The 288,358-nt window shown below is 47.2% G+C and overlaps 3 protein-coding genes across 6 annotated transcripts; 2 read left to right on the top strand and 1 right to left on the bottom strand.

Moving 5' to 3' along the window:
* Window positions 1–435: 435 nt before the first annotated feature.
* On the top strand, window positions 436–13,058 carry hint3 (histidine triad nucleotide binding protein 3). The gene is made up of 5 exons (XM_038799756.1): window positions 436–618; window positions 5,745–5,862; window positions 7,350–7,419; window positions 8,116–8,242; window positions 12,204–13,058. Exons 1-5 carry the CDS (start codon window positions 451–453, stop codon window positions 12,246–12,248), a joined length of 528 nt encoding a protein of 175 aa, XP_038655684.1. The 5' UTR covers window positions 436–450; the 3' UTR covers window positions 12,249–13,058.
* Window positions 13,059–26,170: 13,112 nt separating this feature from the next.
* si:dkey-29b11.3 (actin-binding Rho-activating protein-like) lies at window positions 26,171–27,257 on the bottom strand. The gene has a single exon (XM_038799757.1). It carries the CDS (start codon window positions 27,072–27,074, stop codon window positions 26,610–26,612), a length of 465 nt encoding a protein of 154 aa, XP_038655685.1. The 5' UTR covers window positions 27,075–27,257; the 3' UTR covers window positions 26,171–26,609.
* A 2,106-nt stretch (window positions 27,258–29,363) lies between these two features.
* Window positions 29,364–138,247, top strand: trmt11 (tRNA methyltransferase 11 homolog). Of its 4 annotated transcripts, XM_038799759.1 has the most exons (14): window positions 29,364–29,480; window positions 33,989–34,054; window positions 37,731–37,804; window positions 46,168–46,249; window positions 46,344–46,436; window positions 49,416–49,550; window positions 51,675–51,831; window positions 60,713–60,793; window positions 62,569–62,733; window positions 63,911–63,983; window positions 70,248–70,379; window positions 83,293–83,413; window positions 136,607–136,699; window positions 137,923–138,247. In XM_038799759.1, the coding sequence occupies exons 1-13, from the start codon at window positions 29,403–29,405 to the stop codon at window positions 136,661–136,663; spliced, it is 1,314 nt and encodes a 437-aa protein (XP_038655687.1). In that variant the 5' UTR covers window positions 29,364–29,402; the 3' UTR covers window positions 136,664–136,699; window positions 137,923–138,247. The 4 variants fall into 4 exon arrangements, with proteins under 4 accessions (XP_038655687.1, XP_038655686.1, XP_038655689.1 ...); XM_038799758.1 differs by lacking the exon at window positions 136,607–136,699; XM_038799760.1 differs by lacking the exons at window positions 29,364–29,480; window positions 136,607–136,699 and having other exon boundaries at window positions 34,007–34,054; window positions 37,731–37,803.
* Window positions 138,248–288,358: the final 150,111 nt, after the last annotated feature.

A 288,358-nucleotide genomic window follows, 5' to 3' on the forward strand; every position in this document is an offset into this window, starting at 1 on the left:
AACACACCGAACTTGATATTATCATTGCCAGTTCAGGAATGTCAGCAGCTGGCTTAGCACAGAGGGCTTAACAGATGCAGAACAAGGCTGCAGCGTGGGTTCAATTCCTGTACCAGCCTCCCCAAACAGGTGCCGGAATGTGGCAACTAGGGGCTTTTCACAGTAACTTCATTGAAGCCTACTTGTGACAATAAGCTATTATTATTATGTCCATGTACCATGAGGTTGCACACTAAATCTAACTGTAATATGGCCTGCCCTATTGATTTACTACATTGTCTAATCTTTGCATTTATAGAAACTCTCACTTCACTGATACCAGGATCCCACCACAGTCCCCAACACGAATTGGTGTTCTCTGGGTTCGATTGGTTGGTGCTAATCGACGCGCTCTGGGTTCGATTGATTGGTGCGAATCGACGCGCTCTGGGTTTGATTGGTGCGGTTGCCATGGCGGCGGCGGCGGTGGCGGCTGAGGTCCCGGCCCAGGCCCGCGGAGAGGGCGAGGTGGAAGCACCAGCAATAGCCGCCGAGGCGGCGGCCGGTGGAGAGTTGAATAAGAAATGCATCTTTTGCAAAATCGGGAATAAAGAGGAGTCGGTGGATCTGCTGCACTGGGTGAGGGGAGGGGTTTCCGAATGTAACCGGCCTTGAAGGGAGCTGGAGTGGCTGTTGAACCTTTTGCTTTGTGTGTGGTTGTTGGTAAGATGGTGACATGAGAAGCAGAGGATGTGAATGTTTTTTAAAAAATATAAATCGCTGTATGCCTTTGGCTGGATTGGTTATTGCCTGTTAATTATCAGCTGGATCTATAACAGGTGAAATGACTGGAGTTCAGGACCAGGAACATTGCAGAGAGAGGAAATAAGAATCCCTCCAGCCCATCCTATAGAGCACCCTACCCTTGCCCACTCCTCCACCCTATCCTCTTAACCCCCATCACCGAACCTGCACGTTTTAGCACACTAAGGGGCAATTTAGCATGGCCAATCCATCCAAACTGCACATGTTTGGACTTTGAAAGGAAACCGGAGCACCCGGAGGAAATCCACGCAGACACAGGGAAAACGTCCACACAGTCATCCGAGGCCGGAATTGAACCCACATCCCTGGCGCATGCGGCAAGTGTGCCACTGTTCATGATCAGTTCCACTAATCCAAACCAGAATAAAGCAAAAATCTACTGTGAGTGGATTTAACATATCTCACCATGCGATAAGATAACCTACAATTAAAATTTGAGATAAATGCAAATTACTGCAGATCCTGGAATCTGAAGCAAAAACAGAAAATACTGAGCAATCTCAGCAGGTCTGACAGCATCTGGGGAGAGAAAAGGAAGCTAGCGTTTTTGAGTCTGGATGACTCTGAAAAAGCTTTGGTAAAGTTTTGAGCTTTGACAAAGATTCAACCAGTCTCAAAACGTTAGCTTCCTTTTCTCTCCACAGATTCTGTCAGACCAGTATTTTCTGATTTTGAATTAAAATGAGAGCATTTGCGAATCATACTGCAACATTTTTAAAGTGTTGCTTATGAAGTGAAAAATCTCAGCTCATTACAGACTAGATGCCAAGCAGAATGTAGGAGAGGAAGAAGCCAAGTTAGGAGTTAAAGTGCAGTCAGAGAATGGTTGGAAAAAGGACTCTGAGATTGGAGTGGGATGTAGGGATGGGACCTGTGGTCAAATGAATTGTTGGTGATGGAGTACTGGCCCCAATTACACTAAGCTTCTCCAAGTTACGGCACTTTGTGTGTGTGCAATGTTAAATCTGCTCAGTAATACACGCCCTTGCATCTCCAGTCTTCAGCCATGCACTCGCACAAGCAACTTCCTTCGTCCCTCCTTTCTCTACTCCACATTGGCAGCTGTTCTTTTTCCACAATGCCCATCCATACATCACTTTATAATTTCAAAATCCTCTTCGTAATCTTTCTCCTTGACTGTTACCTTAATTGTTACCCAATGAGCCTTGCAGGAGGTGTGCATGTCTGTGAATGTTGTCTGGAGTTTATGTTTAGATGTGACTCCATCGTTTGCTGATAGTCAGTGTGCATGTACATGAAGAAAGGTTACTCAAATGAGGCAACTATATTTCTGTCCTGGCATTTTGTGATACTTTTTAACTTGATAATTATTACATTAAATGGATTATTTCTGTACTTCAGTTACAATATAAAACATGCCCAGAATAACTGGAACTGAAGCAAACATACTTCCGTTTGTGCTATGAGATAAGAGGGAAAGGGAGAATTGGAGAGGAAAATATTTTTAAAGCTGTTATGTTTGTAATTAACTAAAATGATGATATCATTTGGGAATGATGCTGATGGTCTAGTTTGGAGTTAAAGAGCACACACCCGGTGGAACACAGCTTCGCAATATGTGAGAAACACCTATTATTGGTCTTTTGGGCAGTACATCATTTTAATTACATAGTCGGCCTAAATTCCCTCACCATCCTCACTGAACATACCCCGATACAATTGCTGCTGAACAAAGAACAAAAGAAAAGAGAATAAAGAAAATTACAGCACAGGAACAGGCCCTTCGGCCCTCCCAGCCTGCGCCGATCCAGATTCTTTATCTAAACCTGTCGCCTATTTTCCAAAGAACAAAGATAATTAAACGGGCGGGTAAAGGACGTGGCAGTCAGCCAGAGCAGGATAGCAAGGTGGACACCTACGCTCCAAGCCCAGGACATCGTAGTGAAATATACCCGCAGCAGACTTTCTCCATGAATCCCCTATTTTCCAACTAATTTGGTTCACTCTACCTGTGTAGCACAGTGGTTAACACTGTTGCTTCACAGGGTCCAGGGTTCGATCGCCGCTTGGGTCACTGTGCAAAGTCTGCTCGTACTCCCTGTGCCTGCTTTCCTCCAGGTGCTCCGGTTTCCTCCCACATGTCCCGAAAGATGTGCTGTTAGATGAATTGGGCATTGTGAATTCTCCCTCTGTGTACCCGAACAGGCGCCGGAGTGTGGTGACTCGGGGATTTTCACAGTAACTTCATTGCAGTGTTAATGTAAGCCTACTTGTGACAATAATAAAGATTATTTTTAGACAGTACCTTCCAAATCCATGATCATTACTATCCAGAAGGACAAGAGCAGCAGATACCTGGGTGCCCCACCACCTGGAGATTCCCCTCCATGTCACTCACCACCCTGACATGGGAATATATCACTGTTCCTTCACTGTCACTGGGGTAATATCCTGGAACTCCCTCCCTAACAGCACAGTGGTTGTACGGTAGCATAGTGCAGCACGGTAATATAGTAGTTAGCACAGTTGCTTCACAGCTCCAGGGTCCCAGGTTCGATTCCCGGCTTGGGTCACTGTCTGTGCGGAGTCTGCACGTTCTCCCCGTGTGTGCGTGGGTTTCCTCTGGGTGCTCCAGTTTCCTCCCACAGTCCAAAGAGGTGCATGTTAGGTGGATTGGCCATGATAAATTGCCCTTAGGTGTCCAAAAAGGATAGGTTGGGTTATGGGGATGGAGTGGATGTGTGGGCTTCGGTGGGGTGCCCTTTCCGTGGGCCAGTGCAAACTCGATGGGCCGAATGGTCTCCTGCACTGTAAATTCTATGATACCTACACCTCAAGGACTTTAGAGGTTCCAGATGGCAACTCACCACCACTTTCTGAAGGGCAACTCGGGATGGGCAATAAATGCTGGCCAAACCAGTGACACTCACATCCCATAAATGAATTTTTCAAAATTTTTAAAATGCACCTGTTCCAGGGTTTCAGAATGAAGGATTTGGTTTTTAGGTAACTGTGCTGTCTAATTTTGTGACTAGCCTAGTATTGCAATACCCACTAAGATAAACACATTTTAAATATTGCTTATTCTATTGTTAATGTAATAAACATTAGTTGAAGCATGGCATCCATTTTAATCTCAGCATGTCTTACAGCATCTTTCAGCAGAACCCATCAACCTGAAACATTAACACTGTCTCTCTCTACAGAGGGGCAAAATAGCAGTGTTCTGGAAGTGAAAAAAGTGGTCTACGGTGATGAACAGATTAGTTCAATTTCAGACAATTGCCAGGAGGAAAAAGTAAATCAATAGCGAGACAATACAGTATAATCAAATAACACAAAGTGTTTACGCTCATTCAATTAAGCCAATAGTTGGGAGGGGGAAAGCTACTACATTGGCCCTTGTGATTGTAGAATTAAAATGTCAGTATTTCATAGCATATAGAAGGTATGGCATTTCCTAGTAGATACAGTCAAGGAAAACCTAATATTCTTGTTGGAATCATAAAATACAATACCACACATGTTCCTCCACATCTGCATTGACATAAATGCAATTCTTTGAGGAAAAAAAGAACAAAATCATATTTCCCTTTTATTTTTTCATGGGATGTGGGTGCCACTGTCAAAGCCAGCACTAGTTGCCCATTCCTAATTGCCCTTGAACTGAGTGACTTGTTAGGCCATTTCAGAGGGCAGATAAGAGTCAACCACATTTCTGTGGGTCTGGAGTCAATGGCAGATTTCCTTCGCTAAAGGACACTAGTGAACTGGATGGGCTTTTACGACAATGATGGCTGTCATGGACACTGAAACTAGCTTTATAATTTCAGATTGATTAATTGAATGGAAATTTCATCTGCTGTTGCGGGATTTAAACCCTAGTCCCCAGAGCAGAGTTTTTGGATTGCTAATCCAGTGACATTACCAATACCTATATTTAATAAACCATGGTTTTATACCTCATAAATATTGGAGATTGTTTCAATTATGAGAGGCCTAGATAGAGTGGATGTGGAAAGAATGTTTCCACTAATAGGAGAAACTAGAACTCAAGGGCACAGCCTCAGACTGAAGGGAAGAACCTTTGAAACAGATGAGGAGGAATTTCTTCAGTCAGAAGGTGGTGAATCTGTGGAACACATTGCGGCAGAAGGCTGTGGAGTCCAAGTGATTGAGTGTCTTCAAGTCAGAGATGGATAGGTTATTGATTAATGAGGGGATAAGGGGTTATGGGGAGAAGGCAGGAGAATGGGGGATGAGAAACATATCAGCCATGATTGAATGGTGGAGCAGACTCAATGGGCCGAATGGCCAAATCCTGCTCCTGTCTTATGCTGCTAATTCTGACTATTTCCACCATTTTTTGTTTTTATTTCATATTCTCATGATCTGCAGTATTTTCCTTTTAAAAATTTAAACTAGTGTATTAAATGGAATACCACTGAGAAGTTAAAAGTAATCATGAACATTTCTGTCCACAATGAAGTTTCTCTTTTGATCAGGGTGTGCTTTATACATGACCACATTTATGTCTCTAAATCAGGGGTGGGCAAACTTTTCCGTGCAAGGGCCACATTCAGAAATTCACAATTTTAAAGGGCCGCATAGTATATTAAGTAAAATAATTACTTCACCCCGTTATGATTCTGGGCGCCTCATATAGGACATAGAACAGTACAGCACAGAACAGGCCCTTCGGCCCTCGACGTTGTGCCGAGCAATGATCACCCTACTCAAGTCAACGTATCCACCCTATACCAGTAAGTAACCCAACAGCCCCCCCCCCATTAACCTTAAAAAAATAATAAAAAATTTTTAAAAAAATTAAAAAACATTTTTTTTTTTTTTAATGACTTGGTGGGCCGCATAAAGACCTTTGGCGGGCCGTAGTTTGCCCACCCCTGATCTAAATTGTCATATAATTATTCAGATAAGTAGTTGGAGAGATATTTAAATAGCTGCGTTTTTTTGTGTAGGATGAGCAGTTTGTTTGTTTTCGGGACATTCGACCTGGTGCACCCCATCATTACCTTGTTGTGCCACGAAAACACATTGTGAATTGCAAATCTCTGAAGAAGGAGCATGTATCAGTCGGTGAGATTGCATTCACTTAATTTTTTAAATTATGTTACAGCACTCCACTGCATCCTTTCTTAATTGAACAGTGCTTGTTAAAGCTTTACAAATGTGTTTCATGAATACTCTTTAGATCAGTTACTGACAGACCAAAGACCAAATTTAAATGCTAAAGGACCATTAGATCCTAATTATAAATGATTCCCTTGGTGGCATGATTGCCTCCTGGTCACATCTGAGAGTTTAGTATGTCTTTCAAAAGTTTAAAAACTGAAAGCTGCATTGCAGTTTCTGCCAGATTTCTTGTCTTCGAAACAGCTTCTGTTAAACTGCAGCCTACCTTGAGAGCACCCTAGTATGTGGAGTAGGTCGCCTTGCATACATAGCAACATTGATTTTTATTTTCCTAGTATTATATTTGACTATTATACCACAGCAGAGATCATTTTTATTCACACAGAATAAAAGACAGTTACATTCTGGTTAGAATTGTGGACAATCTACAGGTGCTATTCCAGTTGTCTTCAGTGCCCACTTTCAATATTTAAAGTATAGTTAGCATACATGCACAATGTTACACTGTCTTGGTGGGAGTAATATCAAAGGGGCTTATTGACTCTGTTTCTGTTTGAAATACACAGCAATCTTGTTTATCCCTTTGGATGGAATATCAGATTTCCACTGGGGTGATATTCTACCCTGTTATACTGCCATTATCGGTGTCCGTTCCATACCAGCAATTGGGAGTAGGTGATTGGTGTTCTGCCATTTTAACCCATAGCGTAATGTTGCCAACACAGTTAACTACCTTTATCTGTATGCCTCTCCATTTTACAAGAGCCTTAGGAGTAGGCATGAGTCATGGTAAGACATCTCATTGTACTACCACATATATATGGCCAGAATGTGATTGAAGGGCAGTTGCCAATTAAAATGGGAGAGGTCTATGTTCTAGAGCAGTATTTATCAATTGTTTTTCCTTGATGTGACCCCATTTGAATGCCCTAGATTTTGTGTGATCCCAGAGTGAAGCTTTTGGAGTATGAGAGGGAGTGTGGGGTGGACTTTAGTTGCTAAACAGGATGTGGAGGCAAGTGGGAGGGGGGGGAGTGAGGTTGAGCATGGTGGGAAATATTTAACTGGCAGGAGTTTTAAAAAAAGTCTTTTCACAGCCTTTTTGTAGTAGGAATCAGACCTCAAAGACATGTCCGTTAGACCATGACCACCATTAGAAAATAAACAAGGACGTAAAAGAGTTTGCAGTTGTCAGCCTTCAGTCTGAGCTTCTGGGCAGCCATTGCTGTCTCAGACATTGTCAACCCAAAATTTCATCTTGTGAGGTTGTGACCGCAGTTTGGGAAGCCTTCATTCTAAAGAATGCAACTGCATTGCAGTTTTAGATGACCTGGTCCAATTTTACATATTGGTCCTGATGTACATGGTTTAGGGCTAATTTATACCTAAATGGGATACTTTAATTTGTAAAATTCTATTTTAATGAATAGTTCAAAAGATGGTGAACATTGGAGAAAATGTACTACAACAAAACGGTATTGATGACCTGGCAGATGTAAGGTATGTAGAGCACTGTAAAAAAAAAAAATAATTGTTGCTTGGGAACTGATTAATATTCTGAAGAAGTCATGGCTGCCTGTGAACTTCTATAAAGCCATGTGTATTGCTCAGATCAATTAGAAATACTGACTTGGACCTCGCATTCTCTCATAAACGTTTAAGTGAATTAACAATGCTCTGTGAGATCTATTGGCAGTTCACCTTTTAAAAGGATATTTTAATTTGCACTGTAGCGGAGCAAAGTATAGTGCTTGAATTTAAATTAAATCCAGCATTGCATTGCAGGGGAAGTTGGCACACAATTGCTGTGAGGGATATTGTCTTGAGTACATGCTGATAGCAGGCATTGTGCTGCAATGTTCTAACCTACTGAACAATTAGCCTGTTCTAACATAGTGAAAAGAATGGCAGGTTTTCATAACAAAACACTATTAAAACTACACTCAAAGCACATTACATAAATTTTACTGTAACCATTTTGGTATGTTTCATGTAACTTGGGTTCAACTATTTTTGCAGGTTAATTACTGTACTTGCAAATTACAATGAAGCTACAAAATAAACAAAAGTTAAATATGAACAAACAGGTTAAGTTAACTGACCTAATTCAGATTTTTTTTGCAGCTTTGCTGCTGTGATGTGACTTTTGTGATTGTTCTGATTGTACACTGTGTTGAGTACAATATTTGTTTACAGGCTGGGCTTTCACTGGCCCCCATTCTGCACAATATCTCATTTGCACTTGCATGTACTGGCTCCAGCTAGTCAGATGAGATTCATATCAAGAATGATTTACAGACCCAATTCCTACTGGTTCATTACAGTAAGTACTTTTGTTTCTACTGTTGAATAATGTTTTGACAGGTAATTTAAACCAATTTGCATTCACTCCACTCTGGCTTAGCTGAAATATTCACTGCCCAATGTTTGTGAGCAATACAGTTCCAATCCTTGGTCTGTCCTATATTGGTATTGGTTTCAGCAGCCCATGCTAGGAAGAGGCTAAATAATAGATTATGTCCTCAGTTGCTATGGCATGATCCCTGTGGAAAAGTATACCTGTAAGGACTGCTACATTTCAGGCTTTCTTCCAATTCTTTGGGGGAGAGTTTATGGAGCCTGCAAGAGCAGGAGACATGGTGACTTAATTAGGTGGAATGTGAAATCTCTATTTCCTGACGGGTTGGGTTGCAGAAATCAAGTCAACAGCTTCTTTGCAGCATGTGGGGTCTCATTCTGGCCTGTGCTGGGTTCATACTTGTAATAAATTTGCCTGCCATGATACCCATTAGTGTAAAATCATTTTTAATGATGTTATACTTTCAACATAAGGCCAGCGGTGCACTATAATCTTGTGGCACCCAGTTTGCGTTTTTTTACAGACGGCGAGAACTAGTCGGCTTTCTGCAGTTGTGTGTAAAGTCTGTGGTTTTCCTTGTTAAACCGTATGGCACAAGGGAAGGGAGCAAGAGAATGGCAGCGACAAAGTTGAGTTGGTGGAGGAGTAGAAGAGGAATCAAGGGGAGATCTAAGGGTGGATCAGAGGCATGGAGGAGTGTTGTCCTGAGTATGATAATCTTTATTAGTGTCACAAGTAGGCTTACATTAACACTACAATGAAGTTACTGTGAAAAGCCCCCAGGCACCACACTCCGGCTCCTGTTCGGGTACTGAGGGAGAATTCAGAATGTCCAATTCACCTAACAAGCACATATTTTGGGACTTGTGGGAGGAAACCCGAGCACAAGGTGGAAACCCACGCAGACACGGAGAACGTGCAGACTCCCCACAGACAGTGACCCAAGCCGGGAATCGAACCTGGGACCCTGGCGCTGTGAAGCAACAGTGCTAACCACTGTGTTGCTGTGCCGCTCCTATGGTATGGTAGTATGGTATAGTATGGCAGGGGGAAGTGTGATGAAACAGTCAGTCATGGTAAGAAAATGAAGGGCCTAACATTCGGTGTCAGTACTGTCCAAATGCGGGACCATCTCAGGGTGTTGGCCTTTGATCCCTGCTGAGAGTGATATCCGACAATGTCCTTCACAATACATACAAGGAAGGGTCAGCTGAGCCTGCAGATTCAGCCATGTCCCATAGATTGGCGAGTTCAACACTAGACACTAACATAAGCATTCAATAAAGAGTACAAAAAAGATAATTGATTCCTCCACAAAATAGGAAATGCCCCAACTCCCCTGTAACCATCAATGCATGTCAACTGAGGTGTGCCATTATGTTTGACTCTCTGACTAATCTAGTCTTAACAAATAACAATGATGTGGGGATGCCGGCATTGGACTGGGGTGAGCACAGTAAGAAGTCTTACAACACCAGTTTAAAGTCCAACATGTTTGTTTCAAACACTAGCTTTCGGAGCACTGCTCCTTCCTCAAGTGACCTGAGAAAGGAGCAGTGCTCCGAAAGCTAGTGTTTGAAATAAACATGTTGGACTTTAACCTGGTCAAATAACAATGAAGCATGTATTAATGCAGTGAAACCAATGTGACGTGAAATATTTACAATTGAAGCTTAACTTTGAAAAATAACCATGTGATTTTTGTGCTCTCAAGTCAAGTGGGAATGGAGTTGAGCCTGAAAGTTTTAGCCTTTGACCAGAAGGCTCTTTCATAAACCGCCTGGAGCTGCAGCATTGTCAGCTCACAGCAGATTTCATCAGTGAAAAGCAACCTCCCGCTGCCTGAGTGCACGTGTCTCTGTCCAGGCCACCACTACATGAAATTTTAATTGTAATTGCATCGGAAATGAGAAAAAGCAAGGGAACAGAAGCGGTGCATATTTCTGGTTACGCTGGTGGGAACGGTTGACAAAATACCTCCCTCCTTTTGATGTTTACATCAAAAAACATAGGATTTATGTCAGCTTATGGAAACTAAGATTGGAAACATAAATTTCTGTCACACAAAGGAAATGGCATGCTGTAGGATAAATTTCCCTTTTATTGTGGTTTTGCGTTGAAAATTGCTCTCCTGGAAACTTGAAGGTCAAAACACACATCATGTCAGACCACAACATTTGTAAGAAAATAATTTCACAAATAACAATTACCGAATACCTTAAATTGTCTTGAAAATAATCATAGTAGCTTACAGCAAGGAAGGAGGTTATTCGCATATCATGTCTCTTTTGGCTCTTTGAAAGTGCTGTCCAATTTAGCCCAAACCCCAGTTTTTGCCTCATAACCCTGTGGCATGCTCTTAGGCAAGGGAGGGCTGATTTAGGTGTATGTGGGGAGTTAAGTCCCCGTCAAGTGATGCAGATGTGGGTAGGTTTGAAGGCGATTGAAGAGGAGGGAAGAAGAACATTTGCGGAGGATGATTGTGAGGCCTGTGTGCAAGAGGATGAACATAGTGTTGGCTGTTCAGATAGGGATGGGTAAAGGTTCCTGGAGAGAGATAGGGGTGAGTAGAGCTGCAAGATGTGTTCTTCAGAGCTTACAAGGAGAGGCCATTAACAGAAGACTCATGCTGGATCACTCTGGCCATTTTGACTGAAATTGAACATTACCACTCCCCCCCCCCCCCCCCCCCCCCCAACCTCACTCATTCACCACACCATGCCTAATTATGCAAATGAGCTGACTTAAGCAATCGATTTGTACTCAATAACTTGAATCTTAGCATTGATCATTTCATTTGCAATTGTAAATATTAATCTCTTTCACCCTTTAATGTTCAAACTTCTGCAAGAATTTGCTTTAACAAAAATGTTTCAAAAATGAACAGTAGGCAAATGCCTTGTATTTTCTCTTTTGTGCTTACATTATCACCGCTAATAAGTATGGATTGGGGGCAGCACGGTAGCAATGTGGATAGCACAATCGCTTCACAGCTCCAGGGTCCCAGGTTCGATTCCGGCTTGGGTCACTGTCTTTGCGGAGTCTGCACATCCTCCCTGTGTGTGCGTGGGTTTCCTCCGGGTGCTCTGGTTTCCTCCCACAGTCCAAAGATGTGCAGGTTAGGTGTATTGGCCATGATAAATTGCGCTTAGTGTCCAAAATTGCCCTTAGTGTTGGGTGGGGTGACTGGGTTATGGGGATAGGGTGGATGTGTTAACCTTGGGTAGGGTGCTCTTTCCAGGACCCGGTGCAGACTCGATGGGCCGAATGGCCTCCTTCTGCACTGTAAATTCTATCTATCTATGTAAACAAAATAACAAATTGATACATGTAAATGCTATATTGGAGTTTACATATAATAATCTTTATTAGTGTCACAAGTAGGCTTACATTAACACTGCAATGAAGTTACTGTGAAAATCCCCTAGTCGCCACACTCTGGCGCCTGTTCGGGTACACAGAGGGAGAATTCAGAATGTCCAATTCACCTAACACTCACGTCTTTCGGGACATTGTGGGAGGAAACAGGAGCACCCGGAGGAAACACACGCAGACACGGGGAGAACGTGCAGACTTCGCATAGACAGTGACCGAAGCCGGGAATTGAACCTGGGTCCCTGGCATTGTGAAGCAACAGTGCTAACCATCCTGCTACCGTGCCGCCCATGCCATAGATATTCTCTAAATTTGGTAAAGGTAAAGTCACCATAGTCCCAGATGACCATGTTCCCCGTTGAGGGGGAGAGCTGACTGGTGTGATTTAACCTGAGAATCACCTCACCGAGGCAGAGGAAATTTTCATGCTAAGATAATCTCCTGAAAGATTTTATCAAAAAAACACTGCTTCACTTGGTCTCAATTGTAGACTGTGTTTGCACACATTGTACCTAACTTACTATAATATGGACTTTCTCCTCACCTAAAGGTGGACCAGTTGCTTAAAAAGCTAATGTCTCTTCCGGATAATTGAGTAATGGAAGCCAAGTACGTGCAGTTGAGTTCCAGTGCAGATCGTTCCAGAAGATGACTTGATTTCAAGACTACAATTGATCTTTTATCTGATCCAGCTTTTAATTTAATCAACAAGAATTAATTTGTGTCCATTATATCTGAAATATGCCATTTAATTGTTTCCTATTATATAAAATCCAAAGTTTTTGATTTAAAAAGTAAAGATCTATAAATATTCTCCTAAACTGTTAGAAACTGCAACATTCACATGTATGTAATTCAAAGACAATGATTTGTTTAACGTATCAGCACGTAATTAGTGGTACATCAATCAGTAAAGTGAGCTGCAATGTAAAATTGGAAAGATTGAAGACCTTTAATTGCATAATGTTCCTAGTCAGGTTTTGTTTGAAATATTAAGTTTAAATGAAACATTTAATTGCATCAACATTAATGTCAAACATTTTAATAAATGTGAAAATATGTTTCATGTGCAGCAATGAAATATTTATCTTGTGTCTGGAAGACTGTTAGTATAACAGCATGTAATATGTACTAGTACATTCGTTTGGATCAAGATTTTCAGAGACATTTTAACTATTGTATTCCTGACTGAATTATTCTCAATTTACAGAACTGAGTATGAGAACAGACTAATTTTTTTCTGCATGTAATTCATAAAATGGACAATGCATTCTTACAGATGGTTAAGATAAAAGTGAGTCACTACTATGACAACTTGTGTCAATTACTAAATTGTTTGTTCTAACTTTAACAGTGTGAAAGATTCTGTTAAATTGAATATTAATAAAATGGAAACATTATACAATTGTAATGTATGCTCATTAACATCCATGCCATGGCTTATAAGTGCACCACATAATAAGTTGAATTGCTGGTGGTTCTCTGCACCATAGCCACTATTTGCTTTTACAGAGTGGCATTTTCTGATCTAATGTGCCTGCAATCGCTAACTATATTAGCAAGTTGAAATCTTGCTTTCAGCTCAGATCAGAGATTTGATATTTCTGAAATGCAGGAAATTAACACTTTGTTCCTCCGAATGTCCCAATCTGTGTAACATACACTTCGTGCCCTGACCTGAACCTAAGAACAGAATCAAAGTCCAGATTCCAAATCTGGCACCCTGAAAGTGTATTGGTGCACCAACATCTAGCATAATTTTCAATTCACACTTTACTATGATAGTTACTATCTGATTTTTGTTTTATTAAAATGGGAGCTATGTAACCTGTCAACTATAAGAAAATTATTAGCTAATGGACTCTTTGTGTTCCTTTATATACTGTTTCAAAAAAGCAATTTATATTTGAATATTGTAACTCTGTTCCCTTATAATTATGTGTCAAATCATCAGTACAAAAATGGCATTTTGGACATTTGATTTTTTAATTCTTTGTAAAGAGGATCAAGTAATGGCTTTTGTTTCATGGTTGTATTTTGAAACCGTATTTTCATAGTTTTGTAAAGAAATACACAGCCGGACTTCCGGTTGCGGCTATGCGGAGCTAAGCCGCACGTTCGGCAGCTCCTGCCAGGAACAGACTTTTGGGCTCTTTTTAGGGCCCCCAGCGGCACTTATTCGACGATTCCCAACGTGGGAAGGAGTCAGCAGCAGTTCCCCATCGGTGTATGGCCTGGACCAGGAGTGGGGCAAGCAAGAGAGCGGTGGCAGCGCCTAAGAAAAAGCGAGGGAAGAAGCACAAGATGGCGGCCGGCGGAGACCTAGAGGAATGAGGCAGTGGGCGCAGGAGCAGCAGGAGACTCTCCAGCGCTGCTTTCGGGAGCTCAAAGTGGAGCTGCTAGAACCGTTGAAGGCTTCCATTGACAAGCTCCTGGAGACTCGGACAGTCCAGGGAGTGGCAATCCGGGAGATCCGACAGCAGGCCTCTGAAAGAGAGGATGAGGCCTCAGCCCTCGCGGTAAAGGTGGAGATGCATGAGGCGCTCCACAAAAAGTGGCAGGAGAGGTTCGAGGAGATGGAGAACCGGTCGAGATGGAAAAATGTGCGGATCCTGGGCCTCCCGGAGGGGTCGGACTTGGAAACCTACGTGGTCGTCTTGCTGAATTTGTTGATGGGAGCTGGGTCCTTCCAGGGGCCCCTGGAGCTGGAGGGGGCCCACAGAATACTGGCAAGGAGGCCCAAGCCGAATGAGCCGCCACGGGCAGTGCTGGTGCGGTTGCACCGGTTCGTTGACCGGGAGTGTGTGCTCAGGTGGGCCAAGAAGGAGCGGAGTAGCAGGTGGGAGAACGCGGTGGTGCGGATCTACCAGGACTGGAGTGCGGAGGTGGCTAAGCGGAGGGCCGGGTACAACCGGACGAAGGCGGTGCTACACAGCAAAGGAGTGAAGTTTGGCATGTTGCAGCCGGCGCATTTGTGGGTCACCTACAAGGACCGACACTTTTACTTCGAGTCCCCGGAGGAGGCGTTGGCCTTTGTGCAGGCCGAGAAGTTGGACTCAAACTGAGGGTTGGGTGTGGGGGTCTGTATGTAACAGTGTTATTTTCTGAGGGGGGGGGGGGGCTTTCTGTTAAATGCTTGTTCTGTGTGGTTTTCAGGGTGGGCGGTGCAATGTCGTTTTGCGTGTGTTCGGTGGATGGGCTCGAGGTGGGGGGTAGATTTGTAGTGTGGGGAGCTGATGGTGGGAAGGGGGCTGGGGCCCCGCGAGGGGCTTGGGCCGACAATGGGAGCTGCCTTAGAGGAGGCGGGGTCGGGCAGGTGGAAAGTGCAAGCTTTTTCCCGCGCTGAGGGTGGATGGGGGCGGGGTTGGAGCTGAGAAGCGCGGGCTTTTTTTCTTTTTTCCCGCGTGAGAACGGGAGGGGGAGGAGGAGAGCCTGCTGGTGGGCACTGGGGAGGAGGGGTAGCCCCATGCTGGGAGGGGTCGGAGGAGTGGCGGGAGTTGCCGGGGTCAGCAGGAGTCAGCTGACTTACGGGAGTATTATGGAGGGAGGAACGCGGCTAGGACAGGTCCTAGCTTGGGGGTGGGGAGGGGGTACCGGGTTGCTGCTGGAATGGCCAGGAAGGAGCTGGAGTATGCATGGGGGGTCGGGATGGGGATTTGCCGCCGTGGGAAACGGGCCGAGTGGGGGGCGCTGGCCAGTGGCGGGCAGGGGAAGGGTTATGGCTAGTCGGCGGGGTGGTGGGGGGGGGGGGGGGCAGGGAGCCCCCTGATCCGGCTGATAACTTGGATGGTGAGGGGACTGAATGGGCCAGTCAAACGGCCTGTGTGTTTAGGCACCTGAAGGGGCTGAAGGCGGACGTGGCCATGCTTCAGGAGACGCACCTGAAGGTGGCGGACCAGGTTAGACTGAGGAAGGGATGGGTAGGCCAAGTGTTTCATTCGGGGCTGAATGCATAATATCGGGGGGGGGGCGATCCTGGTGGGAAAGAGGGTGTCGTTTAAGGCGGGGTAGCATGGTGGTTAGCATAAATGCTTCACAGCTCCAGGGTCCCAGGTTCGATTCCCGGCTGGGTCACTGTCTGTGTGGAGTCTGCACGTCCTCCCCCTAAGTGCGTGGGTTTCCTCCGGGTGCTCCGGTTTCCTCCCACAGTCCAAAGATGTGCGGGTTAGGTGGATTGGCCATGCTAAATTGCCCGTAGTGTCCTAATAAAAAGTAAGGTTAAGGGGGGGGTTATTGGGTTACGGGTATAGGGTGGATAAGTGGGTTTGAGTAGGGTGATCATGGCTCGGCGCAACATTGAGGGCCGAAGGGCCTGTTCTGTGCTGTACTGTTCTATATTCTATATTCTAAATGTGGTGGCGGACAGCGGCGGGAGGTATGTGATGGTGAGCGGCAAGCTGCAGGGGGAGTGGGTGGTGCCGGTGAACATATACGCCCCGAACTGGGACGATGCGGGTTTTATGCGGCGCATGTTGGGCTGCATTCCAGATCTGGAGACGGGGGGGGGGGGGGCCTGATAATGGGGGGGCCACTTTAATACAGTGCTGGATCCCTCATTGGATCGATCCAGGTCCAGGACGGGTAGGAGGCCAGTGGCGGCTTAGGTGTTGAGGGGGTTCATGGACCAGATGGGAGGGCTGGATCCTTGGAGGTTTGCGAGGCCGAGGGCCAGGGAGTTTTCATTCTTCTCCCATGTGCATAAGGCCTATTCCCGGATCGATTTTTTTATTATGAGCAGGGGGCTGGTTTCGAGGGTGGATGATGCCGAATATTCGGCGATAGTCATTTCGGATCATGCCCCGCACTGGGTGGACCTCGATCTGGGGGAGGAGAGAGATCAGCGCCCGCTCTGGCGTTTGGAGGTGGGGCCGCTGGCAGATGAGGAGGTGGGTGGGCGGGTTCGAGGATGTATCAAGAGGTACCTGGAGGCCAATGATAATGGGGAGGTTCGAGTGGGGACGGTCTGGGAGGCACTGAAGGCGGTGATTAGAGGGGGGTTGATCTCCATCCGAGCCCATAGGGAGAGGAGAGAGCAGAGAGAGAGGGAGAGGCTGGTAGGGGAGTTGGTGAGGGTGGATAGGAGATACGCGGAGACTCCGGAGGAGGGTTTGCTGGGGGAGCGGCGTCGTCTTCAGGCCAAGTTCGACTTACTGACCACCAGAAAGGCGGCTCAGTGGAGGAAGGCACAGGGAGCGGTTTATGAATATGGGGAGAAGGCGAGTGGGATGCTGACGCATCAGCTCCGTAAGCGGGATGCGGCCAGGGAGATTGGTGGAGTTAAGGATAGGGGAGGGAATGTGGTGCGAAGGGGGTGGACATCAATGAGGTCTTCAGGGACTTTTATGGGGAATTGTATTGGTCTGAACCCCCAGTGGAGGGGGGGGGGGTCAATGGGGCGCTTCTTGGACCGGCTGAGATTCCAGAAGGTGGAGGAGGGGCAGGTGGAGGGACTTGGAGCGCCGATTGAGCTGGTCAAAGGGATAGGGAGCATGCAGTCGGGGAAGGCGCCAGGGCCGGATGGGTTCCCGGTCGAATTCTATAAAATGTATGCAGACCTGCTGGGTCCCCTGTTGGTTAGGACCTTCAACGAGGCAAGGGAGGGGGAGGCTTTGCCCCCGACTATGTCCCGGGCGCTGATTTCCTTGATCCTTAAGCGGGACAAGGACCCCCTGCAGTGTGGATCATACAGGCCGATCTCTCTGTTAAATGTAGACGCCAAGCTGTTGGCGAAGATCTTGGCCACAAGGATAGAGGACTGTGTGCCGTGGGTCATCCACGAGGACCAGACGGGGTTCGTGAAGGGAAGGCAGCTGAACACCAACATACGGAGGCTCTTGAATGTTATTATGATGCCGGCGGTAGCGGGGGAACCGGAGATAGTGGTGGCACTAGACGCGGAGAAGGCCTTTGATAGGGTTGAGTGGGGGTACTTGTGGGAGGTGCTGGAAAGGTTTGGGTTTGGGGTGGGGTTTGTCAGATGGGTGAGGTTGTTATATGAGGCCCCGATGGCGAGCGTGGCCATGAATAGGAGGAGATCGGAGTACTTTCGGTTATACCGAGGGACAAGACAGGGGTGTCCCTTGTCCCCCTTGCTCTTTGCGTTGGCGGTCGAACCCCTGGCCATGGCGTTGAGGGAGTCGAGGAACTGGAGGGGACTGGTGCGGGGTGGGGAGGAGCACTGAGTGTCGCTTTATGCGGATGACTTATTGCTACATGTGGCGGACCCAGTGGGGGGAATGCCGGAGGTGATGAAGATTCTCAGGGAATTTGGGGACTTCTCAGGGTATAAGCTCAACCTGGGTAAGAGCGAGCTGTTCGTCATGCATCCAGGGGACCAGGAGGAGGGAATTGGTAGGCTCCCACTAAAAAGGGCAGAGAGGAGCTTTAGATACCTGGGAGTCCAGGTGGCCAGGAGCTGGGGGGCCCAACACAAACTTAACCTTAGAAGGCTGGTGGAGGAAATGGAGGAGGAGTTTAAAAGATGGGACATGTTGCCGCTGTCGCTGGCGGGCAGGGTGCAGTCAGTCAAGATGACGGTGCTCCTGAGGTTTTTGTTCCTGTTCCAGTGCTTCCCCATCCTTATCCCGAAGACCTTTTTTAGGAGGGTCAACAGGAGTATTACGGGATTTGTATGGGCGCATGGGACCCCGAGTGTGAGAAGGGTGTTTTTGGAACAGGGCAGAGATGGGTGGGGGGGCTGGCGCTGCCCAGCCTCTGTGGGTACTATTGGGCTGCCAACGCAGCGATGGTGCGTAAGTGGGTAATGGACGGGGAAGGGGCAACATGGAAGAGGATGGAGATGGCGTCCTGTGTGGACACGAGCTTGGAGGCGCTTGTAACGGCGCCGTTGCCGCTCCCTCCAACGAGGTATACCATGAGTCCGGTGGTGGCGGCTACCCTCAAAATTTGGGGGCAATGGAGATGGCACGGGGGGAGGTGGGGGTCTCGATGGGGTCCCCGATACGGGGGAACCACCGGTTTGTTCCAGGGAGAATCGATGGCGGGTTCCTGAGTTGGCACAGGGCAGGTGTTAGGAGGTTGAGGGACCTGTTTGTAGACGGGAAGTTTGCGAGCCTAGGTGAGTTAGAGGAGAATTTCGGGCTCCCCCGGGGAACATTTTTAGGTATATGCAGGTAAGGGCGTTTGCCAGCGGCAGGTGGTGGGGTTCCCTCTGTTGCCCCCACGTGGGGTCCAGGACAGGGTGCTTTCGGGGGTGTGGGTTGGAGGGGGGAGGATTTCAGACATATACCAAGTGATGCAGGAGGTAGACGAGGCCTCGGTGGAGGAGCTGAAGGGTAAATGGGAAGAGGAACTGGGTGAGGAGATTGAGGAGGGGACGTGGGCGGATGCTCTGGTAAGAGTGAACTCCTCTTCATGTGCGAGGCTTAGCCTCATACAGTTCAAGGTGCTACATAGGGCTCATATGACCGGGACGAGGATGAGTAGGTTCTTTGGGGGCGAAGACAGGTGTACTAGGTGCTCGGGGAGCCCAGCGAACCATGTCCATATGTTCTGGGCATGCCCAGCGCTGGGGGAATTTTGGAAGGGGATAGCAAGCACGGTGTCGAGGGTGGTAGGATCCAGGGTCAAGCCAGGCTGGGGACTCGCAATATTTGGGGTTGCAGTGGAGCCGGGAGTGCAGGAGGCGAAAGAGGCCGGTGTTCTGGCCTTTGCATCCCTAGTAGCCCGGCGGAGGATTCTTCTTCAGTGGAAGGATGCGAGGCTCCCAAGCGTGGAGGCCTGGATCAATGATGTGGCGGGGTTCATCAAATTGGAGAGGGTGAAATTTGCCCTGAGGGGATCAGTACAGGGGTGTTTCAGGCGGTGGCAGCCTTTCCTGAATTTCCTGGCAGAACGGTAGGGAAAAAAGGCCAGCAGCAACAGCAGCAGCCCGGGGGGGGGGGGGGGGGGGGGGGGGGGTTGTTTCGGTGGGTTGGGTTGAAGGGGCGTGTACATGTGTTCTTTGGTTATGACGGGTGTTAATCTCTTTCTTATTTTTGTATTTAACGGGGGGGGGGGGGGGGGGGGGGGGGGGGGGGGGGGGAGGGGTGCTGGGGTTTGTTCTTTTTGTTTTTCTTTCGTAATTGTTAATATTTGTGTTTTTTGTTAATATTTTCTGTTATTGATATTTTGTGAAAACCTGAATAAAAATTATGTAAAGAAAAAGAAATACACAGCCTGCAGCACGAGATAGATTTGATTTATTTTTCTAAAACAACCAGCAACATTTGTATCTGTCCTTGATAACCTAACAGAACAATTGCACCTATTAACCATAGGTCTATACACGTTAGCCCAGTATGATGGGCCTGGTGAGAATATAATCTTGAAAGAATCAATAATCAGCTTGGTCGACTGGGCTATTGGGGAATCTCTGGGGACTTGGAGACCTTGCCCTTCTCTACTGAAGCGGACTAGAATCATGGGAAGACAGGACATGCCCCCTTTTGCAGCAGTAGCTGGCGTACGGTGAGTTTAATTGTCTATTCTGAAAGCTAGTGAATGGATGAGTCAATAATGGGTAAGTGCGTGAATGGGTATATGGGTGAGGTTGGTTAGGAATTTGGTGGGCGAATGGTTAGTCGGATCATGATATTAATGTGGTGGAACATTCAGGTTGGGAGGAGTAGTCAGATCAGGTCGAGGGACAGTCGGATTGGGTATGCACAGCCCAGTCCATCTTGTGAACTCACCTCCCATCCATTGACTCTGCACCTCCCGCTGCCTTGGGAAAGCAAGCAGCATAATCAAAGACCCCTCCCAACAGGGTTATTCAGTCTTCCAACTTCTTCCATCGGGCAGGAGATACAAATGTCTCAGAACGCGTACTTACAGATTCAAAAACGGCTTCTCTGCTGTTACCAGACTCCTAAATGACCCTGATTAATACTACACTCCTGTATGCTTCACCCGATGCTGATGTCTATGAATTTACATTGTGTACCTTGTGTTGCACTATTATGTATTTTCTTTTTATTTTATTTTCTTTTCATGTACTAAATGATCAGTTTAAGCTGCTCGCAGAAAAATACTTGTCCCTGTACTTCGGTACACGCGACAATAAACAAATCCAATCCAAAGAGAAGCTCCGGTGTGTGACGTCCGGTGATGGGGATATTGGTAAGCCTAACGTCTGTGGTGGGTAAGGTCTTGGAGAGGATTATAAAAGATACGATTTATAATCATCTAGATAGGAATAATATGATTAGGGATAGTCAGCATGGTTTTGTGAAGGGTAGGTCATGCCTCACAAACCTTATCGAGTTCTTTGAGAAGGTGACTGAACAGGTAGACGAGGGTAGAGCAGTTGATGTGGTGTATATGGATTTCAGTAAAGCGTTTGATAAGGTTCCCCACGGTCGGCTATTGCAGAAAATACGGAGGCTGGGGATTGAGGGTGATTTAGAGATGTGGATCAGAAATTGGCTAGTTGAAAGAAGAAAGAGAGTGGTAGTTGATGGGAAATGTTCAGAATGGAGTTCAGTTACGAGTGGCGTACCACAAGGATCTGTTCTGGGGCCGTTGCTGTTTGTCATTTTTATAAATGACCTAGAGGAGGGCGCAGAAGGATGGGTGAGTAAATTTGCAGACGACACTAAAGTCGGTGGAGTTGTAGACAGTGCGGAAGGATGTTGCAGGTTACAGAGTGACATAGATAAGCTGCAGAGCTGGGCTGAGAGGTGGCAAATGGAGTTTAATGTGGAGAAGTGTGAGGTGATTCACTTTGGAAAGAATAACAGGAATGCGGAATATTTGGCTAATGGTAAAATTCTTGGTAGTGTGGATGAGCAGAGGGATCTCGGTGTCCATGTACATAGATCCCTGAAAGTTGCCACCCAGGTTGATAGGGTTGTGAAGAAGGCCTATGGTGTGTTGGCCTTTATTGGTAGAGGGATTGAGTTCCGGAGCCATGAGGTCATGTTGCAGTTGTACAAAACTCTAGTACAGCCGCATTTGGAGTATTGCGTACAGTTCTGGTCGCCTCATTATAGGAAGGACGTGGAAGTCTTGGAACGGGTGCAGAGGAGATTTACCAGGATGTTGCCTGGTATGGAGGGAAAATCTTATGAGGAAAGGCTGATGGACTTGAGGTTGTTTTCGTTAGAGAGAAGAAGGTTAAGAGGTGACTTAATAGAGGCGTACAAAATGATTAGAGGGTTAGATAGGGTGGACAGTGAGAGCCTTCTCCCGCGGATGGAGGTGGCTAGCACGAGGGGACATAGCCTTAAATTGAGGGGTAATAGATATAGGACAGAGGTCAGAGGTGGGTTTTTTACGCAAAGAGTGGTGAGGCCGTGGAATGCCCTACCTGCAACAGTAGTGAACTCGCCAACATTGAGGGCATTTAAAAGTTTATTGGATAAGCATATGGATGATAAGGGCATAGTGTAGGTTAGATGGCCTTTAGTTTTTTTCCATGTCGGTGCAACATCGAGGGCCGAAGGGCCTGTACTGCGCTGTATCATTCTATGTTCTATGTTCTATATTCTGAGAAGTCGCACATCAGGTGGCTCTCCTCCCGCGAACCTGAAAAATAGGCAATTTTTGCACGGAAAATGGAAGCAAATCATCCCCACACCACTAACAAATGAAGAAAGCAGGAAAGATGCCGAACAACAGCCAGTCCCAACCGCCTTACCCTGTGGTTAACAGCCCAAACTCCATTTGCAGCATCTGGCGAACCTTTAACAGCCCTTCCTCCGGGGCCTCTGCATACCTCCTGTTCACTTGCAGGATTTCCTCCACTATCCTTTCTGTCTCCAACCACTCCGCCTTCTCCCTGTGTGCCCGAATTGAAATAAACACCCCCGAAGGCCGCCCCCCTCCTTGCTCACTCGTAAATCCACCCAGCGCGGGGCATGGTCTGACACCACTAGTGCCGAATATTCAACAGCCACCCCTGCCAACAGTGTCTTATCCACCATGAAAAGAATCTAATCGGGAGTGCACCTTGTGCACATGGGAGTAAAACAAAAATTATGTCGCCCTCGGCCTCCCAAATCTCCACGGATCCACACCCTCCCCCATGTGCTCCATGAACCCCCAAAGCTCCTTAGCTGTAGCCAACATCCTCCCCGACCTCGACCGGTCCAATCTCGGATCCAGCCACGTATCAAGGCCCCTCCCCCCATAATCAGCCGTGAGTGCCCAGATCCGGAATCTTCCCCAGCTGCCGCCTCATAAATTCCACATTGTCCCAGTTCAGGGCATAGATGTTGACTAACACCACCGGCATCCCCTCCCAATTTCCCGCTTACAATAATGTACCTCCCCCAGAGTCCGCCACTATATTTCCCATCTCAAACGCCACCCATTTGTTGACCAAAATCGCCATCCCTTTTGTTTTAAAATCCAAACCTGAATGAACTGAATGAAACACTTGCCTTACCCATCCCTTCCTCAGCCTAATCTGGTCCCCCACCTTCAGGTGAGTCTCTTGTAGCATGGCCACATCTGCCTTCAATCGTTTCAGACGTGCGAACACACTCTTGACTGGTACATTGAATCCTTGTACGTTCCACGTGACCAGCCTGGTAGGGGAGCAACCCCCCCCGCCGATCAACCATTGTCCCTCTTGGGCCAGCCTCTGGTCCGTGTCCAACACGTCCCCAGGCCTGCCCTCGGCCACCCACCGTCACCCTCTTACGCTTTCAATACCTGTTCCCTGTCAGGAGTACTTCCTCCACATCCCCCCCAGCATCAGCCCCTTCCCCATCCCCCCACTGACCTTCCACTCAGCCCCCCATTACGCTTCCGTGAACTAGCCCACCCAGCTAGACTGGCGGCCCACGCCATGGTGCCTAGCATCCTATCCCCCGCTAATTCCCCCCCCCCCCCCCCCCCCCCCCCCCCCCCCCCCCCCCGCTCGAACATTAGTGCAAACAAACCAAAAATAATCCCTCCCCAAATCCAAACAAAGAGATCAACCCCCATCTCTTATCATAGGACAGAAAACAAACCTGAAGCCGAAAAATAAAGAAATGGCCCCAAACATAAATTAACCATAATATCATAACCGCATCTCCACCAAATACAAAGTCCACCTACTCCTCCCAGTCCATTGTCTCTGACAAATTCTATGTCTCCTCTGCCGATCCAAAGTACATTTCCCAACCTTTCGTAGGCCGCCTACAGATGTGCCGGGTACAGTAGCCCAAGCTTCACCCCCTAGAGGGCAGCCTTGACCCTGCTGAAGCTTGCTCTCTTCTTGGCCAACTCTGCACCAAGGTCCTGGTACACTCTAATTTCATTGCCCTTGCAGGTACAGTGCCTCGTCTGCCTGGCCCAGCTCATAATTCGCTCCTTGTCCAGGAACCAGTGCAACTGCACCACCATCGCTCTCGGCGGCTCGTTCTGCTGGGGCTTCCTCATTTGCGCCTTGTGCGCTCGATCTTCCTCCAACAGCCGTGCAAACGCATCCTCTCTGAGCAGCTTCTCCAGCATCCTCCCCAAATACACGATTCCTTCACTCCCCTCCGGCAGGCCACGATCCTTATGTTCTGCCTGTGTGACCGGTTCTCTGGGTCCTCAACCTTCTCCTGAAGCTGCTTCTGCTGATTGCACATCAGCCCCATCTCCACGTGCATTGCAGACACCGCACTAGCTCCAACCAACTGATTCTCTCTTCTTCGAACGGTTCTGACCCTCAGTGGTTCAATCTCTTCCAATCACTCTCCTGCATCTATATTCCACCTCACACCGTGGAAAAGTCCGAAAAAACCGCCACGAGCGCGAACCACCAAATGTGCGACCAATCACTCTATGGTCGCCACCAGAAGTCCCCATTCTAAATCTTTGATCAATGATATAGCACTGGTGTATTCCCCATACTGAATTGTGTAGCCTTCCTTGGACTACTTCACTTTTATTTATAACTCTCCCCATACAAGGATCCCACACACAACTTGCATAGTCCAGTACCGGATGAACACATTTTTGATGTTATAACTCTTTATATTTTTGACACAGTATCAAAGCTTCCTCATCAGAACGCCACGAACCCTGCTTGCTTTGAATGTTATCTGCTGAATGTGGAATCCCCACTGAAGATTGTTCTTGCTTGAAAACCCATCTCATGAAAGAACTTGAGGTTATCTATTAGAATCATTACAGCATGAAAACAGGCCCTTCGGCCCAACTTGTCCATGCCACCCAGTTTTTACACCACTAAGCTAGTCCCAATTGCCCACATTTGGCCCATGACCCTTGATATCCAGCTTTCCCATATAACTGTCGAAATGTTTTTTAAAAGACAAAATTGTACCTGCCTCCACTACTGCCTCTGGCAGCTCATTCCAGACATTCATCACCCTCTATGAAAAAATTGTTCCTCAGGACCCTTTTAAATCTCTCCCCTCTTACTGCAAACCTATGCCCACTAGTTTTAGACTCCCCTAACTTTGCGAAAAGATGTTGCCTATCAACCTTATCTAAGCCCCTCATTATTTTATAGACCTCTATAAGATCACCCCTAAGCCCCCTACGCTCCAGGAAAAAAAGTCTCAGTCTATTTAGCCTCTCCTTATAACTGAAACCATCAAGTCCTGATAGCATCCTAGTAAATCTTTTCTGCACTCTTTCTAGTTTAATAATATCCTTTCTATAATAGGCGACCAGAACTGTACGTAGTATTCCAAGTGTGGTGGTACTAATGTCTTGTACAACTTCAGCAAGATGCCCCAACTCCTGTATTCAATGGTCAAAATGAAGAAGGAGGCATATGACATGTATCGGCAGCTGGGATCAAATGGACCCCTTGAAGAATATAGTGGTTGACAGAGTAAGGTTAAGAGAGAAATCAGGAGGGTAAAAAGGCGACATGAGATTGCTTTGGCAGATAAGGCAAAGGAGAATCCAAAGAGTTTCTACAAATACATAATGGGTGAGAGTTACGAGGGAGAGTAGCGCCTCTTAAGGATCTACAAGGCCATCTATGTGTGGATCCATAAGAGATGGGTGAGATCCTATTGGTGGATCCTTTTTGTTGGTGGTGCACTTTTTTTGTCATTGAATGCCAATGGGGCAGCACGGTAGCACAGTGGTTAGCATAGTTGGTTCACAGCTCCAGGGTCCCAGGTTCAATTCCCGGCTTGGGTCACTGTGTGGAGTCTGCACATCCGCCCCGTGTCTGCTTGGGTTTCCTCCGGGTGCTCCGGTTTCCTACCACAGTCCAAACATGTGCAGGTTGGGGGGATTGACCATGCTAAATTGCCCTTAGTGTCCAAAAAGATTAGGTGGAGTTACTGGGTTACATTGGTTCTGCTGTCTTTGAAAATTCCAGAAGATCACCTTGCAGTGAACTGATATGATGTTCAGTTTTCTCTGATGCATAAACCAGTCACAAGCTTTTTTTTCATTTTGGAAGGTCATTCATGTATGTGAAGAAGAAAAAAGATCCCAACACAGTTCCCTGGGGCACTGTGGAGAGGATATTTCTGGGACAGGATGATTCCCCACCATACACCACTCTATCTATCTGTGTTGATGAGGAAGTGCTGCTATCTTTGTCATTCTTCAGCTTTGTAAATAGATCATTACACTTTATTTACACACAAATCTCAAAAATATTTACAGTAAAGGAATAACAGCGGGTAAGTCTTTCCAATTCTGAGAATAGATGATTGTACTGAAACATTTACTGTTTTTCTTTTCATAGCTGAACATTTCCAGAATGTTCTGTTTTTGTTTACCGTTCCAGCATCCGTAATGGTTTGCTTTTGTGCCAACTTTTATATTTTGCAGCCTTGTATCTACAACTGCATTAAAGTATTGTTTCTTTTACTATAAGTTCTGCACCTTTTAGGGCAAATAAACGCAGGTTTTTGACCTGCTGCTGTGTTGTTTTTCAATAAAGGCTTAGAGTAAATTTAGCTTCGCTATACTGTAACCACAACGAAAGGTGCGATTTAAACGCACTACCCGGTCTCGTTTCTTACAGACTAACTGAAAGCTATCTTCACTCCAGCAGTGTGATGAGAGCGCGATCATCCCTTCCTTGCCAAAGCATTTCCCCATCAAAGTGGACCAGACCGTGTTTCCTGGCTCGCAGCAAGATCCCCACCACTTTATTGGAAATTGTCACGTAGGCGTCAAACAATCTGCCAAAAGTTACGCAAATGTTTCCATCCGGACCGGCTTCTCCGTACCTTCTAATAATAGAAAGCAACTCTTCGACTTCTTTCCCGACCAGGGCATGTGCATCTTTGCCCCTCTGCTCGGTCTTAGATCCCCTTTGGGGATGCCCGTATTCTTCTGTCCCTCTCTGCAGCCGCAAAGTCGCCGCATGGGAGCCACTGAAAGGATTGCACCTCTGGTACTCCCTGTGGCCATCAGCCCATTGCTGCCACTTGTGTCTCAGTCTCACTGTTCCGTCCTGTCCTGGCGCCTCTGGAACTCTGCGATTGGACCCACTTTCTGCCATTCGTTTTCCCAATGTATTCTCAGGATCCTCTAATCCTGAAAGGACATCGCAGTCATTTATTTCCTCTGAGAGGACACCCGCACATCGTCATCCCACTGATATTGCGAGAGTTTCAGGCGAAGCCTTGTACACCGCAGCCTGGCTGTCAGTCCGCGGGTCACCGGCCCAGGGCGGGATCACTGTGATTGACAGATTAATCAGCCAATAGAAGGACCACCGCATCAAAACACCAATGAGGTTGTGAGTGCCGCTTGCCCTTTGGACAATGTTGCAATCTCCCAGTAAAACTAAATTAAACTACTTACCGTGGGGATGGATAATTCGCTCTTTAGTTTACTCGCTTCTTTTGAGTTCTCGAGGAATTAAATTCCGAGCTCAACTATGCCTAGAGAGATGGGCAAGGTTCAGATAGATTTGAAGCAGCGAGTTAAAAGGGAAGATTTGCATTTATATCGCAGGGCTTTTGGTGACCTCAGGATGTGTCAAAATGTGAATGAAGTACTTTTAAAGTACTGTATTGTGGAGATAAGGCCAAACATTGTCATGGACAAAATTCATTCTGGATATGTTCTGTGTTTTGGCCGTAGTAAAGATCAACTCAGAATATTTAGTTCTTTGATTTGTAAAATTTATGAATAAGATGAACACGTGGAAAGATAACTAACGAACTATGATACAAACAGTAACAAAATAAATGAATTCAGTGAATTCACCTGGAGCTACTTTTAGTGTGACTATCCTCTTATACGACTTACTACTAACTGGCGGATATCTCGACTCACATGGTAGATCTCTTATTGCCACTAGCTGATTGGAGGTCGCATCGATAACTATATACCAAACTATATACAGCTATATACAAAACTGTGCCTATCACCACAATTCTTACTTGGAGAAGCATGGATTAACGAGAGACAAACAGCCCAGATAAGTTCAAGTTCTCTAACCTTTGAAGGAACAGAGAGGGGTGATGGCAGGATGTATATATATGAACTTTCAAAAATCATTTGATAAAGTACAGCATGACAGATCAACTATACATAATCCTTTATAGATATATTTTTTTTACAGGGCAACAATCTTTGATGGAATTGGCAGGTGATCTACCCTGTACTCTGGTTACTTTCAGCTGGTTAATGCAGCCTGCTCCCTCGGGAACTATGCACTTTTAAGGGAATTGCAGACCCAAACCAGCAAGATTCCTTTTCAGTTGACTTTTCAACAGACTGCTGACTACTTTGCAGAATACTTCCGGTCCGTTTACAAGCAGGACCCAGACCTTCTTGTTGCTTGCCATTTCAACTCACCATCCAGCGCACATGTCCACATGTCCATCCTTGTCCTGTTGCAATGTTCTAGAAGCCCAGGACAAACGGGAAAAACAGCACCTCATCTTCCAGTTACGCACGTTACAGTCTTCTGGATTTATCATTGAGTTCAACAACTTCAGATTATGAATTCTCTCCTCCGCCTTCACCCCATTTTCATTTCTATCAATTTATTTTCATTTATTCCATTGATCTGACTTCCCCTCACCATTGTCCCCTCTCCCCCTATCCCACTTGGGCCATCTGATCCCAGTTGTCCTTTGACACATCGCTCACCTTTGTTCTGCCATTCACACATTCTAATCTGATGTGCCACTATCAGCACCCTTCTTAGCCTAAATCACCACCATTTACATTCCTTTTGTCTTCTGTTCTTGGCATATTTGTCAATGTTCATCTATTGCTGCCCCCCATCCAGCTCCACCACTCCACCCCCCACTACAGTATAAATCGGACCCCATTTCCATTTCTCTCTAACTTTGACAGTCATCCAGATTCGAAGCATTAACTCCCTTCTCTCCACAGATGCTGTCAGACCTGCTGAGATTGCCCAGTATTTTCTGCTTTTGTTTCAGATTCCAGCATGTGCAGTCATTTGCTTTTAATCCCTTTTCAGTTTCCTGTGTTTCCATAATATAGTTTCTGTTCACTTTACAGAATTTCCTTTGTAAGCATAGGCTTTGTTTTAACTTGATTTCTAAGCCGTGAATGTGGAAAGATTTGTGGGAGTTTTTTGTATAAAAATACAAAAATTGTTATTTCGAGATGCTTTAGAACACCATTTCAAATAAAAAGATAGAAATAAAAACACATACACCAGCAATACTCAATGGATACAATAAAACAATTCAATTTCTAAGCAGCGAAAATGGAAAACAAGGATGCATTGATAGGAACATAAAATCAGGGCTGGTTTGCTCTGACGGTAGAGGGTGAGTTAGTGCCGGAACCGATATTCGGAGGAGGGCGGGTCGGGATTGTTTTGTTGACGGACGGGAAGATGGCGCTGCCCAGTGGGAATGTGTGTCGGAAATTTTTGCTTCTTTTAGCTCAAGAAAACCTGGAGTTCCGGCTCCCGGTGAGTCCCAGTCGGGCTGAGTTCAAGCCAGCCGGTGATATCAGGAGTGTGATTGTAACTGGAGCAGTGACTGAGCTCCACCTTAGACCACGCTCCACTTCAATAACAATAGAAAACTCCGGAACGCGGTGCCCCAGCTTTCCCTGTTGATATTCCAGATTTCCAGCACACGCAGCATTTTGCTGCTGTTCAAGCGACCCTAACTCGGTATCCTGCATAAAGGACCAATCTGTTCAGAAATGTATTTTTTTTTTGCAGATCATTTGCTGAGGACAGTCGGTGCGCGCAAGTAAAAAACAAATCTTTAAAAATCGCTTATTGTCACGAGTAGGCTTCAATGAAGTTACTGTGAAAAGCCCCTAGTCACCACATTCCGGTGCCCGTTCGGGGAGGCTGGTACGGGAAGTCTCGGTATCTCAGCCAATTTCGGATCAAGTGGGGTGCTGATCTCTTGCAGCAAAGACGTGGTGGGCTTTCATGTTGTGATGGGCACCGATGATCCTCAGGGTCTCTGCCATCTTTCACCCACTGACTCCCAGCAAGGCAAATATCAGGAGGGCAGAGCCGGGTTAGAATCATAGAATTTACAGTGCAGAAGGAGGCCATACGGCCCATCAAGTCTGCATCGACCCTTGAAAAGAGCACCCTATTTAAGCCCACGCCTCCACCCTATCCCAGTAACCCGATCTAACCTTTTGGACACCAAGGGGCAATTTAGCATGGCCAATCCACTTAACCCGCACATGGTTTGGACTGTGGAAGTGGGTGGTAACTGCACCCGGAGGAAACCCACGTAGACACAGGGAGAACGTGCAGACTCCGCACAGACAGTGATCCAAGCTTGGAATAGAACCTGGGACCCTGGGACTCTTAAGCAACAGTTCTAACCACTATGCTACCGTGCCGCTGCTGCCTTCGGTCCAAACAGCCATGCTGCTCACCACACAATTGAGCATCATTGTGTATTAAGTTCAGTGCCGGTGCAATGCCAGGTAGACTGTATGTCCCAAAAATTGGCTGAACGAAGCAAACAGCATATTCCTCTGGTTGTTTGTAATAGGCAGAATCCATTCAACCATCCTGTGCTTGAAAAACCCAATCAAAATGTCTACAGTAGATGTGACTTCGCGAGTGAGCAGGACTTGCTGAACAATCCTGAATGCCCTTATAGCGACATTAGGAACCAAGTTAAGATGTTCAGTGGATCTTATAATATGGCTCATTTGGACTTGCTAGAAGCGACATACATTTACATGAGGGACAAGTTTTCTGCAATTAATAGGAATATGGTCAAACATTGTGCTTTTTTTGAATTGCGCAGAAGCATAAGGGGCTTACAGTTCTTGGTGCTTTCTCCATGGCAACATCTCGAGTGGACTGGCCAACCAGTCAGCACCACTTTTCCCATGCACCATAAATAGTTGTTTGAAATTGGACAAGAAGCTTTGGCAACATGTTTCTCTTTGCGACAATATACAAGTTCTGTACTATAAAGTGCCTAATTTAGAGTTCTTGCATTTTTCTATAATTTATCTTTATATAATTTATTCTTCTATCATCTTCCCATATTTGGTGGCCTATGGGATACACTGAATAGCATAACTCTTCTATTGATCCTTAATTCTAGCCAAATGTGTCTTTGGCTCTCAACTATATCATTCCTCTCCAGGGCTCAAAGTATTTGTTTGGTCAATACTTCCACCCCACCCTATTTTTTAATATCTTTCTTGTCAGGAGTCCGGAATATTAAGATTCTAATTCTGCCCTTGTTTAATAATAATAATAGCTTATTGTCACAAGTAGGCTTCATTGAAGTTACTGTGAAAAGCCCCTAGTCTCCACATTCCGGCGCCTGTTCGGGGAGGCCGGTACGGGAATTGAACCCGTGCTGCAGGCCTTGTTCTGCATTACAAGCCAGCTGTTTAGCCCACTGTGCAAACCAGCCCACTACCTTGCGAGATGTTTGCACTACCTTGTGAGATTTCTTGACCAACGTGCCTGAATATCTGTGGGTTGAAAATCGACCTGTTCAGTCACATGAAGACCCATGCCGGGGGCATGTTCGCACAGTGGTTAGCATTGTTTCTTCACAGCGCCGGGGTCCCGGGTTCGATTCCCACTTGGGTCACTGTCTGCGCGGAGTCTGCATGTTCTCCCTGGGTCTGCGTGGGCTTCCTCTTGGCGCTCCAGTTTCCTCCCACATGTCCCGAAAGATGTGCTTGTTAGATGAATTGGATATTCTGAATTCTCCCTCAGTGTACCCGAACAGGTGCCGGAATGTGGCGTCTAGGGGCTTTTCACAGTAACTTCATTGCACTGTTAATATAAGCCTACTTGTGACAATAATAAAGATCATCATTATGGCAGAGACTCGCAACCCTGAATACATGTCATCTTCAAATTGAAGGACAGCCCATGATGGCAAATTGTGCCCACGATGGCAAACAGTTCACCAACCTTATTTACTAAGCTCTTATGTATTTGCATACATGCTCTTCAAACCCACCTTCGACTCTTCGAATTTTCCTCCAGCATGATCCTTTCTTCCTATTTCTGGACTATTCTTTACAAATTCTTAAATTCTCTTGACTATTCTTTGCAAATACTTAACAAGTTCTCTTGCATTCTGATAACATTTAAAAGAAATATTCTTTCTAGTCGATGTATAATGAGTAATTTTTGTAATGCTGTAATCTTTGCTGTTGGTGCCATCATGTGCATGAATAAATGATTTGATGATTTAGAACATTGTGGTTTCTCCTTTTTATATTTGCAGTCCCTGATGATTGATCTTCCTAATGTGTGTTAAAAGTTCTAACTGAGCTTAATTTGGGTTTCTCATTTCACAATGGTATCACAAACCCAGGATCACTACCACTTAGAAGGATGAAGGTAGCAGGCATGTGGAAACAGCACCATAAGATTCTCCTTGAGGTTACATACCATCCTGACTTGGAATGATACCACCATTCTCTCATTGCTGGGTCAAAATCCTGGCAGACTGCAGCGGTTCAAGAAGGCAGCTCACTACCCTCTTGAATGCAATTCATGATGGGCAAAATTCTGGCTGTGCCAGAATACTCCGTGAATAAATTCACAAAACACAGTGGGCGGGATTCTCTGTTTGTCCGACACCGGAATCGGGAAATGCAATTGCCGGAGAATCATACACAAGGCGAACAGCATGACAGGCGGTGGGCACCCAACAGAATGCCATAATCCGGTGCCTCGACAGCATTATCAATGCGTCCTATTACACACATACAGTAAACGCCTTTGGCATAACAACGGACTGACCCGGTATTCTCTGGAACTCCTGTGATGCTGTGCCTCCGCCAGGAAGAATTACCAATGGCGAGTTTCACTTGTGGCTCTAAAAATCAGAAAACAGGCGCTGTGGCTGCTGAGGGAAAGGGGGTACGAAAAATGACCAACATCACTATAGTGTGCTGACAGTTGTGCCACTGGCTGGGGGGCTTCTGCCAGGGCCAGGGGAGTAGTGGGGGACAACCAGAAGGTGGGCCATGGGGTTGGGTGGACGGGCACAGATCACCATTGCTGTAGCCCCAAGGCAGGGGTTGTATGGGTGTCCACCCAGGCCCCCCAGGTATCCTCTGGCCCCAGCTGACCCATCAACGGGATGGGCGTGCTCCAGCGCAATCAGTGCCACCTTGGCTGGAATGAGTGTGTGGGGAGTGGAGTGTTAATATGCGGCTGCAGCTTTTCAGCCTCTCGAGTTCCAATCCCGACCCCGGCGAATTGACACCATTTTTTGTTGGAATTGCTCGTGTTCCACCTGGCATTGATGCTAGCCCATTAACGGACTGGATTACTTTGGAATTGGCACCAATTTTGCTGTCGTAGAAGTCCACCTAATCTGTCCCAGCGTCAGCACTTTGTCTCTGAAACGGAGAATCCCACCAAGTGTGTGTGCACATTATCTGGCAGTGATTTATCCTGATGCTGCAAGGCGAATTTCATCTTGCTTGTGATGCATTCTAGTCCAGTGAAAGTAAACAGTTAATTCTCAAAGTGAAGGGCAGCACTGGTGAAGTATCCAGCCAGCTTTGCTGATTCAACCTGCACGCCATTTAGTGATCCTTTTAAACTTGACACAACATCGTTGTAGTACCCTCTGTGATTCAAAGCTATTGATGTAAAAATATGAAGTAACTCATTTTAATGCCACCTGACTACTGGGTCCTAATTCATTAGACTAATTCCTTGCCCAGAGTAATTCTCAAGACTGTCATCACGGATATGAAGAACTTTAGAAATCTTATTTAAAATCTTTTTATTGCTTAGTACCATTGTGTTGCTATTATTAAGCACACCTAAAGCGCCCCAAACAAAAGAAAGAAGATTGTAGCCCAAATCAGAAAGTTCGGTGTTGTGTGCAAGGAAGGGCTTGTTAACTGAATGTGCCTTGTTTCAAAGGGTTTTTGATTCCGCTGCTTTCCAGAATTTAAATGTCTGCCATGCCAATCAAATTTGTTTTGTTATTGCAGGAGCTTAAATCCCTGCTTTCTCTTTGCGGTGGACAGCTAAGATGTGAAGAAAACTTTGATGAAAAGGTAGGGTACAGTACAACCTCAGTTTGTACCATCAAATACTAATATAATCATACAATGCTACATCTGCAGAATAATGGATTTGACATAATTGTTATGTTTATTTTTTTTTAATTTAGAGTATCCAATTTTTTTTTCCAATTAAGGGGCAATTTAGCGTGGCCAATCCACCTAACCTGCACATCTTTGGGTTGTGGGGGTGTGACCCCACAGACACAGGGAGAATGTGAAAACTCCACAAGAACAGTGATCTGGGGTCGGGATCGGACCCGGGTCCTCAGTCCCGTGAGACAGCAATGCTATCCAGTGCGCCACCGTGCTGCCCATAATTGTTATGTTTAATCTTTCAGTTGGCTGGACAGCTGGTTTGTGATTCAGAGCAAGGCCAGCACGCGGGTTCAATTCCTGAGGTTACTCATGAAGGCCCCGCCATCACAACCTTACCCCTTGGTGGTGATCCTCAGGTGAAATCACCACCAGTCAGCTGTTTTCTGTCAATGTGGAAAGCAGCCTATGGTCATCTAGGACTATGGCAACTTTACTTACTATGTTTAATCTAAAGTTATATTACATTCTGATTCTCTCCTCGGTATGTAGATTGACTTGTAGGATTTTCTGTTTATGAGCTATGTATGCTTGTGATGGTTGGCTGTGCAAGTATCTGTAAATTTATATTTAGAAAAGTGTGTTAAAGTCTTTTCATAGGAGGAGGTGTGAGTAATTTCTGATGGTTGGTAATGACCACCATTTTCCACAATCAGTACATATTATTCTAAACTCTGTGTTCTATTTATTTTATTTTTTTTTATTTTTTAAATTTTTTAATTTAACACAAATTTGTAACAGTTACAGAGAGAAAAATGGCCCTGTGCAAAGAGCCTTAACATAGTGAAAATGAACAGTGGGAAAGAATAAACATGTTAATAAGGCACTTCCCCTGCCAGCTCTGTTTGCCCATGCCACATGTGTTCAACTAAACTAATGTGGCCCTAACCCTCTTCCCCCCCGGCCTCCCCTGCCCCCCGAGGCCTGACCTGCCAGGTCAGCCCTGCGCTTGGCCCTAGCCCGCCCCGTCCCACCTCCGACTCTCCCTGGTGCCCCCTGACCTATGCTAGCTACGCTGACCCCTGCCCTTGGCACCTGCCTGTCTCCCGTCCGAGCGCTCGGGCCCTCCCCCCATACACCAGGGACCCATTAACCTAATTGTATCCCACCGTGCCCTTTCAAGTCCCGTAACCAGCCCCTAGCCCATCACCCTATCAGAGGCCCCGATCTCCCGCCAAAAGGTATCAAGTGCAGGCCCCCCTTTGCAGGGCCCTTCTCTTCCCCCCCTTGTTGCAATCCCCCCAAAACACCCTAAACAGGGCGGCCTCCAGCCCCCACTCTTTGTCCAGGCTGAAAACAATCTTGGATAAAACATTTCAGTACAGGATAGTTTAATAAACCACTGCCACACAAAAGCTCTGAGAGCCCAAAGTCCTTTAGTTCCAGTCCAGCTTCTTCTTTTAATATAAGTCCACACCTAATCAGAGCAAATTAGGTTAACAGACCGCCGCCACTGTACAGCACTGAAAGAACCAAGTGCCCATTAGTTCAAGTCCAGTTTCTTATCCTTAATAAAGGTCCAAACCTGTTCTGGTGTCTCAAAATAGTAGTGGAGTTCCTCAAACGTAACCCAGAGCTTTGCAGGATACAGCATTCCAAACCTCATCTTTTTGTAGAGGGCTGCCTTTACCTTGATGAATCCTGCACGCCTCTTGGCCAGCTCCGTTCCCAAGTCCTGGTAAATGCGCACCTCGCAGTTCTCCCATCTGCTGCTCCTCTCCGTCTTGGCCCATCGCAGCACACGTTCCCTGTCAGCAAGCCGGTGAAAGCTGACCACCACTGCCCTCGGTCGGTCGCCCGTCCTGGGCTTCCTTGCAGTCGCTCTATGTGCCCCATCCAACTCCAGGAGTTGAGGGAAGGCCTCCGATCCCATCAGCGCCTCAAGCATACCCGTCACGTATGCGCCCACATCCGACCCCTCGCAGCCCTCGGGGAGGCCAATGATCCTTAAATTCTGCCTCCTGGCTCTGTTCCCCAGCTCTTCAAGCGTTCAGCTCCTCTACCTCGTGCTCCAGCTCCGTTACCGTGCCCGCCTGGCTGGAGAGCTTCACCTCAACCTCCCTGAGCGCCTTCCCTTGGATCGCCTGTGTCTCGCCCATTCGGTCCATCACCGCTCTCATCGGGTCCAGCGTGTCCCTCCTCAGCTCGGCGAAGCAGTTCTTGAAGAACTCCATCTGCTCCTCCCTTGGTCAGTGAGCCTCCGCTCCCCGGTCCCCGTCGTCCGCCATGCTTGGCCGCCCGGTTCGGGGTCCCCGCTGCTCCCGCTTCGATCCTTGCCGCGCCACTCGACCACTTCTAGTCCAGCTGCCCATACCCCGGAAAGGAAGCCTCTTCCCTATCGTCTCCTCCACCGATTCAGGCTGCCAGGTCCCAAAAAAGTCCGTTAAAAAAGGTCCGTTTGGCCATCGCGGAGCGATCCGACCTGCGACCTGTCTCCTCGAGGGCGCCACCGGAAGTCCTAAGCTCTGTATTCTAGTCTAAGTTGCCAGCCTTAATCTTCTATGCCTATGGACTTTGTCCTGTTCACCCAGGTCAGTTTTAACCACCTCTACCATTATGCAAAGTCATTGATCCTGCCCAGCTATATACCTGTATATACTGAGAAATTGAATTTAATCCAGCAGGAAAACTACTGCAGATGTTCAAAATTTGAGATAAAAGCAGAAAATGGCAAAAGGCTAGGCAACATCTATTGAGGAATTTGAAATCTTATGGCCTTCATTGTGGAGTTTGATACTCCTTATCTAAGTGATGTTTAATGTGGAGAAATACTGATTCATTATCTCCTGCACCTCAATCTCTATTTTATCCGTATCCCTCTGTGAAACTCCTTGGGACATTATTCATATAGCAACTTTCACATAAAATAATGTTGTTGTGTTTACTTAGGCTCAAATACCCCGGTATCAAATTCTATGCCACAAAGGACCAAAATGGAAAATATATTGAGATCATGAATCGGTGCCTGCTTAGTCAAGTGCATTTAGAAATGCACAGTGCTGGGTGTCCCAAGTGTCTCCACGGATCTGCAATTCCTATATTTGAGAGTTGGCTCACAGAATTCCAGGGAGTGCAAAGTCTGTTAAAAGGAAAATATCTCAAAAAGGGATGAGTTGTGTCTTTCTGTGTAACTATTTCGATAAATGTTTTTGACTTATTTCATGAACCACTAGCAGTTTGTGATGGTATTTGATTTTAGATGTGTCATAGATTATCTCTATGTTGCATAGGTTTGTCTGTTTAATGAGACTTCTCTGCCTATTTGTCTGCTGTAGAATTTTTTGCCATTACTAATTCTTGATGCAGTTGAAGTTTTCTCTCACTTTTCCAAGTAGGTGTGTAAAACTAATTTACAAAATGTTTGAAGTTTCAAAGCACATGCTTCTAGGAGACTGATGAATATAAAGGTTCAGATTCTCATAATGTGAAACAAACTCTGAACATTTCCCAAAAATGAAGTTTCATTTAAGCCAATGTTTTAAAATATTGATTCACACTCACTAACCTACTCTGAAAAGCTTCTTCAACACAACATTGCTGATGATTTAATGTATTAATATATTTTTCTTTTCAGTCCCCGTTCTGGATTCTACATATTCCCTCTGAGGAGATAGCAAAAGGAATCATGAAGCGGACAGTGTGTGCAAAGTAGGTGCTTTATGTGATTGTAGTTGATGAACACGAGTTGGATAATAATATTTGCCTTTCTAGTTTTTTTAAGTATTGCACTGTGTCCTATGCTAATGGTGCCGGCCCCTGACATGTGGATCACTGCGATTCAGTAAGGTTGTTGTTGAAAATGGGTTGCGTAGTGCTCTACATGATACTCATGTGTAAGGAGCAAGGGTCAATAGAGGTCTTAGTGAAATATAAAAGCGGTTGGTATTACTAGTTCAGTTGAATGCATTAAGAAAAATATGTACTTGTAGAAATTATTATTTAAAACATTTTTATTGAAAAATTTTGAATTTATACAACAACATCGAACCATAATAAAATACCAACAATAACAATAATGATAGCAATCATAAACATTCGCCCCTCCTCAATGAACAACACAACACATTAACAACAACTTAAATTAACACAATGTTAAGTTACATAACCGTAGAGAATCTATCTTTGAGCCAGGAAGTCCAGAAAAGGCTGCCACCGTTTATAGAACCCTTGTATTGATCCTCTCAGGGAAAATTTGACCCTCTCCAATTTTATAAATCCCGCCATGTCACTGATCCAGGTCTCCACACTTGGGGGCCTCGCATCCTTCCACTGCAGCAAGATCCTCCGCCGGGCTACTAGGGACGCAAAGGCCAGGACACCGGCCTCTTTCGCCTCCTGCACTCCTGGCTCCACCGCAACTCCAAAAATCGCGAGTCCCCACCCTGGTTTGACCCTGGATCCAACCACCCTCGACACCGTCCCCGGCACCTCCTTCCAGAATTCGTCCAGTGCCGGGCATGCCCAGAACATATGGGCATGATTCGCTGGACTCCCCGAACACCTGGTGCACCTGTCCTCACCCCCAAAGAACCTACTCATCCTAGTCCTGGACATGTGGGCCCGGTGCAGCACCTTGAATTGGATGAGACTAAGCCTCGCACATGAAGAGGAAGAGTTGACTCTCTCCAAGGCATCCGCCCAAGTCCCGTCCTCTATCTGCTCCCCAAGTTCTCCCTCCCATTTAGCCTTCAGCTCCTCCACTGATGACTCCTCCACCTCCTGCATTACCTTATAAATGTCAGACACCTTCCCCTCTCCGACCCACACCCCCGAAAGCACTCTGTCCATCGCCCCCCGCGAGGGCAGCAAAGGGAACTCCTCTACCTGTCGCCTAGCAAATGCCTTTACCTGCAAGTATCTGAACTTGTTCCTTTGGGGGAGCCCAAATTTATCTTCCAGTTCCCCCAGGCCCGCAAACCTCCCGCCAATAAACAGGTCCCTCAATTTACTGATGCCCACCCTTTGCCACCCCCTAAATCCCCCAGCAGTGTTCCCCGGGATGAACCGATGATTTCCACCCAATGGAGCCTCCATCGGGCCCCCTGTTTCTCCCCTATGCCGTCTCCACTGTCCCCAGATTCTTAGGGTCGCCGCCACCACCGGGCTCGTGGTATACCTCTTAGGAGAGAGCGGCAACGGCGCCGTTGCCAAGGCACCCAGGCTCGTACCTCTACATGACGCCATCTCCATTATTTTCCACGCCCCCCCCCCCCCCCCCCCCCCCCCCTCACCCCCATCACCCATTTACGCACCATTGACACATTGGCCGCCCAATAGTACCCCAAAAGGTTGGGCAGCGCCAGCCCGCCTCCATCCCTCCCTCGCTCCAGGAAAACCCTCTTCACTCTCGGAGTCCCATGTGCCCACACAAAGCTCAAAATACTGCTAGTCACCCTCCTAAAGAAGGCCCTGGGGATGAAGATGGGGAGGCACTGAAAGAGGAACAAGAACCTCGGAAGCACTGTCATTTTGACGGACTGCACCCTCCCCGCCAACGACAATGGCAGCATGTCCCACCTCTTGAACTCGTCCTCCATCTGATCCACAAGCCTGGTGAAATTATGCTTGTGAAGAGTCCCCCAGTCCCTGGCCACCTGCACCCCCAGGTACCTAAAACTCTCCCCATGCCCTTCGAAGCGGGAGCCTACCAATTCCTTCCTCCTGGTCTCCAGGGTGCACCACAAACACCTCACTCTTGCCTAAATTTAGTTTATAGCCTGAAAAGGTCCCAAACTCAGTTAGCAGCTCCATCACCACCGGCATCCCTCCCACTGGGTCCGCCACATACAGTAACAGGTCATCGGCATACAACGACACCCTATGTTCCTCCCCACCTCGCACCAAACCTCTCCACCTCCCTGAATCCCTCAATGCCATCGCCAACGGCTCGATTGCCAATGCAAACAACAAGGGGGACAGGGGGCAACCCTGCCTGGTCCCTCGGTAAAGCCGGAAGTACTCCGACCTCCTCCCATTCGTGGCCACACACGCCATCGGGGCCTCATATAGCAGCCTCACCCATCTGATAAACCCTTCACCAAATCCAAACCTCCCCAACACCTCCCATAAGTACCCCCACTCCACTCTATCGAAGGCCTTCTCCGCATCCAGCGCCACCACTATCTCAGCCTCCCCCTCAATCGCCGGCATCATGATGACATTCAACAATCTCCCCAAATTCGTGTTCAGCCTCCTTCCCTTCACAAACCCTGTCTGGTCCTCGTGTACAACCCCTGGCACACAGTCCTCTATCCTGGTGGCCAGGATTTTTGCCAGCACCTTGGCATCCACATTGAGGAGAGATATGGGCCTGGATGAACCACACTGCTGGGGGTCCTTGTCCCTCTTTAAGATTAACGAAATCAGCGCCCGCGACATCGTCGGGGGCAAAGTCCCCCCTTCCCACGCTTCATTAAATGTCCGCACCAGCAAGGGGCCCACTAGGTCCACAAACTTTTTATAAAATTCCACCGGGAACCCATCCGGCCCCGGCCCCTTCCCTGGCTGCATCTGCCCGATCCCCTTAACTAGCTCCTCCAGCTCAATCGGCGCCCCCAACCCCTCCACCTTCTCCTCCTGCACCTTCGGGAAAGAAAGTCCGTCGAGAAACCTCTCCATTCCCCTCCTCTCCACCGTTGGCTCCAACCGGTACAGTTCCTCGTAAAAGTCCTTGAAGACCTCATTCACCTCTACCCCCTTCCGCACTCTTCCCACTCTTGTCTCTCACTCCAGCAATTTCCTTAGCCGCATCCCGCTTGCGGAGCTGATGAGCCAGCATCCTACTCGCCTTTTCACCATGTTCGTACACTGCCCCTTGTGCCTTCCTCCACTGTGCCTCCGCCTTTCTAGTGGTCAGCAAATCAAATTTAGCCTGTAGGCTGCGCCTCTCCCCCAACAGTCCCTCCTCTGGTGTCTCTGCGTACCTCCTGTCTACCTCCAGCATCTTTCCCACCAGTCTATCCCTCTCACTCCTCTCGCTCCTCTCCCTGTGTGCCCGGATGGATATCAGCTCCCCACGAATCACTGCCTTCAGGGCTTCCCAGACCATCCCCACCTGGACCTCCCCCGTATCATTCATCTCGAGGTACCCCTCAATACTTGCCCGGACCCTCCTACACACCTCCTCCTCTGCCAACAACCCCACATCCAACCGCCACAACGGGCGCTGGTCCCGCACCTCCCCCATCTCCAACTCTATCCAATGCGGAGCGCGATCGGAGATTGCAATGGCCGAATATTCGGCCTCCTCCACTCTCGGAATCAGTCCCCTACTCACCACGAAGATGTCTATCTGAGAATAGACCCTATGTACGTGGGAGAAGAAAGAGTACTCCCGTGCCCTCGGCCTCACAAACCTCCATGGGTCCACCCCTCCCATCTGGTCCATAAACCCTCTCAGTACCTTGGCCGCCGCCGGCCTCCTACCCGTCCTGGAACTGGACCGATCCAGTGAAGGATCCAACACCGTATTGAAGTCCCCCCCCCAATAATCAGACCTCCCGCCTCTAGACCCGGGACCCGTCCCAGCATACGCCTCATAAAGCCCGCATCGTCCCAATTTGGGGCATACACACTAGCAAGTACCACCTCCTCTCCCTGTAGCCTGCCCCTAACTATAACATACCTACCCCCTTATCCGCCACCACCTCAGATGCCTCAAACGACACATTTTTCCCCACCAGAATCGCCACTCCCCGGTTCTTCACATCCAACCCAGAGTGGAAAACCTGCCCCACCCACCCCTTCCTCAGACGGACCTGGTCCGCCGCCTTCAGGTGGGTCTCCTGAAGCATTGCCACATCTGCCTTTAGCCCCCTCAGATGAGCAAGTACCCTCGACAGCTTCACCGGCCCAATCAATCCTCTCGCATTCCAGGTGACCAACCGGATCAGAGGGCTTCCCGCCCCCCTCCCCCATCGACTAGCCATAGCCCGTCGACTGCCCGCCCCAGGCCAGCACCCCCCGCCCGACCCAGTCCCCACAGCGACACCACCTCACCTCTGTCCCCCCGGCCCACAACAGCTCCTTCCTGACCCTGCCAGCAGCAACCCGGTATTCCTCTTTTCACCCCCTCCCTCCCTCCCCTCCCCAGGCTAGGAACCCTCCTAGCCGCGAACCGTCCTCCATTGTACTTCCGTGGGTCAGCTAACTTCTGCTGACCCCGGAAACTCCCGCCAAAAACCCGACCCCTCCCAAAGTGGGATCATCCCCCATCCTGTCCCTCCTCAAGGCACCGCTCCAGCGCGGGGAGGAACCAGTTAAGACCCCCCCGGTCATCGTCTCCACCCCCCAGCCCCGCAACGCGGGAAACCAGAGGAAAGCCCGCGCTTTCGCACTGCCCCACCACACCCTTCTGACGCAGCTCCCAAATACCAGCCCCACTCCATACCCCCAACCCTATATAGAATACAACAAACCCCCCCAACCCTCCCCGCAAGATACAAAACTCAAACAATGCCCCCCAACAAAAAACAGAACAACACCCCAATAAATAACCATATCAAAATTACAAAAGTACAGAAAAAGAGAACACAGCAACAGCAGAAACCAGTAATAAAGCATTACAACCGACCCCGCAACCCCCAACCCCTAGTTCGAGTCCAGTTTCTCCATCCGCACAAAGGCCCACGCCTCCTTCGGGGAATCAAAATAATAATGCCGGTCCAAATAAGTTACCCAGAGGCGCGCAGGCTGCAACATTCCAAACTTTATCTTCTTCTTGTAGAGCACCTCTTTCGTCCAATTAAACCCGGACCGCCGCTTAGCCACCTCCGCACTCCAATCCTGGTAAATCCGTACTACACCATTCTCCCAGTTGCTGCTCTTCACCTTCTTGGCCCAGCGCAGCACACACTCCCGATCACTGAACCGGTGGAACATCACCAGCACCGCACGCGGGGTTCATTCTCCTTAGGCCTCCTGGCCAGTACCCTGTGGGCTCCCTCCAGCTCCAGGGGCAGATGGAAAGATCCTGCCCCCACTAGCGAGTTCAGCATTGTAGCCACGTAGGTTGTCAGGTCCGACCCCTCCAGCCTCTCTGCAAGGCCCAAGATCCTCAGATTTTTCCGCCTCATGCGGTGAACAAGCTCCTCGAAGTGGTCCTGCCACTTCTTGTGGAGTGCCTCCTGCCCCTCCACCTTACTCACAAGGACCACGGCCTCCTCCTCTCGTTCAGTGGCCTGCGCCTGCAACGTCTGGATGGCAGCACCCTGGGTCGTCTGAATCTCCGAGAGCCTTTTATTCGTTTCCTGCAGAGAGCTCAGTACCTCAGCCTTGAAATCTGCAAAACAGCGCAGGAGAGCAGCTTGCTGCTCCTGGGCCCACTGCTTCCACTCCTCTGGTGCTCCGCCGGCCGCCATCTTGGATTCCTTCCCCTGTTTTTTCTGGGGAGCTGCTGCCGTTTTTTCCCCCTTTCCACTCCGAGTTCGAGTCATGAAATGTGGAGAAAGTCGATCAGCACACCTTCTCCCACCGGGAGATGTCGAAAAAATTCCGTTTTGGGCTCCAAAAAGAACCGAAAAGTCCGTTTGAAACGGGAGCTCCCAAATGTGCGGCTTCCTACGTCATCGCCGCCACCGGAAGTCGTAGAAATTATTTATTTATTACAAAGTCTAAGCCTTAAAGACAACTTCAGTTATTTGCTTTACTGAAATAAACTGAAAAATAATTTTTGCCTTGCCTTGATTCTCCCTTCCATTGTTTTAACTTTTTCACCCTTCCAAAAATCTATTTACCCTCTTCTGTTTATCTGTTCAATCAAACAGTTTGTTAAAAGCTCTGTTAAATGTAAATTCACAGTTTGATTGAAAGCTGAAATAGGTTATTTTACAATTAGCTGTCTTTGACGTAGGGTTATAAAGACAAATGTTTGTTTTTCTAAGACATTAATTACTTGAAGGGATTTAATTATATTGAATGGGCGTTCATTAATGGGCGTGTTATTTATTTGGGGCCCGATTCTCCCCAAAAATTTGCAATTAATTTGCGGTGGGTTTTTCAGGGAGTTTCCTGCCGGCTCTATCGGCGAGTTCCACACCGCTATTCAATGACACTTATGTTACCACCCACACAAATGGACTCTACCTCGGCCCCCCCAAGTGAGTACACCCCGCTATGGAATCCTTGTGGGTCCCCCATCTTCAGGCTCCTCCAAGCCCCTTTACAGCACCATTTCCTTCTGAGACCCCCATCCATCACCTCTCCAACCACCCAGAGGCCCCTACTTACCTGCCCTGCACTCCCCCACCCTCATTCCATGGGCATGGCCCCCTTTGCCCCCTGACCCTTGCACTGGCACCCAGGCAGTGTTCCTTCTAGCTTGGGAGTGCCATCCGGGGACCTTGGCAGTGCCAGGGTGGCAGTGCCCAGGTGCCCGCGTTCCAGGGGGAGGGCCAGGGTGCAACCCTGCACTATCCTGACCACCCCGGGGTCTCTGGTGGCCCGGAAGACCCCCACGGGTGCCTTTCTGCCGGGTCCACATTTGTGTGGGCCAGCACTGATCAGTGCCCGACTGCAGCCTCGCTGGAGGCGTTGGGGAATCACGAGAAGCCATTGGATCCCACGCAGGTAGGTCATAAGTAGGTTTATGACCTACTACCGCGAGCATCATTCGGTCCCGCCCTTTTGGGGTGGGGCTCCGACTCCGAATTCCTGCGGGACTTCGGAGAATCCCAGGAGATGCGGACGCAGTTGGGAGGTTCGCTGGAGGACTCTCCCAGCATTCTCCGGCCGTGTTGCGCTCAAGTGAGAGTCCAACGCAGCTGGAGATTCATGCCCATAGTGAAATCTATAATAGACATTTAGACATTTTTAAAAATCTCAGCATGTCTCCTGAGGTTTACCCGTGGTGGATACTGGGTGAGTTGCATGAACGGTCTAAGGGCAAACGGTGATGGGTGGGGTGTTCATGAATCAGCACTGAGTTGAAATAGGGAGCAATAAGAGGTCATGGGGCAGGTGAGTGTTAAAAAGACTACCCATATCTTTGTTACAGACTCCTCCACCACTGCCACTGTCATTTATATTGCCTCCTATTTCCCTAAGTGTCATTTATTCACATAAATAAATGATGAAACTATCCCTGTGCATCTGTGCTTGTTTGAGTTTACATAAATATCCACACCAGAATTTAAGTCTGAAATAAGCCTATTAAGGAGTGACATTAGAAAACACTTCTCCACAAAAAAGATTAGAAGTAGTTTGGAACTTTGTTCACCCCGAAAAGCCTTTGAGTCAAGGTCAATTGAACATCAAAACTGAGACTGTTAGTTTTTTTAAAAATAAAGGATATTCAACCTAAGTTAAATGCAGTTAAGACACAGATCCCCAATGACCTAGCTAAATGGTGGAATAAGCTCGGTGGGCTGACTGGTCTGTTCATGTTCTTGTGATCCTAAAAAGTAGAAAATGCTGGAAATTCAGTCAGCCTTCAAAATGTAAAGAAAGATTAATGTTTAGGGACTAATTCTCCAAGAGAATTCTAATTCCTAGTATTTTGCAGAAGGGTCAATCAAGCTTTTTTTAGTTGCTGATTGGAACCCTTCCATTTCCTGCCCCAGTGGTCCCTGATCCTTCTGACTGTCACTGGAGAACCATAGACCTGATTGATCATTGTTCTGATGGAGAACGGAGTGAATCTGCAATCTGCAGTCATGGGCTCCTCTTCAGTCTGACCTGTTGTAAACTCATCAGTCTGCAGAGGTTTTGGCTCTAGTCCTAGTCTAATTCCTTTGCGTTTCCAACAGGTTGATTGATTCAGGTAAGTTGGATGCTACATCCTTTGAGTAACCTTTGCGCCTGGGACATGGTGTTGCCTGGATGGAAATGTCAGGGTATTTGTCCCATTTATCTTTAAAGAAAAACTCGTTTAAAGCATGATGGCCAATGTCAGACTAATGGAAGAATTGAGGTACTAGTATTTCTCCTGGCGTTGCACCTTGGCGACCACATGGCAACAGGATCCATGTTTAAAGTAGTTGATTTAGACACAAAAAACATGCTTTACTTTTCAGATCAATATTTGAATTGTGGGGTCAAGGAGGAACACATGAAGAGCTATATAACTCACTGAAAAATTACCCTGCAGACAGAATGGTGTGTATGCACAGGAACCATCTACATTTTCTTGTACATGTAGCTAAAACTCCTGGCTTGAGTTGAGTTAACCAGATTTCTTTTCCTACTTTAGATCCCATTTCTTCAGTGTGGTTCAACATATCAGATAAACATTTATGCATTCAATAAAACATTAACACATAACGAGAGGATTCAAAGGATAGATGTATGTATGATCTTTTATTTTACTGTCTTTGGTTTATCCTATATTTGCTTTCATACTATCAATGATTAGTATAGAGTTCTGACATTATTATTGGAATATTGATTGGAAAAAGCTTCCTCAATGCCTCAGTTGGTAACTGGTGCAATGTGTGGCACTAAGCTACACACAACAGGAAGGTGTTAGGTTTAATTCCTGTTTGCATTGATTTAGATGGTCACAAGAGGGCGCTAGAATTGGTCAATCACATCTAGGCTAGAGTGGGAAAAGTAGCAAGTCAAGGTGACTCCTGCAGAAAATTTGGTGAGATGCATTCTGATGCTCTTCACATTAGCTGAGTTGCCAGCAGATTTGTGGTGCACTGGTAGTGTCCCTACAGCTGAACCAGTAGCTCCGGGTTAGAGCCCAACGCCAGGACTTATTGGCCACAGAAGGAATGTTCAGCGGGCTGATATTCAGCTTCGGAATCCTTCCACCACTTGCCCTCACTATTCCCCAAAGGGTTAAAAAGAAAGCTGAGTTGTTGACACTCCAAAACAGTTGGAAAAATGAGAACCAAAGTAAGGTATATGAGAGCTGCGTTGCTGGAACAGACATTCTTACCTTCAGGAGGGATGGGGACGTTTATGAAAATGTAAAGGAAATAATTTGCCGAAAACGTGGTTCATTTGAGGAAGCCACTTGTGTTCAAGCTTGATAATCGTGTCAAAATAATTGAGGGTCTGTGAGAATACTTTTCCCAGAGAAATTTTGTTCTAATATTTTCATTCACCATTCTAACAAAATGTTAGTCCATAATTTCCTAAAGCAGACTTGACACTTTTACTTCAGTCAATGCTTTACCCTATTTTAGTAATTTTGCAGTCTGCTCTCTTTTCACTAGAGCTGAAAGCAGCAAGCATTTTAACAAACTGTTAAGTTTTTCCGACAAGCTATTCATGCCTAGATTTCCCTCATGTGTTACTACTTTCATTTACAATCATACCAGTGTTAGTTGCCACTTTCAAAGATAGATGGTAAATCTGAGATTACATCGCTGGTGCTTATATATCTCTTTGTTGTTAACTATCATCAGCAGAGGCTTGGGAGTAGCCCTTCTCCCTAATTGACCTATCACACAGAAAAACCGAGAAGCAAAATGCAAATATTCAAAAAATGTTTATAGTATTATAGCCAGGCAACTCTGGGCTCAATAATTTGCCCCTTCATCGCTGGTGCACTGTGGCTACTGCATGTGCAATCTACAGGATATGCAGCAGAAACTTACCATGGTCATTTCGATACCACCTTCCTTTCCAGTCGCCACTTCCATCAAAAATTCAGGGGAGTGGGATTAAGTGAGTTGCTTTTTTAGAGATCTGTCATGGACACGATGGGCTGAATGGTCCCCTGCTAAAACCATTTTATGATTCTAATGACACAAGCACTATCACTTCAAAGTTACACATTTTTCTGATTTGGGTATATTTCTTCGTACAATATCCTGATTTTACCGTTTAAACCATTGTGGAAACACCGTCGTCACAAATATTGCAGTGATTCAAGGAGAATACCATAATTGCCTTCAGGAATCGGTATTTTTACAATCTTTCCAGTATCGCCCAGATCCTGAGGGAAAGTAAAATCAAAACACCCAGCAGTCAGATTGGGAATATGTAAGATGTCTGGGAAGAGTGAGTAAAGACTTGACTGAAGGTCAGGGAGAATGATGGGAACAGGATGCGAGTTAGTTAGATGAAGAAAATGTTGTGAGAGATTCTTTGATACAAAGTAGGGTTAAGATAACCTACCGATTATTGTACTGGACTGGTAATCCTGAGGATATGAATTCAAATTTCACCATGGCAACCTGTGAAATATGTCATGATGCTTCATCCAAAAAATAAACATGCAAACTGCTTCTGTCTGAACTTGCTACACTACGTTCTCTTTACGTTCAGCCCTGACCTTGTGATCAAACCTGCTGACCAAGTGGTGCCATTGTTATCTGGCGTTCTGACCTATACCTCACAGAGGCTGAGCACCAACTCTTAGACACTTCCTCCTACCTTGCCCTGGACCATGACTCCACCACCGAACATCAAGTCATTGTTTCCAGGACGGTCACTGGCCTCAACGCCTCTAGTGATCTTCCCTCCTCAGCCTCAAACCCCATAATCCCCTAAACCTGATTAGTCCGTTTCTACCTCCTTCCTAAAATCCACAAACAGGGCTGCTTGGTAGACCCATCGTGTCAGCGTGCTCCTGACCCACAGAACTGCTGTCTTCCTAGCTTGACTCCACCCTCGCTCCCCTTGTCCAGTCTCTTCTCATCAACATTCAAGATTCATCTGATGCCTTACGTTATATCAACGATTTCCAGTTCCCTGGCCCTAACTGCCTCCGCTTCACTATGGATGTCCAATCCCTCAGAAGTATCTACCTGACCTGGCCTGGCCTGCACTTGTCTCCGCCACTCACTATGTGGTTGACTCTTGAGGCTCTTGGGGCAACTAGGGGTGTGCAATGTCAATGTCTCCCACATCCCAAGAGCAAAATGAAAATGTGTTTAGAGGAGACGGAGAGAATCAGATGTGTTTTGTGCAGTTGCTGCAGAGACTGTGTCCAGTCTAGAATTAGCTTCCCCAAACCCAACGTCAGGATAGACATCCTTCATCCCTGAATTTCTCTGCAGAAACTGTGGCTGTAATGCTTAGAATTCATTTATTTCTTAACATCATAAAAACGACTTCCAATGTTTTGACAATACAAATGATCTTACAGTTTTTAGAAAATTTGAATGAAGTCTGGAGCATTTCTGCATAAGACGATGATAAAGGCTCTGGAGGGTAAAATCATTATCACGCTACTAATTTCGCTAATTGTGCATTGACCTAATTATTAAAGTTATCAAAAAGTGAACAGAATATTTATTCTGACTGGTGAATTGTCCTGGGTGTTATATGTAGTTTTGTTTTAACTTTTGTTTCATGTGCCACACAGAATTTAGAGTTTCTTCCCTTTCAAGGAACAGTGAACCTAAAGAAACCAGAGCATGTATTCTGGTTACTTGAAGACTATGGTACAGACCCGAATAATGCTCCAGAGAAGCCCTTTTCTATTTACTTCGGAAGATGGGTGAGAATTATGGAATACATATCTTAAGGGAGATTGAATATTAGCTTATAATGAACTTGTTTTATATTCCTCCCTTGCTGGGTAAATGCACTGTCTGAACTACAGCGCTTTTAAAGGCTGAACAAGCTGATTCTGGAAATGCAAAGTCTGTTACATGTGAAATTGTCTCTTGCCAGTTTCACAGATTGATCTCTGCTGATGCTTTGTTGCAGAACTAGTGTCTGCTTCGAAGCTTTTGAAACCACAGGCCATGGTGCTGCAGAATTTCTGCCCACAGCTGGTGTCATCATTTGCATCAATCATTAGCCAGAGTTTCCCACTTTTTATGGTTGATATTAAGGACTTTAATGTCTCTTTTGACAGCATCCTTGAATCGGAGCTTTGGTTGTCATGTTGATTTCTTGGCGTGGCTACCTCCCTGAACACATCTTTGGAGATGCAGCCATCTTCCATCAGTGAACATGCCCAAGCCATCAAAGCTTTCTATGTTTGAATACTGCTAGCTTGCTTGATATGTTGGCCCCTGTTGCTCGTTTTGCAAAGTGTGCTTTACACTTAATTGGCTCTGTTTTATAACCTTGCTCTAGAGTCGCCAGGTATCTTTATGATACCACCACGAGGTTCAAGTTCAAGTGCTGATCAATAACTCAATACACCAGTTAGTAAGGTTCAAATCAAAACACATTTATTATATACACAGTCAATCGCTACTCATGCATAAAATACTACAGAACTAGACTATTTCTACCACTAAGGGCCAATACATAGCTTTGGAAAAGGAACCCACTGGGTCAGGGAACAATGGCCTCTCGTTCGATCTTGAGACTGCAGGCTTCCAGCTGGTATGGACTAAGGGTTAGGAGCGCCCATCTCGTAGCGTGCGTTGACTGGACACTTACTTTTTGGTGCAGCTGTTAGGCAGGTCTCTATCAAGGGTTGTTTCGAGCTGCTGGGAGACCCTGCCAAGAAGGACGAACTGAACTTGGGGACTCTAGTCCCTAGGGGTTTCGTGCCCTTGTGGGCGGACCCTGTACCTGGTTCCAATTGATTGGACTAAGTTCTGATCATTTGAATTGATTTCTCCAATACTGGAGCTGTTCCCTGATTGCTGGGCGGTTCCTAAGTGTCCGTTGGCTTCTTTTGTGTTGCCTCCTGCTGGCGCCGAGGAGTCTGGCTTTGCCTCAACTATCTTAACTGTTGCTATTGTTCCCGGGGATTGCTCATCAATATGCAGATGGTCGTCAGTTTCAGTGCTGTCTGCTTTTCTGCGAGTCTAATATACAGGAAGCTTGGCATTCTGCTTGCTTCCTTGTACCTGTCCATTTTTCCCTGCGTTCTTAGCGAATCTTCATTTTAAGTCGGGAAGTAGCCAACCCAGGTGGCTGCACCCCAGACAGGGCTGCTTTATTGGTGACTTTGTGATGCTGAGACTGCGTTATGGACCCAGAGATATAAGTTGTTAAACCTTTTTTTCTTGCTAGGTGAAAGTTGTCCAGGCTTTGCTGCAGCAATGTGTGAGGAAACAAGACTTATAGATAAGCATCATAGTCCTGTGGGCCAGTTTGTTCTTTCATGCCTGTTTTGTTAGTCAGTGCTGATGCTGAGCTTTTTGTCATGAGACAGGTTGTCTGTTACTGCAGATTCATGTAGATAGAATTTGCTGACTGCTTCCAGTGGTGTGTTGCCTAGTCTGATTACAGACAGAGACACAACACTCTATCCAATAACAACAGTTTTGTTGAAACTGATGGTAAGGGAAAACATGACCCAGGTATGGGACAGATTATTCATGAGCCTTTGCAGCTGGCATTCTGTCTGGACATCTAGTGCAGTATCATCAGTATACAGACTTTCTCTGATCAGGACATGCTGCACTTCTCTCTTGGCTTTCAGTCCTGATAGGTTAAGATGTTTAAGTGATAAACAATGAAGAATTAATACATCCTATAGTGAACTGATAAATTTATCAATTTTGTTGAAGTTAGAAATCTGATTAAATGTTTTGGTATATATGTTATTATTTAATATTCTAATATGTTTTGTTTTTGTTTTAATTAGTATTAATTAGTAAGACTAGAAATAGTCTATCCTTAAAAATGCTGCCATTGTCTATTCCTGATCTAGCTTGCTGATGGTCGGAGGGGACTAATCAACTTATACAGTGTGAAGAAGCGTCACTTCATTGGTAATACCAGCATGGATGCAGGTCTTTCCTTTCTGATGGCAAATCACGCTAAAGTAGGAGCCAATGATTTGGTATTTGATCCATTTGTGGGAACAGGTAAATACAAGACTAATGAAGTAGGCACCAAGTTCACGCTTTATTCTATTTTTGCTTGCTAAGCATTTAGTTTCTTTTCCATTTGCTCCTTAAAAATTCCAAAGCCAAATTGTACAGAAAATGCACACATGAAATTCAAACAGTCATTTGGCATTACTGAACTTGAAAACTTGAATATTGCTGAAAAGTGAAACATGGCTTGGAAGCTTTTTGTCTTACACTCATTAGGTCAAATGCAGGAATGATAAACTTAAAATGATCACACTATGTACTACAGAAGAAAAAGCTGCCGGTTGTTTGGCAAGTTCACTAAATTGGCTGTGGCATAGCATTGGGGAACCAGGCTCTGAGGTAATTCAAAAAGAAACAAGCCTTGAACATACTCCTTCCATTTGCAAAGAACAGTTTGTCCTGAGTATGAATATATGTCACATTTAGCAGTAAAAATGAGTGACACTGCAATCTTGACTGACTATCTTAAATTGGCTCTTAGTGTGGCTATAAATGTACTCAAGATTTTTATTAGGCGCTACCCAATCACAGAATCATATCTAACAGTAGATTTTCTTTTTGCATTTTGCAAGTACAGGCTGATTGAATACGGCCTGTATGATGCCTATTATAAACAAAGAAAGGTACATGCTGTTTGATTTGATCAGTCAATCATTGTGACAAACATACTCTGTATCTAGCATTGCAACTGCACTGAAATTCAGACATGACATTAATGCCTGTGCGATCCTGGGCAGGAGGCTATAAGTCTCAGTGATTGGCTGACTGAATCAAACAGCTTATTGCCTCAGTTCTTCAGCAGAGTGCAGATCATACTCGTAGGTCACACCCTGTAGGTTAAGTACTTCAAACTTGACCTGTGGTCAGGGACAGGAGGGTGTAATGGTGAGTGAGGCAGGTAGAGGGATCCTGAGTTTTGGAGGAACCTCAGCTCTTGACCTTCTGTGGATGAGGAAAAGGACGAGGAAGGATAGGCAAACTGACCATGGCATCTGGTATATGACGCCATTCAAGTAGGGAGAGCAAAAAGACAAGTGGTAATGGTGGGGGATTCTATTATCAGGGGTAAAGATAGCATTCTTTGTAAATAGGATCTAGAGACATGCATGGTGTGTTGCCTACCTGGTCAGGGTGCGGGACATCTTAAACTGACTTGAAAGGATTTTGGAGTGGGTGGGGGTCCATGTTTTCTTTTATTTGTTCACGGGACGTGGATGTCGCTGCTTTGGCCAACATTTATTGCCCATCCCTAATTGCCCTTAAGGGGGCAGTTAAGGGGCAATCACATTTCTCTGGATCTGGAGTCACGTGTAGGCCAGACCAGGTAAGGATGGCAGATTTCTTTGCCTGATGGACATTAGTGAACCAGATGCGTTTTTACGACAATCATCTGTGCTTTCATGGTCACCATTACACTTTTAATTCAGGGCAGCACAGTGGTGCAAGTGGTTAGCACAGTTGCCTCATGGCACCAAGGTCCCAGGTTCGATCCCGGCTTTGAGTCACAGATCGTGTGGAGTTTGCACGTTCTCCCCGTGTTTGCGTGGGTTTTGCCCCCACAACCCAAAGATGTGCAGGGTAGATGGATTGGCCACGCTAAATTGCCCCTTAATTGGAAAAAATGAATTGGATACACTAAATTTATTTAAAAAAACTTTTAATTCAAACTTTTATTGACTTCAAATTTCACCATCTGCCCGAGCATTACCCTGGGTTTCTGGTTTACTAGTCCAGTGACAATACCACAATGCCACCTCCTCCCCCCAACATAGGCAAGAGTAGGTAAGAGGTCCTGTTTGGGAATTATCAGGATTTAGGAACAAAATTAAAGAACAAGACAATCTATGGATTGTTACCCATGCCACGTGCAAATTGGCATAAGGATAAGAAACTCAGGGAAGTAATCATGTGGCTAAAGGAGTGGTGCGGTAATGAAGGGTTCCATTACATGGGGCACTGGCACCAGTATTGGGACAGAAAAGAGCTGTACTGTTGGGTCGGGCTCCACCTGAACTGGCCTGGGACCTAGCGGAAAGGTTAAACAGGGCGTTTAAAATTTTTTTTAGAGTACCCACTTTTTTTTTTCCAATTAGCGTGGCCAATCCACCTAACCTGCACATTTTGGGTTGTGGGGGTGAAACCCAAGCAGACACGGGGAGAATGTGCAAATTCCACATGGACAGTGACCCAGTGCCGGGATCGAACACGGGTCCTCAGCGTCGTACTGCGCTACCTGCTGCCCAGACGGACTTTAAAGTAGTAATGGCGGGGGGTAGCCTCGGGCAGTGAATACAGTTTCAAAAACAAGTCACAGGACAGAAAGTAAAGAAACAGTCAGGAATCCTATTTCAGGTACAGCGGGTGGTGTCAAGCGTATACTGATTAAACCAGAAGAGAGAATTAATAAACGGGTGAATAAGGTAGCAGTGCTGAGGGACAGATAGAGTATATGGCCCACATAAGAGTTCGAAGGGTAAGGGATAAATTAAGTGAGCTGCAGGCACAAATTCAAATTGGAGATGATGATACAGTAGCCATTAATGAAAAAAGGTTGCGGGATGGTCAGGACTGGGAATTTAATTTAAGGTTTACAGGATGGATAGGGAAAATGGCATGATGGGGGAGGGTGTATCCTTACTGATTAGAATCAATTCATTGGTGAGCGAGGATATAATGAAGGGGAAACATCCAGCGGAGACCTTGTGGACGGAACTGAGGAACAGGAAAGAATCTAAAACTGTAATAGGAGTTGTGTATAAACCCCCTGGTAACAGCTTCGAAGTTTTAGATTGTATAAATGCAGAAATCAGGCAAGTGTATCGCAAAGCCAAAGTAGTATTAATGGGGGATTTTAACTTTAATATACATCGGGAGAGGCAGTCAAACACCTGCCAGAAAGGTAGTGAATGTCTGGAGTGGGTCAGGGATAATTTCCTACAGCAATATGTCCTGGATGCAACTAGGGGACAAGCAGTATGGGATTTAGTAGTGAGCTGGATTCAATTAGTAAACTAATTGTGCGTGAACATTTATCAAATAGTGATCACAACATGATCGAGTTGAATGCAATGTTTGAAAGTGAAATGCACCCCGGTGGGTGGCGGCTACCCTCAAGACGTTGGGAGACCTGTTCATTGATGGGAGGTTTGCGAGCCTGGGTGAGCTGGAGGAGAAGTTTGAGCTCCCCCGGGGAATATGTTTAGGTACCTTCAGGTCAAGGCGTTTGCTAGGCGGCAGGTGGAGGGGTTCCCTTTGCTGCCCCTGCGGGGGGTAAGGGATAGGGTGCATTCGGGGGTGTGGGTCGGGGATGGGAAGGTGTCTGACATCTACCAGGTGATGCAGGAGGTAGAGGAGGAGGCGTCGGTAGAGGAGCTGAAGGCTAAATGGAAGTGGAGCTGGGGGAGCAGATTGAGGAGGGGACATGGGCGAACGCCCTGGAGAGGGTGAACTCCTCCTCTTCATGTGCGAGGCTTAGCCTCATCCAGTTCAAGGTACTGCACAGGGCCCATATGTCCGGGAAGGGGGTGAGTAGGTTTTTTGGGGGTGAGGACAGGTGCATTAGGTGTTCGGGGAGCCCAGCGAACCATGCCCATATGTTTTGGGCATGCCCGGCACTGGGGGAATTCTGGCAGGGGGTGGCGAGGACGGTGTTGAGGGTGGGCGGGGGAGGGGGAGGAGGGGGGGGGGGAGGGGGAGGAGGGGGGGGAGGGGGGGGAGGGGGAGGAGGGGGGGAGGGGGTGGGGGGAGGGTGAGGGGGTGGGGGGAGGGGGAGGGGGGGGAGGGGGGGAGGGGGAGGGAGGGGAGAGGGGGGAGGGGGAGGGAGAGGGGGAGTGGGGGGGAGGGGGAGGGGGGAAGGGGAGGGGGGAGGGGGGGAAGGGGAGGGGGGAGGGGGGGAAGGGGAGGGGGGAGGGGGGGAAGGGGGAGGGGGGGAAGGGGGAGGGGGGGAGGGGGAGGGAGGGAGGGGGGAAAGGGGGGGAGGGGGAGGGAGGGGGGAGAGGGGGGGAAGGGAGGGAGGGGGAGGGAGGGAGGGGGTGAGGGGGGAGGGAGGGGGGGAGGGAGGGAGGGGGGGAGGGGGGTAAAGGGAGGGGGGGAGGGGGGGAAGGGAGGGGGGTAAAGGGAGGGGGAGGGGGGAAGGGAGGGGGAGGGGTGAAAGGGAGGGGGGAGGGGGGAAAGGGAGGGGGGAGGGGGGAAAGGAGGGGGGAAAGGGAGGGGGAAGGGGGGAAAGGGAGGGGGGTTTCAGGGGGGCATTGTTTATGTTAATTTAATTTATTGTTAATTTATTTTGTTGTTTATTGGGTTTGGGGGGGGTGGGGGTTCGTTATATGCGTTGTTACGGGTGCCGGGGGGTGTTTATTATTGTTATTATTATTGTTCTGTTGTTATACATTTTTCAAAAATTTCAATAAAAATTATTTAAAAAAAAAGTGAAATGCACAAATCAGCTACTAGAATTTAAGATTTCGGCAAGGCCGACTTTAATGCGATGAGACTGAGACTCTCCACAGTAAATTGGGGAAATCTGCAAATGGGTAGAACAACTGAAGAATAGTGACAGATGTTTAAAGAAACATTTAGTGCAATACAGGACCAGTTTATACCGTTGAGATGGGGAAAGCTTCACTTCACAGAAAAAAACAGCCCTGGACAACTAAAGAGATAAGGGACAACATAAAACTAAAAGAAAGGTGCCTATATTTCCCGATTGCTTTTTTCCATTGTCTTTGGCCAATCAGAGTTGACTTGCCAAACCAATCATCCTTTTCTGCTTTAGTAAAATTTTTGTGATTGTTTGATTGCCCTGATGGATGTGATTTAGTTTAATTTCAGGTTCCTATTTGTTACTTCCTACAACAATGCATTTTATATTAGTCCGTTGAGAACCTAGCACGTTTTCAAATTCATTTTGTTTTTTGGCTTATTTGGGATTGATTATGGCATATTTTATGGATAGCCTGGATTGAACTTTATCTTTGGCTGCTGTAATTTATACGATTGGCATCTTTCTAAGTACACAATGTAGCTGAACCTTAGCAATAGTTGTTTTTAAAAAAAAAATAATTTTTATTCAAGTTTTTTAATAACAATGACAATAACAAATTTTCTCCCCGCAATTTAAAACAAACAAGACGTGTTTCCATACCAAAACAAGAAAAGAACTCTTCCCCCCCAAAATAAATAATAACAAATAGCAATACAAGAAAGAAGAAAATAACATAACAAACCCACCGCCGCAAAAAACACGCCCCCCAACCATCACCAAACCCCCCCCCCCCGTTGCTGCTGAGACCGACCACTCTCTACCCCTTCACCAGGAAATCGAGAAAGGGCTGCCACCGCCGAAAGAACCCCTGTACCGACCCCCTCAGGGCAAATTTCATCCTTTCCAACTTGATGAACCCAGCCATGTCGTTGACCCAGGTCTCCGGACTCGGGGCCGCGTATCCCTCCACTGTTAACAGTATCTTAGCAATAGTTGTTGACCTTAAGACCTGGATTTTGCAGTCAGCATCAAATGAACAACGCACATTTCAATTTGCTTATGTTTTACCATCAAAGTTATGTGGACTCTTACACTGGGGTTTGCAGTTATCAGACAGTTAAAACAATACAGCATCCTTCATTAGGGATCCTGAACCTGTGTGAACGAGGCAAGCAGTGGTGTGTCCCCAACCATACTGAAGAATATTTATGCAGGCATGCAGAGTTTAAACCAAGAGGCGTAAGCTAGAATGTTAATTCAATGTTGAATCATTTACAGAAAGTGAAGTAAATAGAGTCAAAGAACGATGGGAGTGAGAGCGAGGAGACAAAAATATTAATATTTTATTTTTAATTTTGTAGAATCTCCAAAAACAATTCGAATCTGAAGGAATAAGACTAAATACTTGTAAAATTTTCTTTTCAGTGACTGAGAGATTGCTTGGCTGTAATGAAGGCTTACTGTTCTATTAAAAATTCACTTATGAATGACATGCCCTGGGCGCGATTCTCCCAAAACGGGAGAAATCGTAAAGCTGGCGTCAAACCCGGGCGGGTTTGACGCCAGCGCGCCCCTTCCCGACCGGGAACCGATTCTGGTCCCCGGTCGGGGCTAGCAGCCCGACGCCGTAGGCTCCGGCATGACGGGCTTAACGAATATCGTTAAGCCCGCTTGCCGGAGTTAGCGCCGGCTGACGCGTCATATGACGTCAGCCGCGCATGCACGGATTGGAAGACTCCAACCCGCGCATGCGCGGATGACGTCATCGCGTATTTGCGCGAAACCCACACATGCGCGGGCCGGGTTGCCCCTCAGCCGCCCCGCAAATGGATACTGCGGGGCGGCGGAAGGAGAAAGAGTGCGCGGGCATCGGGCCCGCTGCCCGCGATCGGTGCCCACCGATCGCGGGCCCATGGCACCCTTGGCACGGACGTGGTACTGCCGTGCCAATCGGTGCCATGGTTATGAAAAGCGAGTTTGTGACGCCGTTTTTACGAACGGCCAGACCAGGTGTGTTTGCCGTTCGTAAAAACGGCGTAAAGGGCTGGGACTTCGGCCCATCGAACAGCTGTGAATCGCTGCCGGCCGTAAAAAAACGGCGGCAGCGATTCGGGTCGGGAGTTGGGCGGGGGGTGGGGGAGAATAGCGGGAGGGCGGGAAAAATGTCGGGAAGGCCCTCCCGCTATTCTCCGACCCGTCGTGGGGGTTGGAGAATTTCGCCCCCTATCTTTTCCAGTCAGCTTTAGTGGGTAACTGGTGCATAGGTACCACAAATGCAAGCTCCTCATGTGTTTTAATGCTAGATCTCTCTGTGAGGCATCAATGTAGCGAAGCCTGTGGAAAAACTGGACAAAGACAGCAGCTTCTTATTACTGCAAGTTGCTATCTAATATACTTTAATAACGATGAACAATGACAAGAACATAATACAAGAACATGAGGAATAGGAGCACGGGTAGACCATTTTGACCATTGAGCCTGCTCCACAATTCAGCATTGTTGGTGTGAGTGTGGCTTTCATTCCTGTTTCCTAACTGATCCTGCCCCCAAGAATTCCAAACCCTCTGAGAGAAAGAATTTCTCTCCTACGTATTAAATGGGAGACCCCTTATTTTGAAACTGTACCCTCTAGTTTTAGATGCCCCATGAGGAGAAGCATTCTCTCAGCATCTACCCTGTCAAGCACCCTCTGAATTATATATGATTCAACATGAGCACGTCTCGTTCTTCCGAACTCGGAACGAGTACCGGTCCAACCTGTTCAAAGACCTCACCTTCATTCCAGGAATCAACCTAGTAAGCCTACAATGTCATTACATCTGTCCTCAGACCAAAATTGTATGCAGTACTCGAGATTAAATTTTACTAGTTCCCAGTGCAATTGTAGCAAGCTTCCCTACTTTAATACTTATTACAATCCCAGACCAGACCCCAACAGTGGCTAATTTACTCAACCAACCTCAATATTTGTTTTGTAAAACTGTGCGGAAAGAATACATCATTCCAGGAGTGATTGCACAAAGAAATAGGGATTTGATATTTCAAAACAAAACTTTTATTATTAATACAATATTAAACTATTTTAACATCAACCCAAAAATAGGTTACAATAAATAATACTATTAAATACAGCAAATATAATACCCTTAATTATGATCACTAATCCCAATTTAACAACAAGAGAGACAAAAACATACATCTTTCAATTCATTCTACATCCTAATGGCACAGATTAATACTTGCTTTCAAGAACAGATTTGGCTCCTGATAGAACCCATGCAGGCTCTGGCTGGATGTCTTCAAAAAGCTGTTTGAACTGGTTTGTTTCAGCTCCCCACCTGTCCTCAGACAAGTCTGCACCGCTTTAAATACAATTTTAATTACCCTACAGTGAGAGCAAAAGACCTTGCAAGTGGACTCAGTGTTAATCAGATCAGAACACAAATCCAAAGCTTTCTCAAAATAGCTGCATACCTCAGCTCCATCCAGCAATTACATAATCTCCCAAAGCTGAAATCAAAACTCCTCAGGCTGAAAACACATTCATTCCCCAGGGCCTCCGGCTAGTCAATCAACAGTCCATTAGCCCAGGCATTTTACTTTGGTTAATTTCAACTCTGGCTCCTGAAAGCTTTCTGGCCTTTCAAGACGATTCTTTTAAAATCATCACGACTGCAGTCAAACACACTCAAACCCCAGGCTTTTAAGCCTTAAATTGCCAAATATTTATAATCCAATGTATCTAAAAAACTGCATTCGTCACATACTCTACCCTTCTTGCAATACGGACGAATATCTCATTTTCCTTCCTTACTACTTGCTGTATTTCCGTGCTAACATTTTGTGGTTCCCCTCACCAAGAATAGAAAAGAAGAATATTATTTAAATGAAGAGGTGTGCAGAATGATGTAGTACAGAGGGATCTAGGTGTCCCAATACATGAATGATACTGTTAGTCTTACTGTTAATCCTACTGCGATATCCAGATCAATGATTTTCTTACTTATGGAAGAATTATTTTCCTCAGATAAACCTCTTGTACTTGTCAACAAAGCTGTGCTCCACTACTAAAGGTTAGGGCATTACAGTCCAGTTAACCTTGAGACAAACCATTGCCATCTGTTCAGTTGTGAGACTGAATCATGCAGATCTGTTTTCAAATGTCAGACTGAGGCACAATCAACGTAAATCGTCTTTTTCAGCTGGTGTTCTGATGGGGCCAGTGAGTGGGGCCTCCCATCTCCTGTCAATGTTTCTGTTGAGATGGGATAACCCCTGCAGAGCTTCAGGCTAACATTCGTTTTGGCCTGTAAATTCCTTCTAATGTTGATAGTTGATTGTCCTGTTACAGCAGTTCATTTTTCTGTGGTCATATCTTGTTTCTTCTAGGTAGTCTTCTTGTAGCTTGTGCCCATTTTGGAGCATATGTATGCGGGACTGACATTGACTACAACATTATTCATGGGCGTGGTAAGTAACCACAAATGAAAAAGAACAAATTCTTTCATAAAGTTTTGTATTGTTAATAAAGAAATATTTTCTTTGTTAGAAGTAAATTGCGTAGATTTACTTCTTCTGCTTTGCAGGTGAAATTGGTGTTTGTTTAAAACAAAATTACTGATACAACCTTGCCCCCTTTAATTTCACATCAGTTGGTTAATATTTGAGTTAGATATACATATTCTGTGAAAGGAAACAATATCTTCAATTTATATAGCATCATTAACAATTAAATAAAAGTACCAAGGAAGTTCATGAAAGAAAGTTGGGCAACGGACACCAAGCTGTAGAGAGACAGATTAGGGTGGGTGATTGAAAGCTAGGTTGATAACATTTTGAGAAGGTTTAGTTCAGTGTAGACTCTTACCTTTGATTTAAAAGGTCCAAACAGCATGCCAGGGCTTGTTTTGGGTTGGATTGTGTTTTTTCCTCTCCAGCGCTGTGCAGAGGGAATGCTGCTTTTTAGAGGTGCTGTCTTTTGATCGAGATGCACGCTCTGATCCAATGGCAGAATTCGCAAAAGAGTAGCAAAGCTCTCCTAGTGTTTTGTCCTATATTATTCCTCAATCACTTGCACCACAACAGATTAACTGTCATTTGTCTGATTTCTGTTTGTGTGATCTTGTGCTATGCAAATTTGCATGCACTTAGTCAGTGTTTAGTTTATTTTAAGGCCTTGTGAAACATACTGAGCACTTAAGGTGTTACATAAACACAAACTATTTCCTTTTTTAAAAGAGGGGGAGAGAAATGGAGAGGTGAAGGCGTTTCAGGTAGGCAGGTCTGGAATGTGGGATGAAGACACTGGAGGGTTTTATGATGTAGCGCAATACAACGAAGGATGACAAGGAGCTGGTTTAGCAAGGGGCTGGTTTAGCACACTGGGCTAAATCGCTGGCTTTTAAAGCAGACTTCAAGGCAGGCCAGCAGCATGGTTCAATTCCCGTACCAGCCTCCCCGAACAGGCGCCGGAATGTGGCGACGAGGGGCTTTTCACAGTAACTTCATTGAAGCCTACTTGTGACAATAAGTGATTTTCATTTCACATGAATTTCTTTCTTTCATGGAATGCGGGCATCGCTGGCAAGACCAGCATTAATTGCCCACCCCTAATAGTCCTTAAACTGAGTGGCCTGCTACTCAAGAGGGCAATTATAACAATATTTAGAAGGGCAAAGGGTATGAGGATGGGATGTCATTTTGTAGGGGTTGCAAAGATAGTATAGGGCAGTGCAGTGCAGGAATCTAAAGATAAGCTGAAGTTTAATATGTCGGGAGGCTCTGTAGGTCAGTGAGTCTGGAGGCAATGGGGTCTGTGGGACTTGATGAGACAGGATATATAGGCAGTTTTGGTTTGGACAAGTTTAGGTTTATGGAGGACTGGAGGCCAGAAATGAGAACTTTGGAATAAACAAGTCTGGGGGTTACCAAAATATGCATACAGTGGGGCTGGGAGTTAATGCAACAAATTGAAATAGATGCTCTTGGTAATGAATAGCCGGGGGAGAGGGGTGGGGTGGAGGAGCAAAGAGGAAAAGCAAATGATAGACCTAAATAGAATGGAAGGAGCAGAACATAATGAAGTGGAAGTAGAGGCATTAAAGAGAAACAGATTTGGAGAAACAAATAGAATAGAATGAAAAAAATAAGATGAGTAATTTAACATCAGTCAGTTGCAGAGTAGATTTCTATAGTAAGAACTATCGGTAAGTTTGATTGCTATGGAACACTCTGTAATTCTGCAGGTAAGGCCAGCAGGAAGAACCAGAAATGGAGAGGACCAGATGAGAACATCCGGGCAAACCTCCGGCAGTATGGCTTGGAGGAATTCTACATTGACGTGCTTGTTTCTGATGCATCGAAAAATATTTGGAGGAGAGGGAAATTGTTCAATGCAGTCATCACAGATCGTAAGTTGATACTGAAGAACGGTAAAGTTCTAATAGACTGAAGGGGAGGAAAGACTGAGCGGCATATTTTGCATTTTTCTTTTACTGATCAGCATTTTAATTTGCAGGTCAGCACTTCTCAGCTTCCCAATAGTGTTGCTCACCAGCTCGATCCAGCGCTGGATCTGAGCTCAGTCTGAGGGTATTGTAGGATTCCCACCTTCTGACCTTGTTTTGGGATGATAACAATCAGTAGCATACAACATGATGGAGAAACTTTCGGTTCAGTTGAGTGAGTGGAGCATATTCTTGTACAAGGAGCCAACATGCATCGGCTCAGGACAATTGACTTAACTGATCAGCACATCCTATGAGACATGCACAAATGGGTTTTCATGAATAAAAGTTGAACCCTATATTATAAAGAAAAGGTCATTTTGTAAACCACTCAAGCCGTCACAATGTTTTACAGCCAATGAAGTATATTTGAAGTGTAGTTGATTCTCTAATGTACATGATTACGATAAGTGTAATTCACTATAATTCTTCATACAAATCTGTTTGTCTATGAAAAAGAGATCGGGCCCACTTGATAAATAGTTTATCGTGTCGTTTGGGTAAAAACAAAACACAATCTTTTAAAAAGTTAGAATGTTTCCTCGGCCATGTTTCCCCCCCAGTAACAGCTTGTAAAATCTCATCACACTGACTAATTTGTTGTTTAAAGTGTATTTATATTGTAGTTGAGATTTTCCTCTCATACTGATGATCTTTTTTTTCTTTTTTATAAATTTAGATTACCCAATTCATTTCTTCCAACTAAGGGGCAATTTAGTGTGGCCAATCCACCTAACCTACACATCTTTGGGTTGTGGGGGCGAAACCCACACAAACACGGGGAGAATGTGCAAACTCCACACGGACAGTGACCCAGAGCCGGGATCGAACCTGGGATCTCGGCGCCGTGAGGCTGCAGGGCTAACCCACTGCGCCACCGTGCTGCCCTATACTGATGATCGTTTTAAAAAATTCACCTTTCCCCAGAAACCACTCCATGGTTAAATTCAATTATGTCAAAATGACATGAATTGAATATAAAATAAAACAATGTAGGTCGCCTTAATTGTTGAGATGCAAATTTAAAGATCCCCTTTGTCAAGTCTTTATGTCAGATTTGCAAATACTGTTTTTTTCCTAGCTCCATATGGTATAAGGGAATCCACAAGGAAAACAGGATCACAGAAAGAAATTTTAAAACCGACAGAAGAATAGTAAGTATTAATTTGATTTGAACAATTACAAACACCTCTGGAAACAGCAAATACCTACAGCTTAATAATTTTAGGTAACTGTTATAACAACAACATTAACGGACAAAATTTGGGAAATATTATTTTACAGATCTATCGCTAACTTGTGTGGAAAAAAAATACATCTAATGAAATATTCTTCAAGCAGCCTCATGGAGACTTATCAATTTGGTTTCCTTCATTCATCAGTTGCTGTCTGATCTATGTCCTACTATGGTTCCCTTTGCTTTACTGAATGCAGAATGGTCTAAGAGATGATATAGAGTGAATTGGCTCTTGGTAGGGGTTGTGTATGTACAGTGCTCAGTAGTGTGTTTTCCTGGGGCCAACCTAATAGGCAGGTTTAAAGGACAGTGTGTTAAAATGTTCTAGGTTAGTTGCTGCATCTAGATGTGAAGTAGCTAAAAAGGGAGGTTCAAAATTGGGTCTCTGGCACTGTTGCAGGATGATTTAAAAAAAAGGAATATTTCTATTGACGGCATTCCATTTTACATTTAACCACAGACGCAGCAAAAAATCCCCACAATCCAGTACAGTACAATGATCATTATTCCACATATACATACAGATAAGACCAGAAACTACTCATACACCTGGTATGTAAGCGTTGTTGTCGGCATCCCCTTTTGTATGAGCAATGAAAGGATACCAGAAAGTGTGGGGGGATCTCAGGTCAACAGGATAAAGCTATGGCCACATGGCACCATGGTGCACGTCCTCATCCACAGGACAACAAAGACAGAGCTACACTAGATACGGGATCCCTTATCGGGTAAAATAAAATTGGGTAACCAATCGGGACCCAAGACCTCCAAGCAACGAAAGGGGGGTAACCAGGATACCGCCATCGGTACAAGACGTGGCTTGGCAAAGTAAACTCATACATACAGGAGCCAGTAAGCCAAGGATTCCTACACCATGCCGTGAATCGCAACACAACAGATGTCACTCCTCTTCAGCCAAATCAAAGGCACCGTTGATGTCCCGCCATCACCGAGAAACCTCAACCATTTTCCACAAAGGAAACCCCACTGACAAGGAGAAGAAGAATCGGCAAGACACCCATAAACCGGATATCTGGGAGGGAGATACAACCCTCCTCCTCCCAGCAGGCTAGGGGAGAGCCAAGTAATTATAAAAGACAAAGCCAAGAAAGGCTAGATATCCAAGGATTAACCGACCATGCCCAGGCGGGTACCAGTACGTATTTCCCCAGGTGCAACAACCGAAACAAAAAGAAAACCCAATCTTTTCCGGGATACATGTTCTGTTTGTATCTTCATAGGAGACCAGCAAGATTTTCTTAATCACAAAATAACAAAAGTATAAAAGAAAAATACGACATGAGTAGTTCTAGGGGGTTTCCTTTCCTACAATGAGGATTTAAATGGCCTTATCAACCACCTCCATACTAAAGCACACACCCGCCACCTTGCTGTGGCGCTACTCATCTATCAATAAAGTGAAGAGCACCAAAAAATATGCTCCCTAAGTGTAAAAGCAAGGATTACAGCACATTAAAAAAATCAGTAAATACTGCAAAACCCCCAGGACATACAACCATCTCAGCATGATTTTCACAGTATAACAGACAACAAACACCTCTATGCTTGTATATCACACACCATTATTAGGATAAAAGGCAATAAATTAGTCAGGAGTATAATCACATGGGGAAAAAGTTCAGGATTAATGATGAACTGCAGGAGAATATAACCATCCACGGATGACAGGATCATCGAGCAACAACCAGGACCCATCCAGACTTTCACTGAAGCCCTTTTACCTGCATCATGTCGTTGTCCCGAAGCCCCACTAAGAAGACACCTAGGCCCCGGCGAGTGGAGAAGACCCGTGGTGTCTGGCTGCCTTCTTGCTGAACACCGATGACAAGACAACGTCAGACCAGCAGTCAGAGTCTTCGACCGACCCCAGTTCTTGAAGATCGGATTCAATGTGCCCCATCGAGCTCAAAGTATCCAGCCCTCAAATCGAGATTACGAAAGCATGGCAGCCAGCTCTCAAATTCGGCTGGAATTCATTCATAGAATTTCTGCAGTGCAGAAAGAGGCCATTCGGCCCATCAGGTATGCACCAACACTCTGAAAGAGCACCCTACCTCGGCCCAATTCTTTTGCCCCATCCCAGTAACTTCACCCAACCTTTGGACACTGAGGGACAATTTAGCATGGCTAATCCGCCTAACTTGCACAGCTTTGGACTGAGAGGGGAAATCGGAGCACCCGGAGGAAATCTACGTAGACACTGGGAAAATGTGGAAGCACCACACAGTCAGAGCTCCCCTCAGGGGACCGGCTCACGGATATTCCTTCTCTGGCCCCATCTCCCCAAATCAAACAGGATGTTTGACATGCCAAGCAGCAGCATTTACAAGGACTGAAGGTGAGACCCACTGAGGAAACTGCCCTGTCGACTGGCAGGATTCCTTTCTCCACTTCATCCATTCTCTTTAGGATATTTTGCAATTGATAAATATGAGCACCAATAGTCTGTGCCGGGGAGCCAAGACCATTGTCCACACCTTCACTCACAATGGCAACGTCATCACCGAAGCATAGGCCCGCTCACCAGTGAATCACCACTGCAAATTTTGCCCCACGCCAGCCATCTCCGACTGCCTCAATCAAGCAAGGATTTTCACAACTAGACTCAGCTTCACATTGTCAAAATTTAACCAGGATCTTCAGGAACACAGCACAGATTATACACATCAAGATGAAATAATTATGAGTTATGCATCAGGACAAAAAAAGGATTGAAAAATGAGTAGTGCCAGATCCTGCGAAAATGCAGCTGCTCCCAAGCTCACATCATGTGACCTCCCTGGATTATTTTTTGATACCCAGATAGAGATTGGGAAAGCTGGGGGTTGAGTGAATACTCTGAACAGAATTCCCTCTCCTCAGGCATTCTTTCATATTTAAAATCTCAGCAGCTTGAATGCATTCTGAATCATAAGACATGGAGGAGAATTTGAATTTCCGTTGCCTGGCAGAAACAAGGCTAAAAGGAAATTTAAATCCTAGAAGTACTCTTACTGCTCGTTTCAGTCCCATGGCTATTTTATTGTTGTTGCTCTCTTGGACAATTGAGACATCCATCTGACTTGGGCAGATGATTCATAACTATGTGCAGATTATGGTCCTATCAGGTAGAAAGGGCACTAATGCTAATTTAACTGCCTGCTGTGCAAGATGTCCACTGCACAGGCTCTGTAAAGAAAGTTTAAAATTTGTTTTTATGGAGCCAGAAGGAGCAGGAGTGCTACTCCAGGCACCACAAACCATCAAAATTTTCCTGACTGATGACCAGTAGGTTGCTGACCTTCACAGGCCAAAAGCCACCAAGCTGCCTTTGAATACCTGTTGAGGATGACCAGTTGAATGTATAGACATCAAATTAATCCTGGACAAGGAAATGGGCTTCCCACTGTGGATCATAACATTTTACAGTGCAAAAGGAGGACATTCGGCCCATCGAGTCTCCACTGGCCCTTGGCAAGAGCACCCTGCTTAAGCTCACACCTCCACCCTATCCCCTTAACCCAGTAACCCCACCAAAACTTTCTGGACACTAAAGGCAATTTTAGCATGGCCAATTCACCTAACCTGCACAACTTTGGACTGTGGGAGGAAATCGGACCGGCACCCAGAGGAAACCCATGCAGACTCCACAGTGACAGTGACCCAAACCGGGAATCGAACCTGGAATCCTGGAGCTGTGAAGCAACAGTGCTATCATGTGCTACCGTGCTGTCCTTAAATCACAGGTCGTTTCTTGCTGGCTTCCTTCTTTGCAGCCATATGTTTCGAGATGCCACGTTCAACCCCTAGGTGGCAGCATTTATCTCTGGTTTCAGCATGAACATAGTCTGTGCTAAATAGAATCTCAAGGTGAGTCCAGGGAAAGGGTAAGATGGAGTTTATTTTTGTTCCTTTCCTTTTGAAGAAATGTGTAATACGTGTACTCCACAAATATTGACAAAATATCTAAAGCTATATTTGAAAGTGATCTGGAGGCTTAGAATTGATTATCAAAATGTCTGGAGAACAGCCATCAGTAAAACAAGTAGAATGCTGAACAGTTATCACTAAAAGGCGAGAAACTCTATAGTGTGCTGTTCAAACTGTGAACCATTCTGGTCACTGTGACACAAGAGATATTCAGGTGCTGGCGGCAATACAGAAAAGAGCCAGGAGGCTGATCCCTAGTGTCAATGTTATGAAGGCTGGGGAAACCTGGACTCTTCAGCTTCAAAAGGAGACGGAGAGGCGATGGAGGTACTTAAAATTGTCCATTTTTATGGAAAGTGTTAATCCAAATAAACAATTCCTGAACGAATTACAAGCCTGAACAGTGAACACAAGGAAACGGGAAGTTCCCTGAGTGATTAATACAGATTTTTGGGTAAAATAGTGGATGCAAAATCCCTGGAATTAAGAAACAATTAGATGCCTCATTGGGAAAAAGAAGGACCTTTCTGAATGAATGGACCAGAAGGCACTAAATGACCTTCCTCATTGGTGTTTATCTTGTGAATGACTCTCTTGCTAATAGAAACCATTAATTTTCTATTCCTCAGGACTAACATTCTTCACTTTGATCAATCAGTTCAACCCACCCCCAAAAATAAAGTGGAAATTATTGCCAGATGATCTTAATTTAAACATCCTGTTCGAGTTTCTTTTATTTCATTGCATTCGTAATTTCCTTTCAGGTTGTTCTACAAGTCATTGTTCTATGTCTCTTTACAAACTACAAATACTTTAATATTTACATGGTTATTTTATCTTTCTATAATGTTATAAAATATTCATTCTTCACATTTCACACTGGGGTGTTACATGATTAAATTCGGAGGCCACTTTGATGGCTGTAACTGAAGATGCAAACTCTGTTAAAACGCAAATGAATAAAACTCCAAAATCATTATAAGCACGTGAAACATATCTATAATTTAAAAAAATTTCAGATTTTAAATTACTTTCCAACGTGCCAAAGTTGCTAACTTGATATTATCAGGAGTCTACAACTCTCTTCCAATCACTTGCCCTTTTAATGCTAATGGGCCACATTAACCTGTTAAATATTATTAATAACATTATAGTGCTGTGATCATATAAATTAATGGCTGTTTATTTAGCAGACTACACTTTAATTCTGTAAACCAAAATGGTCATGTCTTCACTGAGGTTTGGAGAAAATAGATGGCTGAGTGTTGATAGAATCACTAATAGACTACAGACCTCTATTTAGCAATGGTTTAAAGATTCTAAGCCCGTTGAAAATTAATCCTACGCATATTGTGGAAAAGTGAGAGAGTCTTACTTTTTTTAGGCTGTTAAGATCACCTAAAGATGAACTTGGGAAACATTCTGCACAGTTAAATCAAAAAATGAATATTTTACCGCAGGTTAGACCTGCTGGGAGTATACTGATGTAAAATAAGTATGAACAGTGAAGAGCAGTTTTTTTGTTAGTAGGCATGGGTGAAGTGGTCATTGATGGGTATATTGCAATGGACAGGAAGATAAGAGAGGATCGCAGAAAAGTGCAGAGGGTTTAGGTGACACAAGATTCACAGCAGGCATTACACCAGGCAATGGCTGTACAGCTATGTTGTCCAAATCTCCTCCAGTAGATATCAGTAATACTGAAGTCATCCACTCTGGCTCCCATAAACACCTACATGCCTCTAGCTTCAACTCTATCAACCTCCCAGGCTGTCACCTCGGGTTAACCTCTGATGTTTGCAACCTTAGTATCAAGCCGGTATCAATAAAGACCCTGTGCTTCTCTTCCTCCCCTGCATTTTGCACTAAGACTGCTTTCTTTCACCCTTGACACTTAGACTGGTTAAGTACTTATCAGATACTTGTGAAGCATTAAAGAATAATTTTCATAGTTGCTTCGTTAGCTTCTATTTTTCTCCACAAAGAAAATATTTTTAGGATCGCACACCTCAACGGCATCAGTTCTGTCAATTTTTTTAAAAACTAGGGAATTAAGGTGAAAAATCTGTCTTCCTCCAGTGAAAACTTTAATCTGTATCCATGTGCCTACTTTAAAAGCTGGGGGGGATGAATTTGAAGCATTCAAGAACTAAATAAGAAACAAACCAATTAAAGATTATGTACTCATCATAGAAAATAAATCTTACCTGTCATCTGAAGAATTATTGGATTTGTTTTTATTACCTTTCAGTATCGAAAGTCATGTCCCAGTCTCCATGAGTTATCATCTGAGTGACATTTTCATCGACCTGCTGAACCTTGCTGCAGAAAACCTGGTCATGAACGGCCGTTTGGTTTACTGGCTACCTGTATATAAACTCGAGTAAGTATCTGTTCATTTTTATACTTTTTGAAAACATATTGTTTACTTCTGAACTTTTATAATATAGCCTGTAATAATAAATCTGGTATTTGACTCCTAGTGAATTGTTATTTGCATATTTTAGTGCTACTATTCTACCTTCTTAAGTATGAAGGTGTAAAGGACACTTGCTTGGGATTACTTTGTATCGAGTTTTGTTTAGAGTTTCACTTGCTCTATTTTGAAGGTTAATATGAAACAGAAAGAGTAGATCTTGTATTCGCCAAGAGATTGCTTTGGATTGTCAAAAGTGTTTTTTCCTCTTTTTTGCTGTTTCGATATTTGATTTTTTTTTTAAAAAATCCTTTCTAGGAAGCCTTTATCTAAAGTACTTCCTTCCAGGCCTTAGCTTGTAATTGTTCTCGAGAGTTCAACACTTAGGGGATCTTACCTGTGAACCCACATCCCCAGAATTTGATTCTGTATTGATACACAGATTTAATAGTTTGAGCAACAACAATCTCTGACCTTAATGTAATGCCTTTAATGTACAAAAAGTGTGTCACAGGATCATTGGAAAACACATTGGATCACACATCACACTAAGTCACGTTTTGTTATTATTACATGGGACCTGAGTGTCACTGGCAAGACCCACATTTGTTGCCCGTCCCTAATTGCCCTTGAACTCTGTGAAATCCTAGACCATTTCAGAGGGCAGTTAAGAGTCAACCATACTGCTATATCTGGAGTCATAAGTATAGGCCAGACCAGGTAAGGATCCTTCCCTAAAGAACATTAGTGAGCCTGATGGCCAACAATTTTTGATGGTTGTCATGGCCACCAACATTGATGATGAACTTTTATATTACAGATTTTTAAAATTGAATTTAAATTCCACCAGCTGCCTTGGTGGATTTGAACCTGTGTCCCTTGAGCATTAGCTTCGAACTCTGGATTTCTAGTCCAGTAACATTACCACTATATCACTGTCTCCTCTCCTAAGACATTATGTCACTTGACAAAAGCTTGGTCAGAGAGGTAGATTTTAAGTAGTATCTTAAAGGAGGAAAGAGTGATAGAGAGATGGAGAGGTGTAGGGAGCTTAGAACCTAGAAAGTTATTCAGAGCTTGGGCCGAGGCGACTGAAAGCATAGCCACCAAAGATAGAGCAGCTAAAATAGTGGATATGTATGAGGTTGGGATGATAGGAGCTCAGGGGCTAGATTCTCCGAGCCTCCACGCCGAAATCGCGTTGGGCGCGGGGGCGGAGACTGGCTGTTTACCCGGAAATCGGGACCGGTGCCACTGAAGCACCGGTCTCTGGAGAATCGCTCGCGCGCGATCTACTGGGCGCGTGTAGGGGGCCACTGACAAAGCCCCCCGCGATTCTCCGCACAAAACTGGCTGAGTTCCCGACGCCGTGGTTCTAACCACATAGTGGCTGTCGGGAACCGCAGGTGGCGGCTGCGGACTCAGTCCGTGGCTGCCCTGGTGGGGGGGCAGGGGGGGATCGATCACGGGGGGGGGGGGGGGGGGGGGGGGGGGGGCTGTGAGCCTCATGGACGGCCAGGGGAGCAATCGGGCAGCATGGACCTGCGGGCGTGTTCCCACATCACATGTGGGGGGTGGGGAGCCTATATTTTTATGACGGTCCACGGTGCGTGTCCGCTAAGTCGCACGGCTGCCGTGCGCATGCACGGACTCCCGACCGGAAGTGCGGGGCCCCGTATCCGCAGCCAGAGCTGTGAAAAGCACTCGGGCCCTGTTGCCCCCTGCAGGTAGGAGAATTGCTCAGGACTTTCTTAAGGAAAGTCCAGAATGAAATTCCAGCGTTTTCATGCTGGCGTGGGGACATAGCCTCATTTTTGGAGAATCCAGCCCTAGATGTCATGGAGGATTTTGGGGCTGGAAGAGGTTTCAGAGATTGGGAAGCAGGAAGGCCATGGATGGATTTGAAAACAAAGATGAGAATTTAAAAATCAAGATTTTAGTTGGCTGGGTGGCCGTGAAGGTTAGCGAGTACGCGTGAATGGTAAACACAACTTGGTGTAAATTAAGAGCCAGTGTAAGGGTCCTTCCTGATGATTCCCTTATTTTCCCTTTCTTTATTTTTGCTTTTATCATTTTGATCCATAGATGTTTAATGGTCGGGTATATTTAAGTCAAGCAGTAGAGAGAATGAGGGATTCAAAAGTTACAACAGAGAACACTCTGTTAGCTTTAGACAGAAAATCTCAGATTTTTTGGCATCCGAGAGATGGGCTGGGACTCGGTTCGATTGGTTGGTTGGTGGCCAATGAAATGGCCAAAATGCTGTATTCTGCCCAGTAACAGGTGGTGATAGGATCCTGCCTGAGTGGGATGATTTCCAGAGGGCTAAGGAAAGCAGAGTTGAGACCTGGACACACAGAGAAAAGGACCCTCTCTCTCTCCCTCGTGTTTTCTCCAGGAATGCTGTGAGCTGCTGTATTTCTGAAACTGCAGAGACCTGAATGAATCTACCGTGAAACCATTACAGGCTGAAAACCTGTATCTGAAAGTTTACTGTGAAGGACTGTCTGCTTAAAGACAACCATCTGAAGCAAAGGGCGGGATTTAACTAAATGGGAACAAAGTCCCATAGCAAGTGCATAAAGCCACATGTTTCCCGGCACACTCAGCTCTATTAAATATCACTTGCGTTAGAAAGGCACTCAGAGCCTGCGCATACCAGCTGGCAGAGGTATTCACAGACATCTTTAACCTATCCCTACTCCACTCCGAGGTCACCACCTGCTTCAAGAAGACCACCATCATACCGGTACCAAAGAAGAACCAGGCAACGTGCCTCAATGACTACCGCCCAGTGTCCCTGACGTCAGTTGTAATGAAGTGCTTCGAGAGGCTGATTATGAAGCGCATCACCTCCATACTCCCGGAACGCCTTGACCCACTTCAATTCGCATATCGTCGCAACCGGTCCACATCAGACGCCGTTTCCCTGGCCCTACACTCATCCCTAGAGCATCTAGAAAACAAGGACTCCTACATCAGACTCCTATTTATTGACTACAGCTCCGCCTTCAACACCATAATCCCAGCCAAGCTCATATCAAAGCTCCAAAACCTAGGACTTGGCTCTCCACTCTGCAACTGGATCCTTGACTTTCTGACCAACATACCACAATCAGTAAGAATGAACACCAACACCTCCTCCACAATAGTCCTTAATACCGGTGCCCCGCAAGGCTGCGTACTTAGCCCCCTACTCTACTCCCTGTACACACACGACTGCGTGGCAAAACTCGGTTCCAACTCCATCTACAAGTTTGCTGACGATACGACCATAGTGGGCCGGATCTCGAATAATGACGAGTCCGAATACAGGAGGGAGATAGAGAACCTAGTGGAGTGGTGTAACGACAACAATCTCTCCCTCAATGCCAGCAAAACTAAAGAGCTGGTCATCGACTTCAGGAAGCAAAGTACTGTACACACCCCTGTCAGCATCAACGGGGCCGAGGTGGAGATGGTTAGCAGTTTCACATTCCTAGGGGTGCACATCACCAAAAATCTGTCCTGGTCCACTCACGTCGACGCTATCACCAAGAAAGCACAACAGCGCCCATACTTCCTCAGGAAACTAAGGAAATTCGGCATGTCCACATTAACCCTTACCAACTTTTACAGATGCACTATAGAAAGCATCCTATCGGGCTGCATCACAGCCTGGTATGGCAACTGCTCGGCCCAGGACCGCAAGGAACTTCAGAGAGTCGTGAATACCGCCCAGTCCATCACACGAACCTGCCTCCCATCCATGGACTCCATCTACACCTCCCGCTGCCGGGGGAAAGCGGGCAGCATAATCAAGGATTGTTCCCACCCGGCTTACTCACTTTTCCAACTTCTTTAATCGGGCAGGAGATACAGAAGTCTGAGAACACGCAAAAACAAACTCAAAAACAGATTCTGCACATAAGTGTGAGACTAGCTGTCTCGCTTTAATACGTGGATTTTCAATAAAGTGACCCGACCACAATAGGCAGGATTTAAATTGCAACGTCTTGTGAGATCACATTAGATCTCGCGAAGTGTTGTGAAGCCATGTAGATCCCGGGAGAGCTGGCTCCTGGCTTCTATCGGCCGCACGGTGCCACAGTGAGCTGCTTTTCGGGCACAGCATGGCCGTAAAATCACGCCCAAAGATTCTTTTGCCTTTCACTCTTATTATTTTCACCCGTCTTCTTCCCTCTGTGTTTGTCTGTCTTGTGTGTGTGTGTGTATGTGCGCAGAGGGTGGGGGGCAAGTTAAAGTGGGGGATTAGGAATTAGTTGATAGTTAACCAGTTGTATTTGCTGCATATTTCATTATAGTTCTTGTTATTAATTAGAAATAATTGTGTTTAAACTTACAAACCTGGTGACTAATTATTGGGCGGCCAAGGGTCAAAGACGTCAGGTATTTTTCTAAGAATCATTGGTTAATTTAATTGTGTTGCAACTCTGGGTCAAGTGGGGCTGGAATTGACTGTTGCCCCAGCCCAGGGTGCTGCAACACCAGGCAGCAGAATTTTTGAGGAACTCAAGTTTACAGAGGGTAGAAAGTGGGAGACCAGCCAGGGATCCGTTGGAATAATTGAATCTAGAGGTAACATGTGTGAATGAGGGTTTCAGCAGCAGATAAGCTGAGACAGGGGCGAAATAGCAGTGTTCTGGAAGTGAAAAAAAGTGGTCCAAGGTGGTAGTTCAATTTCAGACAATTGCCAGGAGGAAAAATGAAATCAATAGTGAGACAATACAATATAATCAAATAACACAAAGTGTTTATGCTCATTCAGTGAAGCTACTATATTGGCCCTTGTGACTGTAGAATTAAATAGTCAGTATTTCATAGCATGTAGAAGGTATGGCATTTCCTAGTAGAAACAATCAAGGGAAACCTAATATTCTTGTTGAAATCATAAAGTACAATATCACACATGGTCCTCCACATTATCCTCTGCATTGACATCATAGAATCATAGAATTTACAGTGTAGAAGAAAGCTATTCGGCCCTTCGATTCTGCACCGGCTCTAGGAAAGAGCTCCCTACTTAAATCTATGCCTCCACCCTATCCCCGTAACCCAGTAACCCCACCTAATCCTTTTTTGGACACTAAGGGCAATTTTGCATGGCCAATTCACCTAACAGGCATATCTTTGCACTGTGGGAGCAAACCGGAGCATCTGGAGGAACTCTAAACGCAATTCTTTGGGGAAAAAAGAACAAAATCATATTTTCCTTTTATTCTTTCATGGTATGTGGGTGTCACTGTCAAAGCCAGCATTAGTTGCCCATTCCTAATTGCCCTTGAATTGAGTGGCTTGTTAGGCCATTTCAGAGGGCAGATAAGAGTCAACCACATTTCTGTGGGTTTGGAGTCAATGGCAGAATACCTTTGCTTAAGGACACTAGTAAACTGGATGGGTTTTTACGACAATGATAGCTATAATGGTCACTGAAACTAGCTTTATAATTTCAGATTTATTAATTGAATTGAAATTCCATCTGCTATTGCGGAATTTAAATCCTCATCCCCAGAGCAGTAGCCTGGGCCTTGGGATTGCTAGTCCATGACATTTCCAATACTCTATATTTAATAAACCATAGTAAGAAGTCTTACAACACCAGGTTAAAGTCCAACAGGGTTGTTTCAAACGCGAGATTTCGGAGCACTGCTCCTTCCTCAGGTGAATGAAGAGGTATTCATTCACCTGAGGAAGGAGCTGTGCTCCGAAAGCTTGTGTTTGTAACAAACCTTTTGGACTTTAACCTGGTGTTGTAAGACTTCTTATTGTGCTCATCCCAGTCCAACGCCGGCATCTCCACATCATTAATAAACCATGGGCGGCATTCTCCACAACCGGAAAAAATCGGCAAAGCCGTCGTGAACTCGGCCAGGTTTCACGACGGCCTCGGAGGCCGCTCCTCGCCCCCTATTCTCCCCTACCAGCGGGGATAGGAGGGCCATGCCGGGAAACTCGGCCGCCGGGCCTTGTCCCTGGCTTCAAGTCCCGGCGTGCCACGAATGACGCCACGGCGGCGTCTAATGACGTCAGCCGCGCATGCGCGGGTTGGGCAGCTCAAACCCGCGCATGCGCGGTTGCCGTCTTTCCCCTCAGCCGCCCCGCAAGATGTGGCGGCTTGATCTTGCGGGGTGGCGGAGGGGAAAGAGTGCGTCTCTCAGAGACGCCGGCCCGATGATCGGTGGGCACCGATCGCGGGCCAGTCCCCTCCCGAGCACGGTCGTGGTGCTCGATCGCCGATCCGCCCCCCACAGCCCCACACTTACCTGTGCGCGCCATGTTCACGACGGCAGCGACCAGGTGTGGTTGCCGCCGTTGTGAACAGGCCGAGAACGACAGGCCGCTCGGCCCATCCGGGCCGGAGAATAGCTGGGGTGCTGGAGAGTCACGGTTCTGCCTCCATCGGGCGACTCTCCGTAGATTTCCGCAAGCAGCCCGACCACGGACATTTGGCCGGTGGGGAGAATAGCGGGAGCGCGTCAGACCGGCGTCGTGGGAAAAAACGGCGCAGCCCGCTATTCTCCCACCCATCGTGGTTGCGGAGAATCGCGCCCCATGGCTTTATACCTCATAAATATTGGAGATTGTTTCAATTATGAGAGGCCCAGATAGAGTGGATGTGGAGAGAATGTTTCCACTAGTAGGAGAAACTAGAACTCAAGGGCTCAGCCTCAGACTGAAGGGAAGAACCTTTAAAACAGATGAGGAGGAATTTCTTCAGCCAGTGGATGGTGAATTTGTGGAACTGATTACCACAGAAGGCTGTGGAGTCCAAGTCACAGAGTGTCTTTAAGAGAGAGTTAGATAGGTTCTTGATTAATAAGGGGATTAAGGGTTATGGGGAGAAGGCAGGAGAATGGGGATGAAAAATATATCAGCCATGATTGAATGGCGGAACAGACTTGATTGCCGAATCCTGCTCCTATGTCTTATGATCTTGTGTAAAATTCCTTGCGTGGTTCAGGTAATGTTAGCTTGATCTTTGTTCTCTCAGTTATCCGATATACTTTCCAGGTTTGTGACAAACACTAAACTGTACATTGTGGAAATGTATATTTTGAAAGTTCATTTAGTTAAATGTTGGTGTCAATGATTGTGGCTGTAATACTATATGCATTTCATTGTGCTGTTTAAAAAGGTCATTATTAAAGTTTGAAAGACCCCATTATGTATCACTTTACATGATTTGAGACACAATAGAATTTCCTCACATGTTATTCAATGTTCCGTTGGATTTTTGAAGTGGAACTGTTCACAGCAGTGTTCTCCCACCTGCCATAATACTTCAACAATAAACATGTGAAAGCTTCCTGTTAATAAGTAAGATTAACAGTCCAGTATTACTGTAATGTTTACAACATTGCTCATACCTTCTAGATCATATCAGGTTCATATATTACATATATGTTGAGCAATGTGCAAAGTGCTATCATTTTATTTTGCGTTTCAAAAGCTCATGAATAAAGATATTCCCTTTGGAAACAAACCAGCATCAAGTGTATGAAGGAGAGGATATGCTTTCAATTATAGAGTGAAATATTTCATGAAATTAAGCTTTCAGTTAATTACTTTTGAGGCATCTCATTGCTGATTACTGCTCAAAGACTGTATGTTTCATTCGATCAAATGTTACAAACGGGGGATCCTTTGGAACCAGCCATGTAACATGAGAAATATCTCTACCAGTGCAGTTTCAAATGGATAACCGCTGACTGGAGATATTTAAGAGATCACCTCACAAGTGGTGATATTTATCATATCAAGCATTGGTCCTTGATACATCCTTTTTATTACACTTGACTTTTAAAAAACAATAACTGTAATGTTTTATTTTGTAAGTCAAGATGGGTTTGAGACTACTTTCTGATGTCATACATGTTGAAATTGGACTGTACTTTCCATGAGTCTTTATTTCTAACAGATTTAAATCTCCGAGTATTATTGAGATGTTGCTGATTATCATTTTAGAAATTGTGATTGTTCATCTATTTCAGGAATATTTTGTTCACAAGGAAGTTGTAAATAACAAGCTTCAGGTCATAATGTACCTGTGAATGATACGACACAGGGCCACAGCATGAAGAAATATCATCAAGATCTCTCTGGCTGAAACAATGTGGCCAAAGTATCACAAAGTAGGCACAGTAGGACAGTGGTTAGCACTATTGCTTCACATCGCCAGGGTCCCAGATTCGATTCCTAGCTTGGGTCACTGTCTGTGCGGAGTCTGCATGCTCTCCCTGCGTTTGCGCAGGTTTCCTCCGGGTGCTCCGGTTTCCTCCCACATGTCCTGGAAGATGCGCTGTTAGGTGAATTGGGCATTCTAGATTCTCCCTCCGTGTACTCGAGCAGGTGCCGGAATGTGGCGACTAGGGGCTTTTCACAGTAACTTCATTTCAGTGTTAATGTAAGCCTACTTCTGACAATAAAGATTATTGTTTAAAAAAAAGGTTTGAAGACCACAAATTCCAAAAACAATCTTGTGTGACATGAAAATTCTTTCACAGCCTTTCGCTTTAACCACATGTAAAAAAAAGTCAGATTCATAGATCAAGATTTATGTATACATTTTGGCTTACAATGAACTTTCTTCATTTCATTCTTGCTATATCTGCAGACAATAACAGATGATCGTCATTTTCTTTTTAATTTTTGGCAAGGAAATCCTCCCGAGTTAGTGTCACCTGAAGCACTAACAGGGGGCAATGTTTGAGCACATATTTGAACTAAGCCATATTAAATTGGGGCTGATTTGGACAGCATTCACCAAGTGCTAACTGTAAAGCACTCAAAATGGCATTGACAATCGTATCGCCCCCCCCTTTAGGAACACATCCGGCCTGCTGCAGTTTGAAAATGATCCAGCTGAGGGTGTTAAAAGCGACCACTATTTTGGGGATAGGCTTTGTTTAAGATGTAGATTGGGGATCCTTTCATCTGGGCTCCAGATTACCATTTAAGGTCTGAACTAGTCAGAGCCTGTGTGGTGCTGTGCAGGTGAGGTGATCAGGAACCAAAAAGGACCAGCTGTACTCTACTCTCCACTGCAACTGCTGTTGGCCTTCATAGTCTGATTTCCAGGCCTCAATCCTGGATGCTTGTTAAGCACGCTTTGCTACTTGGTTCCTAAAGGTCAAAATATATCCCATTCAAGGATGGCACGGTGGCTAGTCCCGGGTCACTGTCCATGTGGAGTTGCACATTCTCTCCAAAGATGTGCAGGCTAGGTGGATTAGCCACTCTAAATTGCCCCTTAAAAATATATATCCTATTCAATCATATGTTCCTGCTGAACTCTTTTTTAAAAAAAATCTTGCCCCAGCTGCCAATGGCTGGCTGATATCTATTCATAGTGCTATTTTTAAGGAGGTGGTACTTCAGGTAGTGAAAGACTGGGAGAGCCCTAGCCCTGAAAATACTGATACAAATTTGTGCCCCTTGGTTACTGAATCATCGGCAGAGGAAATAATCTTTGCTTATTTAGCCGCACCGTATCTTTTCCTCTTTGCTTCGGTCAGTTAGTCCTATGTGTTAAGCTTCTCTGCTCTTGTGAATAATTGGCATTGTGTGGCTTTGTTACAAATCTATCCTTTCATCCTAATTATCAACTAGCAAATCAATGTTACACTTTTGTCCAAGGCTCCATCTAATGTTCTTTCACAATGTGGTGCCCAAAACAGCAAACACAACATTGTGACTATAGGTATAAAATCCAGGAAACCCTTTCATGGTTCTTTTGATTGTTAATTCTATCGGTAGCAATGTCTGTATTTGCATCTTACATTTTCTCTCATCCTCCACTCCATGAAGGTGAACCTCATTTAGGGTTTATTTCCATTTTTTAATATGTTACATAATGAAGATAAGAACATCAAAATTTTATACTTGAGCTAGGTGTATGGATATTCAGATTTGCTTTATCTGCTGACTGAGGCTTCTAATATCAAGGACAATAATTACATTGAACCTTTTAGTTCATCTCTGAAAAAATTCATACTTGGTAAATAGTTCCAGCAGGGGATGCTGCAAACCAATAATTCGGTCAAATCGGAAAATGCTGGATTAAGTTGTGTAAATGCAATTCTTATAAATTTATGAAAATATTTTCATAGCCTGTACTCGATTAACTGCTGCAGATCTTCTAATGCTATCTATTTGGTTTAATGCAGGCTAGGAAGATTCAGTTTCACAGCCACGAGAACTGATGTGTTCACAACGATCTCGAGAGGGAAGATGTCTTCTGTGCACTATATGTAGTGAAATGATATTGTATTTATGATTTCTCTATAGATAGTACATTGAGGAAATTGCCATCTTTGTATGGCAATCTGTACTCTCGATTCACAATCTGTGTTTTATGTGTAACAGCTGATCATCTGCTTCATTGCGTATATTTATGTTGTCAATCATAAGGTTGTGATAATTGCTTTCTGTCCTGGTAATTGGGGATTATACTGTGTGAGTCCTAAAGGCAGTTACCCTACATCGACACACGCACACACACACACACACACACACACACAGAAAAATCAGACTTGCAGTGGATCTTATCTAGTCTCTTGTTTTCCATCTTGCTTTGTTGTATATGCTCTTGCTGATCTCCTTAATCAAGACTGACAGGCCATGTTAATTTGCAGAATTCTCAATAGATATCATCAATGCAGCTCCCTATTATGTAATGTATTGCACTTTGTTGGGTGAGGTCGGTCACTGTCCTGTGGATTATACGTTTTTCTCTCTCTCTCTCTTTTCTCCACCCCCCCCCATCTCATTTCAAGTCATGATTTACCTCATAGCGCCTCATAGCATAGCTTGCCTGTTACACAAATAGGCTGTTTCAGACCAGCTTCTTTACACCAACAATACTTATCCAGCCAACTTATTATGCTGTTGAGTATCCTTATGATGTATTAAATACTTACAACATTTTATATTTAAATGCTTTGGGGTCCTAAAGGAAAGATTTTTCAACTTGTGACTTGCCAGCTTGTGCCATTTAAGCATAACTTCACACTGAATTCCTTTCCTTTATGGCCTGAACTGATTCTGCAACTTTTACCACAGTATATAATGGCTTTAACATTTTATGATTGTGGTGGTGATGAATATTTGACTACTGTTCCTGTTTAATTCTGCCAACATTACCATAATATAAAAGGTAAACAAATATAACTAACTTCACATTGGGTTACCCTTGGCTGCAGTGGAACAAACGGCAGGATTAAATCTGACAGCAGGCCAAGCAGTTGAAAGGAAACTGTAAAACAAAACAAATTTGACAGTACATCTCCATTATGAAGGAGCTTTTTCTTTAAATTGGGTTATTCTAGGTTAGTGTTTTACCAAAAACTTACAAAATGCTTCAAAGGAACACAAAATTCAAACGGTTGAAGATTTGTTATTCTTGGGAAATTTGTTTGGAGGTTTAGAAAATTCTCGACTACAAAACCTTGTATTTATTTGTTACAGCTTTAATATCATCATATTCCCCATGGCACTGCAGAATTGATGTATTTACACAGAGCAATTGAACATTTCCTTGAATTGCCACTCCAGTACCCCCATGTAACTTATCCCTCCAGCAGAGTGCCTTTCTCTCCTGTAGGTGGTGACTTACGCCCGGGTAGGATTTCATAGGCATCAACCGTTCTTTGTCACTTCAAACGTGAATTTTGGCTGGCCATTGGCTGCACTTGAGATTGCAACGAGCTTGATCGTTTTGGTACCTGATGTCCGCTTTTCAGCAGCAGTCACAAGATAGTGATTAGGAATTAATATATTGCAGATTGTTCACCCACACCACCACTGTAGCACAGTGATTAGCGCTGTTGCTTCACAGTGCCTGGTCCCAGGTTCGATTCCCGCTTGGGTTACTGTCCATGTGGAGTCTATAAGTTCTCCCCGTGCCTGTGTGGGTTTCTCCGGTTTCCTCCCACAAGTCCCTAAAGATGTGCTTTTTAGGTGAATTGGACATTCTGAATTCTCCCTCTGTGTACCCGAACAGGTGCCGGATTGTGGCAACTCGGGGCTTTTCACAGTAACTTCATTGCAGTGTTAATGTAAGCCTACTTGTGACAATAATAAAAGATTATTAAATTATTATATCCTATCCAAAAGATTAGTGAGGCAAGTAATCATATAAGTCTGATTTCGTTTTACAATATTTCATTAATGGTTTCAGAAAAATGTTAAAAGAAATGGTAGTCATGAAACAGAGAGAGTTTCAAATATTTCGCTGCTACATCTTTGTCACCCCATTCTTGTCACATTAGTGTTTCTGATGGAAGATAGATTTGAATTACAAAGGAAATTTGACATAAGGGTTCTGTACATATATCTTGGGAGCTATCAGTTGTAACATGCTACAAGAGGTAGATTTTTCTCCCTCTGAAAATGTTTAATGTTTTCTTACTTTTACTCATTTTATATGATAACCATGTAGTTACACGTAGAATCTTAAAATCTTTTTATCCCCTCCATATAATCAGACTTGTAGTCTGATCATACACATGTTGGTATATCAGCATATGTAAATCTGCTGTTGAGTATTGCAGAAATATGGGAAATAAGATGGAGTGAGGATTCTCATTATTGTGCTTTCACTACAGTAGTGACAGAATGCGAGAAGCTGGATTATTGTAGAAGAAAGGGAAGGGTAATACTGTGGTCTGCTTGTGGAAATTATTCCATACTTTGTGCCTCTGGGATGTCCCTGTTTTTGACCTGTCCTTCATTTGAGTCTCCCAGCGAAAGTGTTCAAATACAAGTGACTGTTGAGGTTAAGGGCATGGGATGATTGCTGACCGGAGCCTTCAAACGTTTCTGTTTAGGCAGCAACTATTCCTTTCACAAAAGTGAATTATTCCCCTTTTTCTTCTTGCAGATACACTGAAGATGTTATCCCCCAGCATCCTTGCCTGAAACTTATCAGTAATTGTGAACAATCTCTCACAACCCATACATCACGGCAGTTAATTACAATGGAAAAGGTGAAAGAATTTGAGGTATGAAAAGCAGTGCTTCTGTTTATTTTTTCTCTTTTTGTCTGTACCAAAAAAGGGTTTGGGCAGTTACCATGTGGAATGGGGCATTTTTAATGGGAAAGGAAGAGCCTAGGGGTGTGCTAAATAGACTTCCTTATCTATGTTCATCAGGTGTTATAGGCAGAATTGTAAAATTATGTATTTATTTGCATTTTAGGCTTTGTGGTGAGAAGAATATCAATGTAGATGCACACAAATTATTTGCCCTGAATGTTAAGTGCCAGCTGGAGGCCTAAGTCTAAATCAACAAGCCTCAGAAAGAGGTTAAGATCGGAGAAATATTTCTCTTCAAAATGTTGTCTATGGGTGTTTGTTCTTTAAACTGAAATGTTTAATTATCTTTTGATTGGAATAGAAAGTTGCAGGGATGATTGCAGAGTGATTGTAAAATGCTGGGAACTGCCAAAGAAGACGACTATTGTTGGATAAATAATGTAGGATACAAAGTCAGATATCCGAGACAAATACATTTTTTAGAAATGCAAGGTGTCAAGCCATACTTTGGGGGCAGAATAGAAACAACTGGGCTTTCTTGGTTTCAAATTTACAGAATTTGTAGGTATTTGTTTTTAAAATTCAGATATTTTCCAATTTTATTTGACTTCATTTTGAGTGAGCAGAAGAAGTATTGTAAGATTTCTCCTTGGGAGACTAAATGTGATGACTAGAGTCGACGATATAGCAAAGCGTTCAAGTTTTATGATAAAATGATGTGGTGGCTGATCAACAGGATGGATTTTGTTGCTAGTGTGCTGATCCTGACATCAGGATCAATTCTGGATTGGAAGCAATCTTCCCAGAGGCGGACAATAAGGAAGCTGGATCTGATAGGCCCGTCCAATTAGGACAGTGACAGGGTTCCAGCATTGGGAGGTTCAAACAATATGGTCCATGTGGATGGCTGCTGACTACCCTTGCAGTGTGTGTGATTCCAGCCATCGGTGTGATTGGCAGCGGTGTCATGGGAAAGATATGGCTGCTATTGAAGCAGAGCAAGCATTAATGAAAACATTAATCTCCATGAAGTGGCTGAAAGTGCATGCCTGTTGCTTGAGGATGGAGCTCCTTTGTGAATTAGTTATGATAAATAAATGTAAGCCTTGATTTGAGTTAAATCTCAGACCTCTCACTACCAAACCAAATCTGATCTGTTACTGGGCTGACACAGTGCAGGGCCCCAGAAGATGCTGGGAAAGTTTCAATCTTGGGGAAAATACCCTCAGTGGTTCGCACTGTTGCTTCACAGTGCCAGGGTCCCAGGTTCAATTCAGGTTTGGGTCACTGTCTGTGGAGGCTGCACGTTCTCCCCGTGTCTGCGTGGGTTTCCTCCGGGTGCTCCTGTTTCCTCCCATAAGTCCCGAAAGACGTGCTGTTAGGTGAATTGAACGTTCTGAATTCTCCCTCTGTGACCTGAACAGATGCCGGAATGAGGCGACAAGGGGCTTTTCACAGTAACTTCATTGCAGTGATCATGTCAGCCTGCTTGCGACAATAAAGATTATTATTATTACTTAGCTTCATTGCCTGCCTGCTTCCGAGGAATTGGCTGCTGATTCTCAGGGCAGCCATCCCATGGGATAGCAGAGGGGAGCGCTGCAGCCGGTCTTTCCCTGCACAGCCACCCCCCACTCCCCTATCTCCAAACCCATTTCCACGGGGGTCAGAAAATTTCAGCCCAATGGGTTCTTGGGCTGGATTTGCTGTCCGTTCATGGCAGCGGGAATCTCTCGTCCCGCTGCCGTGAATGGGAATTTGGCTGAGCACTGGTTTCCGTCTTCACTAGCAGCTATAGTAGGGTGGACTCGCAACACAGAATCCCAGCCCTTACTTTCTATTATAAATACAACTGCAGTTCAGCTGCAGGTCTGTCGTTCCAGCAACCTTTTGCTCTGAATATGTCTAACTGAAGGCTTGTGTCATTATCTACAAAATAATTGAATTTTGCACTTAGGTACTCACTTCCCTTTCCTCTGTCTCCCTAACCCATCTTCCACCTCCATCTCATTGTAGCCCATGGTTAATGCAGTGTTTTTGCTTGTTCAGATAACAATTAGTGTGAACTGCAGTTAGAAGATTAAGAGGCCTCTATTCCACCCTCAAAAAAAGTGGCCATTTCAGCCACTTGGATGAGTCGCATTCAAATGTAATTGGAGATGAATTTTTATGAGACACTCGTGTGAGCCGAATGAAGCAGGTTGCCTCGGGCTTCTTTTCTGCTGCGCAATTCAAAAATCAGATTTCTTTATTAAAAACGTAATTGTATCCTGCAGACGCTGTTTTAATAGTTGTACGGCATGAATCATGATGGACATCTTTGTGAAACCAATCTTCCCTACAGTCTTTGTCAGTATTATTTTTAACCTTTACATGGCTGGCTGTGAATATTTCGGCTCCATTTTAGGGTGCATTGTTCTGCTCTATCATAAACTCCTGTTATGTCCTGTCAGTGTTTCTTCTGATAGTTTGTTTCACACTATAGCTTGTGTGTTACAGACCACCTTCACTATACTTACACTATACTGTTGGTCCTGTTGTTGCTCGTTTTACTGGAGTGTATTAACACGCCTCCGTTTAAAGGCCGTGTGCTTAACACTACTATGGCTCTGTGTATGTAATTATGCTCAGGAGTCGCCAGGTGCCGTATTTAGACACCTCACAAGTATATCAAGGTCAGGTTCAAAGTAATAAATCTGTACACCGATTAGTAAGTCCAAACGATTGATATTTATTATGACAAATATAATAAATACACATGCATAAGCTAAAGAGACTAACTTACTTCTAACACTAAACAACTAAAATACTTATCTAGACAGGAACAGTCAAGGTCAGGGAGCAAGGCCTTCGTCCCGTTCTTGGTCTGCAACTCTCAGGTACTTAAGGTTGTCAGGGTCTAGCAAAGTCTGGATCACGTAGCGATCGTTGAAGTGGCAGTTACAGTTCGATGGCTGATGCTCAACGGCCGGTGCTGAAACTGGAGTCAGGATGCGATGTAACAAGTCTGGGCCGGAGTCTGGAAGCAACGGACTTGAGCCGGAGCAAAGCAGACCGAACCATGTGCGGGGTCTATTCTTATAGTCCCTAGAAGTCCGTGCCCCTTCGGGGCGGGTCTTTTACCTGCCATGTATCGATTGGGCCTTTCCCAATCGATATCTTCCAAACCCCCCAATCTGAGGATCATTTCTCGATGGGTGGGCTGTCCCTATGGTTCTTTGTGTTGGATACAGTGGTGCCGTTCTGTCTGGGCGTCTACTCAAAAGTATCCATTCATACTTAAATGTTTCTATTGTGTGGGGTCTGGATCTGAATCACCTCATTACTATGTAGATCTTGTTGCCATTTACACCTTTGGCTGAGACTCTGCACCTGGCCACAAACTGGTTTCTGTACGTGCAGAATGCTAATTAGTCTTCTGCAAACTGCTTGTCCTTGCTAAGACTGTTTTTCCCTGCAGCCTTAGCAGTTCTCCATTTTGTAGCCCAGTGTCCATCTTAGGTGGCTACACTGTCGAACCCATCTATTTAATATTTTAGGGCAGATTTGTGGCAACATAAGAGAAACAGTACACCACTTCCTTTCTGGATGATGGACCTTAGTCCACAGTTGAGGAAGGTCATTGAAGGCTGCTGATGGCTCACCGCTGGTCTGTGCATGCGGGCTAAGCTTATACAAGACAGTAAGAAAGCAATGGATCAAAACTTTCTCAAGCCCATTGCACCAATGTAAAGATGGTGAAGCAGGCTCCAATAAACAATACTTCTGACTATGCTGGAAGTAAGAAGAGTAGGGCGATCTGGCAATGCCACCTCGTATAGCTATTTTAGGCAGTTTCATGTCTAGATGTGATTGTATTTGGGTTCACAGTTGTCGTGGAAATCATAATAAAGACAAATTCCTCGTGGTTCGATTTAAGGAAATTTATTTACATAAATATATTTGCGGAGAGAGAGTGTTCCAGCTGCAAAAGCTAGTGCACTACTCTCTGAGATTCGATTGAAGACAGCATGTTTTATAGTCTGAAATCACAGTTTGAAGTAAACAGCCATGTTAATATTAAATAGACCTTGGAAAGTACGTTAGCTGAAATACATAGAACGTATGTTCTTGCCCTTGGCTAAAAACAATTCCACTACACATTTTGTTACCTTTCGGAGGACAATGTGTTTTCATAATAAGGCCGAAACCAGAATATTTCAGCAGTATTTCATTTATGTTAATTTCCCTTCCACACCAGTAGAGTAGGTGATGTGGAAGATGTGGGACCTGATGGTTGCAGGTGATCTCTCCCTTTAAAAAAAAAGCTTCCTTTGATTGTCCTTCCCCTCTCCATTGAAACAAAAAAACTGAACAAAAAAATCTCTCAATTACCCAAGAGATGCACTAGAATAGAATCAAATTGGACATTTTGCAATCAGGTGAGACGCAGTGAGGAAGGAATGGGTTGTTTTGTGGTCACCGTTGAGTTGATTATATTAAAGAAGGGCAGCATGGGTGGCATCACTGCACCAGGCACCCGGGTTCAATTCCGACCTTGGGTGACTGTGTGGTGTCGGCATGGGTTTCCTCAAGGTGCTTCAGTTTCCTCCCATAGTCCAAAAATATGCAGGTTAGCTGGATTGGCCACGCTAAATTATCCCTCAATGTCCAAAGATGTTCAGGTTAGGTGGGGTTGGGGGATAGGGTGTTACCTAGGTGCACTTTCAGAGAGTCTGCAGACTCAATGGACCGAATGGTCTCCTGAACTGTAGATATTTTATGAAAAAATTATATGCTTATACTCTGTTGTTCACAGAGATTATATTCATGCAGGATCGGGTGCAATTATTTCCTTAATATAGATTTATTCAGTCAGATAGTAAAACATTGCGCGGTCATGAAATCTGGTGTGAGGTCAGATGGGGAGTCAATTGAAGGATTTTTCAATTATTTGAAGATAGAGGAGAAGGAGTTATGGCAATGGTGACAATGGTCCGTGTTAAACCGACGGAAACGGTTCATTGATATGTTGTGTTCTGCAACTGTCACTCAGGGGTGCTCATCCTGATGCTCTACAACATGTTTTCTGCCTTCAAACCAGCTGGGTTCCGTTTCCAGGGATCTCCGTAACCAGGACAAGCTGCGTAGGCCACAGCGTGTTGTGACTAGGCAGTGCACAAGATCTGGCACTATCTACATTTGGTTACAAAGCATGTGGACTTTGCAGCAAGGGTTATTATTAAAATTGAGAAGGCGAACATGTATTTGTGTGACATTTAAGGTACACATTCTGTGAGAATTGGGGAATTTGTGCAGTTTTGCATGATATTTAGGCAGCAGCCAGATAGCAGTGGCAGAGCCAATGGGCCACATTGTAAAAATTGCACTTGTCAAGAAAGAACAGTAAAAGGTTTTCTGGGACTAAAATTCTGCGGTCAGAACGTTTTGAGGTTTTCATGCTGCAAAGTGTGCCTGTGGAGCTGTGCCACTAACTGCCTTGACATTCACTTCAGCTAGTGTGCACAACTGCCAAAGCAGAGAGCAAGTCCAATGGGACAAGTGGAAATTCTGTCCAGCAGGTCCAAATTAAGGGATCTGCACATTAAAAGGGAACTGCCTGCATCTGTGAGTAAATATTTATTTTGGCTTTAACAAACAACCAAAATGAATTTCAGATACTTGTTAGCTTTGGCTGAGGGAGCGGGAAAGGCACTCGGCAGAAATCAAGTGAAAGAACACTCAGCATGAAATCATAAAACAGCTTCTGCGGGCATTGGGTTGGTGTGGGCTGTACAGTTTTATATTCGGGGCATGTTCTCCCAGAGAACAGCAGGCAGTGTGCCTGGGAGCAGGTAGTAAAGACATTTTGCATGATTTTGGAACCACACCTTGGGCGGGATTCTCTGACCGCCCCCCCCGGCCGGGTCGGAGAATCGCCGGGGGGCAGCATGAATCACGGCGGCTGCCATATTCTCCGGCGCCGGGGATTTGCCGCGGTCAGGAATCGCGCCACGCCGGTCGACCATCCCCCAGCGATTCTCCAACCTGTGATGGGCCGAGTGGCCGCCCGTTTTCGGCCGGTCCCGCGTATGTTACGACAGGTATTTACTGGCGGGACCTGGCTCCACGGGTGACCTCCGGGGTCCTCAGTGAGGCGCAGGGGGATCTGGCCCCAGGGGGTGCCGTCATGGTGACCTAGCCCGCGATCGGAGCCCACCGATCCGCGGGCGGGCCTGTGACGTGGGGGCACTCTATTCCTCTGCGGTGGCTGGTGTAACAGTCCGCGATGGCCGGCGTGGAGATGAACCCCCCCACCCCCTGCGCATGCGCTAGGATGATGCCAGCACACGCTGGCGCTCCCTCGCATGCGCCAACTCGTGCCGGCCGGCGGAGGCCCTTCGGCGCCGGTTGGCGTGGCGCCAAAACCCTTTGGCGCCGGCCGGCGCGGCGCAAACCACTCGGCGCCGGCCTAGCTCACCTGAGGAAGGAGCAGTGTTCCGAAAGCTAGTGCTTGAAACAAACCTGTTGGACTTTAACCTGGTGTTGTAAGACTTCTTACTGTGCTCACCCCAGTCCAACACCGGCATCTCCACATTATATTTATGAAGCACCTTTAATTTAACAAAACATCCCAAATTCTTCTCGGAAGTGCTATTAAACAAAATCCAACACATACGGAGGTATTATACGCGACCAATCGGGAGAAGCACTAACTGCGGTAGTGAGCGAGACTTGCTGGGTGCTTCCCAGCAAGACCCCGACCAGTACCTGATTTCATTTAGGACTGGTAATGATGCCCCACGGGCTTCATGGCAGAAATGGCTGTCCTGCCAGCTGATTCACCTAGCTGACCTAGCCCGACTCTTGGGCGCTTTGGAGTCGCAACGGAAAACCCTGTTCCCCAAGGATGAAATTAAATGAAAATCGCTTATTGTCACGAGTAGGCTTCAATGAAGTTCAAGAAAGATCTGGTGAACACCACACAGTTGCCGATGCACTTCAGGTGGAGGCAGTAACATCCAGGGGAGACAGCAGTCGGATGTCTGCTGGATCCCAGGCCCAGCTGGGTCCCAGTCAGATGTCAAACCTCTGGAACCGATTATCCCAGAGCCGATACAGACACTACTGTGTACGTGAGTTTCAGGACGGGATGTCAGCGACATTCCAGTGGGTCCATAGCTGTTTGGAGGAGTCTCAAAGACTACGGACGCAGGAGATGGTGGCAGCAATGTGTGGCATCGAGGCCAATACTTCCAGCGTGGCGACCGCAGTGGAAAGCTGCGGCACGACGGCAGCACCATGGGTGGTGGTGTCCAAGGTGTTACTCCGTCAATGACAACCATTGCTGATAGCCTAAAAATAATAATAATAATAATAATTGCTTATTGTCACAAGTAGACTTCAATGAAGTTACTGTGAAAAGCCCCTAGTCGCCACATTCTGGCGCCTGTTCAGGGAGGCTGGTACGGGAATTGAGCCCGCGCTGCTGCCTTGTTCTGCATTATAAGCCAGCTGTTTAGCCCACTGTGCTAAACCAGCCTCTGCATGCCGCAGTTTATCATCATAGAATTTACAGTGCAGAAGGAGGCCAATCGGCCCATCGAGTCTGTACAGGCTCTTGGAAAGAGCACCCTGCCCAAGGTCAACACCTCCACCCTATCCCCATGACCCAGTAACCCCACCCAACACTAAGGGAAATTTTGGACACTAAGGGCAATTTATCATGGCCAGTCCACTTAACCTGCACATCTTTGGACTGTGGGAGGAAACCGGAGCACCCGGAGGAAACCCACACACACACCGGGAGGATGTGCAGACTCCGCACAGACAGTGACCCAAGCCGGAATCGAACCTGGAACCCTGGAGCTGTGAAGCAGTTGTGCTATCCACAATGCTACCGTGCTGCCCAGTTGTTGAGGAACGTGTGCCAGACGCAGGTGGAAGTTGCCGTGGAACTCCAGATTGTGGCCCAGTCACAGCAGAGCATCGCTGAGGGCGTCGGAACCATGGTGCAGCCAGATGACTCAGTGGACTCTAGAGCTCACTCCAGCTGCCCCTCCATCCCAAGGTGGTCACTAGGGCCCTCTGGGCACCATCCGGGAGGAGGGAGCACCAGAGGCTGACCAGGAGCATTTCAATAGTGAAATGGAGGCAGTGTCCAGCTCTCCTGAGTCCGCTTCCCTCAGTTAGGGTTTCAATTGTACACAATTAAAATATATTACACCCGAGACATGTGAAGCATCTGTCATATTATTCTGCACTGTGGCTGGCCTGCAACCCCCCACTGCCTAGTGACCCCTGCTCTCCCCTAGCCCCAGCCCCCCCCCCCTCCCCACAGGGCACAGTGGGCCTCCCTGCAGCATACCAGGTGATGGGGTGAGCACTCTGAGCAGAAAGACAGGAGTCAGACTATGACATAGATTGCAGAGCACCAGAGCTTTCCTCACAGCGGGTTATCATCACCCTCCTGCCTTGTATATTGGCCCACTGATAATGCCAACACAGGCCCATCACCCTGGAGTGATGTTACACAGACCCTGGGAGGGTAGAACAGGATGGTCGGGGTGCGTGCATGAGTTGGGGGGGGGGGGGGGGGGGGGGAGGTGGCTGGGGGGTGGGGGAGACGGCTCGATGGGGGGGGGAATGGGTAGAAAGGTTGATATGGGGTGGGGTGATAGGCGAAGCCTCATCCTATGAGGAGAGGGCGAGGATGAGGCCTTCCCTGGTCCATCAAGCCTGACCCTCTCCGCTGCCTGTCCTACATCCACTGGCACCTCCCATGGGTCCTTCCCGGGCTTGTCTGCCAGATCCTCTTGGTGTGGTCCCCGGGAGTGCGTAGCCTCCTACACGAAGTGCCAGGTCCGCAAGGACATGGCCCAGGTATCGTACTTCCCCTTATTGAGGCGGAGCTTCTGCACATGCTGTCCGACATCTCCTCGAATGACTAATGAAGCCTGTACATCAAGGGCCGTCGCTGGCCTCCCTTTCTGAGTCCCTCCTCAGTCTGTTGGGCCGCCGGGTCCTCAGGGTGAGCGGTGGCCACCTCCACTTGAGCTGTCACTGCCTTCTCTGGCATTTGGCCATCTGGACTGCCACCAGCACCGTGAGGGCAACTGTTACGGGGGTCCATGATACCATTCATAATGTGATATCTGTAAGGATTTGAAGATGGTTACCGAGACTGACAATCAGTTATAACTTCTGCCTCGGGACCCTAAAGCGCCCAAGCCTCCCCCACCCTTGTGTTTCCCGTCTTCTCTCGGGTGCCAACCAACGAGCCGGTTGTGCTGGGGGATCCTGCCCTACACACACACCGCCACTAACAGCAGGCTCACCTGAGCACTAGACCCCAGCTCCCTGTCGGGAAATAACTTGGACCAGACTCGGGCGGGATTCTCCGACCCCCGTTCACGGGGATATCTCCAGTGCTGAGGCCCAGTTCGTGGGCGTCTGATTGATGCCTGCTGCCTCTATGGTCTTGATGTCACCAGTGTTCGGGCAAAGTGTCCAGGCCTTTACAGTCTACCCATGGAAATCTACTTGAAAACTGTGAAATGGTTGTGTAAATAACATTGCCAATTCCTTAGCAGCCTGTTTGGACCTGACCCGCAGCCACTGACTGCCAGCCCAGGGGCGACCCGCCACAGATAGCGCCTATCTCCCCCCCCCCGACAAGGCCCGTTTTGCCCCTTGGGGCTTTTCTAGCACCCACACCAGCCCCAGTGCTCCAGGGCTGCAAACCCGATTTCGAATATGGCTACTCACTTCCTCCGATCCCCACAGCAGCCATTGCGCCAGCTTCACATTTTTAAAAAATAAATTTAGATTACCCAATTATTTTTTCCAATTAAGGGGCAATTTAGCGTGGCCAATCCACCTACTCTGCACATTTTTGGGTTGTGGGGGCGAAACCCACGCAGACACGGGGAGAATGTGCAAACTCCACACGGACAGTGACCCAGAGCCGGGATCGAACCTGGGACCTCAGCGCCGTGAGGCGGTTGTGCTAACCACTAGGCCACCATGCTGCCCTAGCTTCACATTTTTAAGTAGGTGTGCTAAAGGGCGCCCGCGTGACTGCTCGGTGGGGAGCCGGTTCGATCACAGGAGGCCATTAGATAGGGGCCGTCCCGTTAACGACATGGAGATTGGCTTCAGTTGGTGTTCATTGGAACCTCACCATGGGACTTTGGAGAGAAAAGGGTAGCTGGAAATGGGATTAGTTTTGCAAGGACAATGGGATCAAGGTTTTTTTGATGACAGCAGACTTAACTGAAAGAAGTAGAACACCTGACGTGCAAATTGTTAACAATATCAGGTAACACCGAGGCCAGGAGGAGAAGTTAGGTAATCAGTAGATAATTGGGAAACAGGATCAAGGGAGGTCTGAGCTCCGATGAACTCACAGATGAAGGAAGATAGGAAAGCTACTAAAGAAAATTACACAGTTAGAGTTTGGAATAGGGCAGGTGGGATCTTTCGAGGAAGTTTGGCCTGGAGGTCTAGTGGAATGGAGAGATGGGACAAAGGAGCTGATTAGCTCAGCCAGCTGTCCACCACACTATTTTCAGTCTGCAGCACTTGGACCGTAAAGGAGCAGAGATGAGGAGGGAAAAGCCAGGATGAGACAGAGTAATGGTTTTGTTGGAGGTTAGGGTATCTACAAGTTGGAGATCGTGGGGTTGAACAAATCAGTAGCTGTCGAAGTATAGTGGTGAACAGAAGCCAAAAGCGAGACAGTTGGGATTTTAAAAGTGCAATTGTAAATAGATTGAGGATGGCTTTTTTTCCAGGGGAAGATTCAGAAGAACCTCAGGTTGGGGATGAAAGGGGAATGTGGTGGAGAGTGATACAAGAAAGTGATTGGAGATGTCCTTATCTGATTGATATGATAGGACTAGCGGTCTCAGCAGCAGATAGGTTCACATTTGGTGATAAATAGTAACTATCAGCTGGTTTGAGAAGATTGTAATTTTTCCTCAAGTTCACACCTGCAATTAAGCTGAAGTAATTAAACTTGTGCTTTGTGATCATGATTCATTAATACAATGGGCATCTCAACTGATCTGATAGAAAACGTTGGCACGATTTCAAACATTACTTCTCATGTTTTATTTGTGCTACCATATCAGTTGACACTCCAAATCCTATATAAATTATTCCAGTTCCTGATGAGAGCACTTCACAGAATCTTAACATTGGCAGCCTTACTCAGTTTCATGGTAAATGGTTGTTAAAAAATCTGTCTTTGTTTATATAAAAAAATAAATTACCCTTCAATGCTGTTTCAGATGTAACAAATGATGCCAGCACACTGTGTTCTTGAGCTTTGTGTATGAATTCCCATGTGTTTCAACAGTAATATATGCTGGGCATTACTATACTGTAGAGCACTGGATACACTGTAAATACATTTTAGAAATGATTCCCATTGAAACAGGATATTGAAAAGCTTATATAACATAAAGACAAAGTTTGCTTGAATATGTTTATTCGAGACTAATATTTATGGGAATTAAATAATGTTCTAAATTGTCAGTGTAATTTATGATTGTTGTCTGAATTTGAAGAGTAGGCTATGGCTTTGGATATTACTGTTTTCTATGTAGTCTGCTCAAAATGTTGCCTTAATCTACAAGCATGCACTATAGAGTAAGGATGCATTAGATATATTTATGTCCCATGAGACCAGTTGTATTCCTTAACTAATTTTACTGAATTGATCAGTTTATTGGATTAGCAAAGCCAGCGTAAGCAATGTAGATACAACATTTTAGCATAAATGCCGAATTATAGATGTACATTAGACACCACATCTGGCAAAAATGCATTCTTTCATAAGTCATAGATTAAGTTTAAACAAAATCTGTTAGCTGGCATTCAGATCACTGAAATCTTGTAGAAAGAGGAGTGTAAACTATCCTGCAAATGAAGTGTACATAATACAGGGGCATAAGTTAAATTAGGAATATCAAAATTAACAAAGCATTAACATTTGATTTGTAATCAATGACAATTAAGACTACAAGTATAAGATGGAGAAATGTAAACAACATACCTTACCAAAAAAAACCTGACCTGCCTGGAAATCAAAAAAATGATTCAGCTAATCGTAATTCTTTGCTGCAAGGTAATTCCATTTTAGCTCATTTATCCAGAAGGGACTCTCGTCATTCTTCTTCTCTTGGTTTATGATCTTGTGACATTATTTCCAAAGTTCTTAATCTCACCTCAGATGTTTAACTTGATAAACTTGCACCAAAGTTTGCTTTTGTAATATTGGTATTGCATATAATGTGATAATTGATTTTTAGTTTATCATAGAATCATTACGTTTACGGCACGGAGACGGGCCCTTTGTCTCAAACTGGTCCATGCCAACCAAAAAGCACATTTAAGCTAACCCCATTTGCCTTCCCATATCCCTCTAAACCTTTCCTACCCATGTATCTGTCCAAATGCCTTTTAAGCATTGTCACTATCCCTGCCTCAACCACTTCCACCGGCAGCTCATTCCACACATACGTGGACATACATGAACAATCTTTAAGTTCTAAGGCTTTATTAGCAAGTTCCTTCGGAACGGTCTGTAATTCTGAGTCTTACATTTTTCTACAAAGACCACAAAATTATTGTCATTATATTAATGTTACTTAACAGCGATGTGGCTATATATCTCAAAATGTTTAAGAGCCAGTAACTATCACAGCATTTCCTTTTAAACCGTTAAGCATCTCATTTGATGCCAATTTAATTTATTTATGGTTTCTTTATTTGTATTTATTCTCATGGTGGCAATCTAGTCTTTAGTTGATAGTGAGCCCAACTGTGAAGCAGGAGGTTGTGTGTGTTTACTGGACGCTGGTATTTATACTGTTCTTATTGATGCTAGAAAATTAATTACGTCCTAATGAAAAATACTTCTGCTGTGATAGCATTACTTTCATTGGAGGAGCTAATGCTGCCTTTTAGAAATTTTGTACAGGGGACTTGAAGTTTTGCAGAAATCATAGAACATAGAACGATACAGCGCAGTACAGGCCCTTCGGCCCTCGATGTTGCACCGACATGGAAAAAAACTAAAGGCCATCTAACCTACACTATGCCCTTATCATCCATATGCTTATCCAATAAACTTTTAAATGCCCTCAATGTTGGCGAGTTCACTACTGTTGCAGGTAGGGCATTCCACGGCCTCACCACTCTTTGCGTAAAAAACCCACCTCTGACCTCTGTCCTATATCTATTACCCCTCAATTTAAGGCTATGTCCCCTCGTGCTAGCCACCTCCATCCGCGGGAGAAGGCTCTCGCTGTCCACCCTATCTAACCCTCTGATCATTTTGTATGCCTCTATTAAGTCACCTCTTAACCTTCTTCTCTCTAACAAAAACAACCTCAAGTCCATCAGCCTTTCCTCATAAGATTTTCCCTCCATACCAGGCAACATCCTGGTAAATCTCCTCTGCACCCGTTCCAAGGCTTCCACGTCCTTCCTATAATGAGGCGACTAGAACTGTACGCAATACTCCAAATGCGGCCGTACTAGAGTTTTGTACAACTGCAACATGACCTCATGGCTCCGGAACTCAATCCCTCTACCAATAAAGGCCAACACACCATTGGCCTTCTTCACAACCCTATCAACCTGGGTGGCAACTTTCAGGGATCTATGTACATGGACACCGAGATCCCTCTGCTCATCCACACTACCAAGAATTTTACCATTAGCCAAATAAATTCATCTGCAAAGAAAAGTTTGAGAACTAATTATCTTGATTATATTGTGGGGAGAATGTTCCCCACAAGCCCTGAATAACTTAAGATTCTAAGTTCTATGACACAGGGTAGTATTGCCACCACTTTGCACAAAGTTAATTTGGCAACACGTCCAGTGGCCTATTAGTCAAGATCACAACAGTAATCTGTATAATGTATAAAAATTATTCATACAGGCCAGCATTAACCCTGAACAAGTGTTATAAAATGTGCAAGAAAACAGTTGAACTATTTACTTTAGATTTGACTTTAGAATTTCTGTGTTACTTTTGTCAATTATCATTTTGTGCTAAATGTGTACTTGACCCCAACAGGTTCTTTATATCCATCATATTTAGACTTATTATTAAAGGAAGTAGCCCTGAAAATATTGGGTACATTGGCGGTCATCTCCCAAAATTCTGTTGACTTTGGATTGGAGGGTGGCAAATGTAACCCCACTATTTTAAAAAGAAAGGGAGAGCAAAATGGGAAAATTACAGACTAATTGGCCTGATATCAGTAGTGGGGAAGATTCTAGAGTCCATTAGAAAATACGTGATAACAGAACATTTGGAAAGCATTAACAGGATTGGACAAAGGGTTGGGTTTATGGAAGGTAAATCATGCTTAACAAATCTACAGGAGTTTTTTTAAAGGATGTAACTAGTGAATAGATGAGGGAGAACTAGTGGATGTGGTGTATTTTGACTTTCAGAAGGCTTTTGATAACCTCATCAGAGGTTAATAGGCACAATTAAAGCACATGGGATAGGTATTTGCATGGATCAAGAATTGGTTGACAGACAGGAAACAGAGAGTGGGGATAAATGGGTCATTTTCCATATGGCAGGCAGTGACTAGTGGGATACCCTACAGAAATCAGTGCTTTGGCCCCGACTGTTGAGACCAAACCTGGAGTGTTGCATGCTGTTTTGGTCTACTTATCTAAGAAAGGATATGCCTGCCATAGAGGGAGTGCAGCAAAGGTTCACTAGGCTGGTATTGAGGTTGGCAAGACTGTCCTTAGAGGAAAAATTGGTTCCATTGTGTCTGTATTCACTAGAGTTTAGAAGGATGAAGGAAGATCCTATTGAAACATATAAACGTCTATGGGGTTTGAGATATTTGTTGTTGGTTATTGATTGTTGTTGGGTGTAAATTCGGGAGAAAAATTGTGAAAAAGGAGGAGAATAAAAATATTTTTAAAAAAAGAGAGAAACATATAAACGTCTAACAGGGCTGGACAGTCTAGATGCAAGGAGGATGTTTCCCTGCTTGAGGAATCTAAAACCAGGGGTCCCAGTTTCAGGATGCAGTTTCAGGGTAGACCATTTAGGACTGAGATGAGGAAACATTTCTTCACTTTCAAGGTTGTGAACCTGTGGAATTCTCTACCACAGAAGGCCATGGAGCCCTAGTCACTGAATGTATTCAAGAAAGAGCTATTTTTTTTTATTTTAATGGCATCAAGATGTAGGGGGTTAAGCGAGAATATGGCACTGAGGTAGAGGATCAGCAAAGTATAATATTAAATAGTGGAGCAGGCTCGAAGGTCCAAAAGGCCAATCCTCCTAGTTTCTATGTTTCAGTGAACAGTTTTCTTTCTCCTGTTTCCATTCACGCATTATGTAGCCTTAAATCAGGCCCTCAAAGATATTCTCTGTTATATCTTGCTGTTTCCTGCTTTACAAATAAAAATAATTTTAATCCAATTTCCACAGTGTACGCTATTGTTAGCAAGTCTAATCGTGTAGTTGTGTCATTGACCAATGCTATACTGATAAAATTCTAATCTATTTTAATCCTCATTAGTTCTTTGCAACTTAGTAAATCCTTGCATAGGTCAAAGATAATTTTTAATTTTAATTAGGTAACTGACTTTTGTCTGTTACGCCATCCTACCTGATTCTTACTAGCTCCAGCATATAGCCTATCTAATTGGATATGACCTTTTGATGTGGGTTGCTAATTGCTTGGGATGTAGGAAATAGAAAGTAGGAATCAAGGGATATACTTTGACTAGTGGGATGTGACAAGTAGTGTTCACTAGAGATCTGCACTACAGCCTTAGTTTTCCTCATAAATACAATAAATTGGATGAAGTACTGGAATGTTGTATATCCAAATTTTCAGCTGTCACTAAGTTAAGAGGCACAGTAAATTGGGTAGATGGGAGCAGGAAGTTACAGAGACATGGATAGATAAGGGAGTGGACAAAATTATGAAAACGTGTGAGTTTGTTCACTTTAGATCTAAAAAAGATAAATTAGAATAGTTTCTTGATGTTGAGAAGCCATGAACCGTGGAGGAACAAAGGGAGACAGATGCCCTGGTCAATAAATCACGAAACGCAAGTGTGCATTTATAAAGAGTAATCAAAAAAATTAAAGAATAGTGATCTTTATCTCAAGTGCTAGAAAACAAAGGAGAAAAAAATTATACTTCAGTTATACAAATGTTTGGCCTTACCTTACTATGTTCAGTTTTGGATACTGTGCGCCAGAAAATATATATTGGCATGGGATGCAGCACAGACTCACTGGAATGATACCAAGACTTACAAAAGGTAAAATTGCACGGACAAGTTGCATAAACTTGGCTTGTGGTCCCTTGACTTGAAAAGGTTGAGTGGTGTTCTACTTGAAATGTTTAAAATGACAAAAGCATTTGATAGGATAGATACAAATAAGCAATTTCTATTGACAGTAACGAAGCAGACACATTTTTAAAACAAGTGAAGTGTGAGCTCAGTGCAGGGCATACCACTGTCACGCACTGTTAACTCAATGCTATTGCAATTACACATCTGGATCTTGTGGATTTTCCTTGCTCTGTCACAAGAAGGCTGAAAAAAAAGATATTTTTGTTAAGAACTTCCACCTCACTTCAGGCCTACCCACATCCAACAACCTGCTCTGAAAACTCTGCTTACCCTCTGACAACTGTAACAAATGTCACCACAGCAGCGGGGACAATCCATAACATCCTAAAACAACTCGCAACATTCTAAAAAAGAAGTAATTTTTTCACTCCCATCTCTCAATGTTAACACATCCTTTGAAAAAGAAAATCCAGGATTTTTGGAATTCTCTACCCCAGAGGGCTGTAGAAGCTCAGCCATTGAATATATTTCACTGAATCGCAGAATTGTTATGGTGCAGAAGGAGGCCATTTGGCCCAGCATGTCTTCATGGGCTTACTAAACAAGTATCATGACTTAGTGCCATTCCCCAGTCTTTTCCTGGTATGCCTGCACATTGTTTCTATTCGAGTAACCATCTAATATCCTCCTGAATGTCTCGATTGAACCTGCCTCCACCACACTACCAGGCAGTGCAGTCCAGACCCGAACCACTCATGTGAAAATTTCACATCTCATTTGTTTCTTTTGCAAATCACTCAAAATCTGTGCCCTGTCATTTTGTATCCGTTTACCCTTATCCTCTGTCCAGTCCCCTCATGATTTTCAACATCTTTATTAAACCTCCTCTTAGCCTTCTTCTCTCCAAAGAGAACCATCCCAATCCCTCCAATCTATCCTCATAACTGAAGTTTAAAGTAGAGATTGACAGATTTCTAAATACCAATGACGTAAAGAGATATGGAGATTGTGTGGGAAAATGCCATTGACGTAGATCAGCCATGACCGTATTGAATGGCAGAGCAGGCTTGATGGGCTGAATGGACTACTGCTCCTATGTTCCTATGGTGCAGATCTGGATCTGCACTGTTGCCATAAACGAATCAGTTCTTCCTAGAGCCATACCGTATCTGTTTGTATTCATCAGTTAGTTTTTGAGTCAACCGAACTAACAAACATTACCTCCACCTACCTTCTGTGGTGGTGAAATTAGGAAGCATTCTTTACACAATCTGTGATGGAAATCTGGAATGTTCTGCCCCACCTCTGCATGCTGAATCAGTTAAGTGTTCAATATTAAAATGAATAGGTTTTATTGGATCAGAATACAAAGGAACATGGATCAAGGTGAAATGAAATGAAATGAAACTCGCTTATTGTCACAAGTAGGCTTCAAATGAAGTTACTGTGAAAAGCCCCAGATACCACATTCCGGCACCTGTTCGGGGAGGCTGGTACAGGAATTGAACCGTGCTGCTGGCCTACCTTGGTCTGCTTTCAAAGCCAGCTCTTTAGCCCTGTGCTAAATCAGCCCCAGTGGGGGGGAAGGAATGTGTGTGTGTGTGTGTAAATGGAGTTGAGGTGCAGATCAACTTTGATCTAATTAAAGGCAGAACAGCTTTGAGAAATTGAATGGCCTATTCCAGTTCCAATTTTTCTGTAATTATAGACAATGTAACAGTAAATGTTACTGAATGACCTTCAGACATTAAGCCATCTGCAATTCCTAGAAAAGTTGTTTTGTGTCATGTTACGTCTTTTGACTGACCCTTAAATGTTCGATTTTCCCCCTGGTATTCAGCTATGTGGTTCCAGAAGAAATCTGAAAAAACCCCAAAAAAGCTTTCAAAATGTACTAAAATCACTTGTTTTTATTATCTTTATTTTCTGGGGAATTCAGTTTAGCGTTCTGTTTTCCATCAGAAGTCTCCGCTTACAATGTAGCTCAAGACCACAATTATTCTTGGTTCAATAATTTTCAAGAATTCTGGATAGCAAACTTGAAACCGATACAAATCAGTAAAGAGGAAAGGGTGAGAAGATCATTACATTATACATTAGAGGAAAATATTTTGATTTAATTTGAACTCTGTGACTGCTCTACTTTTTAAATTCAATATATCAATCTACTTATTCATCTGTTTACACTCTATATATCAGTCTTGCCAGTAGTGAGGGAGAAAATTAAGTCGTATATTTTTCTTATCGACTCAAATTGACAACTTTGTAAGTACTGATTTGCAAAAGTATAGATCAGCAAATATCCAACAGAAACCGACTCAAAAAGCTCTACTTTCAACCAGTTACATCATTGAATTTATTTACTGTAATTATCACTTTTATTTCTGACAGCTGATTTTAGAGCAGCTAACATTTGCAAACGAACACACTTACTGAAAAAAATCTTCAAACTATATTAAAGCTACAAATAGTAACATTTGCTACACTGTATCTTAAAGATGTCCAGGAGGTTTTCTCCACCCAGGCTTTTCTGAATCCTGGAGCTTGAATTCTGCTGCAATTCTTCAAACCCGTGAATGAAAAGGCCCATTTAAACTGAGGGTTTCAAAATGTCCCAGTGCCATTCTATTAGACTATTACTCTCAATCCATTTTAAGACTGCTGTCTTATCCTAATACAGCACTAGACAGGTAAACTCGGATTTAGAAACTGGATATCATGACTCACAATTTGTGAGTAGTCTTGTTAGTTATCATTAAAAAGCCTGGTGCTTTAGACGCATTCCATCCAGTTTTTTGGTTGCACAAGCAAACAAAATAACTCCCATTTATAACCTTCTGATGGGGAGAAAAATAACTCAACAATAGTTGATTAATGACATTAGAGACAATTAAACGATTGGCCATGTTCTCCAATTTATAAGTAGCAAATGACTATGTGTGTTTGTATATGGATAGGTAAATGACTGCTGGTTGTATACTAGGCAACACAGTTATTCTTAATTTATGAACCTGTGTTTTTCATTGAATAATCTTGAGCAGGGATCTTAGATAATTTTCTCTAGCGCATGTTGCAATGTTGCCATTGCAGCCAGCTCAGGGATCAAACCCATCGCCATCACATTTCCAGTTATGCTGAACCCAGGGAGGTTTGATGTGTGAAGTTATTTGTGAACTTGTCTTGTAGTAGTACTTTTTGGGGGAAGAAAACATTTGTAACTTTAAATGCATACATTTTTGACAGTGTGCAGAAGTGGTGTTGGATTTCAATATTTGGCATTGCACAGACCAAAACTATATAAAGTAATGCTATTGCCCAGATATCAAATCATTAAATCTCATATTTTATCCCAATTCATATGGATTCTGTTTCTATACTTCTATCGGTTATGTCCTTTTAATTTACTGATGTTATTTTATCTCTACTTAGTACAGCTACCCCAAATTTCCTCCCTTCCTATCATATATAACCTGCAACATTATGCAGCTAATCCTGTTCTTTGTGTGGCCTTGTTTCAGTTATCCCAATTATATTTTGTTCCTCACTATGGATTGTTGCATTCAATACTTCTCTTTTATTTTGGATGCTGTGCACATTGCTGTAAAGGCAGTACAATTTGTATTTAATAGTTGTTCCTTTTACTTAAAATAACAGACTTTTAATAACTGTATTTCATCTGAGAGCTTAGTTACAATTGTTCCTTATCTTGGTCTCACCTTGATGCTCATTCCTTACTTCCTTTATCTTCAAACTTGTGTTATTTTCACCTCATCCCTCCCTCTTTGGCACCCCACCCCAAACCTTCTTACTGGTTTAAAATCCTATCAACAGTTCTATCGGTCCTCTGCATCCTTTCCTCCAGAAATATTATTCTATGTCCCTTACTCATTTCATTATTTACTTACATACATGTTACAATCAGAACGTATTGGGAAGGTGAGGCTGGGGTAGCTGTACTAATTAGATATATCAAAATGGCAGAAGAACATGGCTCGGTTTTAACCCTGTGCTTCGGAACCCTAAGTTCCTATTTTTTTAGTTTGGCCCTATTTCTAATATTCTCTTCTCTTTTATTCCCAATGTCACTGGCTCCGACATGGACCACAGCAAAAATTTGATCTTCCCCCTCCCTTTCCAAGTTTCTCAACAGTTGCTCTTTACACCATGTAGGCAATAAGCCTCTGGCCTGTCGGGCGTACACCATATTCCACGAATTATTGAATCCTCTTTCACTAAAATCTTTCTGCTCTGCTTTTCCCTACCCTTTGGACTGCCACCAGCAAGTGCATTGTGCCTGTTGGACAGGACCAATGTCTGCGGTCCCTCCTCCTCTATCTTCCCTTGGTTCCTACTTTGCTGACTGACAGTCATATTCTCCTCTTCTTGCACTTATGCATTCCTCTAAAGTGTGACTGTCTCTCATTCACACTCCAGCTCAAGGACTCTTAATCCAGAGTGTCTCAAGCTAGTGGTAGTTACTGCAGTCTTACCTGAGATTGTTTTCCTGAAGTTAAAATTCTAGTATTGTCGTGCATGTAATATAAATATCTCAAAGTTTCTATGTTAACATAGCCGGTAGCTAATTGATTAATATAGAATAATTGGAGGAAACTAGCCTGTCAGGTTAGTAAGTTCGCGGATGACACCAAGGTTGGTGGAGTGGCAGATAGTGTTGAGGATTGTCAGAAGATTCAGCAGGACATAGATAAGTTGGAGATTTTGCAGAGAAATGGCAAATGGAGTTTAATCCGGACAAATGTGAGGTAATGCGTTTGGTAGGTCTAACATAGAGGGAAAATATACCATAAGTGGTAAAACTCTAAGGAATATAGAAAATCAGAGAGATTTGGACGTGCAGGCCACAGATCTTTGAAGGTGATGACACAAGTGGACAGGGTAGTCAAGAAAGCATATGGAATGCTTGCCTACATTGGACGGGGCATTGAGTATAAAAACTGGCAAGTCATGCTACAGTTGTATAGAACCTTGGTAAGGCCGCACTTGGATTATTGCGCACAATTCTTGTCGCCACACTACCAGAAGGATGTGGAGGCTTTGGAGAGGGTGCAGAGGAGGTTGACCAGGATGTTGCCTGCCCTGGAGGGTATTAGCTATGCGGAAAGGCTGAATAGACTCGGACTGTTTTCATTAGAAAGACGGAGGTTGAAGGGTGACCTGACAGAGGTCTACAAGATTATGAGGGGCATGGATCGAGTGGATGGGCAGGAACCCTTTCCCAGGGTCACCAGGGGGCATAGATTTAAAGTGCGTGGGGCACTTAGAGGAGATGTGCGAGGCAGGTGTTTTATGCAGAGGGTGGTGAGTGCCTGGAACACGTTGCCAGGGGAGGATGTGGAAGCAGATACATTAACGGCATCTTGACAAACATATAGATAGGATGGGTATAGAGGGATACGCACAAGGAAGTGCTGAGGGATTTGGTCAAGGTCGGAATTATGACCGGTACAGGCTTGGAGGGCAGAAGGGCCTGTTCCTGTGCTGTATTGTTCTTTGTTCTTTGTAATAACATCATCCTGGTTTAGTGGAAATAGTGTTTTCCATGACTCTGTCATTTACTTCATGTGGTGTACCAATTCTGACCTGCAGGCTATACCTCCAGCAATTTGTGTCACAGCCTTTGTCATTAATTTTCCAGAAACCCTGGGCGGGATTCACTGTTCCCGACGCCGATTTTTTAATCGCCGATCAGGCGGAGAATCCCTTCTGACGGTGAAATCAGAGGTGGTGCCGGTTTGACGCAGGTTTTGTATCCTCTGCCCCCTCTGAAATGGCATCATCACATTGCATGCTGCATGCCGTTGTAACGGCATTAGCGTGTCACCTGAAGGCCTGTTGGGTCAACGCACGGCTGGTGCCATGTTTTACGCGCGACCATTGCAGGTCGTTGCCGTGCGCTTGTGCGGCCATGGACCCGGCCGTTCTCCAGGCATTTATGTCGTGGGAGCCGGGAGTTTTCTCGATGCAGCTGCTAGACCCGCACTGGTCGCAGGATCAGCGGGGTCAGCGCCGATTTGTTTGTCGTAAAACGCCACAGTTCCTCCGCACTTAGTCTCAAAATGGTGAATCCAGACCCTTTCTCTTGGTTCCAGCTAACACTTCAAATATTAATGTCACTGTGCCAGCTTTTCTTATTTCCAGGTGAGATTTTCTGAACAACTCACCAAAAGAGCTGGTTGATTTTGTTCTTGTGAAGTCTCATTTTCCTCCACTGATCTGAATTGATTTGTAATCAAAGTGAATCATAGTGCTGATCTTTAAACTTTGGTTTTAGTCTGAACCAATAAAGCATTTTAACTTGTACATTTACACATTTGGATTTATCAATAATTCTCAACTGAGGTCACTGCAAAAACATTTTTTAAATAGCCTTTTGGTTAGAATGGCATTATCAGGAAATATTTTCCTTAAAAATAAATTATTTCTGAATACATTTTTTCTGTTTTGCACAAGTGCCTTAAACACTGGTGCTCAAGATGAAGCTTCAAGCTTTGGCCATTTGTATTGCCAGTGAAAAACAAGCATTTATTTCTCTCATTGTAAACACAGATAAAAAAGACTTTTATGGCTCCCCACTCTCTCTGGCCCTTTCTGTTTATAACAGTTTGGTTGTAAACCCAGGAACTCATTTGACCTGATTTATTGCCCTGGACTCTGATGCTTTGGCCATCTGGCTTTTTAGTATTAGGGTTTTTAAAACGGAGTCCTCTATTTTTATTGAAAAAGCAAATTCCGTACCTTCAGCTCTGTAGCTCACTTGGCTCTCACCTCACAACATTACATTGTATTCACGGAAGTCTTGAATTGATCACATGGCAATATCAGTCACACCTCTAATAGAGACAGTCTTAAGCACAGAGGGAATAACCCTCCTGATTGTTCCAACTTTTGCTATCATGGTTTTGAGACTAAACTTACAAGATGAATGCTTGACTTTAACCTGCATGGAGAAGAGGTTTACAGGCATCAGAGTTAGTGAAAGATGAAGGTCTGGTTAGAAAATTTAAAGCCGATGGAATCCAAGGTAAAGTGGGAGAAAGCAAAGGGTTATGGTCCGGTGCTTTGCTACTGAAAGGCTGTTTCCAGTGGGGTTCTGCAGTATTCAGTACTTGCTGTTGGGATATTTATCAATGATTTAGACTCTCGTAGAGGGAGATGTGATTAAGAAGTTTGCCGATGATATGGTTTCGCCCTGTAGTTGATAACGAGGAAGAAAGCTGTAGACTGCAGAAAGCTATCAATAGTTGGTATCTGCATAGGTTTTGTTCATCTTGAACGCCTTACCATTGGACCAAGTCTCCCCTCTGCCAAGACCGAGTCAGCTTGCAAAGACCAACACACATTAAAAAAAATTATTACACAAGGCATTTCATACTCAACAAAATGAAGTTGGGACCTGGAACATCACAACCCTCATGGAAAACCTGAGTGTGGCACCATTATCATAGCTCAGGAACATGGACACCTCAACACCTAGGGACTTTTCACAGTAACTTCATTGAAACCTACTTGTGACAATAAGTGATTATTATTATCAACATTGCCATCCTAAGTGAGGCATGATGTGCAGGAGAAGGCCAGTTGAAGGAGCAAGGCAGCCAGCACACCTTTATCTAAAGGCCTTCCAGAAATTTTTTTTTTTTTTTTTTATAAATTTAGAGTAGCCAATTATTTTTTTCCAATTAAGTGGCAATTTAGCGTGGCCAATCCACCTAACCTGCACATCTTTGGGTTGTGGGGGTGAAACCCACGCAGACATGGGGAGAATGTGCAAACTCCACACGGACAGTGACCCAGGGCCGGGATTCGAACCCTGGTCCTCAGCGCCGCAGTCCCAGTGCTAACCACTGCGCCACATGCTGCCCTAGGCCTTCCAGAAATGAAACAATATCTCCACAGGGTGGGCTTCGCCTTCAAACATGAGCCTATCTGGCAGCTCAGCAACTCCCTCTGTGGGATAAGCGCATACTTCATGACTGTTTAGCTCACCCTAATGAGGAATCAGCATAGTACTGTCATCAGCACATATGCTTCCACACTTAAGTCAAGAGGTAAGACCAAGGAGGGATTCTACACCAACCTTGAGCAAACCCTAGCCCAAGCCCCAATTCCAAACCGATCCTCCTTGGAGATTTCAGTGCCAGAGTCAGGAAGAATGTGAATCTTTGGAAGGGCTACAGGGAAAATCATTGCAAGGATCTTCCTCACCCATCTCCCAGTGGTTGGGAAAATCTTTCCAGAGTCACAGTGCAGTTTTCACACATTGAGACAAACGACAGATGTGAGTCCATAAGACATAGGAGCAGAATTAGGCCCATCGAGTCTACTCCGCCATTCAATCACGGCTGATATGTTCTTTGTACCCATTCTCCTGCCTTCTCCCCAGAACCCCGATGCCTTTATTAATCAAGAAGTCCCCTTATTAATCAAGGACACCGCATTTGTGCTTGAAGTGCTTTTACCGACAGGGCTAAAGACTAAGAGTTGGAACGTGGAATTAGACAGAGTAGTTCTTTATTAGAACGTAAGAACTAGGCGCACAAATAGGAAATTTAGCCTCTCGAGCCTGTGCTACCGTTCAGTACTGTTTTGGCTGATCTCATCATGGCCTCAACTCACTGTCCTGCCTGTTCTCCATAACCTTTCAACCCATTACTAATTAAAAATCTGTCCAACTCCTGCTTAAATTTACTCTGTCCCAGCATCTATCGCACTCTGGGGTAACAAATTTCACAGATTCATGACCCTTTGGGAGAAGTATTTTCTCCTCATCAGCGAAAACTGATATGACCTTGGTAGTGTGGCAAATTCAAAAAGTGTAAGGAACAGCACTAATCGCTGCACATGTTTTTTTCCTACTTCATTAAAGTCATGCCACCCTTCCTGCTGGTTTGATCTTTTGGTCCCGTTGAAGGCGATCCCTGCATTGAGTTCTCCAGCGGTGGGACGTGTGAGCCATACAAAACATCGTAGACCAGAAGGTGGTCAATGGCAAACTTCCTCTACCCCGCTTAAACATGCCTCAGGAGCTGGAAAATCCATCCTGTTAACCACTGTGGCTTATGGAGTATGCCGACTCCATAATGACATACATACCATGATCCTCACCAGCGGAACAACGTACATTTTTTTTCTATTCGCTAGCTGCCCGTCCTTAATTGCCATTTAACATCTGGATCTGGAGTCACCTGATGGGTGATTTTCTTCCCTAAAGGAAGTTAGTGAACCAGAGGGATTTTTACTGCCTTTGGATGATTGACAATGATACTGATTTCACAGTCATCATTTGACTTAATTCCAGATTTTTATTGAATTCAAATTTCACCATCTCCTGCTCTGGGATTTGAACTTGGGTCACTGGGGCATTACCCAGGGTCTTGGATTACCAGTCCAGTGGTAATACCACTATGCCACCCGGCTGTGTCATTGCATCACTTCTCTTCATTTTCCTTACTGCAGTACTTCACCCCACATTGGATTGGATTTCTTTATTGTCACGTGTACCGAGGTACAGTGAAAACTATTGTTCTGCGTACAGTTCAGACAGATCATTCCATACATGAAAATAAAATACATAGGACTAACATGAAATACACAATGTAAATACATAGACAGGCATCAGGTGAAGCATACAGGAGTATAGTACTACTCAGTAGAGAAGATGTGTGAAGACCACAGATCAGTCCACAAGAGGGTCGTTTAGGACTCTGGTAACAGCGGGGAAGAAGCTGTTTTGGAATCTGTTAGTGCATGTTCTCAGACTTTTGTATCTCTTGCCTGATGGACGAAGTTGGAAGCCGGGTGGGAGCGGTATTTGATTATGCTGCCCGCTTTCCCAAGGCAGTGGGAGTTGTAGACAGAGCCAATGGATAAGAAGCGGGTTCGTGTGATGGACTGGGCGGTGTTCATGACTCTCGATGGTTTCTTACGGTCTTGGGCCGAGCAGTTGCCATACCAATCTGTGATGCTGCCAGATAGGATGCTTTCTATGGTGCATTTGTAAAAGTTGGTAAGAGTCAATGTGGACATGCCGAATTTCCTTAGTTGCCTAAGAAAGTATAGGCACCCTTGTGCTTTTTTGGTCGTACCCCGATGTAAGTGGACCAGGACAGATTGTTGGTGATGTGCACACCTAGGAATTTGAAGCTGTCAACCATCTCTACCTCGGCACTGTTGATGCAGACAGGGGTGTGTACGACACTTTGCTTCCTGAAGTCAGTGACCAGCTCTTTAGTTTTGCTGACATCGAGGGAGAGATTGTTGTCGTTACACCACTCAACTAGGTTCTCAAATCCCTCCTGTATTCTGACTCATCGTTGTTCGAAATCCGACCCACTACAGTCATGTCGTCAGCAAATTTACAAGTGGAGTTGAAGCCAAATTTTGCTACACAGTCATGTGTGTATAGGGAGCATAGTCCTCCATCACAGGGCCCTCAGGTATGGAGATAATGTGCAGAGTAGACAGAAAACTGTGCAACCAATGCCACCTACTCCAAAACTACTCCAACATCAATCGTAGAGCTTTAGTATGTAAATGACGCTTGTGTGTGCATTCACACTCAGAAACTAAGCTCAAATCATTGCTGACTACTTCTCTGAAACGTATGTTAAAATGGGCCTTTCAGTAAACACACGGAAAACTATTCCTATTCCAGCTAGCTCCCACAGCCAAACACCACCTCCTGCTGATTGAGATCACCAACAAGATCCTGGAAAATGTGGACCATTTTCCATATCTCAAGAGCCTCCTCTTGATGAGGCAGACATAGAAAACTAAATCATGGGTGGCACGGTGGCACCATGGTTAGCACTGTTGCCTCACGGCACCAAGGACCCGGGTTGATTCCGGCCTTCCCCCTCTCCATGAGTTCCGGCTTCTCTGAGACCCCAAATATCGCCACCAAAAGGTCCAGGTCCACCTCCTCCTCCACTATCCTGGCTAAGACGGCGAACATTCGCACCCAGAATCTTCCCAATTTTTCACATATGCGCATGATTCGCTGGCCCCGCCCACACCTCTCACACTCATCTGCTACCCCCTGAAAGAACCCACTCATTCTCGCCCGAGTCATATGCACCCTGTGCACCTTAAACTGTATCAGGCTCATCCTTGCACAGGACTTACCCTTCGCAGTGCTTCACTCCATACTTCCCAATTAATCTCCCTTCCCGACTCTGCTTCCCATTTCTCCTTTATCTTCACCACCCGCTCGCCTCCCTGCTCCCCCTGACACTTGTATATATCCCCAATTCTTCCCCCCCGCCTTCCACATCCGGAAGCAGCAGTCGCTACAGCAGGGCTGTTGAATAGATTTACAATAATCGAATGTTCATTTGGCTTGTTCAATTCTGGTATTCAACTAGGATAAAGTGAATTCAATTTATTAAGCCAACCAGTGCTAATCTGCTCAACATGTTTGCCATTTGCTCGTTGTGAACCTCTCATGTGAATGACAGATATATTCTTCAGAAAGAGTAGCAAGGGAATAAACAATAAATTGTAAGATTTGGGGAAGTGTAGAGGAGGAGAGGGACCATGGAGTGTATGCCCACATTAACAGGATTTCAGGAACTACTATTGGGCGACGAACATAGCAATGATCAGGAAGTGGGTAGTGGGGGAGGGATCGGTGTGGGAGGGTGGTGGAGGAGGCATCATGTAGGAGCACAGGTTTAGGGCACTGGTAACGGTACCTCTGCCGTTCTCGCCGGCTTAGTTCGCCACAAGCCCAATGGTGGTGGCGGCTTTGAGGGTGTGGGGACAGTGGCGGAAGCACATGGGAGTGGAGGGAGTGACGGTATGGGCCCCAATTTGTGGCAATTACCGGTTTGTGCCGGGGGAGCTACATGGACGGTTTCGGAGGTGGCAGCAAGGTGAGTGGATAGGGGACCTGTTTATTGACGGCAGCTTTCCGTGCTTGGAGGACTAGGAGGAGGAGTTTCAGCTGCCAGGTGGGGATGGGTTCCGCTATCTGTAGGTGAGGGACTTTGCGTAGAGGCAGGTTTCGACCTTTCCGCTCCTACCGCCCTAGGCGATACAGGACAAGGTAATAATAATAATAATAGATTATTGTCACAAGTAGGCTTCAATGAAGTTACTGTGATAAGCCCCTAGTCGCCACATTCCAGCGCCTGTTCGGGGAGGCCAGAACAGGCCCTTCGGCCCATGATGAACCTTTGTCCTAGATTAATCATAGATTATCATAGAATTTACAGTGCAAAAGGAGGCCACTCGGCCCATCGAATCTGCACCGACTCTTGGAAAGAGCACCCTACCCGAGGTCAACACCTCCACCCAACATCCCCATAACCCAGTAACACCACTCAACATAAGGGCAATTTTGGACACTAAGGGCAATTTATCATGGCCAATCCACCTAACCTGCACATCTTTGGACTGTGTGAGGAAACCGGAGCACCCGGAGGAAACCCACGCACACACGGGGAGGGTGTGCAGACTCCACACAGACAGTGACCCAAGTCGAAATCGAACTTGGGACCCTGGAGCTGTGAAGCAACTGTGTTATCCACAATGCTACTGTGCTGCCCTTAAGAACAAATTAATCTACACTCCATTATTCTACCATAATCCATGTATCAATCCAATAGCCGCTTGAAGGTCCCTAATGTTTCCACTACTTCCACAAGCAGTGCATTCCATGCCCCCACTACTCTCTGGATAAAGAACCTACCTCTGACATCCCTCCTATATCTTCCACCATTCACCTTAAATTTATGTCCCCTTGTAATGGTTTGTTCCACCCGGGGAAAACGTCTCTGACTGTCTACTCTATCTATTCCCCTGATCATCTTATAAACCTCTAACAAGTCGCCCCTCATCCTTCTCCGTGCTAATGAGAAAAGACCTAGCCACCTCAACCTTTCCTCGTAAGACCTACTCTCCATTCCAGGCAATATCCTGGTAAATCTCCTTTGCACCTTTTCCAAAGCTTCCACATCCTTCCTAAAATGAGGTGACCAGAACTGCACACAGTACTCCAAATGTGGCCTTACCATTGTTCTGCATTACAAGCCAGCTTTTTAGCCCACTGTGCTAAACCAGCTCCTAGTGTTGAAAATGAGAGTGAGGGAGGTCTTGGAAATTTATAAAGAGCTCATGGAATGGGAGCGAACCCTGATAGGGGAGGTAAAGCGAAAATGGGAGGAAGGGTTGGGCAAGGAATTAGAGGCGGGATTGTGGGAGGATGCCTTGAGTAGGGTTAACGCGTCTTTGTCGTATGCCAGGCTCAGCCTGATACAATTCAAGGTGGTCCACATGACTGAGGTCTGTATCAGCAGGTTCTCTTTGAAGGGGTGGAGGACGGGGCAGCACGGTGGCCTAGTGGTTAGCACAACCGCCTCACGGCGCTGAGGTCCCAGGTTCGAATCCCGGCCCTGGGTCACTGTCTGTGTGGAGTTTGCACATTCTCCCCGTGTCTGCGTGGGTTTCGCCCCCACAACCCAAAAATGTGCAGAGTAGGTGGATTGGCCATACTAAATTGCCCCTTAATTGGAAAAAATAATTGGGTAATCTAAATTTAAAAAAAAAGAAAGAAAGAAGGGGTGGAGGACAGGTGTAGGCGCTGTGCGGGAGGGACCGCTAATCATGTCGACATGTTTTGGGCATGTCCGAAGCTTCGGGAATTCTGGCAAGGATTTGCCGATGTCATGTCCACGGTATTGAAGGTACGGGTTGTTCCGAGTCCAGAGGTGGCCATTTTTGGTGTGTAGGAAGATCCGGGAGTCCAGGGGCGAGAGAGGCTGATGTTTTGGCCTTTGCCTCTCTGGTAGCCCGGAGACGGATCTTATTGGCGCGGAGTGACTTGGAACCCCCAACATCGGTGGTATGGGCTAGTGACATGGCCGGGTTTCTCAGGCTTGAGAAGATCAAGTTTGCCCTGAGAGATTCAATGTTAGGATTCGCACGAGGGGGCAGCTGTTTATTGACGACTTTGGGGAAAATTAAGCTGTGATCAGATAGAAGAAGGGAGGGTGGGTAAGGGAGGGAGGGCGATGGGGGGGGGGGGTGGGTTGGTTGAGGCAGGATTAGTAAGTGGGGGAGGGGGACTGGGGAACCGTGAATGTAATCCATGTTGGCTGTGTGTGGTTGTTGGTGGGGTGGGTGTTATTTACTTTGTTGTTTTCCTCTTGAAATTGTTGTTAAGAATTTATAAATAATAAAATGCTTTTTTAAAAAGACATATGCAATAATTCCTTTACTCTTTCAGACCTGGAGCATTGTGGAAGGAGGTTTTGCTGGAATTATATAAAACACTGCATAGACAACAGTTGGAGTTTTGCTTACAGTACTAGAGAGGTTACAGAAGAAATTTACGATACTGTTGCCAAGACTGGAGAATTTTAGCCATGAGGTGATATTGTATAGCCGAGGATTGTTTTCTTTGGAACAGAAGAGGCCAAAGGGAGCTTTAACTGATGCGCATAAAATTGAGGGGCCCAGATATAGTGGATAGGAAGAACCTGGCAGTCTGGTTAATAGCTAGGAGGCATAGATTTAAAGTAATTGGTCGAAAGATTAGAGAGGAGTTGAGGAGTAATCTTTTCACCCAGGTTGGTGGATGCAGAAATACTGACTGTATCTAAAAAAACACTTGGATATGTATTTGAGGGGCCGTAACCCACGGAGCTGCAGACCAAGAGCTGGAAATGAGGATTAGACTGGATAGCTTTTTCAACCAGCATGCACCTGATGGCTCCAATAGCTTCCTTCTGTGCCGGAAATCTTTCTGTTTCTAGGACAGTAGAAATTCTGAAATTCCCAGTGCAGCTAACCACTAGTGCTACTCTCGCCGAGGAATATATCTGTCACTCACATAGAGAGGTTTACAGCCCACAAATGACAAACATGTTAAGCAGATTAGCACCGAATGGCTTAATAAATTGAATTCACTTTATCCTGATTTTCTTTTGTTGTGTAGAAAAAGTCATTTTTTCAAAGTTGAATACTGGAATTGAACGAGTAAAACAAATGAACATTCTAAGATTGTAAATCTATTCAACAGATATAATAGTGTTATAAGATCAGAGCTCGGTGATGGAACTGAGCAATGAGACCTTTCTGGTTGGTTTACTGGAGGTTCCTACTCATCTCCATCCTCATCGACCACAACTTGCAGTTACACCTCATTCGAATCTGTTTGACTGCTTCCTGACAGTCATAATACTATATATATGTCTTCTCCACGTTCCTTTCTAAGTTGCACACCACCCTTAGCACTGGGCTAAATTGCTGGCTTTTAAAGCAGACCAAGGCAGGCCAGCAGCACGGTTCAATTCCCCTACCAGCCTCCCAGAATAGTCGCCGGAATGTGGCGACTAGGGGCTTTTCACAGTAACTTCATTTGAAGCCTACTTGTGACAATAAGCGATTTTCATTTCATTTCATCCTGTCTTGGACATGTATTGCTGTCCTTTCATTCCAGAGTCAAATCCTAGAATCCGCTAAAGTAGCACGCACTGATTAAGCAAGTAGAAAACAAAGGTTAGGATTATTCATGATACACAAGATCTCCACTCCCCGGAGGGTCTCTGTCGGGGTTTTTATACTAGTGGTCTCCTGTTAAGGGGAAGCCCCGAGTTCCTGCCGAGTTCAGCCGGCGTGATTCACGGCGGGAACTCGGACCCGTGGCCGTCCTGGTGGGGTGGCGGGGAGAATCAGACTCCGGGGGGGGGGGGGGGGGCCTTCACGACGGCCAGGCCCCCGATTGGTGGTGGGGGGGTGCACCTACCTTCTTCCGCGCGGGCCCGCTGTGCCGCTATGCCATGTTATGCGGCGCCAGCGTGGAAATGGCCACCATGCACATGGGCTGGCGCGGAAACGGCCGCCGAGCGCATGCGCGGACCTGCGCTGGCAATGCAGAGCCGCGTATCGGTGCCGGAGCTGCGTGGAGCACTCCAGCGCTGTGCTGGCCCCCTGTGTGCCACTGAATCGTTGGGCCAAGAGGCCCGTTGACGCTGGCGTAAAACAATCCGGTGTTTACGCCGGCTTCAACACTTAGCTGAGATTTAGGAGAATCCTTGCCAAGTTGTCTCAGGATTTCAAAGACTCAGCAACTGTATGTGGCATTGTGAGCATAACATAATATTGCTTGACTAAGTGATTGCAATGGGCAGACCAATGTTATGTTACATTCAATTCCCTCCATCGCCAACCCAACCCCCTTCCCAATGGCAATTTAAATACAAATATCCTGCCTGCAAGCTCTTAAAAACCAACTGAGTTGACACGGGAGCAACCCCATGCTCAGGCCTTGCAGAAATTGGAATCTAGTTATCAGTGCTTCCCTCAACCTAATAGAAATACAACCAATAATTGGCACCCACAAGGCTGAAAACAACAAACACCTCGCTCACCAGCAGTTAGGTCATAGCCATCGTACCACACACAAGCTAAAATCAGGCCACACATGAGCAGATGTCGCTGCAAACCATTTCCCTGACAAGAAGTTCAACAAATCTTCACTTTACAGAAAGCCAACAAAATTCAACAGCTCATTTGTCCTTTAATCTCCAGCCCAGAAGAATTACTTCCATACGAGAGTGCCAACCCCTACACAGACACTGAGAGGAAAATGGCTTTGGCCTAATGCTCCCCAGCCTATGGCAATGATCATCTCCAACAAGAGACGATCTAACCATTGCCCTTGACATTCAACAACATTACCATCACATCGCTGAATCTCCCACTATCAATTTCCTGGGGGTTACCTGAACTGGACTAGCCATTTAAATACTGTGGCTTTAACAGCAGGTCAAAGGCTAGGAATCCTGATTCCCCAAAGCCTGTCCACCATCTTCAAGGCGCAAGTCCGGAGTGTGATGGAATACTCTCCACTTGCCTGGATGAGTGCAGCTCCAACGACACTCAAGAAGCTCAATACCATCCATGTCAAAGCAGCCGCTTGATTGCTCCCCCTTTCACAAACATTCAAACCCTCCACCACCGATGAACAGTGTCAGCCATGTGTTCCGTCTACAAAATTCACTGCAGGAACTCACCAAGGCCCTTTAAGCAGCACCTTTTAAACCCATGATCACTACCATCTAGAAGGTCAGGGGCAACAAATACATAGGAACACCACCACCTGAAGGTTCCCCTCCAAGTCACTCACCATACTGAGCTGGAAATATATCATTGTTTCTGGACTTCCCTGCCTGACAGCTCTGTAGGTGTACCTGCACCATATGTACTGTAGCAGTTGAACAAGGCAGCTCACTGTCACCTTCTCAAGAAGAATTAGTGATGGTCAATAAAGGCTGGCTTAGCCAGTGACGCCCACATCCTGTGAAATTTAGTTCAAAAACATTCCCCCTCCATCGTTGCTTTCTCTACTTTATCCCCTCTCTATACTTCCTGCTTATTCCTGCTATGAAGAAATATTACCCTCTGCTTCTCCACTCTGACTGCCTGTCCTCGTTTATCTTCCCTTCCATCTCCCTGTCCATGCTCATGTCGAGGGCGCAGTTCTCCAGAAAAATGTCTTAAGTGTGGTAGCAATTGGGAATTGCCACGAGCTTCCCGGCGCTCGGCCCAGCGATGCCGGCAACCCAATTCAACATTAATTGGTCCACTTAACGAGGCCTCACCGGCTTCTCTTTGCAAATGAAGGCTCTGACTCACCGGGTCCGTGCTTGCCAGCTCCCCATTGACAAGATCGAGCAGCACTTAAGTTGCACTTGCTCAGCCAACCCCAGCCCCCTCGCATCCACTCCCCTTCCTCCAGGACCCTCCCCGCCTCAATGCCACCTCCAACCCCTCCTTCACTCTCCCTCTCCAGACTGGCAGAGGGGTGCTGGAGTAGAAATCCTCACCTCCTTCGAGGAGTGGGCCCTGGAGGTGACGGGGGTGGCCGAGGACAGATCAGTCACCCACACGGAAGCTGGCAGATGCAGCAGAGGTGAGGAACCACCAGGCGCCACCCGGGGGGCCCTGTCAAACTTGAGTAGTGATAGCTTTACTGACTGACCCATCCCTCCCATTGACCACATGTCCATTCTCCTGCAGGTCCTCCAGCCGACGGCGCTGGCCCATCCTGGGCGACCCTCTCTCCTGACTCCGAGGAGAACACCTCGGAGTAGAGCGCTGAGGATGCCACCATAGTCGCGGCACAGCTGTCACCTCCAGCCTCCACCAGCGGTGGGTACACACACCCTGTTGGGACATGTTAGTGGACAGGCTCCCAGGGCCTCCCTGCTGCTGATGTACATCAGATGGATGCAGAAACCCCAAATTTGGAGGTCTGCTGGATCCCAGGATCCAGCTGGGTCCCAGCCTGATGCTGAGCATCTGGAACAGAGGTAGCCGGAGGTGATGGAGATGATAGGGAGCAGCCGGGATGTTCAGAGGGAGATGCCGGGTCACTCCTGCAGATTCATAGCTGCTTGGAGGAGTCCCAGAGGCTATGGATGCAGGAGATGGCACCGGCAATGAGTGGCACCGAGGCCAACATTGCAAGGGCGACGACCGATGTGGAGAGCCTGGTGCGCGACGTCGGCACCATTAGTGAAGGTGTCCAAGCCGTCGTGCAATTGGTGACGGCCATGGCTGAGGGTCTCGGCAGAATGTCCAACTCGCTGGGGGATGTTACCCAGTACCAGGCCGACCTTGGTGAGGTTCTGCGGGACATGGCCCGCTCTGAGATGAACATGGCCGAGGCGCTGCAGAGCATGGCCCAGTAACTGAGGAGCATCGCAGAGGGCATTGATATCATGATGCAGGTCATGGGGAACCATCAGGACTGGCAGAGCCAGATGATTCTGGGGCAGCCAGGGCTCGAACCAGCTGCCCCTCCGTCCCAAGTCAAACCCCAGGGCCCTATGGGCACCGATCGGGACGTGGTGCTGGGTGCCAAGCTGAAGTGGCGATGGTGGACAACAACTCCCCATGAGTTCCAGCTCTTTGATGAGGCTGCACCTCGAGGTCAGCACACGGGACAGGATGGCACAGCTGTGCATGTGCCACCGACAACTGAGCCGAGGCTCTCCGGCCCAGAGGATGTCCGCCAGGGGCATTGAAGGCCATGGGACGAGGTTAAGCAGCTGGCCACCTCCACCTCTGATGTGCATCCTGGGGAAACACAAGATGTAGTGGTGGAGCTATGGGGACAATGCACATTGATGATCATTGAGGGCACCAGAGGAGGGGGGGGGGGAGTTGGGGGCAGTGTGTAGGAGGTGGGGCAGGGCGGCATGATCGGGAGAGGGGTTTGCACTACACATTAAACAACCTTTCGCACAACCATTATGATGCCCATGTCACTTCCAGACTGTTTGCCCATTTCTCCAGGCATCCTTGCCCCCCGCACCTCTCCGTGGCGTTCACCCACCCTCCGGCTGTGGTGATGTCCTCAGTGCTATGTACCATCCCCTGGGTGTTCGGATGTTGGCTGCTGTGTGTGTGGTGTTGCCTCCCACAGTGTTCAGTCACAGTGTCCAGGCATCAAGTTGTGTTTGGGATGCTGCGCAATGACCTCCACATTCTACATGTCCTGCCAACCCACGGGAATACACTTGGCATGTATGAAGTGCTCACTTAACCACGATTGCCAGTTCCTTTTTTGCAATCGCTTTCAGCCGTGCAGCCAGAGGCCTCGGCAGTCTGTGGGGGTTATGGTGTTTGTTGGGGCAGATGGGCAGTGACAGAGGTTACCCCTAGATCAGGTACACACGATCCAGGGGTTGGCATGGTGGTGCCGCAAGTGATTGTCTCCCTGGTTGTCCCCCAGCGACACCAAGCACTTGGGTGGCGTGCCCAGAACCCAGGACCTCTTTGCCTGTGAGCAAAGATGGTTACTCACCTTCTCGACTCCCCCTTTTGTCAGGTTCACATTTTTCAAAAGGAATACTGATCGATGCCACTTGCTGAGGAGGCTGCTGAATGACAGTAGGCTGTTGGACATGGGGTGGCTCTTGTTAATTATATATAAATGGGCTTAAGTGGTGACTGTTGGTTTCTCGCCACGCTACGGCGAGTACCCGATTTCGCCTACGGGAGCAGGCCGGTTGCATCGCAAACTGTTTGATCTCGTTTCTGGCCTCTTCCGCTATTCACCAGCCTCATCATGCTTGAGCGAGAGTGCAACGAGGCCGGAAAATCGCTCCCCTAATCTCTTTTCTTCCTTTCCATTTTTCCCTGCCCTACTCTCTCCCTCTTCCTCCTCCTCCCATTTGCCTTCTCATCCTTAATTTAGACTTCCCGCAACTGAGTTCAGTTATTCCACTGTTGTCTAACCTTCTTGTAGTAGCACAGTGGTTAGCACTATTGCTTCACAGCTCCAGGGTCCCAGGTTTGATTCCGACTTGGGTTACTGTCTTTGTGGAGTCTGCACATTCTCCCTGTGTGTGTGTGGGTTTCCTCCAGCTGCTCCTGTTTCCTCCCATAAGTCCTGAAAGACGTGCTGTTAGGTGAATTGGACATTCTGAATTCTCCCTCTGTGTACCCGAACAGGCGCCGGAGTGTGGCGACTCGGGGCTTTTCACAGTAGTTTCATTGCAGTGTTAATGTAAACCTACTTGTGACAGTAAAGGTTATTATTATATTGGACTTGGTCTTGACTTTGCAAGTACAGCACCACCACTGACATACAATGTTGCTGATCATTTCCCATGTGATCACTCCCAAGGCTCCAAATCCTAAGTTGCTTTAGCATCCCAAATACTGCTTAGTGTTAGCCTTGTTACTAATAGTCCTGGTTGTTTTGTAGTCTAGTTGACTGCTGAAATAAAGGATGTGGGAAGTGATGCATGGTCTGTTGTTGTGAAAAAGGGAGCCTCTGCATGACTGAAGACTGGAGTTTGGGAGGAAACTGGCCTGCAGCCATTAGCGGTTCCCTTTGTAGATTCTTCTCCCAGCAGTAACCCTTTCCTTCACATCCCATAGTGTCCCATACCACTGTATTCACAATCACCCATTCTTACCAAGCTGTTTGCTTTTCCCTGTCTGCTACCATGCCTGTTCCTTCATGCACAATGAATGTGCCTCCTCTTTACTCTGCTTCCACTCATTTCTCCGCTGCAATTCATTAACACAGCTTCCCACCCCACCCCATCACGCAAGGATGGAAGGGGAAACGCCCCCTCACTGTTTCTACTCTCCCCTCATCCCTCTTCGCCTTCTATCTGTCTTCCCCGAAGAGGCTTTATTTAATTCCGAAATTGAACATATGGGTGAAATTCTCTGGCCTCCCCTTGCCATGCTGCTCAGCAGCGGGAGGCGGCCTGCCATTGCCTGGCGGCAGGATCTTCGGGTCCCCCCACTGCCAATAGGATATCCCATTGAATCCAACCCCTACCCCGCCGGGAAACCAGCAGCGGGGGTGCGCCATCGATGGGGCCGGAAAATCCCACCGGCATTGAAAAAACAAACGGTGTTGGCACTTTTCTGTCATGATTAGGAGGCAGAAAGAGGTATTCCTGACAATTTGTCTTAATTTGTATCGGAATGGGCATAGGCGTAGACACACCTCAAAAACCTGGCAAAGAGCTTGTGTCCGAACCACTACACCCCCTCACCTCACCCAACCAGATGGGCAAAGCTGACTCTTCTATTTTTCCCTTCTGCCTTTATTCTCATACCCCTCTTCAGAACTGGAATACTTTTATACTGTGAATAGCAAATTATTTTGAAAGGAAATTAGATTGGCAATTGAAGGAAATAAATCTGCAGGGCTAAGGGAATGGAGTGGGGAATGGGACTGACTGGATTGCTCTGCTGAGAACTGGCATACACTTGATGGGCTGGATGGCCACCTATCAAGCCGTAACTGAATCTCTGACTCGATATAAATGGCACTTGCTGAAAAGTTGAGTAACGAGAGCAAGATCCTGTCTGACAAAACTTTGCTGACTTTTTGACAAGTAGGTGGCAGAGCTGCATAGATTTTCACAGTCACTTGTAGTGTTAACCTTGTGTGAGCCTTCTTGTGACACTAATAAAGATTATTAGTATTATAGGTAAAGGGCGGAATTTTATCAAAAATTGCACAGAGTGCTGAATCAGGTTTTGTAGCTGCCTTTTGTAGCCAGGTCAAAGGCACTCTGCGCAATTTCAAAGTACTGGCGAGGAGTATGCAGCCAGTTGGTGGGGGGAGGGAGGGAGGCCACACGTGTCGTGCGCCGTCGGGAACTTGATCCATTAGGGGCGGAGCATTGCGGGAGGATGGGCGATGATGCGTCAACACCATTGCAGTGGTGGGCGACGCGATGACGCCATTTCGGAGGGGGCGGAGCATGGCTGACCGGTGTCAAACCTGCGCTGGCCCCAATTTCGGCAACAGAGTCAATTCTCTGCCCGATCGCCAATTACAATATTGTCATCGGGCAACGGAGAATCCCGCCTATGGTACCCAAGGAAACTTGGTGAGATGGATCCAAAACTGGCTTCGTAATAGGGCACAAAGAGTAGTGGTAGAGGCTTTTTGACTAACCGGAGGCCGGTGTTTAGTGGCATACCACCGGGATCAGTTCTGGGTCCCTTATTGTTTGTTTTATATATAAATGACAAATATGAGAATGTGGGGGAATGATAAGTTCGCAGGCAACACCAAGATTGATAAGGTGGTGAACAGTGAAGAAGAGGGTCATAGATTACAGGAAGATATAGGCACAGGAAGCTAGAGTCACAGACAAGCGGTACAGACTCTAGTCGATTGTGGCAAGGCCTAAATAACATAACGGGCTACAAAGCGAAGCCGAGCAGTATCTCCGGCAGCAGCGCACCCCTCCCCGATGAACTCAATGCATTCTATGCTCAGTTTGAGCAGGAAACCATCAATCCGCTGTTGAGTGCACCAGCAACCCAAAACACACCCATACCCACCTTCACAGCTTCCAAAGTCAGTTTGGGCTTCCTGAAAGTGCACACTCTGAAGGCAACGGGTCTGGACGGGATTCCTGGTCGTGCACTCAGAGCCTGCATGGACCAGCTGACAGATGTGTTCGCGGACATCGTCAACCTGTCCCCACTCAGCACCAAGGTCCCCTCCTGCTTCAAGAAGACCACCATCATACTGGTGCCAAAGAAGAGCCAGGCAATGTGCCTCAATGACTACCGTCCGGTGGCTCTAACATCAATCGTAAAGAAGTGCGTTGAGAAGTTTGTTATGAAGCGCATCAACTCCATACTCCCAGAATGCCTAGATCCACTGAAATTCGCATACTGCCGCAACCAGCGCCATCTCCCTGGCCCTACACTCATCCCTAGAGCATCTCGGCAACAAGGACTCCTACATCAGACTCCTATTTATTGACTACAGCTCCGCCTTTAACACCATAATCCCAGCCACGCTCGTATCAAAGCTCCAAAACCTAGGACTTGGCTCCTCCCTCTGCAACTGGATCCTCGACTTTCTGACCCACAGACCACAATCAGTAAGAATAAACAACAACACCTCCTCCACAATAGTCCTCAATACCGGGGCCCAACAGGGCTGCGTACTTAGCCCCCGACTATACTCCCTGTACACACACAACTGCGTAGCAAAATTAGGTTTCAACTACATCTGCAAGTTTGCTGACGACACGACCATTGTGGGCCGGATCTCGAACAACGACGAGTCAGAACACAGGAGGGAGATAGAGAACCTAGTGGAGTGGTGCAACGACAACAGTCTATCCCTCAATGCCGGCAAAACTAAAAAGCTGGTCATTGACTTCAAGAAGCAAAGTATCGTACACACCCTTGTCAGCATCAACGGGGCCGAGGTGGAGATGGTTGACAGCTTTAAATTCCTAGGTGTGCACATCATCTAAATTCTGTCCTGGTCCACCTACATTGATGCTACAACCAAGAAAGCACAAAAGTGTCTATACTTCCTCAGAAAACTAAGGAAAATCGGCATGTCCACATTGATTCTTACCAACTTTTACAGATGCACCATAAAAAGCATCCTATCTGTCTGCGTCACAGCCTGGTATTGCAACTGCTCGGCCCAAGACTGCAAGTAACTTCAGAGAGTTGTGAATACAGCCCAGTCCACCACACAAACCTGCCTCACACCCATTGACTCTATCTACACCTCCCACTGCCTGGGGAAAGCGGGCAGCATAATCAAAGACTCCTCCCACCCGGGTCACTTACTCTGCCAACTTCTTCCATCGTGCAGGAGTTACAAAAGTCTGAGAACGCGCGCAAACAGATTCAAAAACAGCTTCTTCCCCCACTGTTACAAGACTCTTAAACGACCCTCTTATGGACTGATCTGATTAATATGATCTTGTATGCTTCACCTGATGCCGGTGTCTATGTATTTACATTGTGTACCTTGTGTGCCCTATTATGTATTTTCATTTTATTTTATTCTCATGCACTAAATGATCTGTTTGAGCCTCTCACAGAAAAATACTTTTCACTGTACCTGACAATATACAAATCCAATTCAGTCCAATTGAGATGGATTGGTCAGATGGGCAGAGCAGTGGCAGATGGTATTTAACCCTGGTAAGTGCAAGGTGATGCACTTTGGAAGAAGAAATAGGATAAGCAGGTATATAATGAATGGCAGGACACTAGGAAGCTCAGAGGAACAGATGGATCTTGGGGTACTTGTTCACAGATCCCGGAAGGCGGAAGAGTAGGTAAATAGGGAAGTTAAGAAGGGATATTGGACACTTGTCTTCATCAGTCGTGGCATAGAATATAAGAACAAGGAGGTTATGTTGGAGCTATAGAAAATGTTGGTTAGGTCACAGCTAGAATACTGTGTGTGGTTCTGGTCACCTCACTGTAGGAAAGAGGTGATTTACACTGGAGGGGGTACAGAGGAGTCACCAGGATGTTACTTGGGATGGAGCATGTGAGCTGTAAGGAGAGGCTGGATAGGCTTGGATTGTTTTATTTCGAGCAGAGAAGGCCGAGGGGGATATATTTGAGGTGTATAATCTTATATGGTATTTGGACAGGGTAAATAGCAAGCAGCTGTTCCCCATGGTTGAGGGGCAAATTGCAAGGGGTATAGTTTTAGGGTGAGGGCCAGATTCCGAGGGGATTTGAGAAAAATAAATTTCATTCAAAGGGTGGTGAGAATCTAGAATGCAGTGCCTGAAAAGGTAGTGGAGGCAATCTTTACAAAGCACTTAGATGAGCACTTGAAACAGCATCACATTCAAGGATATGGGACAAGTGCTGGTAAATGGGATTAGTGCAAGATTAGAGGTAGTTACTGTCGGTGCAGACTTGATGGGCCGAAGGGCCTTTCCTGTGCTATACTGACTCTGTATGCTTTAAAAGTTTTTGGACTAACTAAGTACTTATTTATTTATTTCCTTACAAAATGCAGTATGTATTGAATAATCTACCTGATTATCGTATTCTCTTTATTTAGCTACATTGTAGATTAAGCAAGCTGTCCCATGCTGTTACCATGCAGTGACTTTCCACCAATAAGATGCTGACATTCTGCCGACCATGCAATTGAGAAACATTGTGTTTGAATTTCAGTGCTGGCATAATGCCAGGTACGTTCGCCGTTTGTCCCAATGATTGAATCAAACAGCATGTTCCTTCACTTTTTCATAATAGGCAGAGTGCAGACCATACTCGATCAGCCTGCACTGGCAAAATCCAAAATAAATTTTCTTCTGTTCACTGTAATTATGTGATTGAGCAGGACTTGCTGAACAATTATGAGTGCACTAATAGTTACACTAAAAAACAATCAGTTCAGCTTTTAATTGTGTTTATTTACACTTGCTAGAAGCGACATACATTCATACAGAGGGACTTGTTCTCTGTAAACAAAACAAATATGTTCTAGCCTTGTGCCTATTTTGAATTAGCCAGGAGCATGGGGAGCCTATAGATTCCCGTTGCCTTATCCATGGCAATGCCTTGGCCAATCAGAGCTGGCTTATCAACCAATCGGCATCCTTTTCTCTTGCAGTGTAACTTTTGATTGTTTGAAATTTGGCATTCTTGCATTTATACTGATGAGTGCAAGGCAAAATTTGGCAACATGTATTTCTATTCAGCAATATTAATTAGAAGTATTGAATAGCTCAAATTATTTAACACAAAATTATCAATTATTGACTATCAAAATCTATATTTCCTTTCTTTGGCATAGGTATATTTGATAAGAATATCATCAATTTTTTCCATTTGTTCGACTTTCACCATACTGAGTCAAAAGGACGTATAGGTGGACAATGCCATTAAGCCAACAAGTAGAGCAGTAGAAAACCACAGTATCCTAACAGCTGTAGAATGGGGGTACAAAGCCAGGGCAGGATGTTGGATGTGAATCTCCTCTGTTTGCTGCCTGTAATGGTGCTAAATTAAACAGGGTATGAGTAGTCTCAACCCAGCTCCTAATGGCATTAATTTACAACATCATTCTGAGAAACTACAAGAATATTGAGTGTTGAAAATGTAACTCAGGTAATGAGGACACCCATGTTAACAACGGACAATCTTACTAAGAATGCAGTTACGTAAGGATTAGACTGGGTTCGTTCTACTGACTACTTTATATATAAACATTGACACTTCCTGTAGTGGTGATTCACGAAGAGCCTTTCCTGCTGGCAAATTTTAATTGTTCTTACTGCTTTTAAGGGCAGCTTTAAGAACTGTTTTGTCTGAGTAACATCAAAGCAGTCAATAATACAAACACAATTGGAACTAGAAAATATATAACAATGATTGAATTGCTAAATTATTATGTGAGATATATGTAAATAGTACAACATAATTTTAAAAAATACTTGATAGAAGGTAGTTGTGAAACCGTTCTAAAGTACAGATAAGATGCAAAGCAGTCCAGGGAATAAAATCAATGCACCAATGACACATCAACCACTGTACATTAACTGGGAGCTGAAGGAACACAGCATGATTTTGAGCCCCAGACAACTTTCAATGATTATATGAAATCAGGTACAGAGGGAGAAATTAAGAGAGGAAATTAAAAATTGGATTGAGAGAGAGAAAAGGGATACAGAAAGGAAAATAATTCAAAATGCTGGGTGCAATTCAACGAACTCACCGTGGCCTAGGTGTAGGGACAAGGCTATTGAATCTCGCAAGAGACGATCCAGTCACGACCTGGACCTCACTGGGGTTGATCCAGGTCAGCTCCGTACGGCTCATGTAAATATGCATTTTCTCAATTCATCTGGTGCCTGGGACTCATGGCCATAACTGGGAGACCTCGCCAGGGCACACTTCACTTACAGGATACTGTGAGGCCTGGGTGGAGAGGATGTTTCTTGTAGGATGTTGTTGGAAAAACTAGAACCAGAGGACACCATTTCAGTCTAAAGTGACAACCCTTTAAAATAGAGATGAGGAGGAATTTCTTCAGCCAGAGGGTGGTGAACCTGTGGAACACTTTTCCGCAGAAGGCTGTGAAGGCCAATTCATTAAGTGTCTTTAAGACAAAGATAGATAGGTTCTTGATTAATAAGGGAATCAGGGGTTCAAACAGTATGTTTAGCAGAGTGTTTCTCGGCGTTGAAACATCTCCCTATTCAACGATACTTTGACTTTTTTGGCATGGGCAGAATGACAGCATGTAAGTACCTCCAGGAACATCTATCCACAGATGCTGCCTTACCTGCTGAGCATTTCCAGCATTTTCTGTTTTTTATCTTCTTTGAATTAATGACCATACGATTAGCCCTCGAATTCCTCATTTTTTAGAACATAGAAAAATACAGCACAGAACAGGCCCTTCGGCCCACAATGTTGTGTCGAATTTTTGTCCTAGATTAAGAACAAATTAATCGACACCCCGTCATTCTACCGTAATCCATGTACCTATTCAATAACCGCTTGAAGGTTCCGAATGTTTCCGACTCAACTACTTCCACAGGCAGTGCATTCCAAGCCCCCACTACTCTCTGGGTAAAGAACCTACCTCTGACATTCCCCCTATATGTTCCACCATTCACCTTAAATTTATGTCCCCTTGTAATGGTTTGTTCCACCCGGGGGAAAAGTCTCTGACAGTCTACTCTTATCTATTTCCCTGATCATCTTATAAACTTCTATCAAGTCGCCCCTCATCCTTCTCCGTTCTAGTGAGAAAAGGCCTAGCACCCTCAACCTTTCCTCGTAAAACCTACTCTCCATTCCAGGCAATATCCTGGTAAATCTTGTACAGTTCTACACACTTCTGAAGAGTTAAGCAGGCCTTTCTTGGCGGCAGTTTGTGATTCATGATGCAGTATTATTGCAGGAAGACAGTTAGGGTTCAATCCATGTTCTCTCTGCTGATTGGAAAGAAATTGAGCTCCAGATGTGTGGACCAGCTTCCTACCAGCAGTAATTCCACAGAACAATGTAATCCATGAATTGACATACATATTTGGAGAAGGCAGAAAGATCCTCGCATGAAAGTGGCTTTCACTGTAATGCAATGGAAAATGTTTGTTTTCTGAGATGGGCTAATGTATATTTTTCAAGCACAGTAGAGAAGCATCAGTTCCTAATCCATATCTCCTGCTGACATTGGACATAAAAGTGACAATAGATTCCTCTCCAGTAATTTTTTTTGTGAGGAAAAAGATAATTTGTGTTTTTGAATGATAAAGTATGGCAATTTTCTTTGTGGGAATTTTTTTCACAGCGTTATTAAAGGAAACCTGGGGTTGCAGAGTTCTGTGTTGTGTCTTGATCACCCTTGTAATAATGAGCTGAATTTTATGTGAATGACGGAAAAGACCAAATCTAGTCACCAGCCAGGTGGGGGGGATGGACTGCAAGATGGTAGGGCTGATTCGACTGGCGGAAGCCAATTAAGAGGTAGCTGCTAGATGTGCCATCCAATTAATGATGGTGGCCACCTCCCAAAGGTGCTGGCCCAATCAGAAGGCTGGGGGCTCAACAAAACCAATGATACAGGTGGCCATTGCTAAGGCTCCAGGAAGAAGGAGAATACCTCCATGTTGAGGAAGTCTCAAAGGATGAGCAACAACTGTATTAAATGTGTCACGCCATGGCAGGCAGACCTTGCCTATCGGAAGAATGAACCCACCAGTGGCAGTGGAGGAGCTGCAGCGCCAACCATTGATGCCGGAGGCCATGGAGCTGCCAGAAAGGGTCGTCATCCCCCACTCCCATCTCAAGAAACTGCTGGTAGGCTGTCGAGATGTACCTGTTGGTTTTGCCACATTGTGGGGGACTGCCCTCATCCCAGTAAAACACTGGCGAGGGAAATTAAGTGGCTGTTCATTGGCTAGTCAATTGGATTAATTGGCCACACACCTTCAGTCAGTGGGTGTCCACGCCACTACTGTTCCCACTTCTGAGAATATCCTGTGGCCTTGGGAAGAATGCGGGCTTCTTTCTCGGCCCCTTCCAATGCTATTTTCCGAGCTCTCGTGTCTCCCAGCCTATCTCCTGAGAGCTGGTGAAGTTCAGTCCTACGTTTCAAATATTCTGCCTGAATGTCTTTCACATTTGCTGGATGCATTTTGAGATCTAGACAACGATGAACAAAGTCGCAGTTTTCTTTTTAGTGTATTGCAGGAAAAGTTCTTTAGTTTTGTACGTTTGTACATGGAAGAGGACACTGAAATCTAATAACTTGAATGGAAGGAAGAGAAGTACCTCGTTTCAAAGATGAGTGATTTAGGACTTGCAGTTTAGACCCTTCCAGCTGATTATTCCCCAGTTTTGGGTAGCGGTTCCCATGGTAAAACTGGCCTGTTGAAGACATTAGTCCTCTTTATTAATTGTCATGAATTTTGTTGCATAATTCTTTAAGAATGCATTACCATTTAAATGTAGGTTTTCAGTAAAATAATTTATTTTTTGATATATTTTCCAATGACATTCCCCTCCTATAGATTTCCCGGTTTCGTGTCAGCGGTTTTATTTCAGAACTAGTTGTCCTTCACAATGTTTATAACTGTATGATTTTGCACAAGTGGTTTCTATAGCTACTGTACAGCAGCAGATGTAGAGCAGTGAAAAGCTGTGATAAGAAAGACAGGCTTTTTAAACAAAAACCAGACATGGGCAATTACCCTGAAGCTGAACTGAGGCCCATTTGAGTAAATGTAGGATATGAATCTTTAAAAAGTGTAAGCAAATGCAACACTACCTGATACTTTCTTTTTCCTGTTTATAATATGGTAATAGCATAGCTAATAACAGATTGGATATTACAATTGCCAGAGCAATGTTTTAGGTCAGCAGTTTTTTTAGAAGCCAATTGTCAAGGGTTAGTTTGAAGTTTCAGAAGCTGAGGTGCGAAGCACACGGGAGCAATTTTCTTTTGTTGTTTTATCCTTTCAAGTGCTGTTTGCTTCGAAAAGTTTGCAGATAGCAATATTTCTCTCTCCAAGTAGCTGGTTGTTAAAGGCTGTAAATGACTTGAGGTTAACATGGAAGTAAGAGACCTCAACCAATGATCATGTTATCATTTGAAGAGGGTCTGTAAGTTTTAATGTAAGAATAGCAGCACACACCACTGGAGGTCATAGAAGACACTGTTTAACCCTCTAACATCTGAGAAAGATAAATCAAATTTAGAGGTTACACACGAGTCCAAATAAATGCATTTCTGATCCAAGCATAAGATTCCATTATACTAAACCACTTGGCATTCGCTTCTAATTGTGTAGTAACTCTTGATCCAAATGCAACATTTTCAAAAAAATGCTGATCCAAGCACAAAATATCTCTAGTTATCTGGTTTCAATGATTCGCATGATAAGACAGTGAGTCTATTGGTGAAAGCCATGCAAAATGTCCTGCTGACTCGAGAAAAAGATTTTGTTCAGGGTGTGACTGTTTTTGTTTCGATTGAATTGCTGGGTAAAAAATTAAATAGGTTGCGGTATAAGCACTTGAAAATTGGCTGCTTTTAACTGCAGCTTCCTGATCCAAGCATAACCTTCCCTGATAAATTAGTTTATGTGTTTAATTGGAATGTAATTGTAATACATATTAAACAAGAAGTAAAGTTACTGTCTCTTTCTTAATCGCTGCATTAGAGAAATAACGATATTTATTGATAACATTAAATCTAATTATGTCAAATATCTGTATGCGCTTTAAAAACAATGGAATGATTTTTCCAGTTACCTCTACAAGATCTTGGGAGATTAAATTAAAATACTTGTTCTTTTAACAAACGACAAGCTTTCATCTCTAAAAATGCAGCTTTGTTGATTCTAATAAAAAGCCAAAAAATGCACAATTTCCGAGTAAGTTATCTTAGTTCAACTATCTCTACCTGCATTTCTCTGCTCTGTCCTGGACCATTCCTGGACTTTCACTTACTGATCTTGGCACTTGTTTTCTAAGTATAATTTGGAGGCTTCCTTCGTTACCATTGACATCTCAGACATCTCACTGAGCTTATAGTAAGTTTAGATGTAAACAAAAATGGCATTAATTTTAGAAATGGGGGAAATGTGAAAAAGAAAAGTGAGGGTTGCTTCAAAAATAGACTAGGTCCACATCCTGGGTGTGCTGTGTTGGTTAATCTTGGCTGGGTTAACACTGGCACTGTTAGCTCAGCAGAGCATGCTAAGAGAGAAGTACAAACCAAATAGGATTCCAGGAGCTCGCCATTCAGTCATTCCTGTTATTTCCCATGAACAGTCCATCAACCTGCATGTCTCTACTTACATGTCAGGAGTGGCTGGTTGGCTAAGGTTATTGGAAAATTGTTGCTACCTATGAAACTGTACCTTCAGGAGACGCAGAAAACATAAAGGGAAGAATGTAAGAAAAGAATATATAAAAGTTAAACAGTCAAGTAAGAGAAAGAAATGAAATGTATCTTACATTGAAGAAAAGTAGACACTTCTATTATGTTGAGAGATAGGAAGGCACTGTCCAAAACTTGCCTTCATGTGATTGACACCAGGTCAACAAACTCCAACTTTTGGAGCTTATTCCAATTTCCTACAATGGAAGATGTGCTCACCTTCTATAGTTGAACAAATTAGTTAGTAGTACTACTTAGCATATTCACAAGTAAAACAGTGATTTGATTTGATTTGATTTATTGTCACATGTACCAAAGTACAATGAAAAGTATTTTTTCTGCAACCGAGAGAACGTACACAGTGCATACAGAGTAGACAAAAAGAATATTCAACAGAGAACATTGACATGTGGTACATCAACAAACAGTGATTGGTTACAGCGTGGAACAAGGGACCAAACAAAACAAATACATGAGCAAGAGCAGCATAGGGCGTCGTGAATAGTGTTCTTACAGGTAACAGATCAGTCTGAGGGGGAGTTGTTAAGTCTTTTAGGGAAGATACTGTTCCTATGTTTGGATGTGTGGGTCTTCAGACTTCTCCAACTTCTGCCTCATGGAAGGGTCTGGAAGAAGGCAATGCCTGAGTGGGAGGGGTTTCTGATAATGCTGTCTGCCTTCCTGAGGCAGCGAGAGGTGTAGACAGAATCAATGTGGGCGTGGCAAGCTTGTGTGATGCGTTGGGCTGAGTTCACCACATTCTGCAGTTTCTTGCGATCTTGGTCTGAGCAGTTGCCTTACCAGCTGGATAGGATGCTCTCTATAGCACATCTGTAGACTTTTGTGAGAGGAGATGCAGACATGCCAAATTTCTTTAGCTTCCCTTGGAAGTAGAGATATTGACTGTTGCATCAATGTGAGTGGACCAGGACAGACTGTTGGTGATGGTGACCCCTAGGAACTTAAAGATATCTCTACTTATGCAGGAAACATCTTCCGTGCACTTTGAAACTGCGTACATTAATTACTTGTTGTCATCTTTCTCATACACTTTATGCATCAGGTTTTTCCAATTAGTAATGCCTGTACAGGTGTTTATAATACATTATATTTTTACAGTACTATGATTAAATTAGTTGATTTTTTTTCTTGTGTGTCATTTAATGCCGACGTTAACGCTTCACCTGACGATTGCAACATCTACCAAAGACTTGGGCAAGGATTTGGATGTTTTGTCCAGTGCTGTGTCTCTGAATTAGATTTGAAATGTGCAGTATAAATACTTTCTAAGGATGTATCAGCACTGTCTGTTAGCTGCTCGTTTTCTTTAATTGCTTTGTTATTGTTCAAATAATATTGAAAATTGAAGACAAGTTTAAATGTTTTACTGAGGTAAAATGTAACGTTTTTAAAAGTAAAGAGGTAATGTGTGTTTGTGTACTTATGAGAGAAACAGTGTGGGTGTTTTGACTACTTACCTTTAGCTTTGTTGTGCTCTATAAAGGGTATCAGAATGAGGCTGGAGTCAAAGAGACGGTTCAGTTGGACATTTGGATAGGAGGTGGGAAGCAGCAGGGGAGGCGAAACGTAGAAGTATTAGGGGTGGCTTTCCCATCATTCCCCCCCCCCCCCCCCAAGAGCTCGATTGTGCTTCTTAGGTGACCAATTAAGGGCCTTGATAGATGCTGGAAATTGTCTCATTGGGCAGACGCAGCATGGGTTCATAAAGGGCAGGTCGTGCCTAACTAATTTAGTGGAATTTTTTGAGGACATTACCAGTGCGGTAGATAATGGGGAGCCAGCGGATGTGGTATATCTGGATTTTCAGAAAGCTTTTGACAAGGTGCTGCACAAAAGGTTGCTGCATAAGTGAAGTAGTAGCATGGATAGAGGATTGGTCAATTAATAGAAAGCAAAGAGTGGGGATTAATGGGTGTTTCTCTGGTTGGCAATCAGTAGCTAGTGGTGTCCCTCAGGGATCTGTGTTGGGCCCACAATTGTTCACAATTTACATGGATGATTTGGAGTTGGGGACCAAGTGCAATGTGTCCAAGTTTGCAGATGACGCTAAGATGAGTGGTAAAGCGAAAAGTGCAGTGGATACTGGAAGTCTGCAGAGGGATTTGGATAGGTTAAGTGAATGGGCTAGGGTCTGGGAGATCGAATACAATGTTGACAAATGTGAGGTTATCCAGTTTGGTAGGAATAACAGCAAAAGGGATTATTATTTAAATGATAAAATATTAAAACATGCTGCTGTGCAGAGAGACCTGGGTGTGCTAGTGCACGAGTTGCAAAAAGTTGGTTTGCAGGTGCAACAGGTGATTAAGAAGGCAAATGGAGTTTTGTCCTTCATTGCTAGAGGGATGGAGTTTAAGACTAGGGAGGTTATGCTGCAATTCTATAAGGTGTTAGTGAGGCCACACCTGAAATATTGTGTTCAGTTTTGGTCTCCTTACTGAGAAAGGACGTACTGGCGCTGGAGGGTGTGCAGATGAGATTCACTATGCTAATCCCGGAGTTGAGGGGGTTGGATTACGAGGGGAGGTTTAGTAGACTGGGACTGTACTCGTTGGAATTTAGAAGGATGCGGGGGGGATCTTATAGAAACATACAAAATTATGAAGGGAATAGATGGGATAAAAGCGGGCAGGTTGTTTCCACTGGCGAGTGAAAGCAGAAGTAGGGGCATAGCCTCAAAATAAGGGGAAGTAGATTTAGGACTAAGTTTAGGAGGAACTTCGTCACCCAAAGGGTTGTGAATCTGTAGAATTCCTTGCCCAGTGAAGCAGTTGAGGCTCCTTCATTAAGTGTTTTCCAGATAAAGATTTTTTTTTTGAAGAATAAAGGGATTAAGGGTTATGGTATTCAGGCCGGAAAGTGGAGCTGAGTCCACAAAAGATCAGCCATGATCTCATTGAATGACGGAGCAGGCTCGAGGGGCCAGATGGCCGACTCCTGCTCCTAGTTCTTATGTTCTTATGTCCCATTGCCGCTGGCATTTTGCCTTCTGTCATTTGGGTAGACTGCCAGGTAAATCATGACCACCTTCTTACGGGTGTGAAAAAGGGCTCTCCTGATCAGAAACTTTCAGTCCCACAAAGTGCTCGTCCTTCCCCCATTAGTAATGGCCTGCCCCATGAGAATGCCCCCCCCCCCCCCCCCCCAACTCATTTCTCGGGTCTGCTTGTTGTAATTCCAGCAGTGACCACTGCTCCTGGTGACACTGCCAGGATTGAAGAGCAGCTGGTTCTCGGAGTGGCTGGCAATTTCTGGAGTTAGAATGTCACCTTTAAGGGCTGTTGTTTGATACTGTCATCAGTGGAGAGTGAATTTCATGTTTATTTAACATTATTTCAATTTTCAAGAAATAGTTTGGTTGAATTTTTTAACCAATTACTTTTCGCACCCATGTTATTGACACTTACCTGAGAGACTGGGTTTCTAATTTCTAACCGCTCTGAGGTAGTAGTAAAGAGCTATGTGGTGAAAGATGACTAACTTTCTTGATTTTAAATTGATCTGTCTTTTTGAGCTGCAATTTGAAAGCAATCAAAGTATATTTGAAGGAAGCAGATATAAAGGGTAATTAGGAAGGGAAAGTGTATCTATGGACTAGGTGCTGGTTTAGCACAGTGGGCTAAACAGCTGCCTTGTAATTCAGAACAAGGCAGCTGTTGGTCGCTCTGGGTGAGTGTGCTTAACACTCAATTTGGCTCTGTTTCTTTATTTAGTTCTGGAGTCGCCAGGTATCGTTAAGGTACAGCCACAAGTTCAAGGTGAAGTTCAAAGCAATAAAACTATACACCAATTAGTAAGTTCAAACAACTGAGTTTATTATAATATAATAACTACCCATGCACACGCTAAAAGGATTAAGCTATTCCTACCGCTAAATAAACCAATACTTATCTCGAAGGAACAGCCGGGTCAGGGAACAAGGCCTCTTGCTCTGCTCTGGTCTGCAGACTTCAGGTTGGTATAAGTTAAAAGGGGTCAGGAGTGTCTATCTCTGGTAGCGATCGTTGTGAGACACTTACTTGCTGGCGGCTGCTGTCCGAACCTCTCTCTCTCTCCTTCAGGGTCTTCTTGGCAAAAGCTGGTCGAGGTGCTGGTCCACGGAGGAGTGCTGGTCAAAGAGAGAGGAGGGCTGGAGGGCTGGACAAGAAGACTGAACCACGTGTGGGACCTGTCTTTTATAGGTCCCAGGGATCCGCGCCCCTTTGGGCGGACTCCCTTACCTGCTTGGAATCGATTGGGTCTCTTCCCAATCGATATGTTTGAATCCCCCCAATACTGAGGCTGTTCCTTAGCTACTGGGCGGGCTTTCAAGCTCTTTGTTTTCGAACCCTGTTGGTGCCGGGGTGTCTGGTATCCTTTACAATGTTGCAGTTACTTCCCATTTGTGTCCATTGTCTCTGGAATCGTTCCATTAACATGCTAATTATCCCGGTGATTGCCTCATTAGTATGCGGAATGTTCGTTTCGGTGCTGTCTGCTTCTTAGCAGACAGAATCCACACCTGCTTGGTGCAGCCTGCTGGCGCTGCAAGCATTGTCCATTTTATCCTATATGCTTTGCGTTCCTCCATTTTGTGTTCAGGGAATGGCCAACTTCGGTGGCTACACAGCGGCGCGGGTTCAATTCCCGTACCGGCGGCCCCGAACAGGCACCAGAATGTGTCGACTAGGGGCTTTTCACAGTAACCTAATTGAAGCCTACTTGTGACAATAAGCAATTAATATTATTATTATTGTTAACCGTACAAAATAAATAGTTTGCTGCTGCACGTGAGTTGAATGCAAGATCAACAGTACAGTGGTGTTGCCAGTTTAATGGAATACTATAATAATGTTGCACTTTAGAGTCGCCTGTATGATGCTGAGGCTCTTTTTATGATATGATGTTATGCCCCAACAACGTCGCCAATACTGTGGGTGTTTCTATTTCTCTTACTGAACCACAAGGCTTTCCCGTATATCGGTCAAATGGCCACACAACCAGTTAATCAGTTCAAGTTCAAAGATGGTTCATTTACACACAAGGTTTACTTTGACATGCAAGCACAAGTTAAACTAGGCCAATCAACTACAATAACCTATACTTAACTTCAGGCGACCGGCATTGTGCAAGTGGATAAAGTCTTTATCTTGATCATGTGGCTGGTTTGAAGAAGTGGCTCTGTCTCTGCTGGGCTCATCCGTCAGGTAACGATCGTTGGTCTTGAACTTGGCTGTCTGGTCGTTATGCTGCAGTTGGGCTGGCACAGGCCGTATTCAAAGGAAGCTGGCACAGGCCGGGTCCAAAAGAGGCAGAGCACTGCCTTAGGTTTCGGTCAATAAAGAGGCGAGTGCGTTGGTGGCTGGGTGGGTCCTTAGTGGTCATTGACCTTGGCAGTTGGGCTCTCTGGGCTCTCTGAGTAAAGGGAGGGGCCCCAATCAGTCTGTGGCTGTACTGCTTTCTATTGTCCGATTGTTCTGGGGAAATGGGCCATTAGAATGCAAACGAGTGGTGGTTTCGATCAGGTCTAGCTACTTGCATTTCAAATACACAGAAGCTCAGTATCTGTCTGAGTCCTGGGTTGGCCATAATTCCCATGATCCTTTGCAGGTGGCCATCTCGGATGGCTACAGTGGTTAACACTGCTGTCTCACAGCGCCACGGACATTGGTTCGATTCTGATCTCGGGTGACTGTGGAGTTTGTTCGTTCTCTTCACGTCTGCGTGGGTTTCCTCCGGGTGCTCCAGTTTCCTCCCACAGTCCAAAGATATGCAGGTTAGGTGGATTGGCCATGATAAATCGCCCCCTAGTGATCAAAGGTTAGGTGGAGTTACAGGGATAGGGTGCTCATTTGGAGGGTCAGTGCAGACTCACTGGGCCGAATTGCCTCCTTCTGCAGTGATTCTATTAGATAGGTCTCCACTGAACTCGGGTTGCTACTAAACTGAGGGCAAAACCCCGCGAAGTAGCCGATAATGTCACGCATATCACGTCACTCCATTTTGAAAGAGACTGTGCACACAACTACAATAACCCACATATATAACAGAAGGTAAGGAGGAAAATTCTTGAGTGGGAGTAGGCCTCTGCATGATTGTCACCTTCAGTTAGAGAGAAGCAAGTGCCAATGGACAGGAGTGGATTGTATGTTAAGGGTGAGGTGACAGTACAGAGAGGAAATGGAGAGACTGCGGAGAAAGTTCCAAGGAGGATGGTAGTGTTAGGATGAGCGTGCGATAGGATGGGTAATGGATAGTTCATCATAAGCTCAAGGAGAAGATGGGCAGGGATGCGATGGAGTAGTATATCCAAATATTTATTATTTATTTATGCATTTCTGAAGCCTAATTAATTGGAATTCTGTTTTAGTTAGGCTAATAGTGTAGAGAATAATGCTTTCAAACTAACTTTTTTTCCTTCATCCCTTAGGATAAGGATCGATATGCCCATCTTATTGATGCAAAGTATAGTCCGTACGTCGGCCACAATTCATTCCGTGACAAGTACTTCAGTGGGGTAACAAAGAAGATTTCTAAAGGAAATGAAAATACACAGAACTAAACAGTTCAAATTTATTTTGAGCTGCAAAAGACCTAGTTAATAAATAGATAAAGGCCCCTTTTATTTGGTTGTTATAGTATTCTTAAATGTGAGACACAGAAATGATTACTGTGAACTGTATTTTTTATATGAAATGACCAAATGGAATATGTATCAACAGTTAAAACAATAAATGTCCTTTTGTATGAATTAAGTTCACTTGTAAATAATTTCTTTGGCATATGGCAGGCACAAAGGAATGCAGTTTGCAAAACAAATCAGATTAAGACGTAGCAAAAAGTCAATATTAAGCTGAAACTGGTAATCCTACAACTTTATAAAGAAAATGGTGTGAAAGTACAAGTGGACATTAGTTTAAACTAGTTGATAGTAAATTTATGACTGACAATTAAGAGGTGTTTCTTCAAAGATTGAACAACATTGAATATCGAAAATTGGATATATGTGTAAACAGAGCGGTAATGGTGAAAATACCTGGAAAGTTTAAGAATCGTGAAATGACTTGCACAGTTTGCCAATCGATAAGACAATGAAATGGGATGATTGTAGGATCTTCTGGATGGGTGAATTAATATGGGCTGAATGGCAGAGGAACAGGAGCAAGCCATTATTCACATTATGTATGTTCCGCCTTTCAATTAGATGGTTGACCTGCGAGCTAGATCCATATACCAACCGTTGCACTATATTGCTTAATACCTTTAGTTAACCAATAGCAATCAGTCTCAAATTTAAGATTAACAATTAATCTAGCATCAATTGCTGTTTGCAAAAGAGAATTCCAAACTTCTACCACACTTTTGGTGCAGAAGATTTTCCTAATTTTATTCGTCAAAGGTCTGCCTCTGATTTTCAAACCATGCCCCCAAGTTCTAAGCTCTCTAACCAGCAGAAGTAGTTTCCCTCAATCTACCCTACCTTTTCCCCTTAATATTTTCTGTATCTGTTCATTACAATCTGATGATCTATGTTCCTGGACCCCTGGAGTCTCTCTGGTACTCTGTTTCTAACTGTTCACCATTTAGAAAGTACCCAGCTCTATCTTTTTCAGCTCCAAACTGGATGACCTCAAGTTTGTCTGCATTTAAATCCATTTGCTGCAATTGCCCATTCATATCTTTATATCTATACTGTTTACAACAATGCCTACTGTTGTGTTGTCAGCAAATTTGGATATGTGCCTTTCTATACCATCAGCCAAGTTGTTAATAAATACTGTGATTAGTTGAGGCCTCGAAACAGATCCTTGCAGGCACCACTAGCCACATAATGCCAGTTAGAGTATCTGCCAATTATCCAAGTCCGCTTATATTGTCATTCATCCAATTCTTTAACACGGTCAATAATTTGCCTCAAATCTATGAGCTTAAACCTTAGCTTATGAAAGACCTTCTGGATGTTATTTACATGGATTCCAGAAGACATTTCACAGGCACACCCTTGTCCAACACTTTAGCTAGCTCTTCAGATCCATGCTGTTTCTCTCTGATCAGCGGAAAATTTTCAAGGTGTTCAATCACCCTATTCTGAACGACAGATTATAGTAATTTCCTGACATGAGATTTATATTTCCCTGATTTTTCCCCTCTCGCCTTTCATAAATACTAGAGTGAGTTGTACAATTTTCCAGTAGTACCTGATTTGAGAAAAGTTTGGAGGAATGCCGTTGGAGCGTCTGTGATGTGCTGACTAATTTCCTTTAAAAGCCAGGGATGGAAACCATCTGGTCTAGAAGGTTTGTCACTCTTTAATGTGATTACCTTCTTGATTACTGTGATTTTGCTTACATAAATTTTGGTGAGTTCTTGTTCCTGATTCAATATTAATTTTCATGGGAGGAATGGCATTCTGACCCCTTCCTCTACTGTAAATACTGATGTAAAGTAATTATTCAACATGCCTGCCACTTCTTTATTTTTATCGACATTATCATTTTTTTTGTATCCTTCTCATTCGCCAATTACTTTTTGCACTTTTTATACTTTTTTTTTTAGTTTTGTGTCTCTTACCTTGTCAGCCATCCATGGCTGTTTTCTTTGGTGAACAGAGTTCTTGCCTGTAGGATATAAACTGTATAATCTTAAATTCTTTTCAAAAAAATGTATTCTCAGTTACAAAACCAATGTGCAGAGTGGACAGGGCAAGCCCATAATCTAACTCCTTACTTGCTCCAAAAACGAATTCCAATCCAATTCATGGTCCCACAAAGAACAAGAACAAAGAACAAAGAAAAGTACAGCACAGGAACAGGCCCTTCGGCCCTCCAAGCCTATGCCAATCATGCTGCCCTAACTTAAAAAAGAAACCTTCTGCCCTTACTCGGTCCATATCCCTATATTTCCTCCCTATTCATACATCCATTCAAATGCCTCTTAAATGTTGCTAATGCTGATGTGCCTGCTTCCACCACATCCTCTGGCTGCGTGCTCTAGGCACCCATCACTCTGCGTGAAAAACCTACCCCGCACATCTCCCTTAAACTTTCCCCCTCTCACCTTGAACCTGTGCCCCTTTGTAATTGACAGTTCCACCCTTGGAAAAAGCCTCTGACTATCCACCCTGTCTATGCCTCTCATAATTTTGTAGACATCTATCAGGTCACCCCTCAGCCTCCATCTTTCCAATAAAAACAATCCTAGTTTATTCAACCTCTCCTCATAGCCAACACCCTTGAGACCAGGCAACATCTTGGTGAACGTTCTTTGCACTCTCTCCAAAGCTTCCATGTCCTTCTGATAATGTGGTGACCAGAACTGCATGCAATACTCCAAATACAGCCGAACCAAGGTTTTATATAGCTGCAACATGATTTCTCAACTCCTGTACTCACTGCCCTGGCTGATGAAGGCAAGCATGCCATATGCCTTCTTAATCACCTTGGCCACCTGTGTTGCCACTTTTAGGGAACTGTGGACCTGTACACACAGACTGTATGTTAATGTTCCTAATGGTTCTGCAATTTACAGTATAATTCATACCTAGATTTGATCCTCCAAAATGCATCACCTCGTATTTGTTCGGATTAAACTCCATCTGCCATTCTGTGCCCAAGTCTTCAATCTATCTATATCCTTTTGTATCCTTTGACAATCCTTGGCACTATCAGCAACTCCGCCAATCTTCGTGTCATCTGCAAACTTATTAATCCGACCACCCACATTTTCCTCCAGATCATTTATATATAATACAAACAACAAAGGTCCCAGCATTGATCCCTGTGGAACACCGCTAGCTACAGATCTCTAATCAGAAAAACACCCTTCCACCGCCACTCTCTGTCTTCTATAACCAAGCCAGTTCTGTATCCATCTAGCCAGGCCACCCCGAATCCTATGTGATTTTAGTTTTTGTACAAGTCTGCCACGTGGGACCTTGGTCAAACACCTTACTAAAGTCCATATATACTACATCTACACTCCTTCCCTCTTCAATTTTCTTTGTCACCTCCTCAAAAAACTCAATGAAATTGGTGACACATGACCTTCCCCATACAAAACCATGTTGCCTGCCATTAACTAGCCCGATTTTCTACAAAAATGCATATATTCTGTCCATTAGTATCTTTTCCAAAAGCTTCCCCACCCCTTATGCCAGGCGCACCGGCCTATAATTTGCCGGATTATCCCTGCTTCCTTTCTTAAACAAGGGAATAACATTGGCTATTCTCCAGTCCTCTGGAACGTCAAAGAGGATGTGAAGACTCCATGAAGGCCCCAGCTATTTCCCCCCTTGCCTCAGGCAGTAACCTGGGATAGATTCCATTGGCCCCCGGAGACTTGTCTATCCTAATCCAATTTAGGGTACTCAACACGTCCTCCTTTGATATATTGACGTTCTCAAGAGCGTTCACACATCTATCCCTGACCTCAACATCCGTCATGTCCTTCTCCCTGGTGAATACTGAAACAAAGTACCTATTAAGGATTTCAACCACTTCCTGTGGTTCCACGCATAAAATCCCTCCATTGTCCTTGAGTGGGCCTACGCTTTTTCTTGCTACCCTCTTGCTCCTAATATATGCATAAAACGCCTTGGGATTATCCTTGACTGTGTTTGCTACAGACATTGCACAGCCCCTTTTAGCCCTCCTAATTCCACGTTCAAGTTCCTCCCTACTTTCACTGTACTCCTCAAGGGCGTTGCCAGTTTTTGAAGACATACTAGATCCAAGCTGACAAGAACAGGCATTACACCTGATCTCACACTTGATCTTAACTTGATTTTGAGCATTTCCCATTGATCGTCTAATATTTTACCCATTAGCAGACTTGCCAGTTTACTGTTGGCAGTGTGTCTCATCACATTAAAGTCGGTCTGACCTAACTCTGCAATATTAGTAGCTGTTTTGCATTTCTCCCTTTCAAACACTACATTGAATTCAATCATATTGAGATCACTATTAGATATATGTTCATGAACCAACAGGCTATTAACTAAATTGGACTCAATACCTAACATTAAATCTAATATTGCCCCATTGTTAGTTCTGGGCTCTAATATAGCATGCTTCCTTGTATTTTAGTCTTTTTTCATTCATAATTATCTACACTTAAGTGTTGTGCTTATTCAAGTTACATTAATTTGCATAATTTTGTCATTAGTAATGAGGCTAATGCACATGCATTGATTCAGTGCATTGAGGCATTTGGTGTCAAGTATGCTGTGACTTACCTTTCTGGCTTTGAATATTTCAGAGAATTGGCCCTTTAGTATGTTGTTATAGTATGGGTGCACAAGTGTCTTTGAGGCCAATGTGGCAATGCACCGTTTAGCTGTAGAGTCACATTTAAAATTTGAAGTCATAGCCTTTGCATATATAGAGAGAGCATTTCCTGACCTCAGAAATTCCAAAATAAAGGCAAAATTATGGAATTGTTTATCAAGAGTGAATTTGCAGACCATCTGTGGAATAACTAGCTAGTTATGGCAGCAAGTACGACTCAGAGAGAGGAAGGTGTTGTCTGAGTAACTGCCGATTTCTTTGGGGAAGAGAAAATGCAAGTGGACTGTAGTAAATTCTGTAATACAGTATGGTTGGGGTTTGAATAGTTCCAAATAAAAGATTATTAAATCAGTTCAAAATTGTCGAGTTTCTGGATAAACCCTGGGCATAGACAAAAAACGGATGTAGGTTCAGAAACAATGAGTTCTTGTTCAAGGGATTATGCCAGCTATGGTGGAAAGTACTGAGTAAGTCACCTCCGGGCTCTGCTCTGGAATCAGTTTCTGAATCCAAAGTGGGCAACTTTGCAGATTATACAAGCTAGGAGGAGCAATGAATTGGGATTTGATTTTATTCGCTTGTGTAGAGAAGATTATAGAAGAATGGTAATCTAATTGTGGTATTAAAAATGTTAACAAATTTAACAGGGTCAGTGCAATTTGGTAGTGCAATCAAGAATGAAGAAACAGCAATGATAAACCCTCAACAAGTAAAGTAAAGTCACCATAGCCCCAAATGACCATAGGATACTTTCCCCTTTGAGGGGGAGAGCTGGCTGGTTGTGATTTAACTTGAGGATCACCATACCTCAGGCATGGGGCAAGATTGAGTAGGTGGGCCTCAATGCTGTAATGTAGAAGAACATGACTTTAGAGCTGCAATCCATCCCAACTTCAATAGCTAATTGTTTCACCAGAAGTGGGAGGAAAAATCAGTGGGAATTCTCTCATCTAGTAACAGCAAGCGATTTGGGCTAGAATTGATTACAGCCTGGAGAGTAGATCCCAGTTGATGTGCGGTTCAAAGACACAAGAAGAAATGAGGAGAATTCATCTCCTCGGAGAAAAAAATACCACTCACAAAAACGCCCAGGGTTCTAAATTGTGTTACATCCCTCGGTATAAATTGGCAATGGGTAAATTAATTTTAGTTTTTGTGGGACTGGTAACATTTAAGAATTTCCATTTTTTAACCTTGTCACTTTTTATTCTTATGACTGAAATAAAGAGCTATAAAAAGGTATCTGCTTGAAGGAAAGCAGTCACAGATGTAAGTGGCTGATGTTAGCCAAGCTAGTTCTTCTGCAAACTTGATTTTGGAGACTGCCAGCAGTTAGAATGCCAGGAACTCTGTTTCACAGAAACACAGAATAAACAGAACCCACCAAACAGGAAACGTTTTGATCCAAAATTGTCTACATTGGCAATGTTTATTATTGTTCATGAGAAGCTGGCGTTTATTCTCCTTAGAACAAAGGTTAACATGGGATTTAATAGTAATATTCAAAATTATGAGGGTTTTAATAGAGTAAATAAAGATAAACTGTTTCCATGGGTGATTGGCATGTTGACGAGAGGGCGCAGATTTAAGGTAGTTGCCAAAATAACCAGTTGGGACAAGGGCAAAAGTGAGTGGTTATGATCTGGAATGCACTGCCTAAAAGGGTGGTAGAAGAAGAGAATTGATATGTACTCGAAAAGGAAAAGAAATGCAGTACTTTGGGGAAAAATCTTTGGACATGGGACTAACTGGATAACCTTCAAGGAGCTGATACAGGCAAGATGAGATGAATAGCCTAAGATTCCATGGCATCTATTGTGGAATGTTAGATCCCATTCAGAAGGTGTTAATGAAGTCTTTGTAATCTTAAGTAGGTTAACAGTAAGGTAAAGATAAAGTCACCATATTCCCAGGTGACCATAGGCTGTATTCCCCTTTGAGCACAGTAAGGAGTCTTACACCACCAGGTTAAAGTCCAACAGGTTTGTTTCAAGTCACTAGTTTTCGGAGCACAGCTCCTTCCTCAGAAGGAATTACATGAGGAATTCACCATTCACCTGAGCAAGGAACTGTGCTCCGAAAGCTAGTGATTTGAAACAAACCTGTTGGACTTTAACCTGGTGTTGTAAGACTCCTTACTGTGCCCACCCCAGTCCAACGCTGGCATCTTCACATCATGGTTCCCCTTTGAGGGGCGGAGCTGACTGGTGATATTTTAACCTGAGGATCATCACACCTCAGGCAAGGGGTAAGGTTGAGAAGGAGGGGCCTTCTTGAATAACCTCAGCTGGTGCAGGAATTGAACCCACATTGCTGGCCTTGCTCTGCATCATGAACCAGCTATCTAGCCAAGTCAGCTAAACCATATACAGTATACAGGTATAAATACAAAAAATACGCAGCAAAGCGTTCAAGGTTTGGCTTCTTTAAAATCCTGGGCTAAAGCTGCATCAAAATTAATTTACTAACTCACATTGGCCCTGAGAACCTGTGGGTAGGGTTCCTGACAGTTACTTACCATTGTACCTGCCAGAATTTGTGGCAAAAGCATCAAATTTACATGGAATAATTGGGTGCCCTTGGCACTTTGCTGCACCTCTCTGTCCATCTCCCACTTGCAGCTTAAACTCCAGGCCCATACCAATAGATTCTGTGCATCTTCAGTGATTGTAATCTCCCAAAATTCCCTAAATTTTGGAAAGGTCCCACTGAATTGGGAAAACTGCAAATGTAACTCCACTGTTTAAGAAATTTAAGAATGCTAGAGCAATCGTGATGGGTCAAATGGCCTGCGATAATTCCTATTTCTTAAGATCTTACAGGAGCCACGGTGATGTCACGATCGTACAAACATGGGAACATATGAACTAGTAGCGGAAGTAGGCCATTCGGCCCTTCAAGCCTGCTGCACCATTCAATGCTGGTCTAATGTGGAAATGTACACTTGAGGTAAGCACACAGAAGGATTGGTGAATTGCAGTTCCCGTAGCTTAAGATTTGAGGGCGCCAATATAGTTATTTAGAAATAATTTCCCCTCTATCCTGACTTGGAACTTACATGAAAATAGAAAACGAGCACTGTAACTTCATTTAGAGTCGTTAAAGGTATTTCAATCAAACGTTGTAGTGCAGTTTTTTATTGAGCCAAAAGTCTGCACATTCTGTCAACTTCCAACTTGAAAAACTCCAGATCTTGGTTCTTCGAAGGATATTGGCTCTTTGTTCCTTGTTCTTGACTCGTTTTCTAGTTATAACTGGCACAACCTCAATCAGCACTGATGTGAAATCTATCTTCTGAATTATTGAGGACTGGGCTTGAAGTTAATAGGTTGCAATAAGATGTCTAACAGAGGTGATGGTATACAGACATATTTCCTGAGTTGAACTTTGCTTAAAATATTAACGGGCTCCTGAAATTTAATTCAACAATTTTGAGGGTGTGGATTGCTGTGACACTAAAAATGAAAGTCATGGGTAACAAAGTGAGCTATTTACCATCCATAATGTTGCACAAGTGTGCTAATAATTTACATAAAAGCAGCCAAGACGGTAAACCAACGAGGAAGAAGTAAAGCTTAGGAACTGGAAATTTGATCCCAAATTTTGTATAAATTCTAGCTTGGTACTCAAGTTATAAGCTGTGTGCTGTGTATCGTAGTCTTGTGTTCCCAAGGGTGGCGGCAGCATCTACGTCCCGTTATTAATTATTGAAATCTTAGCAGAGCCAGTTGCAGAGGTTTAGGGTTGGATTCACACTTAGAATCAATTCACTGATGGAGCCATTGTCTAGTTATTTTTGTTTCATTTGTCTCTTACACGATTTGTGGGACTTAGCGATTGGATTTATTTGTGAAACAACAATCTACCCGGCAATGTGGAAAATTGCCCAAATATGCCCTGTCCACAAAAAGCAGGACAAATGCTACCAGGATAATTACCAGTCTACTCTCAATTATCAATAAAGTGATGAAAAGGGTCATCAATAGTGCTAGCAAGCAGAACTTACTCAGCAGTAACCTGCTCATTGACGCTCAATGTGGGTTCTTCTAGGGCTAAATAGCTCCTGATCTCATCACAATCTTGGTTCAAATGCGAGCAAAAGAGCTCACTCAACCCCAGAGTTGAGGTGCGAGTGACTGTTCTTGACATCAAGTTAGCATTTGACTGGGTGTGGCATCAAGGAGCCCTAGCAGAAGTGGAGTCAATGGGAATCAGGCAGAAAACTCGCCACTGGTTTGATTCACACCGAGCACAAAGGAAGATGGTTGTGGTTAATGGAGGTTAATTATCTCAGCCCTCCGGCATTGCTGAAGGAGTTCTTCAAGGCAGTGTCCAAGGCCCAACCATCTTCAGCTGCTTCATCACTAATCTTTGTTCCAACATAAGGGCAGAAGGGGGCCGTTCACAATGTTCAGCATTATTCGAAACTCCTCACATACTGAAGCAGTTCGAGTCAAAATGTACTGAGACTTGTTCCACATTCAGGTTTGGGTTGACAAGTGTCAGGCAATGTTTATCTCCAATAAGAGAGAATCAAAAGATCGCCCCTTGACATTCAATGGCATTACCATCACAAAGTCCTCCACTATCAACATCCTGGGGGTTACCATTGACCAGAAACTGAGTTGGACTCGCCATATACTACCAGGGCAGGTCAGAGTAACTCACCTTCTGACTTCCAAAGCCTGTCCACCATCTAAAAGGCTCAAGTGAGGAATATGATGGAATACGCTCCACTTGCCTGAACAAGTGCAACTCCAATAACACTCAAGAAGCTTGGCACCACCCAGGACAAAGCAGCTCGCATGATTGGCACCCCATCCACCATCTTAAACATTCACTCCCTCCACCAATGCACAGTGGCAATAGTGTGAACCATCTACAAGATGCACTGCAGCAACTTAGCAAGGCACCTTTCAAGCTCGCAACCTCTTGCACCTAAAAGGACAAGATGTGGAGATGCCGGCGTTGGACTGGGGTGAGCACAGTAAGAAGTCTTACAACACCAGGTTAAAGTCCAACAGGTTTGTTTCAAACACGAGCTTTCGGAGCACGGCTCCTTCTTCAGGTGAATGGAAAGGCTTGTTCCAGAAATGTTTATATAGACACAGTCAGAGATGCCCCGGAATGCGAGCACCTGCAGGCAATCAAATGGATCTGGGATTCATGTCGCATTACATTCGGCCCCCACCAACAAGCCTGGACTTGCAGAGGCCTACCGACTGAACTGGCTTGGGACAATTCACACCTCTTTAACCTGGAGTTACCTCTCTCTCTGCATCTTTGATGATTTGATTGCCTGCAGGTGCTCGCATTCCGGGGCATCTCTGACTGTGTCTATATAAACATTTCTGGAACAAGCCTTTCCATTCACCTGAAGAAGGAGCCGTGCTCCGAAAGCTCGTGTTTGAAACAAACCTGTTGGACTTTAACCTGGTGTTGTAAGACTTCTTACTGTGCTAAAAGGACAAGGACAGCAAATACATGGGAACACCAACAACTGCAAATTCCCTTCTGAGTCACATATCATCCTGACTTGGAACTATACCACCATGCTTTCGCCGTCACTGAGTCAAAACCCTGCAACTCCCTTACAGCATTGTGGGTGTACCTACACAAGATGGACTCGAGAAATTCAAGAAGGTGGTTTACCACCATCTTCTCAAGGGCAGTAAGGAATGGGAGCAAATGTTTGCCTAGCCAACGACACACATCCCATGACTAAAATTTTTAAAAATCAATAGGACAGGACGATATCCAGAAGAAATATTGCTTATTTCAAGCATTTTACCGTATTATCAAGAATAATATTACCAAGAATACCTCCATAACAGCAGATACATGGGAACACCACCTCCTGGAGGTTTCCCTCCAAACTACTCAACACCCTGACTTAGAACAATATTGCTGTGGCCTCACTGTCGCTGGGTCAAAACCATGGAACTCTCTCTTGAACAGCACTGCGGATGAATCTGTACCACACAGGCACCAGCGGTCAAGAAGACAACGCACCATCACCTTCTCAAGGGCAGTTAGGGGTGGGCAATGAATGCCGGCTTACCTAGTGAAGCCCACATTTCTTGAATGTTTTTTAAAAAAACATGAAAAGGTGCTGATCAGTGGTTAGGTTTTCATCATTCAAAAACAGTTTTATTTGTGTGTTGGGTGGGGACTCTATGGACAAGGATTTATTTAGCATAGCTACTTCAAGTCAAAGCAATCCTGTTTGCAATCCAATTACATTGGCAGCAGTTTTGGCAGCCACAGGCTCACAGTTTAATTTTTGTCCTCTAAAAGAAATGGTGCCTTTCAGTACCTCTGCACATCCTGAAATGATTTACAACAAACAAAAGAACTTTGTTAAATTAAGCATAATCAATGTAGCCTGAAAAAAGCAGCAATCTATTTGAGCAGAGCAAGTTCCCACAAACAGCAGTATGATAATAATCTGCTTCTTCATGATGGTTGGCTGAGGGACTAATGTGACCTCAGACTCCAAGGAGAAGGCCCCTCCTTTTCTTTGAAAGAGTTCCATGGGATCTTTTAAGTCCACCTGAGACGACAGAAGGGACCTTGGTTTGATGTATCACCGCACAGGACTGGGATCTCAGACACACAGAACCAGCTAATATGAATCGGCTGAGGGGTGGCAAAACTGTCTGCAGCAGCAATATGTGAGGAAGTTACCACTGGAGCCTGCTCTTCTGATGGGTTGTATGGGTTGAAGTGTTTGGGGACCACCTCATTGAGCAAACAATGCTGCCACCCTTGTCGGAACCTGAGGTCAGCTATATTTCTTTCAGGCAAACGAACCATAAGACAACCTGGTTGTCCAACTAAATATGCCAATTGTAAATTTTGTCCGTGGTCTCTCGATTTGTTTTTAATTCGCTGAAAATGAAATATTTTGAATTTAAAGATGAAAGATTCACCTAAATAGATTTCCAGGTGCACATTTTGCCTGATGAGGTAATAAACGATTAAATTGCACTCCTCACAGAAGGCAGTTGGCACTCGGCAATTTGAAAATAAAGTCATCAGTTTCTGTCAAAGCACAAATAGCACTGGAGTCAATATTAGCATAAGGGGGCACCTGACATGGGCGGGGGTTGTGAAGATCTCAGTATCCCACATCCCCAGGGAATGGTTGCCAACATTAATTTCTGGTTAATATTGACACAAAGTGCTCTTCACACAGAATAGGCCATTCACAGCATGCCCCATCACTCAGTAATACCCTGACAAGGGTAAAGATAAAAAGTCACAACATTTCAGTCGGCCTAGCACAGACATCCTCACAGGATGGAGCAAGTCAGCACTGGAAGTGAGGTTCAGTACCTATCATTCCTCCAGCATAAGTGCTACAGATCATTTTCAAAGCTGAGAAAAATGAATCCTAATACCGCTTTCTTAGCACTGATGATGGAAGCTCACTGCCAAGTTTAAAGTCAAAGTAAATTGACCTATCATATTTCCCATCAATTGGAATCTGACCACATCAGATTTCTTGTTGGAGTGCTTTTGCTCTCTCTGACATTTGGCACACCTGAACCAGCTGTTTTGATGCCCAGAATTCCAGAGTGTGTTCTTTCGATTTCTCCTGTTATTATGGTGCAGGATCAATGCAAACTCTGGAGAAATAGTGTAAATGGCAATTAATGGTGTGTCGCGACCGCTCCATGTTAAAATAATTCACGCATAGAGTGGTGCAGTGGTTAGCACTGCTGCCTCGTGGCGCTGATGACCCGGGTTCAATCCTGGCCCCAGGCCACTGTCCGTGTGGAGTTTGGACATTTTCCCCATGTCTGCGGGGTTTCACTCCCATAGCCCGAAAATGTGCACGATAGGTAGATTGGCCACAATATATTGCCCCTTAATTGGAAAAATTAAGAAAAGAAAATAATCCACGCACAGGCATCTTTCACCCCAACCTGATCCCACCCACCCAAATGAATTTTGGGTCCTGGAACATCAGGTTCCTTCGGGACAACCCCCAACAGCGACTGAACCGAACGTCGCACAATTACCATAACCAGGGAACTGCAGTGCTACAACATTGACATTGCCGCTCTGAATGAGACACAGCTGGCAGGAGAAGGCCAGCTTAAAGAACAAGTTGGTGACTACATCTTCTTCTGGAAAGGCAAACCGGAAGAAGAATACCGTCTCTGCAGGCCCAGAAACAGCACATCATAGCAATCAGTGCCTATACCCTGACCCCTGCAACAGACGAGATAAGGGATCAAGGGAAATAGGGGGAAGGCGGGATCAGGCTGTTGAACTTGATGATCAGCCATGATCATAATGGATGGCAGGGCAGGCTCGAAGGGCCGAATGGACTCCTCCTGCTTCTATTTTCAATGTTTCTTTGTTTCGAAAAGAGGTATTCTACTCCAGCCTCGACTAATTGCGTCTCACATCCTAAAAGGAAACAAACCGGTTCTCCTCGGCGACTTCAGTGCCAGAGTCGGGAAGGACACAAATCTTTGGAAAGGCGTAATAGGCAGGGAAGGCTGTAAGGGTCCTTCCTGTTTGTTCCTATTTATTCCCTACTTATTCCCTTATTTCCCCTTTTATTTTTTGCTGTTATATTTTTGATCCATGGTTGTTTAATGGACCTGTGACTTTAAGGCAAAGAAGCAGTCTGTGCCTTTAATTCAAGCAGAAGGCTGTTCTAAACTGACATCAGTGATGGCACAGATTGATTGATGTGGCGGACTTGGAAAAGCAGCCTGCCTGCTGCCAGTGCTCAAAGTAAGGCAGCAGCACACAGCACCTTGCATCCCCCTAACCAAAGCTTGCCAACAGCAGCACACTGGGCACATCCTTAAGGATGCAATTTGTTAGCATGATGAGGTAATAGGTAACGCCAGTTGAAATAAAGTGCAACCGTGGAAGGTTTCACTCCTCTGGTGTGGCTGATGGATGGATCCATGAACTAGGAGTGGGGCAAGAAGAAACGAGCTGCTGGAGCAGGAGAGTCTTCGTGGTGTGCCACAAGATGAGGCAGCAGGGTAGCATGGTGGTTAGCATAAATGCTTCACAGCTCCAGGGTCCCAGGTTCGATTCCCGGCTGGGTCACTGTCTGTGTGGAGTCTGCATGTCCTCCCCCTGTGTGCGTGGGTTTCCTCCGGGTGCTCCGGTTTCCTCCCACAGTCCAAAGATGTGCGGGTTAGGTGGATTGGCCATGCTAAATTGCCCGTAGTGTCCTAATAAAATGTAAGGTTAAGGGGGGGGGTGGGGTTGGGTTACGGGTATAGTGTGGGTTTGAGTAGGGTGATCATGGCTCGGCACAACATTGAGGGCCGAAGGGCCTGTTCTGTGCTGTACTGTTCTATGAGATGGCGGAGGGCAAGGGGGCTGCTCTGCCCTCCCAGTGGTCAACGGAGCAGCTAATAGAGTTCCTAAATTGAAAGTTCTGTCAGGAGAGGAAGGAAGCCCTGGAAGACCTTTTTTTTAATTAATGTTTTTTTGGGGGTTTTAAAATAAGTATATTTACCATTATGTACACAACGTAGAATACATATATATATATATACATCTACATAGAAGAGAAGGGAACACACATAAAACAAAACAAAGAACAACAAAAAAAATGTTAGAATAAAATAACTGGTAGGGTATTATGTACTAGCTCAACAACAGCAGCTCTGTACAGTTGGCAGTATTGTTTTAGCACAAAAGTAGGCATCTGTTTGTTCGGGGTGGGGGGTAACGGGGGGTGGGGGGTACATATACATTTGGACGCCAGAGAAACAAATACAGAACAGTTACAGAGGGCAATAGGCGAATGGATCTGATGTTGGTGTTGTCGCTTGCTTCTCCCGGACGGTTTTCGTTGTCGTTGTCGTCTAGCGATCACCCCCGCTTCAGCCGTTCGTCGCATCTTTCGCCTGGAATTTCCTTGTTCTCTGTTCCTTTAGATACCGAGTTTGTTATTGTTTCCCGTGCCCACCTTCCGGCTGTCATTCCCTTGCCCCCCCACCCCCCACCTCACTGGTTCCCCTCTATTGTTCCCTGTCTCCTCTCTCTTCCACACCCCCCCCCCCCTTCTCCTGTGGTCCGCCTTTTCTCTTAAGTTCAGCCGCCACCCCCACCCCAACCCCTCCCCCCGGTCCATCCCTCCCTCCCCCGCCTCGACTACTTTCCCTGATTCTTGGCCACCTGGCTATTTTTCTGCTTGTTTGTTGGCCACAAACAGGTCCAGGAACAATTGGGTGAATGGCTCCCACGTTCTGTGGAAGCCGTCGTCTGACCCTTGGATGGCGAATTTGATTTTCTTCATTTGGAGAGATTCTGAGAGGTTGGACACCCAGTCCGCAGCTCTGGGCGGTGCTGCTGACCGCCAGCCAAACAGGATTCTACGGTGGGCGATCAGGGAGGCAAAGGCAAGGCCGTCCGCCCTCCTCCCCAGGAATAGATCTGGCTGGTCTGAAACCCCGAAGACCGCCACTTTCGGGCATGGCTCCACCCTCATCCTTACCACTTTGGACATAGCCTCGAAGAAGGCTGTCCAGTACTTCACAAGTCTGGGGCAAGACCAGAACATGTGGGCGTGGTTGGCCGGGCCTCCTTGGCACCGTTCACATCTATCCTCCACCTCCGGGAAGAACCTACTCATACAGGTTCTTGTTAAGTGGGCTCTATGTACCACTTTTAGCTGCGTCAGGCTGAGTCTTGCGCATGTGGAGGTGGAGTTGACCCTGTGCAGTGCTTCAATCCAGAGTCCCCACCCTATCTCCATCCCCAGGTCGTCCTCCCATTTCTTTCTTGCGTCCAGTACGGTGTTGCCCCTCTCTATCAGTCGGTCATACATGTCACTACAGTTTCCTTTATCTAGTATGCTTGCGTCCAGTAGTTCTTCCAGTAATGTCTGTCGTGGCGGTTGTGGGCACATCCTTGTCTCCTTTCGTTGGAAGTTTTTGAGTTGCAGGTACCTTAGCTCGTTCCCCCTGGCTAGCTGGAATTTCTCCGTCAGTTTGTCCAGTGTTGCGATCCTGCTGTCCGTATATAGGTCCCTGACTGTCAGTGTCCCTCCGTCCTGTCCCCGCTTTTTAACGGTGGCGTTGGTCAGCGCTGGTGCAAACCTATGGTTGTTGCAGATGGGAGCTTTGTCTGACATTTTGGTCAGGCCAAATTTCTGCCATAGTTGGTTCCAGGATTGGAGGGTGGCTATCACCACCGGACCGCTGGAGTGTTTTTTGGGTGGGGTTGGGAGTGCTGCCGTGGCGAAGGCCCAGAGGGAGGTCCCCACGCAAGAGGCCTATTCCGCGCGCACTCACTCGGCTTCTGGCTCCTTGATCCATCCCCTTATTCGCTCAGCCGTCACCGTCCAGTGGTAGAATTGTAGGTTTGGGAGGACTCCCCCCCCCCCCCCCCTCCCCCCCCCCCCCATACGAACGCCATGATTAGTTTGTCTAGTGCTTTGAAAAAGGCCTTGGGTATATAGATCGGGATGGATCTGAGTAGGAAGAGGTACCTTTGCAGCACAATTATTTTGATCGTCTGGACTCTCCCTGCGAGGGAGAGTGAGTGTGTGTTCCATCTTTGCAGGTCCTTTTTTACTTCCTCCGTCAGACTGGTGAGGTTCCATTTGTGGATCTCCTTCCAGTCATGGGCTATTTGGATCCCCAGGTAGCGGAATTTGTGTTGGGCTTGTTTAAATGGCAGTCCCGTTAGTGCTGCCCCCCCCCCCCCCCCCCCCCCCCCCCCCCCCACTTGTGGGTGTACTGGGAAGATCTCGCTTTTGCTCATGGTGAGTTTGTAGCCCAAGAAGGCACCAAACTCATTCAGGAGCGCAATGATTCTTTCGATGCTGCTTTGTGGGTCTGAAATTTAGTGGAGCAGGTCATCTGCATAGAGTGAGACTCTGTGCTCTCTGCCGCCCCTTCGGATTCCCCTCCAGCTTTTTGCTGGTCTGAGCGCAGTTGCTAATGGCTAAATCGCTAGAGCGAACAGCAGCGGGGACAGTGGGCATCCTTGTCTGGTGCCCCTGTGAAGCTGAAAGTATCGGGAGTTGGTGTTGTTGGTCCGTACGCTTGCCATGAGAGCATTGTATAGGCGTTTTACCCAGGAGCTAAACCCTGTTCTAAGCCCGAACCGCTCCATTACCTCTATAAGGTATTTCCATTCGACCCTGTCAAAGGCCTATTCTGCGTCTAGTGAGACGATCACCTCTGGTGTTCTCTCCCTGGATGGGGTCATTATCACGTTTAGCAGGCACCTGATGTTCGAGGTACGCTATCTACCTTTGACAAAACCCGTCTGGTCCTCTGCGACCACCTCAGGTACACAGTCTTCTAGCCTTTTGGCCAGTATTTTGGCATCTGCGTTCAGCAGTGAGATGGGTCTGTATGACCCACATTCCGTTGGGTCTTTATCTTTCTTAGGTATCAGCGAGATTGAGGGCTGTGCTAGCGTAGGTGGCAGTGTGCCCCTAGCGAGCGAGTCTGTGAACATCTCCCGCAGGTGCAGGGCCAGCGCTGTCGCAAATTTTTTGTCGAAGTCTGCCGGGAACCCGTCTTGTCCCAGCCCCTTCCCCGCCTGCATGGAGCTAATGCTGTCCATGATCTCTCCCAGTGCTAATGGTGCTTCCAGGCCCCATTTTCTGCCCTCCCCCACGACTGGTATGTCCAGTCCATCAAGGAATCGCTTCATCCCAGACACCCCCATTGTGTGTGCAGCCCTTGGGAGAAAGCCTTGATGTTTCTTTTTTTTAACAGACAATTTTATTAAGGTATATTTGGTGTTGTAAACAGTAACAATATACATTAGTGTGCAGATACCAATTACAAAAAACATAGTGCAAATAACAGTACCACTCTCGCAAACAGACCCGCCTATTCTTCCCCCTACTCTACACTATTTACCCCCCCTCCCCCCCCCCCCCCCCCCGCTGATGATTAGTTCCCCGCGAAGAAGTCGATGAATGGTTGCCACCTCCGGGCGAACCCCAATAGTGATCCTCGTAAGGCGAACTTGATTTTTTCCAAGCTGAGAAATCTTGCCATGTCCGACAGCCATACTTCGGTCCTTGGGGGCTTTGAGTTCCTCCAGGCCAATAGTATTCGTCGCCGGGCTATCAGGGAAGCAAAGGCCATAACGTTGGCCTCTATCCCCTCCTGTACTCCCGGGTCTTCCGACACCCCAAAAATCGCCTCCTCTGGACTCATCGCCACCCTTGTTTTCAGTACTCGGGATATGACGTCGACAAATCCCTGCCGGTATCCCCTGAGTTTTGGACACGCCCAGAACATGTGGACATGGTTCGCTGGTCCTCCCCCACATCTAGCACACTCGTCCTCCAGCCCAAAGAATTTGCTCATCCGGGCCACCGTTATGTGGGCCCGGTGAACCACCTTGAACTGAATCAGGCCGAGCCTGGCACATGTTGCGGTTGCATTTACCCTCCTCAGAGCGTCTGCCCATACGCCTCCCTCCAACTCCCCACCAAGCTCCTCCTCCCACTTAAGTTTCAGTTCCTCAGTCCCTGTGTCCTCCGCTCCCATAAGCTCCTTATAAATATCTGAGACTCTCCCCTCTCCTACCTCACCCCTGGAAGCTACCCTGTCCTGGATCCCCCTTGGTTGAAGCCGTGGAAAGGACGGGACCTGTCTACGTACGAAATCCCGCACCTGCAAGTACCGAAAGTCATTCCCCCTCGCCAGCCCGAACTTCTCCTCCAGCGCCCTCATGTTCGCGAAGCTCCCTTCCAGGAACAAGTCCTTCCCATCCCCTCCCTCCGCCACGCTCGGAACCTGCCATCCATCTTCCCCGGGACAAATCGGTGGTTGTCGCATATTGGGGACCAGACCGACGCTCCCACTTCCCCCGCATGCTTCCTCCATTGGCCCCAAATCCGCAGAGCCGCCACCACTATAGGGCTGGTGGAGTACCTGGCCGGCGGGAGCGGCAGGGGAGCTGTGACCAGGGCTGCCAAGCTGGTGCCCCTGCACGAAGCAGCCTCCACCCGCTCCCAAACCGACCCCGTACCCACCATCCATTTCCTTATCATGGCTATGTTAGCCGCCCAGTAGTAGTTGCTGAGGTTCGGCAACGCCAGCCCCCCCTCGCTACGGTTCCGTTCCAGCATCCCCCTCTTTACCCGCGGGGACTTCCCTGCCCAAACAAATCCCAGGATGATTCTCCACCACTCTGCCCTCCGGGGGTCATTGTAATCACATTGAGTAGCCTTCTTAGATTGGCTACCAGCTGCCTGCCCTTAACAAACCCCGTTTGGTCCTCCACAATCACGTCCAGTACGCAGTCTTCGATTCTGGACGCCAGGATCTTGGCCAGCAGTTTAGCGTCTACATTAATCAGGGAGATTGGCCTATAGGACCCACAGACCTCCGGATCCTTATCCCGTTTTAATATCAGCGAGATGGTGGCTTGCGACATCGTCGGGGGTTGCACCCCATTCTCCCTCGCCTCGTTAAACACCCTAACCAGCACCGGCCCCAGTATCCCCACAAACTTTCTGTGGAACTCCACTGGATACCCGTCCGGTCCCGGGGCTTTACCCGACTGCATGGCCTTCAGGCCCCCCATTACTTCTTCAGCTCTAATCGGGGCCCCCAGCCCCTCTACCATCCCCCTGTCCACCTTTCAGCGCCTCATCCCCCCCGGCCCTGTGGGGGGTTCCGATGTATACAGCTGACTGTAAAAGTCCCTGAATACCCTGTTCAATCCTGCCGGGTCTCCCACCCGGTTCCCTGCCCCGTCCACTACCGCCCCTATCTCCCTGGCCGCCTCCCTCTTCCTAAGTTGCTGTGCAAGCATTCTGCTGGCTTTCTCCCCATACCCATACACCGCGCCCCTGGCCTTTCTGAGTTGCTCTACGGCCTTCCCAGTGGATAGCGCTCCCATCTTCGCCTGCAGTCTCCGTCGTTCCCTAAGTAGCTCTGCCTTCGTGGTGTCTGCATATTCCCTATCCGTCCGTGTCATCTCCTGCAACAGTCTGTGTCTCCCTATCCGTTCTGTCCCTATGGGCTCGGATTGAGATCAGTTTCCCTCTCACCACCGCCTTCAGCACCTCCCGTCCATCAAGGAACCGTTTCATCCCCTTGGGGGCTCTGAGGTGTACGGGTCTTGGTAGAAGGCCTTGAAGATTTTGTTAATCTTTTCTGGTTCTGTTTCTAACGTGCCTCTGGTACCCCTGATTTGTGCAATTTCTCTGGTGGCTGCCTGCTTTCTCAGCTGATGTGCCAACAGGCGGTTGGCTTTGTCTCCGTGTTTGTATACGGCCCCATGTGCCTGGCGGAGTTGGTGCACTGCTTTTCTGGTGGAGAGCAGATCAAAGTTCCTTTCTAGCTCTTTCCTCTCCGCCAGGAGCTCTACAGTCGGGGCCTCGGAGTATTTACGGTCTACCTCCAGGATGGAGTCGTCCAGCTGCTGGTTAGCCGCCCTTTCCTTCCTATTTTTCGAGCTTTGAAAGCGATAATTTTCCCTCTTACTACGGCCTTTAGCGCATCTCAGAACGTGGAGGGTGAGACCTCCCCGGTTTGGTTGTTCTCCGTGTACTCTGCTATGGCTTGTGATATCTTTTCGTTGAAGGCCTTGTCAGCTAGTAGGGCAATGGTGCGTGGTCGGATATCACAATTGCGGAGTATTCCACTTTGTCTATCCCTGGAAGCACCATTTTCACCACCACAAAGAAGTAAATTCTGATGTATACGTTGTGCACTGGGGAGAAGAAGGAGAACTCCTTCTCCCCTGGGTGGGTGAACCTCCAGGGGTCCACGCTCCCATGTGTTCCATAAAGTGACCGAGTTCCCTTGCCATGCTTGAAGGTTTCCCCGTTTTGGAGCTTGACCTGTCAGTCGTTGGGTCCTGTACACAGTTGAAGTTTGTGATTGGTTGGTGCGTCGCTGTGTCGGGGATTTCTGCCATGGTCTTTTTGATGAAGCTCATGTCATCCAAGTTGGGCGCGTACATGTTAACTAGTACTACAGGTGCCCCATCCAGGGCCCCGCTGACCATGACGTACCGTCCCCCTGGGTCCATAACCGTCTTCGTCGCCCTAAACATCGTCTTCTTGTTGATCAGTGATGTACCATCAATTGAACGCGAGACAAGTTGCTGGACAAAAGTATGGCTTTAATCAGCTAGATGTTAGCCCTGCGGTTGATTACAGTATAAGGACGACCACCGGGAGCACTGGGTATTTATACCCCACCCTGGAGGCGAGGTTAACTCAGCCTCTCGACCAATCGGGGAGCGTCACAATGCTGGTCTCAACCAACCGGTCGAGAGGCACATGACCGACCAGGGGCCAATGGTAAGCCGGTGTTCTGCACCAATGGCAGGCAGCTATGCTAATCATACCACCACATTCACCCTTTGCGGAGAAAGAAGCCGGGGGGGGGGGGGTGGTGTCAACGAGAGGTGGGGGGGGGAGAACTGGTGGTATGAGTAGTAAGGAGAGAAGGAAAAAAAATGTATCCTTGGCTTCACACTGGCCCAGACATTTAGCAACAGTACATAGTGTCCATACAAGGTCCATGGTGGTGTTGAAAGTTAAATGGACTCGATCAGCCTTTTCGTTGCCCGTGACGTCCTGGCAGACCGCCGCAGTGGAGTTGGTGATGCTGGTTGAGCCGATGGTGGTGGTTCAGCTGATGTCCTGGACTCTGGGAGCGATGGTCCTTGAACTGTCTCCGTAACCCGGGCTGGTGGGGGAGATGCCATGGATGGGGGAGGGGTGGCCTGGGTGGGGCGCTGGGGGAAAAGGGGCGGGGGGGGGTCTGTGGTGAAGGGGGGAAGGCCGTACGTCGGCGGGTGCCAGGTCCCGGAGGGAGACCGTATCCTGCCGATCGTCAGGGTATCCACGTACGCATACTGCGGGTTAGCGTGGAGTAACTGGACTTGTTCCACCAACGGGTCGGACTTGTGCACCCGCACATGCTTCCGGAGCAAGATGGGTCCGGGGGCGGCCAGCCACGTCGGGAGAGGGGATCCGGAGGACGGCTTCCTGGGGAAAACCAGAAGACGTTCATGAGGTGTTTGATTAGTTGTGGTACAGAGGAGGGAGCGGATAGAATGTAGGGCATCGGGGATAACCTCTTGCCATCGGGAAATAGGGAGATCTCTGGACCGGAGGGCCAGTAGTATGGTCTTCCAGAAGGTACCATTCTCCCGCTCAACCTGTCTGTTACCCCGAGGGCTATAGCTGGTCGTCCTGCTAGAGGCAATGCCCCTGCTGAGCAGGAATTGACGCAGCCCGTCGCTCATAAAAGAGGACTCCCGATCGCTATGTATGTACGCGGGGTAGCCGAACAGGGAGAAGATGGAGTGGAGGGCCTTAATGGCGGTCGATGTGGTCATGTCGGGGCAGGGAATGGCAAAGGGGAAGCGGGAGTATTCATCGATCACCGTCAGGAAGTAAATGTTGCGGTTGCTAGAGGGAAGGGGCCCCTTGAAGTCTATGCTGAGACGTTCGAAGGGGAGGGATGCTTTGATCAGATGCGCGCGCTCGAGGCGGTAGAAGTGCGGTTTACACTCTGCGCAGATGTGGCAGTCACGGGTTACTGTCCTGACTTCCTCGATGGAGTAGGGCAGGTTGCGGGTTGATGCGGAGGCATTCGGGCTTGATCTGGAGCTCCATCTTCAAATTTCTAGCTGATTAAATTGATGTACCATCAATTGAACGCGAGACGAGTTGCTGGTCAAAAGTATGGCTTTAATCAGCTAGATGTTAGCCCTGTGGTCATTTACAGTATAAGGACGACCGCCGGGAGTACTGGGTATTTATACCCCGCCCTGGAGGCGGGGTTAACTCAGCCTCTCGACCAATCGGGGAGCCGTCACATGACTGGTCTCAACCAACCGGTCGAGAGGCACATGACCGACCAGGGCCAATGGTAAGCCGGTGTTCTGCACCAATGGCAGGCAGCTATGCTAATCATACCACCACAATCAGTATTGCCCCCCCTGGCCCTCGTCCCACAGCAGGAATGGTAGGTCTGCCCCACCCAGCCCTTTCTTACCCGCAGTCAGCCCTGCTCTCTCAGGTGTGTCTCTTGGAGGAAGACTACGTTGGTTTTCATATTTCTTACATGGGTGAGGACTCTGGATCTTTTCACTGGGCCATTGAGTCCTCTTACGTTCCTGGTGACTATCCTGGTAGGGGGCTTCTGTCCCTTTGTTCCTGTGGGATTAACCATGGGATTAACCTGGTGGATGTGCCCCTGCCCTCCGGGGTTTCCCTTTGTTAGGGGGCCGTCCAGGATGGCCGCTGTCGCTGCTCTCTCCATGCGGTTATGTCCCTGCGCTCCGGGGTTTCCCTTTGTCCAGGGGGCACCCGACATGGCCGCACACTGTGTGTCTGCCACGCGGGTAATCCCCTGCACTCTGGAGTCTCCCTTCGCCCAGAGACCGTACTGGGTGGGTGCTTCCAGCGATTCCTTGTTTCGAGCCCTTGGCTGTGGCACTTTGTAGCCCTATTGTTATTCCCTTTCTAGCCTTGTTTGTCCCTCGTTCCCTGTCCCCCCCCCCGCCCAGTCCCTGCCTTTCCCCCCCTTTTTCTCCCCTTTCCTCTCTTTTGTCCCTCTTTCCCCTGCTTCTATCCCGTTTGCTCTCCCGTCTCTGTTGAGTGGTCCCCCCACCCCCTGCCTAGTACCTTCCCCCCTCTCGGGACTTACTGTCTCGCTTCTCCCTCACCCGACCTCTACGGTTTTCTGCCGCTCTTCCCCCATCCTACCCTGCACTCCTCTTGCTTGTTCTCCCTTCTCTTCTACTCTCGTTACCTCGTGCTGGGGCCTGGTCTCCCACCTCAAGCGTTCCCTCGGGTAGTGGTTTGCCTTTTGTTCAGGGTGCGCTTGCTGTGGCGGGGGACGGGGGACGGGGGGGTGGCTGGTGTTGCCTCACCCACCCCCCCCCCCCTCCCCAACCCCTTTTTCAAAAGATTTAAAAAAAAAAAAATTTTCTTGTTTGACAAAAAGGGGGAAAGAAAATTATTTTTCATTCTCTTTACAAGTTGATGCGTTGGGCTGGCTGGGTCGATGTGGACTGCACTTGATGCAGTGTAGCGAGAGACAGACTTCCAACACTTGATGAGATACAATACGATTTTATTTAACATCTAAACTATTATACATCTTCAACTGTGGGTTGGTACTATGCTGACTTGAATGGAGACCTGACACTAGCCTGACCAGACTCACTAGCTACCACATGGTGTTTGCACTAGCTACTGCTCACGAGCTCTGACTGTCTCAGTGGCTGGGTCCCGAGAGAGCGGGAAAACTGGTGCCCTCTGGCTTTATAGAGGTTGTGTCCTGTCTGATGATTGGCTGCTGTGTTCTGTGCGCTCACTGGTCATCCTGTGTGTCAATCACTGCCTGTCTGCGCTCCATCATATACATGGATGTATATTATGACACAAGTTTTCTTTGCAAAAAGTTTTTGGGGAAGTTCTTTTTTTTCCCTCTCACTCACCCACATGCCGGGCCAGGAGGGTCGAGAGAGAGAGAGAGAGAGGCTTCTGGCTGGGCCAGGAGTCCTCCTTTGTTCCACCGCCTGCCTCGTGGTCGCCGCCGGATTTGGCGGGGGGGGGGGAGTCGATCCCTGCCGCTGGCTCAGTCCTCGCTCGTTCCCCGCGTTCTACTGCCTCTCCTGCCGTGTGGTGGTGGGGGGAGGGGGGGGAAGGGTCAATCTCCACAGCTGGCTCGATCCCCGCAGCTGGCTCGATCCCCGCCGCTGGCTCGATCCCCGCAGCTGGTTCGATCCCCGCAGCTGGCTCGATCCCCGCAGCTGGCTCGATCCCCGCCGCTGGCTCGATCCCCGCAGCTGGTTCGATCCCCGCAGCTGGCTCGATCCCCGCAGCTGGCTCGATCCCCGCCGCTGGCTCGATCCCCGCAGCTGGTTCGATCCCCGCAGCTGGTTCGATCCCCGCAGCTGGCTCGATCCCCGCAGCTGGCTCGATCCCCGCAGCTGGCTCGATCCCCGCCGCTGGCTCGATCCCCGCAGCTGGTTCGATCCCCGCAGCTGGCTCGATCCCCGCAGCTGGCTCGATCCCCGCAGCTGGCTCGATCCCCGCAGCTGGCTCGATCCCCGCAGCTGGCTCGATCCCCGCAGCTGGCTCGATCCCTTCAGCTGGCTCGATCCCCGCAGCTGGCTCGATCCCCTCAGCTGGCTCGATCCCCGCAGCTGGCTCGATCCCCGCAGCTGGCTCGATCCCCGCAGCTGGCTCGATCCCCGCAGCTGGCTCGATCCCCGCCGCTGGCTCGATCCCCTCAGCTGGCTCGATCCCCGCCGCTGGCTCGTTCCCCGCAGCTGGCTCGATCCCGCTGGCTCGATCCCCACCGCTGGCTCGATCCCCGCAGCTGGCTCGATCCCCGCAGCTGGCTCGATACCCTCAGCTGGCTCGATCCCCGCAGCTGGCTCGATCCCCGCCGCTGGCTCGATCCCCTCAGCTGGCTCGATCCCCGCAGCTGGCTCGATCCCCGCAGCTGGCTCGATCCCCGCAGCTGGCTCGATCCCCGCAGCTGGCTCGATCCCCGCAGCTGGCTCGATCCCCGCAGCTGGCTCGATCCCCTCAGCTGGCTCGATCCCCGCAGCTGGCTCGATCCTCGCAGCTGGCTCGATCCCCGCAGCTGGCTCGTTCCCCGCAGCTGGCTCGATCCCCTCAGCTGGCTCGATCCCCGCAGCTGGCTCGATCCTCGCAGCTGGCTCGATCCCCGCAGCTGGCTCGATCCCCGCAGCTGGCTCGATCCTCGCAGCTGGCTCGATCCCCGCAGCTGGCTCGATCCCCGCAGCTGGCTCGATCCCCTCAGCTGGCTCGATCCCCGCAGTTGGCTCGATCCCCGCAGCTGGCTCGATCCCCGCAGCTGGCTCGATCCCCGCCGCTGGCTCGATCCCCGCCGCTGGCTCGATCCCCTCAGCTGGCTCGATCCCCTCAGCTGGCTCGATCCCCGCAGCTGGCTCGATCCCCCCCGCTGGCTCGATCCCCGCAGCTGGCTCGATCCCCTCAGCTGGCTCGATCCCCGCAGCTGGCTTGATCCCCGCAGCTGGCTCGATCCCCGCAGTTGGCTCGATCCCCGCAGCTGGCTCGATCCCCGCAGCTGGCTCGATCCCCGCCGCTGGCTCGATCCCCGCCGCTGGCTCGATCCCCGCCGCTGGCTCGATCCCCTCAGCTGGCTCGATCCCCTCAGCTGGCTCGATCCCCGCAGCTGGCTCGATCCCCGCCGCTGGCTCGATCCCCGCCGCTGGCTCGATCCCCGCCGCTGGCTCGATCCCCGCAGCTGGCTCGATCCCCGCAGCTGGCTCGATCCCCGCAGCTGGCTCGATCCCCGCCGCTGGTCGGCCCTGGAAGACCTGGCCAAAGTGGGTGGAACCGATTAATCAAGAGAGTGGAGCAGAGGCTGGAGTCCCAGGACCAGGCAATCTAGAAAGTGGCAGAGATGGTGGGGGAGCACGAGGAACAGTTGGCCTCGTTGGTGGCTGAAGTGGGAGGATGCGGAAGACCCAAAAGTGGTTGGAGGAGAAGGTGGAGGATCTGGAGAATTGCCCCAGAGGACAAAATGTGAGGATCGTGGGGGTTCCCGAAGGCATCGAAGGTGCGGAGGCTGGCATGTCTGTGGTGAAAATGTCGGAGCAGTTGATGGGGAAGGGGGCCTTTGATCAGCTCCTGGAGGTCGACCGAGCGCACAGGGCACTGATGCAGTCCCAGGCAGATTAGCTGCCAAGGGCGTTGGTTGTGCGGTTGTTTTCTGGCTAAGGAGAAGATTCTCCAATGGGCGAGGCAGACAAAGAAGTGCACCTGGGAAGGGAACTAGCTGCAGGTGTATCAAGACATGGGTGCTGAACTGGCGAAGAGGATGGCCAGGTTTAACCAGGTGAAGGCTGCCCTCTTTTAAAAAGGGAGTGAAATTCGAAGTACTGTACCTGGCACGCCTCTGGGTGACTTTCTGGAAGCGGGAATAGTATTTTGGCACGTCAGAAGAGATGTGATGAGGGACAATGGACTGGGAGGAGAGTGAGGACATTGAACTGTGGAGGAGTTTGTGCATGTGTTTGCTTTTTGAAGAGCTCTTTCTTCAAAGAGTTTTTGATAGCCGGCTTTCTGGAGGGCAAGCTTTTCAAGGGGAGCATCAAGGGTGTGTGTACATTTTGTTGCTCTTTTGGGGGGTATGGTTATGGGGAGGGGAATTGGGGGGCAGGGACGTTGGATGCCTTGGGAAAGGGCCACCATCTAGCTGAACGGGCTAGTTAATGGGAGTGAAATAGAGAGTTGGCAGGAGGTAGGCACGTTGGCGGGATGGGGCTGGTGTTTTGTTTAAATGGAAGGGGGGGGGTTGCTTACAAAGGTGCGGTTGATGTGGCGCAATTGAAAAACAATCGATGACGGTAGACATCCGAGGGTGGGCCTGGAGGGTCCTGTGACACAGGCCAGGGGTTGGCCCAAAAATAGATATGGCTGATGGGCAGGGGAAGGGGGTGGGTAGCTAGCCCCATGGAATGTGAGGGGGCTGAATGCAATGATCAAACTCAGGTGTTCCTGCGCACCTAAGAAATCTGAAGGCGGATGTGGCCTTTTTGCAGGAGATGCACTTAAAGATAGGAGATCAGACAAGGTTGAGGAAAGGATGGGTAGGGCAGGTGACCCTCTCGGGACTGGACAGGATGACGAGGGGAGTTGCGGTGTCGGTGAATAAGCGTGTGGCGTTTGAGGTGGGGAGCATTGTGGCAGACACGGGGGTTGGGGGGGGGGGTGGTGGTGGGTTGGGGGTGGGGGATGTTCATGATGGTGGGTGGAAAGCTGGAGGGATTGCGTGCGGTTCTGGTAAACGTTTGTGCCCCAAACTGGAATGAAGTAGATTTCATAAGGTGGGTGTTGGGGAAGATTCCAGACTTGCACTCGCGCCGCTTGACCATGGGGTGGCGGATTTTAGTACGGTTATAGAACTGAGCTTGGAACGGTCGAGCCCGAGGTCGTTGAAGGTGTTGGCAGTGGTTATGGAGCTGAAGGGGTTTATGGAGGACATGGGGTGGACCCATGGAGATTCAGGAGACTGGTTTGAGCGCCCAGCACCGGTGGTGGAGGCTATTGGTATATGAGGAGGTTTTTGAGCGGGTGAGGGCTGCCATTTGGAGGTACGTGGAGTTAAACGACACGAGAGAGGTCACGGCCGCCATGCTGTGGGAGGCACTCAATACGTTGGTCAGGGGGGGTTTATTTAAATTCGGGCGCACAGTGAAAAAATAGAGTGGGTGGAGAAGGCAAGGCTGGTAGATGAGATCCTGACGGTGGACAGGAGGTATTCGGTGGCCGCAGAGGCAGGACTGTTGAAGGAGAGGCAAAGACTTCAGATGGAGTTTGGGTTAGTGTCTAATGGAAAGGCGGTGGGGCAGTAATAGAGGGCCAGAGGAGCAGTGTACGAGTACGGTGAGAAGGCGAGCAGGATGCTGGCTCATTAGCCGAGGAAGCAAGAGGTGGCGAGGGAGATTGGCAGAGTAAAGAGCGATAAGGGCAGAGTGGTGTTGGTCTTAGAATGGTGAGTTTGAGGCGTTTTACAGGAGGTTATACGAGTCGGAGCCCCCGGCCTGGGGAGGGAGGGGATGTGGCGGTTTTTGGACGGGCTGAAATTTCCCACGGTAGAGGAGGAGTTGGTTCGTGGACTGAAAACCAGAATTGGGTTGAGGGAGATGATGGACAGTATGATTGCGATTCAAGGAGGGAAGATCCCAGATCCCAGATCCAGACGGGGATCCCTGATCTGGACGGATTCCCAGTGGAGTTTGAAGAAAAGGTTTGTGGGGGACCTGGGCTACTGCTGGTGAGGGCGTATAATGAAGCAAGGGAGAGGGGGGAATCATTGGTGCAAGCTTTCATCTCCCTGATATTGAAAAAGGACAAGGATTTGGAGCAGTGAGGGTCGTACCACCCGATATCCTTACTTTACATAGATGCCAAGTTGTTGGCGAAGGTGCTGGTCTTGCGAATCAAGGACTGCATTCCGGGGGTGATAGGCGAAGGTCAGACGGGTTTTGTGAAAGGGAGGGAGTTGTCGGCGAATGTGAGGAGGCTATGCAATATAATTATGAGGTCTTCGGAGGGGCAGGAGGTGGAGATAGGGATGGCGATGGACACGGAGAAGGGGTTTGGTTGGGAGTATTTGTGGGCAGTGTTGTGGCATTTCGGCTTTGGGCAGGGCTTTGTGGACTGGGTCTGGTTGCTACATGAGGTGCCGGTCACAAGTGTGCCGACGAACCAAGTTAGTTCGGGACATTTTGGGCTGCATCGGGGGGACGAGTCAGGGTGTCCGCTCTCCCCGTTGCTCTTTGCTTTGGCGATAGAGCCGCTGGCAATGGTTCTTAGGGCGTTGGGGGACTGGAAAGGGATTGTGCGGGGTGGGTGGTTGGTGGCGACGAGCATAGGGTCATGCTGTATGCGGACGACCTGTGCTATATATTTCAGACCCATTGGTTAGTATTGGGGAGATTACAGTGATTTTGGAGGAATTTGGCTGGCTCTCCGGGTACAAGTTGAATATGGGAAAGAGCGAGGTTGAGACGAAAGGGCGGGAGAGGTGTTTAGGGGAGTTGCTGTTTCAGGTGGTGAGGGCGAGTTTTAGATACTTGGGCATCCAGGTGACACGGGGCTGGGTGTAGCTGCACAAGCTGAACGTGACTCGGCTGGTGGAGGAGATGAAGGGGAACTTTAAGAGGTGGGAGGTGCTGCTGGTGGGGCGGGTGCAGACAGTGAAAATGACGGTGCTGCCAATTGGGAAAACCTCCCAATCTTTGTCCCAAAGTTGTTTTACAAACAGGTTAGTACGCTGATCTAGGTTTTTGTGGGCGGGGAAGACCCCACGGGTTAGGAGGAATTTCCTGGAACGGGGGTGGTGGTGCTACCAAACATGATGAACTACTAATGTGCGACGAACATCACCATGGTTATGAAGTGGGTCGTGGGAGAGGGTCGGCATGGGGTCAGGTGGAGGCGGCTTCGTGTAGGGGAATCAGTTTAAGGGCGTTGTTTTCAGTGCTTCTGCCATTCTCGCCGGCCAGGTACTCCTTGAGCCCAGTGATGGTGTCGGCCCTAAGCGTGTGGGGGTAGTGGAGGCAGCATTTGGGACTGCAGGGTACCTCGATGTGGACACCAATCTGTGACAACCATAGGTTAGCAGTGGGGGGAGGGGGATGGGTTTGGATGTGAGGTTTTGTGGGTGGCGGCAAAAGGGAAAGAGCGATTTGGTGACCTGTTTATAGGAGGCACGTTTGCAAGGTTGGAGGACCTGGTAGAAGAGTCGAGCTGCCCAGGAGGAACGGTTTTAGGTACCTGCAGGTCAGGATTTTGTAAAGAGAGAGAGCCTAACTGCGTTCCCAGCCGATCACGCGACCCCATCATGGACCCCCGACCAAAGGCTGCCCCAGGCCTGCGCCGCGCGGCCACCCGCCCACAACGGTGGACTATCGTGCCATTTTTACGGCCAGCCCCAACACCCCCGGCAGCAATGCCCGGCCCGCAACGCGAGCTGCAGCAGCTGCGGGCGAAAGGGACGCTAAGGTCTGACTGGCCAAGTTGAAAAACTCAAACTTTAACTCTACTCCGACTCTCAGGCCCGCAGACCCCAGCATGTCTGCCGACTCCGCCTCCACACAACATGTGCGACTCACGGGGGCCGCAATGTTGGCCATCCTCCCCCACGCGGCCGGCCATGTGCGATCCATGGGGGCCACCATCTTGGGCGCCATTTTCCTCACCGCTCGCCACGTGTGATCCATGGGGGCAGCCATCTTGGACGCCATCTTCCTCGCTGCCCGCCACGTGCGATCAACGGGGGCCGCCACCTTGGCCATCACCCGCTACGCAACTCGAAGATTACGACCTTCACGGACACTCATTGCGGGGCAGCTCCAACACCGCCGACCACACCACCGACTATCCTCAACTCGGCGCAGTCACCTTGGACCAGTCGCGGCCCAAACACCTCAAGAGCTCCATGATGTCCGTCTGGATCAATGGATACGAGACACCGTGCCTGTTCGACTCCGGGAGCACTGAGAGCTTTGTTCACCCGGATCTGGGGAACTACCACGGGGGCCTCGCTTCCATCCTGGTTGAGGACACCGGGCCCTGTCCTCCTTCTGAAACACGTTCAGGCACATAAGACCGATCACCTGGTAGAGAGGGCCCTGCTCCTGCACTCGAACCCCCACTACACGTATGTCGAACACCCCGATGGCCGGCAAGACACCGTCTCCCTCCGGGGCCTGGCACCCGCAAGCTCTACCGCCACTACCACCGATCTACACCCCACCCGACCTCCCATGCCCCACGTCCCCGCACCTATTTGCTTCCCGCGCTCCCTTCCACCTGGCACACCAGTCCGCAGGAACGAAGCTCAGGAAGAACCATCCCCGGAGTCCACCCCTGGACCCGCACCGAGCATCCTTCCACAGCCGTCCGAAACGGCTGCAACACCAGTGCTTCGTCGGTCGCAACGCACGATCCGGGCGCCGGACCGACTGAACTTGTAGACCCGTCACCCCCGCCGGACTTGATTTTTTAACAGAGGGTGAATGTGGTGAATGTGTAACTGGTAATTCAAACTGTACCTTACTGTTGTCCTTGTGGGCCCCATCTGTGAGCCATTGTGCGGCTCTGCCCACAGGGAGAGTTGAGGAGCATGTACATGGCTCCGCCCTAGGCTCCGCCCCCTTTAGGGAGTATAAGTGTTGCGGTCCTGTGAGACCACCATCAGTATCGTGCAGTCGCAGGCAGGCTCAGTTGTAAGCCGATTAAAGCCACAGTTTACTCCAACTCGTGTCTCAGAGTGAATTGATGATCGCATCAGAAGCAACGTCCTTTCGTGGGCTGCTGCCCCTGGGGCTTCAAGACAAGGTGCAGTCGGAGTATGAGATCGGGGAGGGGAAGGTGCCCAAGGTCTGATGCACGGTCAATTGCACAAAAGACTCAGATTGGGTACAACTGTGGCTTTATTGCAGTCAGATGCGTGGCCTCCTACTGCAGCTGGCGAAATGGCAGATCAATGGAGAACACGCATATTTATACGGCTCCTTGTGGGCGAGGCCAGCCGGCAGGGGCTACCGGCGAACCTGTAGTATAGGTCCTACCTTACATCCCCTAATACAGTGGTTCACCACAAGGTCTGCAAGGAGTTGATGGACTGGGAGGGGGCCCTGATGGGGGACAAAAACCGTAAGAGGGAGGAGAATTTGGGACGGGAGGTGGAGGCTGTGACGTGGGCTGAGGCCCTGCGGGTGGTGAATGCGTCCTCGTCGTGTGTGAGGTTAAACCTCAGTCAGTTTAAAGTAGTCTATAGGGCACATATGACAGTTCCGCGGATGAGTAGATTTTTTTAGGGTGTAGAGGATAGGTGTGGGTGGTGGGTGGGGAGGCCTGCGATTCACGGCCACATGTTTTGGGCATGCCCATAGCTGAAGGGGTTCTGGCAGGAGTTTGTGGACTTAATGTCCGAAGTGCTGGGGTGGGGGTGGGCCCGAGTCTAGAGGTAGCGATATTCGGCCTGTCGGGGGATTCGTGAGTGCGGGGGTGAGAGAGGCCGATGTTTTGGTCTTTGCTTCCCTGGTAGCCTGGAGACGGATTTTGCTCGGGTGGCAGGACTCGGAGCCGCCGAAAGCAGGGGTGTGGGTGAATGACCTGGCGGAATAACTGAGGCTGGAGAAGGTCAAGTTCGTCTTGAGGGGGTCGGTGAGTGGGTGGGTTCACTCAGAGGTGGAAGCCGGTTAGAGATTTTTCTAAGGAGGTTTGAAGGGTCAGCAGGGGGGGTGGAGGGGGGGGGGGGGGGGGGGGGGGAGGGTTAAAATAGGGAAGGTGGGAGAAGGGGGCAGCATTGGGGGAGCAGGGGGGTGAGTGAGTGTGGGTTGTTTATAATGTTGTTTGGTTGTTCTTCTGCTTTTTGTTGATATGAAAATGCCTTGAATAAAATATAAAAGAAATAAATATAAAGTGTAAGATTGTGGAAGAGCGGGTGGTCATGGCAGAGGAGGAGCAGTGAGCTGCTGAGTAGATAGCCACCTATGTGCAAGTGCTGATGCTGTGTGCACCCTTAGACACTGTTATCCAGACACCATCCTGTACTTTGTCAAGCTGGAGTCCCTTAACCACACTGAGAGTGAAGAGTGTGCTGTTTCTTACAAACAAGGCCTCTGTCACCTGCCTGATGTGGGACAATCTGACATACATCATGATGGGGTTTGGAAACACTGAGGAACACCCTGCTATTCAATGGCACTTTGACATTTGTTGTGGCCTTGGTCAGGAACGCTGCATCGAGGCCGCACTTACATCATTTCCTGCACTGACAAGCTCAGCTCGCCAGTGCAGGAAGAGTGCTTGCGGATCGGGGCACCATTTCTAAAGGCAGCACTGATCTTTTGACCCACCTCAGCATCCCCAATGTGCCTCTGCACCCCTCCCTCACTGCACCCAGGGTCCTCAAGTGCCCCCTCTCACCCCACCTCTTAAGAGCAAGGCACCCCAGGCCTGAGCAACTCAGCACCTGACACCGCCAACCTGGCAACCTGGCAGTGCCTCTGCCAACCTGATGTCACTGCTAGGGTACCCGGATCACAGTGCCACAGTGCCAGGCTGGCTGTGCCAAGGTGTCAGGTGCCAGAGGGAGCGCCAGAGTACCACCCTGCCCAGAGCCCAACCACCAGGCGTCTTCAATGGCCTGGGAGACCCCCCACCCCACCAGGTGCCATTATGAGTGCTCCACATTTGTGTGGACCAGTATTGAACGTGCCCGGTTGAAGCCTCACCAGGAGGCCATTAGCTCCTGACATCGAGAGAATACTGCTCAGGCATATGGAAAGGAACCTAATGTTTCATTTAAACATGCTGATCTGGATGATACCCAGGTTCAGTTGAATCTTGCAAGATGTCTCAAGCGTGCAAATCTCGTGAGTGGCCTCTTGTGAGGCTCAACGATGTTGTCGCGACATCAAGTTGGGCGCGTTGAGGCCAGTAAATCCCGCCCCTTATGTTTAGTGTTCCTGTAGAGTGAATATCACAAATTAAAAGATAGTCCTGCATCCTTGAAGCCTGGAGATCAATTTTGCAGTTTGAGCAAAACATTGGCTTTAGTTGTTCCAGAGGCAGCTGGCCACAAAGAAGCTTGCAACAGCAATTTCCTGATCGGGATTCTCCGTCGGCCGACGGCTAAATCGGGAAAGGCGATTGGGCGGATTTTGATGCCAAAATCACGGCGGCATTGCAATTCTCCAGTTCCTTGACTGCGGCGTCAATGCTTTTCACTCGCACATACAGTAAACGCTGTTTGATTATAATTAGTGGGCCTGATATTCTCCAGGGCCTCCACGATTCTCCACTTCCTGGTGGCGAGGTTCACTTGTGCTTTTAAAAATTGTGAAGCAGGCATCGTAGCTGATGAGGGAGAGAGGAGGTAGGACACAGACAGGTGCGACCGTGGGCCGCCGGCCCTGACACTAACTGGACTGGATGGGTTGGCTGGGATGGGGGGGCCCTGCCAGAGCAGGTGAGGGGGTGGGTGGGGAGGATGAGAAGTGGCATCTGCTGTGGGGCAGTGCTGACCCCCCACTGAACCGGTGTGGCCAGGCACGGACCACCATTGCAGCAGCCTGCAAGGCAGCCATCTTGCTGTGCACCCCACTGACCACCCACCTTGGCCCTGGTTCTGCAAAGTGCCACCAGCTGTATGGGCGGCCTCACCCCACCAACCCCGCACACCCTCCCCCACTCTCCCACCTCACCACCCTGCAGCCCACCTTCACCCTCAACATGCCCTCCCTCAACTGGCTGCCACCCGCCAGCGGTGCATGACTCGTCCCACCCAAGGGCAATGGCCACAATAGCCACTATTGGGGGGGGGGGGTCTGTGGAGCATCAGCCAACGATATCCCTGGCAGCATAAATGGGCGCCAGGGCCAGAGGCCTTCAATGGTGCTGAGTACAGTGGTGACGGGGAACTTGTGGGGGCAGGGTTCGCCATACAATCCGGGGCTACTGTGTAGCCCAGTGGACCTGGTTGGGCACGGGGGTAGCCTTTCATCCTCTGCAGACAATGGATATTAGAGTACAACCCGCAGTTGTGGCTTTCCTCCTAGTCGCCGCACCCCTCGCGGATGCACTGCGCTGGATGAGCTGGAGCTGCTTGAGGAGGAGGACGCTGCAGCAGCAGAGCCTGCCCCAGAGGAACTGGAGGCAGCTGCTGACAATGGAGAGCCACCCGAGGCCGAGGAGGAGGATGTGCAAAGGCGGCGCCGCATGAGGCCTCGTGTGTACCAACAAAGCCTGTAATTGATGACCTGTTGGACTGGGCATGCCGTTGAAGACTCCGGCTGAGCAGCAGGACAGTGCGACATATCTACAAGGTCATGATGCACTTGGCACCGCGGAGTTGAATGGGAAAGGACACCCGTTCCCGATGGACGCCAAGGTGACATTTGTCCTGAACTTTAACGCCACGCAATCCTCAAAACACAGAGTGGGGATCTGTCCAGGATTTCACAGACCTCGGTGCACAGGTGCATCTGCGGCGTCACGGAGGCCCTGTATGCCCAGTTGGCATCCATTTCAATGTGGACCGAGCCCAACAGGATGCCCGGATGGCGGGATTCACTGCCATCGCCAAGATGTCCTGGGTCCAGGGGGTGATCGACGAAATGCATGTCTCCCCATGAGGACTGCAAATAACAGGCCCATCTTCACAAACCGAAAGAGATTCAACTCGATGAACGTGCAACTGGTGTGTGACCATCAGATGCACATCATGCACATCTGCGCCCGATACCCAGGCAGTGTGAATGATGCCTTCATCCTGGCACACTCGACGGTTCCTGGCCTCTTCGAGGTGCCCCCCCCCCCCCCCCCCCCCCCCCCCCCCCCCCAGCTGGTGGGTTGACTCCTGAACGACAGCGGTTATCCACTGCAGTCATGGCTGATGATGCCTATCTGGCAGCCACAGACTGACGCGGAAACCTGTTACTATGACAACCGACTGCGACCAGAGGAGTGATCGAGTAGTGCTTCAGCATCCTGAAGATGTAGTTTAGATGCCTGGACCGCTATGGAGCGGCTCTCCAGTATAGCGCAGGGAGTGTCACCCACATCGTGGTGGCCTGCTGTGCCCTCCACAACATCAGGCAGTAGAGGGGCGACGTTCAGGAGGAGGATGATAAACATCAGTCATCATCCGATGAGGAGGACGCAGGGGAGGGGGAGGCGCGAGTGGCTGCACAAAATGTGCACCAGGGCCAACGCAAACGGGACGTTTTGTTTGCCTCCAGGTTCACCGAACGGGGTGGAGTGCAGACTGGCCAGGGGCACAGACAACGTATCCCATCACACCCATCCCGCCGCCCCGGCCTCAATCCCACTTACAGCCCCCTCCATGATACATACCTGCCGCACTAACGGGTGTGGGCTCTGTTTGGCAGTAACGGGTATGGTCCATGGGATGGAGGATGATAACACTCTGTTATGCAATGAGCTGTGGTGATCCACGTCTGACTCCTGCCCATGGTAGCATTTCCACTGTCCACTTGGGTGATCCCTGCATGCGAGCTGGCCATTCCATCACACGGTGCCATCGACTCATTGGGGTTACGGAGATAGGGATGGTAGAGTGGGGGGGAGTGGCCAGTGGTGGGAGCTCCGGAGCAGTGGGCGCTGGCTGAACTGCAGTCCCTGGGCTAGGCCTACTCCCAATTTCTGACCATCCCCCACCCCCACAACACTCCCACTGTATCCCGCCCAGAGCAGCCCACACCTCACACCCTTCTGACGGAGCACTGAGGCAGGTTGTAACAGAGGTAACAAGTGTTTAATGCGAAAACATATATACAGATTCATACCTTCGCCCTATCACTGATATTCTGGCCTTACAGGCCCTAACGCTACGTCTAGGTGGATCCCCAGAGTGTCCCTTGGACATATTGATTCAGGGCCGTAACCCTCGTCAAAGGTCTCCACCGTGGACGCCATCCATGCAGTATTAACCTGGGTGGCACTTATTTCCGGCTCTACCTCCTGCTTCTGCACACGGTTGGACTCCTCCAACTGCACCTGCTGGTGCGAGATGATCGCCGACAAACCCTCATGTAGCCACTGGCTCCACTACTGCATCGCCACAATCAATGGGACCGTCCGTTCCAGAATCCCGGAACACTCCTGGATGGCACCTAGACCCTGGAGTCAGGCTGCCTTCCTCCTGCTGTACCTGAGCATGTGTGTGGTGAGCGCCAGATAGTGCCCCAGGAGCCACTTCACTAATATGCCCAACCAAAGTGAGTGTCTATGGGATGGTGGAGGGTGTTGGAGACAGCTGTGACAGGAAATCTTTGTCATCCCAGACTCGAGCACAGGGGTGTCCTGGGATTTGGGTCTATGACTTCCGTCCCAGTCGGTCTCATCGTCATCACTGGTTGGCACCGGGGGTCCGGAGCAGGGGACCCCAACACCAGCAGCTCCCACAAGGTATAAGACACAAGACTGCATCCCGGGCTGGGGTTTGGAGCGGGATTGTTGGGGGGGGGGGGGGGGGTCTGTTTGGGAGTGAGGAGGGTGGTGAAGGGGATGGTGGAGTGCATGTGATGGTGTGGTGGGGATGGTGTGATGCTGGATATGAGGATGGTGTGGGGTGGTGGTGGGGGAGGGGGATGACACACGTGCCATGGGAAACCGCAACTCAGTGGGGTCTCACTTCCTCGCCCGATGCCGACCTCCATCCCGCGACTGCCCTTTCCTCAGGCCCGCGGACTATATCCAGACCTTTTGCTCTGCTCTGGTGAGAGGCCGCAGGTCTGGTGGTCCCGCTCTAGTCTTCTCCTGCTGCCGAGGGTTATGGGTGGCCTTCTCCTGGGGAGTGGGGGCAGGGAGGAAACCGAAAAAGCACAATGTTAGACAGTCAGACTGACGCATGTAGTCCAGGGGTGGTTAGCTGGTAGCTTCAGTGGCCAAGCATCCAGCCATGGCAGCCGGTATGGGTGCTGGCATGTGGGACAGGCTTGGGATTCGGTAAACCCCCCGGGTGGGGTGGTTACGGGTGGGTGGGATGCGGTTGGTGCCATGGGGCACAGTGCTGCCTGCTCACCCTGGCTGCCCTGAAGAGGTCGCTCAGTTTCTTCCGGCACTGCATGCCGGTCCGGAGGGTGTTGCCCACGCGCTGACTGCCTCTGCCATCTGCGTCCAGGCCTGGCAAACAACGGTGGCTGGCACCCTCCGTCCCATACTGGGTACAGGGTCACCCGCGTCTCCTCCATCGTGTCTAGCAGGGTCTCCAGTTCTGTGTCGGTGAACCTCAGGGTTGCACATCTTGCTGCCATCTTGTTGGCTGGGATGATGTGTGTGGGAGTGAATTGTGTATATGGAGCTACAGCTTGTCATCCTCCTGAGTGTCAATCACTGACCCGGCGAATCCGGCACCGTTTCTCATTGGAATCGATTGTGTTCCTCATGGCGCCAGTGCTAGCCCCTTAACGGTCACTGAATCGGTCGAGGTGCACCATCAGTTTTGCTGTCGTGGAACTCCACGAATCCTGCACTGGCGTCAACACTTAGTCTCAGGAACGGAGAATCCCGCCGCCCATCCTTTCCTGAACTGGGCACCCTAATAGGTGCGAAAGGTTATTTAAATAAGACTGACGCAGGAAAATTCATTGAATTCAGTTTGACATGAGATGGTTAGGCAGAAAACCTAGCCCAGTTCCAATCTCCTATCTACTGTGTGAGTGAAAATCTAGAAGTTAGCTTGAAATTGGCACAGAGCGAATACGAAGTTAGTGTTTTTATGTTTATTGATCTTTGCTTGCCCTCAAAATCCCTCACAGAGATTCTTGGAAATAGCTTACGTGTGCATTGGCTTTTGTCTGCTGATTTCCCCACCATCAACATTGTTGTGGGTAATTTACACTGATTGAACAAACTGTTTGGACTTGAATTCTAGAGGGCAAATTATATGCCAAGGATCGATGGAAAATGTTCTTATTGTATACTCTGTAGGTTCGCCCAGTATTACCTCAACAGTAGCTCTTTACTGCCAATATAAACTGGAGTTATGTGGGGGGTTTTTTGACCTAAGCTTTTGCAACTCACAAGCCTGACTACAAACCCAAGTGCCTTCCTTTGTTGGCTGTTGTCCATATTGTAAACACGCCTGGCTTCTTCATCCTGAAAACATTGTGGATCCATAAAAACGTGGATCGAATATTCACCTGTCAGAGCCTGAAATGTAAGATACGGATAGGGTGAGCTATTTGCGTGAAGGACAAGGAAAAATGATGATGGGCTGCTGAATGCAACTGCAATTGTGTCATGCAGGGCAAGTCAGGTGAGTAAATAGGAATAAAGAGAAGGGAGTGGAAGTAATCCTGGGGTTGTTCAGTCCATGGTTGCTGACTGACCTACTTGCGCTTCCCACATCTGCAATTCTTTGCTTTGCATTTGTTCGTCTGTCTCTGCTATCACACTCAAAAGCTTGCTGTTTTCATACAAGATAGCTTTGATGGTACAGAGGAAGAAATATCTTTGGAACATGAAAGGTTTTTCATTACAAAGAGAAAACATTTGGAGTGAGAGAGGAAAGAAAGAGGTGAAGAGAGAGGCGTCAGTCAGGGCTGGCACTACTCCACCGGGTTCATTCTGCACATATGTGGTGCCACAAGAACAATTAAGGGAGAAGATTTCATGTCAGCCTGTCCTGCAAATTTCTATCTGTGTCAACTTGCTATTTGTGGACTGATAAATGACCTAGACACATTAATCTTTCTTTTTTTTTGAAAATAATAAAGGGTATTAGCCATACTTTTAAGAGTCTGTTTCAAGTCCAGTGGTTAGTTCATCCATTTTAAAACACCGGAGTGCTTTCCTCTCCAATAGATCTTATAATAAGGTTAAAACTCTTATCAGCCCATCTGGCTTTAAATTCAGCATTTGTCAATTAAATATGACCAATATGTCAGTCTACCTTTAAAGCACCAATGCAGTGCGTTCCTTACTTGTTTATGATTAGTTGTCTGGTTGTCGAATTAAATACAAGTTCATTGATGCAAACTAATTAACTTAGCTTTTGAGAAATGATCACGGCCTCAGCACACAGGTCTATGGTTGTTTGTTATTTGCTCTGAAAGATGTCAGGTAAAACTGGGTCCAGATATTGCCACATAGGTTGAATGCAATTGGAATTTGGGCCATTGATTAATTTACGGATCTGAAAGTAAGTGTTCTTGTTTTGGCGGATTAACATATCACGTACTGAGCTCATTGTTGATGAATCCTACCGCTGTTACCATGATATATGTTGTCACTATGATTGAAGGATACTGTTTGGATGCCATGAAGCAGCCATGTTGTGGGCGGCACGGTAGCACAGTGGTTAGCACTGTTGCTTCACAGCCCAGGGACCCAGGTTCGATTACGCCGTGCATCACTGTCCGTGCGGAGTCTGCACATTCTCCCCGTGCCTACATGGGTTTCCTCCGGGTGCTCTGGTTTCCTCCCACAAGTCCCGAAAGACGTGCTGTTAGGTGAATTGGACATTCGGAATTCTCCCTCTGTGACCTGAACAGGCGCTGGAATGTGGCGACTGGAGGCTTTTCACAATAACTTCATTGCAGTGTTAATGTAAGCCTACTTGTGACAATAAAGATTATTATTATAAAAAGTAAAGTAGCCATAGACCCAGATGACCATAGGCTACGTTCCCCTTTGAGGGGGAAAACTGACTGGTGGTGATTTAATCTGAGGATCACCACACCTCAGGTGAGGGGCAATGTTGAGATGAATAACCTCAGCCAGTACAGGAGTTGAACCCGCACTGTTGAACCTGCTCTGTATCATGAACCAATTGTCCACAGCCTTGTACAAGTTACAAGGAAGTCTTTATTAACAATACTGAACTTTGTACATATTGCAGTATGGAGAGGACTCCAGACCAAGTCCATACAAATTAAAAAAAAAACAAAAACATTTTATTAAGGCATTTATAAATTTTTAACAACAATTTCAATAGGAGAAACAACAAAATAAATAACACCCCCCAATCAACAACCACATCCAGCCAATATGGTTCACATACACAGAACCCCAGTCCCCCTCCCCCACTTACTAATCCCACCTCAACCCTCCCTCCCATCCTCCCTCCCTCCCTAATCTGCCCCTTTTTTGTATCTGCTGACAGCTTAATTTTCCCCACCTCCGGGTGAAGCCTAACGTCAATCCTTTCAGGGCGAACTTGATTTTCTCAAGCCTGAGAAACCTAGCCATGCCACTAACCCATACCCCCGATTTCAGGGGTTCTGAGTCCCTTCACGACAAATAAGATCCGTCTCTGGGCTACCAGGGAGGCAAAGGCCAAAACGTCAGCCTCTCTCTCCCCCCTCCCCCCTCCCCGGACATTCCGGGTCTTCCGACACACCAAAAACCGCCACCTCTGGACTCGGAACCACTCATACCTTCAATACCGTACACGTGACATCGACAAATCCTTGCCAGAATCCCCTAATCATCGGACATGGCCAAACCACATGGACATGATTTGTGGGCCCTCACACACACCGCCCACACCTATCCTCCACCCCTTCAAAGAACCTGCTCATACGGGCCTCAGTCATAGGCGCCCTGTGGACCACCTTGAATTGTATCAGGCTGAGCCTGGCACACAATGAGGACGGGTTAACCCTACTCAAGACATCCTCCCACAATCCCGCCTCTAATTCCTTGCCCAACTCTTCCTCCCATTTTCGCTTTACCTCCCCAATTGGGGTTCCCTCCTATTCTATGAGCTCTTCATAAATTCCCCTCCCCCACTCCTGTTTTCGACACTACCTTGTCCTGTATCGCCTGGGGCGGTAGGAGCGGAAAGGTCCAAACCTGCATCTGTGAAAAATCCCTCACCTACAGGTAGCGGAACCCATCCCCACCTGGCAGCTCAAACTCCTCCTCCTAGTCCTCCAAGCACGGAAAGCTGCCGTCAATAAACCGGTCCCCTATCCGCTCACCTTGCTGCCACCTCCGAAACCCTCCATCCAGCTCCCCCAGTACAAACTGGTGATTGGAGCCTATACAAAAGCTCCCTCCACTCCCATGTGCTTCCGCCACTGTCCCCACACTCACAAAAGGTCCATACAAATTGCCTTCTTACATCTCTGTGTAGGTGGTACTGTACTCAGTCCCATGTTAACCCTTTAGGTAACAGATCCTTTTACTACAATTATTACATTTTGGTATTAAGTATTTAAAAAATAAATCTGTATTTTGGATTGTTTAGAAGCAAGGATTCTTTTAAATTCCTTTTCAAAAATTACACCTGAAAAAAGAGCAAAATGTGCTGGTGTTAAATAGCCTTTAAGATATGCCGTGACTCGTACTTTGGTTCTTGCATAGAGTGGCACTAGTGTTTTCAGACAAGTCTTTTCATTTACATTAATGGCTGTGGGGGAAATTACAGAATTTAACTGTTGTATGTTTGTCAGAATAATGTGGGACATTGAGGGGAACTTGTAGATGGTCATGTCCAAGAGCGCTTGCTGCCTTTGTTCATCTAGATGGTACAGATTGCAGGTTTGGGAGTGCTGTTAACGAAACCTTGGTGGTTTGCTGCAGTGAATCCTGTAGATGGTACACAGTGCAGACATGGGCCGGAATTCGCTGCCCATTGGGATTCTCTATTCCTGCCGGCAGCACACCCCCACTCCTGGGTTTCCGGGTGGCATGGGTGTTTTCAATGGGAAATCCCATTGACAGCAGTGGGAACAAAGAATGGCACACCGCCAAGAAACATGTGACTGGGGGATTGGAGAATCCCGCCCATGGTGTGCCAGTGATGGAGGGAGTGAATGCCCAAATGGTGGATGGGTGCTGATCTTGTCGGCTGCTTAATTGTCCTGGATGATGTTGAACTTCTTTGTGCTGTTGAAGCTATACTCATCTAGGCAAGTGTAGTCTTATGACCGATGCTTTTCAGATGGTGAAAAGGCTTTGCAATGTCAGGAGGTAAGTTCTGCTCATTGGTAATTCCTGACATGTCGATGCTAAGGGATTTGGTGAAGATAATGACATTGAACATCAAAGGGAAGTGGTTTCTCTTTTACTGGAGAGGTGCATTGCCTGAAATTTATTAGATGAAAATGTTATTTATCATTCATAAGCCCAGCTCAAACTTTGTTCCAGTCTTGTGATATGTGGGTGCAAGCTACTTCATTATCTAAGGAGTTTCGAATGGTACCGAACATTGTTCAATCATCAGCTGATATCCCACCTCTGGGCTTATGATGGAAGGAAGGTCATTGATGAAGCAGCTGAAGATGGTTGGGCCTAGGACACTACCAGGAGAAACTCCTAATGTCCTGGTACTGAGATCTCCCTTTGTGCTTGCAAGTGGAGAGCTTTCTCCAAATTCCGATTGGCTTCAATTTCACTAGGGATCCTTGAGACATGCTGTTAGGTAATTGGACATTCTGAATTCTCCCTCCATGTACCAAATAGGCACCGGAATGTGGTGACTAGGGGATTTGCACAGTAACTTCATTGCGCTGTTAATGTAAGCCTACTTGTCACAATAAAGATTATTATTGATGCTGCACTCAGGTAAATGCTGCCTTGATGACAATGGCAGTCACTCTCAGTTCATATTTGGAATTGAACTCATTTTGCCATATTTGGATAAGGCTGTAATATTGTTTCAAGCTGAGAGATCCAAGTGAAACCCAAACTGAGCATCATTGAGGAGGTTAAGTGCTGCTTGTTAACACTGTCGTCACCATCTTCCATCACATTGCTGATGATTGACAGTCTGATGGGGCAGTACTTTGTCAGATTGGATCTGACTTGCTTTATGTGGAAAGAACAAATCTGAGAAATTTTCACTTTGCTGGTTAGTTACTCCTGTGGCTGTACTGGAACAGTTTGGCGAGAGGCAAGGTAAGTTCTAGAGCGTAAGCCTTCAGATGAGATGCTGTCAGACACATAAGCATTGCTGTATCCAGTGCATTCAACCGTTTTTTGATATCATGTGAAGTGAATCAAAATGCTACTGACCCTCTTTAATCCTTTTCATTTCATGTTCACATTTCTTTGTCTCAGAGGGTTCAGCTTCAGCTTCAATCTTCTCACCAGGAATGACAATTGCTCTGCCTTTTGAAAGTAAAATTGTGGAGGACAAATGGAGGACGGGTCAACACTGGGAATATAGATGAGGGAGCTTCAGGACTTGCCTAAGTACCAAAATCTTCCTTTTAAAGTCCAGTAATCTGTTTGATTTTAATTTGATTGCAATGTGAACTTCAATGTAGTCTTTCAATTTATTTAGCCACCTTTTCACTCGGAAGCTCTTGTACCAATACATTTCATTTGCATGGCTACATTCTTTCCAGGATTGGTGCATCTTACTCCAACCTACGCTTCTGGTAGAATTTAGGTCTAAGTGGGGTGAATATCTGGTGAGTCTGGGCTATGTCTGAAATTCCAACCTATCCAAGCTTGAGACACTGGATTTCCCTCCCACAAAACCACTGGAATTTTGAGGTTAGGATAAATTACTATTATAGAGATGTCATATTTAAGTCAAACCAAAAATATGAAAGGAGTTTAACTTGTCCACTGAATTTGGAATTTATCATCAGTGTTTATTTGAAACAACTTTTGACAACAATTGTTTCCTTCCCTAATAACAGTCCAAGTACCAACAAGAATAATTGCACAGTCATACTGCATAGATGGAGAAATGCTTCTTTCAATAAGCTCACAAATATGATTGAATGTGGAAGAGTTCAAGTTTTCCCATCTTAAAAGCAGTCGCAGGATTGTTATACCCTTTGTTTCAACTCTGCAAATGACTTCTACAATCGAAAGAGAGGGATCAGTTTATCACTCCCCAGCTGCCTGCCTACGTATGCTGAACCAGACAACCATAGAATTCCTACAGCGCAGAAGGAGGCCATTCAGCCCATGTGGTCTGCACCAACCTTCTGAAAGAGCACCCTATCTAGTCCCCCCCGTCCCCCCGCCTCCCAACCCCACTTAACCTAAACCTCCTTGGATACTAAGGGGCAATTTAGTATGGCCAATCCACCTCACCTCACCTGTACACCTTTGGACTGCGGGAGGAAACCGGAGCACCCGGAGAAACCCCATGCAGACACGCAGAGAACGTGCAAAGTCCACAGGGCACCCAAGTTCCGAATCAAACCCAGGTCCTGGTGCTGTGAGGCTGCAGTGCTAACCACTGTGCCACCGTGCCTTGAGATAAGTAAATTGCTATCTCTCTAAGGGAGGCGGAATAGTTATTCTGCTTTGCAGCATGCAACGTTGTTTCAAAACAGGGGGAAACAACCTAAGCAGCTCCATGTGGTAACATTAAGACGAGAGACTGCTACTCTTTAAATTAAAAATGGTGGAACAATTATATAAAATTGGGGACAATAAGCAACAGTAACATCTTGAATGCAAACAGATTAAATCATAGTCTCCTCCAGAAGAAGTGATCGATATATTTTAACCCCTTTAAGCTTTTATTTTGTAGGTGGTGGATTCACATTTGAGACAATGCAGGGAGCATTCAAAACACACTTGTTATATTGAACACTTATTTAATGTTCGATATGTAAAGTAATTGAGAGCTGGAGAGATTTACAGCTGTATGATCTGGATGATTAAAAACTATGATCTGGTAATTTAATTCAAAATATCTAATCACTCAATTTTATCACGTGGGAACTCACTCACCTTCCAGCAGCAATGGGGACCACCGAGCCACGGACAGCGGCTTTCGAAGGTGATATCACAGTTCAGAAAGTGACACGGTCCCAACAGAAACAGCCGATTAGTACATGAGACCTGCAGAGTCTTACTGTTTTTGAAGTGTAATATTTTAGCTGAAATAAAGGCAGGAACTTTCAAATATAACAGAAGTATTTGAAAGTAAATAATGTCCCTAGCTAAACTAAATTCTTTTATAGGAAGTAACTAGCTTAATTGAAAGAGAAGTCATGGCAGGAGACCTCAGCCTCATGATGTGCTCTTCTTGCACAATGTGGGAAATCAGGAAGGCTTCCAGTATCCCTAACAACCACATGTGCAGGAGGCATGTGCAGCTGTAGCTACTGTCTAACCACATTTCGGAGCTGGGGCTGCGGGTGGACTCACTGTGGAGCTGACACGATGCTGAGAATGTTGTGACGTGGTCATACTGCAGATGTAGATTGCACAGGGCGAAAGGGTATGGGTGACCATCAGACAAAGTAAAAGGCTCAGGAAGGAAGTGCAGGAGTCTCCTGTGGTCATCCCCCTCTCAACCAGGTATACCACTTTGGATACTGTTGGGCGGGTGATTGGCCTCTCAGGGAAAAGCAGCAACAACCAAGTTAATAGCACCATGGGTGGCCCTGCTGCACAGAAGGTGAGGGAAACTGGGGGTAGGGCAATAGTGATATGGGATTCAATAGTAAGGGGTACAGACAGGTGCTTCCGTGGCCACAGACATGAATCCAGCCTGGAATGTTGCTTCCTGATGCCAGGATTAAAGATGTCACGGAGCGGCTGCAGAACATTCTGGAGAGAGAGGGTGAATATCCAGTGGTCATGATACGCATAGGTACCAATGCCATAAATAAACAAAAGGATGAGAATCAGGAATGCAGAACATCAAATGTAGTAATCTCAGGATTACTCCCAGCGTGAGCAGGAATAAGAGGATAGATCAGATGAATGCTTGTCTGGAGAAATGGTGCACCAGGGAGGGATTTAGATTCTTGAGGTATTGGGACAGGTTCTGGGGAAGGCGGGACCTGTACAAGATGGCGGCAGAGCTGGGACTAATATACTCGGGGCAAATTTGCTAGTTCCTTTGGGGAGGTTTTAAATTAATATAGCAGGAGGATGGGAACCCAAAGGTAGGTTTAGATGGACCAGATTCAGATCAGGAGATAGGAGGTAGGATTTGAGTTAGTGATGTAGTCAGCAAATCAGAAAGACAAAAGAATCAAGGATTAAAAAGCATCCTGCAAAGGAAATTGATGGGTTGAACTGTTTATAATTCAATGCAAAGAGTATATAATAAACAAGGCTGATGAGCTAAGGGCACAGATAGACACATGGCAGCTGGATGTCGTTACTATAATGGAAACCTGGCTGAAGGAGAGGAAAAATTAGCAGCTCAGCATGCTTGGATATAGAGTTTTAAGGCAGGATCGAGGGGTGATAAAAAAGGAGCGGGTGGGAGGTAGCATTATTGGTTAAAGCATCAATTACAGTTTTGAGAAAGGATGATATACAAAATGGATTAATAGCTGAGGCTTTATGGGTAGAGCTGAGGAATAAAAAAGGAAAAGAGGCAGTCACACTACTAGGAGTATACTACAGACCCCCAAATAGTGGGGGAGATAAAGAAGAACATATAAGTAGACAAGAGGGCAATAATAGTAGGTAACTTTAACTACCCCATTATCTTTTTTTAAAATTCTTTTTTTAAATATAAAGTTAGAGTACCCAATTCATTTTTTCCAATTAAGGGGCAATTTAGTGTGGCCAATCCACTTAGCCTGCATATCTTTGGGTTGTGGGGGTGAAACCCACGCAGACACGGGGAGAATGTGCAAACTCCACACGGACAGTGACCCAGAGCCGGGATCAAACCTGGGACCTCGGCGCCATGAGGCTGCAGTGCTAACCCACTGCACCACCGTGCTGCCCTACTACACCATTATCAACTGGGTTTGAAACAATATGAGGCTCATTGAGGGTGAGAAATTAATGTATTGTGTCTTGGAATTTCTTTAAAACAATACGTGACAAATCTAACGAGAGGAGATGCAATTCTGGATTTAGTCTTGGGAAATGTACCTGGATAAGTGGTACATTTGCGGGCAGCCATATCGGGGTTAGTGACCACAATTCAGTTAGATTTAGTATTATTATGGAACAGGACAGAGATAAATCAGGAGTACATTTTTTAAAGAGGGGAAAGGCATAATTTACAAAACTGAGAAGTGATTTGGTTGAGGTGGACTGGACAAAACTGCTAAAGGTTAAATTAGTGATAAACCCGTGGGAAGCACTGATAAGTGAGATCTTTAGGGTACAAAGCAGACATGTCCCCTCCAAAAATAAGAAATGTACTGCCTAATCTAGACCCCCACGGTTGTCTAGAAAAATACAGGGGAAGATTAAACAGAGAGAAACCTTATGATAGTCACAAAAAACTCAACATGGCCTAAAAGAGTATAGAAAGTACAGGGAGCAAGTAAAAAAGCAACTAAGGAAATCAAAGAGAGGGCACGAAGAAATATTAGCAAGCAAGGTTAAGGAAAACCCAAAAATGTTTTACCAATATATAAAAAACAAAAGGATAGTTAAGGAAAAATTGGGATCTACAAGAGATGAAGAAGGGAACTTGTGTGAAGATGCAGAGGATAAGGGGAGAGTTTAAAAAAAAATTTTGTCTCCAAATTCACAAAGGAAAGAGATGATGTGGATACAGTAGTCCAAGAGGAGCAGTATGAAATATTAGATCAAATAATCAGAATGAGCGAGGAAGTCTCGCGGTAGGGGCCTCACGGTAGCATGGTGGTTAGTATCAATGCTTCACAGCTCCAGGGTCCCAGGTTCGATTCCCGGCTGGGTCACTGTCTGTGTGGAGTCTGCACGTCCTCCCCCTGTGTGCGTGGGTTTCCTCCGGGTGCTCCGGTTTCCTCCCACAGTCCAAAGATCTGCGGGTTAGGTGGATTGGCCATGCTAAATTTCCCGTAGTGTAAGGTTAATGGGGGGATTGTTGGGTTACGGGTATATAGGTTACGTGGGTTTAAGTAGGGTGATCATTGCTCAGCACAACATCGAGGGCCGAAGGGCCTGTTCTGTGCTGTACTGTTCTATGTTCTAAGTGTTGAAGGAGTTTGAATCCTTGAAAGTGGATAAGTCGCCAGATCTGGATGGATTGTTTCCTCGGAAGCTGAAGAAGGTCAGGGAGGAATTAAAAGATGCTCTGAGGATTATTTTCCAAACTTAATTATACACAGGGGAGGTGCAGTGGGACTGGAGGAATTCCAATTTGGTTCCATTGTTTAAAAAGGGTGCAAAGTAAAGACCAAACGATTATAGCTTGATTAGTCTTATTTCAGTGGTATGTAAATTTTTAGAATCAATCCTGAGAGATTGGATGAAATGCCACTTGGAAAGGCGTGGATTAGTCATGGATAGTCAGCATGGCTCTGTTAACGGATGGTCATGTGTTACAAATTTGATTGAATTCTTTGAGGAAATGAAAGGAGGATCAATGATAGTACTATAGTGGATGTTGTCCATATGAATTTTAGTAAGACATTTGACAAAGTCTCACATGGCAGACTGGTCAAAAAGTAAACGCCCGTAGAATACAGGATAATGTGGGAAATTGGATCCAAAGTTGGCTTAGTAACAGGAAACAAAGAGTAATGGTCGATGGTTGCCCTTGTGAATGGAAAGCTGTTTCAAGTGGTGTTCCACAGGACTCTGTATTGGGTCCCCTGCTGTTTGTTTTATACATTGATGATTGGTAGGCATGATTGGGTGGCAAGGTAACACAGTGGTTAACATAGTTGCTTCACAGTGCCAGGGACCTGGGTTCAATTCCCGGCTTGGGTCACTGTCTGTACGGAGTCTGCACATTCTACCCATGCCCTCCAGGTGCTCCGGTTTCCTCCCACAAGTCCCACAAGATGTGCTTGTTAGGTGAATTGGACACTCTGAATTCTCCCTTTGTGTACCAGAACATGCGCCGGAGTGTGGCGACTAGGGGATTTTCACAGTAACTTCAGTGTAGTGTTAATGTAAGCCTACTTGTGACACTATTAAAAATTATTATTATTATTAAGACATTTTCAGACGATACAAAAATTTACCACGTAGTGAATAATGTAGAGGATAGCTGTAAGCTCCAAAATAATATAGATGGGTTGGTAGAGTGGGCAGGAAAGTGGCAGGTGGAGTTAAATTGGATAAGTGAGGTCATGCATCCAGGGAATAGACAATAAAAGGGAATATACTGAGAGGGATAGATGAAATGAGGGATCCTGGCGTGCAAATGCACAGGTCTCTAAAGGTAGCAGTGCAGGTAGATAAGGTTGTAAAGAAGGTATATTGTAGAGGAACTTGGTGCAATAACAATTACTAGGTATAAGGTATTGAATAAACTAATTGGATTAAAGGCAGTTAGGTTTCCGGGACCTGATGGCCTGCACCCTCGGGAATTAAGGAAGGGGCAGCAGAGATAGTGCATGCATTGGTTATGATATTTCAGGATTTCTTAGATTCTGGAAAGGTCCTGGTGGATTGGAAACACGCTAATGTAACTCACCTATTCAAAAAAGGAGAGGGGCAAAAAATAGGAAACTATAGACCGGTTAGCTTGACCTCTGTGGTTGGGAAGTTGCTGGAATCAATCATTAAGGAGATGGAGATGACTGACATTTGGAAAGACAAAGTTTAATTCAGCATTGTCAGCATGGTTTTATGAACGGTAAGTCATGATTTACAAACTTGTTTGAGTTCTTTGAGGATGTAACCAGCAAGGTGGATAATGGGGAACCTGTAGATGTGGTATATGTAGACTTCCAGAAGGCATTTGACAAGGTGCCTCATAAAAGACTGAACCAGAAGGTGAGATCACAGAAGATTGGGGGTAGTGTACTGATTGGATTGAAGATTGGCTGACTAGCAGAAAACAGAGGATCGGGATAAATGGGTCCTTCTTTGGCTGGCGAACTGTAACCAGCGGGGTGCCACAGGGGTCAGTCCTCAGACCTCAACTATTTACAGTCTATAAAAATGATCTGCAAGCCGGGACAGAGTATAGCATAGCAAAATCTGCGGACAATACCAAAATAGGTGGAAAGGCAGGCAGTGAAGAGGACATAAGGGGCGGGATTCTCCTCTGACGGGATTCTCTGCTTTCCCGGCATCTGGGGGTTTCCCGACGGTGTGGGGCTGCTCCTCAATGGGAGACCCCATTGACCGACCAGCGTAATGGAGGATCCCACCGGCAGGGCAAAGCAGAATGTGGCGTGGAAGGGTGCAAATCCAGCCCAAAGAGTTTGGAGATGGATATAGATAGGCTAGGAGAATGGACCAAAATTTGACAGATGGAGTTTAATGTGGATAAGTGTGAGGTTATCCATTTTGGCCAAAAAAATAGAAAGGGAAATTATTATCGAAATGGAAAACAGATTCAAGATGCATCTGGGCAAGGTGATCTGGGTGTCTTTGTTCATGAACCGCAGAAAGTTGGTATGCAGGTACAGCATGTGATTAAAAGGGCAAATGGAATTTTAGCATTTATTGTAGAAGAACTGGAGTATAAAAGTAGATTTGATTTGATTTGATTTATTATTGTCACATGTATTAGTATACAGTGAAAAGTATTGTTTCTTGCATGCTGTACAAACAATGCATACCGTACATAGGGAAGGAAGGAGAGACTGCAGAATATAATTTTACAGTCATAGCAATGTGTAGGGAAAAGATCGACTTAATACGAGGTAGGTCCACTCAAAAGTCTGATGACAGTAGGGAAGAAGCTGTTCTTGAGTCAGTTGGTACGTGACCTCAAACTTTGGTATCTTTTTCCTGATGGAAGGAGGTGGAAGAGAGTATGTCCGGGGTGCGTGGGGTCCTTAATTATGCTGGCTGCCTTTCTGAGGCAGCGAGAATTATAGATAGAGTCAATGGATGGGAGGCTGTTTTGCGTGATGGACTGGGCTACATTCACGACCTTTTGTAGTTTCCTGCGGTCTTGGGTAGAGCAGGCTCTACTCTACTCTACTCTACTCTACTCTACAGGTGAGCAGTCACCAAGCTGTGATACAACCAGAAAGAATGCTTTCTAAAGTGCATCTGTAGAAGTTAGTGAGGGTCGTAGCTGACATGCCAAATTTCCTCAGTCTTCTGAGAAGTTGGTAAAGTAAACATAGACCAAATGTTCCCCCTTATGGAGCAATCTAGAACGGGAGGTCACAGATATAGATTGAAAGGCGGTAGATTTAGAACTGAGATGAGGAGGCACTACTTCTCGCACAGCTGGGTGAATTTGTGGAACTTGCTGCCCCATAGTGTGATGGAGTCTAAATAGTTAAATAGATTCAAGAAGGAGATAGATATATTTCTGATTTAAAATAACATATTGAAGGGATATGGGGAACAGTTAGAACGTAGAACGTACAGTGCAGGGGGAGGTGGATTTGAGACCAGGAAGAGATCAGCCATGATCTGAATGAATGGCGGAGCAGGCTCGAAGGGCTGAATTGCCTACTTCAGCTCCTTGCTCCTATGTCCCTATTTTGCTATGTCAAATGCTACCTTAATACCACTCTCACCTCACCTCTGGCATTCAGCTCTTTTGTCCATGTTTGAACCAAGGCTGCAATGAGGTCAGGAGCTGAGTGATCCTAGCAGTACCCAAACTGAGCATCCGTGAGCAGATTATTGCTGAGTAAGTGCCATTGATACCACTGTTGATGTCTCCTTCCATAAATTTGCTGATGATGGAGAGTAGATTGATAGGGCGGTAATTTGTTTGATGCACATTAGCACAGTGGTTAGCACTGTTGCTCCACAGCATCAGGGACCCGGGTTTGATTGCCAGCTTGGGTCACTGTATGTGTGGAGTCTGCACGTTCTCCCCGTGTCTGAATGGGTTTTCTCCAGGTGCTCCGGTTTTCTCCCACAAGTCTCGAAAGGCGTGCTTGTTAGGTGAACTGGACATTCTGCATTCTCTCTCAGTTTACCCAAACAGGCGCCGGAGTGTGGCAAATAGGGGATAGTGCTGGTTTAGCATAGTGGGCTAAATAGCTGGCTTGTAATGCTGAACATTGCCAGAAGCGTGGGTTCAATTCCCGTACCGGCCTCCCCGAACAGGCGCCGGAATATGGCGACTAGGGGTTTTTCACAGTAACTTCATTGAAGCCTACTTGTGACAATAAACTATTATTATTATTATTATTATTATTTTCGCAGTAACTTCATTGCAGTGTTAATGTAATTCTACTTGGGACACTAATAAGGATTATTATTATGGTTGCATTTGTCTTGTTCGTGGGCAGCACGGTAGCAAGTGGGCAGCACGGTAGCATGGTGGTTAGCATAAATGCTTCACAGCTCCAGGGTCCCAGGTTCGATTCCCGGCTGGGTCACTGTCTGTGCGGAGTCTGCACGTCCTCCCCGTTTGTGCGTGGGTTTCCTCCGGGTGCTCCGGTTTCCTCCCACAGTCCAAAGATGTGCGGGTTAGGTGGATTGGCCATGCTAAATTGCCCGTAGTGTCCTAATAAAGTAAGGTTAAGGGGGGGTTATTGGGTTACGGGTATAGGGTGGTTACGTGGGTTTGAGTAGGGTGATCATGGCTCAGCACAACATCGAGGGCCGAAGGGCCTGTTCTGTGCTGTACTGTTCTATGTTCTATGTTTTTTGTGTACAGGACGCACCTGGGCAATTTTCACATTGCTGGGTCGTTGCCAGTGTTGTAGCTGTACTGGAATAGCTTGGCTGGGATGCGGCAAGTTCTGGAGCACAAGTCTTCAAGTACTATTGCCGGAATATTGTCAGCACCCACAGCCTTTGCAGTATCCAGTTATCCAGTTCCTTCAGCCGTTTCTTGATATCATGTGGAGTGAATCGTATTGGCTGAAGACTGATATCTGTGATGCTGGGGACCTCCAAAGGAGACTGAGATGGATCATCCACTTGGCACTTCTGGCTGAAGAGTGTTACAAATGCCTCAGCCTTGTCTTTTGCACAGATGAGCTGGCCTCCTCCATTTTGAAGATTGGGATTTTTGTGGAGCCTCCTCCTCCAGTGAGTTGTTTAATTGTCCACCACAATTCAAGACTGGATGTGGCAGGACTACAGAGCTTAGATCTGAGACGTTCATTGTTTTGTAGCTTCATCAGGTTGCCAATTCGTATTTCGGTATGCCTGATGTTGTTCCTGGAATGCTCTCCTGCACTCTTCATTGAACCCCCACACCATCCTCACGCCCAATCTCACCTCCCCTCCCCCACTCTCCCCCGCACTCCCCTCACCCCAGCCCCACAGTCTAATCATGCATCTTGTTTTGTGTCTTGCAGGATCTGATGGGGCGTGTCCACAGAGGAGAATGGGTCCTGGAGCAGCCAGCCACGTTGGGAGCGAAACCCCGGAGGTGGACTTCCTGGGGAAGACAAAGAGACGTTCATGGGGGGTTTCATTAGTCACGGTGCACAGGAGCAACTGAATGGAGTGGAGTGTGTCGGGGAGCACCTCCTGCCAGCGGGAGGCCAGGAGATTTCTGGACCGTAGGGCCAGCTGAACGGCCCTCCAGACCGTCCCATTCTCCCTCTCCACCTGCCCGTTTCCCCTGGGGTTGTAGATGGTCATCCTGCTCGAAGCAATGCCCCTGTTGAGCAGGTACTGGCGCAGCTCATCGCTCATAAATGAGGATCCCTGGTCGCTGTGGACGTAGGCGGGGAAACCGAACAGAGCGAAGATGGTGTTGAGGGCTTTGATGACGGTGGCAGACGTCATGTCGGGGCATGGGACGACAAAGGGGAATCGGGAATATTCATCAACCACACTGAGGAAGTACGTATTTCGGTTGATGGAGGGGAGGGGCCCTTTGACATCCACACTGAGGCGTTCAAAGAGGAGGGAGGCCTTCACCAGGCGCTGGCTGGTAGAAGTGCGGTTTACACTCCACGCAGACCTGGCAGTCTCTGGTGATCGCCCTGACGTCCTTGATGGAATAGGGCAGATTGCGGGCCTTGATGAAATGGTAAAAATGGGTGACCCCTGGGTGACAGAGATTGTTGTGCAGGGTCCGGAGTTGTTCCACTTGTGCGCTGGCACATGTACCTCGGGATAGGGCATCGGGGGGCTCGTTGAGCTGACCGGGGCGATACAAAATCTCGTAGTTGTAGGTGGAGAGCTTGATCCTCCACCTCAAGATTTTATCATTTTTGATCTTACCCCGCTGTGTGTTGTTAAACATGAAGGCAACCAACTGTTGGTCAGTGAGGAGAGTGAATCTCCTGCCGGCCAGGTAATGCCTCCAATGCTGCACAGCTTCAACGATGGCTTGGGCCACCATTTCGACGGAGGAGTGCCGAATTTCGGAGGCATGGAGGGTGCGGGAAGTCCTGCCTGCCTGTTTGAGGGTGGCGGCCAGAGCAACGTCTGATGCATCGCTCTCGACCTGAAAGGGGAGCGTCTCGTCGACCGCGTGCATCGCGGCCTTAGCGATGTCAGCCTTGATACGGTTGAAGGCCTGGTGTGCCTTGGCCGTCAGGGGAAAAATGGTGGATTGAATGAGTGGGCGGGCCTTGTCCGCATAGTTTGGGACCCACTGGGCATAATACGAAAAGAACCCCAGGCATCGTTTGAGGGCCTTGGGGCAGTGGGGGAGGGGGAGTTCCATGAGGGGGCGCATGCGATCGGGGTCGGGCCCCAGCACTCCGTTCTGGACCACATAGCCAAGGATGGCTAAGCGGTTCATGCTGAACAAGCACTTCTCCTTGTTATACGTGAGGTTGAGGAGAGTGGCGGTGTGGAGAAATTTGGAAAGGTTGGCGTCATGGTCCTGCTGGTCGTGGCCGCAGATGGTGACAATGTCCAGGTATGGGAAAGTGGCCCGAGTCCGTACCGGTCAATGATTTGGTCCATCTCCATAGAACATAGAACATAGAACACAGAACAGGCCCTTCGGCCCTCAATGTTGTGCCGAGCAATGATCACCCTACTCAAACCCACGTATCCACCCTATACCCATAACCCAACAACCCCCCCTTAACCTTACTTTTTAGGACACTACGGGCAATTTAGCATGGCCAATCCACCTAACCCGCACATCTTTGGACTGTGGGAGGAAACCGGAGCACCCGGAGGAAACCCACGCACACACGGGGAGGACGTGCAGACTCCGCACAGACAGTGACCCAGCCGGGAATCGAACCTGGGACCCTGGAGCTGTGAAGCATTTATGCTAACCACCGTGCTGTCCCAGTGCTGCCCCAGTTGGAAGAACGAGACCCTGTTGGTGACGCTGAGGGGAACCCTAAGAAAGTGGTAAAGGCGGCCGTCTGCTTCGAACGCCGTGTATGGGCGGTCCGCCTTATGGATGGGGAGCTGGTGGTAGGCAGATTTCAGGTCCACCGTCCAGAAGACCCGATATTGTGCAATCTGATTGACCATATCAGATATGCGCAGGAGGAGGTACGCGTCGAGCTGTGTGTACCGATTGATGGTCTGACTCTAGTCAACGACCATCCTGTTTTTCTCCCCAGTTTTGACCACTACCACTTGGGCTCTCCAGGGGCTGTTTCCGGCCTCGATGATACCTTCCCGAAGCAGCCGTTGGACTTCAGACCTGATGAAGGTCCTGTCCGGGGCGCTGTACCATCTGCTCCTAGTGGCGACAGGTTTGCAATCCGGGGTTAGGTTTGCAAAAAAGGAAGGCGGGTCGACCTTAAGGGTCACGAGGCCCAAACGGTAAGGAGTAGTAGGGGCCCACCAAATTTCAGGGTTAGGCTCTGGAGGTTGCACTGGAAGTCCAGGCCGAGTAGCAAGGCAGCGCAGAGGTTGTGGAGGACTTAGAGATGGAAGCCGCTGAAGTCTACGCCCTGGACGGTGAGGGTGGCGATACAGTACCCCCGGATTGCCACGGAGTGAGATCCGGAGGCCAGAGAGATTCTCTGGTGAGCGGGGTGTGGTGAATTCATACCGTATTGTAATTCACACTGTATTGTATTGCATAGTATTATGTCCTTGTGGGCTCTGTCTGTGAGCCGTTGTGCGACTCTGCCCATAGGGGGAGATGAGGAGCTTGTACAGGGCTCCACCCTTGGCTCCACCCATGGCTCCACCCAAGGCCCCTCCCACTACCAGAAGTATAAAGTGCTGCAGCCGTGTGCCTGCTCTCAGTTCTTCTGGTCGCAGGCAGGCTCAGTTGTAAGACTATTCAAACAACAGTTTACTTCCAATTGCGTCTTTAGTGAATTGATGGTCACATCAATTTAATAGTCTTAGAAAACTTGAAGAAAACTACTATGGAATCAGCCCTCAAACCGGATCGACTAGAACTCGACCCGCAGGCTGCAGAGGCGAAGGAAATCTTCCTACACTGGCTTCGATGTTTCAAGGCCTACGTGGTTGAATCAAGCACATCCGAGACTACAGAGGAGCAGAAACTCAGCCTACTGCACGCACGGGTGAGCCATCACAGCTCTACGCAACTCAATTGTACCACCTCATATACTGAGGCCCTGGCTATGCTCGACCGATTGTACGTGCGGCTGATTAACGAGGTCTACGCACGGCACATTTTCACTACCCGCCGCCAGCACCCAGCAGAGTCGCTGGAAGACTTCCTGCGCGACTTAAAAGCCCTTGCTCGGGACTGCAATTTTCAGGCTGTAACGGCCTCCCAGCATATGGAACTCGCTGTCCGTGATGTACACGTTGCAGGGCTCAGGTCTAACTATGTGCGCCAGCGATTACTTGAGAAAGGGGCCCAGAACTTGGAGGACACGGTAGAGTTAACTACGACTATGGAAGTCGCGTTCCATAGTCTGAACTCATTCCCCGCGGACCAAGCCACCCCATCGTGGGCCCCCGACCAGCGACTGCCCCAGGCCTGCGCTGCGCGGCCACCCACCCACTATGGAGCGCCAGCGTGCCATTTTTTTGGCCAGCCCCAACACCCGTGGCAGCACTTCCCGGCCCGCACGCGACCTGCAGCAGCTGCGGTCTCAAAGGACACTATGCCCGAGTATGCCTGGCAAAATCGAAACTTTCTAACTACCCCGCAGTCCAGAGCACTCGCCTCCCAAATTCGCAGGCCCAGAGACCCCGTAATGCTGCAGCGTGTCTGCCGACTCCGCCCCCACCCGACACGTGCAACTCATGGGGGCCGCCATCTTGGCAATCCTTCCCACGCGGCCGGCCATGTGCGAGTTATGGGGGCTGCCATCCTGGACACCATCTTCCTTGCCGCCCGCCACGTGCGATCCACGGGGGCGGCCATCTTGGATGCCATCTTCTTCATCACCCGCCACGTGTGATCAACGGGGGCCGCCATCTTGGCCATCAACCGAACCGAACCTCGACGACTACGACCTCAGCGGACTGTCATCACGGGGCCACTCCAGCACTGTTGATCGAGCCGCCGACTACCCGCAACTCAACGCAGTCACGTTGGACCAGTCGCATCCGAAGCACCTCCAGAGCTCGATGATGTCCATTCAAATCAACGGGTACAGGACACCGTGCCTCTTCGACTCCGGGAGCACCGAGAGCTTCGTACATCCTGACCTGGTAAGACGCTGTTCGCTCCCTATCTTCCCTGCACAGCAAACTATCTCCCTCGCCTCGGGCTCGCACTCGGTCCACATACAAGGGCGCACCGTCGCGACCCTAACGATTCAGGGCGCCAGCTACTCTAATTTCCAGCTGTACGTACTCCCCGACCTCTGCGCCCCACTCTTACTCGGTCTCGATTTCCAATGTAATCTCAAGAGCCTCACACTCAGTTTCGGCGGACCCCTTCCCCCACTCACTATCTGCAGTCTAGCGACTCTAAAAATCGACCCCCCTCCACTCTTCGCTAATCTCACCGCTAACTGCAAACCCGTAGCCACTCGCAGCAGGCGGTACAGCCTGCAGGACAGAGTATTCATCAGAGCCGAAGTCCAGCGGCTCCTACATGAGGGAGTCATAGAGGCCAGTAATAGCCCCTAGAGAGCTCAGGTGGTGGTTGTCAAGATCGGGGAAAAGTTCCGGATGGTGGTTGATTACAGCCAAACCATTAACCGGTTCACGCACCCTGATTGCAGACATGGTCACTCAGATCGCCCAGTACCGCATATTCTCCACGGTGGATCTGAAGTCTGCTTACCACCAGCTCCCAATCTGCCCGGAGGACCGCCACTACACAGTGTTCGAGGCAGACGGCCGCCTCTTCCATTTCCTCCGGGTCCCCTTTGGCGTCATGAATGGGGTCTCGGTGTTCCAACGAACAATGGACCGAATGGTGGACCAGTACAGGCTGTGGGCCACGTTTCCGTACTTGGACAATGTCACCATCTGCGGCCATGATCAGCAGGACCACGACGCCAACCTCCACCGATTTCTCCAAACCGCCCAGAAACTCAATCTCACCTACAATAGGGAGAAATGCGTTTTCCGCACTACCAGACTAGCCATCCTCGGCTATGTCGTGGAAAACGGAGTCCTGGGCCCTGACCCGGACCGTATGCGCCCCCTCTTACAACTCCCTCTCCCTCATTGTCCCAGGGCCCTCATGAGGTGCCTGGGATTCTTCTCTTATTACGCCCAGTGGGTCCCTCAGTATGCGGACAAAGCCTGCCCACTATTTAAGACCACACTCCTCCCACTGTCAGCAGAGGCCCGCCAGGCCTTCAACTGCATCAAGGAGGACATCGCCAAAGCCGCCATGCGGTCGATGGATGAATCCGTCCCCTTTCAGGTGGAGAGCGCGCCTCAGAGGTCTCTCTCGCCGCCACTCTGAATCAGGCAGGGAGACCAGTCGCCTTCTTCTCCCGAATCCTCTCCGCTTTGGAACTTCGACACTCCTCAGTCGAAAAGGAAGCTCAAGCCATTGTAGAAGCCATACAGCACTGGAGGCACTACCTCGCTGGTAGGAGGTTTACCCTCCACCGACCAAAGACCGGTTGCGTTCATGTTCAACAACTCACAAAGGGGCAAAATTAAAAATGATATAATCTTGCGGTGGAGGATTGAACTCTCCACCTATAATTACGATATCACATATCGACCGAGGAAGCTCAACGAGCCCCGAGATGCCCTGTCCCGCGGCACATGCACATGCGCGCAAGACGACCGCCTGAAGGCTATCCTCTGCCACCCGGGGGTCACCCGGCTCGCCCACTACGTCAAAGCACAAAATCTGCCTTTCTCCACTGAGGAGGTAAAAGCCATCACCAGGGATTGCCCGATCTGCGCGGAGTGCAAGCCGTACTTCTATAGACCAGACAAGGCCCACCTGGTAAAGGCTTCCCGGCCCTTTGAACGCCTGAGCATCGATTTCAAAGGGCCACTCCCCTCGACCAATCGAAATGTGTACTTTCTTAACGTCATCGCCAAATTCTCCCGCTTCTCCTTTGCCATCCCGTGCCCTGATATGACCTCCCACACAGTCATCAGAGCTCTGCACAGTGTCTTCACCCTGTTCGGTTTCCCCAGCTACGTACACAGCGACAGGGGTTTGTCCTTCATGAGCGACGAGCTGTGTCAGTACCTGCTCGACAAGGGCATCACCTCGAGCAGGACTACCAGCTACAACCCCAGGGGAACGGGCAGGTGGAGAGGGAGAACGCGACGGTCTGGACGACCGTCCTACTGACCCTCCGGTCCAGGAATCCCCCGACCTCCCACTGGCAGGAGGTCCTCCCCGACGCGCTCCATGCTATTAGGTCCCTCCTATGCACCACCACCAACCAAACCCTCACAAACGATTATTTGTTTTCTCTAGGGGCACTACCACGGAGGCTTCACTCCCATCCTGGTTGAGGACACCGGGCCCGGTTCTCCTCCGGAAGCACGACCGGACACACAAAACAGACCCGCTAGTAGAGAGAGTGCTACTGCTTCACTCAAACCCCCACTACGCCTTTATTGAATGGGTCGGGTGCTTTTTGGCGCCGCCTTTTTGGCCCCGATCTTTTGGCGCCGTTTTTTTGGCGCTCAGTTGTTATGGCGCTCATTTTCCTGGCCCACCACGGTTTGGCGCCAAAATTAAAATTAAAGCATGTAATAAATGGATTAAATGAAACTAGGATAAAAATACGAAACCTTTATTCTGGCCTAAAATATTTATGTAAAAGAAAAAGAAAATAATAATTAAAACTCAGTAATTTAATGTATTTCGTAATTGTGGGCTATACCACGCAAATATTCTAATGGTTCTCTCTCATCAAACTGGCGCACAATATTCAAAATGCGCTCGTCATACCACACTTCAGAATCTAATAAAAACACAGTCCAGCTCTGTCTCCCAAAAATTAAAATTCTATCATCTTCATGATTGCTGCTGAAGCACCATGAGAATGCTCGTTTATTTCCTTTATCACTTCATTATTTTTAGTGTGTATACGGGCTTTGCACTCGTTCTTGTTTTCACTCTCCAAAACTTCATCAAAGTGTCCTTTTTGCTATGCTTGTCGAACACATATAGATATCCATTGTGAGAAAATTTAGGTTTGTCTTTCTTACTTAAAATACTTTCAGCCATTTCTGCAGATGGGTTCGACTTAACTACTTTTAAATCTTTAAGAGAAAGTGAAATTCTAACAGTATGTTGCGCTACAGAACTAGGTGATTAGTACTAACTAGGCAGTTCCTATACTCTTAATAAGCATTAACTAGGTAATATTGGCATACATTCACCAGAGTAATACTTGTGCAAAAAGGGCTAAATTGTTAAATTGTTTGGGCAGGTTTCGTAACTTAAAATTTGTAGTGGGCTCGTCAGCACTGAATATTGGCGGCGCCAAATCGTTGAATGCCAAAAGCATGGGCGCCAAAACATATGGTGCCAAAACAACGGCGCCACAAAATCGGCGCCAAAATGGCGGGGCCAAATGGTACCATTCCCTTATTGAATACCCCGACGGCCGTCAGGACACCGTTTCCCTCCGGGACCTGGCGCCTGCAGGATCCAACCCCACCACCACCACCGCCGAGGTATCCCTCACACTACACCCCACCCAACCCCCCATGCCCTGCGCCCCCGCGCCTATAGGTTCCCTGCCCACGCTCTGAGCCCCCGCGGCCATAGGTTTCCTGCCCCCCCCTTCACCCGTCGCACTGGTTAGGAATGAAGCTCGGACCGAAACACCCCCGGAGTCCACCCTCATACCCACACCGATCGTCACCACCCAGCCACCCGAAGAGGCTGCAACCCCGGTGCTCCGCCGATCCCAAAGGACGACTCGGCCACCGGACCGGCTCAACCTGCAGACCCGTCACCCCCGCCGGACTTGTTTTTTTTTACAGGGGTTGAATGTGGTGAATTCATACTGTATTGTAATTCACACTGTGTGGTATTGCATAGTCTTATGTCCTTGTGGGCTCTGTCTGTGAGCCGTTGCGCAGCCCTGCCTATAGGGGGAGATGAGGAGCTTGTACAGGGCTCCACCCTTGGCTCCGCCCATGGCTCCACCCATGGCCCCTCCCACTACCGGAAGTATACAGTGCTGCAGCCGTGAGCCTGCTCTCAGTTCTTCTGGTCGCAGGCAGGCTCAGTTGTAAGACTATTAAAACCACAGTTTATTTCCAATCGTGTCTCTAGTGAATTGATGGTCACATCACGGGGTGTACCGCGAGGGAGCAGCACCTTATCATATCGGGTCGAATGAAGCTCTTAGTGCTCCCAGAGTCCAGCAGGCAGAAGATCTCGTATCCGTTGACCTTCACCTTTGTTGAAGCGATCGCGAGGTTGTGTGGTTGAGACTGGTCAATCGTGACCGAGGTGAGATGCGGCTGGTCGTCAACGGTTGCAGGCAGTGAGCGGCCTGATGGGGTGCCCGACCGGCAGGGATCCTGAGGCGGGTAAGATGGCGGTGCCTACGGGCCGCATGTATCCTGGGGGAGGCAAGATGGCGGCGCCCTGGGGCTTCATGTGTCCTAGGGGAGGCAAGATGGTGGCGCCCATGAGCCGCCCGTGTCCTGGGGGAGTAGAGATGGCGGCGCCCTGGGGCTGCACATTTCCTCGAGCAGGCAACTTGGCGGCGCCCACGGACTGCACTTGTTGTGAGTAGAGCAAGATGGCGGCGCCTACAGGCCGCACGTGGTCCGAGGAGGGGAAGATGGCAGCGCCCTTGGTCGCACGTGGTCCGAGGAGGGGAAGATGGCGGTGCCCACTGGCTGCACGTGTGGGTTTCCGGGACAATAGCGGCGATTGAGCGGGCCTGGCACACTGCAGCGAAATGTCTCTTCTTGCCACAGGCCTTGCAGAGGGTGCTCCGCGCCGTGCAGCGCTGTCGGGGGTGTTTTGACTGCTCACAGAAGTAGCATTTCGGTCCCCCAAGATTGGTTGGCTGCCGCGCGACACAGGCTTGGGGTTGGCTGGGTGCGGTCGCTGATGGGGTCCATGATGGGGTGACCATCGGCGGGGTCCACGATGTACAGGTGGGGTGGGCTGCACGGTCGGGTGCATAGGCCTGAACGTTGTGTGAGGCGACCGTAAGTGAGAGCGCTAGTTTTTTTGGTCACCCCGAGGTCCAGCGTGGCCCCTTCTAAGAGTCACTGGCAAATGTAGTCAGACCCTATGCCCGTAACGAATGCGTCTCTCATCAGCAGATTCGAGTGTTCAGTGGCCGAAACGGCCTGGCAGTCACAATCTCTAACTAGGGCGAGCAGGGCACACCAGAAATCTTCCACAGACTCACCGGGAAGTTGGTGCCGCGTGTTTAGGAGATGCCTGGCATAGATTTTGTTAGTCTGCTGAGCATAGTTTTCGGTCAGTAGTGCCATGGCCTCTGCATAGGTTGACGTGTCCTGGACGAGGGGAAAAACGTTGGAGCTCAGTCGCGTGTACAGAATCTGGAGCTTCTGTACTTCTGGGATTGCGTCTGGCACAGACCCGATGTACGCTTCAAAACAGGCTAGCCAATGTTCAAAGTCATTTTTTACGTTGTCTGCTTGAGGATGCAGCTGCAGGTGATCCGGCTTGATGCGGAGGTCCATCTCTGAAAAATCTCAGTGTAATCAATTGATGCACTATCAATTACAAGAAGACGAGAGTAGAATGTAATCGAGGTTTTATTACACTGAGATGTGTGGCCTCCTACAGCAGCTGATGAAATGGCAGCTGTACGGGGAGCACACATATTTATACTCCGCCTACTGGGCGGAGCCAGTACCTGTAGTACAGGGACCTTATCGTAAAACACATATATCTATATACAGTATATACATCAGTGGTGACTACCACACCGCGATTTCAGCATTGGAACCGATTCTCCGTCCAATTGCGCTTCCTGATTTTGGTGTTGGCCGACGGAGAAACCCACTCACTTCTGTTATTAGCTGAAAGGATTATTTTTTAGCAAAATATCTGCTCCTGAAGTGAGCATGAATACTTAATTTTGTTTGCTGTGCCATTTATTTAAAAAACTGCCCTCATAGTCAAGATGAAAAGATTAGTGTATGAAAGATAAACCTTTACTGATATATTTGTTATAATGTGATTGTTAAATGGGCACATCTTCTATTTAGAACATTCTCACACTGGAATACAGCATCTGGGCTTTGACTGGTGTGGGCTTGAAATGGATTTGCTGACTGAGATGCTCTTAATACTTAGAACATAATGTATTTAGCCAACTGGTCCCTGCTGAATAGAACAATGCACACGGCTTTTGGAAATCAAGAGAAACATGTGTACAGCTACTTCAGACTGTGCAATGAAGTTAAATTCCATATAGTGAAATAAATTGAAAATGCAAGAAGGTCAAAGTGCCAGTAAATTACATTTTTCCTCTATTATCGAATTATTAGCTGATATGAAACAGTTCTTCAGTATTTCCTGCCAGGAATCGCTGGGGAGATTTCCTGCATTCCCCATGATGTGTTTCTCTGCAGTGATAGGCAGCCTATTATTGGCCAGCGGTGGGAACTTCTGTTCCCACTGCTGTCAATGGGATTTCCTATTGAATCGACCATCACTGCTGGGAAACCTCCAGCAGGGGGATCGTCGTTAACGGGACCGGAAAACCCCGCTGGCAATAATGGCCGGAAAATGCCTACCAGGCCATTTAATGTGTGGAACATACATCGGATCAGATAGTGGGTGAACCCGAATGAGCTTGAGTGAACTTCAGGTGCTGGATTTTCCCTGCCAAAGTGGGTAGCTCGAATTGGAAAATTCCCAACTTAGTAGACCTGCCTCGTTTTCATGAGCTCCATTTGGCTCAATTTTACTCCAAGAAGATCGGGAAGTCGGGCCTGTCGCCCTCGGAGGCAGATCCTAGTTGGCCATGGGGACGGGGGAGTGCCAAGGCAGGCGATTTGGAAGGTCTTGGTTCTCTGTGACTTTGCCCCAGTTGTTTTAGAAGCTGTTCACTCTTTAAACTGCACCCCTCACCTCCCTCCCCCACCAATTTGGCCCCTCCATTCCAACTCATGCCCCCCATCAACCCTATGCTAATTGATGCCCCCTTACTACCCCATGCCCCTTCAGACACCACCTGCCAACTCCATGCCAACATGAATACACCTGACCTCATGCTCCCTCACATCCCCATGCCTCTCAAACCCCCATGCCACCTTCAGTCACTCACCCTGTATCCACCGGGAGAAGACGTCGGGAACCATGTGGAGATGAAAAAAACTTCAATAACTTTATATAGCTCTCACACATACACTCTTAATAATGAAAATGATTCCCATTCATGAAACCTGTTCAAAGATTTGAAATGTACTCAAGTAATTTTATTCTTATAAAAGCTAACAAACTTTTCTTCACTAACCACATCAAAGACAGCTAATTCTTCAATAACCTCTTTAAAGAATCAAAATGTGAACTTAGAGTCCCATTCGCAGGCGATTGTAGATTTTGAAACTCAGTCTCACATTCATTATGACATAATAGCAGTTCTTGTGGAAATGCCAAGAAAGAACTCGATTGAAATGGTGTTACCAGATGTAATTTTATTTTTAACCTACAGAAGATGGCCTGTCGGTCGATCAGCCTAGTAGACGTTTTTCTACAGCTTCAGCCTGTTTTTAGCATGTTTAAAGAGTGGGAGATATAAAAAGAATTTCATGACACTTAAACAGATCTTATCCGTCCTTCAAGAACATTAATGTCTGCTCGATCAATTTGTGATGCCTACTCTTGAAATTAAGGTCCTTAGAATAGTAAAAATGGGCTCTGTTTGAACTCAGCACAAAGTTCAAATAACCCTGCTGAATTCCAGTTTCCCTCCATCCCACACCAGTAAAATTGGATCTCTCCGAAATGGAGATGAGATTTCCACATCCAGGTTTCACCCACCATTTTAAAATGTTCAGCAGTCTACTCGACTCTGCAATAATCTAGTTCCAGTTTGTTATATTTGCGAGGTAATCGATGAGGCAGCGTTGAAACACATTCTTAGTTTATTCAACTAAGGTGAACTATATGCACTGGAGAACACAACCAATACACAGGTCTTATTCCCTGACTCCTGGGCCAACTCTGACCAAACCCTAATGGCCAGAACCATGCCTAAACTCCTGATAGGCTTATGTTCGCACACTGTGACCCCACAGGCTCTAGGCCCCTTATGTGGCCCATGAAGTATTGCCCCTTAAAGGGGCCACCCTACAACATTCCCCCCCGCTTAAGTACCCTTACAGATCTCTGTAATACAGAAACAGAAAAACTCCTATTTATAGTTATATACATAAAAATAAGGTTATAGTAAAGGAGCTTAAAACAAAGTTCATAAGGTAAGTCTATCAGGCGACTTCCTAACACTTGCCAAATGTCTCAACTTGGTCACTGGCTCTTCCAGATTTTGAGCATCTGAGTATCCAGCAACAGCAGGCAGATCTGTAGAGTTCACAATAGGGGTTGTGCTGACGATCACATCAGCACCTTTGGTGGCCCTTGAAGAATCCCCTTGAGAAGATCTCGGTTCTAACATCACTGCCTCACCAAGTGGGATATTGGTAACTGGGATTGGGTCCATGTGTCCCTTTGCCGGATGTTGGATTCTTCCCTCTTCAGATGTTCAACATGTTTTCTAGCTTCAGGACCCTGTGGGTCTATGACATAGGATACTGGCCCAGACCTGTCAACAAATATTCCAGGTAACCATTCTGGTCCTCCACCAAAATTCCGCACGTATACTCAATTGTCTGCTTGAAACAACCTGTCCTTGATATATCATGGTGGCTTTTCTGTGAGGCTTGCTTAACCTCCACCCTCCCCAACAAATGTGCAAAAATAAGGCTGAGTGCGGACCTGAGATGCTGGCACATTCACAACTCAGCCAGGGTAACCCGAGTAGCGGTATGTGAGGTTGGATTTTTCGAGAGCAAGAAGTTCGCCAAATGACGCAGCAGTGATCCATGAGCTTGTTTCTTCATCGAAGACAACTCTTTCATCCAGCTCATTTGAAGCAGGTGATAGGAGGCTGTCTTTACATGTTGGGTCCCATTGAATTTCACAAAGAGTTGAAATTCTGTGGTTGTGAAGGCAGTACTGTTATACAAGACAATCACTTCAAGCAGGCAAACGTTTGGTGTAGCTTGTCCACAGTGGCTGCCACGGTCGTTGAGCACATCGGCTGGACATCTAGCCACTTCGAGTGGGTGTTTACGGCAACCATAAAAAATTAAATCAAAGAGGGGCCCTCCCATGCATGCAAAACAGCTGGAGATGAATTACACATATAGTTCACCTTAGTTGAATAAATCTCTTTTGTCTTTGTGCACCGATTGAGCATACTTTCAATGTCCTTGCCAATCCCCGGCCACCATATGTAACTCCTGGCCAGTAACTTCATTTGAGATTGGTCCAGATGATCATTGTGTAATTCTTGAAGAAGAGGAGCTGCCCGGGGGTGGCACTACTGTGGTGAATGTGATTCACACCGGATTATAATCTGTATATACATGTGTCTGTATTGTAAGTGCAGTTGCACTACCTGTCCTCCAGGGGGAGTAGCTCTGGGAATGCTCGAGTTGTATGGGGCTTCTCCCTTGGCTCTGCCCAGGACTCCTCCCCCGGAAGCTCCTGTATAAAAGCTCAGTGCCACATGGTCAGCCGGCCAGTTCACCGAAAGTTCAATGGCTAACCGGCTGGCTCTGTTGTGAGTATATTAAAACCGCTATTCTAATCCTACAAGCACGTGTCCGTAGAATTGTTGGTTCCAACAACGACTACTCTGTGAGCCTCACCTTACAAGTGATTTTGGCCCCTCGCTGCATATCAGGGGAAATCTGTTCCGACTTCTCGAAATGCCAGCTTTTAAGAACCATTCTCTAGACTGTTGACAACACAATCTCTCTGTTGGTCCACATTTTAATGTGATCGGATGGAATAGGTAAGGTATCAGTAAAATTTGGAGCCAGGATTATCTCCTGCAGAGTGGGAGGTTCCAAAATTATTTGTGATAATGGAAACCTGCTCAAAGCATCTGCATTTGATGTCTGGGTTTCCGGTCTATGCTGAAAGGTATACAAATATGCCGCCATGAGCAGTGCCCATCTTTGCACACGGGCTGAAGCTATTGGTGGGGCAGGCTTATCTTCACTAAAAATGCTAAGTAAAGGTTTATTGTTGGATGTCATGGTAAAATTTTGACCGTAAACGCATTACCTGAGATGTTTTTACTGCATAAATATGACCAGACTTGATCAAAATACTTCCTCTGGACCTCCTCCCTTTTCCAATGCTGGTGCTTTATTAGAAGTTGATGCAAGGGTGTCAAAATGATCAAGAAGTCGGATAAAAAGTGGCCATAATAATTAGCCATCTCGAGAAAAGACTTTGGCCAGAATTCTCAGTTTCAGAGACTGGGGCAAGAATCTCCGACCCCCCGCCGGGTGGGAGAATGGCCGGGGGGGGGCTGCGTGAATCTCGCCCCGCCACTCCGACGCCAGTTGCTGAATCCTCCGGAGCCGGTTTTCAGGCGAGGGCAGGGATCGCACCTTGCTGGTCGGGGGCCGTTGGCAGCGGCCCCCCCCCCCAGGCAATTCTCCGGGCCCCGACGGGCTAAATGGCCATCCGTTTTTGGCCAGTCCCGTCGGTGTGAAATAGTCAAGGTACATACCGGCGGGAGCTGGCTTGGAGGGTGGTTAGCGGGGTCCTCGGGGTGGCACGGGGGATCCAGCCTTGAGGGAGACCCCACAGTGGCCTGGCTCGCGATCGGAGCCCACCGATCTGCGGGCGGGCCTGTGCCATGGGGGTGCTCTTATCCCTCCGCGTCGGCCTCTCTAAGGCTCCGTGATGGCCGGCGCTGAGAAGAAACCCCCTGCGCATGCGCCAGAGCACGCTGTCGGTCCTGCTCGCGACGGCCGGCAGAGGCCATTCGGCGCTGGTTGGCGCTACGCCAACCCAGCCGGCACCGACCTAGCCCCCGAAAGTGCGGAGGATTCCGCACCTTCTGGGCGGCCCAACGGCGGAGTGGTTCATGCCACTCTTTGGCGCCGGTACGGGCCGCTCCACCGATTGTGGGAAAATCCTGGCCTAGCTGCTGACGGCAGGGTTGAATGGGGTGGGGGGGGGGCGGTGTTCCACAGTTTCGATGGGGGGGGGTGTCTCCCGGAACCATTCAGGACATGTTAATGGGCCAGCACTAGCGCCAAGGTTAACTAGTGCAATTCCAACACACACTGGTGTGATTCTCTGGGGTGCGGGTGACAGAAGAAGGACAGTCGGGGGTACCCCCTTATGTCGCCCCGGAGGGGGACGAGGCTCGATATATGGGGGCGTCATGTGTGGCTTGCCTGCTGAGCAACCCATCCTTGCTCACCACCTCCATGGCCATCATTCCGCCCTCGCCCCTCACCATGCACCCCACCCCAATTCTGTACACAATCCTCACCCCAACTCCCCTGAAGGTCTGTGACCCGTGTGATAGAATGGATGGTGTGTACACAGGGATCATCAGGGTGGACAGTGGACATCAAACGATACAACGCACCAGCAATCAACTATACAATCCGTAGAATTTTTTTCCCTTTCTTCCCAATTTTACGCAACCCCAAAACGTGTGCGAGTGATTCGCTGGCCCCTGCCCACACCTCTCACACTCATCTGCTACTCCCTGAAAGAATCCACTCATTCTCACCCATGCCACATGCACTCAGTGCACCACCTTAAACTGAATCAGGCTCATCCTTGCACAGGAGGAGGTCCTCACATCAGTGCCTCACTTCATACTCCCTGATGCACGATCAATGAACACAGAAACAAAGGAGTAGTTCGAATCGAAGGCTTTAATCTACAAGAAGTGTGCCCAGCAGCAGGAGTACAGAAAGACGATGGCTGCTGGGAAACACAGGTTCTTATACTCCGCCTCGTGGGCCGAGCTACCTTCCTCTCGACCAATGAGAAGACAACACTGGGCCAATGGGCAGCAAGCCTTCTACCCCAATAGCAGCTCACACTCCCAGGTACCGTAGTACCTCTAGTCATACTACCACACTCCCCAATTGATCTCCTTTCCCAACTCCGCTTCCCATTTCTCCTTGATCCTCACCACCCGCTCGCCTCCCTGCTCCCTCAGCCACTTGGATATATCCCCAACACATGGACCCGGCCATCGCCTCATCCGCAACCGCAATCCCAAAGACGTCATCCACTTACCGGCCTTCACGCCATCCGCGCTGGAGCGTGGTCTGCACATCCACCGACCTGTGAAGCCAAACCGCAGCCCGGACAGCGACCCGGAACGCTCGACCGCGCAGACCCACTTAACGAGTCAGGAACCACAAGCAAGGCAACAAATCCTCTATCCATACATCGACCAGAGTGAAGAACCTCATTGGACACTAACTATTCCCTCAACTGCATACTCTCACCGTCTCCCAGACTCGAAAAGAAGCCGTCACTCCAGGAAGCGTGGAAAACGTGCAGGCCTGCAGGTGAGAGTGAAACAACGCGGCCCCAAAGCCCCTCTGCCTAGCTTACTCCCAGCTAATGTCCAATTTCTAGAAAACAAGCTAGACGAACTTAAAACCAGACTCACTTTTCAAAGAGAACTAAGGGACTAGTGTGTGCTCTGTTTCACGGAGACATGGCTCACTCCTGCTTCACCAGACTGTGCCCTACAACCAGAGGGCTTCTTAATCCACCGAATGGACTGTACGGCAACCTGAGGTAAGGCTAGGGAAGGTGGGATCATCCACCGAATGGACTGTACGGCAACCTGAGGTAAGGCTAGGGAAGGTGGGATCATCCACCGAATGGACTGTACGGCAACCTGAGGTAAGGCTAGGGAAGGTAGGGTCTGCCTCCTAATCAACACCTCCTAGTGCCTAGATCTAGCAACACTGGCGAGTTTCTGCTCCCCGGGCCTAGAATACCTGACGCTAAAATGCCGCCCCTAATACCTTCCGTGGGAGTTCAGCTCCGTTATCCTGACGGCAGTTTACATCGCACCCCATGCGAACGTGAAAATTGCACTGGACGAAATATTCACCACCACAAATATCCTTGAAACAAGACATTCCGCGGCCTTGTTCATTGCAGCTGGGGACTTCAATCAAGCCAAGCTCAAGAGCGTACTACCAAGTTACCACCAACACGTCACCTGTTCCACCAGAGGCCCAAACATCCTGGACCATTGCTACACAAATATCAAACATGCCTACCGCTCTATCGCCCGCCCACACTTTGGCAAATCTGACGACAAGGCTGTGCTCCTGCTCCCGGCTTATAAGCAAAAACTGAAGCGGGAGAATCCATCAAAGAAAGTTGTGCATTGTTGGTCTGAGGAATCGGTTGATCTCCCATGGGACTGCTCAGAGTCAGTGGACTGTTCAGTGTTTAAAAACTCTGCGACCAGCCTGAATGAGTACGCCACTACAGTAACTGACTTCATTAGTAAGTGTGTAGAAGACTGTGTGCCAAAGAAGCAAATCTGTGTGTTTCCCAACCAGAAACCCTGGATGAACAAGAATATCCACTGCTTGCTCATGTCTAGGTCTGAGGCGTTCAAGTCAGGCGACCCTGACCTCCATAAGAAAGCCAGATATGATCTAAAGAAATCCATCACAGATGCCAAAAGACAGTACCGCACCAAGCTTGAGTCCCAGGCTATCCACATGGATCCCCGCCGTCTATGACAAGGTCTGCAAGACATAACGGGCTACAAGATGAAGGCATGTAAAATCGTCGGCTCCAACGCACGCTTCCCTGATGAACGCAACACGATCTATGCACGCTTTGAGCAAGAGATCAGCGAGAGTGAGCCCTCTGCCCCGGAAGTCGCGGATGATCTTGTATCTGAGATCACCATTGCAGACGTCAGAGCAGCCTTCTCAAAGGTCAACCCACGGAAAGCCACTGGCCCGGATGGGGTACCTGGACAGGCACTCCGGTCTTGCGCGGATCAGCTGGCGGGGGTATTCGCAGACACCTTCAACCTCTCTTTACAACAATCTGAGGTCCCTTTCTGCTTCAAAAGGATGACCATCATCCCTGTACCAAAAAAAAGTCAAGCAACGTGCCTTAATGACGATCGTCCAGTGGCTCTGACATCCATCATCATGAAGTGCTTCGAAAGGTTAGTCATGACACGAATCAACTCCAGCCTCCCAGATTGCCTTAATCCACCACAGTTCACCTACCGCTGCAACAGGTCCCCAGCAGACGCCATCTCCATGGCCCTGCACTCTACCCTGGAACACCTAGATAACAAAGACACCTATGTCAGACTCCTATTTATCGACTGCAGCTCAGCATTCAACACCATCATTCCTACAAAACCCATCTCCAAACTCCGTGGCATGGCCTCGGCTCCTCCCTCTGCGACTGGATCCTGAACTTCCTAACCCACAGGCCACAATCAGTAAGGATAGGCAACACCCCCTCCACGATCATCACCGGTGCCTCACAAGGCTGTGTCCTCAGCCCCCTACTATACTCCTTATACACCTAGGACTGTGGGCCAAATTCCCCACCAACTCGATTTTTAAATTTTCAGATGACACCACCGTAGTGGGTCGGATTTCAGACAATGACGAGACAGAGTACAGGAATGAGATAGAGAATCTGGTGAACTGGTGTGATGACAATAATCTCTCCCTCAATGTCAACAAAACGAAGGAGATTGTCATCGACTTCAGGAAGATAGTGGAGAACATGTCCCTGTCTACATCAATGAGAACAAAGTAGAAAGTCGAGAGCATCAAGGTTTTAGGTGTACAGATCACCAACAGCTTGTCGTGGTCCCCCCATACTGACACTATAGTTAAGAAAGCCCACCAACGACTATGGCCCTCACCAACTTCTACAGATGCACCATAGAAAGCATTCTTTCTGGTTGTATCACAGCTTGATATGGAGCCTGCTCTGCCCAAGACCGCAGGAAACTACAAAAGGTCGTGAATGTATCCCAGTCCATCACGCAAACCAGCCTCCCATCCATTGACTCTATCTATAATTCCCGCTGCCTCAGAAAGGCAGCCAGCATAATTAAGGACCCCACGCACCCAGGACATACTCTCTTCCACCTTCTCCATCAGGAAAAAGATACCAAAGTCTGAGGTCATGTACCAACCGACTCAAGCTTCTTTCTTACTGCCATCAGACTTTTGAATGGACCAACCTCGTATTAATTTGATCTTTTCTCTGCACCCTAGCTATGACTGCAACATTATATTCTGCAGTCTCTCCTTCCTTCCCTATGTACGGTATGCATTGTTTGTACAGCATGCAAGAAACAATATTTTTATTGTATAGTAATATATGTGAAAATAATAAATCAAATCAAAGCAAATCAATTATTCCCACCCATCCACATCCAGAAGCAGCACTTGCTCCAGCAGGGTGTATCCCAGCAACTTAGGAAACCCCCTCAGACCTTTTGTGCAAAGATCCTAATAATAATAATGATATTTGGTTCTTTGAAGCAACGGAACTAACCACTGTGCTACTGTGCTGCCCTGTTAACCTGCAGATACCTGAACTCACTGCCCTCTCCCTTAGTTTCTCCAGACTGGCGAACCCTTCCTCCAAATACAGATCCCTCACCTTGACCAGCCCCACTTCCCCCACCTCCTACATGCACTATCCATCCCCCCCCCCCATCTCCCCCCCCCCCCCCCCCCCCCCCCCCCCCCGGCTCAAGCCCATGATTCTCGCACAGTGGCATCAGCAGCGACATCCTTCCACCCTAAAAGGCCTCTTGAACTGATTCCAAATCTTCACCGTGGACTGCACTACGCGGCTCCCTGAATACCTACTCAGAACCATTAGTAACACTGCTGTCACCATAGCCCTCAAACTAGACCCCTTACAAGATTCCTCCTCCACCCTAACCCACTCTACCCCTTCTCCTTCCCATCACTGCCGCACCGCATCCATATTTGCCGCCAATAATGAAGCAGGTTCGGCAACGCCAACCCTCTTGCTGCCTCTGCCTCTGTAGCAGGGTCCTCCCCAACCTCGGCACCTTCCCCGCCCATACAAAATCCGAGACGAATGTGTCTACTTTCTGAAAAAAGGACTTTGTAATAAAGATCGGGAGAGCCTGAAAAATAAACAAGAACCTCGGCAGAATATTCATTTTCACCACTTGGACCCTCCCCGCCAGCGTTACGTTCAGTGTATCCCACCTCCTAAGATCCTCCCTGGCCTCCTCCGCCAGCTTTGTTAAGTTCCACTTATGGAGCCCCATCCATTCCCTCGTTACCTGAATCCCCAAATACCTAAACCTATCCGTTGCTGCCGTAAATGGCATCCCCCCTAGATGGCCTGCTGTGCCAGCTCATTCACCGGGAATACCTTGCTTTTCCCTTCATTCAATTTGTACGCTGAGAACGCTCCAAACCTCCCCAACAGGCCCATAATCCTTCCCATACTCTCCAACGGACCCGACACATAAAACCAGAGGTCATCGATCGGCATGGAGCGGCATAGATGCTCCCTCTGTCCCCTCATAAACCCCCGCCACTCTGCTGGACCCCTAAGAGCCATCACCAATGGCTCTGTGGTGCAAACAACAATGGCGACAGTGGGCACCCCTGCCTCCTACCCCTGTATAAGTCAAAGCTTCGCAAACTCATATTATTCATCCTCACACTCGCCCTTGTTGCCACATACAGCAACTGCACCCATGCCACAAATCTCGGCCCAAACCCAAGCCTTCCCAAAACCTCAAACAAGCACCGCAACTCCACCCGATCAAAGGCCTCTTCGTATCCATGGACACCACCACCACCGGTACCAGAGCCCCCGATGGATTCATCACTACATTACACAACTGTCTTATATTACTCACAAGCTGCTTGCCCTTCACAAACTCCAGGCCGCCTCCACCAAAAGCAAACAAACAAATGCTAAACACAAACAGTCCTATGAAACAGGGGGGGAGGGGATGGGAACATTCATCCCCACATAAACTCTTCACCCTTACCGCCCCTTACAATCCCAACAGTAAACCGTAAACCCAAAAAAGGACCCCCTCCAAACTGGAGGGGACGAAAATCCCCCAATCCATATCCCCACTTTAAACATGCTCCCAACTATTAAGAAGTGCCAGCACCCCGGTTCCCAAGCATTGTCCACTCAGTTCTCCCCCAGTTTATGCTCCTTAATGAAGCCTTCGGCCGCTTCTGCGTTCTCGAAATAATATTCCAGGCCTTCGACCGTCACCCATAATTTCACCGGGTAAAGCACGCCAACCTGACCCGCCGCCAGTACAGCGGCACCTTGGCCTTGTTGCACCCTGCCCACTGCTTCGCCAACTTGGCTCCGATGTCCTGATAAATTCAGACCTTGTTTCCCTCCCATTCACAGGCACGCGTTTCCCTGGCCCAACGCAACTTATTCTCTTTCTCCACAAATTTGTGGAGTCTCACGATCACCACCCGCAGCAACTTCCCAGCTCTAAGCCTCTGTCTCAGGGACCTATGCTCTTGGTCCTCTTCAGGCACCTTAACTGGCACCCCTTCTGCCACCAGCCCTGCCAGCATCTTCGAGACGTACCTCGTGGCACTGACACCTTCCACTCCTTCAGGTAGGCCCACTATTCACAGGTTCTGCCTTCTCAAGATATTCCCCTGCTCCTCTACCTTTGCCCTCAGTGGTTTACAAAGGTCTCCTAGGAGCCTCACCTCCGCCTCGGGAGATACCACACGATCGCTATCCTCCAAGATCACTTCTTCAATCTGTCCCGATCTGAATCACCCACCACCTCTTCCTGCTTTTCTCGCAGGTAATATACTGTGTGCTGATGGCAACTGGCCCAGCGGTTACAGGAAGCCAACTGAGGTTGCTAATTAAGCAATTGGTAGGCATTTCCAAGGGCATTAGAAGTCCGACAGGTTTGTTTGGAATCACTTTTGGAGCACAGCTCCTTCATCAGGTGAGTGGGATAAGGATTGGATCTGGGTGAAGAACTCTTTTGGGAAGTCGGTGCAGGCTTGATGGGCTGAATGGCCTCCTTCTGCCCTGTAGAGATTCAATGGAGACACAGTGATAGCTGTTGGCTGCCCTTGTAACTCTGAATTGTGTTCTTACCTGCCTCAACCCCCTGTCGTTCCTGTTGTTTTCTGAATTGGATTCCTCCCAGAAGATTGTACTGGCAGTCTCTCTGCTGCGACGATCTGATTCAGGAGCTGAAAATGGTCTCGTCGTTCAGAAAAATCCTCAGGCTGGAAAATATGGATCACTGTTTCCCAAAATAGATTTTTTTGTGTTAAATAATTTAGAATGACTTATCACTCTTTAATTTGAATCGCCTGGGATTCTAAGAAGGTGGAATTTAGTGAAGAATATATTAAATTAATCATGGCTAGGGCAGCATGGTGGTGCAGTGGGTTAGCCCTGCAGCCTCATGGCGCTGAGGTCCCAGGTTCGATCCTAGCTCTGGGTCACTGTCGTGTGGAGTTTGCACATTCTCCCTGTGTTTGCGTGGGTTTTGCTCCACACCCCAAAGATGTGCAGGCTAGGTGGATTGGCCACACTAAATTGTCCCTTAATTGTAAAAAAATAATTACACTAAATTTATAATAAATAATTCATGGCTGAGGCACTGGATGAAATCTGGCTGATTTTTTCAATGCTTCTCTTTTTGGAGGCTAACCTTTCTCCCGAATCAGCCTGGTCATTTTGTGTTGACCAGAAAAATATCAAGTCAGAAATGGTGCAACTCTATGTGACTTCCAAAAGCAGTTCTGGAAATAGTATTATTCACATCCAAACATGAGAAGCAATGACATTGAGCGACCTGCACTTTGCAAGTGCATTCCAGATGCACCAGTTTTCAACTAGCCAAAAATCTCACCACTAAATGTCAATTCTTTGAATCACTCACCACAATAGTAATCAAAATCAGATTCCAATCCATTAAGTATCCTGAATAAAACTAATGCAAAGCTTGTAGCATATTCTACTAAAATGGCAAGATGTTTTCATTTTTAACATGTGCCAGTGTTTTATGGTACCATTTATCAGCCTGCTATGCAAAAATCTAATGTCAAATCAATGCCAGGGAAAACAGAGTAGATATTGCAAACTTTGCCTGAAATGCGTTCTCCATGTGCTGTATATGAACCGGGGTGTCTTGTTATTTAACAAAGTGCCCAGCACGACCTGGTTTGCGTGATCAAAAAATAAATGTAGTGGAAATGTTATACGTTGTACCTGCACAAAGGAGACATCTTCCTTGCTGCCTCACAAATTTCACTGCTCCAGATGTGCTGAAGTAAACACAGTTTGTTGGTGATGTCATCATTACTGAAGCAGATCAAAGTATTTTCTGCCTTGTAAATCTGGAAATAGCATTTGCTAGAGAAGTGCCTGGATCATTTTTGTCATCAATTCCAGTCTGTTCTTCATCTAATTATGATCTTGTTTTGTGATTTTAGAAGGATCCTTGGTTATACTTTGTTATATCGAAAACTTCAGAAACCTTGGAATGATTAACAAGGATGTAATTGAGAGCTTTGAGTGGCAAAATCCTCTTCTGGAATAATTTAGAAATGTTATCTGAGCCCTGTGGCTGAATTACCTCATTCCAGTGTATAAATTGCTGTAGTTTAACTTGAAAGAAAATAAATGAACAATGCATTCGCACCTAGAGTTGGACATCAATCTGCAATATCCATTGGCCATATTGGCAGCATTATGTGATTCTCTGAAAGACTTTACAAGAATGTATTGTTCTTTGCAGGTGATTCTTGTATCTCTGAAATATATATAACTGGTTTAAATGCGTTAGATTGTTGCACAGTCAGACTGTTCATTCTGGCAATAAGTAATGTTCTTATGACTCTTTGTTGTGTCAGCTATCTTTCACAACTGCAAGCATGTTTTGCTGTTTACACTTGGATTGTCCCCAGCCACCATGACTATGTTTGGGACAACATTACAAGGCAGAAAGCCAGGGTTGGTCAAGACTCTTTCAGCCTGAAGCATGGTTGTGTCAATATATTGCAATAAATGAGTCTAAGATTTCATTTTGTATGGAGGTTGTCCAAACTCAAGCAATGTAATATACCCCTGGTTTGTAGTATAATTCTTTCGCCACATATCAACGCTGTTTTTCATTTTTGCCTATGGGACTTTACATAATTCTGAATTTTCAGTTGTTGAAGAAACTCCAGAGTGACATTTTTGCACCAGCCCTGGAAATGGGGCAGGAAAGTGACTCAGTATAATGATCTCTGTAAGCAATAAATTTAATCATTTAATGACAGAAACTATAGTTGGAATCTTCCACTCCCACCAACAGTGGGAAGCTTGGTGGTCGGAGCAACTTAATTCAGAGCGAGGCCAAAACTCAATTTTCCAACAGTGGGATAAACTTAGCAATTATGTTTTCAGGACTTTAAAGGCAGGTCAAAGTTGTGTCAATCTTCCCGAAGCGTGTGGGTAGTGATGCTTAGCCCGAGGCCTCAGCACCACAGTAGTGGTAGTGAGATAGGCTGCGGGGGTGGGGTGAGAGGCAATGAGAAAGTGGCTGTTGGGAGGGGTAGGCAGAAAGGAAGCAATTGCAGCAGAGGGAGAGGTGGCGAGGAGTGGCTTCAAGGAAGGTGACATGGCGAGGGAGTCTCTTCAAGGAAGGAGATGTGGCAAGGGACTCTCTTCAAGGAAAGTAAGGCGGTGATGGAGTGACTTCAGGGAAGGTGAGGTGGTTAGGGAGTGGCTTCAGGGAAGGAGAGGCAGTGAGGGAGTGGCTTCAGGGAAGGAGAGGCAGTGAGGGAGTGGCTTCAGGGAAGGTGAGGTGGTTAGGGAGTGGCTTCAGAGAAGGAGAGGCAGTGAGGGAGTGACTTCAGGGAAGGAGAGGCAGTGAGGGAGTGACTTCAGGGAAGGAGAGGCAGTGAGGGAGTGGCTTCAGGGAAGGTGAGGTGGTTAGGGAGTGGCTTCAGGGAAGGAGAGGCAGTGAGGGAGTGGCTTCAGGGAAGGGGAGGTAGTGAGGGAGTGGCTTCAGGGAAGGAGAGGCAGTGAGGGAGTGGCTTCAGGGAAGGTGCGGTGGTGAGGGAGTGACTTCAGAGAAGGAGAGGCAGTGAGGGAGTGGCTTCAGGGAAGGTGAGGGAGTGGCTTCAGAGAAGGTGAGGGAGTGGCTTCAGGGAGGAGAGGTGGTGAGGGAGTGGCTGCTAGCTGTGGAGGGAAGTGGCAGAGAGGCTGCAAAGGAGGTCTTGACGGTGAGGGGAAGAGGTAAACTCAGTCCCTGCTTTGAGAGCTGAGTAGTTAATTAGCTAACTGGTTGAATCTGGTTACTCCTGCCCCTGTTCAGTTGGCTATAAATACAGGCTTCATTGGTGCAGCTAAGGCAAATGGGGTGCAGCTGAAGAGACTGAGTGCGGACGTGGAATTTGGTGAGTGGGGGACTTTGGGGATGTAGTTGTTTGTTTCCTTTTTCTATCTCACTCTGTAGGAATTGGTTCTCACTCTATCAGAGGAAAAGGAGCTAACTGTTTGTTGAGTATCTGGCAAATGGGGAAGTTGTATTCTAGCTCCAAGGTTAAATAGTACCAAAATTGCTGGTAAATGTAATAAATATATATAAAAAGCAACATAAATAAATCAATAATATACATTAAATAATTATTTAAAACATATTATTTAAAACCTGTTCACTAGCTTGCACCTTCTTGCTAGTGAGGCCCACACACAAAAGGCAACAGAAAACAGAAACATAATTTCCCCTGGGCCGTCCGCCCTGCACAAGTAGCTGAGCCCGAGCAAACTTACTATGTTCCACTTCCCACTGGGAGCCATACGGTTCACACCTTACCATTTTAGTTACTACCCCAACTGCCTTGCCCCCCCCCGCCCCACCCTTACCCCAAGTAAATACTCCCCACTGTCCAGAACCCAAAGAATTAACACACTACCATAAGGACTTCAACAAACCCTTTCCGCCCCTCCTCTTTAAAAGTCTAATTTGCCACTCTTCAGTCGAGTCCCAGTCCTTTCTCTTGAATGAAGGCCTCCACCTGCTCCAGTGTATCGAAGTAGTGATCTCTCGACTCCAACGTAAAATGCAGCCTCAGTAGGCACACCATCCCGAACCATATTCCTTTTTTATATAGTGCAGAGCCTTTGCCTTGTTAAAGGCCACACGCCTCTTTGTTAGTTCAGCCCCGATGTCCTGGTAAATTCAAACTGTGTTCGTCTCCCGGTCAATGTTATTTTTCTCGGCCCACTCCAGGACAAGCTCCTTTGAAAACTGAGGAAATAGATATTTTTTTTAAAAATTCATTGATGGGATGTGGGAGTCACTGGTTTGGCCAGCATTTATTGCCCATCCCGAGTTGCCCTTCAGAAGGTGGTAAGTTGCCTTCTTGAACCACTGCAGTCCTTGAAGTGTAGGTACACCCACTGTGCTATTAGGGAGGGAATTCCAGGATGTTGCGCCAGAGACAGTGAAGGAACGGCGATATATTTCCAAGTCAGGATGGTGAGTGACTTGGAGTGGAACTTCCAGGTGATGGGGTTTCCAGGTATCTGCTACTCTTGGCCTTCTAGATGGTAGTGATCATGAGTTTGGAAGGTGTTCTCTAAGGAACCTTGATGAGTTACTGCAGTGCATCTTGTAGATGGTACACGCGGCTGTCACTGTTTGTCAGTGGTGGAGGATTTAAATGTTAGTGGAAGGGGTAGCAATCAAGCGGGCTGCTTTGACCTGAATTGTGTCAAGCTTCTTGAGTGTTGTTGGAGCTGCGCTCATCCAGGTAAGTGGAGAATATTCCATTACACTCCTCACTTGTGCCTTGTTGATGGTGGACAGGCTTTGAGGGGTCAGGAGGTGAGTTACTCACCGTAGGATTACTGGTGTTTGACCTGCCCTAGTAGCCAAAGTATTTAATATGGCTAGTCCAGTTCAGTTGCTGATCAATGGTAACCTGGGATGTTGATTGTGGGGGGATTCAGCGATGGTAATGCCATTGAATGTCAAGGGATGCTTAGATCCTCTCTTGTAGGAGATGGTCATTGCCTGGCACTTGTGCGGCGTGAATGTAACTTGCCACTTGTCAGCCCAAACCTCGATATAGTACAAGTTTTGCTGCATTTGGACATGGACTTCTTCATTTTCTGAGGAGTCACGAATGGTGCTGAACGTTGTGCAGTCATCCGCAAACATCTTCAATTCTGACCTTATGATAGAAGGGAGGCCATTGATGAAACAGCTGAAGATGGTTGGGCCCAGGACACTACCCTAAGGAACTCCTGCAGTGATGTCCTGGAGCTGAGATGATTGACCTCTAACCACTACAACCATCTTCCTTCGTGCCAGGTATGACTCCAACCCGCAGAGAGTTTCCCCCCTGATTCCCATTGACTCCAGTTTAGCTAGGGCTCCTTGATGTCATACCCGGTCAAATACTGCCTTGATGTCAAGGGCAGTCACACTCACCTCATTTCTGGCATTCAACTCTTTTGACCATGTTTGAACCATGGCTATAATGGCAGCTCGTTTGCTGCATTCTTCCCCACCAACCTGGGGGACATTTCTGAAAAGGTGACCTCAGACCCTCCACTCCTTCCAGCATCCCCACTATCCTGTGGTTTTGTTGCCTTGACCTATTTTCCAGGTGCGAAGGAGCTGCTGCATCAGGGCAGGAAGATACTGTCGGCTCCTGATCTTTGAGGAGCTGTTGGACCACCTGTACCGACAGCTGACTTCGGCTAACCAGTGAGACCATCTGCCACCTGTGCCAGGTGGTGGCGCACCTAGTACAGTGGGGGTTTGGAGAAGGACACCAGCTCTCTGTGGCAGTCAATGTGACGATTGCCCTGAACTGATATCCTCTTGGTCTTAAAGGGCCCAAGTGGGGACCTGTCTGGGATCGCTCAGACATCCATCCATAGGTGCACCTGCACTGTGACAGATGCCCGATGTGCCCCAGCAGCGGAATATATAGGGCGGAATTCTCTGCTCCTGGGAAAAATCGGGAGGTCCGTCATGAACTCGGCCGAGTTTCATGACGGCCTTGGAGGCCGCTCCTCGCCCCCTATTCTCCCCTCCCGGCGGGGCTAGGAGCGGTGCTCTGTAAATCTCGGCTGCGGGGGCGTCGCGCCAAGAATGACGTGGCCGGCGCGCCTAATGACATCAGCCGCGCATGCGCAGGTTGGCCGGTTCCAACTCGCGCATGCGCGGCTGACGCCATGACGCTGACGGCACGAACCCGCGCATGCACGGTGGCCGTCTTTCCCCTCAGCCGCCCCGCAAGATGTGGCGGCTTGATCTTGCGGGGCGGCGGAGGGGAAATAGGGCGTCCAATTTGGACGCCGGCCCGCGATCGGTGGGCACCGGTCTCAGGCCTGTCCCCTCCCGAGCACAGACATGGTGCTCTTTCCTTTCTAGGCCACCTAAAAGCCCCAAACGGGCTTCTCACTCCCGTTTCACGACGGCAGAGACCAGGTGTGTTTGCCGCCATCGTGAAACGGCCGCGAACGGCAGGCCGCTTGGCCCATTCGGGTCGGGGAGTTGCCGTTCGTCGTGAAAAACGGCCAGCGGCGATTCTTCCGAGCCGGGGGGGGGGGGGGGGGGGGGGGGGGGTGGAATCACAGGGAATCGAGGGGGACGTGAATTTTGTCGGGGGGCCCTCCTGCGATTCTCCCATGCCGCGTGGGGAGCGGAGAATCACGCCCATAAGCTTCAGTCTGGACCAGGCCCATCAGGATACCCAGGCAGCAATATCACGGATGTCCCCCTACTTCACCGGCTTATTTTTTTTTTTTATTCGTTCATGGGATGTGGGCATCAAAGTCTGGGCCAGCATTTATTGCCCATCCTTAATTGCCCTTCAGGAGGAAGTTAAGAGTCAACCACATTACTGTGGGTATGGAGTCACATGTAGACCAGACCAGGTAAGGATGGCAAATTTCCTTCCCTAATGGACATTAATGAACATAGACATAGACATAGAATTTACAGTGCAGAAGGAGGCCATTCGGCCCATCGAGTCTGAACCGGCCCTTGGAAAGAGCACCCTACCTAAGCCCACACCTCCACCTTATCCCTGTAACCCAATTACCCCACGTCACCTTTTTGGACACTAAGGGCAATTTAGCGTGGCCAATCTACCTAACCTGCACATCTTTGGACTGTGGGGGGAAACCGGAGCACCCGGAGGAAACCCACACAGGTAAGTGGAGAATATTCTATTACACTCCTCACTTGTGCCTTGTTGATGGTGGACAGGCTTTGAGGGGTCAGGAGGTGAGTTACTCACCGTAGGATTACTGGTGTTTGACCTGCCCTAGTAGCCAAAGTATTTAATATGGCTAGTCCAGTTCAGTTGCTGATCAATGGTAACCTGGGATGTTGATTGTGGGGGGATTCAGCGATGGTAATGCCATTGAATGTCAAGGGATGGTTAGATCCTCTCTTGTAGGAGATGGTCATTGCCTGGCACTTGTGCGGCGTGAATGTAACTTGCCACTTGTCAGCCCAAACCTCGATATAGTACAAGTTTTGCTGCATTTGGACATGGACTGCTTCATTTTCTGAGGAGTCACGAATGGTGCTGAACGTTGTGCACAGCAGAGGAGCGACATGCTGGAGGAGGAGGAATGCAATGGCTCATCAGATGAGGAAGATGAGGAGAATATCCATGAAGAATCAGGTGTGGAGGCGGGGCTGGCAGGGTAGACTGCCCGACTTGTGCTCCAGGGACACTACACACGGGACAACCTCATCACCTCCCGATTTAGAAACTAAGAGGTCTGACCATTGGCAGTTCCGCCACCCTGTCCCACTTCTCAATATACCCCCATCCTTCCAAATGGAACCCCCTTCCTCATAGCCACTCACACCTTCCCTGTCCCACAGACCTTCACTCCATCTTCCCTGTCCCTCTATCCTTCGCTGCACCTTCACTGTCCCTCCTCTTTTCACTCCACCTTCCTTGTCCCACAGCCCTTCAATCCATCACACTGCCCCAGCTCCCCCTCCCTTTCCGTGGGTCCGACCACCATCACCACAGAGTGTTGACCTTGGATTGACAATATCAATGGGTCTTGTCCACGGGATGGAGGACGATGATGACTCACTGTGAGATGAGCTCTGGTGCTCCTTATCGTTTGACAAATTCAGATTCCCATCTTTAGGATCTCCTTCCACTGTTCTCCCAGGTGATCCCAGTAGGTGTGCTTGCCAATCCATCTCACAGGCCCATATATGGGGGCAGCAGGGTAGCATGGTGGTTAGCATAAATTGGTGGTTAGCATATATTGGTGGTTAGCATAAATGCTTCACAGCTCCAGGGTCCCAGGTTCGATTCCCGGCTGGGTCACTGTCTGTGTGGAGTCTGCACGTCCTCCCCTGTGTGCGTGGGTTTCCTCCGGGTGCTCCAGTTTCCTCCCACAGTCCAAAGATGTGCGGGTTAGGTGGATTGGCCATGCTAAATTGCCCGTAGTGTCCTAATAAAAGTAAGGTTAAGGGGGGGTTGTTGGGTTACGGGTATAGGGTGGATACGTGGGTTTGAGTAGGGTGATCATGGCTCGGCACAACATTGAGGGCCGAAGGGCCTGTTCTGTGCTGTACTGTTCTATGTTCTATATATACTTTTGGGGGTGGATTTTGGAGATAGTGAGCAGTTATGGCTCACTCACTGTGGGTAAGCTGTCATACATGGTGGCCTCACTCTCTTCTCGCCCTGTTCTCTGCCACTTCTCGTTGAGGGTGATCGCAGAAGGAACGTTCATGTCTCATGGGGGCTTTGCCCCTTGCCATCCTCCAGCCCCTCCCCACACCCCTTACCCAGCACACCCTCTAAACCCACCGCAGCCCGTCCCTAACACCTTTCAGACAGAGGCAGGTTGGAATGTTGGTGAGAAAGTGTTTACTGGTGGCTATGTACATTGTTGTGCCCTGACCCCTAACTATCACCCATGTACTACACCCATGCCAACTTGAGTGGTGTCTAACTTTCTAATTTTCCATGCTTTAACGCTCCTGCTAGGTCTTACCCCAGACAGCACATCAGATGTGGAGGCGGCTTGCTGCGTCTCCTGACCTATGACCTGAGATGCCTTTGGCTGCCACCCTCTGGGTGTCACGGGTGACAACCTATCACCCTGCTCTGCTTGCTGCCCATCAGATGCACCAGTGCCAGGTGGTGGGAATTCAGAGCCCTTAGGTTTTCCAGCACCTCCCCTGCGGGAGACATGGCTTCCTGCTCCCTCACAGTGCTCAACAGCCCCAAGGCTACTCCATGGAATGGAGGTGAGGCTGGAGTAAGCTCCGGAGGCTCCACCTGGCACTGCCATCCTGGAAGGATGCTCTCATCTGAGGCATGGTCTCAATGCCCTCGACCATGGAGCACTGAGTTCACATCCCTAAGTGAGTAAGACATGTCACTCACTGCCTCACTCATGTCCCTCTGGCACTGTGAAACGTCTGTCTGAGACCGTGCCATGTCCCTCTGTGATTGGTCCAGGTCAGCCAGCGCCCACCAATGCTCCCGATGCCCTCAGCCATGATCCTTGAATGGGCCAAGCTCTGGGGCGCCATAGCAATGTTCATGTGGGCCCAACGCATGCCTGCCTGTGACTGGGTTACCCTTCCCTGCGCCTCATCCATCGACCACACAGTGTGCCCCAAGCCTCGGACGTCTTGACTCATGGCTCTGATATCTTGCCCCAAGGCTGCCACTGCAGACGCCACGTGTTTAGTGTTGGCCTGGGTACCACGCAGTTCTGACATGATTTCCTGCGAATACGGCTCCTCCAGCTCCGCCTGCAGGCGTTGTAAGGTTGCTGACACCCCATCCTATAAATACTGACTCTCTGTCTGCATCCCTACCAGTGATGGGATCATACTTTCCAGAAGCGCGACACCTGTCCGGACTACAGCTGTTCCCTGGGATTGGGCAGCCCTCCAACCGTCCGCTCTCTTGGGTCTCCTTACCTCCACCTGATGTGCTGGAGCATGTGTGAAGTGTGCATTAGAAGATGACACAGGAGCCTCTTCACTAAAATGCCCCACTGAGGTGATAGTCTCTGCGATGATGGAGGGTGTAAGTGACATGAGTGATGAAAAGACGGGGTGGCACGGTGGCACAGTGGTTGGCACTGCTGCCTCATGGCTCCGAGAACCCAAGTTCAGAGATGAGAATTCTTTTCTCTCAGGGCGTTGTGCGACTTTGAAACTCTCTGCCTCAGAAGGCGGTGGAGGTGGGATCACTGAATATTTTTTAGGCCGAGGTAGATAGATTCCTGTTAGGCAAGGGACTGAAAGATTATTGGGGCAGATGGAAATATGGAATTTGAAACACAAGCAGCTCAGCTCTGATCTTATTGAACGGATGAGCATGCCTGAGGGACTGAGTGATCTACTCCTACTTCTATTTTATATGTCCAAATGTTAAAAAGCTGTGAAGGGGTAAAGTAGCTGCGAAGGGAGGGAGGCTGCAGGGAGAGGGCAGAGGCTGTGAGGGAGAGACAACACTTTTAAACCTGTCAACAAAGGAGTACTCCGATAACTGCGATCCAGGAAAACTTGAAGTCACGGAGGTAATGAATTCTTTGCGAATGAATATAACTTAAGGCTGCATAAGTCCAGGAGGAAGTTCCACTCTATGGTAAAAAATGTAGTGGACACTATTGTAATGAACACTATGTTAATTGAATAATTTAATGCAGAATAGTTTTATTACATAAGAAGGATTTGCATTTATTTGTTATAATATCTCAAAGTATTTCACATATGTGCTGCAGTCAAACCTGGAAATACTAAGATCCCAAACAGTAATGAATGACTTGCCTTTTATGATGCTTTTTATGACCTTAGGACATCCCAAAGTGCTTTACCATCAATGAAACACTTTGGAAGTGAAGCCACTGTTGTAATGTTGTAATTAGGTAAATGATGAATTAATTTAGGGGAGTATAGGACTAGGGAATATAATCCAAAAATTAGAACCCAATCTTTCAGGAGTGAAATTGGGAAACACTTCTACGCACAAAGGGTGGTAGAAGTTTGGAACTAACTTCATGAACAGACTCGATGCTAGATCGATATCAATGCCAGATCAATTGTTTAATTCAAATCTGAGATTGAGATCTGTGACACAGTAAAAAGGGTAGCAACTGCCTGGTTAAAATCTTACAACTTTGTGCAGATGTGATGATAACTATTAGCTATGACCTCACTCATCCATGGAAGGCATGTTTAGGCTGATGGCGTTTTGCGTGTAGAAGTGTGTGTTAGTTATTTTGAAAGACTTTTGTTTTTAGTTTTTGCCTGTTGTTTTCTTATGTCTATTTAAATACAGCGATGTCTAGGAAATGGATGCTTTCCTTTGTGTTGTGACTTTAAGTTTAATGGAGGGTGGGCGGCATGATGGCGCATTGGTTAACACTGCTGCCCCCTGGCGCGAAGGACCTGGGTTCGATCCAGTCACCGGGTCACTGTCCGCGTGGAGTTTGCACATTCTCCTCTTATCTGCGTGGGTCTCACCCCCACAACCCAAAAGTGTGCAGGGTAGGTTATTGGCCACGCTAAATTGCCCCTTAAAAAACATGTTTAATGGAGGGTAATGATTTCGGGGGATATTGATGAATTATTCTAATTCTGCTTCTGCGCGAGTCCAAATATTCCACATGTCAACACAAATATAGAAGATTATATTATTGTGTGATTACATCAACTCATGAAGAAGATAGAACATAGAACATTACAGCGCAGTACAGGCCCTTCGGCCCTCGATGTTGCGCCGACCTGTGAAACCCCTCTAAAGCCCATCTACACTATTCCCTCATTGTCCATATGTCTATCCAATGACCATTTGAATGCCCTTAGTGTTGGCGAGTCCACTACTGTTGCAGGCAGGGCATTCCACGGCCTTACTACTCTCTGAGTAAAGAACCTACCCCTGACATCTGTCCTATATCTATCTCCCCTCAATTTAAAGCTATGTCCCCTCGTGCCAGACATCACCATCCGAGGAAAAAGGCTCTCACTGTCCACCCTATCTAATCCTCTAATAATCTTGTATGCCTCAATTAAGTCACCTCTTAACCTCCTTCTCTCTAACGAAAACAGCCTCAAGTCCTTCAGCCTTTCCTCATATGATCTTCCCTCCATACCAGGCAACACCCTTGTAAATCTCCTCTGTACCCTTTCCAATGCTTCCACATCCTTCCTATAATGCGGCGACCAGAATTGCACGCAATACTCCACATGCGGCCGCACCAGAGTTTTGTACAGCTGTAACATGACCTCATGGCTCCGAAACTCAATCCCTCTACTAATAAAAGCTAACACACCGTACGCCTTCTTAACAACCCTCTCAACCTGGGTGGCAACTTTCAGGGATCTATGTACATGGACACCGAGATCTCTCTACTCATCCACACTACCAAGAATCTTCCCATTAGCCCAGGACTCTGTCTTCCTGTTATTCCTTCCAAAATGAATCACCTCACACTTTTCTGCATTAAACTCCATTTGCCACCTCTCAGCCCAGTGCTGCAGCTTATCTATGTCCCTCTGTAACCTGTAACATCCTTCCGCACTGTCCACAACTCCACCGACTTTAGTGTCATCTGCTAATTTACTCACCCATGCTTCTGTGCCCTCTTCTGGGTCATTTATAAAAATGACAAACAGCAGTGGCCCCAAAACAGATCCTTGTGGTACACCACTAGTAACTGGACTCCAGTCTGAACATTTCCCATCAACCACCACCCTTTGTCTTCTTCCAGCTAGCCAATTTCTGATCCAAACTGCTAAATCACCTTGAATCCCATGCCTCCGTATTTTCTGCAGTAGCCTACCGTGGGGAACCTTATCAAATGCTTTACTGAAATCCATATACACCACATCAACTGCTTTACCCTCATCCACCTGTTTGGTCACCTTCTCAAAGAACTCAATAAGGTTTGTGAGGCACGACCTACCCTTCACAAAACCGTGTTGACTATCTCTAATCAAATTATTCCTTTCCAGATGATTGTTCATCCTATCTCTTATAAACCTTTCCAAGACTTCGCCCACAACAGAAGTAAGGCTCACTGGTCTATAGTTACTGGGGTTGTCTCTACTCCCCTTCTTGAACAAGGGGACAACATTTGCTGTCCTCCAGTCTTTTGGCACTATTCCTGTAGACAAAGATGACTTAAAGATCAAAGCCAAAGGCTCAGCAATCTCCTCCCTAGCTTCCCAGAGAATCCTAGGATAAATCCCATCCGGCCCAGGGGATTTATCTATTTTCACACTTTCCAGAATTACTAACACCTCCTCCTTATGAGCCTCAATCCCGTCTAGTCTAGCAGCCTGAATCTCAGTATTCTCCTCGACAACATTGTCTTTATCCTGTGTGAATACTGATGAAAAATATTGATTTAGCACCTCTCCTATCTCCTCGGACTCCACGCACAACTTCCCACTACTGTCCTTGACTGGCCCTACTCTTACCCTAGTCATTCTTTTATTCCTGACATATCTATAGAAAGCTTTAGGGTTATTCTTGATCCTACCTGCCAAAGACTTCTCATGTCCCCTCCTGTCTCTTCTTAGCTCTCTCTTTAGGTCCTTCCTAGCTAACTTGTAACTCTCGAGCGCCCTAACTGAACCTTCACGTCTCATCTTTACATAAGCCTCCTTCTTCCTCTTGACAAGTGTTTCAACTGTTTTAGTAAACCACGGTTCCCTCGCTCGACCACTTCCTCCCTGCCTGACAGGTACATACTTATCAAGGACACCCAGTAGCTGTTCCTTGAACAAGCTCCACATTTCCATTGTGCCCATCCCCTGCAGTTTTCCTCTCCATCCCATGCATCCTAAGTCTTGCCTCATCGCATCATAATTGCCTTTCCCCCAGATATAACTCTTGCCCTGTGGTATATACCTATCCCTTTCCATCACTAAAGTAAACATAATCAAATTGTGGTCACTATCACCAAAGTGCTCACCTACCTCCAAATCTAACACCTGTCCTGGTTCATTACCCAGTACCAAATCCAATATGGCCTCGCCTCTCGTTGGCCTATCTACATACTGTGTCAGGAAACCCTCCTGCACACATTGGACAAAAACGGACCCATCTAAAGTACTCAAGTTAAAGTCCCCCATAACAACTACCCTGTTGCTTTCGTTCCTATCCAGAATCATCTTTGCAATCCTTTCTTCTACATCTTTGGAACTTTTCAGAGGCCTACAGAAAAGCCCTAACAGGGTGACCTCTCCTTTCCTGTTTCTAACCTCAAGAAGTTGGTGATTACGAAAAAAGGTGACACTCGAGAAAATTTCAAGAGCCCTGAAATAAATAATTATTTCTATCCCTGTATTCCTGCAGAGAAATACCCTTAAACAATGGATTGTAGTAAAAGAAGTACGAGAATGCATACAGTGCCAGAGTAGCTGCTCTGTACAATAGAGAGGGCCAATAACTAGCAAAAACTGCATTGATAAGTATGTTGCATGAGGAACGTTCTAATAAATTATTTTGTTTTAGTTTTTTTGATTTTATACTTCCAATTGAAACAGTCTGTAAATCTCTGCAGAGAGATGGCAATTTGAAAAGAAAACCCAACAACATGCAAGGAAAAACCTTGGAAGAGGTTAAGACAAACAATATCAAATGGTTTCCAGTCCTCAGAACAGTCTTCTTTTAACCACATTTCTCCTACCACGCACAACATTTTCACCACAAAGGATCTTTACTCCTTGTAAGTAGTGTTTAGATAATAATGTGGGACCTCTTTCATGTAAAAACAATTCCATAAAAGCTACAGATAGCATCAACACATAACTCAAATGATTCAGTTAAATAAATAGAGGAATGTAAAATTAAAAACTTTTAACCTGTAACAGAAAACAGACACCCCACAGAAACCACATTGTTTAAGGAGGATTTTTATTTGCTGCCAATGTTGTGGGTGAGGTTTTAGCAGCAGCGCATGAAGAATGACTTGGAGTACAGATATAGACAGTGAAGCACAGTTTGCTGTAACTCAAACTTTATAGATTTGAAATAAGGAGGCTTGCATCATTCCAAGAACACTTGCAGGAAATAAAATAATTTTTGAACTCAGAGATTTCTGTGGACTGTCTGCTTTCTCAATATTTTTTATGTGATCCAATGAGTTGTTAACCACAATAAAGAGAAGCCTTGTGATTTTATAACTCAGATGTTCACATGAGGCACACTTGGAATATTGCAAAGGCAGATGATGCATTCCTAATTTAAACTATTAAAAAAAACTAAAACCGAGAAAGACTTTACTTATATGGAAAGAAAGGGGAAAGTTTTCTTATCCGCTGCCTGTGCTTATCACCTGTTCTTTGTTGTACCCATCCATTTTTCATTCCATTGACTTCATAAATTAGGTAGGTTCTACACAAGATTGGCAATCCAGGCTTCTACATTACTCTCTAGCCACTAGAGACAAAAAATAACACATAATCCTTTTCCATGTCTTTCAAAACATTGTGTTTACAGCAATGAAGCTTCTTAATTATCATGATCAGAACAATTATGTTTAACACCGAACTTCGAAACACAAGGTCCCAAGATTGACAGGACTGGGTTTGGTAAATTGAGTAGTGGGGAGGGGAAGGAGTGGGGCAGTGACATGGAGGTTCAGTCAGGAAACCAGTAAGTCCAGGTGTGGCACTGCAGCAAGCAAAATTGGTTAAATCTGTTGGATTTTAGCCTTTGTTCGGTCCCAACCTTATTGCAATACTTAAATGGCCAATGCATCTCCTAACATTGAGATGGCTATCCATCCCCATCCCACCTCCAGTAAACTCTGATGTGGATAGGTTGGGGTTGCGTTTTAGATTTTTAAAATATCAATATTACCTCCCAAAATGAAAACCTCCCAGAGTGAAAACTTGATGGATCTATGTTGTGGAAAATCTGAATTCAGAAGAAAAGCTCTAAATCTCACTGGAAGTTGGGGATGGTGTAAGATCTACCTGCCCTGGTTAAGATGTCGCCATGCAAATGGAGAATGTAGGGGTGGATGGCATTAACTTTGAAAGTCATTTCCATCCTGAGAATTGCCCAGCTACCATGTATCTCTCTGAAGCAGCGATAACTTGGGACTGCTGCTAAAGAAGCCTGATATGGCAATTTAACGAAGAACTGCTATTTTTCATTGTGCTTATAGAAGATTAGCCTTAAATTCTAAGTGCTATGATATGCTGATTGGAGGTGTATTGGGGTGAGGTTTCCATCTATCCTCTGGCAGCAATATTATTTCCAGCATCATAAGATGCTCATTTTATTAATTTTGGACCGAACGAAGGCTAAAATTCAACAGTAATTGGGGGGTTATGCTGGGGAGACCCAGGAATATAAATTAGGATGGTTGAAGCAATTATTGTAGTGGAGTTTTTTTTTAAGAAACATTTTATTGAAGTATTTTTGGTATTATAACAATAAATAATGTACATGAAACTATAAACATAGTGCAAAAGCTGTCTCCCTCCCTTACAGGTCCCACCTTTATTAACCCCCTATTCAAAGCTAAACTAACACCCTTCTGCTTACGATTAATTTTCTGCGAAGAAGTTGACAAACGGTTGCCACCTCTGGGCGAACCCTAACAGTGACCCTCTCAAGGCGAACTTGATTTTCTCCAGACAGAGAAAGCTAGCCATGTCCGATAGCCAGGTCTTCGACTTCGGGGGCTTTGAGTTCCACCAAACCAATAATACCCGTCTCCGGGCTACCAGGGAAGCAAAGGCCAGAACGTCTCCCTCTTTCTCCTCCTGGATTCCTGGGTCTTCCGACACCCCGCAAATCGCCACCTCCAGACTCAGTGCCACCCTTGTTTTTAACACCGTGAACATGCCATCTGCAAACCCCTGCCAAAATCCCCTAAGCTTCGGACATGCTCAGAACATGTGGACATGGTTCGCTGGTCCTCCCGCACATTTTGCACACCTGTCTTCCACCCCAAAGAATCTGCTCATCCGGGCCACTGTCATGTGAGCCCAGTGAACGACCTTAAATTGTATCAGGCTGAGCCTGGCACATGTTGCGGACGCGTTGACTCTACTCAACGCGCCGCCCATAGACCATCCTCTATCTCTCCTCCCAGCTCTCCTCCTCCCACTTGTGCTTCAGCTCATCAGTCTGCATCTCCTCTGACCCCATAAGTTCCTTGTAAATGTCAGAGACGCTCCCTTCTCCTACCCACACTCTGGAAACTACCCTGTCCTGAATCCCCCTTAGCGGTAGGAGCGGGAAGGTTGACACCTGTTTACATAGGAAGTCCTGCACCTGCAGATACCTGAATTTGTTTCCCCTCGCCAATCCAAACTTCTCCTCCAGCGCCCTCATACTCAGAAAGCTCCCCTCTATAACCATATCCCCCATCCTCTCAATTCCTGCTCTCCGCCATATCAGGAACCCCCCCCATCCATGCTTCCCAGGGCAAACCGGTGATTATCACAGATTGGGGACCAGACCGAATCTCCCTCTGCTCCCACATGTCTCCTCCATTGCCCCCAGACTCTCAGGGCCGCCACCGCCATGGGGCTGGTGGAGTACCGTACCGGCAGGAATGGCAGAGACGCAGTTACCAACGCCACTGAACTGGTGCCCTTGCATGAAGCCGCCTCCATACGCTTCCATGCCGACCCTTCCCCCACCACCCACTTCCTGAACATGGCTATATTCTCCACCCAGTAACGGTTACTAATATTTGGCAGCGCCAGCCCGCCCTCTTCCAGACTCCGCTCAAGCATTACCTTCCTTACCCGCGGGGTCTTGCCCGCCCAAACGAAGCCAGTGATCACTTTGTTGAACTGTTTAAAAAAGGACCGAGGAATAAAGATGGGGAGACATTAAAATAAGAACAGGAATCTCGGGAGGACTGTCATCTTCACCGTCTGCACCCTCCCAGCTAATGACAACCGGAGCATGTCCCATCTCCGAAAATTGTCCTTCATTTGGTCTACTAGCCGGGTGTGGTAGTCACCACTGTTTGTATATATTACGTATATGAGAAGTAATACGGTAAGGCTCCTGTACAACAGGTACAGGGGTAGATCCATGCCTGCTGGCCTGGATCGCAAATATCTTACTTTTCCCCATATTTAGCTTATACCCCAAAAACCGGCCAAATTCCCCTAGAATCTTCATGATTTCTTCCATCCACTCTAATGGGTCTGATACATACAGGTTATCGGCATAGAGCGAGACTCTGCGCTCCCCCCCCCCCCCCCCCCCCCCCCCACCCCCCCTACCCCGGACCAGCCCCTTCCAGCCCCTTGAGGCTCTCAGTCCATCTCTGCCCTGTCCACCTTCTCCCTATGGGCCCGTATCGAGATCAGCTCCTCTCTGACCATCGCCTTCAGTGCTTCCCAGACCATGGCTGCTGAAATTTCCCCCCCGTGTCGTTGACCTGCAGGTTGTTCTGAATACATTTCCTCAGCCGCTCGCACACACCTTTGTCAGCCAAAAGTCCCACAATTAACCTCCAGTGCGGGCGCTGGTTACTGTCTTTACTAACCTGCAGGTCAACCCAGTGCGGAGCAAGGTCTGAGATTGTGATCGCCGAGTACCCCGTGTCCACCACCCTTGCCAGTAAGGCCCTGCTCAAAATGAAGAAATCGATCTGGGAGCACACTTTATGCATGTGTGAGTAGAAGGAGAACTCCTTTTAGCTTTTATTGGTGGAGGAATTAGATTCAGAGCCAGGAGGTCATGTTGCAGTTGTACAAAACTGTGGTGTGGCCGCATTTGGAGTATTGCGTGCAGTTCTGGTCGCCACATTATAGGAAGGATGTGGAAGCATTGGAAAGGGTACAGAGGAGATTTACAAGGGTGTTGCCTGGTATGGAGGGAAGATCTTATGAGGAAAGGCTGAAGGACTTGAGGCTGTTTTCGTTAGAGAGAAGAAGGTTAAGAGGTGACTTAATTGAGGCATACAAGATAATCAGAGGATTAGATAGGGTGGACAGTGAGAGCCTTTTTCCTCGGATGGTGATGTCCAGCACGAGGGGACATAGCTTTAAATTGAGGGGAGACAGATGTCAGGGGTAGGTTCTTTACTCAGAGAGTAGCAAGGGCGTGGAATGCCCTACCTGCAACAGTAGTGGACTCGCCAACACTAAACGCATTCAAATGGTCATTGGATAGGCATACGGACGATAAGGGAATAGTGTAGAGGGACTTTAGAGTGGTTTCACAGGACGGCGCAACATCGAGGGCCGAATGGTCTGTACCGCGCTGCAATGTTCTATGTTCACCTTCGGCTGCCCTGTGGTGAATGTATAACATATAAATCCACACTTATATCACTGTGTCCCTGTGGGCTCCATCTTTGAGCTGTTGCGCGGCTCTGCCCACAGGGGGAGATGAGGAACATGTACAGGGCTCCGCCCTTGGCTCCGCCCATGGCTCCGCCCACACCCAGAAGTATAAAGTGCTGCGGTCTTGCGAGCCTGTCTTCAGTTCAGCTAGTCGCAGGCAGACTCAGTTGTAAGTCGATTAAAGCCACAGTTTACTTCAATTCGTGTCTCTGAGTGAATTGATGGTCACGTCATGCCCAAATCTCCATGGATCCACTTCCCCCATCTGCTCCATGAACCCTTTTAGTTCCTTTGCTATTGCTGGCACCCTGCCCGTATTCGAGCTTGTCCAAGCCAGGGTCAATAACTGTGTTGAAGTCCCCTCCCATGACCAACCTGTGCAAGTCAAGGTCCGGTATCTTCCCCAGCATCCTCTTTATGAACTACACATCATCCCAATGTGGCACATACACATTTACTAATACCACCTGCATCCCCTCCAGTTTCCCACTGACCATAATGTACCGACCTCCCACATCCTAAACTATTGTACCCGCCTCAAACACCACCCGCTTATTGATCAGGTTCGTGACCCCGCTAGTCTTTGAATCCAGTCCCGAGGGAAAAACCTGACTGACCCAGCCTTTCCTCAATCTAATCTGGTCAGTTACTCTAAGGTGCATCTCCTGCAACATTACCATGTCCGCCTTCAGTCCACTATTATACGTGAACACACGTGCCCTCTTGACCGGCCCGTTTAACCCTGAAGCATTCCAGGTGATCAGCCTGGTTGGGGGGCTCCTTCCCCGCCCCCCCTTCGCCGATCAGCCATCCCCTTTTTTGGGCCCACCTCCAGCCCATGCTCCGCGCCTCCAACGGTCCGCCCCCAAGTAGCCTCCGCCCCCAACCTCCTCTCTGTCCCTTGGCCCAAGTCCCTCCCTCGTCAGCACAACAATTTCCTCCCTCCCTCCCTAGTAACAACACTCTGTAACCCAACCCATTTGATAAATATGCACACCCCCATTGGGCTTCCGTGAGCTAGCCCACCCAGCTAGCTTGGCGACCCCCATCTCTGGCGCCGGATAGTCTCCCACCTATTGTTCCCTCCCCAACGTTCCCCCCCTCCCCGCTCATGCAAACATACTCCAACATCAAACAATCCCCACACAATTGCCCGACAGAAATGCACCAAAACCTAAACAAGCACACCTCTATCCCCCAATAGTGCAAATGAAAACCTTAACTCACTCAGCTCTACCGCTGCTCCCAAATCAATACAGAAGGCATTACAAACAGCTTCCACAAAACGAGAAACTTTTTTTCAAAAGAACAGAGAAACAAAAAGAAAAAAAACAGGAACGCTGCAGCAAAGTTCAAAAGTTCTCAGTCCACTACCAGTCCTTTACTTTTCACGAAGTCCAGCGCGTCCTCAGGCGACTCGAAATAAAAATGCTGTTCCTTATGCGTGACCCAGAGACGGGCCGAATACAACAGTCCGAACTTCACCTTTTTCTTAAAAAGGATTGACCTAATCTGGTTGAAGCCTGCTTTTTTTCCTGGCCACCTCCACACTCAGGTCTTGGTAGACCCACAGGATACTATTGTCCCACTTCCAGCTCTGTGTCTGCTTGGCCCACTGTGGAATGCGCTCCTTATAAAAGTACCTATAGAATCTCACCACTATTGCTCTCGGGGGGGTGGGGGGTTCTACCATTCGCGGCTTCCTCGCAAGTGCTCTGTGAGCCCTGTCCACCCTCAAGGGTCGGGAGAATGCCCCACCCCCAGCAGCTTCTCAAACATATCTGCGATGTATGCCCCAGCGTCCGCTCCTTCGGACCGTTTCGAGAGCCCAATTATTCTCAAGTTTTGCCAGCGGGACCTATTCACTAGGTCCTCCACCTTCTCCAGGAGCTTCTTCTGCTGGTCTCTCAGCATCCCCACCTCCAACTCCACCGCAGTTTGATGTTCCTCCTGCTCAGCCAGCGCCTTCTCCACCTTCTGGATCGCCCGATCTTGGGCGTCCAATCTGAGCTCCAGCCACTCAATTGACTCTTATCGGGTCCAAGCTGTCCCGTTTCTGCTTAGCAAAGCCTTCCTGAATAACTTGCATCAGCTGCTCTGTTGACCGCTGGGTCAACAAACCAGAGGTCTGGTCCTCCGCCATGCTGTCTCCCGCTGCAGCTTCAGCCCAAGCCTTCTCTGTCTTTCTGTTTCTGCCTTTACGAGCACTTCTAGTCCTTTTCTCCATGCACCGATGTGGGAATTCAGTTTTACAGTTCAAGTCCGGTAGAAGATCGGCGGAATAGGTCCAAAAGTCCGACCCGCGCGAGAACCACCAAATGTGTGACTTACTCCTTCATAGCCGCCACCGGAAGTCGTTGTGAGTGGATTTTTAATGGTATGATAAGTCTTACTTATGGTCATTTTGCAATTGTGGACTCTCATTTCCTCAGAATTTAATTTATTATTATTGGGGATTTACAATTCAATGAACTATAAAGGGTATTATTGCTGAACCCAATCCTTTTCTCACCTGATGGTTGGGATTTTCAAACATTGGGATTATGTGTGGTACCGCAGAATCCATGTGGGTGGCCAGTGGGACTATAATGGCAGACTTGCTAATGGTGACAAAATAAGAGGCCCGCACCCAGGCTCAGCGTCCAATTAAGGACAGCAGACTGGTTTTTCACACTGCTGACCCAATCAGAAGTTCGTCAGATCTGTAAACACAGCTGCTATGGAATCTAGTTCATCCAGCAAAACAAAGAGACATGTCCTTCAGTGAATTGATGAAAATCGTAGAATTACATTTCCCTCCTAAATTGTTATTGATTTCAGAAAGGTTTCTGTAGTCAAGAAGAAGGTGAAACAATTTTACAATTTATAGTGTTTAGCTAGATATTGTGAATTTTTTATAACACTTGATACTTTTCAAGACTGGTTTGTGGACTACACAGCGAAGCTAAGCTATTCAGAGGAAGCTGCTTACTGTAAGTGATTTCACTCTGAAAGGCGCTGTGGAAGTTGCCACATTGATGGAGTTTGCTGTGTGAGAAGCTTCGCAGATAGGGCCTGGAGTGAAGATCCACAAAATGGGTACGTCCAGAAACAAGGCTTCAAAGGTGCAGCCATATCACAGTTGTACACAGGTTGGACACTCATAGAACATAGAACATACAGTGCAGAAGGAGGCCATTCGGCCCATCAAGCTGCATCAACCCACTTAAGCCCTCACTTCCACCCTATCCCCGCAACCTAATAACCCCTCCTAACCTTTTTGGTCACTAAGGGCAATTTATTATGGCCAATCCACCTAACCTGCATGCCTTTGGACTGTCGGAGGAAACCGGAGCACCCGGAGGAAACCCACACAGACACGGGGAGAACGTGCAGACTCCGCACAGATTGTGACCCAGCGGGGAATCGAACCTGGGACCCTGGCGCTGTGAAGCCACAGTGCTATCCACTTGTGCTACCGTGCTGCCCAAAACTCAGCGGGGAATGCTGGGATTAACTCAAATAGACAAGAACTGTGGTAAGAAGGGCCAAATTGCCAAAGCATGTTGGGCTCAGAAAGCTTCTTCTACACCAAGGAGGCGCAAGAAGATCAATACCAGTAAACAATCTAGCCATGTCTACAAATTAGTGGATGAAGTAAACTAGGTGTCATGTCAATAGAGGGCACGCCATAACATTTTTGGGCATATCCAAAACTTGAAGGTTATAAAGTTAAAATGGAGACTTCCGGTTGCGGCTATGCGGAGCTGAGCCGCACGTTCGGCAGCTCCCGCCAGGAACGGACTTTTGGGCTCTTATTAGGGCCCCCAATGGTACTTGATCGACTGTTCCCGACGTGGGAAGGTGTCAGCAGCAGATCCCCAGTGTTCTATGGTCTGGACTAGGAGTGGGGCCAGCAAAATAGCAGTGGCAGCGCCTAGGAAAAAGCGGGGGAAGAAAAACAAGATGGCGGCCAGCAGAGGCCTCGAGGAATGGAGGCAGTAGGCTCAGGAGCAGCAGGAGACTCTCCAGCGCTGTTTTCGGGAGCTAAAAGTGGAGCTGCTAGACTCGCTGAAGGTTACTACGGACAAGCTGCTGGCGACACAGACAGCCCAGGGGCTGGCAATCCGGGAGCTCCCACAACAAGCCTCTGAAAGAGAGGATGAGGCCGCGGCCCTCGCGGTAAAGGTGGAGATGCATGAGGCGCTCCATAAGAAATGGCAGGAGCGGTTCGAGGAGATGGAGAACCGGTAGAGGCGGAACGATTTGCGGATCCTGCGCCTCACGGAGGGGCTGGAGGGGTTGATGTACCATCAATTGGACGCGAGACACGATGAAGATCCAAACTGTGCTTTAATCAGTTGGTTGTTAGCCCGGTGGTCGACTACAGAGAAAGGCCGACCGCCGGGAAACCTGGGTACTTATACCCCGCCTCGGAGGTGGGGTCTACTTGCCTCTCGACCAATTGGTGAGCAGTCACATGACTAGTCCCAGCCAATCAGATGAGAGGCACATGACCAGGTAGAGCCAATGGGAACCAATGCTCTGCACCAATGGCAGTGCTCCCACTCATATCACCACATTCACCCCTTGTGGAGAAAGAAGGCTGGGGGGTGTGAGGGGAAGAGAGAGGGGGGGGGGTCCGAGGACTGGTGGTATGAGTAGAGATAATTGAGAAGATATGGGCTGCCCACTGGCTCGTGGCAAAATACACAATACGACATACTACATTAGGATGCAAAAAAAATTACAATAGAGTCCACTAAAGTCCCATGGTTGCATCAGATGGACACAATCAGCCTGTCGGGTGCCCGTGGTGTTCTGGTGGACCATCAAGCGATGTCCGCTTTGATGCGGCTAAAGGCCTGGCGGGCCTCCATCGACAGGGGAAAGGAGGTGGACTGGATGAGGGGGCGGGCTTTGTTAGCGTAGTTGGGGACCCACTGGGCGTAATAGGAGAAGAAGCCCAGGCAGTGTTTGAGGGATTTGAGGGAGTTGGGGAGAGGGAGTTCCATCAGGGGGCGCATGAGTTCGGGATCGGGGCCTATCACTCCGTTACGCACTACATAGCCAAGGATGGCTAGACGGTCGGTGCTAAACACTCACTTATCCTTATTGTAGGTTAAATTAAGGAGTTTTGCGGTTCGGAGGAATTTTTGAAGGTTGATGTCATGGTCCTCCTGGTCGTGGCTGCAGATGGTGACTTTATCGAGATACGGGAAGTTAGCCCGTAAACCGTGCTTGTCGACCATTCGGTCCATCTCCTGTTGGAAGACCGAGACCCCATTTGTGACATCGAATGGAACCCTGAGGAAGTGGTAGAGGCGCCCATCTGCCTCAAACACGGTGTACTTGCGGTCACTCGCGCGGATGGGGAGCTGGTTGTAGGCAGACTTAAGATCCACTGTGGAAAAGACTATGTATTTCGCGATCCTGTTAACCAGGTCGGAAATACGGGGGAGAGGATACGTGTCCAGCTGCGTAAACCTGTTGATGGTCTGACTGTAATCAATGACCATCCGGTTTTTCTCCCCAGTCCTAACCACCAGCACTTGGGCTCGCCAGGGACTGTTGCTGGCCTCGATGACTCCTTCCTTAAGGAGCCTCTGGACCTCGGACCCGATGAAGGTCCGGTCCTGGGCACTGTATCGTCTGCTCTGAGTGGCGACAGGTTTACAATCTGGGGTGAGATTAGCAAACAAGGAAGGGGGGTCCACTTTGAGGGATGCGAGGCTGCAGACAGTAAGGGGGGGAAATAGGGCCGCCGAATTGGAAGGTCAAGCTCTGCAGGTTGCACTGGAAATCCAGGTCCAAGAGTGCCGGAGCGTATAGACGGGGGAGAATGAGGAGTTTGAAGTTTTTGAAAACCCTCCCCTGGACTGTGAGGTCCGCTATGCAGCACCCGGTGATTTGGACGGAGTGCGAACCCGAGGCAAATTCAATCTTATGCTTAACTGGACGGATGGGTAGTGTGCAGCGTCTTACCGTGTCGGGGTGGGTGAAACTTTCCGTGCTCCCGGAGTCCAGTAGGCATTTTGTTTTGTATCCGTTGAGCTGGATCGTTGTCGTAGTCTTGGCGAGCGTGCGTGGTCGTGACTGGTCGAGTGTGATGGAAGCAAGTCGTGGCGAGAGTTCCAGGTCATCCTCGTTGGCCCAAGGTGGCGGCGCCCAGGACCCGCACGTGGAATCGGGGTCCCAAGATGGCGGCGCCCAGGACCCGCATGTGGAGCCGGCGCCCCAAGATGGCGGAGCCCATGACCCGCACGTGGCGTCCGGGGCCCAAGATGGCAATGCCCGTGGGAACCTCGTGGCGGCTGGGGGCAGTGTCAGCAGCGTCTGCGGGCCGGTCGGGGCAGCCGAAGAGGGGGTCGGGAGGACCGTGGGCCCGTTGCGGGGGCCGCGAGGCGGGCCGGAGAGGTTGGTGCGCGCCGCTGGGCCCTAGGGGGGCCCGGGGGAAGATCCGTGGTCGCTGCGCGGAACAGCAGCGACTGACTTGGTCTGGCAGACCACCGCGTGGTGGCCCTTCTTCCCGCAGCTCTTACACAGAGCGGAGCAGGCCGGGCAGCGCGGGCGGGGTTGCTTGGAGAGGCCACAAAAATAGCAGCGGGGCCCGGCTAGCTTGTCGGAGCGACCCGCAGCGCAGGCCTGGGGGAGGTCGGAGTCAACGGAGGACGGATGTGGCGCGTGCCATGAAGTCCAGGGGGTTGCTGCGCGGCCGGGGGCGTATGCGCGGGCGTTCAGGTCGGCGACCTCCAGGGAGGTTGCAAGGGTCCGTGCCTCAGCTAGGCTGAGGGCGTTCTTCTTCAGCAATCGTTGGCGGATAGAAGGAGATTGCATGCCGGCAACGTAAGCGTCTCTAATTAAAAGTTCCATGTGCTCAGTCGCCGAAACCTGGGTACAGGTGCACATTCTCCCTAGAACCGTGAGGGCCTGGTAGAACTCGTCGAGTGACTCACCAGGGAACTGTTGTCTAGTCGTCAGGAGATGCCGTGCGTATACTTCGTTGACCGGCCGGAGAAAATGTCCTTTGAGAATCTCCATGGCCGCGTCATAATCGCTTTTGTCCTCAATCATTGAATATACTGCCGTGCCCACGCATGAGTGGAGGATGTGGAGTTTCTGCTCCTTGGTGGGTTTGCTGGCTGCATTTGTCAGGAAACTGTTGAAAGACGCCTGCCGATGTTTAAAAATTGCAGACGCATTTGAAGCATGCGGGCTGGTGGGGAGGCAGTCAGGCTTGATGCGTAGCTCCATTCCAAAATTCTAGCTGATTAAATTGATGTACCATCAATTGGACGCGAGACACGATGAAGATCCAAACTGTGGCTTTAATCAGCTAGGTGTTAGCCCGGTGGTCGACTACAGAGAAAGGCCGACCGCCGGGAAACCTGGGTAACCTCAGAGGCGGGGTCCACTTGCCTCTCGACCAATTGGTGAGCAGTCACATGACTAGTCCCAGCCAATCAGACGAGAGGCACATGACCAGCCCGAGCCAATGGGAAACCAATGCTCTGCACCAATGGCAGTGCTCCCACTCATATCACCACAGGGGTCAGACCTACGGGCCTATGTGGTCGTCTTGCTGAACTCGCTGATGGGAGCTGGGTCCTTCCAGGGGCCCCTGGAGCTGGAGGGGGCCCACAGAATACTGGCCAGGAGGCCCAAGCCGAATGAGCCGTCACGGGCGGTGCTGGTGCGGTTCCACCGGTTCGTTGAGCGAGAGTGCGTGCTTAGGTGGGCCAAGAAGGAGCGGAGTAGCAAGTGGGAGAACACGGATGACGTACTCAACACAGGTTCAAGTGAACAGGAACACTTGGAGAGTTTGGAAGTCACCCTGAAGTGGTTACAGAGCCACAACCTGCTAGTTAAGAAGGAAAAGTGTACCCGCCCGGTTGTTTTAGAAATGTCAATATGTTAAATTGTGAAAATTACAAATGCTTCAATAAAATATTTTTTTAAAAAAGAAGGAAAAGTGTGACTTTTTCAAGTCATCCATGAATAACCTTGATCATTTAATCGATAAAGATGGTTTACACAAAGAACTGAAGAAAATATCAGCAATCTTAGAATTACCATGTCCTCAAAATGTGACACAATTAAGATCGTTTTTATATTGATCAATTATTACGGTAAATGTGAGCCAAATTCAGCAACACGATTGAGGCCTTTACACATTTTCTATGTGTCAAACAGACGTAGCACTGGTCTGAAGAATGTGAGAATGTATACAATGAAGTGAAAGAAGTTTTACTGAAATCAGAGCTGTTGGTTCATATAATTGAAAAATTAAGTTCCAAATAGCTTGCGATGCCTCACCATGTTGAGTTGGTGCAGCCATCTCGCACATTTTGCCTTCAGGAGAGGAACAACTGACAGTATTTGCTTCACGCATTCTTATCGGTGCAGAAATAAATTATGTTTAGCTGGGAAAAGAAGCTTTAAGCATCATTTGCGGTGTAAGAAAGTTCCATCGTTATGTTTATTTTACCCTTTTGACTACAATCTTTGGGCTGTATAGAGTTGCACCTTCTTTGGCAGCTGGTAGATTACAAAGATGGTCATTGATATTGTCGGCAGACACTTATGATGTCCAGTATCACAAGTCCGAGCAGCATGCAAATGCTGATGCTTTATCATGAATGGCGTTACAAGTCAAGCATGGCCCAGGAGAAAATGTTGTCAATATTTTGTATTTCTCACTCATAGATAGTGTACTTGTGACTTCACCTCAAGTTCAAAGATACACAAGAACGAAATCAATGATGGAGAAGGGTATGCACTTGATTCAAAAGGAATGCTTTCGGACATTCATAAGTAAAATCCAGACCTCAAGCCCCACATCACAAAGACTTGAGTTGACAGTGCAGAATGGAGCTCTATTATGGGGAACCCATATGACTATTTCTTGTGCTTCTGTAATAGTGTCTTTGACCAACTGCATGAGAGACATTCTGGTGTGGTGAGGATGAAGTAATTGGCACACAATTATTTCTGGTGGCCAGGATTAGGTGGTCAAATTGAAGAGAATGTTGGACAATGCCAATCTTGTGCAAAACTAAGGAACATTCCACCATTACAATCATTACATCCTTGGAAATGGCTGACTCAGTCATGATAGAGAATACACATGATTATGCTGGTCCTCTGGAGAGTCACGTGTTCTTGATTATTGGGACATGCATTCTAAATGGCCAGAATTCACTATAATGAAGTCAATGACGAAGAGCAGACCACTGAGAAACTAGACAAAATAGTCACAAGATTTGGAACACCGGAGCAGATGGTAAGTTTATTCCAAACGAATTTAAGGACTACTTGAAAGGGAAACGGTATGGACCGGATCAAGTCAGCTCCATATCTTCCAGCAACAAATGGATTGGCTGAATGTTTTGAGCAATCATTAAAGCATTCTATCAAAGCATTGAAGTATCAAGGGACATTATCAAGAAGAGTAAACAAATTTCTAATATCTTATCGGAATACTGTACATGGTACCACACAAAGTTCGCTTGCAATGCTGTTGTCTAACAGGGAGGAATGGTGGCGCACTCATTAACATTGCTGCCTCACAGCACCAGGGGGACCTGGATTCAATTCCAACCTTGAGGGAATGTCGTGTGGAGTTTGCACATTCTCCCTGTGTCTGCGTGGGTTTCCTCTGGGTGCTCCAAATTCCTAATCTATAGAATCTATAGAATTTTACAGTGCAGGAGGAGGCCATTTGGCCCACCGAATCTGCACCGACCCTCCGAAAGAGCACCCTACCTAGGCCCATCTCCCCTGCCTTATCCCCTAACTCATGGCCAATCCACCTAACCTGCACATCTTTGTAACTAAGGGGCAAATTAACATGGCCAATCCACCTAACCTAGTGCTGTGAGGCACCAGTACTAACCACTGTGCCACTCTATATTGACAGGCAATTGCCACTTTAGAGTTGGAGAGCCACAGAGATGTTATATGCAAGTGAATTGGTGACGTTTTTGTGACAATATCATTTTACATGCACCGCATTGGGATAATGCAAATTGCTTAATTACTATTGGAGAAACTCTGAGGTCTTTGTGGAACGAGGTGAAGTGGTCACAACTATTGGTATTATGAGATAGTTCACTGGTTCGAACACCGGGAAATGAGTAAAAGTTGCAATTGGTGGCATAATTCGCTGCTCTTGTTATTGAATTTTTAAAAATAAGTTTAAGCTGATTTCAATAAAATACGTGAATGAATTCAGCAAAATGTTTCAAATAATGCATATTTTGTTTAGTGGTTAGGCACCACATTCTAAGAACTTCATTTTAATCACATAAGCAAATGTATTCTTTAAAGTGCCACGCACACGCTTACACAGGATACACAATGAATGGTTCATTAATGGCTCTAGTTTAAATATTTGTTGGTTTTATCTCAGAATAGGGGTGTGGGGCTGATTGAGTGTTTTAATCAGTTGTTGTCTTTGCTTTTATTTGACTCGCACAGAGCCCGTATATTCATATAATATAGACACATGATAGGATTTTAAAATGAGCAAGAGAAGAGCTGGTGGTAGTATCACATGTGGGTCCGAGTGATGTGCGAGACAGGCTGTCTCAGGAACTAAAGAGGAAGTGTATAGAAATGGTGAATATGCTTTTCAGAATTGGGTTAAAAAGGTGGTGAGATCTGGGCTCCTTCTGGTGATGACAGAAGGTGATGAAAGGTTGAGAAGGATAATTGGTCTTAACAAGTGGTTCAAAAGGTAGTGTGGAAAGCAGCGGATGGATTTCATTGGCAACAGGGAAAGGCTTTGGGGCAAACATTACTTCTATAGGAGGGAAGGATCTTACACTAATCAATTTTGGAGCAAAGTTGGACCTAACTGTGATGGTTTTTATCTGAAAAATATCTAATCCAGATGTGGTAGAAAAGGAATTGAGAAGGTGAAAATTATAAAGATGAAGCTCAAAAGAGTAAGGATGTATACAGAGAAATTGAGGTTAAAAAAAGACGGCAGAAGAATTTCTAATCCAGCAGGGAACATATTAGAACATAGAATAGTACAGCACAGAACAGGCCCTTCGGCCCTCAATGTTGTGCCGAGCCATGATCACCCTACTCAAACCCACGTATCCACCCTATACCCGTAACCCAACAACCCTTACTTTTAACCTTAACCTTACTTTTATTAGGACACTACGGACAATTTAGCATGGCCAATCCACCTAACCCGCACATCTTTGGACTGTGGGAGGAAACCGGAGCACCCGGAGGAAACCCACGCACACAGGGGGAGGACGTGCAGACTCCACACAGACAGTGACCCAGCTAGGAATCGAACCTGGGACCCTGGAGCTGTGAAGCATTTATGCTAACCACCATGCTACCCTGCTGCCCCAAATACATTATATAAATGCAAATTGTCTACTTAACTTTAGGAATAAAAGTATTATAGCTAGAAATTTTCACAGATGTGAAACTGTAGACATATTAGAGATTGAGTAAGGCATTTAAGAGACCCAAAGGGATAGGAGAGAAACTAGGTGGCACATTAGATTAGAATACAATGATTGAAGATAGTTTCCTCTTGGGCCTCTGGGAGCTGGATTTGAATCTAGCTGATTGAATGATATGTACCTCTCAAGGAGAAGAATCCAAAGTTAACTGGCAATCCCAACTCATAAAAAAAAATAGACACAAAAGTTATTGTTCTCACCCAACAAAGTCAGAAGGGTGGTTTATCTAGGAAATAAAAATTGTACATTGTAATATTTCAGGTGCTCTGTAAACAGAGCTTTACTAAGCAGAGTGAATTAAACCTTACCTTGTATTGAAAACTTATTCTGCTTACTTGATGCTCTTTATGTTGACATTGCTGTCAAAAGTTGAAAAAAGCTTCCACTCAACATTATTAGTGTGGGATTGTGGCTAAAGAGTTGAAAGTTAAGTAGACAATTTGCATTTATATAATGTATTTCATGACTTTAGGCCACATCCCAGGCCGATAATGGAAAGAAGGGCCCAAATCCAATAGATGAGCGGTCATTTCTGGTTCCACTTAATGTAGAATTCTACTGTTATACCATGGATGAACGGACTCCCAGTTCCCCCTTGCCACCATCTCCACTGTGATCAAGCCTACCTCAAGGTCAAGAGGAATATTCCATGTAAGGCTAGGATCTGGTCTGGCTTAGATCCCTAGAAACTTTGCTAAAATTGGAAATGTTCATATCCTTTAAAACGAATGGTCGGAATGTACCGTAATTCCTGTTCTATTTTTAAAATTCATTTACGGGATGTGGACGTCACTGGTTGGACCAGCATTTATTGTCCATCCCTACTTGCTCTTCAGAAGGTGGTAGTGAGTTGCCTTCTTGAACCGCTGCAATCCTTGAGGTGTAGGTACACCCACTGTGCTGTTAGGGATGGAATTCCAGGATGTTTTCTCAGTGACAGTGTAGGAACGGCGATATATTTCCAAGTCAGGATGGTGAGTGACTTGGAAGGGAACCTCCAGGTGGTGGGGTTCACAGGTATCTGCTTCTCTTTTACTTCTCGATGGTAGTGGTCATAGGTTTGGAAGGTGTTGTCTAAGGAAACTTGGTGATTTACTGCAGTGCATCTGGTACACATGGCTGTCACTGTTTGGTGGTGGTGGAGGGTTTGTGTGTGTGGAAGGAGGAACAATCAAGCGGGATGCTTTGTCCTGGATGGTGCAGAGCTCCTTGAGTGTTGGAGCGTCAGTCATCCAGGCAAGCGGAGAGTATTCCATTACATTCCTGACGTGTGCTTTGTAGATGATGGACAGACTATTGAAGCGGGGTGGTGGGTGGGGGGGGGGGGGGGGGGGGAGGGGTGGTGTGGTCAGGAGGTACGTTTATCACCGTAGGATTCTTAGCCTTTGACTTGCCCTGGTAGCCACAGTATTAATGTGGCTAGTCCAGTTCAGTTTCTAATCAATGGTAACACCCAGATGTTGATTGTGGGGGATTCAGCAGTGGAAATATTATTGAATGCCAAGGTGGTTATTATACCAAACAATCTGAAAGCACCTCCCCAAGTAAACTACATTGAACTTGCGGTGGCTATTGTGTAGGTGAATGTAAAGTAAATTGTTTGGCATGTGAAGATCTTTCTAAAAAGACTCATTGCAGTCTGCTTTTGCAGGACAATGTCAAGGGCAGTTAACTTTGACCTCGGACAGTGGAGTAAGAGATAGGCAGAAACCGCCTTCCGTATGTAAACCAGGGCCATTCCAGGACTTAAGTTGGACTACAATGGATAAGGCAACTGGTAATTGATGCCAGGCAGATAATTGCCTTTGAAAAAGGGGCCTAAAAACAAATTCTTCAACTTTATTTTCTTCAGCTCGCTCCAGTTCTTGGACTCCAATGCTTGGCTTGGAGTTTCAAATGACTAAGGAGGAAGGACATCATTGATGCATCTCTCCAGGCAAAGGGCACCTCCCTGAACATTCCGAATGATCCTCCCACTGAGAGTTGGGGTAACTTCAGATGAAAGGCAAAATGATAGCCTTGCACTGCCAAATCACCCTCTCACCACGGTCAATGAAAGTACTAATCTTGCTATCAAAGTCATATAGAGACAGAAATATCCTAGGTTCAATTCTTGTTCAGTACTCAATTAGCTGATGTGAGCAACGATAATAGTGGGGGCACTATAATTGATCTCTGTTCTTTTGGACTAGGAAGGAGAAAATCAGAGTGTGCTCTCTCCTCTGATCCCTACCCAGCATCTCAATGTCAAGTGGGGAAATAGCGGTCTTGATGTGCAGATTCATAGATCTTTGAAAGTGTGATTTCAGGTAGAACAAACCCATAAAAACAAAAACGAAATTTTGGGTTTTATACCTGGGGTAATGAATGCAAAGAAATGATGTTGGATTTGTACAAGACATTGGCTAATTCATCATACAGTATCGTGTACGTTTCTGTGGCACCTTTAGAGGCAGTATATCAGAACCATTGTAAATTGTAAATTAAAAAAATTGTACAATAAAGTTTATTAGGATGATAACAGATATGAAAGGATATATTTCTAAAGAAGGGCTCAAATGAGTTTTTTTTTACTGGAACAGAGAAATGTAAAGGAAAATCTAATAAAAGCTTTCAAAATCATAATTAGTTTTGGCAGGACAAACAGTAAAAGATTGTTTCCAGTGGTTGCCTAATCAGTAACAAAAGGGCAAACACTGAGGATAAGAATTGTGAAGGAACTTAATAGAGTGGGTCGGGAAAAATCGCTTCTACCTGTGGATAAGTCCATAAACAAGAAACCCCTAAACGTAGAGGGCTAAAATGTCAAAAGCCCCTGAAAACGGGTGACAGGATCACAATGAGCAATTAACCCATGCCTGTTCAAAGCATTGCAGGCAGCACACAAAGTTCATGTTAACAGCTCATTTAAACTAATATGGCATGTAGCCCAGCATTAAATGTGCGATTGACTGGCTGAACATCTTAGCAAGGGGCCCTAGTTTGTGCGAGACTAGCATTACTTAAAGCTGCCCTGAACTATACCTCTTAAAGTAGTAATGTATTCTGCCTGCAATAATAACAACAATTTGTACTTGTAAATTGCTGTTTTATAAATAGCACCTTTACTGTAATGAAATGTCCCAAGGTGCTTTACAGGAGCATTACAAATCAAGGTATGACACCGAGCCGTATAAGGAGATATTAAGTCTATTTCTAAAAAGAGACATGCTACTGAAGCTTTTTATGTTGCACGCATCAGAACAAATGCCACACTGCCAAATTTCAAACAATGACTATAGGAGAAAATAATCAACACCCTTTCCACTTGTGTTTGAAATTTGACATTTATGAATTTGTTCTGATGGGTCCACCAGGGAAAACTTTGGCAACAATCCTCTCTTTTCATAAATATGAGGTTAAGTGAGCAAAAGCTTGGTGGAAGTAGAAGATTTTAAGAAATGGCTTAAAGGAGGCAAGCAAAGTAGACAGGCAAGAGATGTAGAGAAGGTATTTTTAAATTTAATTTATGGGATGTTGGTGTTGCTGGTTAGGCCAGCATCTATTGCCCATCCCTAGTTGCCCTTCAGAAGGTGGTGAGCTGCCTTCTTGAACCGCTGCAGTCCTTGAGGTGCAGGTAAACCCACTGTGCTGTTTGGGAAGGAGCTCCAGGATTTTCCCCAGCGACAATGAAGGAGCGGTGATATATTTCCAAGTCAAAATGGTGAGTGATTTGGAAGAGAACCGAAGAGATGGCCAGCAGCGGTGGAGCCATTATGGTAAGGAATGGACAAGAGGCCAGAATTAGAAAAGCACATTTATGTCAGAGGATTATGCAGTTGAAGTATATTATAGACCGGGAGGTGCAAGGCCATGGAGGAACTTGTAAAATCAAGGTGTTGCTTGACTGGGCATCACTGTGGGTCAGTGAGCACGGGTGATATGGGAACTGGACTTTCTGTGAGTTAAAACATGGACCGCAGAGTTTTAGATGTCCTCACGTTTATGAAGGTGGAACATGGAAGACCAACCCGGAGCGTATTGGAATAGTCAAGTCGAGAGATATTGAAGGCATAGATGGGAATTTCTGCAGCAAATTAACTGAGACAGGTGAAGTTGAGCGATGTTATGGACGTGGAAATAGGTGGTCATAGGAATGGCACAAATATAACCTTATCTCAGGATCAAATGTGATAACAAGGTTGAGAAGGATGGTCAGTGGTTTGGGAATGGAGTTTGGAACAGGGACTGAAAACAATGACTTCAGTCTTTGCAATATTTAATTGGAGGAAATTTCTGCTCATCCAGTACTGCATGACAAATAAAGAGTCTGATAATTTAGCAAGAGTGGAGGACACGAGATGGATGGTGTTGAGGTAGAGCTGGGTGTCATCAGTGTACATGTGAACACTAATGGTATACCATTGGATGTTGTTACCAAGGAGCAGTATATAGATGAGAAATAGGAGGGGTTCCAAGCATTGATCTTTGGGGAACACCCGAGGTAATGATGTGGGAGCAGGAACAGAGACCAAATTTCACAACTCATGTTGCACCCCCCCCCCCCCCCCAAAAGCCTTTCAAGGAGGGTCGGACCTGACCCTTGTTATCCCTGCACCTCCCTCCCCAACCTGGAGCAAAAATGAAAATATTTGGGACACTTGCTCCCGAGTCGAATTTGAGAAGTCGGGAATTTTCCCCATGTTGTGTTTCTGAAAATTCCACCCATGGTCCCTGTTTCTGCCAGCAGAGCAGGCTCCAGATTATACTTCATCTGCCATCTTGTTGCTCACCCACCTATCCTGTCAATATCTCTTCCCAGCCTCTCATCTAGTCCTCCACAAAACTCAGCAAACACCCATACATTACCCTCAGTCTCTTACTTAATTAATATAGATTTTAAATAGATGAGGCCCCAGCACTGATTACTGTGACACCAGTTGCAACCTGTCAACTTAAAAATATCCCATAAAAAAATAAATAAACCACTGTCCTCAGTTCCCATTTAAAAACTTGATCCCCTCATCATGAATGAGGGGGCAATTGTCTGAGGCTCAACCAGACTCTGAACCAGACTGTCCCAAATTTGGTGTCATATTTGCCCCTGAGATGAGCTTCCGACCACATATCTGCACCAGCACTAAGACAGCCTACTAATACCTATGTAACATTCTTCAAATCTGCTTCTGCCCAGTTAAGCTGCCGTGGAAACCCTTATCAATGCCTTTAGACCTGACTATTCCAGTGGTCTCCTAACCAGCCTCACATCTTTCACCCTCCATGAACCTGAGACCATCTAAAGGTCAGCTACCTATGTCCTGACCCAGCCCACAACCTATTCACCTTGTGCTCCTATACCCAGTGAGCTACAATAGACCAAGGCTCACTATTATTATATATTGTGGGATCGGCACCTACCATTTAAATAATTTTCTTTGGTGAGAGCAGAATTGAAACATCTGTCAGACGATGTACCCATGTAAAAGTGCTGAAAATGTTACATTTTACATTGACGTTGAATTTAGCTGCATCATGGGTTTGAAATCATACCCACAAATAATCTTAATTGCAAATACTCTTAATTCAATTAACAGTAACATTTTTATAATTTGTTCAGTTTCATGTTTTTAGGGATGTGATACTGGTGAATGCTTAAATAATTGTAGGAATCAACAGGACAATCATCCAGAAAGGCCATAAAAAAGAAAAGACTAGAAAAGATCAGTTCATCATCAAAGCAGACTGTGATTGCTCCTGGCAGCCAGTCCACAGGCCAAATGAATGCTACTCCCACCGGCCCCCACCAATGTATTTAGGATTGTTATCTCGAGCTTACAAATTTATCGGACAACTTATAAACATATCAGCTCACAAACATCTGATAAATTTGTAAAGGCTCAGCTATCCAGTACCGCTAAAGAAATATTTATACTGGCTGAATTTTAATAAAAGGGTTACATAAAATCTGCTCTTCTCCACAAACGTTCATGCATTTGTTGTGCTTGGAAGGTACCGAGAGGGATATTTTGATTTTAGTTTTATATATCTTTCAGTAATGCGATTACACAATACAGTAATGGTTCGGGCAATTTGTGTGAAGCAAAGCTGTAACTGTGCCAGCCAACCTAACGTTAAAGGCATTGGGCTTTATAGCTTTCGCTTCAGGATCATTCAGCCTGCCTGATTCTGGCACATTTTAAAGTGTCTTTTTATTCAGAATGTTCCCTCTACAAATACTGTTTAAATGAAAGATTAGCAGCCATAAATTATACTTTCTGGATGGCTATAAATACAAACATACCCTTTATAGCTTGCCTGGAAGCATGACAACACTCACTCTTATTGCATTATTATCTTGCAGATTTTCAGAAATTAACCACATGAATTGTGTCTTCAATTACAGACTCTCCTGATATTATATTTCCCTTCAAAGAACATTAACAACAAATATATTTACTAAGGTTTTGTATTAAATGCCCGGCAGAATGTCTTTCAAAAGCAGAATAAATGGATAAAATGTGGAATGTTCCAACCATGCTATCTCAATGTCAGATTCCTATTCATGCTGTTGCTCGTTCTGGTGAGTGTGCACTCAATTGGCTCTGTTTTATTCCTTAGCTCTAGAGTCGCCAGGTATCTTTATGATACCGCCACGAGGTTCAAGTTCATGTTCAGATCAATGACTCAATACACCAGTTAGTAAGGTTCAATCAAACACGTTTATTATTTACACAGTAAATCGATACTCATGCAACTAATACTAACGGACTAAACTATTCCTACCACTATAAGCCAATACTTATCTTCGATAAGGGAACCCACTGGATCAGGGAACAATGGCCTCTTGTTCTGTCCTGAGACTGCAGGCCTCCCAGTTGGTACGGGCTAAGGGGTCAGGAGTGTCTATTCTCGTAACGAGCGTTGGTTGGACACTTACTTGTTGGTGTAGCTGTTGGCCAGGCCTCTCCTTCTCACGTTCAAGTTCTTAGAGAAATGCTGCAAAGGTGTTCTGCTGGGAGTGCCGGCTAAGAGAGCGAACTATACTTGGGACCTGACTTTTTTAGGTCACAGGGGCTTCGCGCCCATCTGGGCGGACCCTATACCTGCTGGCAATCGATTGGACCTCATACCAATCGATTGGTTTGAATCCCCCAATACTGGGGCTGTTTCCCGATCATGGGGCGGTTCTTGGGGCTGTTTGTAACTTATTGTTTCAGACTCCCATTGGCACCGGGAAGTCTGACCTGCTATAGAATCTCCCAATTGTAGCTAATCGTTGTATCCATTGTTCCCGGGATCGCTTCATTAATATGCAAACTGCTGGTTTCGGTGCTGTCTGCTTTCTTTGCAGCCAGAATACACATGAACTTCTGCAAACTGCTTGTCTCTTTATAATTGTCCGGTTTTCCCTGCAACCTTTGTAAATCGCCATTTTGGGTCGGGAAGTGGCCAACTTCGGTGGCTACACTCCCTCCTTGTGATCCTGACGATAAAGCATGAAGGATCACAAAACTACGGTGTCTTCGTTCCCTGACCTCAGCAAGTTCCATGGCCTCTGCACTTTCCTCAAATATGCAGAAAATTTTACCTACAATCTCTATTTGCCGCTATGTCATAAGGGGAAATGCACTACAAAACAACAAACTGGAACCTCTAACTATCTGAAGTAAACGACACTCACTGAAAACATACAAGCATATAAACCTCCTAACAGTATAAATAATGGTAACATTCACATTTCACCTTCTCTGTCTCGGCAGTCGAGCTCAGAGTTAAACATCTTCACACAAAACACATATCTTTATTGACAAAGTGGCACGGAAAATTCTTTATTGCATTTCGAGGGGTTCGGGGGACTGGTGGAATCCGAAGATAGTGGATCACACCCTATATACTGTCGAGGTATGAGAACGGTAGGCTCTCCTTCGCCATTTCCTCCTTCGACAGGTCTGCTATCGCCAAAAGTGATTCCACTACGTATGACAAGGAGTACCAAGCCATAAATTTGGTACACCAGGTCGGGTTACTGCTGCTTGTTACTGGGCTTTGAGTTGTCTGTGGAAGTGAAACATTAACGGCCGGTGGAGTGGGGATAAGGGGGTTCGCGTTCGCGCGCAAAAATATACATATGACAGTGAAAAATACAGTTGGCGTTGTCATCTTCCTTCTCTCTTCTCTTTCCTGTTCTCTTTTCGTGCTTTGATCTTGCTCTGATCCTGCTTTGGTCCCTCCTCAGAACGTCCGGAAATCTATGGGATCAAGCATAGTTAGTGTCTGTTAGTGTTCCGCTTAATATCTTGAATTTTAGTATGTCTGTCCTCTTGTGTCAAGTTTCCCTTTATGATTGGTCATTCCCTGTGACTCCCTCATTTTTTTTTTGTTCAAAACGAATTTAGGACCAGACATATACTTAAATACTGTACCACTGCGAGCCGTCTTGCAGGCTTTGCAATGTACCATCCCAATGTTCCTAGATGTAAATAGCATGTGGAATTGGCAACCAAAGGGCTACCTAAAATTAAACAAACAAAACCTAACTTTTAGAACCAAGACTTTCGAAATGAGTTGCGTATGGGCTGCGATGGGTAAGATTTGGGTGGAATCCCCGGGTAGGGCATGCTGTGCCGTACCCGAGCTTAGCTGACCAGAGCGGGGGTCCTCAGACAGGGCGGGTCCTCAATGCCGTTACTCCACTGCCTGAGCGACCTGAAACGAACGGGCAAGAATGTAGTCATCATGTGGGTTGCCTCTTCTATTCTTCAAACAGAAGAGCAGTTACGAAACTGGAGCTAGCAAGCTCTCAGAGGTTTTGGCCGATATGCCTGTTGGCTGGGCTTCAGACATTTCAGCTCATAAGGCGTCTGGCAAATTCTCCTAGGTTTCTGCAGACAAACTTGGTGTCTGGCTGCAGAGCTGCTGTTCATGGGGAAAAAAAAACCAAACAAACAAACATGCAACACAAAACTTGCAGATTCCATCAGAAAAGGACACCGTTTATCTCTCAAGCGGTTCCTCTTTTTACATCATCTGGACACCTCAATCATCATCTTCTGCGAACAGGGTCGCAAAGGGGTTGCCGTGTCGTGAGTCAGACTTAAAGTCATCCTCTTCTCCCGGATCCCATACCCTTGTATGGATCAGGCGCGATAAGGCTGCGTTGTGGGAACGGGGGTCCATCTCGTCGTTCCGGACGAGCCTGAACGAATTATCGCGGTGCCAATGAGTTGTGTCAAAATTTGAGTGAGCGAAAGTGGGGTCGTCATTGTGGGGCGGTGGTTCTGGGTCTGAGGCCTTTATATATGTGATCTCAAAGGGATCACTCGAGTCGGCTTCGTAGCCGCTGTGTGAGGGGTCTGTTGTATCGGGGCAGTAGCGAGTAGTGCTGTGGCTGTCGTCAGAGTCTCTGTCGATATCTCTGCTGTGGCAGCTTGTGGACGTGTCGGGGCGGGGTCTAAAGTCAATGGGCGGAGTCGAGGTTGAGTCCGTGGAGGTGCTGGTCTGTGAGAGGGAGGGTGGAAATGCGTCTCTTGTGGGCGGGGCGTGGTGTGCTGCGTCAAGCATGACGTGATGTGTGTGGTTGGACTGTGTTCCATATGCCTTTAACTGGTTGATATGGAACCACGCAGTCTTTCCGTTGGGGTATTTGATTTTGTAGACCGAGGGACTGTCTTTGTCCGCAATGGAATACGGACCTGAATACTTTGGGGACAGAAATGTGCTGGGATTGTAGACAGACAGCATCACCTGCTGTCCGACCTGAAACTCAGTCGCATGTACTGTCCGGTCAAAATAAACCTAGCTCTGTTTCTTTTTCGTTCCCAATTTAACGGCGGCTGCTAACTGAGCCGATCTTATGTTTTCTACTAATTGTTTGACCGCTGTCTCGTGTGTGAGGGCTGTCACTTCGGGGCTGGTCAAGTCAAGTCCTAAAAGGAATTCAGATCCTTTCATGGGGCGTCCGGTCATGAGTGTGTGTGGGGTGAAACCTGTTGAAGCTGAAACAGTGTTTCTTAAAAACATAAGCGCGAATGGGAGTACCGAATCCCAAGTTGTGTTATTTTGCTGGACCATCTTTCTAAGGGTTGATTTTAGAGTCCGATTCATGCGCTCCACGATACCACTTGACTGAGGGTGGTACGCGATGTGGAATTTTTGTGAAATGTCGAATATGGTTAGGACGTTCTTCATGACCTGTCCTGTGAAATGAGAACCCTGGTCCGATTCAATGCTTCTGGGGAGTCCCCATCTCGTAAAGATTTGGTGTGTCAGGATCTTTGCTGTCGTTTTAGCTGTATTAGTTCGAGACGGGAATGCCTCTACCCATTTTGTGAATGTATCAATTACTGCCAAAACGTATTTATAGCCATTTCTGCATGGGGGCAATGGACCTATAAAATTGATCCGGAGGTTAGTCCAGGGACCATTAACGGGGCGAGTGTGACTGAGCTGCGCCTTCTTTGAATACCTCTCTGGGTTATTCTGTGCACAAATTAGACAATTTGCAATGTAATGCGTTACATCCTCTTTTAAATTTGGCCACCAACAGAGCTGTCTCAGGTGGGCTGTGGTGGGGTCTATACCTTGGTGTCCATGACTGTCATGGAATAGGCAAATCATTTGATTCCTGTCCTTCTCAGGAACCACATAAAGGTTATCTTTAAGAACCACACCATCATGCGTGGTCAGGGCGTGTTTAAACTTGTCGTACGGGGCCGCAAACTTTCCTTTCAAAATCTCCCTGAGATTGTTGTCCTGTTTTTGGGCCTGTACTAAATCCTCAATGTTGGTCTGTGAGACCTGAACTGAACTCACAGGGGCGTTAGCGGGGGGTGTCCAAAAATGTCCGTGCCTGGAACCTGCTTTTGCCAGTGCGTCGGCTTTCACATTTCCAGGGGGGGATAACCGATGATGACTCCTAACTTTGATGATTCCAAAAATCCTATCCTTTGCTTTCTCTAGGATATGGCAGAGCAATGGGGCTGATGGAAGTGGCTTCCCATCTGCGGAAACAAAACCTCTTGTCTTCCACAGGGGTAGAAAATCTGTCAAACTGTTGCAGACGTAAAGGCTATCGGAATAGATGTCTGCCGGGCTGGGGAAGGAATCTGGGTGCTCTACAATGTACGTTATGGCCACGGGCTCTGCTGCCTGCGCGCCTAAGTGTCCTGGTAATTTTAAAGCTATCTCCTCTAGTGTGCGTCGCTGCGCGTCCTCTACATAGATACCGCATCCTGTAATGCGCTCACCATTTAAAACAGTGGATGAACCATCCACATAAATCCTTAGGGGTGCACACTTGTCTGTGTGCGGGGGGCACTGGGGTGAACTTCCTATCTTTCTGGGGGGTGTCTTTGCAACGAAGGGTCCAGTATTGTGAAGTGGGAATATGATCTCACATTCGTGGGGTTTTCCTGGGTATGTAGGTTATCTGCTAAAAAGGTGTGTGTCTTTGTCCGTTTCACAGTGGTGTCCCGTCCTTGCAATAGAAGGGTCCATCTAGCTGCTCTGATTTGACTAACTGAACCGTCCTTCAGTCGTCCGTCTAATAGAAGCTGTGTGGGGGTGTGTTCGGTCAGAATCGTTATGGGGTTGAGTCCGGTAATGTACGAAAAGTACTGTACTGCCCAGAATACTGCGAGTAGGTGCCTCTTGCAGGCTGAAAATCCTTGCTCTACTGGGTCTAAAGTCGAGGCATAAGCCACTGGTCTCAACTGATCGTGCCGTTCCTGAAGGAGCACGGCCGAGAGGGTCAGATCTGTGCTTGCTACTTCAATTGCTTAGGGGGAAAGTGGGTCTGGAACTTGGAGTGCGGAGGCTGCGATAAGGGCTTTTTAAAAATCGTCTACAGAATCCGTATGCAGCGGAAGCCATTCCCAAGGGGCTCCTTTCTTAAGGAGGCCTGAAAGGGGGCTACCTTTGTCACAAAACCGTCAATATGGTTCCGACAGTACCCAACCAGTCCTAAAAATGACCGGAGGGCTGAAACATTTTGGGGAAGGGGTAATTTGACGATCGAGTCAATTCTTTTGTACTCGATCTCGCGTTTGCCATGTGTGATGATTGTACCCAAATACATCACTTTACTCTCCAATATTTGGGCCTTTCTGGGGTTCACTTTACATCCAATTGTTTGTAGAAGTTGTAGGAGTTCAGACAGAAGCGTTATGTGCTCTGCCTTTGTGTCTGTCTGCAGTAATACGTCGTCCACATACTGTAACAGACATTCGGGGCGGGAAAGTTTTGATAAGCCATTTGCCAGCCGTCGGTGGAAAATGGAGGGGGAATTGTGGAATCCTTGTGGAAGGCATGTCCACGTGTACTACTGACCTTTAAAAGTTAATGCGAATTTGTACTGGCACGCCTTCGCCAATGGGATGGACCAGAAGCCGTTGCCAATGTCCAAAACCGTAAAGTACTTGGAGTTGAGTCCCTGTTTGAGCATGGTCTCGGGACTTGTGGTTACCGTGGGGGCTACTGCGGGGGTGACTTTATTGAGTTCCCGATAATCGATGGTCAGTCGCCATGATCCATCGGGCTTCCTCACTGGCCAAATCGGTGCATTATTAGTTGAGGCTACTGATCGGAGTACGCCCTGCTCTAATAAGCTCTCTATTACTTTCATGATTTCTCCCTCTGCTTCCTGGGGAAATCTGTATTGTCGTTGTGGTCTAGGGTCAGGTCCTGTAATTTGAACCGATCCAGTCATTCTGCCGCAGTCGTGCCTGTGACTGGCAAATGCTGATCTGTTGTCTTTCAAAACTGCCCTAACCTGTTTGTCCATGCTGAGCGTGGTCGGATCAAAGCAATACTCTCCTACTGTGCTAATCCTGTTTTCATACTCACCTACTGAGTGTTGCGGGGCTCTTTCTGACCTTGCCATTCGCCAGTCACACTGATTGACTGGGTCGAATGACAGGCTGTGTGCATTCATAAAATCGATGCCTAGTATGTGTTCTGCTGTGTGGGGCAGATCAACTAAAACAATGGGGTGTCTGGTGGTAATGGTCCCTAGCTGAATGGGTACAGGGGCTGTAATATATCCCTGCTGTGATTGGCCTGTAAAGCCGCTGAGTGTGATTGTGGCTGTAGTGGGCCACATGTCCTTTTGGTACATAGTGGAATAATTTATGGTCATGCGGGACCCTCCTGTGTCCCAGAGTAATTCTATGGGCTGTCCCCGTATCTTTGCTGTGACTACCGGTCGTCCGGACCTGTCCCAAAGGGTATCACAGCCGCAAGTGGGGGATCCCGGGCACCGTCAGTCGGTGCCGTTCATATCACCTTAAACAGTGCTTGCGCTATGTATAGGCTTGGACCTATTGCGGTTCAGAGTGCCTGTCTGTGGGCCTCTCTGCGATTTCTGTGGGGCATTGAACTCCCGTACAAAGTGTCCCAGTTGTCCACAGTTATAGCATTCCTGTGACTTCTGTGGGGAGCTGTTCTGTCCCTCATTTACCCATGCGGGGTTTTGGTGTGCTCTTACTGCCTGAATGTCTACATCAGCTTGAGCCTCCTGGGCTTTTTAAATGTTGCTTTGCCATGAACAGATTGCTGCCAAGCGCGGGACAATATCTTAAGTACCCACTTTTCATTATGGGCCTCTTCTGTGGGGTCATAGTTAGAGCAGGCTTTCTGTCCTGCCTCTGTGGCGTGGGAGATAAGGGTGCGGGTCCATTTGGCCATGTTATCTAGGGCCAAACGAGCGTGTTCTAAGTCTCCGAAAACTGCAGTAAAGTGGATCCACAGCCATCCTGTAAACGCTGTGGGGTGCTCGGTCTTTTTCTGCCTACATCGGTTCAGGCCTTCTACGGGGTCTCCTCTATTATACCCGATTGCATCCAGTATCACTGCATGCATTTGCTCTAGGGTTCCTCCTCCAACGTTCTGTGGGTCAGGAAGGGCTGCTACCACGGACGTGTCTAAACACAAAACCGTGAGCTTAACATGCTCTCTTTTGTCCAGGCCGTACATGGTCGCCTGCTGTTTTACCTTCGCAAAGAAATGGTGGGAGTCTGAATTAGGGAGGAACGGTGTGACTTTCTCGCACGCGTCCCGTAATTGGGTCACGGTTAAGGGGGTGGTATAAGTGATCTCAGGTGCGCCGTCTACGGTTGCTTTCCTTTGGGTGGTGACTGGATTCATTGGTGCTGGTGCTATCTGTTCTGTGGGGGGTTGGGGTGCTTTCCTCTTCTGCAGCGTTTCTAGCACACATGTTCCCTGAACATATCGCTGGGCTGTCTCCTGCAATTCCTGCCAATCGGGGTCTTCTTCCTCATCTAGTTGCTTCCCAAAAGTATCTTGGAAGCCATCCTGCACTGAAAGCAGAGATTGCAGTTCCGCAATCTGCTTTCTACACTTTGCATGGTCTACCGAGCTTTGTCTTTGCTCAGTGGTGGCAGCATGGAGTGCTCGTAAAGCTGCCTTCAAGTCGCTGCATTGCTTTTGCAAAGACTCTACCTGCTTCTTGGTTTCCTCTCTTATCAAGACTGCGCGCTGCATATCCTGATAGGCCTTTTCATATTGTGTTTAGGAGCTGCTTAAGTGCGCCAGACAAGACTGGTGTGCCCTCTTGGCATCATCCACCTCTACATCTTTTGCTGCAAGCCTCCTTCTCAACTCTATATTCTCTCTCTCTACATCACTGACGTCCACTTTACTCATTCTATTCCTTTCCTCTAAATCTGCGCGGAGCTTCCTGACGACCTCCTCTGTGCCTCGCAATTGTGTCAAACAGGACACAATTGCCATCGGCTTACGTGCTTTACTCAAACTCTTTTTGTGAATCTCACACAGGTTCTCCCAACCAAGTATGTCCTATACTCCTGGGACCTGTTTCCTCATTCGAACAGAATTCGCTCCAAAGGGGCCATCCCTTCCCTTTGAGGTACTTTCTGATCTCTTGTTCCCAAACAGGACACGTTCCTACTCTGCTGCTGGTCGCTGCGACCACGAATTCCTGGGGGTGCATGAGGCGTTCCATTGCCTGCATGGCCATCTTAATGCTCTCTCTTAAATTTAGAACAAGGGATGCAAAGGCGGTGTTATAAAATACGGGTACGGCTTTCTCTAATTTCAGAAGTATAAACTCCCGACAGTTTTTCGCAACAAATATCTCGGTTTTACCTTATAACCCTCTTAGTTACGCATGCAAAAACACACTTCCGAATTATGAGGATTGATGTGAACTACTTGAACACTTGTGGTTTTTCCTATTCCCAGTTGGATTTCTGATTCAAATTGCTGGGTTCTCTCGGAGTGGGGGGGGACATCTAGTCGAGTCCCGTCAGAGATCGCCACTAAATGTTGCTCATTCTGGTGAGTGTGTTTTACACTCAATTGTCTCTGTTTTATTCCTTAGCTCTAGAGTCGCCAGGTATCCTTATGATACCGCCACGAGGTTCAAGTTCAAGTTCAGATCAATGACTCAATACACCAGTTAGTAAGGTTCAATCAAACACGTTTATTATTTACACAGTAAATCGATACTCATGCAACTAATACTAAAGTATTCCTACCACTATAAGTCAATACTTATCTTTGATAAGGGAACCCACTGGATCAGGGAACAATGGCCTCTTGTTCTGTCCTGAGACTACAGGCTTCCCAGTGGTATGGGCTAAGGGGTCAGGAGTGTCTATTCTCGTAGTGAGCGTTGGTTGGACACTTACTTGTCGGTGTAGCTGTTGGCCAGGCCTCTCCTTCTCATGTTCAAGTTTTTAGAGAGCTGCTGCAAAGGTGTTCTGCTGGGAGTGCCGGCTAAGAGAGCGAACTATACTTGGGACCTGACTTTTATAGGTCACAGGGGCTTCGCGCCCATCTGGGCGGACCCTATACCTGCTGGCAATCGATTGAACCTCATACCAATCGATTGGTTTGAATTCCCCGATACTGGGGCTGTTTCCCGATCGCTGGGCGGTTCTTGGGGCTGTTTGTAACTTATTGTTTCAGACTCCCATTGGCTCCGGGAAGTCTGACCTGCCATAGAATGTCCCAATTGTAGCTAATCGTTGTATCCATTGTTCCCGGGGATCGCTTCATTAATATGCAAACTGCTGGTTTCGGTGCTGTCTGCTTTCTTTGCAGGCAGAATACACATGAACTTCTGCAAACTGCTTGTCTATTTATAATTGTCCAGTTTTCCCTGCAACCTTTGTAAATCGCCATTTTGGGTCAGGAAGTGGCCAACTTCGGTGGCTACACTGCTAATTATTACAAAATTTATCTCATGACTTGGAAGGTGGTATAAAATGCTGAACATTGGATTCAATCAACATACCTTGTTATATTCTGCCTTATGACACCCTGGGTGAATGTGCAGTCAATTCCAGCCCCACAGCCCCTGGAGCCCCAACATAAGTGAATTCCCTGACATTTTTGACCCTTGACTGCTCCAGTAAGTTACAGGCACCAGTTTTTAAGTAAAACATTAAAAAAAACTGTTTAATTGTAATAAGAGTAAAAGATGAACATATAATGGTAAGAATGGAACAATGGTCTGCTAATCTAATTATTCTCCAAACCCCGTCTCACCCCCCCCCCCCCCCCCCGATTGAAAATAACAGGGATTAACAGGGTGTGAGATGGTTCTTTGCTGTTGACGTAACGGTCTTTATAGTTAATGATCTTCTAATGGTGGTCTTCAACTAGAACCTGCAGGCTGTAGAATCATCATTTGCACTTTTAACAATTGGGGTCTTCACAGTGAGAATCCTGACCCCCCCCCCCCACCGTCCCCGTCCCCCCACCCCTAGGTCGTATCAGTCCTGACAGGCCTCCGCCAGATTAACTCCCAGTCTCACTGATACAATCCTAGCATTTTCTACCTGAGAATTTAAACAAAGGTTGTCCATCCGCTCCACACATTGAATGCTTGTCTGCCATGTTTGCAGATCAAGATTACTTCCAGTGGAACTTCCACGAGTTAAACTGACTACACAGGGGAAGGACAATTTCAGCTCCCTAGCCTTTCAATCAGAGATTGAAACTTTCACAAACTTGATAAGGGGAGAGGGCTCCTGGCTGTTCATGATGTCTAACCAGGACAGAAATGACGATTTGTCCACAGCTCCCAGGTTGTGCAGGAAGAGGAAAGTATTTTTGTCACAAGTTCCCATCTGAGGGAGATCTTCCTTAGCTTCCAGTGGAACTTCTCATAGGTTGGCTGGAAGCATTTTAATTTGCTATGCATTGAGGTGGCAGAGATAGCCTTGACAGGCTATGTACTACTTCCCAGGATTTCAGAGAACTGAGACAAAATGGTCCAGAGTTTTCTGAAAGGCTTCACCAATCCCAATCAGGAGTAGAAGATGTCCCAGAATCTCAGTGGCACCAATTGGCTGCTTGCCAAGTCCATCAAAATGACATTACGGGCTATGCTGCAGAGCATCAAGGGAGGTCCTGGGCCAATACATTAGACCAGGGGTGTTTTCAGTTTGACCAAAGTTGGCAGTTTGAAACAAAATTTGCAAGGTTGCAGGGCAGAAATTTAAAAACGAAACATGCAACAGACAAGGATTTAATAAATTTTAAGGTTAACTTTTCACTTCTTAGATATGGAGGGGCTTCTAAATGAATTCTATTGAGGTTGCAGCTTAACCTAGGTGAAATCAAATCAAATCAAATAACGCAAAAGATTATGGGCGGGATTCACTGTCCAGCCAGCCCCGTTTTCCGGCGAGGCACATTCCCGCCAGCAGTGGGATTCACTGTCCAGCCAGCCCCGTTTTCCGGCGAGGCACATTCCCGCCAGCAGTGGGATTCACTGTCCAGCGAGCCCCGTTTTCCGGCGAGGCACATTCCCGCCAGCAGTGGGATTCACTGTCCAGCCAGCCCTGTTTTCCGGCGAGGCACATTCCCGCCAGCAGTGGGATTCCCCGTTCCTGCAGCCAGCCAATGGGATTTCCCATTGTGGGCCGCCCCACGTCGTCGGGAAATGCGTGTGGGATGCGCTGCCAGCAGAGCGGGGGATTCTGCTGATGGAGAATGCTGCAGCATGACTTTTTTAAGGGAAGTGAATTGTGCCCAGAACTAGATTATCTTCAAATCTCTCTCAACAGGATTCTTGCTTCAACCAGTTCCCAGTGCCTGCCCCAGAGGCGAATTTACAATGAAACACACAGCACTGCAGCATGGGGCCCTGGCCAATTCGGTGGAGGGAGGGGGGGGGGGGGGGGCTTACTGAGAGGTGCCTGTGTGTGTGCCCAAAAGTGTAAGTCTGCCTCTTCCCTGCCCATAAAATTGAACTTGCCCCCAGGTCAGAACAGTGACTCACCGCTTAGTGCAGTTGCCTGGGTGTTTGTCAAATTGCACCCAGATTCTCAGCCACACAGGCAGCTGTGCCCACATGCATCCAGTGTTATTCACCTGATGAGCAGTCAGTAGAAGCCACAGGCCTCCCCTGCTGCTGCGGAAATTATTCATTCACTTAAACAGTTCAACATTGCCCATTTTCTTGTTAATACCATTTCTCATATGTTGAGATCACAGAAACGGCCACACAGGAAGTGTCAGGAATGAAAGATTTATTTACAGAAGAACAAAGGCTCAATGTACATTGGTCCCAGAAGGGGCTACCCGTGCCAAGCCTAAACATGTGACAGGTTTTATTTTCCGAGTTGCTCTCCTGTTGATGTCTGCCCTCCACTCCCACTCCGTCAGTGGGGAAGCTTGTACTCCACAAGACTCATGGGGAGCCTTATCGGCCTGACCCCGTGGAGTTGGTATGGGTTACAAAATTTCCCCCCCCCGCAAAGTCCAAAAATGCATGACAAAGGAGGGCATGTAGGAGGAGCCCTGCACCTCTTTGCCTGTGGGTGCCTCTCTGGTGTCATCGGGGCAGGGCCAGATAGGGTATAGTGGTTGGGTGATCGACGTTTCCTCATTGATCATTGCAGTGGTCCCACCATCGGTGGCCAGTCGTCAGGAGACTCATCACTGGAAACGCCTGGCTGTGGCACCTCCATTTTGGAGTCTGAATCCTCAGCATCTGGCATCTCGCCGTTGCAACCTCCCTGGGATGGTTCCTGCGGTGACGGTGGCGTTGGGGTGTCCAGGGGTCCTCCAAAAGGGTATTGCACAATACGGAGCTGCTACTATGGAGATGATCAAAGTGCCTATTCGAACCGCGGTCCTGTACACGAACCAGATACAACACCGGCCCAGTCTACCGAATGATAGTGCCCAGAACCCATTGGCACTGTGTCCAAAATTACGTACATGGACCGTGTTGCCTGATGCGAACCGTCTGGGTGGGGCATGTCTGACAAGGCAATGCCCCAGCTGCTTCTGTCCACGACATACATTCCCGCCAATATTGGGTAATGCCAGGCTGAGGTGAGCCTGAAGCCGACATCGAATAAGAGGTTCCACCGACTTTGTGCCGGTGGTGCGGTAGGAAAAAAGGAAGCACGGGAAACGCGTGCCAAGGAACCCTGTGGCCTGGTTGATCATTCCATGCTTGAATGTCTGGACCCATTGCTCGCCCAATCCGCTGGAAGTGGCGTGGTATGGGGTAGTGCAGTTCATATGTGGCGCATTCCATTGGTCGTCATGAATGTTTCAAACTCTATGCTAGTAAACGGTGTTCCTTTGTCGGAGACTAGTATCTCTGGAATGCAATGAGTAGGAAGCAAGCGCCTAAGTTTCTCGACCGTCACGATCAAAGTTGTCGATTAAATCCTGTGGACGTCCAGTCACTTTGAGTGTGCATCGATAAGGAGGAGGAACATTGACCCTTGAATAGGGCTGGCAAGATCGACGTGGAGGCGTACCCATGGGCGACTCGGCCACTCCCATGGATGAAGCGATGCTGCTTCAGGTGCTCCTACTGCTTCTGTTAGGCGACCTGCTCAATCTCAGGATCAAGACCTGGCCACCATACGCAACTGCAGGCGAGCATCTTCATTTTTGACAAGCCGGAGCGCCCATTATGAAGGTCCACCAAGCTGGGCCGAACAAACTGCAGCCCTCACCTTTCACCATGACCAGGGGTAGGTAAGCGACTGTTGCCTGTAGATCACTGGTGGTCCAAGTGATGACCAGTGGCTTTCCGGTGTACGTGGCCAACCGAGCCTCAGTGCCCCACAATGATGGGAGCTACACTCCCGTCTAGAGTTTCTCTAAAGTGTGCCTACCGACAACCAAAATGGCAGAACATGTGACCATACGTAATGGATAACCATTGACTCAAACTGTGTCCTTAATGGGGGTGACCTATATTGCAGACAATCATCCATGGACTCTTCCATGAAGAAGGTGCGGGACCGGGTGGGCGGTCATCCCGAGTGGGGCGACGGGTTGATGGACAATCCCATGGACGCTGCTCCTTGTGACCACGCTGTCCACATGTCCCACAATGCCTGGCGTCTACCTCATCTGGATGGGGGTGGGATCCTGCCTGATCGCAGTGGGTTGCCACCCAGGGGAGATAACTGGGGTTACTTGGTCAAAGGGTGGCATGCTCTGGGGAGGGGTGTGGCCTAAGCCAAGGGTGGTGTAATTCTTGTACATCCTGTTCTTCGCTTTCCCTCGACAGAGCGATTTCTACGGACCTCTTGAGGTCCAGCTGATGTTCAATGAGAAACTTCCGCTGGGTTGCCGTGTTACGGACACCGCAGACCAACCTTTCTTGCAACATTTCGGAGAGGGCAGTGTCATATTCGCAGAATTCCGTGAGTTTCCTGAGGTGCTCCAAAATTCCAATATGGACTCCCCAGGGGTCTGCTCAGCAGTATTGAAATGGTAGCATTGGATGATGACCGATGCTTTGGGGTTGAAGTGACGCACAAGTGCTACCAGGTCCGTGAACAACTTTGAGTCCGGGGTGGCGGGGTGGTGAAGTACTTTATCACACTAAAGGTGGGCACACCACAAGCCATCAAGAGAATCACGGTCTGGTGCTCATCTCCGAAAATGTCGTTGGCCCAAACCAAATACTGCACCCGTTTGACATATTGTGACCAGTCTTTAATATCTGCATACAATGCTTCCAGCTTCCTGAAAAGAGATGAAACAAACCCCAGAGTCCTTTGGAGATGGGCCTGGTACAGCAAAAATGGTGCCATCTGCTGCTCTACTTGATCCTCGTCGCCAGTGTTGAGTCCACAGAAGTGGCCACACAGGAAGTGTAAGGAACAAAAGATTTATTTAAAGAAGAACAAAGACTCTTTGTACACTGGTCCCAGAATGTTCTCCGGCTGATGAGAGGGAAACCGCCCCTTCAGTGGGGAAGCTTGTGCTGGTCCGTGGGTCTCGTGAAGGTTACAACATCTTATTTGTTCACTACTCTGCTTGATTTCATGAGTTTTTACATTCGGGATTATGCTACTGTTTTTCACCTGAAGTTTGGGTGCAATTTCATCTCAGTGAATGAACAGAGATTTGAATGTATAATATAGGGAAAACGGTACTCCATTAATTCCTCTGAAAATGTTAGGCATAGCACACCTCAGCTGCAACTGGGATGAAGCAGTTGCTCTTGTTTATCCTCTAGGCAGAGATTTAGCTTTTAATGTAAAATAAACTTGAGGGAATCAGAGTACAGTTGCAGATCACTGCTATCAGAACCTTTTTTGAGAGAGCAGCAGACAGAATGCCCAATATGCCTCAGATTTTCCAGGAAATTTCTAAAATTTAGAGCACCCAATTCATTTTTTTTTCAATTAAGGGGCAATTTTAGCGTGACCAATCTACCTATCCTGCACATCTTTGGGTTTTTGGGGCGAAACCCATGCAACCTCGGGGAGAATGTGCAAACTCCACACGGAGAGTGACCCAGAGCCGGGATCGAACCTGTGACCTCGGTGCCGTGAGGCTGCAGTGCTACCCACTGCGACACCGTGCTGCCCCGGAAATTTCTTAAACTAATTCTGGAACTTGCCATCTTAGTTCTCTGCCTGGGCCAAGACTCCCGTACATTAATCCATGAGGACAGGCGACAGGCTATTGTACAAATAACCTTTCTTCAGGCTGGAATGATGGGACCTTGCGACAGATACAGGAGCAGCAATCCATCATGGAGAAGTCCCAGGAAATCTCAGCTGTTTCCTGGCAAATTGTGGATGAAGTTGATCCTAGTCTTCAGTATGACTGCCATTTTGGCAAGATGCTGACGGTATGTGAAGCAACAATTTGCGATGTCCTTGAACAGTTCAAAACCACAGAAAGGTACTTTCAGGCATCTCTTTGCATGTCGTTGCTCAAATAAGATGCAGAGACACTGAAGATTTGTGCAGAGTGTATAATAATCCTTAAGTATTTTGAGTCCACGGTATGCTGTGTTTTTAAAAATAATTTTTACGGGATGTGGAATTTGCTGGCTAGGCCAGCATTTTTACCATCCCTAATTACCCTTGAGAAGGTGGTGGTGAGCTGCCATCTTGAATCACTGTAGTAAGTGTGGTGTAGGTACACCCGCCGTGCAGTTAGGGAGGAAGTTCCAGGATTTTGAACCAGCAACAGTGCAGGAACGGCGATGTATTTCCAAATAACCTGGAGGGGAGCTTCCAGGTAGTGGTGGTCCCATGTATCTGCTTCCTTTGTCCTTCTATATGGTAGTGTCATGGATTTGGAAGGACCCTTGTTGAGTTCCTGAAATGCATCATGTAGATGGTACACAATGCTGCTATTGTGCATCGGTGGTGGAAGGAGTGAATATTCGTGGATGGGGTACCAATCAAGTGGGTTGCTTTGTTCTGGATGGTGTTGAGCATTTGAGTGTTGTTGGAGTTGCACTGATCCAGGTAAGTGTATTCCATCACACTCCTGGCTTGTACCTTGTAGGTGGTGGAGAGTTTTTGTGGAGTCAGGAGGTGAGTTACTCAACGCGGGGTTCCTAGCTTCTGACTTGCTCTTGTAACCACATTATTTATATGGCTAGTCCAGTTCAGTTTCTGATCAATTGTAATTCTCAGAATGTTGATAGTGGGTGACTCAGTGATGGTAATGCCATTGAATTTGAAGGGACGATGCGTTGATTCTCTCTTATTGGAGATGGTTATTGCCTGGCACTTGTGTGACGTCAATGCTACTTGCCACATGTCAGCACAAGCATGGATATTGTCCAGGTCTTGCTGCATTTAGACATGAACTGCTTTAGTGTCTGAGGAGTCGCGAATGGTGCTAAACATTGTGTAGTCATCAGCAAACATCCCCAAATCTGCCCTTATGATGGAAGGGATGTCATTGATGAAGCAGCTGAAGATGGTTGGGCCCAGGACACTGTCCTGAGGAACTCCTGCAGTGATGTCCTGGGTCTGAGGGTGTTGTACCTAAATGCATGCAGTATATGGAACAAGGTAAATGAGCTTGTTGTGAACATTGAAATTGGCCAGTACGATGTTGTGGGCATCACAGAGATGTGGTTGCAAGAGGATCAGGGCTGGGATCTAAATATAGAACATAGAACATAGAACAGTACAGCACAGAACAGGCCCTTCGGCCCTCAATGTTGTGCCGAGCCATGATCACCCTACTCAAACCCACGTATCCACCCTATACCCGTAACCCAACAACCCCCCCCCTTAACCTTACTTTTATTAGGACACTACGGGCAATTTAGCATGGCCAATCCACCTAACCCGCACATCTTTGGACTGTGGGAGGAAACCGGAGCACCCGGAGGAAACCCACGCACACAGGGGGAGGACGTGCAGACTCCACACAGACAGTGACCCAGCCGGGAATCGAACCTGGGACCCTGGAGCTGTGAAGCATTTATGCTAACCACCATGCTACCCTGCTGCCCCAATATCTAAGGATATGTGTCCTATCGAAAGGACTGACAGATGGGCAAAGGGGGCAGGGTTGCATTGTTAGTAAGAAATGAAGTTAAATCGATAGCAAGGAACGATATAGGATCAGAAGGTTTAGAACCTCTGTGGTTAGAGTTGAGGAATCGCAAAGGTAAAAAGACCCTGATGGGAGTTATGTACAGGGCCCCCAGCAGTAGTCAGGATGTGGGGCAGAAAATAAATCAGGAGATAAAAAAGGCATGTAAAAAATGCACTATTGTAATAATCATGGGGGACTTCAATATGCAAGTAGACTGGGAAAATCAGGTTGGTAGTGGATCCCAGAAAAAGGAATTTGTGGAATGTGCAAGAGATGTTTTTTGGAGCAGCTTGTGACAGAACTTAATAGGGAATAGGCAATTCTGGATTTGGTGATGTGTAGTGAGGCAGACTTGATTAGGGAACTTAAGGTGAAGGAACCCTTAGGGAGCAGTGACCACAATATGATAGAATTTACCCTGCAGTTTGAGAGGGATAAATTGCAATCAGATGTAACAGTATTACAATTAAATAAGGGTAACTACAAAGACATGAGGGAGGAGCTGGCCAGGGTTGATTGGAAAAGGAGCCTACCAGGGAATATAAAAGAAGATAGGGAGAGTTTTTTTTCAATAAATAAAAAGTAAGAGAGAGGCAAAAATAGACATAGAACCACTGGAAAATGTGGCTGGAGAAGTAATAATAGGAAACAAAGAAATGGCAAAGGAACTGAATAGTTACTTTGCATCAGTCTTCATGGTGGAAGACACCAGTGGGATGCCAGAGCTCCAGGAGAATCAGAGTGCAGAAGTGAGTGGTGCAGTGGCCATCACTAAGGAGAAGGTTCTGGGGAAAGTGAAAGGTCTGAAGGTGGATAAATCACCTGGACCAGATGCACTACACCAGGGTCCTAAAAGAGATAGCTGAGGAGATTGTGGAGGCATTGGTGTTGACCTTTCAGGAATCATTGGAGGCAGGAAGGGTCCCAGAGGACTGGAAGGTGGCTAATGTAACACCACTATTTAAGAAGGGAGGGAGGCAGAAGACAGGAAATTATAGGCCGGTTAGCCTGACTTCGGTCATTGGCAAGATTTTAGAGTCCATTATTGAAGATGAAATTGCGGAGTACTTGGAAGTGCATGGTAAAATAGGACTGAGTCAGCATGGCTTTGTCAAAGGGAGGTCATGTCTGACAAATTTGTTCGTGTTCTTTGAGGAAGTAACAAGGAAGTTAGACAAAGGAGAACCAGTGGACGTGATTTATTTAGATTTCCAGAAGGCCTTTGACAAGGTGCCGCATAGGAAACTGTTAAATAAGTTAAAAGATGATGGTGTTAAGGGTAAGACTCGGGCATGGATAGAGGATTGTCTGACTGGCAGAAGGCAGAGAGTGGGGATAAAGGAGTCTTTTTCAGGATGGCAGCCGGTGACTAGTGTTGTGCCTCAGGGCTCTTTGCAGGGGCCACAACTTTTCACAATATACATTAATGATCTGGAAGAAGGAACTGAAGGCACTGTTGCTAATGTTGCAGATGATACAAAGATCTGTAGAGGTACAGGTAATATTGAGGAAGCGGGTGGGCTGCAGAAGGACGTGGAAGGCTAGGAGAGTGGGCAACAAAGTGGCAGATGGAATGAAATGTGGAAAAGTGTGAGGTTATGAACTTTGGAAGGAGAAATGAAGGCATAAACTATTTTCTAAATGGGGAAATGGTTAGGAAATCAGAAGCACAAAGGGACTGGGAGTACTTGTTCAAGATTCTATTAAGGTTAACGTGCAAGTTCAGTCGGCAGTTGGGAAGGCAAATGCAATGTTAGCATTCATGTTGAGAGTGCTAGAATACAAGAGCAGGGATGCACTTCTGAGGTGATATAAGGCTCTGGTCAGACCCCATTTGGACTATTGTGAGCAGTTTTGGGCCCTGTATCTAAGGAAGGATGTGCTGGCCTTGGAAAGGGTCCAGAGGAAGTTCACAAGAATGATCTCTGGAATGAAGAACTTGATGTATGAGGAACGGTTGAGGACTCTGGGTCTGTACCCGTTGGAGTTTAGAAGGATGAGGGGGGTCTTATTGAAACTTACAGGATACTGTGAGGCCTGGACAGAGTTGGCATGGAGAGGTTGTTTCCACTTGTAGGAAAAACTAGAAGCAGAGAACACAATCTCAGACTAAAGGGACGAAACTTCAAAACAGAGATGAGGAGGAATTTCTTCAGCCAGTGGCTGGTGAATCTGTGGAACTCTTTGCCATAGAAGGCTGTGGAGGCCAGATAACTGAGTGTGTTTAAGACAGATAGATAGGCTCTTGATTAATAAGGGGACCAGGGGTTTTGGGGAGAAGGCAGGAGAATGGGGATGAGAAAGATATCGGCATGATTTTAAAAATAAATTCTTTTTATTGTTATTTTTCATATTTATAAACCATTGCATATGTACATCAAATCTTTTTGAACCGCGTTAATTTTCTTTATTGTACAGAAAGGTTTATCCTGTCCTTCCTTCAATTGGCCCTAAATACATTTTGCCGCCCTCTGGTCCAGTCTATGGTCCTTCTGTCTCCCCCCCCTTTCCCCCTCTCCCCTCCCTTGTGTACTCCCCCTGTCCCTCCCCCACCATCCCCCATTGGCTTTGGTTGTGCTTTGCCTTTATGTTCAAGGACAGGGTGGGGTCACCCCCTCTTCTTCTTTGTGGCTTTCCCACCTTCCTTCTGTCTTCTACTCCCTCCCCCCCTCCATCCCTCCCCCGGGTTGGGCAGTCCTTTGGTTCCTCATCTATCTTGTTTTTTTTTCTTCCCCTGTCCTCCCTTTTTTTTCTTCCTCTCCTTCCTGTAGTCTTAACTTACTCTTCGTTGCTGGCATCAAACAGGTTTTGGAACAGGCTGACGAACTGCCCCCTGTATCTAGGAAGCCTTCCTCCAACCCTCGGATGGCGTATTTGATCTTCTCCAGGGGGAGAAATTCCGAAAGTTCAGCTGGACAGTCTGCAGCTGTGGGTGGTGCTGCCGATCGCCAGCCGAGCAGGATTCTCCGGCGTGCGATTAGGGAAGCAAAAGCGAGGGTGTTGGCCCCCTTCCCCATGTGTAGTTCTAGCTGCTCCGATACCCCAAAGACTGCCACATTTGGGCATGGCTTCACCCTCATCCCCACAACCTTGGACATTGCCTCGGAGAAGGCTGCCCCGAACCCAGCAAGTTTGGGGCGTGCCCAGAACATGTGGATGTTTTGCCTCTGGCACCGTTCACATTTGTCCTCCACCTCCGGGTGGAACTGATATCAGCCCATGATTGAAAGGAGGAGCAGACTCGATGGGCGAAGTGGCCTAATTCTGCTTCTAAGTCTCATGGTCTTATGGACTGAGATGACTGACCTCCAACAACCACAACCACCTTCTTTTGTGCTAGGTATCACTCCAATCAGTGGAAAGTTTTTCCCTGATTCTCATTGATCGTTGGGCAAGTGTCCTTGCTTAGATGGTTATTGGAAAGTCATACAATCACCCAAATTTCCTTGACTAGGTTAGTGAGCTATCACAATAGAGCATTTTGTTCATCGCTTGAGGCCTGCCAATCGGCTTCATGAGATGTATGTAGTATTGAGAACATCAATTCACTCAAGACACGAGTGGAACTAAATTGTGGCTTTAATCGACTTACAACTGAGCCTGCCTGCGACCAGAAGAACTGAGGGCAGACTCACAAGACCGCAGCACTGTATACTTCCGGTAGTGGGAGGAGCCATGGGCAGAGCAATGGGCGGAGCCAAGGGTGGAGCCCTGTACAAGCTCCTCATCTCCCTCTGTGGGTAGAGCCGTGCAACGGCTCACAGATGGAGCCCACAGGGACACAGTGATACACAGTGTGAATTATACGCATTATACATTCACCACATGTAGAAATTAGGGCTGGTGAGCCTAGCTGTACTAGTTTGCAGTAATCTAGACACATCCAGAAGTGGATAATCCATTGTTACTCAGCAGGTCTGCAAATGCTCCTGTTATTTTGAGTTTGCACCGATATCTGGCTCTGATGTGAGCTGTGAGCACATCTGGTCTTAGGTGTCCATCCAGTTCCAAATCCATATTTCACCTTTGAGATGTAATCCGAAAAGAATGATATGAGGTATTGGAGTGACTTACTTTCCAGAAATTAGGAACATTTCACAGCGATGAAAATGACTTTTCACCTTGTCGATTATTTTCACCAATTTCAGGATTCTGGTGACTGTTAGTTTGCTATCTGGCTAGAGTCTTATATGTTGGTGAAAAAGTATATCATCCAAGAGAATATAGACAGGGTTCTTCAGGAATTCTGAGACAGTTGAGCCAATATTGACAGATTTTCTAATTGTCAAATGCTTATTTATTGTGTGTCTGACAGCATCTGTGGAGAGATAACGGAGCTAACGTTTCGAGTCTGAATAACTCTTTGTCAGAGTCACCCAGATTCAAAATGTTAACTCCCTTCTCTCTCCTCAGATGCTGTCAGACCTGCTGAGATTGTCCAGTATTTTCTGTTTTTGTTTCAGATTCCAGCATCCGCAATAATTTGTTTACATCTTGGGCGGAATTCTCCGCAATGGCCGACGGCGTCGTGAAACCTGGAGTGTTTCACGACGGCGTCGGAGGCCGTTCCTCGCCCCCTATTCTCTCCCCCCCCCCCCCCCCCCCCCCCCCCGGGGGGGGCTAGGAGCGGCGTTTCGTGCAACTCGGCCGCCGGGCCTTGATGCTGGCGTCAAGGCGGCACGCCGAGAATGACGCGGCCGGCGGTGCCTAATGACGTCAGCCACGCATGCATAGGTTGGCCGGCGCCAACCCACGCATGCGCGGTTGCCGTCTTCCCCTCCGCTGCCCCACACGATGTGGCAGCTTGATCTTGCGGGGCGGCGGAGGGGAAAGAGTGCGTCTCTTGGAGACGCCGGCCCGACGATTGGTGGGCACCGATCGCGGGCCAGTCCCCTCCCAAGCACGGCCGTGGTGCTCGATCCCCTCTCCGCCCCCCACAGGCCCCAAACTCACCTTTTGCGCTATGTTCATGCCGGCAGCGACCAGGTGTGGTTGCCGCCGGCGTGAATAGGTCGGGAACGGCAGGCCGCTCAGCCCATCCGGGCCGGAGAATCGCGGGACGCCGTATGTATGGTGCCCTGAGTTCAGATGAATTAAAATGATCAAGATTATGGAGACATTTCCAGGCTTCCCGCTTGCGTGCCTGAAATCTAGACCAGGGTTTTTCTGTCTCACCCATGGTGGATGTAATCATGGGTGGGAGTTGAAAATATTGGACAGGATTTTCTGTTTAGCAACGTCGGAATTGTGAATTGCGATTGGGCGGAGAATCAAGCATCAGCAGAAAATCAATGTTGGCACCGAGTGCCCAATGGAACGCCATGCTCCAGTGCCTCGATAGTGGCGTGAACAGGAGGCCGCATCGTATGTGGCCAGGGCCACCCCGCACGGAACAACCTAATTGCCTCCAGGTTTGCTGACTAGGTGGCCTGGCCACTGGTAGACATGCTGTCCTGCCCCACCCCACACAACACCACTACCACACCCCCATGGCCACCCACACCCTCCCTTGTTTCCCTTTCCTCCAAGGGCGACCCTGGGGGCACCCCCGACTGTCCTGGGGGCCCTGGCCTGTGCCGCCCTCCAACATCCGCATTCCACATCACGGCCTCCCACAAGCCGCCCCCCCCCCCCCACAAAGCTCCCCTCCCTGACCCGGCACAACCTCGACACCCAGCCCAGCCCAACCCTCACACCCTTCGGTTAGAGGACTGAGGCGATTTGGAATGGTGGTGAACAGGTGTTTATTGGTAACAGTGCTGTGTACAATAACTATGCCCTAGCCCCTGTGTGCTGCATCCATGCCAACTTAACTGGTGTCCACCTTTCTAATCTTACATGTTCCAGTGCTCCGTCTAGGTGGGTGCCCAGACGTGCATCAGATGCGGAGGTGGGCTGCTGCGTATCTAGCCCTGTGACCTGGGTCCCCTGAGGCGGCCTTCTTCTGGGCCTACCGGGCCTGGGTGGGCCTGGCTGTCTTCTGGGTTCCACCCTGTTCTTTCCACAGTCCTTTGGATGCGGCAGAGATGTGTGGGGGGGGGGGGGGGGGGGGGGGAGGATTCAGAGTCTCTGCAGTGTTCCAGAATCTCGCCTACAGAAGTTGCCGGCATGAGCTCCATTGCCTCCTCCTCACATGTGCCCGATGGCCCACGGGCTACTCCTTGGGATGGGGGTGTGACTGGAGCGAGATTTGGGGGCTCCGCTGTCACCTGGCACTGCCAGTCCTGGCGGCCTGTCCTCCTCTGAAACAAGGTCTAAATGCCCGTGGCCATGGGACACAGGGACTGAGCCATGTCCCTCTGGGACTGTGCCACTTCACTCATTAATCGTACCAGCCTCTGTGAGTGGCTCAGGTTAACCAGAATGAGGCCAATGACTGGGCCATGCTCTGGAGCGCCGCAGCAATGTCCATGTGGCTCTGGTACATGGCTACCTGTGACATGGCTACCTGTGACATGGCTACCTTGCCCTCAACCACTGACCGTACACTGTGCTCCAGACCTTGAACATCCTGACCCAAGGCCGTGACCTTTGTACCCAGCGCTTCCACCGCGGATGCCACCCGTGCAGTGTTGGCCAGGGTAGCACGCATTGTGGGCAGTGCCTCCTGCTCCTGAAGGTGGTTGGACACCTCCAACTGAACTTGCAGGCGCTCGATGGTTGCTGATACCTCCTTGAACTGACCTGATTAATACGACACTCCTCTATGCTTCACCCGATGCCGGTGCCTATGTATTTACATTGTGTTGCCCTATTATGCATTTTTGCTTCTTTTCATGTATTAAATGATCTGTTAGAGCTGCTCGTAGAAAAATACTTTTCACCTCAGTACAAATGACAATAAACAAATCCAATTCAATCCAATCATGTAGTCCCCGGTTCTGCACCTGCATCTCCAGCATCGATGGGACCAACCTGTCTAGACACCCGAGATCTGTCTGGACTGCAGCTAGTCCCTGAGGTCGGGCTGCCCTTCAACCGCCTGCTCTCTTAGGGGTTCCAACCTCCGCTTGATGTACCGCTGCACGTGTGACATGTTCACCAGATCGTGCCCCAGGAGTCTCCACTAAAGCGCCCGACCGAGGTGAGAGTCTCTGGGATGGTGGAGGGTGTTGGTGACAGCAGCCATGAGAAGTCAGTGACAATTCCAGACATGTGCTCCGGGGTGTTGCTGGGTTGCAGCTGGGGCAAGGGATCCTGGACAGTCTCATCATCGCCAGGCGAGCTGCGGGTTAGCAGCTGGGGGCGAGGGGCACCAACTGATCCCAACTCGTTGGGAGATGACCCTGCAAGACACAAGACCACACACATGGTGAGATTGTCGGTAGGCGTGGTGTGGGGGAAGGGGATGCTCACGTGCCATAGGGACATTGCAATGAATTGGGGGCTCACTTGGTTGTCCCATGCTGACCTCTGCCTCTGCGACTGCCCTTCTCCCACCCCATGAACAGGTCCATTGCCCTCTGCGTCGCACTTTGCAGGGCCGAAGGTCCGGCGGGCCACCTCTGGACTTTTCCTACTCCTGGCAGTTGTGGGCTGTCTTCTCCTGGGGGGACAGATAATGCAGTGCGAGACACTTGGGCTCAGGCAGCACCGGTGGTCCACAGCTAGTGGCCTTTGCGTGCAGGCCACCCGGCATGGCGGGTGGTATGGGTTTGGGCCTGTGGTGTGGGGTGGTGTATCCGTGGACTGCTGGCGGGTAGGGTTCGATAGCCCTATAGGAGGGGCAGTGAGTTAGGGGAGAGTGGGACAGGGGTGGTGCCAGGGGTGCAGTGGTGGTGGCTCATTATGGCTGGCCTGGGGGGGGGGTTGTCCATCCTCACCCAGCAGAACCTATTCATCTGCCTGATGGAGGCCGCATGGGGGGTGGGGGGGTGATGGGTGTCGGACGACGGTGGTGCCAGGGGCATGGAACTCTTGACTCACCTGGGCCACCCTGAGGAGGTCGTGCAGCTTCTTACGGTGCGGCTAACTGGTCCTCTCCTTGGGGCCCACTGCGTTCATGACCTCTGCCAGACCTGGTTGACATCAAAATGTGGCTACCTCTTTCCCACCCCAGGGAACAGGGTGTCCTGCCTCTCCTCCAAGGCATCTAGTAATACTTCACACTCTCCGCAAATCTCTTGTTGGCTGGAATGAGAATGTGTGGGGAGTGGATTGCTTATATGCAGCTAGGGCTTGTTAGGCTCTCAAGTGCCAGTGCTGACCCCAGCGAATCTCATGCCGGTGTGCGTTGGAGTTGCCCTAGTTCCACGAGGCGTGGGTGATGGCCCATTTGCCTGACCTGAATGGCTCTGGCAGTCACATTCCAATCGGGACTGTGGAACACCCGTCATTCAGTCCCGGCGTCAGAACATAGTCTCTCCCTGCCCATTGTGTGAGGCAAGAAGTTGTTTTCCCAACAGCATAAAAACAAGTTGCGATTATCCACTCCCACCCTCAAGAACAGTGTGCTTTCCCACCACGCTATGTTGGGAAAAAGTTAGCATATTACAAATGGCAGGTCACTGGAATCACGACCACCCCCCTGAACCCCCTTAAACTGAATCAAAAGGCCACGTTCGTGTCTAATTAGACCTGTTTGTTTCACAACTGCATACAAGTGGTATTCTCCTGACGAGAGAGTACTGCCAAAATTCCATCAGCACATCTCCTGTCCCACCAGACGCGACAACACTCTTGACCACTGCTACTCAAAAATCAAGGGCGCCTACCGTTCCATCCCCCGACCGCATTTTGGGAAATCAGACCGTAAGGCGGTGCTCCTCCCGGCTTACAAGCAGAAACTCAAGAGGGAGAACCCAGCTAAGAAGGTTGTGCAGTGCTGGTCTGAGGAGACAGAAGAGCTCTTACATGACTGCTTAGAGACAGTGGACTGGTTCATATTTAAGAACTCAGCGACCAACTTAAATGAGTATGACACCACCGTCACAGACTTCATCAGCAAATGTGTGGATGTCTGCGTGCCAAAGAAAGCAGTACGTACGTTCCCCAACCGGAAACCATGGCTCAACCGCGAGATTGACTCCCTACTGAAGGACAGATCTGAGGGGTTCAAGGCAGACGACCCTTTCCTATACAAGAAATCCAGGTACGACTTCCGCAAAGCCATCCGATATGCCAAGAAAGAATATCAAACTAAGCACGAGTCACAGATAGACTCTCGGCGGTTATGGCAAGGACTAAACAATATAACAGGCTACAAAGCGAAGCCGAGCAGTATCTCTGGCAGCAGTGCACCCCTCCACAATGAACTCAATGCATTCTATGCTCAGTTTGAGCAGGTAACCAACAATCCGCTGTCGAGTGCCCCAGCAGCCCATAATTCACCCATACCCACCATCACAGCTTCCGAAGTCAGATCGGCCTTCCTGAAAGTGAACCCTCGGAAGGCGACGGGCCTGAACGGGATCCCTGGTCGTGCACTCAGAGCCTGCACAGACCAGCTGGCAGAGGTATTCACAGACATCTTTAACCTGTCCCTACTCCACTCCGAGGTCCCCACCTGCTTCAAGAAGACCACCATCATACTGGTACCAAAGAAGAACCAGGCAACGTGCCTCAATGACTACCGTCCGGTGGCCCTGACTTCAGTCGTAATGAAGTGCTTCGAGAGGCTGATCATGAGGCGCATCACCTCCGTACTCCCAGAATGCCTTGATCCACTGCAATTCGCATACCGTTGCAACCGGTCCACATCAGACGCCATTTCCCTGGCCCTACAGATGTCCCTAGAGCATCTCAAAAACAAGGACTCCGACATCCGACTCCTATTTATTGACTACAGCTCCGCCTTCAACACCATAATCCCAGCCAAGCTCGTATCAAAGCTCCAAAACCTAGGACTTGGCTCCCCACTCTGCAACTGGATCCTCAATTTTCTGACCAACAGACCACGATCAGTAAGAATGAACAACAACACCTCCTCCACAATAGTCCTCAACACCGGGGCCCTGCAAGGCTGCGTACTTAGCCCCCTACTCTACTCCCAGTACACACCCGACTGCGTGGCAAACTTGGTTCCAACTCCATCTACAAGTTTGCTGACGATACGACCATAGTGGGCCGGATCTCGAATAACAACGAGTCAGAATACAGGAGGGAGATAGAAACCTAATGCCGGGTAGCTCTTCTTTCCCCCCCCCCCCAATGCCGGGTCGCTCTTCTTTCCCCCCCCCCCAATGCAGGGTCGCTCTTCTTTCCCTCACCCCCCCCCCCCCCCCCCCAATGCCGGGTGGCTCTTCTTCCCCCCCCCCAAGCCGGGGGGTCGATCTTCTTCCCCCACCCCCCCCCAATGCCGGGTCCATCTTCTTTCTCCCCCCCCCCCTCCCCCAATGCCGGGTCGCTCTTCTTTCACCCCCCCCCCAATGCCGGGTCGCTCTCTTCCCCCCCCCCCATGCCGGGTTGCTCTTCTTTCCCGCCCCCAATGCCGGGTCGCTCTTCTTTTCCCGCCCCCAATGCCGGGTCGCTCTTCTTTCCCCCCCCCAATGCCGGGGTGCGCTCTTCTTTCCCCCCCCCCCCCAATGCCGGGTCGCTCTTCTTTCCCCCCCCCCCCAATGCCGGGCGCTCTTCTTTCCCCCCCCCCCAATGCCGGGTCGCTCTTCTTTCCCCCCCCCCCCCCCCCCCCCACCCCACTGGGTCTCTCTCTCTCTCCCCACCACACAAACGCCGGGACTCGCCACTTCCGCAGCTGGTGAAACTGACGCCTATCGCGTCAGTCCGCTGCTGGCCCTTTCGGGAACGGAGATTGCCAGCTTAAAAGAAGGCCCGGACGCCGGAGTCATGCGCACCGCTTTTTCCCGCCGGAAATGGGCGTCACGTCGGTCCGAGGAGAATTTCGCCCAGAGAACCTAGATGAGTGGTGTAGCGACAACAATCTCTCCCTCAATGCCAGCAAAACTAAAGAGCTGGTCATTGACTTCAGGAAGCAAAGTACTGTACACAGCCCTGTCAGCATCAATGGGGCCGAGGTGGAGATGGTTAGCAGTTTCAAATTCCTAGGGGTGCACATCTCCAAAATCTGTCCTGGTCCACACACGTCGACGATACCACCAAGAAAGCACAACAGCGCCTATACTTCCTCAGGAAACTAAGGAAATTAGGCATGTCCACATTAACCCTTACCAACTTTTACAGATGCACCATAGAAAGCATTCTATCTGGCTGCATCACAGCCTGGTATGGCAACTGCTTAGCCCAGGACCGCAAGAAACTTCAGAGAGTCGTGAACACCGCCCAGTCCATCACACAAACCTGTCTCCCACCCATTGACTCATCTACACCTCCCGCTGCCTGGGGAAAGCGGGCAGCATAATCAGAGACCTCTCCCACCCGGCTTAGATAGATAGATAGATAGAGAAATACAGCACTCTTCCAACTTCTTCCATCGGGCAGGAGATACAAAAGTCTGAGAACACGCACGAACAGACTCAAAAACAGCTTCTTCCCCACTGTCACCAGACTCCTAAACGACCCTCTTATGGACTGACCTCATTAACACTACACCCTGTCTGCTTCATCCGATGCCAGTGCTTGTGTAGTTACATTTTATATGTTGTGTTGCCCTATTATATATTTTCTTTTATTCCCTTTTCTTCCCATGTACTTAATGATCTGTTGGGCTGCTTGCAGAAAAATACTTTTCACTGTACCTCGGTACACGTGACAATAAACAAATCCAATCCAATCCAACCTGCAGTTCATTCGTGACTTTGAGGTTTGTTCACCTACCTTGCACCGCACAGCACTCATGCAGTCTCGGACTCTGCACTGGCTTCACAGTCAGCACCACCTCACTTTCGGGGGGGGGGGGGGGGGGCAGGGGGCTACAGAACCAAGCCTCTGTGGACCAGACCAACGGTAAAGTAGGGTTGCATTGGAATTTGCTGTGGGCAAGTGTTCAACTGTGGTTGGGATTGTGGGGAGGGAGTTTAAGACAAGACAGAAGCAAAATAAGGGGCTGGAGGGAAAGTGCTTGAATGGGGAGGGGTTAAGTCATGACAGGGACAAGGGAGTGAGGACTGGGCATTTTAAAAGCATTCATACCTGCTGAACATCATTGTCTGCCTTGACCCAAGTCCAGCCTCGCAGTATCACGATCGAAGTGACATGTAAGGTGGTTTCCCATTGCGGGCAATGGATCTCCTTGAGGCACTTTGTGAGACTGAAGGTACACGGCCATGATTCCACTGAGGAATGTAATGCAAATCCTAACTTCTGTAGGATGCCTTGGTGACTGAATGATGGAGAGACACTTGAAGATCGAAGTAGCACCTGCTGCCATGATCTGCCAAAATAACTGCCTTCAGTCGGCACATCAACTCAGCAAGGACACATGCCCCCAAGTCTTCATCATCCTTCAAGAAATGCGACCATTTGTGAGCAACATGTGTAAGTATTCAATTTCAGAAAGAAGAGGATGGTTGAGCAGCCTATCGATGCTGATGGTGATGTAACATAGAACAGTACAGCACAGAACAGGCCCTTCGGCCCTCGACGTTGTGCCGAGCAATGATCACCATACTCAAACCCACATATCCACCCTATTCCCGTAACCCAACAACCCCCCCCCTCCTTAACCTTACTTTTTAGGACACTACGGGCAATTTAGCATGGCCAATCCACCTAACCCGCACATCTTTGGACTGTGGGAGGAAACCGGAGCACCCGGAGGAAACCCACGCAGACACGGGGAGGACGTGCAGACTCCGCACAGACAGTGACCTAGCCGGGAACCGAACCTGGGACCCTGGAGCTGTGAAGTATTTATGCCCTTCATGGAGGACACTGATCTGACAAGGTAAGCACTGCTACTTGTCATCAGCCTCCTAGAGTCTGACGGCTATGAGCTCCTCACATGCACGCTTGCCTCATCTGGCCCATGCTATGTCTTTGCCACCTGCAGCCTTAGTTTCCTTGACCTCATTGCCTTCACCTCTCTAGTTGTCCTTCTCATTGGAGGAGATGCCTAGCTCCTCCACATTGACATCTGGCAAGTCCTCCCCCGCTTTGCCGTTTCACGTTGTGCAGAGCACAGCAAACCACAATAATCTGTGAGAACCTTTGCGGTGTGTACTGGCGAGCACTACCATCCCTGTCAGGGCCTCAGAATCGCATCTTCAAGATTCCAATGATCTACTCTCCCAATCTTCATCTGGCAGAATCAGCATTGTTGTACCTTCACTCAGCTGAAGATTGTGGCCATCGGATGGGCATCATCAGCCACATCCTTTGCAGTTAGTCGTTGTCACCGAGGATTGTACCCTGGATGTTGTGTGGTCCCTCAAAGATGTCCAAGATTTGTGATCTACTCAAGATATAGGAGTCACGGCAGTTTCCTGGGTACCTTGCACAAACTTTTGTGATATGTCACAGATCAGTTGCACATTGAGTGAGTGGATGCCTTTTCCGTGGATGTATTGCATTTTTTATTGCCAGGGAACTCTCATAGCCACATGAGTGAAGTCAATGGCACCCTGCACCTGTGGGAATCCAGAAACAACAGCAACACCTAGTTCTCTGGCTGCTTGACTAGCTTGATTTTTAGAAAAGTGCACATAATTTTGGATCTTGGCAAAGAGTGTATCTGTCACCTCCAGTATGCACTTGTGTGGAAGTTTGAGAGATCCCACAGAGGCCCCAGTGGAGCCCTGGGAAGAATCATATTTGTTAATGGTAAGAGTGGCAGTGACTTTCAGCGGCACTGGCAACGGATGTCCTCCTGGTCCCCACGACAGTAACTCCTGGGGATTATGGCAGTTGTGAACCACCAGACCCCTGGACATACGGAGGTGTCTCCGATACTGTCTCTTGCTCGTCTGCAGAAAAGACATGTGTCTTCAATGCACCCTTGGAATTGGGAGGGGCCTATGTGCAACGTTTCTGTGAGCCTTGTATTCTGGGACCAGAGGGGGCCCTGCTGCATCTTGCTCATCAGGGTGAAGATCCTCCCTTTGGCAAATGTGATGCCACTGTAACACTCTTCTCCACCTTTTCTCCTGCTTGCGTGCAGTGTCGTAGACAAGATTGAGTGCACCTTCCATCCACCTGAAGGTTTCCTAACTGCAGCAACATTGGGAAAAGACATAAATAAGCATCAGTCTCCGTCACTGACTTATCAGTGACTGTTGCTTCAAGGTCTTGTTGAGCCAATAAAATTTTGGCAATCACAGTCACCATTCAGTGTCACGGTATGCTTACCCCCATCTCTCCTCTACCCTCCACCTGAAGTACCTATTTTGTTTGGCCTATTGCTGTGAAGGTGTATTGGGCAGGCATGTGGAGGTCCTGCATTTATTTGAGGTGATATGTTACTCATTCAGTGGACTCTATGACGACCAGATAATGAAATGACTAGCCATTTAAATACTGTGGCTACAAGAGCAGGTCAGAGGCTAGGAATCCTGTGGTTTTGTGTATTCTTTTTTCTGCCCTTGATCATTTGTTTGGTATGTAAAAGGTGTTTATTTTCTTACCCTCAGGGTGAGTGTCCCAATTAAATAATTCCAGCAGCAAGCTTATTGTGAGTTTAAAAATAAAGAAGGTTATTTATTATCATACACTTATCCCAAATTTAATTAAATATTTCACTCATTCCTCTCTCAGACACATACTCTTATTTTTTTTTCTAATAAATTTAGAGTGTCCAATTATTTTTTTCCAATTAAGGGGCAATTTAGAGTTGCCAATCTGCCTACCCTGCACAACTTTGGGTTGTGGGGGTGAAACCCTCGCAGACACGGGGAGAATGTGCAAACTCCACACGGACAGTGACCCAGGGCCAGGATTCGAACCCAGGTCCTCAGCGCCGTAGGCAGCAATGCTAACCACTGTGCCACCGTGCTGCCCAGACACGCACTCTTATGAACACAAAGGTTACATACAGATGAAGATAAAATACTGTTACTGCTTTTAATTATTTCAGTCTCTTTTGTGGGAGGTTATTTCTTAGTTGACGTTGATCCTTTAAAATTGAAGTGATGGTCTGGTACAGGAAAGGATTCTCAGAAAACTGAGATTTCTCTTAATCAAATTTGCAGGAGGTTGATTGTCAGGTAAACTCAAAGTTGGAACAGGTTTGGGGGAACCCCTCTCTTGTAGGATCTCTCACTTTCATGGAATTGCTGCTTATTATCTTGGCTGCCTGTATAGCATGCAGCTGGTTCAATGGCTTTCGGTGCCATCTGAAAGCAGCTTCTTGCTGACTTTGAAAGCTGACAGAAGGCATGGCTTTCTCCTCATGTGATTTTAAAATCTAAAGTCCTTTTCCAAATAAAGATGGTGCATATGTTGATTCCAACATCCTATGTTGTTAACACCTTGAGAGTTTGAGACAGCCAGTGTCTTTGCTTTTGAAGGCACCATTCCATTTGATAACACCGTTTGGATTGAGGTCAGAATGGAACTTTCCATTTATTCCCTCTTGGGATAAGGGATTTGGTGGCTTCAATCCACAAAAGAAGTCAGGTGACCCTTGGGCGACCACCTATTGCTGCCTTTTGAGTTCAGCTTTAAAATTGAAAAATAACTTTGATGGTCAAAATATTCCAGAGAATGACAGAACCTATAGGTTCAAATTTTGAATCTGTGGCGTTTGAGGCTTCATGGCATACACCAAATTAGCCCCCACAACTAAAAGCTTCAACTATATCTGAGGTAAATGACAGTCGCAGAATTGAACATTTCGGGGGTGAGATCGCTGAAAGACAAAAGCACAAACCTCCAAGATATGCCACTGGGTGGTGCCTTCAACAGCAGTGTTTATTTTGGATCCTTGTTCTTCTCTATTCTACAAACATAAACCACATCCATCTCAGGGCAATTCACAACTATGTCATTGTCTTGGCTTTGCTAAGTTGCTTAATCACACAGACTAGACACATGTGAGTCATTGTTGGATTTCAAAATCAGGGCAGCAACCTTGTCAGTGCTGATAAATCTGCAGCCATAATTGTGGATAAAATGACGGACATTGACATTTCATGTTTTTTAAAAGTCAGAATTCATACAAGTCATAGAAATTTCCTGGCAATCACCTGCAAATTATTTTCTTTTAAACTAATCATTCCCTCTCTTAGCAGGAATATTGCCATATATAAACATTTCACACTCTGACCGGTACTGCCCTTACGAGCTGTAGCCAGGAACAGTTTTTTCTATATACTGTGTTTTGCTCAGGGGCTACTTCTATCACAAATATTCAATGTGAGATTCTTGTGCTACCTATTCAGGTAGTGGGCGGGGTGCAACCAAAGCTACGATCACTGACCCTTAACAATGGCAGCTCTCACTTACACCCACTGGAAACATGTATCCCTCTGCATGTCAATCCAGTATTCAGAGTTGACTCCACGGGACAGACCCTCAAGTGGGGCACTTCTGATTCAGAGATGGAATAATAGCACTGAAGTAGTAGTCATTCCATCTGCTCTGTCGGCTGAGGAAAAGGAATTGATATTGGAAGGGCTGTGGTGGAAAGTTGCACCATCCCACTCATTCTGCTCTCACAGTTACCACACTTCATCAAACCCTGCCTCCTGTGCGGACACAATTCAATTCCCTCGGTTTCTCCATTCCCATCGCATCTATTCTGATGATGAAACCTTCTTTTTTCCTCCATCAAGGATTCCCACTTCCCACTGTGCTTGTCTGGGCCCTAAACTGTGACAGACGCATAACTCAGACTTCTACTCTCTTCCATTTCCCTCTTTCCCAGAGCAGTTCCCTTGTCCTCACTGTGGTGATATGCATCACTGTAAATACATAAGGGGTTAATGTAAATACACGTAGACTAGCTAGACACTAGAGGGAGCACCAGAGACATGACACACAGACATTCAACCAATAGGCCAGTAAGATAGAACACAACCAATGGGCATTGATGACACACACAGAGGTGACACTACCACAGGGGGCATCACACCAACCCATATAAAAGGACACAGCACACATGATCTTCCTCTATCCAGTGGAGACACTCAGTGAGTACAGACAGAGGGTTGATTTGAAACACATCACACCCACCACCTGGATTGTAGCAGACTAGTTCATCAAGGGTCTGAGTAGCTATAGAAGGATTAACAGGAGAGCCGAATCCAAGTAGGAAAATTGTTAACAGTTAAATAAATGTGTTAAAGCTATCTCCAAGTCTGAACCTTCCTTTGTCAGAGCACACATCAAGGAAGCAGCTTATGCTATGTCAAGAGCATAACAAAACATTCACTTTCCACCACACCAGCCTCCATACACAAAAGATTATCCTCCACCATTTTCACCACCTTCAGCATGATGGTACAACCAAAAATATCTTCCGCTCCCCTCCCCATCAGCATTCTGAATGGACCATGCCCTCCATGATACCTATGCCCTCTCCTTAATCACTTGCAACACCTTGTCCCTTTCCCACAGCTTCCTATGCAATCAGGAGGAATAATACCTATTACCTTATCTTTCCTCACCATAGAAAAAGCCCCAAGTACACCTTCCAGGTGAAGCAGTGACTTACTTGTACTTCTTTTGATTTAGTATACTCTATTGGCAAGTCATGTTGCAGCTGTATAGAACCTTAGTTAGGCCACACTTGGAGTATAGTGTTCAATTCTGGTCGCCACACTACCAGAAGGATGTGGAGGCTTCAGAGAGGGTGCAGAAGAGATTTACCAGGAACGGTTGAATAAACTCGGTTTGTTCTCACTGGAATGACGGAGGTTGAGGGGCGACCTGATAGAGGTCGACAAAATTATGAGGGGCATAGACAGAGTGGATCGTCAGAGATTTTTCCCAGGGTAGAAGGGTCAATTTCTAGGGGGCATAGGTTTAAGATGCGAGGGGCAAGATTTAGAGGAAATGTACGAGGCAAGTTTTTTTACACAGAGGATAGTGGGTGCATGGAACTCACTGCTGGAGGAGGTGGTGGAAGCAGGGACGATAGTGACATTTAAAGGGCATCTTGACAAATACATGAATAGGATGGGAATAGAGGGATACGGACCCAGGAAGTGTAGAAGCTTTTAGTTTAGATGGGCAGCATCGTCGGCACAGGCTTGGAGGGCCAAAGGGCCTGTTCCTGTGCTGTACTTTTCTTTGTTCTTTGTATTCACAGCTCCCAATATGGGGTGCGATTCAACGACTGACTTGGTGTCAGGACGAGGCCGTTGAATCTCGCGTGAGGCCTCCATTGAGATTCACGATGCTTGAAACGGAATCTTGCAGATTGTCACAATCTGTATCTCACTCGTGCCGAATGGCTGAATTAAATATGCATTCGCGCAATTCTCCTGAGGACCCAGGATTCACCAGCCTCACCAGCGAGGCCTCAATCGGCAGCATTTGGTACCCGTTTACAAAGTTGTGACAAGGTCGCGATGGCACCTCGGGGTCTTGCTAGGGAGTTGAGACACCCAGGTGGTTGGGGACAGGGCAAGGTGGCACCCTGGCACTCCCCTGGCACCTGGACACCTTGGACAGTTTGCACTCTGGCATGGCTAAGGTGCCCATGTGACACTGCCAGGCTGGCCAGGGCTCCACCAGAGTGCCAATTTGTGTCCGCTGAATCGCGCCCATGATCTCCCCTACATTAGGGGGACTAAATGCAGACTGGGCAACTGCTTTGCGGAATATTTCTGCTCAGTCTGCAAGCAAGACACCCGGCTGGCGCGGCGCCAAAGGCCTTCCACGACAGCCGGCGGGGCGCAAACCACTCCGGCGCCGGCCTAGCCCCTGAAGGTGTGGAGAGTTCCGCACCTTTGGCGCGGACCCACGCCGGAGTGGTTCACACCACTCCATCCCGCCGGGACCCCCCGCCCCGCTGGGTATGGGAGAATCCCGCATATTGTGTTTGCATGTCGAAGTTATCCTTGTGTGTGTAAATATACCATCTTTTGAACTGACCAACTGGTTGTGTGGTCATCTGACCGATAAACGGGAAAGACTTGTGGTTCAGTAAGAGAAATAGAAACACCTACAGTATTGGCGACGCTGTTGGGACATAAAATCATATTATAAATAGAGCCTCATTATTAAAAAGGGCAACAACCCCTTAGAACTTCATAGTACCACCCCCACCCCGCCATCCCACCTGCCCTGAACAGCCCCCTTCTAACTTCTGTTCCAAAAGCCACAAAAGGATGGGCTTGATAGACCCATTGTTACAGCCTGTTCCTGCCCTACTGAACTTACTTCTTCCTATCTTGAAATAATTTTCCTTCCCGGCCAGTCTCTTCCTGTTATATTCTCAAATCATTGCAAAGGGAAAAGTATGGAGGTGCCACACACACTTGGGTTTTCTTAAAAGCATGATGTGAGGTTTATTCTGGAGATTTTGCTTCATTCAAGCCTAAGATGGAAGTGAGCAATAAAAGTAATCGTAAATACTCTGATAACAGCACTACAGATCACGTGACATTCCACCAGCAAAGATGTACCACTTAAATACATAACACTTTCCATCTAAATTTGTGATCTCTGACACCCTGCGTCATTTCAACAATTTCAAATTTCCTGGCCCTAATTGCAACTACTTCACTATGAATGTCTAATCTTTCTACACCTCCATTCCCCTCCTGGGTGATCTGAGGACGCTCCACTCATTCCTTGGACCACCCGCCACCATCTACTGCCAACCTGCTCTGCTGGGCTGCACCTGTTCTAACAATGACAAATTTCTTCTTTAACTCTCACTTATACAACATAGAACAGTACAGCACATTACAGGCCCTTCAGCCCACGATGTTGTGCCGACCATTTATCCTAATCTAAGATCAACCTAACCTACATTCCTTCAATTTACTGCTGTCCATGTGCCTGTCTAACAGTCGCTTAATTGTCCCTAATGACTTTGACTCCACCACCTCTGCTGGCAGTGCATTCCACACACCTACCACTCTCTATGTAAAGAACTTACCTCTGATATCTC

Source organism: Scyliorhinus canicula, chromosome 6 (genome assembly GCF_902713615.1).
Source record: "Scyliorhinus canicula chromosome 6, sScyCan1.1, whole genome shotgun sequence".
In the NCBI taxonomy this organism is placed as follows: domain Eukaryota; kingdom Metazoa; phylum Chordata; class Chondrichthyes; order Carcharhiniformes; family Scyliorhinidae; genus Scyliorhinus; species Scyliorhinus canicula.

What these genes read in the sequence shown, in the direction of transcription:
- si:dkey-29b11.3 (XM_038799757.1), bottom strand. Translation starts at nt 27,074, where the DNA reads ATGGCAGAAAGTGGGTCCAATCGCAGAGTTCCAGAGGCGCCAGGACAG.
- trmt11 (XM_038799758.1), top strand. Translation starts at nt 29,403, where the DNA reads ATGGCGCTGCCCAGTGGGAATGTGTGTCGGAAATTTTTGCTTCTTTTA. An exon ending in CAATGCAGTCATCACAGATC is followed by an intron (nt 62,734 to 63,910) that starts GTAAGTTGATAC and finishes TTTTTTTCCTAG; the next exon opens with CTCCATATGGTATAAGGGAA. An exon ending in TTAAAACCGACAGAAGAATA is followed by an intron (nt 63,984 to 70,247) that starts GTAAGTATTAAT and finishes ATTACCTTTCAG; the next exon opens with TATCGAAAGTCATGTCCCAG.
- hint3 (XM_038799756.1), top strand. Translation starts at nt 451, where the DNA reads ATGGCGGCGGCGGCGGTGGCGGCTGAGGTCCCGGCCCAGGCCCGCGGA. An exon ending in GATGACCTGGCAGATGTAAG is followed by an intron (nt 7,420 to 8,115) that starts GTATGTAGAGCA and finishes ATTTGTTTACAG; the next exon opens with GCTGGGCTTTCACTGGCCCC. An exon ending in ATTCCTACTGGTTCATTACA is followed by an intron (nt 8,243 to 12,203) that starts GTAAGTACTTTT and finishes CCTCACCTAAAG; the next exon opens with GTGGACCAGTTGCTTAAAAA.